At 55.9% G+C, this 231,279-nt stretch overlaps 7 protein-coding genes, 1 long non-coding RNA gene and 2 other non-coding genes across 25 annotated transcripts; 6 read left to right on the top strand and 4 right to left on the bottom strand.

The window, feature by feature from the left end:
* The first annotated feature begins 2,610 nt into the window (after positions 1 to 2,610).
* Positions 2,611 to 14,454, top strand: Mmp17 (matrix metallopeptidase 17). Its single transcript, XM_003461164.5, has 10 exons — positions 2,611 to 2,793; positions 7,618 to 7,750; positions 7,841 to 7,970; positions 8,129 to 8,412; positions 8,933 to 9,109; positions 9,933 to 10,032; positions 10,253 to 10,335; positions 10,404 to 10,556; positions 12,596 to 12,853; positions 13,250 to 14,454. The coding sequence occupies exons 1-10, from the start codon at positions 2,635 to 2,637 to the stop codon at positions 13,528 to 13,530; spliced, it is 1,758 nt and encodes a 585-aa protein (XP_003461212.5). The 5' UTR covers positions 2,611 to 2,634; the 3' UTR covers positions 13,531 to 14,454.
* A 2,340-nt stretch (positions 14,455 to 16,794) lies between these two features.
* LOC134470589 (uncharacterized) lies at positions 16,795 to 27,168 on the bottom strand. The gene is made up of 3 exons (XR_010039535.1): positions 26,399 to 27,168; positions 26,207 to 26,323; positions 16,795 to 18,774 (listed from the first exon to the last, which is right to left on the bottom strand). It is a non-coding gene; the product is annotated as an uncharacterized LOC134470589 (long non-coding RNA).
* On the top strand, positions 25,459 to 42,217 carry Ulk1 (unc-51 like autophagy activating kinase 1). 3 transcript variants are annotated; one of them, XM_023563628.2, is made up of 28 exons: positions 25,459 to 25,978; positions 26,261 to 26,353; positions 26,432 to 26,473; positions 32,436 to 32,468; positions 32,592 to 32,628; positions 33,331 to 33,504; positions 33,585 to 33,658; positions 33,775 to 33,876; positions 34,191 to 34,249; positions 34,335 to 34,417; positions 34,603 to 34,653; positions 34,959 to 35,047; positions 35,214 to 35,361; positions 35,911 to 35,971; positions 36,102 to 36,191; positions 36,364 to 36,489; positions 36,623 to 36,768; positions 36,857 to 36,943; positions 37,068 to 37,339; positions 37,823 to 37,989; positions 38,160 to 38,269; positions 38,351 to 38,494; positions 38,852 to 39,024; positions 39,108 to 39,280; positions 39,350 to 39,468; positions 39,718 to 39,875; positions 40,186 to 40,395; positions 40,466 to 42,217. In XM_023563628.2, the coding sequence occupies exons 1-28, from the start codon at positions 25,868 to 25,870 to the stop codon at positions 40,619 to 40,621; spliced, it is 3,288 nt and encodes a 1,095-aa protein (XP_023419396.1). In that variant the 5' UTR covers positions 25,459 to 25,867; the 3' UTR covers positions 40,622 to 42,217. The 3 variants fall into 3 exon arrangements, with proteins under 3 accessions (XP_023419396.1, XP_063081512.1, XP_004999453.2); XM_004999396.4 differs by having other exon boundaries at positions 25,461 to 25,978; positions 40,260 to 40,395; XM_063225442.1 differs by lacking the exon at positions 26,432 to 26,473.
* A 2,516-nt stretch (positions 42,218 to 44,733) lies between these two features.
* Positions 44,734 to 52,100, top strand: Pus1 (pseudouridine synthase 1). Of its 2 annotated transcripts, none has more exons than XM_013149055.3 (6): positions 44,734 to 44,886; positions 45,390 to 45,600; positions 47,315 to 47,452; positions 49,098 to 49,200; positions 50,773 to 51,476; positions 51,824 to 52,100. In XM_013149055.3, the coding sequence occupies exons 2-6, from the start codon at positions 45,400 to 45,402 to the stop codon at positions 51,863 to 51,865; spliced, it is 1,188 nt and encodes a 395-aa protein (XP_013004509.1). In that variant the 5' UTR covers positions 44,734 to 44,886; positions 45,390 to 45,399; the 3' UTR covers positions 51,866 to 52,100. The 2 variants fall into 2 exon arrangements, with proteins under 2 accessions (XP_013004509.1, XP_003461214.1); XM_003461166.5 differs by lacking the exon at positions 44,734 to 44,886 and adding an exon at positions 44,909 to 45,216.
* Positions 52,101 to 53,955: 1,855 nt separating this feature from the next.
* Ep400 (E1A binding protein p400) lies at positions 53,956 to 157,551 on the top strand. Of its 13 annotated transcripts, none has more exons than XM_063225432.1 (55): positions 53,956 to 54,110; positions 64,853 to 64,983; positions 68,979 to 70,348; positions 72,006 to 72,116; positions 84,927 to 85,014; positions 86,552 to 86,659; positions 87,134 to 87,519; positions 89,690 to 89,986; positions 91,067 to 91,252; positions 95,727 to 95,867; positions 96,274 to 96,352; positions 97,117 to 97,166; positions 97,324 to 97,381; positions 100,124 to 100,213; positions 102,771 to 102,878; positions 104,028 to 104,218; positions 104,640 to 104,817; positions 107,784 to 107,920; positions 109,099 to 109,268; positions 109,547 to 109,721; positions 109,801 to 109,937; positions 110,485 to 110,671; positions 111,466 to 111,632; positions 112,804 to 112,973; positions 113,656 to 113,898; positions 115,707 to 115,871; positions 117,116 to 117,274; positions 118,103 to 118,197; positions 118,866 to 119,137; positions 120,157 to 120,359; positions 120,445 to 120,614; positions 121,882 to 122,078; positions 124,498 to 124,609; positions 124,756 to 124,899; positions 130,535 to 130,693; positions 131,007 to 131,090; positions 131,362 to 131,496; positions 131,739 to 131,783; positions 131,864 to 132,017; positions 132,307 to 132,548; positions 133,028 to 133,201; positions 135,092 to 135,228; positions 135,352 to 135,408; positions 137,360 to 137,438; positions 137,524 to 137,778; positions 138,793 to 138,838; positions 139,104 to 139,213; positions 142,946 to 143,153; positions 143,255 to 143,517; positions 144,937 to 145,155; positions 147,902 to 148,097; positions 148,440 to 148,564; positions 149,700 to 149,846; positions 154,595 to 154,672; positions 155,842 to 157,551. In XM_063225432.1, exons 3-55 carry the CDS (start codon positions 69,014 to 69,016, stop codon positions 156,112 to 156,114), a joined length of 9,495 nt encoding a protein of 3,164 aa, XP_063081502.1. In that variant the 5' UTR covers positions 53,956 to 54,110; positions 64,853 to 64,983; positions 68,979 to 69,013; the 3' UTR covers positions 156,115 to 157,551. The 13 variants fall into 13 exon arrangements, with proteins under 13 accessions (XP_063081502.1, XP_063081499.1, XP_063081506.1 ...); XM_063225429.1 differs by having other exon boundaries at positions 84,924 to 85,014; XM_063225430.1 differs by lacking the exon at positions 53,956 to 54,110 and adding an exon at positions 54,327 to 54,347 and having other exon boundaries at positions 84,924 to 85,014.
* On the bottom strand, positions 92,962 to 93,104 carry LOC111755821 (small nucleolar RNA SNORA48). Its single transcript, XR_002790377.1, has one exon. It is a non-coding gene; the product is annotated as a small nucleolar RNA SNORA48 (small nucleolar RNA).
* On the top strand, positions 121,512 to 121,641 carry LOC111755822 (small nucleolar RNA SNORA49). Its single transcript, XR_002790379.1, has one exon. It is a non-coding gene; the product is annotated as a small nucleolar RNA SNORA49 (small nucleolar RNA).
* A 1,539-nt stretch (positions 157,552 to 159,090) lies between the features above and the next one.
* On the bottom strand, positions 159,091 to 163,969 carry Ddx51 (DEAD-box helicase 51). The gene is made up of 15 exons (XM_013149080.3): positions 163,617 to 163,969; positions 163,369 to 163,511; positions 162,698 to 162,848; positions 162,326 to 162,471; positions 162,169 to 162,240; positions 161,938 to 162,044; positions 161,693 to 161,801; positions 161,434 to 161,579; positions 161,144 to 161,336; positions 160,958 to 161,073; positions 160,763 to 160,879; positions 160,506 to 160,607; positions 160,317 to 160,380; positions 160,102 to 160,236; positions 159,091 to 160,026 (listed from the first exon to the last, which is right to left on the bottom strand). Exons 1-15 carry the CDS (start codon positions 163,915 to 163,917, stop codon positions 160,000 to 160,002), a joined length of 1,929 nt encoding a protein of 642 aa, XP_013004534.1. The 5' UTR covers positions 163,918 to 163,969; the 3' UTR covers positions 159,091 to 159,999.
* Positions 163,970 to 164,016: 47 nt separating this feature from the next.
* On the top strand, positions 164,017 to 169,654 carry Noc4l (nucleolar complex associated 4 homolog). The gene is made up of 15 exons (XM_003461160.5): positions 164,017 to 164,194; positions 164,312 to 164,432; positions 164,892 to 164,998; positions 165,527 to 165,634; positions 165,844 to 165,993; positions 166,065 to 166,164; positions 166,265 to 166,299; positions 166,585 to 166,635; positions 166,714 to 166,825; positions 167,058 to 167,118; positions 167,247 to 167,357; positions 167,494 to 167,654; positions 167,749 to 167,831; positions 168,056 to 168,169; positions 168,237 to 169,654. The coding sequence occupies exons 1-15, from the start codon at positions 164,078 to 164,080 to the stop codon at positions 168,354 to 168,356; spliced, it is 1,551 nt and encodes a 516-aa protein (XP_003461208.1). The 5' UTR covers positions 164,017 to 164,077; the 3' UTR covers positions 168,357 to 169,654.
* Positions 169,655 to 177,467: 7,813 nt separating this feature from the next.
* On the bottom strand, positions 177,468 to 216,476 carry Galnt9 (polypeptide N-acetylgalactosaminyltransferase 9). Its single transcript, XM_003461161.4, has 11 exons — positions 216,161 to 216,476; positions 197,892 to 198,072; positions 190,845 to 191,011; positions 190,256 to 190,430; positions 188,580 to 188,777; positions 186,788 to 186,905; positions 182,379 to 182,564; positions 181,371 to 181,508; positions 179,858 to 179,953; positions 178,906 to 179,073; positions 177,468 to 178,276 (listed from the first exon to the last, which is right to left on the bottom strand). Exons 1-11 carry the CDS (start codon positions 216,399 to 216,401, stop codon positions 178,130 to 178,132), a joined length of 1,815 nt encoding a protein of 604 aa, XP_003461209.2. The 5' UTR covers positions 216,402 to 216,476; the 3' UTR covers positions 177,468 to 178,129.
* Positions 216,477 to 231,279: the final 14,803 nt, after the last annotated feature.

Raw genomic sequence — 231,279 nt, 5'->3', positions numbered from 1 at the left:
GCATGCACCAGGGACTGGAGCTTGACGGCTCTCTGCCATGCCGGGAGGCGATGCCCCAATTCCTTCGTGGGCTGTGCGGGCACCTGCACCTCAGCCAGGGTCTGGTGGGCCCATCCTTGATGGGTCCAAGCGCCTCGGGTCGCTGGGGCAAAGCCCCAGATGAAGCCAGCTGGCTCCCAAGGTCACTGGTTCTGAGGCCTGGGAAACAGCAGCCAAGCGAGCCCAAGTGGAGGACAATGTGCCGGAACAGGGCAGCAGAGAGGGACGTGGGCCCCGTGCCGGTCCCTTCCTGGCATCCTCACGCCTCTGTAACTCCGGCTGTCCCAGGCTCAGCTTTGCTGGAAAGCCCAAATGCAGACCGCAGACCCCACTGGCCACCACCCCACGGAGCCACCTGGACTCGTGGGCCCCTGCACCACGCAAGGGGAGCCCACGACGGGCTCGAGGCTGATAGTCCCAAGTGTCCCATGAATCAGCCCACTAGGGCTGCAGACCGAGGGAGCGAGGGGGAAGGGCCCTGAGCATAGCAGGGTGTGGGGCCTGGAAAAGCTGTGCCTGGGAGAGGCTGAGGAAGGGGAGGAGCACTGCGCCTGGGAAGTCCCGTGGTGCTCACCAGGGCCCTGAGCTGGTGGCACAGACAGACCTGGTGCCCGTAGTGAGAAAGATTACTTAGCCAGGAAAAGGAAGTTCTGGCACAGGCCATGACACCGTGGGCCTTGACATCTCAAGGAGTGAGCTAGGCTGGTCTTGGGACAGCCTGTGGGCCGCCAGCACTGGGGAGGGCGAGGCATTGGTGTCCACCTGGCCAGGGTGCGGCATGGGGGGCTGAGGTGACAGCTGTACAGAGCCTGCTGGTGTGGGTGGAGGACGTGGAAGGAGGCCTTGGAGACGCTGGCCCGGAGATGGCAGAACCGGGCTGTGCAGCGCTGGGTGAGGGCCCTGGAGCAGGGAGTGCTGTACTTCCTGGGCCACCTTGGGACGCAGGCTGGAGGCTACCACGCAGCAGCACCATAGTACGCAGGGCCTTGTCCGTCCACCACAGCCTCATCAGGGACACCCCCCCCCAGGCCTCCAGGTCCTGCCCCAGGCACACCCACGGCGGGGGAGCGCGCCCAGGCTGTTCTGGGTGCCCCAAGTGCCAGGGTTGGACCAGGGCCTCACACCGAGCTGCAGCCCAGCCCTTCTATCCTTCAGTGCCTTTTTTTTTCCTTTTTTTGTTTTTGTAACTAGAATCAAACTCATGACTTCCTGCTTGCCAGGAAGGCCCTGTTGCCTATTTTTAAATATATTTTTATTAATGCCAATTAATTTTACAAAATATTATGATTTTCTAGTCTTCAAATTCTATTAGTCCCCGAGTACATGCAGATTAAGTTCTGGCGCATGGGCACACCACATCTTAGCTCCAGTGATCCTCCTGCCTCGGCCTCCCAGAATCCTGGGATCACAGCTGTGCCCCACCATGCCTGGCTTCACTTGCCAAGCTTTCGCAGCCTCCCCCAGGCCCGCCAGGGAACCACGGGCAGCCCCCACTCCAACTCCCTGCACCCGCAGCCCCTCCACACAAGGGCGCTGGCGGGAGTGAGGCCATGTCGCCCTGCAGGAAGGCAGCCCCGACAACCGTGCAGGGTCAGTCCCAAAGCCCGCGGAGCACTTGGGACACAGACGCCCGTGGAGGACGCTGTTTCCCGCGTGGCCCTTCCCCTAGACCGCCTCGCCCCTGCTGCACCGCGATCCAAACCCCCACCACTGGGGAGGTGGGGCCTGGAGAGCGCCCGCCCCGAGTGTCCCTGATGTCACGGCTAAGTGGCTCTGGCCCAACCCCGCCACCAGCGCCTGAGCACCCAGGGGTGACAGCTCTCAGGGCCTGTTTTTTTTTGTGTGTGTGCTAGGTATCCAAGTTTGTTTTTCTCGCAAATTGCGATTCTTGCTTTCCTCCCTCCATAGGGCTGTAAGACAGAGGAAACCGTGTAAGGCGCCGAGCAAGCACCAGGCACATGCGAGCTCGCAGCACGCGTGGGCTGCTGTCTCTTCAGGCTGGGCCCGGGCGCCTGCCCACCCGAGGTCTCGGGACCTCCGGGGGCTCCTGGCCACCTCCACGCGCTCGCCCACCCTATCCCACGCGGATCGCGGGCGCCCCCACGCGACCGTCCTGCAGTGCACAGCCGCCAGATCCCGGGTGACCGCAAACGGACCTCGGGCGCCGGGCAGGGGTTCAGGGACCCAGGGTCTGCCCTCCGAAGAGGGCCGAAGCCTCTGGCCCCCAGATCCTGGCATTCTCGTCTGGGTCTGTTCGGGACCGCACGGGGCAAGCCTGCCTTCCACGCCACAGACCAGCGCTGCTCGGACTGGCAAGCGGGGCGCGGGCCCTTTAAGGCGACGGGCCGGACGAGCGGGTATTTTGCAAATATTAGCATGATCCCGTCCCTGGAAGGCGGGGAGCGCGTGGCAGGCCGGCCGAGCCGAGCGCTGAAAGGGGAGCAGGCCGCGGGCGCAGGCCCTTTAAGGCGGCGGGCGGGGCCGGTGGTCATTAGCATACATTTGCATGGCTCCGCCCCAGCGGGCGGGCGCCGAGGCTCAGTCCGGCGGGCGCTGCGGAGCGGGCGCTGCGGACGCAGGCGGCGGGCAAGCGGGATGGCGCGCGGAGCTGCTCCGGGCCCCGGCCCGCCGCCCCGCTCCCCTGCCCCGCGCCCGCCGCCGCCGCCGCTTCTGCTGCTGCTCGCGCTGGCTATTCACCGGACGTGCGCCGCGCCGGCACCCGCACCCCGCGCGGAGGACCTCAGCCTGGGGGTGGTGAGTGCGCGCCGAGGGAAACTGAGGCCGGGTGCGGGCAAGGCGTCCTGGGGTCCGCGCTGGCCCGGGTCCGACTCCCGGCGTGGGCGCGCAGGACGGAGCAGGCGGGGAGCGCCGCGGCGGAGCGGCTCAGGGGTCCTGCAGCCTGGCAGTCTCCTCCCGGGTCCTCCAGGGCGCGCGGGCATCGCTGGCTTCGGAGCCCCGGGCCTCCCTCCAGGCGCGCGCGGCGTTGAGCTCCGGACGCGAGGGCCCAGGTGGCACCACAGCCCCGGCTCAGGACCGCCCTGGGTCTGAGAGCCGCGCAGCTACCCGGGCCACCTGAGGCCACCCGGGCCACGGAGCTCAGGCCGCGGCCCCGCAACCCTGCGCCCCACCCCGCGCGGCCCTGAGCTGGGGGTGCGCACTTGTCTGCACCATGTGTCCCAGCGCCTCCGGGGGTAGTCGGGCCCCGGACTCCAGGGGCCACGCGACACCGGGCAGCGCCTGGGTGGGGACGAAACCCGTGACTGAGCAGGCGACGAGGGTCGGCACCGTGGGAAGTTTCTCCCGACTGACCGGAGGCTGGGCCAGCGCCCCGTCCGGCTCCGCTACCCCGGGGCTGCGTCCCCGCTCCTGGATGGGGCGGCGCTGAGCGGTGCACGGAGCTGGCGCGCAGTCCGTGGGCGAGAACCGGGATCCCGCAGCAGCGCCGGACCGGGCACCCAGCCAGGCCAGGACCCTCCCGGTGCAGATCGGCGCCTGCTGCTCTCAGCGCGGCGGGGCGCCCTCTGGTGGCTCTGGGGACCAGAGAGCAGGCCTGGAGAGGTGGGCGGGAGCTAGGGGCTCCCAAGCCTCCAGACCCCCGGGGCGCCGCCGCCCTGGTCTCCGCTCCTGGGAGAAGGGAGCCTTTGTGCCTAAGGCTCGCAGCGGCGGGGAGGGGCCGTGCCCCAGGATCCTTTTCTAAGCACAAAGCGGGGATTGAGGCCGGAAACTCGGGGATGCAGGAGCCCTGCTGGAGCTGGTGCCGGAGCTGCTGTGCCCTCGCAGGAGCCCCGAGGCCCGGGACGTGTCAGAGGAGTCAGAGTTGGGTGCTGCGTGAGGCCGACCCGCACCCTGCTCCTGTCGCTGGTCTTGGGGAGCGTCCAGAGAACCATCTGAGTCGTCCTGCTTCTCATGTCCTCTGCACGACGACACAGCCCTCCGTAGCAGGGAGCTCTGGGACTGGCTGACCCACGGGGTCTGGGCAGGGTGGTGTCACCCTGGGGGCAGTCAGGGTGCCTCATCAGAGCATGTGCAGAGCTCCAGCCCTGCACAGCCACACTCCAACCTGTGGTGTGCCGGCCTCCTCTTCACCACCCACCTGGTGGTGCCTTCCATCACCCACCCGCTAGCAGCAGCACCCGGGCCTCCCTCCTGGAGATGCCAGCAGGGAAGCTGTGGGCAGGAATACACCGGAAACAACAGGAGAGGATTTTGAGGCGACCCTAGTGACCAAACCCAGGCCCCCACACAGCTGTCCCCACCCGGAAGCCTGCAGAACCTCCTGCAAGACAGTCATTTGGGTGACCCAGGACCCCTGACCAAGCTGGGGCTGGTGCAGGGAGCTCCATGCCCAGGCCAGGGTCCCTGCAGGGCCATTAGCGCCGTCTGCACGCTGCCATCACCACCATGCTCCAAGAGTTTCGACCACAGGCTCCAGGTCCAACCCCGAGAGCCGGGGACAGCGGGCATGTGCCGAGGAGAGAAACAGGTCTCCGTGTCCTTGCTCAGGTCCTCCTCTGGCCACCCGTGTGGTTGGGGAGTGGACGGACCCACAGGGGTCTGAGAGAGCCACTGCATCCGGCCCCAGGCAGGCAGTCTCTTCCGGGCTGGATGGGCTTGGGTGGGGCATTTAGTGGTGCCATCCATGACCGGGCGCCCATGGTACCGCGACACCAGCAGGCTCTGCTCACTGACAGTGGATGGGAGCCAGCAGAGGCCAGAGAGGTACAGCAGGCACTCAGCCTCACTCCAGATCCAGGGCTTCCCCTGGCATACCACAGCCACCACCCCTCCACCCTTCCCTGCCCCACAGGGGCTCAGCCCCACTGCTTCTCCAGGAGTGTTCCCCGGGGCTCCCCCGCCAGCCGAGTGTCACCCGGGGTGACTTCCCCAAGTGCCTGTGACTCGGTGCCTCTGCCCCAGCCATCCTGGCAGCTGCAGCGTCAACGCCTGTGTGCAGGAGCCGTGTCCTTCCCTGGCTGTGTGTGTGGCTGACCTCTCTGTGCTTTGCACTGCTGGCCTGTGAGAGGTAGCAGCAGTGCCCAAGCCCCATGTGGAGCACCTGTGTGTGCTGAGCTCGGGGGCCCTGGCACCCCTTGTCCCAGGGCTGTGGCAGGTTTGTGGTGGGAAGGACTGGGAGCTGCCTCCCTTGGACGCCGTGCTCCTGGACAGGCAGAAGGTTGGGCAGAGGGAGCCCTGGGGGTGCCAGGACAGGACTCAGCCAGCCAGGGCGCCAGCACCTTGGTCAGGGGCCTCACAGTCAAAGCACCAGCACTGGCCGGGCACTGTGGCCTGGTGGGTGGTGGCCGAGGGCCATGCGTCATGGTTTGGTAGGAGTCCGTGGGGTCCAGGGGTCCTATGTGCAGTGAGGGCTGACACCCCTACACCGGTCAGTTGGGCGGGCGTTGGCCCAGCAGGGCTGTGGCGGGGGACCGGGAGGCCTTGGGAGACGGCACAGCTGCGGTGCCGGCCGCACTGGCTGTGAATTTGCTGAAGTCACAGAAGGGATTGATGCTGCGTGCGTCACGCCTCGTTAGCGCTGTGAAGAGACGCGTGTGTCACCGTGATGTGCTGATAAAGAGCCTGGGGTCTGGGGGGTCTGTGTCACCAAGTGGGGATCCCTCTGCCTCAACCACAGTGACCCTGCGGCCCTGCCCCTGTGACCCCCCCCTGCAGAGTGCCACGGGCACAGGAGAGTCACGGCCGCCACAGGGTGGGCTCCCTGCCCCTCCCGGGGCCTTCTGGAAGGCTCACCCCACACCGTGCACGGCGTGCCTCCTGCAGCCTGGTTGCCCTGGAGACAGTGGTCTATCTCTGTGGCGACAGCAGGGAGGACCGCAGGCAGCGAGCCAGCAGGACAGGATGGGTTGGGACAGCCGTCCCTGTGTTACAGGTGCCAGGCCGGGCAGGCCGGGGCCAGGCAGCAGGGGACACTGGTAGCCTCCCAGGGGCTGCCCCTCTGTTGGGGTCTATGGGTACCTGTAGGGCACCAGTGTCAGGTGACCCTTTGGGGCCAGCCAGTTCCCTACCAGCCCTGCACCCGCAGTAGGGAGGGGACACAGGCACAGCCCAGGATCCCCGTGTCCCCCTGAGCTGGCACCTATCAGGGTCTGAGGGACAGAGCCGCATGTTTGGGCGTGAAGAGGCCTGGCTGGGACACAGGCTGCAACCTGGGATCAGGCCCAGGCCCAGGTCACCGGCCTCGGCCACAGCTCGTGGGCCCCGCAGGGTCTGGACCCCAGTGCGGGAGGCAGGCAAGTCCCTGTCTGGGTCCCACGGGGTCTGCCTGGCGGGGTCCAGGCCCCTTGCCCTAGCTGCCGTCGCCCGGCTGGGGAATGAGCACGTGCTCGCTTTCTGACCTCTGGAAAGGAAACCTCAGAATCAGAACTCGGAAACATCAGGGAAACTTCAGGGAAGCCCCCTGTCTCCCTGGGTCTGCCGTGGGCCCTCAGTGCCTGGGCCAGGATCCCATGGCGGACCCTCGAGTGACAGGCACTCACAGTGGCTGTCACGGTCATGGCCAGTGTGGGGAGGGGTGGGAGGGCCAGTGCAAATTGGTCACTCAGCGGCCCTCGGGGTCCCCGTGACCTCCCAGTTCCACACACACCCCAGGACATGGTGTCAGCTGGGACCGAAGGAGTGGGGCCTGTGGGGGGTCCCTGCTGCCTGGCATTCGGGCTCGTGAGATGTCCAGGCTACAAAGCTGCCCACACAATGCGTCCCAAGGAGGGACAGTGGCCACCTGCACACCCCCGGGGGGGGGGCTGTGTCACCGCGCTCTGGGACTCCCAGACTGGGCCTCAAACCTTCAGTGCTGCTGGTCCAGAGGGGACCAAGGAGGTGGCTCAGCGCCCCAGACCCGCCAGCCCCTGGCTGGCACCGTAGCCCACAGCGCCCTCTGGTGGCTCAAGAGGCCAGAGCGGAGTGGGGGGGTGATCCCAGCAGTCTCTGCCAATCAGTGCCTGCCTGCTCTGGGGTCCTGAGTTCAGGCTCAACCAGGGCGAACTCCTGAGGGCCTCTGTCTGCCTCAGCTAAAGTGTGAAGAGGGCCCAGCTGCCGGGCGTGGTGGCCAACACCTGTCCTCCTAGCGCCCCAAGGCTAGAGCGGAGGGTCATTTCATTGCAAGTTCGAGGCCCCCTGGACTACAAAGTGAGACCCTGTTTCAAAGGAAAAACCAAAAAATAAAAATAAATAGGCCCTGAGTTCAGTCCTCAGTACCCCCCCCAAAAAAAATACAAGAAAAAAATTTAAAAGTTCTCTTTTCTTCTTTGAGTCAGGGTCTCACGAACCTGCTAAATTGCCCAGGCTGGGCTTGAACTTGAACTGCCTCTGCCTCCTAGAATAGTGGGGTTACAGGGGTACGCCACCACATCCGGGCAGCTTCCCTTTCTTCAATGTCCCTTGGGCACTCTGCTGCCCCAGGAGTGAGCAGTGGTACGGGTCGTGCACTGCACAAGCCCACCTGTCTGATAGGGCAGATGACAGGGATGTAAGGAAGGGGCCTGCTGGGGCCAGGCCAGGCGGGGACTGGGGGGCTGCTCCCCAGGGGCACACCCTACCCCCTCACTCTGCTCTCTGCCCTAGGAGTGGCTGAGCAGGTTCGGCTACCTGCCTCCAGCTGACCCCGAGACCGGGCAGCTGCAAACTCAGGAGGAGCTGTCCAAAGCCATCTCTGCCATGCAGCAGTTCGGTGGCCTGGAGGCCACCGGTGTCCTAGGTCAGTCCTGTGCCCCCACCCCAGGGCCAGGGCCATAAGCGGGAGCCTCCCCGAGCCCAAGCCAAGATACCCGCCTGCCGCTCCCCGCAGACCCCGCCACCCTGGCCCTCATGCGGACCCCACGATGCTCCCTCCCGGACCTGCCCCCAGCCGCCCCGATGCGCAGGAGGCGCCAGGCCCCGGCCAGGACCAAGTGGAACAGGCGGAACCTGTCTTGGAGGTGAGTGGCTGCCAGCTCACCCCACTCTGCTCTGTGTCCAGGGGCCGGCCCTCCGTGGCCCTGTCTCTGTGCCCCAGAGAGGGTGGAGGGCTGCGCAGAGGCCGGCCCGAGGCGCCTGCCCGCACAGGCTGAGCCCGGCTGAGCCCGGCCCTCCCCAGGGTGCGCACCTTCCCCCGAGACTCGCCGCTGGGCCGGGACACGGTGCGGGCGCTCATGTACTACGCGCTGAAGGTGTGGAGCGACATCGCGCCCCTGGACTTCCACGAGGTGGCGGGCAGCACGGCCGACATCCAGATCGACTTCTCCCGCGCCGACCACAATGACCGCTACCCCTTCGACGGCCCCGGCGGCACCGTGGCCCACGCCTTCTTCCCCGGTGACCACCATGCCGCAGGGGACGCCCACTTCGATGACGACGAGGCCTGGACCTTCCGCTCCTCGGGTAGGTGCGGGACCCAGAGTGGGGCCCTCAGCCGGCACCCCTGTGGGCCTGGGAGGCCCGGGAGCAGCAGGGACTGGGACCCGGGGCGCTGACCCGACTGGGGCACCAGGCCCCATGGGATTCTGGGTGCTGTGTGCAGAGCTCGGGTGGCTGCAGGGTTGCAGCACCACCTAGTGGCCTTGCACAGAAAAGGCAGCCAGTCTCGGGGTCCTGGCACACCTGTGGTCCTGGCATTTCAGGAGGCTGAGGCAAGAGGACCGCAAGCTTGAGCCCCGTGTGGGCAGCTGGTGACTTAGCGGGACTGAACCCTAAGAGGACTGGGGATGTGGCTCAGTTCAAGACCCCTGGCTTCAGTCAGGACTCAAAACCAAGCCAAAACTCCAAAACACGGGTCCCCACCAGGCACCACCTGGGGAGCAGCCGTAACCCACGAGGCCCAGGCGGCCCTGGGTGAGCCCCGCCAGGCCCGCCTCTGCCGGCTAGGGGCATGACCCTGTGGCTCACGTGTCCCTGCCCCCAGATACGCAGGGGATGGACCTGTTTGCAGTGGCTGTCCATGAGTTCGGCCACGCCATCGGGCTAGGTCACGTGGCCGCCACCAGCTCCATCATGCAGCCCTACTACCAGGGCCCCGTGGGCGACCCGCTGCGCTACGGGCTCCCCTATGAGGACAGAGTGCGCGTGTGGCAGCTGTATGGTGAGTGGCCCGGCCAATGCGACCACGGGTAGGGGGACCTGTGGGCAGGGGGAGGAAAGCACACGGCCCCCAGCCCCACCCCATCCTAGCCAGCGGGAGCCTGCGGGCCGGGATGCTGACAGTCCCCGTCAGGGCAGGGCAGGTCAGAGTGTCACCAGCCTGGGCCGCCCGGCCCGCTGGCATCAGGAGACCGAAGGTTCTGGGACGCTGTGAGGGACGGAGGTGGCACAGCCTCTTTGCAGGTGCAAAGCCAGGACTCCTGCCGCGCACGTCGGCACATGCTTGTAATCCCAGCACGCAGGAGGCTGAGGCAGGAGGATTGCTGCAAGCCCAAGGCCAGCCTGAGCTCCATAGCTAGGGTCTCTCTCAAGCACAAACCAAAAACCCCACATTTTCAGCCCCGCCCCACCAGGACCCCTCCCTGAGGGGACACCCAGGACCTAAGGCCACCGGCCTGCTGGCCCCACAGACCCCGCCATCGGATGTGCTGGGGCCTCCCCCAGGGTCCCCATGTCCTTCCCCCGGGCTCCTCCGTGTGCCCAAGATTCACATGGTGCCTTGATGGTCAAATCCACTGTGGCATGGAGGCCTCAGTGCCTGGCATGGTCCCCTGCTTCAAGAGTGCCTCTGTCCAGCCAGGCCCTGGTCACCTTGGCCCTCAAAGTGCCCACCACTCACTGTGCCACCCTGGAGAGCGACACCCCTCTGCCCGGGCCCGCTCCACCCTCAGCTCCCCGAACCCAGCCTGGCTGTGAGGCCCAGGTAGGGTGACGGTGTCTCAGGGCCCAGGTGCTCAGGGACAGCCTCCTCCTCCCTCTCCCAGGTGTGCGGGAGTCTGTGTCCCCCACGGCACAGCCGGATGCCCCCGAGCCTGAAGAGCCTCCCCTGCTGCCAGAGCCCCCCGACAATCGGTCCAGCACCCCGTAAGCTGCGGTCCTCGGCCAGCCCTGCTGGTGGGCGTCACATTGTCTGATTGCTTTCTCTGAATTCCATGTGGGTGGGGAACCCGGGGCCCCCACGGGCTGGACAAGGCCTGCCTTTGAGCTTCTTCAAGGAGATCACACTCAATTTGTGGCGCCCATGCTGGAGGCCTCACCCCACCCATTCACCTCCTGTGCCAACACCCACGCCCTGTGCCCACAGGCCACAGAAGGACGTGCCCCACAGGTGCAGTGCCCACTTTGATGCGGTGGCCCAGATCCGGGGCGAGGCCTTCTTCTTCAAAGGTCAGCAGCAGGGCTGGGGTGGGGGCGCGGCCGCTGGCCAGCCCTGTCCAGCCCCTCTCTGTCCCCAGGCAGGTACTTCTGGCGGCTGACTCGGGATCGGCACCTGGTGTCACTGCAGCCGGCACAAATGCACCGCTTCTGGCGGGGCCTGCCGCGGCACCTGGACGGGGTGGACGCCGTGTACGAGCGCACCAGTGACCACAAGATCGTCTTCTTCCGAGGTGAGCGGGTGCCGCCTCCCTGCCCGGCTGCGGCAGCAGCCAGGAGCCTGGTCCAGATGTGCGCCGACCCGAGCGGGCCAGTGGGGACAGGGCCAGCGGGAATGTAAGGTGGAGGGGACGTCCGGACATCCCTCTGCCACTCCCTGCCCCAGGGCAGCCCCATGGCCCGGTCGCTGGGTTTGTGCCCAGCTTTGTCTTGGAGCCGATTCCAGGTCCAGGGCGGAAGGGTGGGGGTGGGGGGCAGTGTGGGCCCTTGGTGGCCTGGGCCAGGCCTCCCTGTGTCCCACCCAATCCTGAGTAAGGACACAGCAGACTCTGCCTCCAGGAAGCCAGGCTGTACCCTGGAGACCCTGTCACCGCGGAGGTGGGGGCATCGCTGTGTCTCCCAGGCCTCCTCCCCTGCCGTACGGGCTTCGCGTCCCACACCTGTCCTGGGATTCTGTCCTGCCAGGCCCTCCGAGGAGCGCCTGCCCAGCAGACCTCGTGACCCTTAGTGTCACACAGAGGGGTCCACGAGTAGCCCTTGTGAGTCCCTCACATGTGTTGGACTCCGTGAGCCTGGGCTGCCCTTGTCCCTCATAGAACCTGCTCTCAGGGCGTGGTGGAGCCTGTCATCCTAGCACTCAGGAGGCTGAGGCAGGAAGATCACCTGGAGTTCCAGGCCAGCCTGGTCAATTTAGAGTGTTTAAGGCCAGGCTAGCCGATATAGTGAGACCTTCCCAAAAAAGGTGCAAAGGCTGCTGGGCGTAGTGGTGCACACCTGTAATCCTATCTCTGGGGAGACTGAGGCAGGAGGATCACTGTGAGTTCGGGGTCAGCCTGACTGCATAGTGAGACCCTGTCTCAAAAAAAAGAAACCTCTGGTCAGAATTCTTTTGGCGCCAGATGTGGCGGGGTACTCCTGCAATCCCAGTACTCCGGCAGCCGGAGGCAGGAGGATCACAAATCTGATCCCAGCCTGCGTAGTTTAGCTCTGGTCTCAGAAATAAAATAAGCCCTGGGAAGAGGTGCCGAGCCCAGCGAGTGCCCCCTGATCTGTAAAATCATCATAAAAACAAGGACATTTCTCACCTTAACCTCCTCTGCCATGGTTGCTCTTCCCAGTAGCAGGAGTGGAACCCAGGCATCACCCAGCCTGGCTTTTTAACGTGAGACAGGGTCTGCTAACGGTGATCCTCCTGCCTCAGCCTCCTGAGTGGCTGGGATGCCAGGCATGCACCGCTGCACCTGGTCATCTTAACACTGGAAGTGTGCAGTTGGGTACATCGGGGCTGTTGGGTACATTTGGTGCCATGCAGCTGTCCCTGCCACCCACAGAAGAACACAGAGTTCTTCTCTCCTCCCCGCCCCATCCTGCTTTCCTTCGGGTGGGCTCCAGGGCCCAGGGCTGCCCTCAAGCCTTTCAGGGTCACTCAGACCCTTGCTTCAAGGTTGCCCTGTGTGGGGTCCAGCCATGTCCCCTCGTGCCCCTCACCCTCCCGCTCCCTGGCTCTAGACTGGGTGGACCTTGGGCAGCGTGTGGAGGGCGGGTCCCTGAATGCCAGTCACTTCCTGTGGCGCCTCTGTCCACTTCCTGTCCCCAGCCCCAGCTCGGTGGGGCTCACCGTGTCTCCTGCCAATCACGGTACAAGAGACTTGTCCCACACTCGCTGGCCTCCGGGAAGCCTTCCTGGCCCTGTGTGCTTGACAGGGTCTCGCCGTACAGCCAGGCCGGCCTCAAACTCGCCTCCACCCTCCTGCCTCGGCCTCTGGGTATGGGGATGCAGGACGCCTTCCCTAGACACACCCAAGGTTTTGTCAGCGGAGGACATTGGGACACGTGGAAGCCACGGCCTCCACGCCACTGTCCCCAGGTCCCCCTGTGCCCGTCATGATGCCCAGAGCACGGCCAGGGTCCTTGGCCACAGACTGGGTTCCACCCTCAGGCACATGCCGGGCACATAGCAGGTGCTCAGCAGGCACCGTGATGTGGGGGGCCCGGGGCGGGGGACAGGGCTGGAGCCCCTGGGGCAGCCAGCCTCAGCCCCGCCTCCACCCAGGAGACAGATACTGGGTGTTCAAGGACAACAATGTGGAGGAGGGGTACCCGCGGCCCATCTCCGACTTCAGCCTCCCCCCGGGCGGCGTGGACGCGGCCTTTGCCTGGGCGCACAACGACCGGACCTACTTCTTCAAGGACCAGCTATACTGGCGCTATGATGACCGTGCGCGGCGCATGGACCCCGGCTTCCCCGCCCAGGGCCCCCTGTGGAGGGGGGTCCCCAGCAGACTAGACGACGCCATGCGCTGGTCCGATGGTGAGCGCCGAGCCCCAGGCTCCCCGGCCCTGTGGCCTCCAGGACGATTTCCACAAACACCTCCTCCCCACCCTCTGCACCCCCAAACCGGAAATCCCCCAGTCAGCACCAGTCCAGGGAGTGTGCTCCTCCTGTCCAGCGCCACCACAGTGGGCACAGGGCAGAGCCCTGGTAGAAGCCGGGAGGGCCAGGCACACAGTGTTGGCCCACAACCCCAGAACTCTGGAGACCGAGGCAGGAGGATCTCCAGGAGGCAGGCCCAGCCAGGGTCACAGTGACCACAGTGGCCCGGCCACATGCTGTGCGGGTCATCTTGGGGTCCCAGCAGCCAGCCAGGCCTGTCCCCCGAACCCTTCCCTGGTGGTGCCCGAGGCTCAGGCTGCCCTTCTCCCACAGGGGCCTCCTACTTCTTCCGTGGCCAGGAGTACTGGAAGGTGCTGGACGGGGAGCTGGAGGTGGCTCCCGGGTACCCACAGTCCACGGCACGGGATTGGCTGGTGTGCGGGGAGCCTCAGGCCGGCACGAGTGTGGAGGGGCTGCCGGCAGGCCCTCAGGGCCGCAGCGGAGTGCAGGACGGCCTGGCCGTGTGCTCCTGCTCAGGTGCCGGGCGCACGCTCCCCCTGCTGCTGCCACCGCTGCTGCCCAGTGCGCTGGGTGCCCTGGCCCGGGCCCCGTGAGTACTGTGCCAGGGAGCAGCCAGTGGCTGCCTGCAAGGAGCTGGGTCAGCTCTGCGTGCCCCGCTGCCCTCCTAGAGAGACTGCTGTACCTCGATCTGGGGACACCCTGGACCCTGGCACCTGGCACCGCCACTTCTTGTGAGCCTGGGGTCCTGCTTCCCGGGGTCACAGCGAGACAGAGGAGAGGAGCCGGGTGAAGAGCCCAGCACACGGAGGACACTCACGTGACCCCAGGGTGGCCGTGAAGGTCCAGCGAGCTCGAGGCCGAGCTGCACTAGAGCCTACAGGATCCTCATCACTGTCCAGGAGACGATGTCCCTCTGTGGGCTGGAACCCGGCCTCCGGGCACCTGGAGGGGACCCTGGGGTATCGCCCTCCCTGCCCTGGCCACACTGTGGCTTCCAAGCCCTGGCACAGGAAGACAAGGAGCAGAGCCAGCGGGCCTGCATGGGGACAGGGACACGACTGCCCCCTGGAGGTGTGGAACGCCGCTCCCTGCCCGTGCCAGGTGGGGGGATCAGCACCCTTGGAAGCCAGGCTGCGAGTGACCAGCACGCACCACCCTGCTCAACACGGAGGACAGTGAAGCCCTCAGGCAGTGGCCCTGGGGCAGTGGCTGGGCAGAGGCAGCCCTGTGCCCTGCAGGGGGTGAGCTGGGCCAGTAGGGTGGCTTCCTGCATCCCACCTCTTCCAGGGCAAGAGGTGCCGCACCCCCAGAGCCCCACACCTCACGCTGGCTCACAGGCCAAGCACTGGCTCCTCCCCCCGCTCCCCTGCACACCTCGCACGTCCGCACCCAGAGCTGCTGGCAGGCACCCTCCGTGGGGACACGGCCCTGCAATCCTTGTCACACAGCCAGAAGCGGATCCCGCCTGGCGTCACTCTGGTGTTAAGGCCCAAACCCTAATAAAGTTTTCTACGCCAGTCGCAGAGTCGGGGTGTTGTGCAGTGTCCCTGTGGCTCCCGGGGTCTGGGGGGAGCTGGGGCTGGGCCTCTGCTGTCCCCGTCTCCTGAGTCGGATGCATGGTTTTCCACTGCACTCAGTGCCCAGAGCCCTTGCACCAATGCCCAGGCCAACCCCGGCTCTGCCACCCCAGGGTGAATGTCACCAGGCTTCACCATGGCTCTGGTGCTGGGCCTGTGGGAGGTCAGGGCTCCCAGCACTGGAGTGGTGGCAGCATGCTGGTGACCAGCTTGGGGACATGCCCAGGTTCCCACATGAGGGCTGGAAGGCCTGTGGGGCAGGGGCTCATCCAGATGATAACCTTGGGATGCATCTGCTCCAGCTCCTTGTCACAGGGAAACTGAGGCACAGTGTTCCTGTCGGCCCAGCTCAGGTGCAGCAGCAGCCTCCTGTAGGACACTGTCCCCAGCCATTTCTCCGCCCTGGTTCGCACTCCCCACCCTGTCCCTGTCACCTGCTGCTGGCTCCTGGGCAGCTGTTGATGCTGCAGGGCCGGTGGCTCCTCTCTGGCCACACAGCCGGGTGACCCAGGGGCTGAAGGAACCCAGAGCTGCAGGGTCAGGGCAGCAGAGTGGGAGCCCTACACTGCCCCAGGCAGGAGATGGCCAGCCCAGGACTGAGGCCAGCGTCCTGCGTGTGACGGGGAGGGCGCCCTGCAAGACGACTGTCATGGTGACCAGCCTCAAGCTGCACGGCACTGGGAACAAGAAGAGGGCGGCCCGGATGGACCCAGGGTCCTGGGTGCATGGTGACTCCGTGAGGGCCAAGGGCAAAGGCGACTGGGGTGTCAGGGCTTCTGAGGCCCCAGACTCTGTGCAGGGCTGCGTGTGGAGCACACACAAGAGTCTCGGCACTCAGGAGGCTGAGGCAGGAGGGTGGTGGTGAGTTCCGTGCATACATCATTCAGGGCCAGACTGAGCTACCCGGCCCATGGGGTGACCGGCACTGTGTGTGGCCTAGTGATGATGCTGCAAATCACCCCGCCCTGGGGATGCCCCACTGTCAGGCTGTCCTCCTGGAGGTGGCGCCGTGGCACCACTCACCATGGCCCCGATCCAGGCATCCAGGGCCTGCAGGTCTTGTGGTCAGGTTGCATCAGCCAGGCAGCCCAGACCCAGCGCAACCACCCCTGCCTGGACCTTGTCCCCCCCCCCCCCCCGCCGGCAATGCCCTGGCCTCACCGTGGGTGACATCTGGGCTGGCACTTGGCCCACACACCTCAGTTATGCCACAGCAGGTCACTGGGCATCTCGTGGGTGTCCCAGGGTCCTTTGGGGCACACGGCAGGACAGGCCGCCCACCCGCCCTTTGCGTGCACACAGCCCTTGCACAGCTTTTCAGTGTAAAACACGGGTCATCTTTACAACCGGTGACCGCCAGCCCTGGTTCCAAGACGCTCGGCACCCCCACAGGAAACTACCCACACCCACTTCCTCCCTCCCTGCCCATCACACCTCTCTGCCTCTGCCCCACAGAATGGCGCTGCACCTGCCCTTCTGTGTGTGCAGCCCTGCTACCCAGTGGGTCCTCCACTGTGCAGTCTGGTCGCTCTTCAGGCCTGCGTTGTACTCCGAAATGCCAATCCCCCCAGCCTATGTGCTCTACCTGTTCCTCAGTGAGCACCTGAGCTGTTCCCCACTTTTGACTTGAAAAAAAATTTCTTTTTTTTTTTTCAGTTATTTGAGACCAGGTCTCGATATGTGGTCCAGATGGGCCTTGAACTCACTATGTACCCCAGGTAGGTCTTAAACTCACAGTGATGCTCATGCCTCAGCCTCCCAGGCACTGGGATTACAGAAATGCACCACCATGCCTAGCTTCTGGGAAAGAATCCCACTGTAAATCTGTGGCCAATTTAGCAGATCTCAGATTTGAGCAGCGTGGTGGTCACACCTGTAATCCCATCACGTGGGAGGCTGAGACAGGAGGGGCACTGGGAGTCCCGCCTGAACTGTATAGCCAGACCCTGTCTCCCACGTTTTAATAAAAACCACCTAAACTTCACCTCGTGTGGGGCCTGCAGCTCCCTTGGGCCCACGTCCGGAGGGACAAGCAGGTTGCAGGAGGCCCTGGGCCCTGGAACCCATCCACAGGTGGGTCTGTCTTTGAGGAAGGAGATCTGGCCTCCGAGGGGGGCAGCCTGACACCCACTGTGTTTCACTGCGTGGCACCAGCCATCCCAAGAACCAGTGACAAAGATTTACAGGAAATTGGGGCTGGGGATTTAGCTCAGCGGCATAAGCGCCTGCCTTGCAAGCAGGCAGTTGTGAGTTTGATCCCTGGTACTGATAAAAAAAAAAAAGATTTAGAGGAAATTTATTTTTCTTTCTTTCTTTTTTGGGTAGGCCAGCCTTGGGCTTGCAGTCCTCCCTCCTCAGCCCTTGAGTGGAAGAGAGGATTCCAGCTGTCCGGCTCTGGAACAGCCAGGGCTTCATCGAGATGCCATGGGAGAGCAGCTGGGGTTCAAGGACAGGCGGGGACCAGAGAAAGCAGAAAGCAGGCTGGGGTGCAGGGCGGGCACGGCGCGTGCCCGGGGAGGGTCCTGGGTCACGCAGGGCTCTCCCTGTGTGAGGCGGGGCTGGCACAAGGGGAGGACGTCAGGAGTCCTCGGAAGGATTAAAGGACCCAAGAGGTGGCACACGCCTGTGCTCCCAGCACTCAGAGGCTGAGGCAGGAGGATCACTGAGAGTTTGAGGCCAACCTGGGCTTCAAAGTGAGCTCAAGGCCGCCTGAACTGCGCAGCCAATACCCAGGCCCTGGCAGGACTCTCCCTCACGTGCCAGTGGCAGTTGCCTTATCTCTTGAAGGTCACTCACGGGCTGAGTCCCAGCGCGGGACCAGACAGGAGTACGAGCCCCTCCATGAGGAGCCCCAGCCCGAGCCGGGCAGGGCTCAGTGCAGGACAGAGGCCTCCGTCCTCACACCACCCACGGCTCCTGCGAGGCCCTGCTCCCCGCCTGGGAAGCAGCTGGGCTTTGCTGGCTCCTGGCGGTCAGTGAGGATGGCTTGGTAGGTAAGTGGCCACTCAGAGGAACAGCATGGCCCTGGAGGGAGACGCACCTGGCGATCCAGCTGGACACAGTAATGGGGCTTGGACATGACTACAGGCCACAAATGGTGGCACAAGCCTGTAATCCCAGAACCCAGGAGGCTGAGGCAGGAAAATCATCTAGAGTTCAATGCCAGCGTGGGCTACATAGTGAGAGTCTGCTTTATTTCTTTGGTACTCAGAATTGAACTCAGGACTTTGTGCTTACCAGACAGGTGCTCATCCCTGGCCCAAGACCATGTTTTTTGATTGACTGATTTATTTGTTTTTGGGGTACCAGAGATGGAACTCATAACCTCGTGTTTGCCAAGCAGGTGCTTACGCCGCTGAGCTAAACCCACAGCTGAGAACCTGTTTTAAAAAACCTAAATAAATCCGTAAGTTCTCATTTCCTTGGCTCCTTTTGGCCTATTTTATCTCACTCCCCAGATGCGGGGCCACCGCTGTCTGGGAGGAGCGAGGGCCTGTGCCCCCCACATGGCTCTGTGCGCCCCGCCACGAACGGCCTTGGGGGCCCTGACGACTTGTTTTCAGCCCTGGGATGGGACCCAGGGCCTTTGCCCAGAACTCTGTCACCAGCCCTTTTTAAATTTTGAGACAGTCAAGCACATTTTCCCAGGCTGGGCTTGAATTTACAACCCTCCTGCCTCGGCCTCCCAGAGTGCTGGGGTAACGGTGTGCACCGCCACCCCGGCCACACTAAGGTACATTCACTTTGCTTTATGTTCTGCTTTGGGGTGGTGGAGCTCAGGCTCTGGCTGCCCACTCAAGGCCGCCAGCGCCCTGTCCCCAGGGGGCTGTGTCCTGTTGTTCAGGTGGTGCAAGTTCAGGCTCTCACCCAGCCCGGGGGTGGCCCTCGGACTCCGCCTGGGCACAGCAGGGACCCCGAGGCCTGGGGGCTGGGCTGGCCACTGATAGTGCCCGATTCCCATGGGGTGGCGAGCTTTGCAAGGACACTGGGCCCTCGGCCTCCCTGGGCTCAGATTCTGGAGCCGAGACTCAAACCCAGTGCTGCACCCACACTCTGTGGAGCGCCAGCCAGGCTGATGCCACGGATGAGTGGGCCAGTGGAGTCAAGGTCTCCATTCCAGGGGTCCTCGAGCCTCGGGTGTCCGAGTCTCCTGTCCCCCGTCTCCCGTCCTCAGGTCTTGGCCCCTGTGTTGTGTCCCTGTGTCTCTGGGTCCTGGGTCCTGGGTGCCTGGGCTCTGGAGCTTGGTTCCAGTCCGAGGCCCTGAAACCACATAGAACAAGTGAGCAGGTTGTGGCTGGTGAGCTGTGCGGCTGCCAGGAGGAGCTGTGCCAGGGCCCAACCTGCAGGCCACAGCTCGGCTCCTCGGGCTGGGTGAGGCCTCCTCCGGGCTCCCAGACCCTCGAGTCTGGCCTGGCAGCCAGGGTGGGGACAGCCGCTCCCGAGGTGGCCCTCTTACTGCTGTTTCAGTGTGGGCCCTGTGGCAACCAGGCAGAGGGACCAGAAGCAACATGGCGAGTAGACAGCAGGACGGGCTGGCCCCAGCCCAGACCCAGATCTTGGGCCACTGTGCCCCCAGGCCCTTGCAGATTCCAGCCCGGCAGCAGCTCTGGCAGCTGCCCTGGCTCTGGGCCTTCCGTGTGTCCCGAGGCGTGTGACTGCGGATCCCCTGCTGGCTGTGCCTGTCCACTGAGTGCCCTAGTGAGCAGCAAAGGCCCCCAGCACTCTGAGACTCAGCCAGAGGTAGGGGTTCAAGGACAAGGCCAGGGCCAGGCCGAAGCTGGACCCAGCCAGGTCAGCCCGGGGCCACTGAGTCCCCCCATCTCCTCCGGCCCAGCACCCACTGCTTCCCGCGGTGCCGGCCAGTGGGCGAGCCATGCCACCACCTCCTCCTCACCCCAGCTCAGGACACAGGCTCAGCCTGTGCGAGCCCAAACCACCAGCACCCACGGGGCCCATTTGAGGAGTCCACTCCGGGAACCCAAAGTGCAGGGTAAGACAGTAACAGCCGGGCAAAAAGGGAACCAAACAAATCATGCTTCCAAACATAAAAACTAGCTTTGACATGGGAGCCCAGCTCATTTCTTCTCCTGAAACACAAGCCTGGGCTGCCGCCCCAGGACCAGCCGCTTCCCCGCTCTGAGCGACGAGTCCCAGCGCTGGGCCGCGCACAGGTGGAAGGGTAGCCCTGATGCCAGCCTGGCCAGGACGGGTCACCACCTCCCCAGATGAGAGCCCTGGCCCTGGCTGGCCCGGCCTCATTCCCGAGGCGAATTCTGCTGTCTCCTTGACCCCCCCGCCATCACCCACTGTCCTGCAGGTCCGTTTCCACCATGCGAGGTGGGGTTCTCGCTTCAGCTTCGGGGCGCTCAGAGCGAGCGGGGACCCAGGGCCTGCCACTCCTGCACCTTCCACAGGAGTAGGGCCGCCATATGCCGCTTCCTTCTGGGTCCAGCTTCTTTTCCTTTTTTGTGTATGTAGCCCAAATTGGCCTCCAGCTCAGAGGCCTCCTGCCTCAGCCTCCCAAGAACCGAGATAATAGGGGTTCACCACTATGCCTGGCTGTTTTTGGGTTGTGTGTGTGTGTGTGTGTGTGTGTGTGTGTGTGTGTGTGTGTCTTTTTGAGACAGGGTCTCACTATGCAGTTCAGGCTGGCCTTGAGTTCACTTTGTAGCCCAGGCTGGTCTCGAACTCCCAACGATCCTCCTGCCTCAGCCTCTCAAGTGCTGGGATTACAGGCGTGAGCCACCACGTCTGACTTTTTGTTTGTTTTTTGAGATAGTTTTGCTATGTAGTTCAGGCTGGTCTCAAATTCACAGTGATCCTCCTGCCTCAGCCTCCACCACACTGGACTGTCTGGTTTCTTTTACCCACAGTGTGGCTGGTCTCAGTGATTATTTCTCTTTTTCTTTTTTCTTTTGTCAGAGCTCCGGGGATTAAACCCAGGGTCCCTTTATAACTGAGCTATGTCTGTCTCCTGCGCTTCTGACCATCACAGCAGCCCAGGGAGTGGCTGGGATCACAAGCCTGAGCCAAGATCCCTGTCTCAAAGCTTTTTTATTGGGAGGGAGGGGGGTCTCGACCTGCAGTTCAGGCTGGCCTTGAGCTCACTGTGTAGCCCAGGCCATTATTGAATTTGCAGTGATCCTCCTGCCTCAGGCTCCCAAAACCTGAGCTTACCGGAGTGCTTCACCGCGCCCAGCCTTCAGTGCTTCTTTTAAAATCAATTTTACCAACCAGGCATGGCTGTTCACGCCTATAATCCCAGTATTCTGGGAAGTTGATGCAGGAGAATTTCAAACTCCAGCTGGGTGATTTAGAAACAGTGAAACCCTCTCTGGAAAGACAGAAAGGACTGAGGGCTTGGCTCGGAGGTGAAGCACTTGCCCTAAGGTACTGCCCAGGGTTCAATTCTAGTACAAAAGGACCCGTTTCCGAGGGAGGGGACAGATGTGACCTCCCTTGGGCTGGGCCCAGCCGGCTTCCTTCCCTTCTTCCCCAAGCCCTGCCCGCCCCCCAGCCCCAGGCTCTGAGCCACTCTCCCCTCCCCAGGCTGTTCAGATTCTGCATCCGGGCAAGGCTGAAGTTACCTGGGCTAGCAACTCCTACAGCAGTGTGTGCCCTATCCCAGAGTTCTTGGTTGGGTCCTGGTGTCGTGCCCATTTTCCAGGGAGGGTAATTGAGGCTATGAGTTGGTCCTGTGCCCTGGAGGTTCCCAGCAAGGCACCCTCTTGATTCCCTTCTGCCACCAGCTCCGCCTCTGGCCCTGGGCTTTCTGCCGCTGTCCACCCGTTTGTTTTGTAGCCCCAGGGACCTCTGAGACTCCAGCCAGTGACGCATGGCCCTGCCACTTCTGGACATTTCATAGAAATAGGATCCAACGATTGCCACACCCTCCCATGTCTGGCTTCTCCTTTCCTGCTTCTGTCCACGCTGAGTTCCATCTACAGGCCCCCAGTTCTCTTTATTTTGAGACAGGGTCTCACTAAGTCACCAAGTCACCCAAGCCGGCCACAGTGGGGTCCAGGCGTGTGCTCCACCCGCTCTCTGGGGGAGTGACCTGGACCACCACACTGCTGTCCCTGGCTGTCCTGCCTGATGGGCAGCACCACCCAGAGGACCCTGGCAGGAGGGCCGCACAGGTGATAGGCTGCTGCCCCAGTTCTGTGGCTTCCAATCTCCCCAGATGCAAACAGGCAGAGGTCTGGGCTGTGTTTGCCGCCTGTCATCTGCATGAGTGAGGGGGTCCTGCCGCCCCACATCAGGAAAGCACAGGGTAACTGCCTGAGTGAGCCCAGAGGGCTATTCCTGTGCAAGGCCAGCGATGCATAGAGGCCTCAGCAGGGTTAGCCGTGGAAATGCAGATCACCACTGGGAGGATCCTGCTTCACACCTAGGCCTGCTATTTATAAAACAAACTGGCCAGCTGGGTGCGGGTGACACTCCCCTGGAATCCCAGCACTCCTCAGAGAGGTCGAGGCAAGAGAATCACAAATTCCAGCCCAGCCTGGGAGGCTGTGTCTCAAAATAAAAAATAAAGGCTGGGGGTGATGGTGTGCTGGGAGGCTGAGTCAGGGGATTGCTGTGAACTGGAACACAGCATGGGCTACACAATGAGACCCTGTCTCCAAATATGGAGACACTTACACATACAAGAAATATCAAGGGGCCAGCATGCAGCTCATTGCCAAGGTCCTGTTATCAGTCTCTGGTATCTATCACCAACAAAACTCAGAGCAGCTTGGGGTGCTGCCCTGTGGTATAGTGTTTGGCTGGCTCCAAGGACTGGGTTTGAGCCCCAACACCAAAAAATAAATGAAGAAAAAACGAAAAAAAGCCAGGTGCACCCAGGAATGTCTGTGGTGCCATCAGTTAGGAGGCGGAGGCCCAGCCTGGACTACGCGGCAAGACCCTGTCTTCCAAAAAAACAAAAGAGGCTGGGGTTTAGCTCAGTGGCATAAGCAAATGCCTGCTAAGCTCAAGGTCTTGGGTTCGATTCCTGATACCAGGAAAAAATAGAAAAATAAAAGATTCTTTTAAAAACACACAGAGAGAGAGAGAGAGAGAGAGAGAGAGAGAGAGAGAGAGAGAGAGAGATGCCCGAGACACAGAAGGAGGAAGGGACCTGAAGGACACACCTACATCTGTCTCCTTGGCACTGAGGCCGGACCCACAGGGGTCCGGCTGGGGTCCTGTGCAGCAGGTGCAAAGTAAACGTGTTCTGGACAAGGACAGCGGTGTGGAGCCTGTGTGCTTGGCACCACTGACCTGTGGACTTAGAGTGCCAGACCTCTCTTTTTTTAGTTCAAGGGTCAGGGTCTCATTAAGTTGATCAGGCTGGGTTCAAATTTGAGATCCTTGGGGTTGGAGATTTAGCTCAGCTGCATAAGCGGCTGCCTTGAAAGCATGCGGTCCTGAGTTCAATCCCCAGTACCAATTTAAAAAAAAAAAAGAAAGGCTTATAATACAAATTTGAGATCCTCCTGCCTCAGTTCCTCCCATAGGAGTGGATTACAGATATGTGGCCCCACATGTGACTAAATTAATTTATTGGTCTTTTTTTAGCATTGGTAAACCCAAGGTCTTGACCAAGTGCTGTATACTGAGTACATTCCTAGCTCTGGTGTGTGTGTGTGTGTGTGTGTGTGTGTGTGTGTGTGTGTGTGTGTGTGTAGTGTATGTGTGGTTCAAGAGAGGGTCTTCCTATGTAGCCCACACTGGCCTCAAACTCACAGCAGTCCTCCTGCCTCAGCCTCTGGGGTCTAGGATTGCAAGCATGTGCCACCAGGACTGGTTCCTGTTACCATCCTCATCCCTCCCTCTGCGTAGAAGCTCTGGAAGCCAGGTCTGCTCCCCCCAGCCCACACTGAGCTCCTGGCTCTCTGCCCCACTCGGGTGGGCACTCAGTGACACCCAGTGACCATTGTGAAGAATGGCAGGGCCACGTGGCCAGCAGCTGACCATGTGGCCTCAGCTGCCTTTTCACCTGGACAGCCCAGCACTGGGCCAGCTGCCCTCTGCCCTTCCAGCCTCCCATCCAGGGTAGTGCACCCCTTATCCTCAGGCCCGAGGCCAGGGTGGCTGGCTACCTCCCAGGGCACAGAGCTATGTGCCTGGGAGCCTGCCAAGAGGCCCCGGCCTTGTAGTGACCTGATGGTGGGGCGGAAGGTGGGGGGGAGGAGGTAGAGCCAACTTTTGCTTCTACTGAGGGCCGGGTGGGGGTAGTGAGGATTATTTAGAATTACACCTTTGCAAATGAGGCCATAAAACCAGTTTAAATGCAGCTGTTTATGGTGGCCCATAATCCCAGCCTTCAAGAGGCTGAAGCAGGAGCATCATACCATGAGTTCAAGGACAGTCTGCACTATTATTGAGACTGAATCTCAAAACACAAAATGATGCCAGCTATGGTGGTGCATGCCTGCAGAGTTTGAGGCAGGAGGATTGCTGCAGGTTAGAAGCTGTTCTGGGGCACTCAGTGATTTCTTTCTTTCTTTCTTTCTTTCTTTCTTTTTTTGGTACCAGGGATCAAACTACAGAGTGATTTCAAGGGGAGCATGAACTGCATAGTGAAACCCTGTCTCAACAGGACAAAAGAGAAAAGAAGAAAACAGTTAAACTTGTACAGCTCTGCGCAGCGGAACCGGCTGCCTCTGTTGCCGGGTTCTGTCCCTAAAGTAAGCTGTAGACAGCTTTCAGTGTGGGAATCCTGCCAGTTTCTTTTGCCAGCTGTGGGCCTTGGGCACATCCACCTAACTCCATCATCTGTAAAGTTGGGGTAGATCAGCAAGGGCCCCATGGAACCAGAACAGATCAGTACCTGGGAGCGAGGGCGGGGCTGCTGATTTGGATTTGGCTGTATCACTGGTGAGCACCCTGCTTGTGCTCTTCCCTACACAAACACAGAAGGGCCGGCCACTCTGCCCAGAGGCTGTGCTGGATCTAACACCTGACTTCCCTGACCTCTCCTCTAGGGCAGATGGATGGGCTCTTTCCTAAGGCTTTTTTGGGGAGGGGGGTGGGGGTTACTGGGGATCGAACTCACAACTTTGCACTTACCAAAGTGCAAACACTTGAGCCACTGAGCTAAATCCCTGGCCCCTTCTTTCCCAAGTGTTTTTTTTTTTTGTTTGTTTGTTTGTTTTGAGACAACAGTTGGGCCTAGCCTTGAGCTCACTTTGTAGCCTAGACTGGTCTCACTTGCAATGATCCTCCTGCCTCAGCCTCCGGAGTGCTAGGATTACAAGTGTGAGCCACCATGCCCGGCTTACTTCCCGAAGTTTTAACAACATTCTGGGCTTAGGATTCAGGGTTCATCGAAGGCATCTTTCCTTATATTTTAGGTTCTGGGGTCAAAGCTTGGTAAGCACATGCTGCACCTTGGCACAGCCAATGCACTTCACTGCCCAGGGTCAGGCCTCGGGCATTGCCATATGCAGGTGTTCAAGGCGTGTTCTGTGGGCCAGAGAAAGGGGACCAGACAGATGGCAGAAGGTAAGGCCGCTGCACACAGAGGAGTTAGCAACGGAGGACCGCGGAGATCGAGGGGAACCTGGGTCACCCACTACGCTCCTCGACTCCCAAGGCCAGCTCCAGCCCCGCCCCTCAAGTAGCCCCGCCCGGACACCCCCCACGGACACGCCCACGGAAAGATCAGCCCAGGCCGGGCAATTGCTAGGCTCGATCGCCCTCTAGACCCGCCCCTTCCAGGCCTCCACTCCCACCTCCCGCGCCTCGGGCCTCAAGTTCCCGCCCATCGAGGCCCCGCCTCCAAGTGGGCTACGCTACCGACTGGCCCTGCAGGCCCAGCCCGCCGCCAGCCCCACCACTCACAGGGTTCCGTTCCTCGAGACTCCGCCCACTACCAGGCCCACCACTCACTGAGTCCGGACCCGCGAGGCCCCGCCCCACCCTAGCGCGAGTCTCCTTAGGCCCCGCCCAACTCCCCGCCCCCGCGCAGTGCGGCTGCGCCGGCGTCTCAGGTTCAGAGGCCCGGGCGCCGCGGCTCTTTTGTTTCCCAGCCGGGCCGCGAGCGGTACTCGCGGTCTGAGTCGCGTCTAGCCGGAGTCGGGCCGAGTCGGAGCCGGAGCCAAGTGGAGTGGGAGCCAGCGTAGGAGCCAGCTCGGCCTGTCCGTCCAGGAGTGCGCCGGCGGACCCCTGCGAGCGCGGCGCACGGCCCTCCCTTCGGCCCGCGGGGCTGGGACCCGGCCCGGGCCTGCCCGATGGGGCGCGCGGCCCCAGCGATGCACTCGCGCCCCCGGCCCCGCGCGCCCGGCCCGCCCTCGGCCCGCGCCTCCGCCTGAGCCCCGCGCCCGGCCCGGAGACCCCCGGCCTGCACCCTTGGTCTCCCCGCGCGATGGAGCCCGGCCGCGGCGGCGTGGAGACCGTGGGCCGCTTCGAGTTTTCCCGCAAGGACCTGATCGGCCACGGCGCCTTCGCGGTGGTCTTCAAGGGCCGCCACCGCGAGGTGGGTGCGCGCGAGACCTCGGCGCGGATCTCAGTCGTGGAAACTCGCCCTGGATCCTGTCCTAAGGACCCCCCAGCTTTGGAGACCCCCCCCCCAAGAGCCAACCTGGCGTTGTGCTCAGGAACCCAGCTCCAGAAATTACGTTTGGAACCCTCTTTCCCCGGGGATCCCAGCCCCATCTGAGAGTCTTGTCTGGGCTGCCTCTGGGAACCCACTCCGGGACCGTACCAGAGCCAGGGGAGGGGGGTCCTCAGCCTTGAAAAGCCACGCTTGGTTTTCCAGAAGCATGACCTGGAGGTCGCGGTCAAGTGCATTAACAAGAAGAACCTGGCCAAGTCCCAGACGCTGTTGGGGAAGGAAATCAAAATTCTCAAGGTGAGCTGGTACCCTGAGAGGGGAGGGGAGTGGGCCAGCCCTTACCTGGATTGTGAGAAACTTGGGTTTCTGTCCCAGGAGCTGAAGCACGAGAACATTGTGGCACTGTATGACTTCCAGGTGAGGCCTCTGGCTGGCGACCGGTGTGGGGGAGGGGCGGTGTCACCCTGTCTGACCCATCCCAGCCTCTGAACGGTGGAGGCCCTTGATGGTCCCAGATGGATATAACTGGGTGGAAGGAGCCAGGCACCCCAGCGTGAAGCTCTGAGCCCATCGGGGCCTGGAGACTTCTGCACGGGTCTGGTCTAGCTTCCCTGGGTGTTGGACCTTCCCCAGCTTGCCTGGCTGCCTGGCTGGGGAGGGCAGGGACCTCATTGGTGTTGTGCTGACTGCTTGGGCGCCTCTACCCGCTGGGGACCCCCTTCTCTGTCTGACCCAGTGGCCTGGGCTGAGATTGGCATCCCAGGCGGGCCCACCTGTCTGGCCAGTGGCTTGTTTGTTGACACTGTTCCAGTGGCTCGGCATTGGCCCGAGCCTCCCTGCGTCAGAAGGGGAGGGGGAGGGGCTGCCGGAGATTTCCTTGCTGGCTCTTGGTGCTGGGCCTGCTGGACACATCTCTGCCGGATGAGGCCACCTCAGGCCTGGCGGGCCCCAGCACGCCAGCCTGCAGCTCAGCCGGCTTCCAACGCTGTGCCCCTGCCGGGCCCCAGGGCCTGTGGAGCAGAGCTGAGGGCCCTGGGTGCCTGGCCTTGGGACCAGGAGCTCGAGGCGCAGATCTGCCAGGCAGAATGCTGACTAATGGTTTTGAAACCTGTTTACTGGGGCCACGGGACCAGCCCTGGCTGAGGGAAGTTCCCAGCGGGTGGCTGTGTGTTTTGGTGGCCTCCACCCTCCTCCGCTGTCAGTTTTGCTGTGGCCTTGGGGGCTGACACGTCACGTATAGGCGGGGCCAGGTCTAGTGTGACAGGGTGTACCTGAAAACTGCCAAAGACATTGTGTTCTGGGTCCAGGAGGCCACCCCGCACTCTGCCCTCCCCACCTGCCTTCCTTCCCTGTCCCGAGCTGTTTCCCCTGCTTCCTCCGGGCTCCATCCTTCCTCTCCCCCTCCTGGTACCAGGTGCCTCCAGCAGGACCTGAGGTACCAGGCAGCCTGTCCTGCTCTGGAGCACACTGCACTGTGCCCAGTGGCTCTGGGTGGGCCCAGGGGAGGGCAGATGGTGTCAGCTGGGCTCTACTGACCGGCCCACAGTGTCTGCTGTCTGGCTGGACACACCTGACTCTGGGCATAGCCACTTCCTCCAGGGTTGGCAATGTTGTGGCTTCCTCTGCCCAGAGGAAGTGCTGAGAAATGCCAGCCACAGCCTCTCCTGGCTTTGGGGTCACTCACCCCATGGTGCGTGGAACTGCCCCATGTTATAACTTTTGTTTGGGACTAGCACAGGTACCAGAGATAGAGGATTTGCATTTATGTATTGGTATTTTGAAACAAGGTGTCACTGGATAGCTCAGGCTGGCCTTGAACTGTGTGCCACCATGCATGCCCAGTGATTTGATTTTTTTTGTTTGCTTTTTTTCTTTTCCTTTTTTGAGACAGGGTTTCACTAGACTGGCTTTGATCTGTGTAGTCCATGCTGGCTTCAAATGGTGGCAGTCCTCTCTGCCTTCCTCCAAAGTGCTAGGATTACAGCCAGCCAAATTTGTTTTTAAGGGCAGGTGATTAGGGGGTGGTGACCCATGCCTTTAATTTCAGCCCTTGGGGAGGCTGAAGCAGGAGGATCATCATTAATTCAAGGCCAACCTGAACTGTACAGTAAAACTTAAGTCTCAGAAAAATACAGGTGAACAATGATTGGGCAAGGATGTCCCAGATTACCAGAAGGGAAAACAGTCAGAGGCACACTGTCCTCCTCCGGATGCTTCTCTCCTCAGACACCTTGTGTATTTGAACTGGAGACGACCACGTGCACCCTTGCGGCCACACCTGCTGCTCTCACGCCACTGTGTTCATTTGCGCGTGTGCGTGACAGCTGTGCACTCCTCCCCCCTCGCTGGGGCTCCAGTCGGGCTCTGCCATGCACATGTCTGGTTCGTGACAGCACACTGGCCGCAGGGACCCTAGGAGGTGTCAGCTAATGTCACATCTATGTTTGTGGCTGCCATTGCCGGCACCTGGCACCCATGACCTCACCTGTGGTGGCTGCTGAAGGACAAGGGCTGTTCCGGGACGCAGCCTGCCTGTGTCCTTGGTCTGAGGGTGGATTCCTGAAGTCCTCCTGATGCCTGCGCCTGTGGTTGTGTTTGGTGGCTGGGGCCAAGGTGCCCCCGAGCCCTAGCTGGTGGTCAGGGCGGCCCTGGCTCAGCGTCCAGGCACCTGTGAGGCCTGGTCAGGGGCCCCTTCCTTGGCACTTGACTTCCTGGCCAGTTGTGCAGAAGACTTGAGCCACTGTGTGTTCAGCGTCAGCACTAACTGTGCTGTGTACACATGGGTGTCGGTGAGCTGAGGGCTGTAGAACAGAACCCACAGCGCTCTCCTGCCTCGGCCTCCTGAGTGCGGGGGTCATAGGCGTGTACCACCATCCTGGCCTGTTTCGTTCTTGTGTTGGTGTGTCCAGCTTTTCTTAGCGTTGAGGATGGAACCCAAGGCCTTGTGCATGCTGGACTCCAGTCTTCCCCTCTGAGTTGGCAGGCTGCGGGCTCCTCCTCAAGGCCAGCATACTGGCCTTGAGGCAGTGCACCTGGGCCTGCAGACTGACCCCCCCCCCCACACTAAGAGTTGCCTGTGCTGACCTGAGTCCTGGGCAGTGCACCCTTCCCAGAGAGCAGGTGGGGGTGTAGGCCCTGAGAGTAGGGGTGTGATGCGGTCAGGGGGCCAGCAGTCTTTCAGCTGTCTGTGGCTGCAGGCTTCCACTCACATGGGAGTGTACCGTGTCAGTGTCCTGTTTGTGGACCACAGAGAGATGAGTGTTTTATGAATCAGTCTGTAAACACAGCAACAGTGGTGAGTACAAAGCTCAGGGTAAGACAGGTGCCTGATGAAGTGGGCACCGGTTAGGAAGCATGGAGCCCAGAAAGCTGGCCCCATCCTCCTGGGTCTGCCATTGTGGTGCTCCTACCCCCTCTTCTGTGTCCCTCTGCCAGCTGCCGTGCTGGTCCTGGCACTTCGTAGAGGTGGGGCTGCAGCCTTGTGGGGTGCTGTATCTGGTGTCGCCGCGTCTCGCTGGTGGCCACACCCTGTCCTCCTGTAGGGCTGCCTGCATGTCAGCCCACTTGGGGCCTGGTAGCCAGGGTGGCCATACCTTGCTGAGAGACTTGCTGCCCATGCTCCTTGTGCTGGTGGTGTCCCCTGCACGTCCTGCCCCAGCCCGCGCCACTGCTGTGGGTTAGCAGGTCTGGGCTTGGGACCAGGGGAGACATCCTGCCAGCACTGCTCCGGGCCGTGCTGGAGCCGGGTGGGCCTTCCTCATGGGCAGGTCGCCTCACTTCCCTTCTGCGGCACCCGGAAGAGCAGGAAAGGGGTGGGTAGGTGGTGGCTGTGCCCATCCCTAGGCTTTGCCATCCTCGATGGCTACAGCTCTGGAGGAATGAAGTAGGTCAGCACCTTTCTGCCTGCCCGCCCACTGGGCCAACCAGGATCACCAGACTGGAGTGGGCCAGTGAGGGTGGGGAGCCAGGATCCTATTAAGCAAAGCACCTTAAGGCCTAGGGCAGGCAGCTTCTACGTGCCCAAATGCCCGTGCCCACGCGGATGACCTGTGCAGCTGCCCTGCCAGGAAGCTGGCTTCCGCCTGGCGTGGTACTTGTGGAGGTGGCAGCCCTGTCTTCAGGGCAGTGGCCCTGTTGTCCCTCTCAGGCTTTGTTCTGTTGCCAGGAGCCTCCATGCACACAGGCAGAAGCCTCAGGGTCCCCGTTGGAAGGCCGGGAGTGTGTCCGAGGCCCAGCAGCCTTCTGTCCCCTTGCTGTTCCCTTTGAGAGGCTTGCGTGTCTGCCACCGCCCCAGCCCTGCCTGTGGTCTTTAGTGGAACAGGGCTCCAGGTGGGCTTGAGGCTGGGTGGAGCAGGGAAGGCGCTAATCCATCTGTCCCCAGTCTTGGGCCCTGGAGAGCCACTCTCACAGGAGGGTGCCCATGTGGCTACAGAGACCCTGGCAGTGCCCTCTGTCCTGGCACCCTGGTGGCCCTGGGGCCTGGCTTTTCCCACCGGTCCTCCTGGGTGGCACTGTAGTCCTAGGGCACAGCCCTTGGCTTGGCATTGGTTTTGAGGCTGTGGAGGGTGTGCGAGCTGACCTGCCTAGGCTGGCCCTCAGCTTTCAGCTGGGCACATCACTGGCTCTGTGTGGCGGCACTGTGCTTGCTTCTGATGTGGGGCTTGCAAGAGGTGGATGCGAGGTCCCGATCTGGATCCTGTGAGGCCAGGACCCTGCACTGTTTTTCTCCTATCCCCACCTGACTTTGGGTCTGCAGAGCTCTGCTCTCTGAACTTGTCTTTGGGGGACACTGGAGGCTGCTGTTGGGAAGCAGATGATTCCTGAAGTACTGGCCAGCAGCTCAGGGAGATAGCTGTGTCCCCTGGAAGGCAGGCTCAGGTCCCACCCCTCAGCCTCTGACTGTGTCCATCCCAGGTCAAGTGGCCAACACTGGCAAGGGATCAAGGTCCTGTACTGGGACCTCCCTGAGGTGGCAGGGGACAGAGGTGGGTGCTGCCGCCCCTGAAGCTGTTTCTGGGTTTTGTCTCTGTCACTTTTTGGCCCTGGGCTCTCTCCTGGATCTGACATCTGTCCTGAGTCTCTGTGCCACATCCTGGACCTGACCCTCTGAGCCCTGCCCTTGGGACTCCCTAGCCAAGCCACACCTGCCCAGTGTTATCTCTCTCCCGTAGCTTCCCTGGAAGATGGGGTCGGGTGGGGCTGAGACCCAGCAAGGTCAGGCTGGGACAACGGGGATGGGTGGGGCAGGGCGGGGACATTCCCTCTGGGGATGTCCCTGCCTCTAGGCTGAAGTCACCTCTTGGCCTTCTAGCTGTGTCCTCAGCCTCCTGTGGTTGGGTGCCTGGCACACACCAGAGGTCCTGTGGCCTGGCAAATGGGAGGCAAGGTGGCTTGCACCTGGGGCTGGCAGGTGGCAAGGCTGCTGCTGTATGCCAGGCTGTGTGCCTGACCCCATAGGCCCCTGATACGCCCCTCACTGTCCCGGGCACCAGATCCAACATGAGCTTGGGCTTCGTGAGCTCAGCCTGCTGCCCCACGCTGGAGCTCGGGGAAGCCGCATGGAGACAGCGAGCAGGGTGTGGATCCGCGGGCCTCGTGGCTGCAGGGTTGGTTTAGCATTTTTTGGCATTGGCAGAACTGCCAGGTGGCTGTGAAGACCCTCTCTGCACGTGGACTTATTTGCAGACTGGACAGGTCCAGGTCCCTGGCTTGTCGGGCCTGGGCATCAGTGGCCTCTGAAATTTCCAAGAGTGGGTGTTTGTGCTGGGAGTCGGGTGCTGTGGAGGGCTCTCCTTTGCCATGTGCACACTGCCTGAGGTCGACCCTAAGCAGAACAAGGACGGGTACCTTGGGCTGAGGCATGGGGTTGGTGGCTGGGTGCCCTGGTGCTGACTCGGCCTGGTAGCTTGAAGCCCTGATCTGGTGGCATCTCTGATTCCGGGGGCCGGGAGTGCCTGCGTCTGAGATCACAGCCAGCCCTCCCTGTCTGGCTCCGTGCATCTGCTGGTACCCTGTGACTGGAGTCGTGGAGGCCTGGCTTCCTTGGAGGCCACTGCTGTGGTTGCTCACATGCAGGATCTCTTTGTTTTGGCTCTGTGGTGCAGGTTGGACCGAGGGCTTAGCACTGAGCTGCACATCCAGCCCTTCATTTACTAGGGACTCACTAGGTTACTGAGTTGCCCATGCAGGGCTCTGTCTCCCAGAGTGCTGATCCACACCTGTCCCAGGCCACATTTCAGTTGGAGTAGGCAGAAGACATGACAAGTACCCGCTTCTAGAGTTGGCCTGGCTGTGTTGGCTGTGCCCCAGTACCCGGGAGGTAGGTGTGCTTAGGGCACCCAGAGTGGCCCATCCCTCATAGCCTTTTTCTGTCCTGCAGGAAATGGCCAATTCTGTCTACTTGGTCATGGAGGTGAGCCCAGGGACCCTGGCAGCAGGGCAGGGCTGGGCTGGGCCGGGCTGGGCCGGGCTGGGCTGGGCTGGGCTGGGCTGGCAGCCTGGCTGTGTTTTAATGCTCATGCCTGTCTTCCTTCAGTACTGCAATGGTGGTGACCTGGCCGACTACCTGCACAGTGAGTGATGCCCCTGCGGGTGGTGGGAGGGCCTGGCCAAGCAGCTCTTGCTGGCTGGCAGCATGAGGTTTGTCTTCTGGTGCCCTGAGGTGGATGGGAGGGACCTCACCACGCTGGACCTGACCACCACCGCCCACCGCAGGACTGGGGTACACTCTGCTTCAGGGTCTTATTCTGGGCCAGGCAACGGGGTGGCTGTGTGGAAGGTGTGAGGCCCCCTCCACCTCAAACAGGAACACAGCAAGCAGGGGTGGCAGGCAGTACTGCAGGACCTGTGGGCAGGCAGAGTTCCGAGGGCTCTGGCCTGCACACGTGGGGTTGGGGTCATCATCTGTTCTGGCCCTCCGGCTGTGACGGCAGAACGCCTCCGTGCAGGGTATATAATCCAGGGCTACACAGGGCTTGCTCCCCTGTGGCTCAGCACCCCCAGGCGAGGCTTCCCATACCCGATTCTGGAAGGTGCCGGGGTGGCTGTCTCTGCTCTAAGGCGGTTCCCTCTGCTGGGGGCGCTCAGCTGTCCCTTGTCCCCCATTCCTGACACCCTGGCTTGTGGCTGGGCCGTTGGATGCACTCCTGCTGGAGGGGAAGCAGGGTCCCCAAGAGGGCACTGCCTCATCCCCACATGTGTTTCTGATGCCCAGCTTCTCTGCCCTGCCTCTGCCGGGCTGTGCTGGGCGCCCCTGAGCCTGCCTCTGCCTGCAGCCATGCGGACCCTGAGCGAGGACACCATCCGGCTCTTCCTGCAGCAGATTGCTGGTGCCATGCGGCTGCTGCACAGCAAGGGCATCATTCACCGCGACTTGAAGCCGCAGAACATCCTGCTGTCTAACCCTGGGGGACGACGCGCGAACCCCAACAACATCCGGGTCAAGATTGGTGAGTCCCGGATGTAGCCTGCCGCAGGGCCCCACAGGGGCTGTCTGTCCACTGCTGCCCTGACGCACCTCTCTCTGCAGCCGACTTTGGCTTCGCCCGCTACCTGCAGAGCAACATGATGGCGGCCACGCTGTGCGGCTCCCCCATGTACATGGTACGTCCCTCTGTGCCCCGTGAGTGCACGGCCTTTCTGGGCCTCCCAGTGTCCGCTCCGTGGCACTGTTCTGGGTCATGGTACTGCCACAGCACCAGCCTGTCCTCTGACCACAGGCTCCTGAGGTCATCATGTCCCAGCACTATGACGGGAAGGCAGACCTGTGGAGCATCGGCACCATTGTCTACCAGTGCCTCACGGGCAAGGCCCCGTTTCAGGTGGGGGCAGGGCCGCCGAGGCCTGGCACTGAGCTGGGTGCGGGGTGTGGCATGTGTCCCCGAATATTGGCCTGTGTCTTCTACAGGTGCCCAGTGAAAGGGGCCTGAGGGCATTAGCTCCAAACCCTGGGGTGTGGGGTATAGCTCTGCTCCTGGCATTGTCAGACCCCACCAGTGGCAAGGGAGGGTACAGCGTGCCATGGGCACTGGGCTGCCTGTGGCCCAGTGGGGCCAGCTGGGGACCCAGACCCAGCAGAGTGGGTCCCGTGTGCCAGGCTGCCGTAGGGGCTGGGCTCACGCCGTTGTCCCCGCAGGCCAGCAGTCCTCAGGACCTGCGACTGTTCTACGAAAAAAACAAGACACTGGTCCCTGCGTAAGTACCCCCTCCCCTGGGCGTCACCCCAGCAGCCCCTGCCCCGATGCCCCAGGCCCATCACTTCATGTCTCTGCCCTCCCAGCATCCCCCGCGAGACCTCGGCTCCCCTGCGGCAGCTGCTCCTGGCGCTGCTGCAGCGCAACCATAAAGACCGCATGGACTTCGGTGAGCCCCGAGGCCCAGCCAGTCCCCCTGGGGTCCATGGAGGGTGGGTGGAGGTTCCCAGACACTTGGTGGCCCCGCCCCAGCCACGTGGCTGCAGCCTGGTCTGACCATGGGGAGCCCAACCTGACCAGGTGGGACCCCAAGGCCAAATTCTGGGGCCGCCTGAGGCTGGCTTTCTCCCACAGATGAGTTTTTCCACCACCCTTTTCTGGACGCCAGCGCCTCTGTCAGGAAGTGTGAGTGCTGGTGGGCTGGGCCTGCTGGTGGTTGAGGGAGGCATCTCATGCTGGGTGGGGATGGTCATGGTGCGGTGGTTGGGGTTGAGGCTGATGCCACCTTGTGCTGGCCATGACAGGATGATGGGGCCACAGAGGGTCTGCTGTCACAGTCATGGGTCGGGGTGAATGTCTTTATGCTTCAGGGCTGGGGTACTGAGAACCATACTGCAGGGGCTAGGCCTGGGTGCACCTGCCCTGGGGAAGTGGCTGTCCCCTGTGCAGGGTGGGACAGCACGTCCCACAGACGCTCTCGCCCTCCACAGCCCCGCCCGTGCCTGTACCCTCCTACCCGAGCTCAGGGTCCGGCAGCAGCTCCAGCAGCAGCTCCACCTCGCACCTGGCCTCTCCTCCGGTAAGTGGCCAGACCTGGGGACAGCACAGCGGTGTCTGGGGCCTCGCCCAGAGCACGTGGAACCCTGCCCGTGGGTCAGGCATGGTCCCCTCTGTGGGGAGGGGCGATCCACAGAGACCCTGTCTATCCACTTGTCTGCGTGACACTGGGCTCCGTTATCCTGTAGTCGCTGGGGGAGATGGCACCACTGCAGAAGACGCTGACCTCCCCTGCAGATGCCACTGGCTTCTTGCATGGCTCCCGGGACTCGGGCGGCAGCAGCAAGGACTCCTGTGACACTGATGACTTTGTCATGGTCCCTGCTCAGTTCCCAGGTCAGGGGAGCACGGGGTGCAGTGGGCTTCTGGTGGGTTCCTGCTTGTGGCTGGGGTCTGTGTCTTGGGCATAGACAGGCAGGGTCACCGCAGGGTCCTCCCGGGCTGTGTCTCCTGCCCCCACTCTGCTGTCCTCAGGCCCCCACACCTGTCTTCCTGATCCAGTTTTGGCCATGGTGTCTGTAGGTTCTCCCCTGGCAAAGTCTGGTCCTGCCACAGCTCCAAGGTGGCAGGACAACCAATGATGGTCCACTCACAGTGGGCAGGAGCCGGACTTCACAGTGTGGGGAGGGGCATGCTGGGGGCCTTGGCCTCCCTGCCACCCTGGAGCCTGTGAGGGCAGATGAAGGGCATAATCCTCAGTGTGTGCCTTCATCCCCACCTGTACTATGCTGCCGGGCCCCACCCTAGAGCCACCGAGCTAGTGGCTGCTGCCTTCAGCGGCCCGCTCTGGGAGAAAGGAAGTAGAGCTCAGCATGGGGAGCCCTGTGGTGAGGTGAGCTCTGGGGGGCCGTGGACATTTGGCCAGATGTTTTTCTGTCCCTGCAGGTGACTTGGTGACCGAGGCAGCCAGTGCCAAGCCCCCGCCCGACAGCCTGCTCTGCAGTGGGTGAGCATACAGCCCTTTATAGAGGGAACGGTGCCTTCAGAAGGGCTGCTGACCCCTGCCTGGAGAGGTGACCAGGAGGGACCAGTAGCCCAGTGCCGTATATCTGTTTCCTCTGCCTTCTGCCCTGCAGGAGTTCGCTGGTAGCCTCTGCCGGGCTGGAGAGCCATGGCCGGACACCATCCCCATCCCCGTCCTACAGCAGCTCACCCAGTCCCTCAGGGTAAGCAGGGCGCTGCTGAGGGGATGGGCAGGGCTGTGGGCTGGCTACCCTGCCTGGCAGGGCTGGTTTGGTCAGAGGCCCTGTGTGCTCCTCGGGAGGTGCAGATGCAGTGGGTGTGGACAGAACAGGCCCTGGGGTGCCTCCCTACTCTGAGCCCTCCTCTTCCCCACAGCCGGGCTGGCACCTTCTCCAGCAGCAGGTACGGCGCCTCGGTCCCCATCCCCGTCCCCACTCAGGTACACAACTACCAGCGCATCGAGCAGAACCTACAGTCGCCCAGCCAACACCACACCCCCCAGTGAGTGTCCTTGGCATGGCATGGCACAGCTAGCCCTCATGTGTCTGGCTGTGTTGGGGAGAACCCTAGGTCATCCGTGGCTCTCAATGGGTGTAGCACAGGGCTGGAGCCTCACTGTCTGCCCTGTCTCCAGGTGCTCTGCCAGCCGCAGGTCGGGTGGCACCAGCCCCCTGGGCTTTGCCCGGGCGAGCCCGTCACCCCCATCCCATGCTGACGGCGCTATCCTGGCCAGGAAGTTGTCTCTGGGTGGGGGCCGGCCCTTCACACCATCCCCACAGGGTGAGTGCAGCCTTAGTCTGGAGGGTGGGGTCAGCTCGGAGACCCCTGTGTCTGCCCACCGTGACTGTAAACCTTGTCTGTCCCCAAGTGGGAACCATCCCTGAGCGGCCTGGCTGGAGCAGGGCACCCTCTCCGCAGGGAGCTGAGGTGTGGGCTGGCAGGTCCCCGAGACCAGGTGGGTGCAGCCCTGCTGTGTTGTCCTGGATGGAAGGGTGAGGGCTTCAGGAGCAGGGCGGTGACACTCGGTCACACTGTCTCTGGGCCCTGGAGGTCTGCTGACAAGCCTGTCCTGCTCCCAGGCTCTTCTGTGCCGGAGCACTCCCCCCGCACCCCTGGGCTGGGCTGCCGCCTGCACAGTGCCCCCAACCTGTCAGACCTGCGTGTCATCCAACCCAAGCTGCCCAAGCCCCCCACGGACCCACTGGGAGCTGCCTTCAGCCCCCCGCAACCCAGCCCACCACCGGCCGCTTCCGTGCTGCAGTCCTGCCGGCTCACCCCACGCGGATCGCCCAAGCTTCCCGATTTCCTGCAGCGGAAGCCCCTACCCCCCATCCTTGGCTCCCCGACCAAGGTAATGCTTGCCACAGTTTCCCAGTGCCCAGGAGCTCTGAGTCCCAGAGGGTGACCAGACCCCTGCTTCCAGGCATGGCTGCGCCCTGGGCATCCCTGCGTGTGGCCGTGGGTGGGAGGTCTGGAGCGCCAATCCAGTGCCCTGTGGAGGGTCTCAGGCTGGGCCCTGTGGCCAGTGCTCTCCATGCTGGGTCCCTCCAGCCACCCTTTTGAAGGAACATCAGGTCTCTGTGTCCTTGTGGCATGTGGCGTTGGTGTATGGGGCCTTCCCTTCCCAAGGTTGTGGCCCAGGCTGGGTGCAGAAAGCCACCTTGGCAGATGGACTGCTACTCTGGGGACAGCCACATTTCCTTGTCCACGCAGAGGCCCTCAGACCCAGCCTCATCGTGGTGTGGGGGGGCCTTGGCTTGCACATGGGGCTGTGGCAGGTGGGGCATCGTTGTTGTGCCCCTTTTAGGCCATACCCTCCTTCGACTTCCCCAAGGTCCCCAGCTCTCAGAACCTCTTGGCTCTGCTGGCCCGACAGGGCGTGGTGGTGACACCCCCCCGAAACCGGACGCTGCCTGACCTCTCAGAGGTGGGGCCCTTCCAGGGACAGCAGCTGGGCTCTGGCCTGCGGCCAGCTGAGGACACCAAGGGCCCCTTTGGCCGGTGAGTGGGGCAGGTGGGAGGTGTGTGCCAGCCTTGTTCTGCACCTTCGTGGTTCTGGGTGGCCGGCTCACAGCCAGCTGCCTCGTTTGCCTGCTGGAGATGGCTGGTGACAGGATGTTGGGCCGGTGGGCAGCCAGGCCCAGTACTTGAAGTGCCCTTCCCTTCTCCAGGTCCTTCAGCACCAGCCGCCTCACGGATCTGCTGCTCAAGGCTGCATTTGGGACGCAGGCCTCAGACTCGGGCAGCACGGACAGCCTGCAGGAGAAACCCATGGAGATTGGTGGGCCAGGGCTGGCCAGGGGTAGGGAGTATGTTCAGACTTGAGTGGACCCTGACCCCTCCCCTCTCCCCTGTCTCCCAGCACCCTCTGCTGGCTTTGGAGGGAACCTGCACCCAGGAGCCCGTGCTGGGGGTGCCAGCAGCCCTGCCCCTGTGGTATTCACAGTGGGGTCACCTCCCAGTGGGACTACGCCGCCCCCTGCGCCCCGCACCCGCATGTTCTCAGGTGAGGCTGGACTGGGCCACCATGGCTGCTTGGTGGCACTGAACCCTGCTCAGTGTCAGGTGATTGGGGGATGCCCACAGTGGACCAGGGCAGGGGTGTCCCCAGGACGCAGGCCCTGTCCAGGTCGCCAGCCTCTTTGTCTCACTGACCTGAAAGGCTGTGCTGTGCTGGCCACACCCTGGGTTTGAGCACAGCAAGCTTCTTCCTATGTCCAGGACCGGATGGGGTCCCGGGGTCCAGTCTTCTGGCTTCATTGGGCGGCTGACTGAGGCATCGTAAGCCTTGGTGTGGAGTTCAGGGTTGGGACCTGGGGTGGGGCGAGCAGGGCAGGCACCATCCCAGCCATATCTCCCACAGTGGGCTCCGCTGGGTCCTCTGCCCGCCACCTGATGCCCGGGGCCTGTGGGGAGGTTGCCCCCGAACTCACTGTTCCCAGCCACTGCTGCAGCATCAGTGACCCCCTGTCGGCCCACCTGGAGGGGGCTGTGACCTTTGAGGCCCCTGACCTGCCGGAGGAGACACTCATGGAGGTGAGGCCGGCCCGGGGGCCCGGGGTGGGGGGTGCCCACCGGCTTGCCGGCCACCCACCCCAGCCGCTGCCTCTGTGCCCTAGCAAGAGCACACGGAGACTCTGCACAGCCTGCGCTTCACACTGGTGTTCGTGCAGCACGTGCTGGAGATCGCGGCGCTGAAGGGCAATGCCAGTGAGGCGGCTGTGGGCCCCGAGTACCAGCTGCAGGAGAGCGTGGTGGCTGACCAGATCAGCCTGCTGAGCCGCGAGTGGGGGTACGTGTACCCTGGGGGCCTTGGGGGCTGTAGGTGGGCAACACCTCCTGACCTCCTGTTGCCCTGCAGCTTTGCGGAGCAGCTGGTACTGTACCTGAAAGTGGCCGAGCTGCTGTCCTCTGGCCTGCAGATGGCCATTGACCAGATCCGGGCCGGCAAGCTATGCCTGTCTTCCACCGTGAAGCAGGGTGAGGGCGGACGAGTGGGCAACTGGGGAGTTGTGGGGCAGAGGGTGCCTACCTGGGTCCCCCGGTGGACTGCTGAGTTCCAAGTGCCAAGGGCTGGGAGAGCTGGTGGGCGGCAAGCAGGGAGCTACCCCAGCCCTGGACCTGCGGGCGAGGACCTCAGTCCCAGCCATGGCTCCCTGAGCCCCACTCCTCCAGTGTCCAAGCATCCTGGTCCCTGTAAGGCAGGGAGCTGACCGTATCCCCCTGCAGTGGTGCGCAAGCTGAACGAGCTGTACAAGGCCAGCGTGACGTCCTGCCAGGGCCTGAGCCTGCGGCTACAGCGCTTCTTCCTGGACAAGCAGCGGCTGCTGGATGGTATTCATGGCGTCACTGCTGAGAGGCTCATCCTCAGCCACGCCGTGCAGATGGTATGTCCCTGGGTAGGGCCTGTGGCGCCAAAGCAGGGCAGACTCAGTTTCCCCAGCCTCTGGGCCCAGAGACAGGTGATACGCAGCAGTAGGTTGCAGTGTAGGCAAAGATCCAGAAGGCCTGCTTCCTGCAGCCCAGTACCCACCACTGCGTGGGCATTACCAGCGGCTGCTGTTCATGCCGCCTTGTCACCCACGGTGATGCTTAGAGCCAGCTCTGTCCCTTTGCCTGTTGGGCATGCCAGCTGTTCCTGAGCCGGCCTGACGTGCAGGCCACTGGTCCTCCCACGTGTGCCCTGCCTGTGCACAGGCGCCGTGGAGCAGCCCAGCCACCCATCGGGGCCGTCAGTGCCTGGCCCGGCCCAGCTCTGCCCTTGCCTCCAGGTGCAGTCAGCGGCCCTGGACGAGATGTTCCAGCACCACGAAGGCTGCGTGCCTCGCTACCACAAGGCCCTGCTGCTGCTGGAGGGCCTGCAGCACATGCTCACGGACCAGGCTGACATCGAGAACATTGCCAAGTGTGAGTGCGGCATGCTAGAGGCCCTGGCCTGGGGTGTGGGTGCCCCCGCTCACACGCCCGCTTCCTACAGGCAAGCTGTGCATCGAGCGGAGACTGTCAGCCCTGCTGTCTGGTGTCTGCGCCTGACCTGCTGCTGCGAGTCCTGTGCTGGGCTCCACGTGCTGCTGGACTGTCCCCACTGGCCCCTGCGCTGACCCACGGCGCTGCGCTGCCGCCTGGGCCCTGATGGGGCTGTTCAGTGTCCAAGTCCAGCCTGCTGGTTTCCTCCCGCCATGGGCCACAGTGCATCCCCTCAGGCCACCTCCCACCTTGCTGGTGCTGGGAGGTAGTGGGCAGGTATGTGTGGGCACTGCCGCCCTCACACCCAGGGTGATGCTGAGGACAGGCAGGCCCTGAGACATTGCTGATGACTCAAGCCAAAGTGGACTTTTCCAGGCCACTGCCCTTGGCATCCAGCAAAGGGCACGGCCTCTGGCTCCCAGCCCTCTGGGAACCTGTCCCTTGGACCCCCATCCAGCTTTGTAAATCACCAAGCACTTTATGCAGAAAGACAGAGAACCCAGCCTTAGTGCTGTCCCCGTGCAGGCAGCTGGGAACTGTCTCCTCTCGGTCAGTTGTATGTGTGCACATAAGTGTATAAACTATACATAGCCCAGTGTACATGTGCACATAAGTGTATAAAGTATACATATCCCTATGTGTACACGTGCACATGTGTGTATACCTATACATAGCCCCGGGTGTATGTGTGCATATTTGTGTATATCTATACATAGCCCTGTGTGTGTGCCCCTAGGGGCATCAATGTGGCTCTGTGCCCACCATCCGTGTATTTAATATTTTCCTAGGGACAGTGAAACACCAAGCTTTTTAGACCCAAAACAGATGTAACTTTTCACACTTCTAAAAATGTGTCTTATTTTTCTGCAGTTCATTTTTTCTTTAAAGAAGAAAATCTTCAGGTGTTCCACATTATTTGGGAAGCGTAGGGTGGCTGGGGCAGGCCTGGACTGTTACGCACACTGGATGGTGGCAGCAGGAGGTGCCAGCCTGTGGCGGCAGATGTGAGGCCTGCTACCTGCCCTTTTGTGTGTTTGTTTGTTTGTTGTGTGTGTGTGTGTGTGTGTGTGTGTGTGTGTGTGTGTGTGTCCAGAAGGCTGGCTGTCCCACGTCCTGCAGGATGGGCCGTGCCCAGCTGCCCTCCCCAGCTGGAGGCAGTAGGCAGGTCAGGGTGGGTTTTCTGTGCCACAGAGAGAAAAACCCCAAATGCAGAATCCATGGAGCTTTCTTGTTTTTGTGCCCAGTGGCCACCAGAGCCACCAGCTTACCTTCTGGGTGGGCATGCACTGGGTACCTTAGCCCTGCCCAAACCTCGCTGAATGTATCTCTGAACTCTTGCAGGAGGGCCTGTGATCTGTAGTGCCCACTTGAGGGTTCAGAGGTCATGCCACACACACAACACGTTTCTCCTTGCGATACTTGAAATAGTGCCACTGTGCTGGGACACAAGAAAATGCGTCCCCTTCATGGGGATGATGGTCTGTCTTGCCGCCCCTCCGACTCACCTTGCTGCATGTGATGTTAGTATTTATTGCTTTCGGGCCAGCCGGAGCCAAGGCCACTGGGAGGCCGTGCAGGAAGTGCCTCCCGCCTGTTCCCAGAGACTGCCCGGTGGCCACCGTACATGTGGCCAGCTGTGTGCTGCGAGCAGCTCCTGTTCACCCCCGGGGTTGAGCTCGGTGCAGCTGTCTGTTTAATGCGTTTTGTGTGAGTCCCCATCTCATCACGTTGTGTAATGCAGGAATAAACCTTCGGAATTGTTGACTGTGTTGATGCTTATCGCCGTGGCCTGCCCCATCCTTGTCATCCTGTCCTCTCTGCCTAGGTCTGTGCATAGCAGCCAGTGGCAAAGAGGAGCCCTTGGGTCCCATGGTATCCTTGGTGGCTGGCCTGGCCTTGGGAGCAAACCCCAGAGCAACAGCTGGGGCTGCTTTGGGGATGGACAGTTGGGGTTCAGTAATGTGCTCAAACCCAGCACAAACAGCCCCTCCAGGCAGAGGTGAAATGGGAGGACACAGGGTGACAGGCTGGAGGCCCTGGGGACACATGCTCCCAGATGTCCTGCCTGGGGACGGAGCTTGGGACTTCCGCTGCATGGCTCAGAGTGTCTCCCTGCCCTCGCCCTCCAGTGCCGGCCCCACAGCCACAGTGGGCTTGCTTCCTTCTGGGCAGCACTGGGAGGGGTTTTGGGGTGCCAAGAACTCCACGTCCTTCAAGTCAGCCCAGCCACTTGCCGGGTACTCGTTTCATGGGCCACCTTTGTTCTTGACAGTTGCAGGGCTCCTGGTCTGGTGTGGCCTGACCACAAATCCCCAGGCCTAAAGGCTCCCCAACCACTGCCTCAGAGTAGCTGGGGCCTCTCTGATGTGATTCTCAAGTGATCTGTGGTAATTCCTTGGGGTGTTTTTTTTTCTTTTCTTTTTGTACTGGGAATGGAACTCGGCCTTGTGCTTGCCATGCAGGCACTGTGCCACTGAGCTGTGTCCTGGCCCCTGGGCTGGAGCCTGCCATCCTCCTGCCAGACTCAGGGACAGGTGTATGCCACCAGCACTTGACTGGTTTTGCATTTTTACTGTATTGCGGGGCTTATGCTTTTTAAACTATTGTTTTTATAGGATAAAAATAACTTACCAGAAAGGCTAAACAGAATATCAAAAATGAAAGTTCATGGAGAGGTAAGCGCTTGAAAGTCTGCTGCGCAAGGTGGACCCAAACTGGGTCTCCCCCAGCCTGCACGCGCCTTTCCCAGAAGAGCAACTGGCTGCAGAGCAGAGCTGCCCCCGTGGGGCTCTGGGTGCTGCCTCAGTGGACTACTTTTCACAGCAGTTTTAGGTGTTTTTTTTTTCAATGGATACCGGGGATCAAACTCACGACCACCTGCTTGCAAGGCAGGTGCTTATGCCAGTGAGCTAAATCCCCAGCCCCAGCAGTTTTAGGTTTTACAGAGGAATTGAGCAAGAAGTATGGAGAACTCTGGCTTCGCCTCGCTTCCCCGGTGGTCCATCATCTGCATGTTTGGGTTCCTCGGCACAATGACAACACTGTGTGGTCACCGGAGCCCCTACTCGTGCTGGGGTTGCGCAGTCACTGGTTTTGACACGTGTGTGGTGACGTGTGCCACACCTGTTCACTCCCCACCCCAGCCCCGGTGGCTCACTGGTTCCAAATGACAGTCAGGGCATCCAGTCCTTTGGGCATCCACTCATCTCTGTGCCCACTGCAGGGTAGGTGTGACTAGAGAGTGGGGCTCAGGCAGGAGGTCAGCCTCTGTTCCAACCCTCTGATTGCCTCGGTTTGCCCTCAGTGGGACAGGGGTGAGCAGCAGCACCTGTGAAGGTGAGGCAGCCCCCTGGCAGGGAGGCATGGGATTCTTTCATCTGTCTTACCCCACACCCTTACCTTGGCCCTGTGACCTGTCAGGTGCTTAGGGGTTTGACCCCTGGCTCCTAGCTTTGTCCCCAGCACTTCCTGCATCCCCTGGCATCCTTGTGGCTTCTCTAACTGGAGACTCCAGGTGGATGTCCTGCCCCAAGGCTCCACAGGAAGAAGCTCACATGCTCCTGCCCCAGAGCCTTTGCATTGCCCCTACCCAGCTTGGAACAGGCTTGTCCCACTGCCCACAGTTCAAGATTGGTCAAGCAAGCAGGGGTGAGTGGCACCGGCATAAAGCCGGTGAGGCTTTATGCAGAAGGAGGCAGGAGGGTTGGAGGGCGATGCAAAAGACGACTGGAGAAGGGTGAAGGAGTGTAGACTGAGGACGCTGTCGGTCATAGGGGCCCTGTACAGGGCAGGCACTGGACCGGCTGCCGAGCTCTGCGGGCCGCTTGTGCAGGCATCAGACCTTCTGGGAGTGAGAGCAGTGCGGTAAGCTTCCCGCGTGCAGGAGATGCCAGGTGGGGGCAGCATCTTGTTCCATTTCTAGCTCCAACTCTGCTGGAGCAGTGACAGCCGGCAGGGCGTAGTGTGGATCGGGGTGCAGCTCTGTGTTGCAGCGTTCGCCTGGGCACCTAGCCCTGGCGTACCCCAGCACTGTGACTGTTGGCTGTCACCCGAGACGAGTCCCTGCACCGTGCCGACTCGGATCTGTCGTCCGTCTAGGGAGACTTTCTGAGGGGGAAGTCCACAGGTGGCCGCCCACCCGGAGCAGACGTCCGGGTACCCCGCACCCCAGCGACTGGGTGCGGCGCAGGTTCGGGGTGCGCGTGGAGAGTCCAGTGCGTGCTCGCTGGCCGGACGACGAGGTCACCCCGAGGCCTTGGCGCGGCTACGGCTGCGCGTCACGACACGGGAGCTCGGAGCGCGCGCCGACCTCTGCGCGCGGCGTTCACGGCTGCGCGGCTGGGAAACCCGCCCCTCGCCAGAGGACATTTGTCTGCGCCCGGCCACCGTCCGGTCCGCGCGCTCTTCCGCCCTGCCCACGTGGTCGGCTCGGTGCGTCTGCGGCGCCCTGAGCGGGGTGGACGGGGCGACCCTTGGGGGCCTACGCGCGGGCGGGACCGCGGCTCCCGAGCACAGCACCTTGGGAGGGGCAGGGGCAGGGGAAGGGCCCCGCAGGTCCGGGGTCAACTCGGGAGTCAGGACGTCGCGGGTAGGGCAGGGGCACCGGGTCCCGAGGAGGTCGGAGGTCAGAGTACGCCAGGGGTTCGGGAGATCGAGGGCCGGCTCCCGCACCCCGCTGCACATGGGCGGCCCTAGCCTGCAGGCCGCGCTGCTGAGAGCCTGGGCACGGTGCACGGCGCGTCCCGGCTTGCGCGCCCGCTGGTAAAGACCGGGCGTCAGCCCCCCCAGTGCATGCCCCGGCCGCCCCCTGCAGGGGCCTTTCCGAGCGTCCGGTCCCCGTGGAGGAGCGGAGGTGGGAGCTGGGGTGGGCTTGAGCCGCTCGGGGCTCCGGGGCCTGACTCCCCGCGCGCCTGCCCGCCGTGTCTCCCTCCTAGGCTCTCCCTGATGGCGGGGAAGGAGGCGCCCCCCGCGCCGGCCGCGCCCCCGTCGGACAGGAAGGCTCGTGGGGCCCGGGTCTGGGAGGAGGCGCAGAATCCCCCCAAGAGAGTCCGGGGCAGCGAGGTCGAGGAGCAGCCGCGAAAGCTGCCCAAGCGCAAGATCGTGCTGCTCATGGCCTACTCGGGGAAGGGTTACCACGGCATGCAGGTGAGACTCAGCACCCCGCTAATGCCAGCTTCACAGGGGGGCCTCAGAGAAGAGTCCGCCCAGGAAAGGGGAAGCAGAATTGGTGGCCAAGCTGGCAAGGGTTAGGTTTGAGTCCAGGCCGCTTTCATCAAGCCTTGCTTAGTGAGAGACCGTGGGGGGTTTGGTTAGCACAGCACCCGAAGTGTCTCCCACGGGTGCCCGGGTTGGCTGCGTGCCTGTTCCGTGTGTGACCCTGGGCCAACAGGCAGATTTGCCTGGATTCTTCATCAGTCCCAAGAGAGTGCTTGCAGTACCTCCCGGACAGGTTGAGCCAGCCAGGCCTACTAGTAGGATACTTTGGGGGATGATTCCGCCCACATGGGGAGCATCACGTAGACCTGGACAAGCAGGCACCCTTTCGATTGTGCATCTGGCACCAACAGGACCCTTTCCGCATTGGAGCCCACCAAAGCAGGTGGACCTTGCTCCTCTTCTGGTCCCTCCTGCAGAACCCCCTCCTTCCTGGTTTGGACTTGCAAGGATCCTCCTGCCTCAGTCTCCGAGGTTTCATGCTCTTTGAATTTCTGTGTGTATGGCCCACAGGACCAAGTTCCCTGCTGTAAACAGGTGCTCACTGAAATGTTAGGAAGATAACTGTGTAATCTGCCTAGGAGTATGAACAGTTTTTATCCTATGAATGACACTGGTAACAAAATAGTTCACATTTGTTTCACCTTCAGAAAGTAAACGCTGTACTGAGGACTGAACACAGAGCCTTTATACCAAATTACTTCCATCGGCCTTTACATTATTTGTCTTGAGACAGGGTCCTACTAAATCACTAAGTTGCCCATGCTGGGGGACTTGTGTTCCTCCTGCTCAGCCTCCCAGAGCGCTGGACTCACAGGCATGTGCCACCACTCCTGGCCATCAGACTCATTTCCTGGCAGCTGGTAGACGATGACCAGAGGATAGAAAATGTTTTAGTCTCATTTAGCCGCAAAGGTTAGGTGGAGCAGACAGACTGCTTCTGTTGCACTCTGTGGGTGACTTACGTTTTTTTTGGTATCTGGAATTCAACTCACGACTTTGTGCTTGCCAGGCAGGTACTGTGCTGCTGAGCTCTGTCCCTGGCCCAACTTAGGCTTTTTTGAGAGTAATTCTGATTATATAAGATGGGTGCCGTAGGCGCTGTCTTCGAACTCTGTGTCTCATCAGCTTCTGTTTGTCTTAGCTCCTTGTTAGGGAAGAGGGGGTGGTGAGAAGCTCCCAGCCAGGGTAAGATTCCTGACGGCACTTGAGGAGTGTTCATGGTTTTATACTGGAAGAGCCTGTAAGTTGGACTTTGGGAAAGGCTCCCTTACCAGTCACCCCCCCCCCCCGGGAAGGTCAGCAAGGCGTCACTGTCCCTGAGGTTGGGCCCTGGGTTCTGTTAGGCCAGGCTGAAAGGTGCGATGTGGAGTCTTGTGGACAGAGCTGTCCTCTCCTGGCATGGTTTATTCTGGGTGGCTGCCTGGTGGTTGTGAGAGCTGATGGTCCAGGAAAGGCCTGGACGCCAGCCCAGCCTGCCCAGCAGTTTCCTGCAGGGGATACCGGCAGAGTAGTGGTTCGGGCCTGGGTGCTACACAGGCCTGGTGTGGCTGTCACTGGGCCCCTGGTGTGGGCACTTGGCAGGAAGGGACTGGTGGTTTTTATCACTCAGACTGGCAGTGGAATAGTCTGGTCTTTTCTGCAGAGGAACCTGGGGTCCTCACAGTTCAAGACAATTGAAGATGACTTGGTGTCCGCACTGGTCCGGGCGGGCTGCATCCCTGAGAATCATGGTGAAGACATGAGGAAGATGTCCTTCCAGCGCTGTGCCCGCACTGACAAGGTAGGTGGCATCTCTGTCCCTAGCTCTGCAGGTACCTGCTGAGCTGGCCTACTCGACACCCAGCATCCATCTGTGAGGCCTCCTGGGGTACAGAGGGCAATGGCGGGAGTCAGCCAAGCCTGACCAGAGTCCAGGAGCTGGACCCTCTCAGGGGCAGCTGGAGCCCGGTGCCTGCTGCTGGCAGGACTGTGTTTGCCAGCACTGGCCTGCGCCGGCCTGGCTCCTGCAGGTAGCGCAGTGGCCGTGACCTCTGCTTGAGATCCAGCCACATCAGCCCCCCAGGGCAGAAGGGACTGAGGACACAAAGGCCAGCCACACCGTGCTAGTGCATTCTTTCTAGTAGCCACATTTAAGAAGGAAGAGGTAAACTTGGTTTTCCTAGTCAGCTCTTTTAACCCAGTGTACCTCACAAGTGTTCATTCCCACATGCACTGAGTGTAAAAGTCCACTTCTCGGGTGCATCCTACAGTGATGCTCCCCACTCTCAGCACAGCATCACGCTGGCCTAGCATGTCCACTGTGGACTTGGTTGCTGGGTGTCTGGCGGTGAGGTCCCCCACATCACAAGCCTGGGCCTCAGTGTGGACCGAAGGGCCTGTGTGAGCAGGTGGCTCACTGGGGCTGGAGCTGTGTCAGCTGAGGGACCTGCTAGGGCTGCAGGGCAGCGGGGTGTCAGCCTATAGCTCTGGGGGGCACACTGAGGGCTGGGATCCCAGGTGAGGACCACCGTGCCAGGCCATGATGCCTCTTGTCCAGAAACCTGGCTCATACCCAGTGTCCTGATCCAAGGCCAGGTGAGGCCACGCCAGCTTTGCAGAGGCAGTGGGAGGCAGGTGTGAGTTGTGAGCCGTCGTCCTGCAGCACCCACAGTGGGGAGGGGCCACGGGAAGGAACAGGGGCTGCTGTGGCTCTGAACTACTTTTTTTTTTTTTTGAGAGTCTGTCTTACTGTGTACCAGGCTGGCCTTGACTTCACTGTGTAGCCCACGCTGACCTCGAACTCCCAGAGTGATCCTGCTTCAGCGTGGAGAGTGCTGGGGTTACAGGTGTGCACTGGTACACCTGGCTTCTGGCCACATTCTCTTTTTCATTTTTCCCTTTGCAGCTCTGTTTGGAAGGCAGATGAGAGTAACTGTTGGCTGAGGGAGGGAGCATTTCAGCGAGGCCCCTTGCTTTGCACGTGTCATACAACTCCCACAGCCTCGAGATAGTTCTGTTCCCTGTTTGTGTTTTTGCAACTTGGAAAGACTCAAGGAGTAGAAATTGCTGAGACTGAGTAGGAGGGGCGAGTCCAGCCCTGGGCTGAGCAAACAAGAATGTTTTGTTAGGTTTTATCCCCTCATAAAAGGACTGAATCCAGTCCCAAGCCTTCAGCCCACCCAGAGTCCCCATCACTCCATTGTGGGCCCCCGTCACTCTCTTGTGCCCCCAGGATTGCAGGCATCGTGCTGGGAGTCTGTCCCATGCTATCTCAGAGTCCCTTCGCGGACGTCACACCTTCCTTTCTGTTGGGAGTCAGGGCTCACGTGGGGCTCTGTCCCATCTGGTCCCTCACCACCAGACAGCCCTGAAGCGGAGCCTGCATGGGGGCTGGTATGCGCCAGGCACAGGAACGGGATCCACCTCCCTGCTCTGCTGTCCCACAGGGTGTGTCTGCAGCCGGCCAGGTCGTGTCCCTGAAGGTGTGGCTGATCGACGGCCTTCTGGACAAGATCAACAGCCACCTTCCGTCCCACATCCGAGTTCTGGGTGAGCTTCGTGGTGCACACAGCGGCATCCTGGCCGAGGGCCTCAGGGAGACACGTGTTGCATAGGCCCCACTCCTCGAAAGGTGCCAGGGGACGTGGAGGTGGAGAGGGGCAGGACCTCCCACATCCTTAGGACCTGCCGTGAAGCAGATGGGCACAGAAAGCCTCTTGGCCAGAGCTCAGTTGTGACATGGTGCTCGATTTTGTTCTTTCCTCTCTTTGGTTTTTTTCCAAGATGAGGTTCCCTTATGTGGTCCACACTTGGCTCAAACTCTGGGTCCTGTCTCAGCCTCCTGAGCAGGGGTGGCAGGTGTGTCCGCCACAGCCAGACATTGCCTTCTCTGCCTGGGCCGTGCTTCTTCCTTTGGAGGACTCCTTGATGTCTGGGGGCAGGATCGTGCAGTCGGTGTGCCCAGGGCCCCAGGGCTGCCGTGCAGCCAGGCCTCCATGTGCGTGGCTCCCCAGTGGTTAGTGTGACATGGCATGACACAGCCTGGTGCTTCAGCAGTGAAGGACTCTCTGCCTGCACTTTCAGCCTTTGCGCAGCACTTGTGTCCAGGACCACAGAAACCTTCCAGGGTGTCAAGTGCAGGACAGGACACCAAGGGAGTAGTCGCCCACACAGGTGGGACAGTGTGCACAGAACCTGTGCCGGGCCCCACTGGAGCTGGGAAAGTAGAGGCTGCGAGGGGTGCAGACGCCTCGCAGCAGAGCCGGGTACAGCCTGTCTGGCTTCAGTGTGTACTCTGTTCGTCCTGCACGAGCCCTGGCGGCTTCCTGGGCCCCACCATCAGGGGCATTTTTCGTGGTGCTGGGATTGCAAGCCAGGGCTCTGTGCATGCCCAGCAGGGCTCCGAGTCGTCCCTCAGCCCAGTAGTTCTCGCCTGTTCCAGAAATCTGTGCAGACAGACACAGTAGATGGGGCACTGCCTATAAGTTTTTCTCCCTCCCCTTTTGGTTGATGGTTCTGAGGATTTGATGGTTCTGAGGGCCTGGTCTTAGCTAGGCAAGTGTTATACCAGTGAGCTACATTCTCAGCCCTTTATTTATTGATAGGGTATCCCTGAGTTTCCCAGGCTGGCCTCAAACACGAAATTCTCCTGCCTCAGCCCCCTGAGCTACTAGATGCCTGGTTTGAGTGTGCCACAGATGGCCCAGTCAGTGTCCCCCGTGCTGGAGCCCTAGGCTTCCTTCTCAGTTGCTTGCTTGCCCCTGTCCATGGGCTCGTCTAATTGGCTCTGTTCAGGGGCTTTGGGGTTGTGTCCAGGTGTTGCTGCAAGAAACTGTATCTGCAGAACAGCCTCCGGCTGGTGGCCCAAGGGGTCTCTGGACACCTCCCTGTGGCTCATGATTGTGGGTGTGGTAAGAGAGGCTGGTGGTGTCTCGGCCCCAGTCTTGCCACACCGTGTGTGTCAGAGATCTGGGGTTCACTCGGGCCTGGCCTGTGGGTCCAGAGGTTCGTGCCCCCAGTGCAGCCTAGGCCTCCACGGGTGCTGGTGAGTGGCGCAGCCCACGCAGAGGCCAGGATTCTGCCCCTGGCCCTGCTTACTCGAGCATCTCCTGACCTCCCCAGGGCTGAAGCGGGTCACAGGCGGCTTCAACTCCAAGAACAGGTGTGACGCCAGGACCTACTTCTACATGCTGCCCACCTTTGCCTTTGCGCACAAGGACCGGGATGTGCAGGACGAGACGTACCGCTTGAGCGCGGAGACGCTGCAGCAGGTTAACCGGCTGCTGGCCTGCTACAAGGGCACCCACAACTTCCACAACTTCACCTCGCAGAAGGGGCCTCGAGAGCCCAGCGCACGGCGCTACGTGCTGGAGATGTACTGTGAGCCGCCCTTCGAGCGCGAGGGCCTGGAGTTCGCCGTGATCAAGGTGAAAGGCCAGAGCTTCATGATGCACCAGATCCGGAAGATGGTAGGGCTGGTGGTGGCCATCGTGAAGGGCTACGCCCCTGAGAGCGTGTTGGAGCGCAGCTGGGGCGAGGAGAAGGTGGATGTGCCCAAGGCACCGGGGCTCGGCCTGGTGCTGGAGCGGGTGCACTTCGAGACCTACAACCAGCGCTTTGGTGGGGATGGGCTGCACGAGCCGCTGGACTGGGCGCAGGAAGAGGCCCAGGTGGCGGCCTTCAAGGAGCAGCACATCTACCCCACCATCATCAGCACCGAGCGGCACGAGCGCTCCATGGCCCAGTGGCTCAGCACCCTGCCCGTCCACGACTTCAGTGCCACCGCGCTCGCTGCCAGTGCTGCCGCCGCAGGCTCTGGCATCCAGGTAGGGCTGGGTTTGCAGTGCTGCCACAGTGGGGTGGGGTCTGCTCTGACCGTGACCACACACCCCAATCCCTGCCCTGGTTCCTGCTCCATTGTCCAGTTTTTTTCTTTTAGTTTTTATTTTCTTGAAGTTGAGGCTGATCTTCAACTCATGGCAATCCTCCTGCCTCAGCCTCCTGAGGGGGATCACAGGCGTGTACTACCATGCCTGGCTCCATTGCCCACTATATTAGAATGAGAAAGGTACAGACTCCAGGCAGGGCCTGGTAATAATGTGACGACTCATGGCAGTGTCCTCAGGTGGGACAGTGCTGGCCCTACAGTCCTTCCTGTGTCCCTGTCCTGCAGGACCCCAGCTCCATGGATGGCAGTGACCAGGACACAGACTGAGCCCCTGGGACTGCAAGCAACCTCTTGACTCCAGAGCCAAGGATTCTGGGCCTGCCTGTCAGGCCAGCTTCACCACCTCAGGACCGTGCCGTCTGTCACAGGACAGCCCGCCTTACTCGTCGGTGCATCAGTGTGTGGGCCTTGGTGGCCCAGGCTGGCCTCCAACTTGCAGTGATCCTCCTGTCTCAGCTTCCTGAGTGCTGAGATTTTCTTATTAAATATGTATGTTTATTTAGCTTTTTCTTTTTGTGTTTTTTTGGTCAAGAGGTTGGAACACTGCAGAGCTTGGAACACAAGGCAGGCTCACAGCACAGGAGGCTGAGGTGGGGCCAGGCGGCAGTGGGTGGGGCCCTGGGGTGTCCACTGCTCCCCATTGCCTGCCCAGATGCAGGCTGTGCTTCTGCCCGATCCCGTGCTCCTCCACCTCTGCACTTTCATCCTGTGTCCCCGCAGCCTCATCTTCTGCCAAGGCAGCTTCCTCGCTCTCAGTTCAGGCCTGTACTTGCTTTCTCCCCTCTGCCTGTGCTGCTCTTATAAACAACATTTTTCTTATTTTTTGAGACCTGTTTTTGCTCTGCTGTCCAGAATGGCCCTGACCTACAGGTTCTCCTGACTCAGTCTCTGGAGCAGCTGGGACAATGGGCCAGCCTGCATGCTTGTGAAAAACACTGGTTTTGCGCTTTTTTTTTTTTTTTTGAGACAGGGTTTTACTATGCAATCCCGGCTGACCTCAAATACATGGCAATCTTTCTGCCTCAGCCACCAGAATCCTGGGATTGAGGTATGTGCCACCATGCCTAGGTACACTTATTTTTTAAAGAATGATTTTTAAAAATACAGGTCTAAAAGCTGGGCATGGTGGTGCACTCCTATAATCCCAGCACTTGGGACACTGAGGCAGGAGGATGCTTGCAAGTTTGAGACCAGCCTGGGCTACAGAGTGAGCACCCAAGGCCAGCCTGAACTGCACAGTGACCCTGTCTCAAAAAGTCAAACAAAAAACTGGGACTGGGGATTTAGTTCAGCAGCCTAAGTGCCTGCCTGGCAAGCTCGAGGTTGTGAGTTTGATCTTCGGTACCAAAAAACCAAAACAGACCAAAAAAATCAAAACCAGTGTTAATTTTATATGCAGCACAAGATTCACACTTTTTTTTTTTTTTTTTTTTTGAGATGGGTATCCCTGTGTGTTAGGCTGGCCTTAAAGTCACAGCAGTCCTCCTCCCTCAGTCTCCCTAGTGTTGGAGTTACAGGTCTGCTGGCCACATCAGGTTTAAAAGTTCAGGTTTAAAAGTTACACCCCCCCCCCTTTTTCCTTTTTATCGGTACCAGGGATCGAACTCACAACTGCCTGCTTGCAAGGCAGGTGCTTATGCCGCTGAGCTAAATCCCCAGCCCCTAAAAGTTACATTTTTAACGTGTTAAATTCAGTAACCGGGTGTCCTGGCACCACCTATTATTTTAGAAGTCTGGGAGGTTGAGGCAGGAGGATCCTACAAGTTAACCAAGGACTGGGGGTGTAGCTCAGTGCAAATCCCCAGAACCTCAAGTGTACAATTCTGTGGCCTTTTAGTAAACTCATGAAACTGCAAACATCACACTACCTGCACCTTGCGGGCGCCCTGTGCTTCCCGGCCCCTGGCCCCTGGCCCCCGTGGGTCCGCCTTTGTAGCACGTGGTTTTCTGCGCGTGGCTCTTTCCTCAGTCGCTCGCTAGGCTCACATGGTGGCATGTCAGGTCTGTCCCCTTCCTGGCTGAGCAGTGCTCTGCTGTATGCTATGCCAGTTCCCGACCTCCCTTTGCACGCGTGGGTGTCTGGGTTTTGCACCCTGGGGCTTGAGAACATGCTGTCCCAGCCTCCGAGCGGCCACCACGGACCTACACCACGTGGCCCCTGGACACCTTCCGCTCGCGCTGCCTGAGTCCGCCCGAATTCGCCCGAGCGAATCCACTCCAGTCAGGCACCGGCACAACCCTCTGGAGTCCGTCAGCTCTGCTGCAGCGCCGCCCTGCGGCCTCGCTGGCCTTCAGCCCCGCCTCGGCCCGGGCCCCAGCGTCCAGGCCGGGTGGCGTCTGGCGCCCTCTCGCGGCAGGAGGCCGCACCCGACTTGGGCACCGCGCGTCCCTCCTGCTTGCCGTAGCCGCCGCGCTGCCGCTTCCTGCGCCCGGACCCGGATGCGCCGAGCGGCTGAGGAGCGCTCGAGCCTCCCGCCGTCCCGACGCGGCGGAGCGCGGCCTGGAGGCCACGGTGAGTGGCGGCGGCGGCGGCAGGGCGGCGTCTGGGCGTCGGGCCGGGCCGGGCCCGGCGGGCTCTCGCGGCGGCCCCTCAGCCCGGCCGCCGGGTCGCGTCGGGAGCAGGCCGCGGCGGCGCTTTGTCGCGGGCGGCGGGGCCGCGTCCGGGCGCCTCTGTGTTCTCAGTGGCCGGGACCGCTGCCAGGAGGTGGCTCTTGGTCTCTGCGGGACTCGCGCGCTGTGCCCGGCTGGGGTAAACGTGACGCCACGGGCGGGGGTTTGCGCGCTGTTTGGGTTCGGGTCTCGCCGTGCCGCCGTCCCGGGCTCGAGCGCCCTCCCCCTTTCGGCCTCCCGCGCCGCCGCCCCTCCGGGCGAGAGGACGCGGCCGGATCGTAGCTGGGCCTTTGCGGGCCCAGATCCTGCGCCGGGCTCGCGGCTCCCTGAGTGGCCTCTCGCGGGCCCGCCTCAGCGCGACCCTGGCCCTCGTCGCTCGGTCCAGCGCCCAATCCGGGTCCCCGCCCGGGCGTGCAGCCCGGCGTCCTTCGCGTCGCGCGGGACTCTCGGGGCCGGGGGTGTGGCACCACGGTGGGGTTTCCCAGGCGAGGCCTCGGGCTCCATCCTAGCCCTGCAGAAAAACAGGCGAAACAAAAACCGAAATGCACGGGCCTTGTGATGGGGCTTCGGGTGGTGAGCGCCAGCCGCTGCGTGCTCAGAGCCGCCGCCGCCGCGGGAGGTGCGGGTCCTAGCTCTTCCGCCCGGAGCCCTCCGACCTCCCGTGCGGTGGCTCCTTTGCGCCGCCTCGCGGCCCCTTGCCCCACCCCAGGCTCGCTTTGCTTCTGCCGGGTCGCTGTCCTGGGGGTCTCCTCCGTGCCGCGTTCCTCCTGTTCTGTCGCGCTTAGTACCCGTCATATGTAGCCCGATTTTCCCACTCCTTAGGCTCTGTTACATTCTCAGTGAGTCAGTCTCGGCTGTAGTGAGTGCTCCAACTGATATCTGTAGTATAAGGATATTAATGAAAACTGGGTGGGGGCGCACGCCTGTAATCATTCCAGCACTTGGTAGGCTGAGGCAGCATGATCCTTGCGAATTCAAGACCAGTCTGGGCTACAGAGTGAGCTCAAGGCCAGCCTGAACTGCATAGCGAGACCTTGTCTCAAAAAGATGAAAGAAAACAAAAGAAAAACGATTTCCAGGAGGATTTGGTGGGAACCTCCACATACAGATAGGTTAGTAAAGATTAATCTGGTGTGTGTGTGTGTGTGTGTGTGTGTGGGTGTCTTTTTGAGACACCTGATGTGCTCTTGAGTTAGAACCCTGCTGTTAGGGCTGGGGATTTAGCTCAGCGGCATAAGTGCCTGCTTGGCAAACTTTGAGGTCGTAAGTTCAATCCCCAGTACCCCCCCCCCAAAAAAAAAAAAAAAGCCTGCTGTTGGAAGGCCAGGACTGTCCCGCTGGGGCACGTCTGAGGGGACGTGGTGAGGAGCATGTGGTCCAGCTGAAGGCGGAGTGCTTGCTTAGTTGGAGGAAAGACTGAGCTGCTGGGCCTGTGTTCTTCTCATCCTGGGGTGTGGACTTGTAGGCTTGGCGTCCCACCCAGGACGCGTGGGGCTTCCTTGTGGACCAGCCCCAGGTCTGACCATTGTGCTGTTTCCTGCAGGCAGATCTCCCATCCTCCTCTTGCACCCTCGGCCCGTCATGTGTTAGTCGTTTTATCTGGAAGGGCTCCATCCTTGTCTGATCAGCTCATTTGCCAGTGCCCACAACTAGAAGCTGCTTCTAGACTGTTTTCTTCCCTCCTAGACTCCATGGTTTGTTTTAGGGCTAGAATACTTCGTGGTTGGTGGCCAGTTGCTGGGTAAACCTGTGTGTCTGGTGGGACGTTTTAGTCTCTGGCCAAGGTGAAACAGTGGTGGGCCAGGCTAGGCTTCCCTCCTGAGCCCTGTCCAGTAGAGCTCATGTACCTGTTGCCTCTGGAGCCATCTTTTCCTACTGCCTTCTTGTGAATGTAGCATCTTTTGGCCAAAATGCACAACCCTGACCCCTCCATAGTTTCTGTCTCATTTCCAATAACTGGATATTTTGTTGTGTTTTATTGTAAAAATAAATCTTAAAATCATGTATGTTGGTGCAAGAGCAGGTTTTATCATCTTGGATTGTAAAACATTGAAAACATATAGTAGTGTTTCTTTGGTATCGAATGAGAATTTTGACAAATGCTGTGTAATTTTATTATCATCAGGCTAAATATGGTTCCTCATTCCCCAAATTGCCGTCTCACTCAGCAGTTCCCTCTCCCACTGGCCCTCGGCACTATAGCTGTTTGTCATCTTTGGGCCCAGGGTGTGACAGTGTTACCTAGGCTGCTGAGTGACAGTAGTTTGTTGCTTTCATCGCAGTAGTGGTCCAGAGTGTGGGTATGGCCCATCTGTGTAGTTTGTTCACCCACTCTGTGGTTTGTTTCCAGTTTTTTCTGTTGTAAAGTAATGTATGAATGATCCACTTTGAATGATGTGCAAGCAATGCAGTGTTCTACAGAGATTCCAGGGCACCTCTGCCATTTCTCATTCCATGTGACCTCCTCTGTAGGACCAACCAGTTTTTAGCAGGTTTCTTTCTGTATGTCAGCAAATGTGCTCTGAGTGAGGGTGATATCCCCTGGGAAAGTGAAAATCAGTCCTTGGGAGAAAGCAAAAGAATCTTAGGTGATCCATAATGGCTTGTTTCTCAGTGTTGTTACAACTTCATGGTGAGGGTGGTTAGAAAAACGTCTAGAAACATTCCTGAGGAAACAGTGGCAAATTGAGAGGCACTGTGGGTGGTACAGAAGCATTCTTCAGTTTTCCTGTGCTTCACTCCAAGCTAAAGAGGATCCTTCTCGGTCTGAAGGAGGAATGGGCTTTGGTCCATGAGGTTAAGGGCTCAAAAAGTGTTGTTACGTTTTTTGGAGGGTGGTGGTAACGGGGGGGGGGGGGCGGACGCAGGGCCTTGTACATGCTAGGCAAGTGCTGTACCACTAACCTATATCCTCAGCACTGCACCTCATGATTTTAGACCTTGAGCCTATAGCTTTTTTTCCTACCCCGCATTTTTATTAGTGCATATTAGTTACTACAGAATAATTGGTTTCCTTTTGGGATATTATAGTGCCTGTATAGAACGTACTTTAACCCCCCACAACTCCTGAACCATACCATCCTACAGTTTCACGTTGTGTGGGGTGCTTTCAATGTGTATAGTGGGTTTTTTTTTTTTTTTTTTTGGAAACAGGGTCTCACCGTGTAGCCCACTCTGTCCTGCAACTCGCAATGATCCTTTTGCCTCAGTCTCTGAGTGCTGGGATTATAGGCGTGTGCCACTGGCCTATAGAGTGTATTTTGATCGTATTCACCCTCTGTTGCCCACCCTTAACCCCCATAGCCTGTTAATTAACTCAGAAGGAACACTGAAGAACTTAGTCCAGGCCATTCTGTTGTCCTCGATACCATCTACTAGGCAAGTTTATGTGATAATAAGTGGTGTAATTCTGTAATTCACCGTCACCCACCTTTCAGCATTTGGAACCCATGTATTTTAGGAACTGGTATAGAACCTTGGTATCCTGCCCTAGGGTAGGAGAGAGTGAATGTTTTGTTAGTATGTAGGTCTTCTGTTTTGAACTCTTAAGCTTGCTGGTATGCAGCATCTGTTCCTATCATCTTATTTACTTATTTGTTTATGTATTTATTTATTTGTTGGATGCAGAGTGTCATGTATGATAGCATTATTTCCAAAAGATGAGAAGTATAAAACAAAAGAGGCCTTTATTCTGAGAACACAGAGAGAGAGAACCGACACCCCTGACCGCTGGAGTCCAGCTTTCTCTCTGGCGAACACGTGGCGTGGGGGGTATATAAATAGCCTAAGCTTAGGATAGTGCCCTAGGGCCTTTAGAGATGCACAGGTACCTCATTGGCACACGTTTGGCGCCAGGGGCAGATTCCTAAGGGTGGGGGGAGATAGAGTCACAGGTAAATCCCTGGGGGGGGGGGATAGGAGCTCCTTGGCTTTACCGGCTACAGTGTCCTGTCTGGGCCAAAACCCTTTCATATCTCGTCTTATGATTATTATTATGAAAAGGGGCAAAGATTTCTCTCTTTAACTGCTTCCTGCTGGCAGAGGGCGCTGTACTGGGGTCAAGGAGAGTCAACAGGATGACAGTTGATGCCCATGTAGAAGCTGGTGCCAGGTGTTTTAGCCAGGACAACTTCACTGGTGAATGCATATATGTTAGACTGAAAAAACAGAGACAAGATGTTATGAGGAGGCATGGCACTGTCATATTTAAGGACCCACGTGAGGTAGAGGAAAAGTGCCTTTGATTTAGACATGTCATTATATCAGGATGACGAGGTAGGATCATTGTCACGGTGAGGTAGAATTCTGAAAATTAAGTGTGAGGTTAGGAGGAGTGATGTTATGAGAGGTGATTACTCCCCCATCTGAAAGCATAAAAGTTAAGAGGGTAGGTGTGTAAAACTTGTCTCTGGTCCAAGAGTTGAACTGGAAAAAATAGGGGGAGTAGGGAAGGCGGTGGCTGTACCAGTATACAGAAGGTAAGGGCTTAGGCTTTCAGGGATGTCACATTTAGCCAGACAGCTGAGGGTAGACAGAACTACGACAGTCAGCACATAGAACATTATGAAGATGATCTTACACATGATATGGGAGTCTTTAGGAAAGACTGTCAAGAGTCCTGCTATAAAAATGATCATTAATAGAACGTAAGAAATTAGGAACTAAAGTGGATAACAAAGCACGACTTAGTCTGATAACTGTGGCTACGAGGCCTTTGTGAAACGGAGACGGGTGGGCGACAGAAGATGAGATGACCACTCAGAATGATCAGAGTTAGGGCTGGGAGGGCACCTCTTAGCCTGAGTGATGTGAAACCAGGATGGCAGTCTAGCAACTTTGATCGCTGTAGGGGTTAGCCAAGTAGACCAGATAGGGGCCACTCCACCTTGGTTGTAGTCCTGTGGATTTAGAACATTTGAGATAAATTAGATCTCCTGGGGATATATGGGAGGATCTAGTTTGGCCTCTCCAGAGGGTTGTGGAAGGCAGAGATCAGCATGTTGTCGCAAAGGTGTCAGATGAAGGAGAGAGGACTGGGACATAGCAAGGGGAGGGAGATTTTGGGGAGTAGAAAGATTGTGGAGTAAGAATGGCTCCTATCAATGTATAGTTCAGGCTGCCCTTGAACTCACTATATGTAACCCAGGCTGACTTTGAACTTGCAGAGATCTTGCCTCAGCCTCCTGTGTGCTGGGGTTACAGTTACCACGCTTGGCTCTGGTTCTACCATCTTTTTTTTTTTTTTTTTTGGATACAGGGTCCCTCTGAAGTTCAGGCTCGCCTTGAGCTCACTTTGTAACCCAGGCTGGTCTCGAACTTGCAATGATCCTACTGCCCCAGCCTCCTGAGTGATGGATTAAAGGCATGAGCCACCATGCCCCTCTTGGTTCTACCATCTTATACAGAATTTTTGTTGTTGTTTTTTGTTTATTTTGTTTTTTTGTTTTTGAGACAGGGCCTTGCTATGTCAGGACTCACTTTAAACTTACTGTGTAGCCCAGGCTGGCCTCAGACTGTTTGATACTCCTGCCTCAGCCTCCCACCTGTTGGGATTACAGAGGTGCGCTACCATTTCCAACTTTTCTTTTTTTAAGGAAAACTTTCAAAGATACACCCAGATGGATAGAATTTTATTGTGAACTCTGCCTATTTTGCTTAAGAAAAGTCTAAACACTTCCCATCCCTGCTTTATCACAGATCCACCTTTTTTTCTTTTTTTTAGCAGTAGCGGGGGTTGAACTCCAGCTTTTACGCTAAGCCATATACCCAACCCTTTTAATGCTTTATTTTCAAACAGGGTCTAAATCATAAAGTTGCCCAGGCTGGGTGTGAACTTGCAGTTCGCCTGCTTTGGCCTCTCATAATGCTGGAATTACTGGCATATGCCACCACAGTGGGACTACCCAACTTTTAAAAAATGTTCTGATACAGTAGAAAGTGAAAGTATTGTTTTAAATGTTTAAGCTGGGGGCCGGGGATTTAGCTCAGTGATGTAAGTGCCTGCCTGGCAAGCGAGAGATCTTGAGTTCCATCCACGATACCAAAAATAAAATATAACTAAATAAATGTTTACCCTTGTTTGCTTTAAATTTCCTGAGTCAGAGGTGGTTATGCTGTTGTTTGGTGTCAGATTTCTTTCCAGGGATGCAGGGATAAAGCAGCTCTGAGGATGAAGCTGCCTATAGGGAAAGGCAGGGAGGGTCTCATGTGGCTGGCCTTGGGTATGGGTTGGTGGAGGGCAAGGCCTTGAGGTGCCAGTGCCTTGCTGCAGGGGTTCAGTCCCTGGTCTGGCTCTCCCTGGGCAGCTTTCCCATAAAGTGGGACCATGGTGGCCCAATATCAGCCATAAATACTGAGCAGCTGAGAGCCCCAGGTCCCTGTTAGGCTAGTGGGAACACCGTTCCCCTGGTGAACTTCATCCTTTTTGCCTTTTTTTTTTTGGTCTTTTTTGTTTTTATTGGTACCAGGGATTGAACTCACGAATGCCTGCTTGCAAGGCAGGCACTTATGCCGCTGAGCTAAATCCCCAGCCCCTTTTTTGCCTTTCTTGACACACTGAGATATCATCCAGCCTTGTTAGACTTGCTGTTACCCAAAAAGTAGAACAAACAAAAAACCTTGAAAAGACAAATGCTGATAAGGGTATGGAGAGATGAAGACTCTGAGTTCAGTCCCCATTATTGCACCAAACAAACAAAAACAAAACAACTACAAATGGAGGTTGGGGCTGGGGGTTTAGTTCAGTGGCGTAAGTGCCTGCCTGGTCAGCACGAGGTCGTGAGTTTAATCTCCAGAATCAAATAGGGGTTGGGTAGCTCAGTGGTACAGTACTTTTCTGGCATGCATGAAGTCCTAGGTTTCATCTGTGGTACCACAAAATGGCAACAGAAACTAAATTGAACCTAAAAGTGGAAGTGCCACATGATGGAGCAAACCCTTGCTGAGTTATATCCAAAGGAAATGAAGTCAGTATATCAAAGAGACCTGAAAACTCCTGTTATTGTTTTCTTTCTTTCTTTTTTTAAAATTTTTTTTATCGGTACTAGGGATCGAACTCACGACTGCCTGCTTGCAAGGCAGGTGCTTATGCCACTGAGCTAAATCCCCAGCCCCTACCCATGTTTATTGTGATGGTAGTCAACCATAACCCACATATGGAATCCAGTTCAAGTACTTATTAATGGAGAAATGGATAAAGAAAGCAAGAGCAAGAGAGAGAGTGTGAGTCTGTCTCTACAGTGGAGGAGTATTCAACCATAAAAAGAATGAAATCCTGTCTTTGCACAGTGAATGGGACACTACAGAGCAGTGGTGTCCAGGCTCTGGGCCTTGGCTTGGTACCAGTCATGGCCTGTTGGGAGCCAGCCTCACAGCAGGAAGTGAGCAGCAGACTAGCAGTGAAGCTTTTTTTGTGCTCAGCCGCTTCCAGCCCCTCATTCTGCTGTCTCACAGTGCCACTTGTGCTCCGCCTCCTGCATGGCTCTTGCTGCAACCTGTGCTTGCAAGGATCTAGGTTTTACTTCCCTGTGAGAATCTGATGCCTGAGGGTCTGGGGCACAGCTGAGGCAGTGACCGTAGCTTGCTGGGTGCAGCTATAGACACAGGTGAACATGAACAGAGGTGTCACTGCACAGAGATGGTAAGTCAGTCACATGCAGACCCCTCAGGAGCATGTCAGGGAGCGGTATCTGTGGCAGCTTTAAGTCAGGGGCTGCCCCTTATTTTAGTCCACATGTGGTCCTCCTGGTATTTCATTTAGTATTTTCATCTGTGCCTTTGTCCACATGGTGTACTTGTCTTAGTCACAGTTTTGGGAACCCACAAGCTAACTCTCACCAAAATAAGAAAAAACATCACTGGAGAGCTTCTTAGGAAGGGGAAAGACCCAATGAGACAGCAGAAGATTCTGATAGTGCAACGAAAAGAAGCTGTGCTTACAGGAAAACAGCACCAAGAGTCCTCCTTAAATTCCAGCACACCGCTACAGGTACTTCAAGTGCCCTCAGCTCGCTTCGTGCTCTCACCAGTGCCTGATGACCACCTCTCTGGGAAGTCCCTGCTCGCCACAGGGAGACCAAGCACCTTGCACTAAAATAAAAGCCTTTGGAGCTTTCCAAAAGAAAAACGTGAACTCAAGAAGAGACATGGCCACTGAGGCCCTGTACCATCAAATGTGCCTGACCGAGGGCGTTGGTCTGGGTGGCCACCATGTTGTTAAAGCTAGGAAGCCCTCGCTGTGGATGAGGAGCTGGCTCTGCCTGCTGCTCAGGACACTTGTGGGTAGCTCTGAGGAGGGGCTGCTGTTCAGAGACCACACACATTCCTCTGTTGGCAGCACAGCGTCGCCAGAGGATTGATGGACCTGCATGGCACAGTGAGGCACCCTTGTGAGGGCTCACAAGTCTCTGTGACCCACAGTCCAGGTTGATGCGTCTTCAGTGTGACCAGTGAGACAGTGATGCTTGTCTCTGTGCAGTGGAGTTTTCAGGAGGTGCAGAAGGATGTGTCATGTGCGCTTCTCCCACCAGCCAACACCACAGCTGTGGGACTCTTCAAGTCTCTGAGCCACTGCGCAACAAGGGAGCAGGACTGGTCACTTTGTGTTGGACTGTGTGTTGGTAGAGCGGCTGCTGTGACTGCATAGCCTTCTGGTTCCAGGGTCAGGTCAAGGAGGTGGATTCCAAGTGTGAATCCTTGCAGTGTGTTGTCCATATGGCTGAAATAGTGCCTTGCTGAAAAACACCACCTGGATTTGACAGGGTCTTGCAGGATGTAATTAAGAGGATTGAGCACATTAAGATATGTACTCTTAATTCATGTCAGTTGGCATAATTCTGTGAAAGATGGATGCAGAGCGCATGTGTCTCCTCTCACACAGAAGCCAGGTTGCTTTGCAAAGGTAAATCCCTAGCCAGAGGTCCTAAGTCAGGAAAGCTGCTCCAGAGATTTCTTTTCTTTTCTTTTTTTAATTGGTACCAAGGATCGAACTCATGACCGCCTGCTTGCAAGGCAGGTGCTTATGCCACTGAGCTAAATCCCCAGCCCAGAGATTTCTTTTCAACAAGCCGTCACCCTGGCAGTGTATTTCAGTGACGTGGAATGAGTCGCAAAACTTAACTTCTGTGACATATTCTACCTGCTCAGCAAACTCAGGCTGTCATTTAGGGTAGAATGACAAAGTGTCAGATAAAATGGCTGCAATCCAACCTAAATGGGAACTATGAGGGCAACACGTGAGCTGGGAATTTCTGGCACGTTTCAGACTGAGAGAGACTTTGAGAGAGAGAGAGACAGAGCCAGGCCGTCTTTCTCCCAGCTGGTGCATGATCATCCATCAGCTCTCAGGAGAGTTTGCATGTTTTACCGCTCAGGCTGAAAAGAAAGACCCCTGAACTGGGAGGGGGAGGAAAAGGTCTGCAGCCCATTGGTGAGTCAGCCCAGTGAATCAACTTCGTTGGTGCTGGAAGAGAAGCAGCTGCTTGAGAGTGCAGAGGACTTGCCCTTAATGGTGTATTTGTAGTCAGGCCTTTTGGTGTGTATCTGTAACTCCAGCACTTGGGAGGCAGAGATAGGAGAACTGTTGCAGATTCAAGGTCAGCTTGGGCTACACAGTGAAACCCTGTTTCAAAAATAAAAAATCAGCAGTAAAAAGTATGTTTGAGAAAATTTCAAACCTCTGTATGTTCTGAATTAAAGTCAAAGGGTAATATCCTGAGATTGCCACGAAAACACTGAAAAACTTGCTTCTGTTTCCATCCAGTCTTTGTGATGCAGAGTTTTCTGCAGTGCCAATTTAGTACAAATTGAGATTACAGAGTAGATTGGGCACTTTCAGTGTCACTGTCCCTTTTCATTCATCAGATGGGGCCATGTATGTAGTAGCAGGAATAGAGAGGTTGGGGCTTCTTCTGATTCTGTGTTGTGAGCCCCCTCCCCCACGGTCTTCCATGAAAACTGGTCTTTGGTGCCAAAAAAGGATGGGGACTGCTGCTACAGAGAACATAAGTGAGATAAGCGAGACATGGTTACTACATAGGCTCACTCCCCTTGTAGACTAGAACGGTGATCTCATGAAAGCCCAGAGGAGCGCAGTGTTGGCTGGAGACGAGGGACGTAGGGAGAGGAGCAGCAAGACCTACTTCTGGGGCAGTTCTTCTGCAGCAGGATGGGGTGCCTTTCACAGTAACTGGTAGAGAGGGTGTGCACGTTCCAGTCACCCTCAAGTGAACATCACATCTGTCCCGTAAGTCTGCACAAGTGCTGTGTGTCAGAATAAGGCTGAGTTAAGAGTAAGACACATAGCAAGTTAAAAACCTTGCTTAGTCTTGGGTGGTATGCTGCTCCTGTTGGACTACCAACACTTTATTTTTTGGAAACTTTCAGATAAAATTTTTCTGTTAGAGAAATAAGTACAACCATAAAGCTCGCTGAAGTCTGAAATTTTTGTTAAAAAACCAAGGTATAATTCACTTATAGTAAAAATTCATGATCTTTACTGTAGAGCTCTGCTATTTAGATGTACACTTTTCATCTTAGCATAATCATGGTTAGAAGTCAAGCTGTAGAAATAGCCTCCTGCTTCTTTTAGGTCTTCCCTGCCCTGTTTTGCCCTAATCTCTGGCCCTGTGGTTTTGCCTTTTCCAGAATGTCCTGCCAGTGACCATGGGCGTGGTCTGAGCTAGACGGCTGGCAAGACCCCTGTGCCTGTGTTCCCTGTGCTGTGGTGGCAGTAGCTGGGCCCCTTGTGTGGCTTTACCACAGTTCGTCAGCTGGAGGTTAGTATTAACAATTTGATGTGTCTCAGTGGACTCTTTACTGATAATTTTTACATAATAGTGTTAAACTTGTACAATTAGTACTCTGTTTTTCTTAATAATATATGTGGCCAAGTGAAGTGTGGTGGTGCATATCTATATCTCAGGTCTCTGGAAGGCTGAGGCAGGAGGATTGCAAATTGCACTCCAGCTGGGCAATTTAGTGAACCTCTGTCTCGGGGGGGGGGGGAGAAGCCTCACAAGTATGAGGTTGTGAGTTTGATCCCTGGTACAAAAACAAAACAAAATAAAAGGCTGAGAATATAGCTTAATGTGAACGTTTTAGATTCAAGGCCCAGCACAGGGATGGGGGAATCCGTTTTGGGATTATAGTGCATGCCTATGATCCCAGAGGCTGAGGCAAGAGGATCATGAATTAAAGGCCAGCCTGGATTACATACCAGGTTCAGAACCAGCTTGGACTACACAGCAGAAAAATAAAACAAAAATACAAACACTTTGCATCTTCATTACATATTCTCCATCTAGAACAGTGGTGTGAACTTGTGGCAGCTCCCAAAGGTTCGCCATCACTGATCTAGAACTTGGACACTGAGTATTTCTGATTATACCTTTGTCCTTTTCCCCTCTCATCAGTACTGGTAACTGAATCCATAGTTCTCACACTGAGCCACATCCCCAGCGCCCACTCTGCTTTGTTTCATCTTTTGATGCAGGGTCCCACCATGCAGTTCAGGTAGGCCTTGAGCTCACTTTGTAGCCCAGGCTGGTTTTGGATTTGCAGTGATCCTCCTGCCTCAGCCTCCTGAGTGCTGGGATGGCAGGCATGCATCACCACACTCTTCCCCAGCTCTTTTTATTTATGCTTTGAGACAAGATCTTGCTAAATTCCCCAGGCTGAGCTCAAACTCAGTCTCCCTGCTTTAGCCTCCCACGTACTGGGATTATTGGTGTGTACCACACTTGGCTTTGCATAGTATTTTTAATTGGTGAATTGTCCTACCTAGGATAGACTTTCAGAAGTAGGATTGCTGGGTCAAAGGCGACGGAATCATTTTGATTCCCCACACTCCCACTGCTGTCGTGCTCAGGTTCTGAGAGAGGTTTTTGAGTTGTGAGCTCCTGACTCCCCACCCTGCCTCCCAGGCACCCAGCACTGTGAGGAGATCTAGTGCCAGGCATCAAGGGTGGGAAAAACAGTTTGTGTTGTGTCTGTTAGTAGCAGGCAGAAGAGACCCACATGCTCTGAACTCTTTCTTTTGTTTTCTTTGAACCCATGTAGCCCAGTCAGGCCTCAAATTTGCAGCATGCCTCCTGCCTCAGCCTCTTGATTGCTTGGATTACAGGCATGCGTCTCCAAGCCTGGTTGGACTGCTAACCTCACTGATATTTTTCTCATTTTGCAGATTGTCTCTTCCGGTCTGTTTTCTAATGGAGTTAGTATTTTTGTCAGCTTCTTGGGCGCTTTCTGTTGCGCCGTTGACAGCTCTGTCCAACTCTGACCCTCCACGTCTTTTCTAATTACATTCCCATGATTTACTTTTGATTTGTTCTTTCTTTCCTTCCTTCTCTTACGGGGCTTGCTGGGATTGCACCAGCACCTCATGCGTGCTGGGCAAGTACTGTGCACTGAACTCCACCTTCAGCCCTTACTCTCTGATTTTTAATATCTAAAAAATTTGTCTTTTCAGATATTGGAAGTTGAATTTCCTTCTAAGAGTTAGTATTTGCCTTTGTAGTCTTCATTTTCTTTTTTTAAAAGTGTTCATAAAAGTGGGAGTGTTGGTGTCTAAAAATTCGTTTATTTTGAAATATGACTTGTGATGAATGTTGGATTTTCTGAATATGTTAGTGATTGAGTGATTTGTACTCAATCTAGAGCAGCAACGAATATTAAAGGGAGAAGGCAACTAGATGGAAGGAGTTTACTAAGCGGGGAGGGTGCGGAGCGAGTCAGCACAAGGAAGGCTGGTGCTCCCTGCAGACAGAGGGCAGGTTCTACCTGATACAGGCTGTGATGGGGGGAAGGGCGCTGGGGGCTGGTGTGAGCTGATTTATTTCAAGAGAGTGCAGGGGATTGGGTAAATCCTTGCACGCCTGAGCTTTGGCAAGGACTTTTGGGAGGGAGAAGCCATAGGAGCTTCTGGGAAGAAGGAGGTGTGCATCGTCATGGCACAGTTATGGCACACCAGTGGCACACCATTGCCATGATGATTGTGCTGTCTCTCAGACGGGGGGCATAACAATTAGCACATTATAACATTTTGTTTCTGGTGTTGACTTTCCCCTGGTTTTATGAATGATCATATTTTTAAATTTTAATTATTTTTTACTACTACATATATGTGACACATTGTGGACACATTTATTGTGGAGGATTGGTACATGTACATGTTGCATCTTAAAGAACCATCATATGTGTGAGTTTCTTTTCCCACTGATGGCCTTGACACCCTGGAGTGTTCTCCATGTACCCCCAGGCTCACCTGCGTGTGTCTGCTCCATCTTTTCCTGGGCTCTCACCTCCCCTCACAACCTTTGCTTTAAAAGGTCAAAGAGGGGACATCGTTGAGGAAGGCAGTGACCATGGCCCCACAGCAGCAGGGCACAGTGCTGGGCGCACCTGAGTGGGTGGTGCAGGCTCCCTCTCTGTGCTTCTTTTCTCCCTTGAGTTTGCTGAGCTTGTCTGTATTTCCCACTTGGTCTTTGTGGACAGACAGTCTGGTCAGACCATGCCTGCCTTCTCCTAGATTAAATTCACACTTGTTTGTTACATGGAATATACTTGTGCACTTACAAATTGTATAATTTTGATTTTATGCATGTCACAGTTCAACTCGCAATTGAGAACTGCAAGAGCACTATAAATTTTGTTGCTCCTTCAGCCTCATGATTTCTTTCTACCTGGTCCATTTTCTCGTAAGCAGTGATGCCCTTAAGATGTAAAAGGGCTCTGTCTGTCTTAGAGGAGCAGAGGGTTGGGGTATCAGGAGCAGCAAAAAGGCGAGGAGCTGGGTGTCCCTGACAGGGCTGGAGCAGCTGTGTGGTAGCATCTGCTTAGCCTGGCACTTGTAGTGCACAGTTCAGTCCCTTTGGGATTCAGGTTCTCTGGCTCTGCTTCTCCTTTATGTCAGAAGCCAGGCTGGCTAGATCTGAGGAGCAGCTCCCCTTTTGTGGGGGAGTTGTCCCACTTCTCCTGGGGACCTGGTTCTGGCCTGAATGTGGGTTGCCATCTGTCACTGCATTTGCAACATTGTTTCTCCTGAGAGAAAAAGACTTCAGTGCTGTGGCCCTGCATAGTGGTCCCCATACCCTGGCCCCATCCCTACGGAGGTTGTAGAGCTGGCCTGACCTGCTGCTGGGTGAATCTATACCTTCTCTCCTTCTTTGGTGGGCCCCTTCTGTACATTGACCCCTGCTTTAAGGACTGGCCATCTCTTGGTGGGGCTGTCCCCTTTACTGGCAGCTTTCATCCCTGTCCAGGCCAGCTGTCTCTGCTCCATCTCAGGTCTGTCCTCTGGGGCCAGCACAGGCAGCTCCATGGCTCTTTGGCTGTCCAAGCCACTGTCAGCTGCCTTAAAGGAGACCCCTTTAGTGCTGCAGCTGGATGTAGCAGGATCGTGGGACACACAGTGGGTGAAGTTCCTTTTGGGCTCAATGTCCTTTTACTGCTAAAACCCTTAGGCTATTGCCAAATTACCATTTTGGTCTCATGCTTCTTCACGAGTTCAGCCCAGTGCCACTTTCTTCCCTTTACCTTTTTTCCTTTTGGCATCTTGGGTGGCAGAGGAACGAGAGAAGTAGTCTGTGGGTGAGATGTAGGTGACCTCCTGCACATTGTTTGAGGTGCACTATTAAGATGCCCTGTCATCTGAATCAGATGCCAGTGGGCGATTGGAGTAGCTCCCATAACTGGCAAGTGCTAATTGTACTAAGTGGTAATCAAGCAATTTTATCTGCTTCCCAGTAACTTGCTTTTAATTTTGATTTCCTAGGAGAATATTACGTGGGATAGCAAAGGGAGGTGATAATGCACCATGGCAGTGGTCCTCAGAATGTCCAGCATCAGCTGCAGAGGTCCAGGTCCTTTACAGGCAGCGAGGAAGAGCAACCGGCTCATCCAAACCTGCCCCCATCCCCTGCGGCACCCTTTGCTCCATCAGCCAGCCCATCTGCACCCCATTCCCCCGGTTACCAGATACAGCAGCTGATGAGCAGAAGTCCCGTGGCTGGGCAGAACGTGAACATCACTCTGCAGAACGTCGGTCCTGTCGTGGGAGGAAACCAGCAGATCACACTGGCCCCATTGCCGCTGCCCAGCCCCACCTCGCCAGGCTTCCAGTTCAGTGCACAGCAGAGGCGGTTTGAGCATGGCTCCCCATCATATATCCAAGTTACCTCCCCCCTGTCCCAGCAGGTCCAGACGCAGAGCCCCACACAGCCCAGCCCGGGCCCTGGGCAGGCCCTGCAGAGTGTTCGTGCTGGGGCCCCGGGCCCAGGGCTGGGCATATGCAGCAGCAGCCCCACTGGAGGCTTTGTGGACGCTAGTGTGCTTGTGAGGCAGATCAGCTTGAGCCCATCCAGTGGTGGGCACTTTGTGTTTCAGGAGGCGTCAGGGCTTGCCCCAATGGCTCAGGGAGCCCAGGTTCAGCTCCAGCATACAGGGGCTCCAATTGTGGCCCGTGAACGGAGACTGTCCCAACCACATGCACAGTCAGGAGGCACTATTCACCATTTGGGGCCCCAGAGCCCTGCGGCTGCAGGGGGTGCTGGCATGCAGCCCCTGGCCAGCCCGGGCCATATCACCACAGCAAGCCTGCCACCCCAGATTAGCAGCATCATCCAGGGCCAGTTGATCCAGCAGCAGCACCAGGCACTGCAGGGACAGCCACTGAGCAGACCTATGGGATTCGAGAGGGCTCCTGGCATGCTGCTCCCTGGGGTCGGGGGGCCCTCGGCATTCGGGATGACGTCCCCTCCACCACCCACCAGCCCGTCCAGAACTACCATGCCCCCAGGCCTTTCCAGCCTACCCCTCACGTCTTCGGGCAGTTCAGGAGTGAAGAAGGCACCCAAGAAGCTGGAGGAGATCCCTCCGGCCTCCCAGGAAATGGCACAGATGCGGAAGCAGTGCCTGGACTACCACTACAAGGAGATGGAGGTGCTCAGGGAGGCCTTCAAGGAGTATCTGATCGAACTGTTTTTCTTGCAACATCTTCAGGGGAACATGATGGATTTCCTAGCCTTTAAGAAGAAGCATTATGCCCCATTGCAAGCGTATCTTAGGCAGAACGATTTGGACATTGAGGAGGAAGAGGAGGAAGAGGAGGAGGAGGAAGAAAAATCTGAGGTTATCAATGATGAGGTAAGAAATAACAGTTTAATAGTTAGAGGATCTGAATGAAGCAACTTAGAGTGATGCAGCAGTAAGTTGAGAAGTAACTTTGAACCTGTAGTGGTCACAGACTTTGGGCTCCTCAAGGGCTAATGGAGGAATTAGGTGGAGGATGTGTTCTCCTTCCTTGGTTGAAAGGAAGAGCTGTTCTGTACAGCTGTGTTGGGAAGAGGGTGCACAAGGGGGGAGGTGACCGGTGCCATCTCAGCACCAGGTGCTGTCACTGGGAGCCAGGGTCTGTATCAGGGACAAGACTATAGTCAGTGTGGTCTAGTTTCCCTCTCTGTCTGGGTTCGTGAGTCTAGTGAACACTGGTGGCTGTCCCCAGCCCTTGCAGGAAGGTTCTGCTGAAGCACCTGGTTTCCAAGTGTCACATAGTACTTATGTAGCTCTGTCCATAAAAGCTGCCAGTATAATTTTTAACAAGGAGTTTAAATCATAACAAGGAGCCAAAATCATAAATCACTAAATACATTTTTGTGAGATTTTATTTATTTGTTTACTTATTTCCTTTTGCAGCTCCAGGGATCAAACACAGGGCCTTCATTCTGAGCTGTATTCCCAGTGCTTGTTTATTTTTTGAGACGAGGTCTCACTAAGTTGCTCAGGCTAGGCTTGAACTTAGAATTTCTCTTGCCTCAGCTTCCCAGAGTGCTGGCATTACAGGTATCTGTCATCGCACTTGTATTTATATGAGATCTTCATAATTAAGAGAACAGTTACTGTGGCAAAGAAATGAAAATTTTCTCTATTGTTAGAAGTAGTTTTTTAGGTTTGAGATCATATTTTAAATCCACACTTCTGCAAAGGCCTATTAAGTCATACTTAGGATAGAATCTTTTATAAATAGTTTGTGTTTTGGTGTTTGGAATAGGTACAGAGTAAATCCTACGTGTAGTCATTCCCAAGGTCCTCTTATTTGTGCTTCCTAACACCAGGGTGGCAGAGAATTGTACTGTAATGCACTGTATTTTGTGCCTCTGTGTTGTGTAGTGTACACTATGTTGGTGGAGCTTATTTTGTTTTATGATAGAGCTCAAACAATTTAAATCCTTGTCAGCCCTTGTGCAAAGAAACCAGCTTTTGGTGAGCAAAAGCTTGTCTCTCTGCTCCAGTGTCCTCACTGGCATCTATGGATGTATCTGTGGCTTTGCCATTTGTGTCTTCTTCAGTACCCTTCCTGGGTGGACAGTGAAATTCAGCTCTCCTACATTTATACCACTGTGGTCTGTTAGCTCAGTCCCCTTCTCTGTATGTGAGAAGAAAAGTAAGTCCCTTTACAGCTTCCTGCTGCAGTGGACCTTCGTCTTGTGACTGAGGGGTGTAACAGTGCTGTGGGAAGATGGCCTGGGGAGCCGCAGGGCTTTGTTTAGCAAGTCTGCCATTCCCACTTTAAAATTTGAAGGTTCAGGATCTAGGATGTTTCCTTTGACCTAAACTGGAATTCCTGAAGATTGGCAGTTGTTATATTGTAAATCTGTCAGTTCAGTGTCCTTTTACAGGGTGTGATGCAAAAGCATTTCATTTTTAACACCTGAATCAGTGAGCTGACAGCAATGAAATTCTAACACAATTTTGAGCAGTCTTAAAAATTATGTTGCTTTTTTTCTCAAAATATTTCTCTCAGGTAAAGGTTGTGACAGGCAAGGATGGGCAGACTGGGACTCCTGTTGCTATAGCAACCCAGCTTCCGCCAAAGGTTTCTGCTGCTTTTTCATCCCAGCAGCAACCATTTCAGGTACTTTTCGATGGTTCTAAACTTTAGTCTCATCCCAAACGTTTCCTTCATCCAGATATTTTAAATTTCAATTTACTATTTGCTCTTCGGCATATTTTTTCCAGAGCCCATTCCTTATTTTTAAAAAGTAAAAAAGCCCTCTTGCATATACAGTTATAAAATTGCATGAATCAGTGACCACACAGAGCTTACTGCATTATTTTTTCACATACCTGCAGTGTGGTAGTAGCTTTTAGTGTGCATGTCATCTAATCCGCAAGTCCTGTTAACTGTACGCTCAGGTTACTTGTGTGCTGTGTTTAAATGTTCGTTCATTCTTTTGTCTTTTACTGTGTTTTGAGAACAGTGCAAAACAGAACAAGAACAGATTTTAGCAGTTGACAGCTTGGTGTGTTCTTTAGGTGGAGGCAATGCTGATGTGAAACTACTCGGGGACCCTGGGGCCACGGCTTCCCAGTGGAGGCCAGCAGGTGCTTCCCGACAGTGCCGGGACTTAAGACGGTGTCAGAGTTGAGTAGTGCTGGGATGGACCATGCTGGGTTCTTTTTTTTGGTACCAGGGATCAAACTCATGACCTCGTACTTACCAGGCAGGTGCTTTGCCACTAAGCTATATCCCCGACCATCATGCTAGGTTCTAATAGCAGTTTTATCTTTGGTGATACTTTTAATGTCTTGATTATTTAATTTTGATGTAATTTCAAACATATTTACAAGTTGTAATAGGTGTACAAGAAACTCTCCTGATACCTAGCCTAAAGCCACCAGTTGTTGACTTTGCACCCCATTTGCACTAGTTTCATTCTCTCATATATATATATATATATATATATATATATATATATATATATATATGTGACATCACATAATGCCCTCTTTTCACTAATTACTTCAACACCTAGTAGATAAGGTTGTCACCTTACCTAATCCCAGTATGTGGATCAAAACCAGGACAATCACAGCAGTCCACAGTGTGTATTCCACTTCCATCTTTGTTCTAAAGCTGTTCCATACAGTTCTTCCCCCAGCCCAGGACCCTGTCAAGGATCTCACAGGGTTTAGCCTTCATGTCTCTTTGGTCTTTAGTCTGAGCCGTTGTTTCAATCTTTGATGACCTTGCTGTTTCCCAAGAGTGCAGACCAGTACTTTGTAAACATTCTGCAGTGTGGGGCTGTCTGATGTTCACCAGGGCCGTATTCAGTCATTGTGAAAGAAATACCACAGAAGCTACGATGCAGCCATCTGAGTGTGTCACCTTGTCCCGTGGCTGGTGGTGCTGACCTGGAGAGCGCTTGGCTAAAATGGTGTCCATAAGACCTGTATGGTGGATAGTCATTTTTTTTTCTTTTGTGACTGATGACACGGTGACACTGTAAATGTTCCATATCTCACTCAGCATCATCCCCTTACTGACTGATTCTAGTGTCAGTTGATGAGCTGGGTCTGAATTGCCGACGAGGGTTTTGGGTTTTCTGCCCTCCATTGTTCCTCGTATGCTTGCTAATCTTCATTTGCTGTAATGATGAGCTTCCTTCTTCCTCCGTGTTTATATTCATTTATGTATGGATGCTTCATCTGGTAGGTTATCTGTCACTCTGGGTATTTAATTGTTTTTATTTAAACTTACTATATTCAGTAAAATTGACTTTTGGTCTGTACTTACATGAGTTTAGACAGACTGATAGAACCATGTACTCCCCACCACAATAGTCAAACACAGAACAACTCTGTCACTTGTGCCTGGTCATCCCCTTGGATTCAGCCCTCTCACTGCCATCATGTTCTCCAGCCTGTGACTGTGCACCTTCTCCAGGCTGGGCGGCAGGAGGCTCTTAAAGGGATGTGCTTTGTTGCATTTACCAGATCTTTGGTGCTTCATTGCCTAGGCAAGTCATGGCTTTTCACTCTTTTGCCCTTTGGAGGATCGTGGGCTGTTTCTGTTTAGGGTTTATGAGTAAAGCAACTGTAATTGCTTTCATGTAGTTTTCTGTGTGAACATGGACTTTGGTTTCACTTGCGTAAATGCATAGGAGTTCCGTTGCTGGGTCGTGTAAGTGCATGCCCGCCGTTGTAGGAAGCACCAGCCTTTCTAGAGTGCCATGCTGGCTGGTGTCCTGCGGTAGTGTGGCGTGCCTCCGGGTTGTCTTTCTTCCTTGTGGCTGCTTGTTGTCAGGGTTCTGTCTGGGACACACTGACAGGTACCCCCTGTTTCAGTGTGTGTGTTATGTTGCTGAGCTTGATGAGTGTCTTTGCTTATAATCTTTGGCTGTTTGTGTGTCTTTCATAAAGTATTTGTGTATGGCTCACTTATTTTTTTACTGAATTTTATTTTGTTGCATTTGAAAGTTCTTTGCATAATATGGGTATCAAGGTTTTCGGGGGTTTTTTGTTTGTTTGTTTGTTTGTTTGTTTTGAGAGAGTCTTACTGTGCAGTTCAGGCTGGCCTTGACTCACTTTGTAGCCCAGGCTGGTCTCGAATTTGCAGTGATCCTCTTGCCTCAACCAGATGTGTGTCACATTTGGCTCTCAAATTTTTTGTCAGACATGAAATTTGCAAGTTTTCCTCTAGTCTGTTTTTCTCTCCTTTCTGCTTCGGCCTCCCAAATGCTAAGATTGTAGGTATAGGTTACCATGCTCAGGTTTTTTTGTTTTTGTTTTTTTTTTAAATTTTGAGACAGAGTCTTCCTAGGCTGCCTAGGCTGGCCTTGAGTTTGTAATCTTCCTGCCTCTGTCTCTCAAGTACCTGGGTATGTGCCATCATGCCTTGCTGGAAGTTTTATAGTTTTACATTTAGGCTTGTGATCCATTTTCAGTGAAGCTTTGTGCAATGTGACAAATACAGGAAGCAGTTCATGTTTTGCATATTTTGCATTTTTTGCACAGTTGTGTCCGTGCCATGTCTTGAGAAGATTGTCCTACTCTCTCGATTGACTTTGCATCTCTGCCTAGAAGTCAGTTGGGTTCCTGGGCCTTGTCCTCTGCTGGTTCCAGCCACCTTCTTGCCACTCCTCTCCATCCTGGCTGCTGGGCTGCCTGGTCAGCCTTGAGGTGCAGTGTGTTCTCTAGTGTGGTTCTTTCTCAGGACTGCTCTGATTATGCTGGTTTCTTCTCCCTTGATACAAAAGTTCAAAATCAGCTGTAGGTCTCTGCAGGGATCCTGCTGGGGTCTCAGGACTGCATGCAGCTGTTGACCATCTTGGGAGAGGTGGTGTCTTGGTAGTAACAAGTCTGCTGGTGCTTAAATGTGGCCTTTTCTCCATTTGTTTATGTCTTTGATGTCTTTTGTTAGCATTTTGTAATTTTCAGGATACTAATCTTATATACATATTTTTTTGGAATTATACTTACATATACCAATTTTTTGTGGTGCTATAAATAGTACTTACTTTTTTTTTTGGTATTTTTACCAGTACCAGGGATCAAACTCATGACCCACACGCTTGCAAGGCAGGCGCTTATGCCACTGAGCTAAATCCCCAGCCCCAATAGTACTTAAAATAAAAACATAATTTCCATTTTGCTGGGTATGGTGTGCACCTGTAATCCCAGCACTCTGGAGGCTGGGGCAGGAGGATCATTGCAAGTTTGAGACCATCCTGCACTATAAAATAAGCTCAAGACCAGCCTGGACTGAGACCCTATCTCAAAAAGTCAAAAAAAAAAAAAAAAAAAATTCCACCTCTAAGCTGCAAGTATTTAGAAATACAGTATATTATTTGAACCTGCATTCTGCAACCGTCTAAACTCATTGGTGTTAGGAACTGCGGTTTTAGATTCCATGGGATTTCTTGCATAGAGAATCGTGTTTGCAAGGTGACCAGGGCTTGTCTTTCTTTTCCTAGCCATATATCTGTTGTTCTTTCCCCTTGCTTTGCAGCCTGGGCAGGGGCTTCCCCTGTGATGCTGAGGCCCAGGGCTGAGACAGCCAGCCTTCCTATTCTTGGGAACATTTGTCCTTCACAGGATTTGGTGGGATCTGCGGGTTGCACACGTCCTGTATCACCAGTGGTTGTTGCATTTTGTTCATGCTATTTCTGTGCTATCAATGTGATTTGCGATTTTTTTTTCGAGACAGGGTTTTGCTATACAGTATAGTCTAGGCCAGCCTTGAACTCAGTTCGTGCTCTAGGCTGGCCTCAAACTCATGATCCTCCTGCCCCAGTCTCCTGAGAGCTGGGATCACAGGTCTGCACCACCACGCCAGCCTTGTGACTTTTCTTCTTCAATCTATAAAAATGGAATTACTTTGAATTAAGGTATAATTTATAAATGTGAATCGCATAGATCTTCAGAGTTAGATTTGCTAAGCTTTTTTTTTTTTTTTTTTTTGTCTTTTTCCTTTTTATCGGTACCAGGGATCAAACTCACGACTGCCTGCCTACAAGGCAGGCGCTTATGCCGCTGAGCTAAATCCCTAGCCCCAGATTTGCTAAGCTTTGACAGACACGTGCACCCCTGCCATCCATATGATGGTCATGGTGTCTGTCTTCACTCTGTTAAGCTTTCCTAGTGCTCCTGGCCAGGCCTCTGCTGCCCAGCCCCTCCCTGCTGTTCTCTTGATACTCATTCTGCTGCTGAAGTTATCTGTCGTGGACCCGTGGGAGCCCCTTCACACCAACTCCATTGTGCTTTTGACATGTCCCTATTATTTTATGATGTAAACTACATTAAAATTTATGGTGTATGTGCTTTGATCCAGCTCTGAAATCAGAGGGTCCTGGTTCCGTTTTTGGGGGATAGTAATATGGTTCTATTTATGTACACATAGTGAGTTTAAATTAAAGACTGGTAGAAAATTTATTAGTAGATCTCTTTCCTTCCATTACATGGAGGAACGGGAATATAGTAATAGTGCATTTAGAGCTCGCATTGATAACATCTGCTGCAGAACTTAGGTCAGTGGCAGGCAAGGAGTAGTTATAGATGTATCAAAGAGATATTTACAGTACAGTGAACTAGTGTGATTCGCTGTTCCGTGGGCCAGATTGCCAGACATTAAATTTGGTAGAATATAGTGAATTGGATCTGAGATTCTCATTCACCCTATGCATTTTTAAATTTTTTGCTGTACTAAGGATGAATCTTAGGGGTGCTCCATGACTGAGCTGTACCTTCTTATCTTTTTTATTTATTCATTTTTTGGTACTAGGGATTAAACTCATGACTTTGTATTTGCCAGGCAGGGCTTGAACTTGCAGTCTTCCTACCTTAGCTTTCCCCAGAGTGCTGGAATTTCAGATGTGAAGCAGCTGAATATGAGAGAATGGAATGGTAGGAGCCAGTTAGTGGAGGAAATAGGAACGCGTGGGTCACGGTGTAAAGTTTACAGTTATAAAATGAACAACTTTGGGAGACCTGATGTACACATGGTGACTAGTTGATAAGGCTCTATATTTATGCCTTTAATGCCTAAAATTTGCTGAGAGCACTTTTAGTTTCTCATCCAGAAAAAACTAACTCTGAGGTGATAGATGTATTAACTTGATTATGGAACTAATTTCAGTACATGTTTATTAGGTCATTGCTGTTATGCTTTAAATACATATGTCCAAAAAAATACGTATGTCTCAGAATTTGAAAGAGAGGGTGCTGGGGCTTTAGCTCAGCGTGAAGGCCCTTAGTCTCTAGTATCACACACACATGTGCATGCTCACACCCACAAGGTGCAGCTTAGTTTGTCTGCTGTACTTCATTATAGCTGACAGAACCCTCCTTGTCCCCCTTAGATGTGTCCCTGAGTAGCCTGGGCTGTGGCTGTGATTTGCCTGTTGCAAATGTGAGCTGGGGTTGTGGGTCCCTCCCCAGACACTGATTTTCTTTCTCGATGTCATGTGTGTGCTTGAATTAGGGCCACTGGATTATGTGGCAGTTCTATTTTTAATTTTTTTGAAGGACCCCCCCCCATATTTTTGTTATGGCTGTGCAAATTCGCATTTCCACCAACTGTGCAAATGTTTTACCACAATTTGTGCAGTGAGCCCTTAATGGGGAAGAGGGCGTAGGAAGTTTTAAAGGCATAAATAACATGTTATGTTATGTTATGTTATGTTATGTTATTTTAATTTTTTTTTTTTTTTTTTTTTTTTTTTTGTCTTTTTCATTTTTATCGGTACCAGGGATCGAACTCACAACTGCCTGCTTGCAAGGCAGGCGCTTATGCCGCTGAGCTAAATCCCCAGCCCCCGTTATTTTAATTTTTGAGACAGAGTCCTGGTATGCAGTTCAGGCTGGCCTTGAACTCACTTCGTAGCCCAGGCTGGTCTGGAACTCACAACTGTCCTCTTGCCTCAGCCTCCCGAGTGCTAGGATTACAGGTATGTGCTACCATACCTGGCTTAACATTTTACTTTTTATATAATGTGATGAGTACATAGTGATTGCTTTATTATTGACCTTTTTACTTGTTTTTTTTTTTTTTTTTTTGTCTTTTGAGACAGGGTCTCACTTTGCAGCTCAGGCTGGCCTTGAGGTCACTTTGTAGCCCAGGCTGGTCTCAAACTTGCAACAATTCTCCTGCCTCAGCCTCTCCAGTGCTGGGATTTCAGGTGAACACCACCATACCCAGCTCCGTTTTCACTGTTTTTTTGCTTCTCAACAATGTCTTATGAAACTGTTCAAATATAAGGCAAAATGGAATTGATTGCTGAATAATAGCCCACTGTTTAAATTGTATGAGTGGTTTTACTATGCTTTTAAAGTCACATACGTATTTTTATAGTTTGTCTTCTTTCTCATTCTTTTTGAGACAAGATTTTGCTCTATAGTTAAATTGGCCTTGAACTCACTTTGTAGCCAGACTGTCCTCAAACTCTCAGGAAATCCTCCTGCCTCAATGTCCCAAATGGTGGGATTATAGGTGTGTACCACCATGCCAGTTTGAGTTACAGATTTTTGAGGCAAATGTAAATATTTGAGGGGAAAAAAAATGCTTTCTCAACACTGTATTCAGGGAAAAAAAAAAAAACTGCTTTCTTTTGGAGAGAAAATCTCACTGTGGGTTTTATTTAGAGCCAGCTGTTAGAATTTTTATGTTGGGTAATTCATATAAACAAATGAAACTATAGAAATAAATCCAGATTTTTCTGTATTATATATATGTATTAATTTCTAAAAGCTTTCATGTGGTATTATTGAGTGTGCAGGTGTTGTATATAAAATAATACAGATACACGTTTATTTATAAAGACGCATCCTAAGTAGCAAGTATCTTTCATTTTCTGATAAAGAGCATGAATGATTACCTGGAATTTCATCAAGCTAACAGTGATTTCTCATGTTCCATGAGAAATCAGCCATCTGAAACAAATGCACACTTTTTCATTTCATTTCACAAGCTCTCCTTTGGTATTTTACTGACTGGTAATAATTCTTTGTTTGGCAACCGCTTGTTTTCCCTGGCTTTGAGGAACTGTGGTCCAGTTGGAAGTGGCCTGCTTGGTGGCTCTGTCTCTGTTTAGGACACATCCTTTGGGGTAGTGTGCCAGGAGGCCTTTGTACTGGGGGGCTGCTGTGGATGTACTTGGGGTTCAGTCAGGAGTGCTGCCAAGTCTGCCTCTTACTGCTGTTGTGTGATGGGCCTGGCCTCCATTCTGAGTTTCCTAAAAGATTTAAACAAGGTTTCAGCCTGGCTGAGGCAGGAGGATTGCTGGAAGTTGAAGCCAGCCTAAACTACACAGTGAGACCCAGCGTCAAAAAACAAATAGAATACACACAAAGAACCATGGCTTTAGTGTGAGCTTTATTTGTAGCTAGTATCTGTGCTAACCAGACTGTAGATATTGGAGTTCCCTTGTTGTGTGCATGCGGGTCCCTTTTTTGTCTGTTTCTCAAGGTTGTCAAGATGGAGGTGGAAATGTGATTACTGCATGCAGGAGTAGTACTGCTGTCGCAGTTACTCCCAAGCTTTCCTGTGGATATAATGCCTCTGGGACCTAACACAGCCATTGTTTTTCATTTTATGTATATGCTCACATTTTTATGTGTACAGTAAAAGTTCATAGGAATAAAGTCATAGCTTGTTTTTAAGTCATGTCTTATACGACATGATTGAAAAAATGTAATGCGTGTTTAAATTAAAATATATTATTATGCACTTCTCAAAAACAACATGTAGTAAAGGGAAGGCACCACAGCTGGCTCTCCTCAGTGAGCTGCATCCTAGCCTGAGCCCAAGGAGGTTTCTGGAAGTCGGGAGGACCCGAAGCAGAGTATCCTCTCTGATTGGCTCTCTTCACTTGTACACGGACATGTGTGTCCTGAGGTGCTCAGGGCAGCTTGCCTTTCCGTGACCGAGCACTGGCCTCGTGAAGAGCGTAGCCCTCTGACTTACAGCCAGCTTCTTAAGTAGTAGTCTCTTTGAACTGGGCAGAAATATGGTTCCCAGCAGCTGCCGGCTTGCTCCAGAAGGACCTTAGTCCACTTCTGTTGTCCAGGCTGTCTTACCTGTGGGACAGACCTCTTGTTTCTTCACCCGTGTATAGTTTCTGGAGTCTTGTGAATGGTATTAGACCTTTGGGTACCACTTTTGAAGTTGTCTCTCTTAAAGAGCAACCCAGAATTAAACTCTGTGAATATCCCTTTCCTCCATGGGAAATTATTTTTTCTTTTCTTTTTCTTTTTTGGCTTTTTTCAGATGGGGTCTCGCTATGCAGTTCAGACTAGCTTTGAGCTCACTTTGTAGCCCAGGCTGGTCTCGAACTCACAACAATCCTCCCATCTCAGCCTCCCGAATGCTGGGATTACAGGCGTGAGCCACCATGCCCGGCTTATTTTTTCTTTTTGAAAGTTTTCTTGGCCTGACTTGTTGGCCCACACTTGTGATCCCAACACCAGAAAGCCAAGGCAGAAGGCTTACTGTGTGTGCCCTGTGCACTCCTTGAACTGTAGGGGGAGTTCATGTCTCAGAAAAACCCAAAACACCAACAAAAAAGTTTGGAGAAAAAGTTTCTCCTTTAAAGTTGTGGGGATCGGGGCTGGGGATGTAGCTCAGTGGCACAAGCACCTGCCTGGCAAGAGCAAGGTCCTGCGTTTGATTGGTTTGATTCCTGGTATCAGAAAACACCAAAGGACGCTGTGGTTTTTTGTTTTTGTTTTTTGAGATGAAGTCTCACTTTGTAGATCAGGCTGGCTTTAAGTTCACTGTGTAACCCTGACTGGCCTCAAACTCAAAGCAATCCTCCTGCCTCAGCCTTTTGTATACCACCACGCCTGGCTTAAAGTCAAATTTGTATTTTATTTTCTTTCAAGTATGTATATATGTATGTATGTATGGGTTTGAGATAAGCCTTTACTGTGGAGTCCAGGATTGCCTTGAGTTCACTTTGCAGTCTAGCCTGATTGCAAATTCATACTCCTCTTACCTCAGCATCCTGAGTGCTGGGATCACAAGTGTTTGCCACCGTGCTTGGCTCTTGTTTGTATTTTATTTTTATTTTTTAAACTTTATTGTTGTTACTAGTATATGTTTGCAGTGCATGATTACATGTGTTGTGGGGAGTTTATATAGTTTACACATGTAATCCTCTTCTCTGCCAGTCCTACCCTGCTCCCTCCAGCTCTTGTTCTCTTTCCCATGTGCAAAAGCTGCTTCCATGTTTCCTTTTAAAAATCCCTTTTAGCTTCCCTCTTTCCCTCTTCCTCCCATCTCTTTCTTGTTCCCGAAAAAGACAAAAAAGAAAAATAGCTTTGTTTCCTGTTACCTCCCTTTTGTTTTGCTCTTCATTTATATTCTGGGTTTCTCATACAAGAAGAATCATGCGGTAAATGTTTGTGCCTGATTTATTTCACTTAATATAATGATCTCAAGGTGTGTCAGGTTTGTATTTTAAAGGTATTAATTTTTTTTACTAGTAATAGTTTTATGCTGACAAAGTAATATAGAATACGCATTCTGCTGATGAAGAGTCAGTGTTTGCTGCCAGCAGGTGCCAGGAAAGAGCAGCACATGGCAGCTGTGCGCCCGTCCTGGGCAGGCTGAGTAGCAGCTGGCGCCTCAATGATGGGGGGGGGGGGCTTGCTCACCTGTCAGAGTCAGCAGGGGTGCAGGTTTTTTTGATTTTAACATGTTTACACTGGCACCCAGTTCATGAGCCGGTGGTCCATGTGTGACCATAGCACTTCTCCTGGTGCTGCCAGCCGGTGGGAATACGTTCATGAAGCCATTCTCTGGGTTTCTTCATGTGCATCCCCACCCTTCCACACCATTCACTGAATGCCTTTGTCTGCCTGAAGATTGTTTTTGCAGGTTTGAAACGGGTTCACGCACATGTGTGTGGCAGGCATTGTTAGGTGAGCACTATGTGTGCTGTTCGCTGGAGCCTTGGCTTGAGCGTGGGAGTTGGGCCCTGTGTGGCTCAGCTCTTTGAGTTCTGTCTCAGGGCTGCTGCCTCCTCTGCATCCTCAGGCTGCACATCCAGGGAATTTTTATTTCCTATGTTGTGTTTTTGAGTTCTGCGATCTTTAACTGGCTCTCTGTAGTTTTTGGTTTTCTGTCTTCATTACTGTGTGCTTTTCTTTACGTTCTTAGGCATGTTTATCTATGCCACTGTAACGTCCTTGCCTGCTGATTCCAGCTGTGGGCTGTCTTGGGGTTGACTGGTTCTTTGAGTGTGGCTCATGTTTTCTTGCTCATTTTTAATTTTGAGCAATTTTGTATTCGAGTTTGGAAACTGGTTTCCATTAGTCTTTTTTGGAGAATTGTGCTTTAATACCTAGCTTACTGTGGAACTGAGACTGTGGTCTTGCTCCTGAGGAAGTGGCGCCTGACATCTGCTTAATTTCTTGGCCTTCGTGTGCCTTACGTGTCTGGCTGGATCAGGGAGGGAGACAGCTGCCCTCTCCAGCAGCCTCCGGCATTCTGACTTTGTGCAGATCCTCAGGTTGCTGCCCAGCTAGGCCCCTCCCACCTCCGCCAGCTCTGGACACCTTGCTGAGCTCAGTTACCTTCTTGCAAGTACAGGCTCCCCTTCTACATCACTAGTGTCTTCATTTTTTCACAGGGCACTTAGAGTTTATGGTTATCTGATTATTCCTCTTAGCTTCTTTTGTTAAAAATAGCTTTTTTTGACCATATAATTAGTGCATGTCCATTATGGGACATTTGGAAAATTCAGAAAATCCACATACAAATTAAAGTTATCCACACTGGGCCATGGCTATAGCTCAGCCTGCCTGGCAAGCTCAAGATCCTGAGTTCAATTCCCAGTAACCTCCTTGCCCCCCAAAAGAGTTATCCACACTGAGTGAGGTGTAGCTCTGTGGTAAATGTAGGACAGTGGTAGAGCCCTTGCCTGGCATGCACAAGGCCATGGGTTCCATTCCCAGTAGTGCTATCTAAATAAATAAATAAAATTACCTGTAATCTTGCCACAGAGATGACATTACTAGTGTGTCGTCAGTCTTTCGTATCATCCCTTCTTTCCTTCCTCCCTCTGGCCCACCCTCTGTCCCCTCCTTCCTTCATTTTGCTGAGTGTAGCAGGGTACCTTTCTGCTGACTGCTGTTCATGTGTGTGAACAAACACTGTTGTGCGGTTGTGCAGGGTCCTGCAGGGCAGCTGTTCAAAGCCATTTGCTCTTTTTGAGGTGTCTTCATTTAGGTGTCTGTAGCTTCCGATATAAACACCTCCCTGAGCAGAGTAGGCGGATTGAATCCTCCATGGCTATAGTGACCCTTTGCTAGGGTGGCCAATGGAAAAGGTACAGAGGAGTTAAATGTTCTCACCAAGACTGGGCTAGTTACTGTTTTTGTAAAATAACGCAGTGGCTTTTTAGGTAAATTTTTAAAAAATACTCCTTTTTGTTTTGTGGGACTATGCACACAGGGCCTTGTATATGCTAGGCAAGGGCTCTGCCACTGAGCTACACACCCTGCTCTTTTGATGAGTTTCCCCAAGCTGGCCTTGAACTTTTGGTACTAGGGATCAAACTCATGACCTTGCGCTTGCCAGGCAGGCACTTATGCTGCTGAGCGAAATCCCCTGGCATGACCTTGAACTTTTGATCCTCCTGCCTTAGTCTCTGGAGTAGGTTGGCATTAGACGCATACACCACTGTAACTGTCTCAAAGATTTTATTTTTATCCCAAATTCCTACAAATAGAAAAGATTTTATTTTTTCAAGCAATTTTAGGTTCACAGCAGGATTGAAAGGAAGGTCCAGAGAACCCCTCCCTGCTCCACTCCGGGCATAGCCTTTTCGAGAATGTCCTGCGGGTGCCTGGGACCCTGTAGCATGGCCTTTGTAGAGTGGTTTCTCTTGCTTTTAAACACAAGTAACACAACACACATTATTCACGTAACCACTGTAGGTGGCTAACTGTAAGAAATGCCAGTTGGATGATACAAGTTAGATTGTTAGTTAATGGGGGTTTAGTGTTGTTTTGTAATAGAAGATGGCTTAACCTTCCTTGGGTTACTGAGCCATGTTTGGTGTGAGTTGGGGCTGTCAGTGTGGCTGGGAAGGTCCACAAAGTTGTAGTCGCAGAGTGGAAGCCAAGGTTTCACAGGAGAGCCTCCTTGCTGTCATTCGCCCAACGCAGAGCCAGTTAGGTACCAGAGGACTGCAGACTTGCACTGATTTAAAACCAGAGTGGTATCTTTTGTAAGTCCTTTTTATCCTGCAGAGGTAAGTTAGAACCGTGCAGTGTTTATCATACACAAGTATACATTGCCTGTGTCTGTTTAAAGGCCAAGTAGGTAACATTTCTCCTATTGAGAAGCAGTGAGGTTAGTGTTTGGGATCATTGTGATAGTTGATAGTCTTCTTGGGCCTGTGGGTGAGGCGATTCTCACTGCTTTTTGTGTTTTTAGCAGCAGGCCCTAGTGGGGAGTCTGGTGGCAGGGCCCGGCGCTGCAGCGGAGGTGGACCCTTTCCGGAGACAGTCAGTGATGCCACCTGCAGGTATGTGCCAGGCCCGAGCTCACGGGGCAGTCAGCTGGCGGTGACCGTGCCCTCGCCCTCACTTGCTGTCTCTAGAAAGCTTAGCTCCTTCCTCCTTTTGAAGTTAGTTTTCTTCTGGTGATCATCAGCTGAACAAAATATCTATGTGATGCTATGTGTAGTGAGCTGGACGTTTTTCAGTAGATGGGGTGTGTTTCATTTTGGCTTTTCATGGGCATTTGCAGATGCCTTAGTGACTGATGCAGTTGAATGCAGCATCACCTACTTTTTGAGCTCATTCTTAAACTGTATCCTTTCCTTTCCGTTCTAAGCACTATGAAAGACTCAGGCAGTTCCAAAGATGTTGCATCAGGCTGCCTCTGGTTTGGTGCCTGCCTGCTTCCCAGCCACAGCAGTAACTGCTGTCCATACTGTGTGGTCTTGTACAGATTTGAGAGTTGTTTACACCTCTGTTACTCTGAAAAAAATTCACATGTGATTCTATACGCACTGTTACATCTTTTTAAAGATACTAACTTAATAATTAATGGCTGCCTCTCTCAACCCATGCACCATATTCTTTTTGGAGGCTGTGTAATAGTTTCTCATGGAGGACTCATTCCTCATCAGTCAGTGCTTAGCAGTGTACGTTTGTTAGTGCCCCTTTTTGTCACACGCCACAGAACACTGGACATCCAGTCTCAATGTGTCTAATGTGTGGCCGTTTATCTAGAGGAAAGGCTCCCAGGAATGAGCGGTCAAAGCCTTTGCAGTGGTGGTGTGGGGTGCTGATTTCTCCTCCAGAGAGACAGGGCCAGTTCCACTGCACTCAGCAGTGTCTGGTTCTGTTGCAGTTTTGTCATTTTATTAGTTTAGCTGATTTTATGTGATACAATGCTGGGAACTGAGCTCAGGGACTCTCTACTGCTGAACCACATTCCCAGGCCTGTTTATCCTTTGACTTTGAGACAGAGTCTCACTTAGTTGCCCAGATTGGTCTTGAACTTGAGATCCTCCTACCTCAGCCTCGCTTGTAGCTGAAATTAGAGGCATGTGCCATAGCTCCTGGCTGGCCATTTTATTTGGTATGATACACCTTACAATCTGGTGATCTGAAGGTTAAAATTATAGCTTTTGCTTAGTTGTGGGCTTCTTTCATTTTGAGAAGCCTGCACAGTATCTCCTCGTGTTTGTTAACTGTGAGTCTGTTCTGTGCTAGCTGCTCATTGTGCTCTGCCCATTGTGCCCACCTGGTCACTGAGACTGTCCAGTGAATGCTGGGTTTGTGAACGCTCTTGGAATGTTTAAAATCAGCCCATCTGTTGTGTGTTGCCATGTCTCTCAGCTGTTGCCTGTCCTTTGCCTTTTAATGATGCTTTTTCTTATATTGGCAAATTTTTAATGAAAAGAAACTATATTTGTCAACTTTATCTTTTATGGCATAGAAAGGCCTCCCCTGTTCAGAGATTATAAAGACACTTAACACATGTTTTTTTTCCTACTACTTTTGTGGTTTTATTTTTACATGAAACGGCACCTTTCTTGAAAATTATTCTAGAGCAGTCTAAGCGACCTCGCCTTGAAGTGGGTCATCCAGGGGTAGTTTTCCAGCATCCAGGGGTGAACGCAGGCGTCCCTCTGCAGCAGTTAATGCCGACAGTCCAAGGTAAGCCCCGGCGGACAGCAGCGCCGTTCGCGCATAGCGAGGGCATGCACGGAGCCCTTGACAGCCTTGAGGCTGTGCAGTCGAGGGAGTGCTAAAGTTGGGGCGTTCCTTTGAGTCCCCTCAACCCACTGTGGAAAAGCCCCTGGAGACTCATTCTTGCAACTCAGATGGGACCCACACACCTCATTGTCGTTGTGCTTTCCAGCAAGTTTCACTCCTGTGTGTTTCTGAGTTGCTGCTGTTGTGGGTGCCCTGTGATTGTTGGATGCTTGTTTTGCTTGGTGCTAACTTGCGAAGGCCGAGTGCCTTTCTTTCCTTCTCTGTGTGCTCATCCGACACTAGACTGTAGAACAGTCGCTCCATTTGAGTGTGGCGGTTCTCAAGAGGGCTTCGGGATATCAAGTGCGTTTCCTCATGACTGCGCAGAAGCTGCTGCACTCTGAAGTCAGTGCTCTGGGCTTTCTTGTTTTGCAGGAGGGATGCCACCCACCCCTCAGGCTGCACAGCTCTCTGGACAGAAGCAGAACCAGCAGCAGTATGATCCCTCCACGGGGCCCCCTGTGCAGAATGCTGCCAGCCTGCACACCCCGCCGCCACAGCTGCCTGCCAGGCTGCCCTCGGCCAGTGTGCCTGCTGCAGCCCTCCCTTCTGCACTGCAGTTCTCACAGCAGCCACAAGTGGTCGAGGCACAGGGCCAGCTCCAGCTGCCGGTGAAGACTCAGCAGCCACATGTTCCTGTCCCCGGACCCCCTCCTAGTCAGCTCCCTACCCCGCCTTCCCAGCCTGCACAGCCAGCTCTCCACGCCTCCATGCCTGGGAAGGCGCAGCTGCAGGTCTCTCAGCTTCCAGTGCAGCCCCAGGTACTCTGTGGACATATGTCTCATTGTTAGTTGTAGGAAAAGAGAAAACAAGTTGGGGAATTGACGTGTCATCCTTGGATTTGATGGGGTGGTGCACTACACTGATTTGTTCATTTTCTCATAGCATGGCAATTTCGCTTGCCCTCTTAGAACATTGAGTTGATTTGGTGGTGGCAGGATGATTTCATTTGATGCAGTAACAGTAATCATCATCAAAGTAACAGGAAGCTGGGCTGCCGCTTGCCTGTAATCACAGCACTTGGGATGCTGAGACAGGCGGATCATTGTGAGTTTGAGTCCAACCTGGGCTACATAGTGAAACTCCATTTCAAAAAACAACAACAAAAAAAAAACACACTAAGAAGTTGGTGTTATTGTTGCCCTTAGTGCAGGGCACCATAGTGCTTGTTACTGCACACTGCAGAGGGCAGCGTGTTCCTTACACTCTGTGAACTGCCCGGTCAGGTGGGGCCCAGCTCTACTAGCCTCAGCAATGCTGGGCTTGGCTCCATGTCACATGATGAGGTGACAGGCTGCAGCAAGACTCTGCTCTGTCCGAGGGCAAAGCAGTGCTCCCGACCACCCACCAGACTTCTTCTACACGCCTTTCCCTTTTTTAGGTCCTGTAGAGTACAAACATATGTCAGGCATCACTGGTCCAGCTTCATGCACATTTTGTTTAAGATGTCCTTCTTCCTATATGATCTGTTTCACCCTGGTGTGTTTGTGGAAGGCTTGGAGCAAGCTGACTTCAGTTCCTGAGACCAGGGATCTGCAGAAGCCAGTGCACCATCCCTGCTGAGAGCATGAAGGGGCCGGAGGGAAGGATTTTCAGAGGATTGCCTCCATGCTCATAATTCATTTGTATTTTGAGAAAAATCTCTTTTCCTCTTACCTCCTGCTCACCCCCAAGGGAATTTACAGGGGCTTTGAGTTAAGGTTAACTATGATGTGAAACCAGGTCTTGTGTGTATAATAGCACTGTCAGTAATAGGCACCACCTACTCATCACCTGCCAGCTGAGTGGTCAGTCACTGTGGCAGGGACTTCATTGGCATCATTCTGTCTTCTTCTGCTTAGGGACCTTCAGAAGTAGGACCTCTCAGCCCATTTATTGATGAGGAAAGCTCAGGCTGGGAAGCCTAGCACCTTGGCACACTGCACAGGCAGAACCCACGGGCCTACACCTGGCCACCATGGGTGCAGCTTAGATGCTTGTAGTAATGGTTTTCTCTTAGAGCCACATACTGAGCTGGAGCAGCACTGTGGTTCTTGATAGGCTGGTTTACCTGCCTGTGTTAGTGAAGGAATCAGCTGTGGGAAATGATTTATAAGGAGCTGTTCAGAAATCTGTAGCAACCTGTTAATTTTGGGTTGGACTGGGGCTGGTGCACTTCCTCTTCAAATTATCTGTTAGGAAATTTCTTGGCTTTGCTAGTCATTCAATTTCTGTCACTTGACTCTGCTGCTGATGTGATGACATAGCATGTAAATAACCAGATGTTGTTGGGGCCTGTACGGTTTTATTTCTGAAAGTGTGTACCCGCTGTGATTCCCTGGGCCCCAAAGTAGGGAGATACTTTAGAGCCTTGCAGTGAGGCGTCAGGATCTTCTCTGACCTCCAGTCCCAGCCCCGTAGACATTGTCCCAATTCAGTCTTTGCCCCTTCTGCTGCTGCTTCCCCTGGGCAGGGGTCTCATGAGCACTTATGCAGCCTCTTGCTGGTGCAGAGGCCCCTTTAGTTTCATAAGCTGCACTCTAGATGGCGTTGGAGGCTTCTGCCCACCTGCCAAGAGAGAGGTACATGGAGTTTGTGCTTGCTCTTCAGAGAAAACATACAAGATGAGCGTTGGCATTTTCCAAATGAGAAAAAGCTTACACAATTAAAATAAAAATTTATTACACTTAAAAAAACAGCAGAAAGGCTGGAAAAGGCAAAATGAAGAGCTTCTATGAGCTCTAAAAGAATGGGTGAAGGTGCAGCTTGTAGAGTGCTCTTACTAGATTCTGAGCAGGAAGTGGGCTGGCTTCGTAGACATTATGCCACCTGTGATCACAGTCTGGGGACTTGGTGAGCTGTGTTCACCTGGTGTCATGGGAGGGGGGCTCGGGCTGGTTTCATAGGTCCCAGAACCTTGTCTTGACCCTGCTTTGTTGTCCTGCCTGTTAGACTGTGGCATCAGCCAGACCCCCACTGGACTCCACCCAGCCCTGCCAGAGGCCCCTGTCCACACCATCTTCTTCCTCATCTCTCACACCTGTGAGTGGCTCGGGCCCAGGGCCCTTGCCTGCACGGTCCTCGCCTGTGAGCAGACCCTCCTCAGCAAGCAGCAAGGCGCTGTCTCCTGTCACCTCCCGGTCTCCTGGGGCAGCAGTGCCGGCTCCCCCCAAACCACAGAGCCCTGCACAGAATGTCGCCACATCCCAGGACAGCCCTCAGGAGAAGCTGGCAGAGCAAATAGCCCTGGTAAGCATGCTGAAGCCAGTTAGAACATGTGTTGCCCAAGACAGCCTCCGACTCCAGGGCTCAGGCCCCCTTTCAGCCCCCGAAGTACCTGAGCCTGCAGGTATAAACTCTCGTACCTGGCCTGTGTTCCAGTTTGTGGAACATGTGTGGTTTCGCTTTGGAAGGCTGCGACAGTTTAAAGCTGAACACCTGGCTATGAGGACAGTTGGATATGGCTTGTGCTCACTAGAAACTGTGGTTGAAGTCTGGGGCACCCCGTCCTCCAGGTGAAGCAGGCTTTGTGAGGTGACGTGATGACATTGCAGGGCGCTTTGCCAACAGCTGCAGGGGCGGTGGCAGCAGCCAAGGTGGGCATCTGCTGCATTGCTGTGCAGCATGCAGCACTTAGTTCTTGTTGGGTGACTAAGCCTTTACTTTATCCACTTCATTAGGGGAGTAAAAAGATACAGTACATCAAAATAGAATGTTACAAACCTAGTGCTCCACATGTCTGAGCATAACACAGTGATCAGTACATGGCAGTCTTGGCTTTTAGATTCCTCCCCACCCTGTTTTGAGGCAAATTCCAGCATTGTAGTGTTTTCGTTGTAAACACTTTGGTGTGAACGTTGGGTTTTGCTGGGCGAGGTGATATATGACTGTAATTGAGCTACTTGGGAGGCTGAGGCAAAAATATCCAGAGTTAGAGACTACCCTCAGCAGGTTAGGGCGAACTTATCTGAGGCTGGGGCCGTACTTCAATGGTAGAAAGCTTGCCTCGCACACAGAGGCCCTGGACTTTCTGGTGCTGAGAACAGAAGTGCTTTCCACTGAGATTCCTGGCTGGGTCTACTTCTAGAGATGAGGCGGGCCTGCTGTTTTTGCCTTGTCTGAGGCTTCTGGGAAAATCACAACCTCGCTGCTCTGAGCGGCCCTTGAGTCATGTGACCAGTGTCCAAGGCACACTTCCTTGTGGTCTCTCCCTTCAGTGCCTGACTCAGCCTCTTCCATGGTGTGGTTCAAACACTGGGGCCCAGGTTAGTGAAACACACTTACTAGTTGCATGCTCACCTTTTGTCTCCCCATTCTGTACCTTTCCAGGAAAACCAGATCCACCAGCGGATAGCAGACTTGCGGAAGGAAGGCTTGTGGTCTTTGAGGCGGTTGCCCAAGCTGCAGGAGGCCCCACGCCCCAAGTCCCACTGGGACTACCTTCTGGAGGAGATGCAGTGGATGGCCACAGACTTTGCCCAGGAGCGGAGGTGGAAGTTGGCTGCTGCTAAGAAGGTGAGATGGAAGATGGCCAGCTATGTTGCATTTTGTGTGCAGGGCCATGATAGATGGACTGTGCTCTATGAGCTTCTGGAAAAGTATTCTCTTTTATGTGACAGGAAGGCAGCTGCAGATTCCAAAGAGCTGCAACCTGGACTGCTGGGATCAGGGTCATGCCTGGCTACGGTTCTGGTGTGGAGCTGAGTTCCTGCCCTTTGGCTGGCAGTTGGAATCAGCAGGCCACTAGTGTCCCATACCCTGTTGGTGCCTGGGCTTATCAGGAACAAAGGTGGCTGAGGCTTAGGGCTGGCTAGCATGTCCTGGCCCTTGTGCCTGCTTGCCTGCCTGCCTCTGATACCTCACTGCCTGCTTCTAGCTCACTGAGAACCGACTTCATCACTGTGCCCACGGTAGACTCACAGTCTTGGGAGAGCCAGAGGCACCCCTCAGAAAGCCCCAGCTGCCCTCACCTCCTGCACTGTCTGTCGTGCACCACTGTGATGCCTCACTTTTCTGTGCTCAGGAACCCCTGCCCTGTGCGCTTCCTGCCTCTGAACCCCGCCCCCATTTGTATTTATTTGCTTATCTTTTCTGTTTTTGAGATAGGTTCTTGCTGTGCATGTTGGATATAAGCGTCCAGGCTCAGTTTGTTGGTGCACATAATGAAACATGCAGACACCAAGAAATCTTGACAAGGCTTGTTGCTTTTGCAGCAGGGTGCAAGCATGAGGCAGCAGGCTTGCGGGATAAAGGAGAATTGTCCCTGTTATCCCTAATGCAGAAGGAGCTCACCTTGAAGTTCATTGGCTGAATCCAAAGGCTTACAGTCTGTCGTGGTTAGTTAGGGTGGTGGTAGGGTTGGTGCGACGCTGAGTAGGTTAGAGGGAACGTGAGGTTTAGAATGAAAAGTCTTTGGTGTTTATCTTAGGAACCGGCTGTGTTCTGGGGCAATGTACATAGTCACTACTTTTTAGAGCTCAGAATACTAAGAGGTGGGGTGGGGCAAAGTGGGGGAGGGTCATGAGTGGGTGGCCAGATCATTTAAACCCAAAATGAAGTTGCATTAGCCTTGTGCTTTGTCAGAATTCCTCACAATTTCCACCATCTCATATCTTTGTACTCTTTTTTTAAAAAAAACTTTGTGAACAGAAGTTTACTCTTTCTCTCATGTTTTCCTGTCTGAAATATGCTGGGGGAAACTGTTTGGTAAGAGCCATCTTTAGGCAAGAATAAGTAAACTTGAAAGCACATTTGACCAAAGCATGGGCACTGGAATGGAAAAGCAGAGTGGGGAAGAAGTCAATCCAGGTACTGTTTTTAAGGGACTGGAACAGTTGACCCTTAGACCTGTATACTCAGTATACCCAGAGGTGGTCCCCAGGGGCCAGCACTGGATCTCCTTTTTGATGTTTTGACTGTGTTGTTGTTATTATTTTAATATGTCTTTGGTACACTTTTTTGCTGGGTGTCCAAGACCAAGTTAAAGAAAGACCACTATTCATCAAAGTTAACTCTTTTAGGAGCTAAATATGCCAGTCAGGATTTTCCAGGGGTTATTTGTGGGCTTGTGTAGAATCTCTCAGGTCTTCTGTGAGCATTAGCTGGCCAGGATGGGTCACAGTCATGCTTGGCCATGTAGCTTGTTGTGGAAGCATGGAAGATATTTTCTCTTTGGTGAACCTCTTTTGTTTTTTTTTTTTTTTTGTTTTTTTTTTTTTTTTTTATCATGTGTCCTAAGCATGAAACAGCTCTGGCCACCACCCAGGCATCAAGCTAGGATGAACAAAGGACTGTTGTCTACTCTGCCCCTGACTGATACAAGAATAACACCACCAATGAGGTGCCTCTTTGCCCAATGCCAGGGGGGTGGTGAACCTCTTTTGTAGTACACTATACCTTGGTTGATTCCTGGTTTTTTGGGGGGTGGGGATGGGGTGCGAGAGGGGAGGTTGTAGCAGTTTCCTTGCTCAGGAGGCTGGGTGACTTAGCAAAGTTGTAGGATCTTGTAGAAACAGTCCGCTCATGACCTGGGTCTTTATTCACTTTAGAGGGCTAGGACCAAAGGATTGGTTGTCTTCTTAGCCCAGGTACATTTTTTGCTTTGGGCTCCAGGCCTCATTTGTTGACACTGAAGATATATAACCAGGGAACTTTTTTTTTTTTTTTTTTTTAAGCAGTCATGGTTATCTTAGAAGTTGAATTCTGTAAGATATTAACAGATCTCTCTTTTTATAGAGAAAAGCTGCAATCAAGGACAGTATAATACATTATCATAAGTCATGCTGACATCGTTATATTAGAAACATTAGGTTTTGTTATTGCCTTCGAAATATAAATTTTTGTCTTAGTATAAAATAATAATTTAGTCAGTTATCTTTAGGTATACAATCTTAAATGACATACAGAAAATTCTATCTAATTTATTACCTTTTAATCACTTGTTGCCAGAGTGATATTTCAGTGGAATATACTCTACAGGTTATTAATGTTTAACCTCTAATCATTGCAATGATATTGTCTGGAATGTGTAAGTGTATATAAGTTGTAGGCACATCAGACTGGACAACACCAGTAAATAACAGTCTCATAAACATAAACCTGAAAAAGTCCATCGTCATGAACAACTTTAGTTTGGAGATCCTTGCTTTGGCAAGGTGTCTTTTTTTAGTCTTGTATCTTAAAAGACCTAACGTTTGAGGAAGCACAAATGTATTTAATATACTATGAGGTTAATAATAATTAGCACCATAGCAATATAGAAATCTTACTGCTTTAGACATAGAGAGCTTAACTTTTTACCTATGACCAACTTAAATACATTATGATAATTTATTAACTATTGAGTGTAGTTAATAAATTAACTGGGAAAACTGCACAAGCCACCCACCAGTGGAAACTGGGCCTTTTAATTATGGAGAGCAGTCTCATTTAACGGTTTTCCAGGTTGAAGGAATCCCTTCTTAGTTACCTTCACAGTTGTTTTAGGTAACTCATCTTAACAGCATTTTAAGCCATGCACATTATCTTTGCCAAGGAAAGCGTGTTTTTGTTTTGCTTTGGTACTAGGAATTGATCTCAGGACCTAGTACTTGCCAGGCAGTGCTTATGCCTCTGAGCTGTATCCCCGGCCCAGGCTTGTTATTCTTGTAAAAGGGCACAACATAAGGCAGCAAGCGCACAGAGCAAAGGAGGGTTGCCCCTTCCATCCCTAGTGCAGGAGAAGCAGCTCACCTTGAAGTGCACTGGCTGATTTCACAGGCTTACCTTGTAGTCCCTGCTGACCTTGAACTTACAGTGATTCTCCTGCCTTACCCTCCCACCTTGTCCTCCCCAGTGAAGGGATTATAGGTGTTTGCCCAGCTGATTTCTCCATTTCTTTCTTTCTCTGGGTTCTGAGAATAAAGGGTCTAAGGTCAGATCAGCAGCATTTCAGGGAAAACCTAGCTGTTCTCAGAAGAAGAATGTCCTAGACATGTGCTCACAGGGGCCCACACAGGAGTGTTGCCACACACAAGGTGTGGCCTGGACACAGACACTGGTGGGGGACAGGCTGTGCTGCAGAGTAACCCTGGATCTGCTGCTCTTGGGTGAACCATGTGCCCTACCCTCTTCATGTCCCTTTTCCCCAGGACAGGCAGGCAGAGGGCCCTGAGCACATCATCCCTACAGCAAGAGTGGCAGTGACCCGCAGTGGTGCAGTGCTCTGGGCTTGTGTTCAGCCTCACTTCTCCCTCACTACCTCTTGGGGTGCTCCTGACGGAAAGGGCTCTACAGGCAGCTCTCCTTGTTGGAGCCTTGGTCCTGAAGGCCTCAGGGTGCATAGAGTGTTGGCTTCTAGAGCACAGATTAACAGTTTATTTTATTTTATTGTGGTACCAGGGATCGAACTCACAATCTCACGCTTGCCAGGCAGGTGCTTATGCTGCTGAGCTAAATCCCCAGCCCTCAGATTGACAGTTTAAAGTAGAGGCCTTAAAAGGATAAATTGCCAGGCATGGGATACATGTCTGAAATCCCAGCACCTGGGAGGCTGAGGTAGAAGGGTTGAAAGTTTTAGTTCAGCTTGGGCAGTTTAGTGAGACCCTGTCTCAAAATAAAAACTAAATTGCTAAGAGTGTAGCTCATTACCCTGAGTGATACACACATACACAACCGTCCTGCCCCACAGTTTTCACATCTAGGAACTGGTAAGTTTGGTTACATTCATGCAGTGGGAAACATCTGGGCCAGTAGAAGTGACATTGATCTCCATTTATTAAATAGCAAAGTTTAGTAAAGGGGAAGGAAGAGTGTTGTACAGTGTAGCATTCCATATTTGGGAGAAATACATGTATTTGGTAAAAACCACACTTTGTAGAAGTGTGAATTAAAGATTGGTGGTCTGCTTATGCCATGATTTCTTCTAGTACAGCCTGAAAGCAGAGGAGGCTGGTCATTTTTGTCTAGGATGATACGGACCATGAAGTAACCTTGAATTCTTACTCCCTAGCTCGTGAGAACTGTAGCACGCCAGCATGCAGAGAAGCAGCTTCGAGAGGAGAGGGGAAGGAGAGAGGAGCAGAACAGACTGCGGCGCATTGCTGCCTCCGCTGCCCGAGAGATCGAGCACTTCTGGTCGAATTTGGAGCAGGTGGGGCTCCTGGGTCTGACCATGCTGGCCCCTGCTAACTGCCACCTGGTCAGTGGGCGTCTCTGCGCCTAGAGACACAGGGCAGCAAGGAATGCATGCTGAGGGGCTGGTGGCAGGGCTTGTAGGAGTCTGCATTCTGCAGGCCTCTGGTTTCCACAGTGACCACTCACTCGTATGGGCTCTCTCCTGAGACAGGTTTTCATCTTTCCACCTAATGTCATTGCTGCAGGATGCAGCTAGGGACAAAACAAATGGAAAGGCACCAAACTGGGCATTTCTTGTTGAATAATGTGAAATGAGGTTGGGAACTGCTTTTGTACTATTTGTGTGACTTGCTTTATATGTGGACCTGGTATAATTTATTTACATCCTTAATAACTTGCTTATTTAACTCTTCTGTATTCAGGTTGTGGAAGTAAAACTACAAGTAGAATTAGAAGAAAAAAGGAAAAGGGCCTTAAATTTACAGAAAGTTTCCAGGAGAGGTACGCTTTTTCCCCTTGTTTTAGGCACGATATTTTTTATGAAGCACTAGTAGGTGCTGGGAGTAGCTCTGAGGAAGAGCGCATGCTTAGCATGTTTGGGTCCCAGGTTCTGTTCCCAGTGTCAAGAAGAAAAAAAGGCGTGAACAGTTTTCACGGCGCCCTTTGCTCAGATTCTGCTCCTGCCAGCCACCTCTTGGTGTCCTGGCCTCCAGGGCCGGACGGGCCCAGGTCAAGAGACATCTGGGTGGGTGTGAGTGCTGTGGACCTCAGTGTCATACTTTTCAGCGTGTGACACATCTAATTTTGTACTGCAGTTCTTGTGAGATGCACAAGTGTGAACGAGGGCCTCATATCAATAACTCTGGGAGGCATGGCATCAGGGCTGTGCCTAGCTCAGTCTCTGGACACGAGATGAACTCACTGAGGCATGTGTCAGTGGCACTGTGGCTTTGCACTGTGACTCCTTCCTGTGTTTTGGTGGTAGCTCCCTCCAGTCATTGGGTATTTGGACCCACTAGGACAGTTCAGCCAGTGATGCTTGTCTCTCACAGTGTCTTAGGTTGGGGGCCACTCATCTAGCTGATGGAGAATTGAGGCCAGAGATGCCCACTGCTAAAGTTGCAATGAGAAGCCACTGTCTCAGACCCTAGGAGGAAGGGTGGGGCTTGCACCTGCGTACTTCCTTGCACAGTGGCTATGGTAGAATGGGAGAACATTGTCTTTCCGAAGATGTAGTGACAGCTAATCATGTTTCTTGTCTTTAGGAAGAGAGTCGCGATCTAAGGGATTTGATGCACTGTCAGAACACTTTCTGGTAGGTTCATGTTACTGTGCTCTGTGAAGAAGAATGTGAACCTTGTAGGAAGGATGGCCCTGTGGTGCCCCGGAGCTCCCTGCTACCCTCCAGGGCTCATGCTAAATGGACTCTTTCATAATTATCAAGCTTGTGTTTGATTGTTACTCTGTTTCAGGATTTGGGACTCTGTGGAAGAAAGAGAAAAGCCAGCACATCTCTGACAGATGATGAAGGTCTGTCCCCTTCCCTTGGTGCCAGTATGTCTTGGAGTCCTTAGAATCTGTGGTGCTACAGTGATATGAAGGCCGTGGTCTTGTTCAGCCAGCTGGAGAGTGTGACTGCTGCGTTGCGCAGGTGTCTCTCAGTGCACAGAAGACTCTTAGGCTCTTTAGAGGACTCCAGTTGTTCTCCGGAGTGTCTGCCTTTGTGAGGTTTGGAGCTCAGTGCATCCGGAGAGCAGTGGGGCCACACGCTCTGATAGCACAGGGCCACCTCCATTCCTGTGCTTGAGAGGTGTCCCTGGTATGAGGTGGGGGGTCACCGTGTAGGTGGGAGTTGGGTGGGCTATATGCTGTCACTCATGGCGGTTGGCAGGCCTGGGCTCTTGAGGAGGACTCCTTCCTGTGATACTCAGATGTTAGTGCATAAGTAGGCATGTAGAGGGGTGTGAGTGAGCAGAAGACAGACTGTGGCCAACAGCCGCTGACCTATATGCTGTGTGTCCCAGGGCTGGGCCTTGGGGTTGGGGGTCAAGGGAGAATCAAGAGTAGGGTCTGCAGAAGCCCCTGTGACAGCGATTAATCCCAGAAGGGGCCGGTGAGGCCTGTGGTCCCAGCAGTCCTGTGGTTTATAGACTTGGTTGTCAAAGTGTAGTAACCTTTTCTGGATTTTGAGGGTTCAGTGTTTCCATGTGTACTGATTATTAGTTGGAAGTTGGTAGAGTAACTATCAGAGTAACTAGTAACTATCAGAGTTGAGTTCTGCTGCAGGTGACAGGAACAAACAACAGTGACCTGGGTGGACTGGGGCTTGGGGAACCAGGTCCAGGGCTGTTGTGGGACTTGGTGATGTCTTCAGAGCCCCCCACTTCTCCCAGCTGTGCCCCTGTCCTGTTACCAAGGGTTCCTCCTACTGCTCTTCTGGGCAGGTGGCTGCTGCAGCTCAGCTCTGTGCTGCAGCTTGAGCTGTTTATGAAAGTGGAGGAAGGGACAGATCAGGAGCACAGTGGGTGCCTCTTGTTCCTGGGAGAAAGTGGGTGCCTCCGAGAAGGTGCTGGCTGTGTGCCTGCCTGCATGTTAGCAGTTGGACACTGCTGTTGGGGCCAGGCTGAGGTCTCAGTGTGAATCCATGGACCTGGTAGCTGCTGAACGATGTTGTGGGTAGCCTGAAGTCTTGACCACATACAGTGACGTAGGTTGATGTCTTCATGGATGTCTTACTGATTGAGGGGCATCTCATGGGGTGTGTTAGTGTGGGGAAATTAGCTCAGCAGAAGCTGCTTTGCACTCTGAGCATGGGCTAATGTTGCCAGTTTGAACTTCATTTTCTTTCCTGACACTGATTCTCTTTGGCTTGTGTCTGGGTCTTCTGAGTGTCTGCGGTTGGTAACTTTATCCTGTGCAGCTGAGCAATCAGGTGCCCAGTTCCATCTGCACCTCCTACATACCCCGTCTACCCCAGGTTCTCTGTCCCTGAAGAGTAGTAGAGCTGTCCAGGGGAAGATGGGCAGTGATTTAACAAATCACACCAGGTACCAAGCTTTGGGTTTGGTTCTGAAGGTGGGTGAGAGATATATCTTCCCTACAGGCGAAAATGCCCAGCACTTTGCCCAGACTCCCCTGATACTGCCTTGTCCCCATGGCTACTCCGGCCTCCTGGGCAGTGGCAGAAATGCAGTGGGGGTGTGCATGTCTTGTCACCTGGGAGGAGATTGCATCACTTCTTCACGAGGGACACACTTTCCTGGACTGGATTCTGGTAGCCATTTCAGGGTTCATGAAGAATCCCTTCTCCACATTTGTTATATTCTCACATTCTGAGGAGCCAGTTTAAATATTGCAGCAGATTTTTATGTATTTGATCAGACTTTATTTAAAGAAAGTTGCCTACGTGGAACTCAGAGCAAACCAGATTAGCCTTCTGGACTTTCCCTTTCATCTTCCAGAGTGCCCTGACCTGGCACCGAGCAGTCTGAGAGCAGGAGGATAGCCTGGATGAACTTGCAAGTGGGTGCCACTGGGTGGCGGGTATGGTGAGGAAGCCTCGGGGCCCAGGGCCGTGTGGCCGGCACCAGGTGCCTCCACAGCCCTAGTGGGTTGTGGAGAGTCATAGGAAGGAGTGAGCACTTTGTGCACGAAGAGGGAGAGCTGTTGGGCTGTCTGCATGTGTATTTGTTTGTAGGGAAGAAAGGCGGAGGCAAGTGCAAACGTCAGTGGGAGAACCCTGGAGGTGGGAGGGCTGCTGCTGCAGAAGGGTTATGCAGCCCGGCTGGCTGGGTGGCAGTGGAAAGCTGGTCCATCCATGTGGGGTGCTCTGCTGTGGGGACACTGGAGGTCCGCCTTTTCTGCCACAGGCCCAGACCTGGCTTGTCAAAGAGCTGCAGGGTTTGTGGTGGAGTCTGGAGCACAAGGGCAGAGGAAGGCACCTGCTGGGTGTGCCCCTCCCAAAGGGGTCATGGGCAGCATGCTGTGCAGCCTCCGCCCCTGTAGTTCAGTGACGGGAGGTGGCCCTTGTGTGCGGGATGCCGTGTTGGAGAACCAAGCCTGTCGTTTACTGTCTGAAATGGGAGAGGAGCCCTGCTCCCATTTCCTGTAAGCCATCATGTCCTGGTTTAACCTGAGAACTTAAGAGCTCACTTCAGCTTGTGTAGTCGTTATGCAAGGGTCTCGAAGCCTGGAAGAGCATAGTAACTTTGAGATGCTACAGTGGAGCCTCAAATGTTCCTGACCTCTCGTGACAATCATTAATCATTTTAGTGGAAGACGAGGAAGAGACCATTGAAGAGGAGGAAGCACATGAAGGGATTGTAGACCACCACGCAGAGCTCTCTAATCTGGCCAAAGAAGGTAGGCTGTCATGGTCTTACTGAAAATTACTCTTGTTAAACATTAAATAGGTTCACAGAAGAGAATATCTTCAGGTATAAATACAGCACTGTGGTGATGAGTGGGGCACTGGCATGGCCAGGTGTGTCCCCAGTTGAACAGAGTTTCTCCTTGGTTCCTCCCCACCACTTTCCCCTCTGTCCCAGGGTCATGGCCATTCTCCACTCTTGGTAGGTCTCCCATGGCTCTTGTTACTCTGCCACCTCTGTATGTGTCTGAGGCTGTGCCCAGCCGCCGTGTTTCAGGGTTTCTCTGGGTCAGTAGGTGCTGCTGGGAGTGTTGATTTCTCTGTCCAGCAGTGCTCCACATGTGCACGCATCTCTGGTTATGATGGTGCTGTGGCGTGGCGTTGGGTTCCTGCAGTGCTGCTGCTGTGCTGTGTGCGTGCCCCATTGCGGCTGCCTCGGAGGGCAGTGCAGCCCGTGCAAGCAAGCAGGCAGCTTTTGCATTTGTTCCACTGTGGGTACACTGCTGCCCTCACCTCAGAGGTCTCCAAGTCCACTTCAGGTCCCAGTTTCTCCAGCATCAGCATCTTGTGTGTGCCCCTGCTGACTACTTTGTCCACTTGGTGTTGGGCTTTGTTTTTATTAGGGAATTGTGTACTTTCTGTATTCTGGACGTGACTTCTTTGTCATTTGTGTGTTGCACTGATCTTTCCCAGTCTGTGCATTCTTTTCATTCCCTTTAGGGTAGTGTGTTCGGTTGTGTTTGCTGACCTTGAACTCACTGTGTAGCTTGGGCTGGCCTTGAACTAGTGGTAATCCTCCTACCTCAGCCTCCCAAATGCTGGGATTACAGATATGAGGCGACACACCTGGCTTGGAGGACTGTGCTTCTATCCATAGGTGACTGGATGGGCCCTCAGGGCTTTTTGTTTCCTTTATATCCAATTTTGATATTTACATTTTTCTGAGTTTGTCCATTTTATCCAAGTTTTCTTTTCAGAATTGGACCTTTTCCTTAATGCACATTAGTTTTGCACAGATAATGGGTTTTGTGTTTCTCCCCCTGCTGCATCCTGTCAACCCATTTGCACAGAAGCTGGATGTGCTTGAGGGGCCGGGTCAGCTTCTCATGACCAGTGTGCCCTATGTGCCCACCACTGACACCCACTGGCCGAGGTGGGCCTCTCTGTGTGTGGAGATTCGCTGTCTGGGAACGGAAACCTGCTTCTCATGTTTCTGGCAGGCTCATTTCCTGTACTTTGAGGCTGTATTATGAGAGGCACATGTCTGCTCTCTGTTTTTGAACTCTCAAGCTGTTCTTGGCTGTGGGTAATCTGTCTGCTGAGTTTCAAATCTCTGTCACTGTAGCCTGTTTTCCAAAAGTCCTTTCTTGTTGGAGCCAAGGGTGGAGCCGGGACCCAGTGCCTCCCTGAGCTGCAGCCCCGCCCACCTGGGGCTCTGTATTTCCTGTCCTTGTCTCTGTGTCTTTGCTTGCTGTGGGCTCTGTGGTCTGTGTCTGGAATCCTGCATGTGATGTCTGCAGGCCCAGTTCTGCTGTCCTTGGCAAGTCCTCGTTTCTGCTGCACTTGTGACTTTGACAGTTGATTGGCACTCCTAGTGACAGTTCTAGGCCTATCAGTGAGGGAGGTTGCTCCAGAGATGGACTCTGTTCCCTTATAACTTGTGTTCTTTATTTAAAGTATGTCTCTTGCAACAGCACATAGTCTGCTTTTTTCCTTCCTTAGTGTACTAGTGTCTGGAGTGTTTGGTATATTTGTATTAAATTTGTGTCAGTTCTAGTTGGGCTTATATCTGTCAGAATTTTAAAATTTGTTTTCTTGTTTACCAAATCTGTTCTTTATTCATCTGTTTATGCTTGCCTTAAGCATTCATCCTGTATTTTAAGTGTTACGCTGTTTTATCTTCTGTTAGTGTTTTAGTCGTATCTCTCTTTTGATCTTTCGTTTTTGTTTGTTTGTTTGTTTTTGTTTTTTTATGAGATAGGGACTTGCTATGTAGTTCAGACTGGCCTTGAACTCAGTGTATAGCTCAGGGTGGCCTCACACTCATGGTTATCCTGCCTCAGCTTTTTGAGTGCTGGAATTACAGGTGTGAGCCACCATATCCAGCCTTAAAAGATTGTTACCTTTATAAGGGAAATATTTAGATCTTGTGTCAGTAATAGGCAACCATCTTAGCTTTAAGAAAGCATTAGTATGCTTTTAGGAATTGCAGGTTGTATATTGCAAATCCAAAAATCCCAAATCTGAAATGCTTTGAAATTTAAAACTTTTTGAACATCAAGAAAATGATACTCAAAAAGCTTCAGAATCTGTCTGGAACATTTTGGACTTGAGATTTTCTAATTAGAGATTCTTAAAATCTGAAAACCTCAAATCAGACGTCAGTCCCCTGGTGTTTCCTGGGAGCAAACACTGCTTCCCAGGGCCATTGTGGCCAGCAGCTGGGGTGGGGGTAGGTGCCCATGCCCCATGCTGCCTGCTGTGCCTGCTGGCCCTGCATCTGGGGCAGGATGGTGCTGGTCAGCCCTAACCATCCTCCTGTCCCCGCAGCTGAGCTGCCCCTCATGGATCTGGTGAAGCTGTACGAAGGCGCCTTTCTCCCAGGAGTTCAGTGGACTCCACCGGAGCCTGTCAAGGAAGAGTCCAGTGGAGAGGAAGGTACGTGGGGACTGGAATGCTCATATGACCTACCACGTGACAGATTTATTTTGATAAAGGAAATAATTGGAAGTGTATTTCACATGTAATTTTATGTTGAATAGCTTTAAATTCTGTACTTCGTACTTAGTGACCTAAAAAGTGCTCTGATTGGAGCATCTTATTCCACATCTTGTGAAGGATGTGGAAATTTGTGTGTGTTTTTGTTACTGGGAATTGAACCAAGGGGCTTTTGCACTGGGCTGCCCAATCCTTTTTTTTTTAAATTAAATTTTATTTTATTTTATTATTATTATCTTTGATTTTCTTTTTCAAGAAGTCTTGCTATGTATTCCTGCTGGCCTCAGACTTGTGGCCGCTTCTTGACATGGCCTCCAAGAATGCTGGAATTAAAAGAGTGTGTGCCATACTGAGCTTGGAGCTGTTTCTGCCAGAGTTCTAGCTCACTGTTTCATGGACCTCGAGGTCATGTTTATCCTGGCTATGCAGTGTTCATGAGACGCTCCTGTTTGTGTGGTGGATGTCCTGGGCAGATGCACAAGGTGCACCAAGCACCGTCCTGTTCTGATTGTTAGGGGTGGCAGTGAGATAGTGCCGGGCCCCTGGGAATCAGGCTCTTCAGCAAGGTGTCAGGGAGCGATACTCATTTCCAGCTTTTCTTTTCTTGGTGGTACTGGAGGGGAGATCACTAAGCCTGGGTCACCTATATATCTATGTATATATCTATGTGTATATCTATGTACTGGGTTCCTTTCTCAAGTACTGGGCCATTGGCATATTATGCTTGGAGGTCTTTCTAGAATGGTCAACTATGGTGTTTCACAACAGTGCTCATTTCAAGACCAGCGTGGTTGTGTACACCTATAATCCCAGCACTCTGGGAGGCTGAAGCAGGAGGGTTGCAAGTTCCAGCCCAGCCTGGGACGCTTGTCTGTCTCACAATTAAACTATAAAAAAAGGACTGAGTCTGTAGCTCAGTGTCAAGGCCTTGTGTTCAGTTTCCAGTTCTACAAAACCCACACCATAATAGCACAGAGAATTATTACTCCTGCAAAGTGTTTCATTTTACTCTGTTGTCCTCTTCCCTTTCTCAAGGCTGAGGCTCATTAAACTCACGGCCTCCCTGTCCATGTCCCCTTGCTGTTGTAGATGTGGAGGACTGCCTGGGGGACAGGGAGACCAGAAGGGAGCTGGTTCTCATAGACTCGCTGTTCATCATGGACCAGTTCAAAGCCGCAGAGAGGATGAGTGTCGGCAAACCCAACACCAGGGACATCGCAGAGGTCACTGCTATGGCTGAAGCCATTCTGCCCAAGGGCAGCGCCCGAGTCACGACTGCGGTGAGGCACTGCGCAGGCATGGGGTTGGGGTAAGGCTTTGTGCCCATGTTGCTAGGGTGCTCTGCGTGCCCCCACTGAGCTCTGTGTTCCTGGAGCAGCAGTTGCCAGGAAAGACAGCTCTTGTTCCTCCTTTCCTCCAGGTCCTCTGCAGCTATTTAATGGATGTGTCATATGGCTTTCTGTTGTATGAGGGGTCCCTGGGAGTGAACGCAGAGCCTTTGCACTGCTGCATCCCCAGTCCTTTTTTATTTGGAGACAGGACCTTGCTAAGTCATCGAAGGTTCCCACGCTGGGCTCTGACTTCCCATTCTGCTGCCTCAGCCAGCCTGCCAAGTGCCGGGTTGGCTAGGTTCCTGCTGTGGTTCCAGCCCTGAGGAAAGGTTTTGGCAAGCAACTGTGGCCTGGCTGGTCTCTCCTGCAGGTGAAATTCAGTGCTCCATCTTTGCTGTATGGTACCCTCCGAGACTACCAGAAAATCGGCCTAGACTGGTTGGCTAAGCTGTATAGGAAGAGCCTCAATGGCATACTGGCTGATGAGGCCGGGCTCGGCAAAACTGTGCAGATCATCGCTTTCTTCGCCCACCTTGCCTGTAATGAAGGTAGGGCCCTCTGATTTTCTGTGGGAGTGCATATTTGCTCGGACTTAACAGCAAGTGTGTGTGTGTGTGTGTGTGTGTGTGTGTGTGTGTTTCTTCTAACCTTCTTTGCTCCTGTGTGGAATGTGACTCAGGGGTACTTGTTCCCGCAGGACGAGGTGGTGGCACCTTTAGTCCTAGCTACTTGAGAGTCAGGAGGATTGCTTGAGCCCAGGAGTTCCACGCTGGCCTTGGCAATATACATAGCAAGACCCTGTCTTAAGAAAGAAAAATTTAATACGTTCATTGTATAGACAAAAAGCTCATTCACAGTCAGCATTAGGTAGAATAACTCACTTTTACTTAAAATCTGATGTGATGCCAAAAGCTACCCGCTGTGACTCAGGCATCATCCTGCAGTGTGCGGGCATAGCTGGCCTGGCAGCTTGTGCTGCTGCTGGCTGAGCACAAGGTAGAGTACTTCGGGCTCCCGGCCAGCCCGGGATGGTGCGGCCATGTGCTCTCTCTTGCCCTAGAGCTCAGCCACTCCTCCTACTGCCTCCACACCAGGGTGTCTGTGCTGGGCCCCAAAGTTAGCAGGTCTGAAGTCTCAGCAGCCTGTTCACTCCCAGCTATTAGGCCACCCAATACAGCACCCTGCTTGGACATGGGGTATGTGCCATGCATGTCTGCTGCCTGGCAGCAGAGAGTGACAGGACAAGGCCTACTGTTCTTCTTTAGCAGTGTCCCCCTCGCTGCTAAGCAGACTCACAGCAGGCCCTGCCCTTGTGTTGGGAGTGGACACAGCCTGGTCCTGTTGGCATCTGAAAGCCATTGGAGGCAGGAGGTCAGCGTAGAACAGGATGTCAGTGACATTGGGCTCAAAGGACACAGAGGCCTTGGGTTCCTGAGGTATGGGGTGTAGCATGGTTTGGGAGTGGCTCCTGCAGGGACATAGTGGATGCTATGGTCAGTCTTTAGGTACATAGAGGATCAACTCTGGACTCTTATGTTTTCTCCTATTGATCTCTTTCAGTATCGCAGTTTTAAATGTAGTACTTTAAAGTCGGTGTATTTATGTACTTCCTTCAGGGCTGAGAACCACCTGGCTCACTGTATAAGGTTCAAATGGGGGAAATGCTAGCGTGTTTACTATATTTAGAGTAGCCATCATCCCCCTTCTCTGCAGAGGACACGTCCAGTCGAGGGCCCCAGTGGGTTCCATAACCTTGGGTAGGACCAAGCTCCACGTGTGTTGCGTGTTTCCTTTCCACTGCAGGAGCTCCTCACGGCTCCTCTGCGGTGTCTGCATGGCTGAACTGTGTCAGAGTCCTGTACAGTTAGGAAGTGAGCAAGGGCTATGTGCACACAGGCAGTGTAGCACCATGACAGTTGCTGTGGTGCCTGAGTCGTGGCTCTAGGCTGGACAAGGGCTGCTCAGAGCAGTGTGCAAGTTAAATTTCAGGGCTGCGTGTTTCTTAAACTTCCCAGTTCATGTTTTTGGATGATGGTTGATGCTGGATAACTGAAACCTCAGGAAATGGAGATAATTGTGGCAAAAATAGGAAGAAATCTGTGCTTCTAAAGGGGGGGGGTTTATTTTCTTGAGTGTGTGAGTCTGTTCTTCACCCTCAGGCCTTGTCTGGTATTAGCCCCTACCAGCCACTTTTCCTCGGCCTTGGCATGCAGCAGTCTCGGAGCGAGCCCAGTGAATGAGGCCCTGCGTCCCAGCATCCTCTGTTATAATTTGAGATAGTGTAGGGCCGGGGATTTAGCTCAGCAGCATAAGCACTTGCCTAGCAAGCATGAGGTCATGATTCAATTCCCGGTACCACACACACACACACACAAAATAATAATTTGAGACAGTGTCTTGTTAAGTCACCCGGGTTGGCCTTGAACTTGCCATCCTCCTGCCTCAGCCTCCACAAGAACCATGTTAGTGCTGGTGTGCCTAGCTCATTCTCTTTCTCTGTCTCTCCTTCTCCCTTCTGTTCTTCCCTTCCTCCTTCTCTTTTGTTTTTTTTTTGAGCCAGAGATGCTGTGTTCTGGGCTGGCCTTGAGCTTGCTGTGAAACCCAGGCTGGTTTCAGACTTTCTGTCCTTGTGCCTCAGCTTCCCAGAGACATGGGCCCCACACCTGACTCTTTTCATTTCTGAAGGGATAGCCTGTTGTGTGTCCCGCCCTGCCATCTCCCCAGGTTAGCAGATATGCTTAAACACAGGTCCGTAGCCGCAGTTGCCTTTGTAAGATCAGAAAGGAGACCTACTTAGATTTTTTAATTCTGTTTCCCACTGTGCAGGGGCCCCCATCTTGTTTGAGGGGTGCTTTCTTTCTTGTTTGGCTGTGCTTTGAAGGGTTTACTGCCTTAGCTCCTTTTCCAGAGCTGGCGGCAGTGCTCTGTGCATGAACAGGAGTGGCCATTGATGCCTGTGTCGAAGATGTTTTAAAGCTTGCTGTTTCTGCCTCTCAGCCGGTGCAGGGGTGAAAATCTGCTGTGACGGCCGCAGCAGTCTCAGTTTTCAGAGTGCTCACTCTGGGTGGCGTGGGCATGCTCTGCCTGACATGCGCTCTGAGGAGCACAGTGTCAGCAGTACTGTGGGCTGCCTGCGCACTGAGGGCTCGGGAGGGCTGGCGGCCTTGTTTCTGAGTGTGCGCTGTGCTACAGATGGCCTCCTGGGGCCCAGGTTGGGGTCATTGTGGGTGGGAGTTGCGTGGGCACTGGTTCTAGCAGTGCTTGCTCTCTGAGAAGGGTACAGGGGCCTCCCCTGCAGCAGGACAGTGGGGACTGAGTGCCTGGTGCTGGGCAGCGACGGTGCTGGGGACCAGTGAGTGCCTCCTGCTCTCCTTCACACCTACCGTCCGTCCACGGGGGTGCACACATCCTTCCCTTGCTTCTCAGTCTCTGGTCTGGGTGCTGGATGCCTGGGATGCCTGGGCTTGGCGGGTTCTTTAGTGGTGGGGAATTGTGGTGGTTTTCTCCTTTATAGGTAACTGGGGTCCGCATCTTGTTATTGTAAGAAGTTGTAACATACTGAAATGGGAACTCGAGTTGAAACGATGGTGTCCTGGCCTCAAAACCATCTCCTATGTCGGCAGCCACAGAGAACTCAAAGCAAGGACACAGGTATCTTTTTTTAAAAAGCATAAAATAAAACCAAGCCATGTTGGTATTTATAGAACACAGATTTGGAATATGAAAACTTGCTGATTATCATGACTTTATAACTCATTTGTGAGTGGATTCTGGTTTTGAGTCCCTGGAAAGCATAGAAGCAGAGTCAGGCATGCTCTGCCTCAGATCCTGCTGCCTGTCACAGCAGCAGTGTACCCCCAGTGCTGAATTCCAGACCCATAGAAAATTTCCAAGGGAGCATTCATCAGAATGTGACACACCAATGTGACACTCCTTTTTCCCCTGTGGTTTCTAGTGCTAGGTCCCATGTGGGGGTATGTATTGGTCAGTTTTTGTTATGTGTAGGATTTTGCCTTACTATTAGACCTTGTTGTTTCAAGTACTGTTTACTGAAACATTAGTACCCTGAATTATGGTTTCCCTTATGGCACAGTACCTGAGGTAATTTATAAACAAGTGAAGCTCTGCCTCACAGCTCTGAGTGCAAGAAGCCCAAGGCCAGGGACTGGGCAGGTCTGTGAGTGAGGGCCTGGCATCGCTTCCGAGCTGGAACCAGCCCTGTAGCCCCGTCTGAGGTACCGATCACTTGGGAGGAGGCAGACACGATCACACCTTGTAGTGCACTACATGGAGCTGGCAGGGGAAATATTCAGGAAACAGCCTGTTTCTCCTTACGAATTTGCTGTTAAAAAGCTTGCAGCATAGATACTCGATTTCTTACCTCTGATCACAGTTTCTCCTGTCAGATTGGTCACTAAAAGCCGTCCTGCTTTACGGCCCTCTCTGAGAGTCCCTCTGTTGACAGCTATCGGTGTCTCTGAAGGTGCTGTAGAATCTCAAATGTGTGTGCCCAGCCTTCAGTGGCTTCAGTTGCTCTGCTGTCAGCTGAGCAGCTGAATCATGAGAACAAATGAAAAGCTCAAGTTAGAAGTATGTTGTCCTGCAGGGCTGCTCACTAGCTGTCAGGGTCAGTGTGGCTCTCGGGCTGGACATGTCTGCTCCAGAGAAGAAGAGAAGAGTGCAGCTCAGCCATTTTCTGTGCAGTAGAAGAAGTTGTTTGGCATAGTGGCGTGGCTTGTGAGCATGGCGTAGTCCTGCCTCGAGCTGAATGCTCTGCCTTGTTGCGGAGGACATGGCCAGATAGTGATGGGCTCCTTTTTATGCTGCAGGACTGGACCAAGCCCAACAGTTTCCACGTCTGTGTCACATCCTACAAGTGCTTCTTCAAGGGCTATGCTGCCCTCTCCTGTGTGCGCTGGAGGTGCCTTGTTGTCGATGAGATGCAGCGTGTGCAGGGCATGGTGGAGCGGCACTGGGAAGCAGTGTTCAACCTGCAGAGGTCTGTCTGCCCCTCATGTTGTCACTGCCATGCAGCCAGGGGCCTGTGGTCACGGTAGCCGCTTTAGGAGAAACTGAGACGATTGCAGACATACACGAACTTGTGTTTTAGCCACAAGTGGCCCTTCCCCTTCTCAAGGGCTACAGCGCTCTAGAGACCACAGAGTGTGTGTGCGTCCATTGGCTCCTGGAGCCGAGCTCACCCCTTTCTGGGCCTGGCTGGAGAGTAGTGTGGCACTGTGTGTGTTAGGAGCCCAGCGATGCTTGCTCTCCTTGCAGCCAGCAGCGCCTGCTTCTGCTTGACCTGCCGCTACACAACACCTTCATGGAGCTGTGGACCATGGTGCACTTCCTCATCCCTGGCATCTCCCGGCCCTACCTGAGCTTGCCGCTGCAGGCATCCAGTGATGAGAACCAGGATTACTACCACAAGGTGGTCATCAGGCTGCATAGGGTATGTCTGCTCCTGCACCCATGCTGATAGCCAGGGTGTTGCTGCTCTGTTTTGAGTGAAAACAATTTTTTTTCTTCAGGTGACACAGCCTTTTATTCTGAGGAGGACAAAGAGAGATGTGGAGAAGCAGCTGACAAAAAAGTATGAGCACGTGCTGAAGTGCCGCCTCTCTAGCCGACAGAAGGCTTTATACGAGGATGTAATCCTGCAGCCTGGGTGAGTGTCGCGTGCCCTCCCCCTCTGGCTGGCTGGGAGAAGGAGATGTGACCGGTTGGGGTGTCTGTCTGTAGGACCAGACCTAGAGTTGGGGCCCTGGTCTCCTGGAATTCCTTGCCCCTGTCAGGTTGGCAGGGACTACCCTCCACCTTGCTGCTGCATCTGTGCAGCTGGTGGGGTATGTGGACCCTCAGTTTTTGAAACAGGGTCTTGGTAAGTCACTAAATTGTCCAGGCAGGAATTGAACTTGTGACCTTCCTGCCTTGGCCTAGCTGCTAGGATCACAGGTGTGTGCCATCAGCCCTCCCAACGTTCTTCACCCTTGCTGAGTCTTCTGGGCTGCAGAGCTGGGTGGTGTCACTCTGCTCTGGCTCTGCTTATCCTCTGACCCTTCATGACCCTCTTCGATGCCCTGCACCTCCCTGTTCTGGTGGCTTCTGGAACTCGGCAGGGTGCCTGCCTCACACTATAGGGATGCTGAGGCGGCCCTGTGCAGGTGGCAGGCTTCAGCTGCTCACCCTGCTGGGACCCTGTGCTCCCCACACAGAACTCAGGAGGCTCTGAAGAGCGGGCACTTCATCAATGTGCTGAGCATTCTGATGCGGCTGCAGCGCATCTGCAACCACCCTGGGCTCATTGAGCCACGGTGCCCCAGCTCCTCCTACGTGGCGGCGGCTCTGCAGTACTGGTCGGCTTCACTGATCTTGAGAGCGCTGGAGAGAGACTTCTGGAAGGTGAGTGTGCAGGAGCTAATTGCTGTTGCAGCTCTTACACAGGCATGTGGTAGGCTCCCATGCGTCTCCACTGCCTGTGCTCTCTCTGGGTTTGCCTGTGCTGGGCTTCCTCTGGAGTGGGACTGGAATCCTTTGCCCTCATATATCTGGCTCCTCTCCTGTACCCCATTTTCAGAGTGCACCCTCCTTGGGGTAAGCACCAGGACTTACTTTTGGAGCCTGGGTGCCATTCACTCGTGTGGTGGCCCGTGTTTGCTTGCCCTCCCTCAGCTCATGGGCTGCTGTGAGTGGTGCTACCCAGAGTACTTCCGCCAAGGGTAGGTGACACAGGTTTGTGCCCTCAGCATGCTGTGGGTGCAGTCATGGGTCACATGCCTCTTCCTGGCTCTCATGCCGTTGTTGCTGGTGCCACTGCAGCCCGGCTCCCTTAGCCTCCCTCCACACCCACACTGGCCAAAGCCCCCTTTAGACACTCAGCTGCCTGATGGGAGCGAGGTTGTTCTCATCACCCTGATCCTGCGAAGCAAGATGTTGTGATGCTGGGATGGCAGGGTGCTTGTTCTGGCTTAGGCAGAACTGGCCACTATGGACTGTGGGCTGAGTCTTTACTCTCCTTCCTGCCCTGCCCTTCTCCCGTCTCCCCACTCTGGCATCTGGCCTACCTGGCCAGAGCAGGAGAGGACTCAGGCTCTCCATGCTGCTGCAGAGCTGCTCTGGCTGGGACTCACCTCATGGGGGACTTTTGCTCCTCTGCTACCTCTTGCAATGCAAGGTGTGTTTTTTTCTCTTTTTAGGAAACTGATCTTTCTATATTTGACCTCATTGGATTAGAAAATAAAATCACTCGCCGTGAAGCAGAGCTTCTGTCTAAGAAAAAGGTGACTCGGAAACTCATGGAGGATATGTTCGCCTCACCACTTCCGGCAACCAGGCCGGTGGCAGTGAAGCTGAAGGCCAGTAGGTATGTGTGCGTGGGTTCAAACGGCATGTGCTAGTCCTGCTCACCCACTGCTCTGAGGAGCACCTGTGGGCTGTGGGGTTAGGTCCCCCTTTGACCCCTTTGACCCTTTGGGCTGTCACTGGTCTCTGGATTATCAGCTTCTGCTGGCAGTTGCCCTAACACCACCGGTATTAGCTAGTATACCACTTATAGGCATCTCCTTGGCAACACGGGGCAGATCTCATTGCCCTTCTTGGTTGTTTTTGGGCTGAATTCAGTCTGGTGCCGGCTGTAGTGGCAGCTGTTACACCCTAGCCTGACATCAGAGTTGTGAGGGTGGGCCACTAATGAGGGCAGGTGGAGGGTCCACTCTGTCCACAGTGACGCCAAATGATAGAAAATGATTTTTGCTGATCATTGGGCTAAGGTAGCAGTTACAAATAAGCAAAATCTTGTATTTGAGTGAAAAAGAAAACATAGGGATTTTTGAGGCTGGGGCCAGATCCACAGGTTGCATTCCTGTGGCTACTTCTCTGGCTTCACCAGGGCTAGGAACTCCGCCCCAGTGACAGCAGAGCCCACTCACCACCTCTCAGCCCACTGCAGGCTACACAGACTTGTCCACCTATGCTTTCTGGGCTCTGTTAAAGGCTTTAGGTGGTTGTCTCTCCTTCAGCTTTGTGTGTGGTTTTTGGAAGCTACCATTACCATTTTGTAGATAAAAGAAAGTGTGTACTCGGTTAGGGGAAAGCCCAGAGTCTTTGCTTTTGAGCAGCACTTTCATGACCCTTGTTGTTTCGGTCCACATCCTAAATCGCCTTATTTTCCCACTGTTTGAGCGGGGTGACTTTGCTCTCGCTTGGCTCTTCCTCTAAGCTAGAGTTCGGATGGGTATTCTGTGCCAGAAGTATTTTTTTCTGTGTCACGTGGCTATGTACTTAAGCAAGGTCATACTCGTCGTGGTGTGACCGAGATCAGGGTCATTGTGCCACATGTGTGAGCAGAGTTTGTCGGTAGCTCTCAAAGGTGACAGTGTGCTCCTTGGAGCAGCATGTAGACACCCTCCCCACCCCTCTAGCTTGCCCTTCTGGAGCCGAGGACCAGACGCTCTGCCCTGCAGGGTAGTGCTGTGGAGCTCTCTGCAACTAGGTGATGTTCTGTGTGTTTTCCTGCCTGCCTAATGGGCGTCTAGGTTATTTCAACCTGTGCAATATGGCCAGAAGCCCGAGGGCCGCACTGTGGCATTCCCTAGCACACATCCGCCTCGGACAGCGAACACTAATACAGCTGCTGCCACCCCACAGGGCCCAGTTCGAGGGCGACCACCTATTGCCACGTTCTCTGCAAACCCGGACACTAAAGGTATCATCACCTGTCGTCCGCCTTCCTTCCAGGTTGTGGGAGGTTGGGGGGCGGTTTTCTAAGGCCTTGGGCACCTTCTCTTTCTCGTGCTGGGTTTTTCTATGTACAAGAAAGTGCATTCCCAGTTGAGTTGAGTGTTGATGTTGATGGCGGAGCATTTTTCCTTTGTGTATGTCAAAGTCATTCGGGAAGCTTCTGAGAAAGTCTGTTCTTGTTACAGTTTGTACCACCGTTTCGACTTCACTGATGATTACTTTGGAAAGAGTAGGGTGAAATGGCAGGAAGGGTGCTAAGTGGCATCATAGCCTCCAGCCGAAGGTGCTTGTGTCAGGTGTCCTGTGTCTTGTCCACGAGAAATAAGCCAGCCACCAAGACTGCAACCGCAGCACCCGTCTGTAAGATAGGATGCATCGCTGCACTCTTCTGTGTTTGGGAAGTCGCGTCTGTGACAGTGGCCGGCGGGGCACTCCTGCCTTCCCTTCTCTCCAAGAAGGGTCCTGTGTGCTGCTCAGCTGTACTGACATGAGCTGTGACCGGCCTCTTTGTGCTTTTTAGGAGAGGGCTTCTCATTTGAGAGCTGTGTGAAGTAATGTCTGTGTGGTTCTTTAAAATTCGGGTGTGAAGTGTTGCATTTTATGAGAACCTCTAACAGCTTTGCACAAACCAACCTTATTGATTGCAGTGGCAGCAGCCCCGTTTCAGACCTCTCAGGCTTCCGCCAGTGCTCCTCGACACCAGCCTGCCTCGACCTCCAGCACAGCCACAGGCCCAGCCCACCCTGCACGACTGCGGGCACAGACTGCTGCCCAGGCCCCTGCCACAGGCCCGCCCCCGCCCCCGCCCCAGGCGCCCTCGCTGGCGGCCGGGCAGAGCGCGCCGCCCCAGCGGCTGGTGCTCACCTCGCAGGCTCAGGCCCGCCTGCCCAGTAAGTGGCCTCGCGTCCAGGGGCTGCCTCGGCCCTGCGCTGTCAGGAACTCGGGATGTCTGAAGAGCCTTTGCTGTCCACTGCCTCTGTCTGTCCCTCTGCCCAGGCCTAGTGCTGCCTGGAGCTTGGTGCCTGCCAGAGACCAGCACCCGGCCCTGCTGTTTCTGCTCTCGCTCTTGTTCGCCAGTTCTGCTCTCCTCCCGTGCCTTCTCTGCCATTTCGCTCCCCTCCCACAGCCGCATCCTGCTGCTATGGGTGGGCGCTAGCTGGGTCCTGTCTCTTAGCCCGAGGCCTGTGAGTGGGCATCAGATGTCCAGATACCCTTTGTGCCTGTGGTCTCTCGTCACCAGCTTGACCTGGAGTGAATGCTCATGCAGCAGAGACATTTGGAAGTAACTCAGGCCTGAGATACCAGTGTTACACATTATTTCCCAGTGCAGAGCATTTACTGAGGCCAGCATGATTAGCATAATGTGGACACTTAGTTCTTCTGCTGTAGGACGGATCGGCACATGAAATGCTGTAGGTTGAAGCATTTCCTAGATGCCGCCTCAGATAGCAGATTTACTATCATAAAATCGTTGAGACAGTCCCAGAGAACTGGGTGCCCCTCATTGCAAACCTCTCTCCTGTTGCCCAAGTAAGGAGTGATGTCTTAGGCAGCGCCCAAGGGGAAGCGCTTGCATGGCACAAGCCCAAGGCACAGTCCGTCGTGTGTGGAGAGGGGTGCGTGGTGCAAGCGCCTCTCACGTCAGCTGGTGTTCACGTCAGCTGGTGTTCACGTCAGGCTGAGGAGGGCTGGTGGGGGATTTATATTTCTGTGCAGAACTGTGTCTCTCATTCTCATTTTCCCTCCTTCCCTCACAGCTTTTCTGGGGGGCAAGACATCTTCAGATATTTTTTCAGCCTTTACTAACCGTTCCCTTCATGGTGTCATTAATAATTCTGACATAGACTTTCTCAAGAGGAGCATTTAAACTTGTCTGTTAATTGGTGGGTGAAAATCTTTCAACTGCTGCTGTTTTGAGTTGGGTATCTATGACACTGAGTTTTAGATATATTTTTTTTTAAGTGCAAACAATGTTTCATATTTTTCACAGTAAATCTCAGAGGTTGAATCGTGTGATCTAACTTGAATTAATATGAAACCGTATCCTACTGTTTATTTATGCATATTTACTTAAAAACATTCCTAGACTTTGAAAAAATTACAGTGTAATCAAAACTCTTCATCACAAAGCTTTTGTATCTAGTGATACAACCTTAGTTACTTCTGTGAGCTAAATTGGACACATCCTTTTTTAGTTTCTGAAAGTTCTCTTAAGAAGTTCTTACTCTTTGGAGTTTCCAAGTTTATGATAAATAGATGTTTGCTGTTGTTTTGAGGTGCTGTCTAGCCCAGGCCGCAAGCTGGATTCTACCCTCCCGCCCTTAGCCTTGTGCATGCTGGGATTACTAAGGTGTACATTAGCCACTGTTAGATTAGATTTCTCCTGTTTTTGATGTTTGCTGTTTTCTTTTGGGAGAGGGCAGCAGTTAAATGTTAATAGTTTGGTTAATTGTATTAATATCTGATGTCTAAAATTCCTACCAGTTAGGATTAAGTAGACTGTAACTATTCCAATGTGATTTTTAATGGTTTCTTCTATTAAAAGTTACTTTCTTTACATAGTAGAAAGCAACACCTGATAAATGTTTTTAGGTCACTCGGTTTACTGTGGACAGTCATTGTTTACTGCAGTGGGTGTATAACAGTGCCAGGCTTTTCCCAAAACAGTCGCTTCACCTTTCCTTCTGCATCTCCTCAGGTGGAGAGGTGGTGAAGATAGCACAGCTGGCATCCATTGCAGGGCCACAGAGCCGAGTTGCTCAGCCAGAAACGCCCGTGACTCTCCAGTTCCAGGGGAACAAGTTCACCTTGTCACATAGCCAGCTGCGGCAGCTCACAGCAGGCCAGCCCTTGCAGCTGCAAGGTAGGGCAGTCATGGCGCTGGCGCTGATTGTGAGCAGAGAGGCACCGTGGTGGGCTGCTGTGAGGAAGGACCTGGCCTCTAAGCTCCAGGCTCTTCACTCACATGCAGTGCCAGGATTCACCTCCTGGGAGCTGTTGGGGTCCAGGGAGATGGCATTCTATCTGCTTGACAGGCACTAAGTGAATGGCAGTTGTTTGTGTGAGTAGTGTCTGCCCTTTGAGAGAGTTTCCTGTTTTGTAGATCAGGATAGGCATATTTGCTGCTTTTTAATATTTGTGTTAGTTACTTGTTGCTAGGACAAAATACCCTGCACTCACAAGTTAGAGGAGGAAAGATTTATTCTGGTTCACAGTGTGCAGAAGTTTCAATGCATAGCTATCTCCAAGCCAGGGTGGCGTGGCAGAGGAGAAACAGTCCATGACGGGGCAGGCAGGAGGCAGCAACAGCAGCAAGCCTGCCTTTCCTTTTATCCCATCTAGGCTACAAGGTGGTGTTGCTGACACCAGGGTGGGACTTCCCATTATCTACACTCAGAACTATGCTGATTCCAATCCATGGACTGATTTAGTACCACACACCCTTAATCCCAGTGTCACACACCCTAGATCCAGTCAGTGCCAGAAGCCCCAGGTCTGAGCACATGAGGCTTTGGGGGGCGTCCAGACACAAGCTGTAACAGTGTTAGTGGTAGGTGCAAGGTCCAAAACATGCCAAAGGACTACCAGTATAGGTATGAGAAGTCACTTTCTTTTGTATGCAGTTTTCTTTGTTAGATGTGATCTCATTTGGGCCTTGACCTTGTGGGTTCAAGTGATCCTCCTGTTTCAGCCTCTTTAGTAGGTGGGACTGTCATTGCCACCACTGACCCTGGCTAGAGATTTTAATTTCTAGACCAAAACTTGCCAGATCTTTGGCTGAGAGCATTGTTTTGTCCTGCCAAAGTTTCAGGTGTGCACAGGGAGATGGGGAGAGTTTCCTTGTGACCCATGCAGTGCCAGGCAGCAATGACTGCCTCTAGTCCGTGCGCTGCTGCAAGGAGTGGCGGCCTCATGACATGAGCAGAGGGAGCCATCATCAGCTGTCACCAGATTGCTCAGGCAGCTGAGCTTTGCACTGATGGATATCAGCAACTCAGTCTCCTGTTTGCCCGCTGGCTGGTTGCTGAGCTGTTTGGAAGTGCCGGGGTCATGTGACTGTCATGCATACGTGCTGGGGACTGATACCCCTGGGATGTGTGTTTGCAGGCAGCGTCCTCCAGATTGTGTCTGCCCCTGGGCAGCCCTACCTGCGTGCACCTGGCCCTGTGGTGATGCAGACCGTGTCACAGGCAGGTGCTGTGCATGGTGCCCTGGGAAGCAAGCCCCCGACCGGTGGCCCCAGCCCCACACCTGTGACCCCACAAGGTAGGGTGTTCTGGGATGGCGGTGGAACTCTGCAGGGAACTTCTCTTGAATGTCTATCCTCTGAGTAGTCAGGGGCCTAGGTGTTCAGCTGTAGGACCTCACTGTGACATTGCCACTATGATCCAGGGCTTTGCCCTAGTGGCCACAGATGCTTGAGTTGACTATCTTTCCCTTCTGCTCTCAGAGGCATTGTCTCCACTCATCTCAGCTATTTGTTTTGGTCTTGGTCTGCAGAGAGACTTGGAGAATGAAATGTGTGTGCTACTGTGTCACAGACACACCAAGCCTGAGCATGCCTAGAGCTGCTTGTCAGGCTGAGACGCATGTCACTGTATGTGTGGGGCTCAGCTGCTTCTCTAGCCAGCCAGTGCCCCAGAACCGCTGGCCTCCCAGCTCTGGTTCTGCCTGCTGCTGGCTTCTCCTCAGCAGGCCCAGCCCTGCCTGACATGCTTTGTTCAGGAGTAGGTGGGCAGGTTGGACATGTGGGAGAAATAGGCAGCCTCAGGGCTGGCATACTTCCCTTCCTGCCCAGAGTCCCGGCTCTAGCTCCACTTTGTAGCTGTCTTCTGGGTGCTGTGGGCTGGTGGGCTTGGGGCTGGGAAGGGTCCCCAGTTGGGGAGACATGCACTGTGTCCCACCATCACCCATGTGGTGACAGCCTCTCTGGGCTAGGTTCTCTGCGCCAGAGTTGGCCATTTGCCTTCTGGGGCCAGGGAGCCAGCTGCTACCACCCTGTCTCAGGCTGCCACACTCCTTTCTCAGACCCTTCTCTGTACCTGGACCCTGTGCTCTCTGGCCTCCTTCCCACCTCTGTTTTTGCTTTTGTAGTTGGTGTTCCAGGACGAGTGGCAGTTAACACCATGGCTATTGGAGAGTCTGGGCTGGCCTCCAAGCCGGCCTCTCCTGTTGGAGGACCAACCCAGGTGAGGAACTAGGCTTGCAAGTATTGTGTTGGATTGCTAGCATAGGGCACCTAAGCAGTTGTCTTCCAGAAGCTGTGTGTTGTGTACCACGTGGCCTGATGGCTCCTGAGTCCTCATTGTGTTACAGGTCACAGAACTGCATGTCCTTTTTGAAGTGCAGATTTTTTTTTTTTTTTTTTTAACAGCACTGGAAATTGAGACCAGGGCCTTTATGCTGAGATACATTCCCAGCTTTAAGATACTTTTTATTTTGATTTAGGATCTCACTAAATTGCCCACTGGGCTAGAATTCATTAGGTTCCTTCCTTAGCCTCCCAGAGTGCTGAGATTACGGGTGGGTGCCACCACTCCTAGTGCATGATCCTGATTTTAAAAACACATTTCTAATGAAAACGTTAAGCTAGAGGATAAAAAAAAGTTGGGCTCTGTGATTGGAGACTTTTCCCCCAGTGGTTCCTTTGGAAGGCTTTGTGGATATCAAGTACTTGCTTGTGTCTCCAGGAAAAGTACCCAACTTTTTCTTCTTCCCTGTGGATTGCTCTTCCCATCGAACAGGAAACTTGGGGTGTTGACGTGGATGGTATATTGGGGGGGGTCACAGTGTGATGAGGAGGTAATGTGCTAAGCTTCTCTAGTAACTTTTTGTTATTTTACCTTTTTTGGTAAAGGAGGAAAAGACCAGACTCTTGAAAGAGCGGCTGGATCAGATTCACTTTGTCAATGAGCGGCGCTGTTCCCAGGCTCCAGTGTACGGCAGAGACTTGCTGAGGGTGTGTTCCCTGCCTGGCAGAGGGAAGATGCTTGGGCGTCTGTGTCTTAATGATAGCCTTGGGAAGGGCACTGGGCTGTTGAACTCTTGCCTGTCGCCCTCACAAAGTAAGAGAGGTCTGATTTTGACCCTGAGTCAGCGCCAAGAATCTCTCCAGGATGTTCTCAACAGGTATGTTGGACTGTGCGTTGTGACCCTTGCCTGGGGCATCTGGGTAGGTGATGGCCGTCTTGTGCTGTGAACCATGTCCTCTACCTTGGCCTTTGGGAAAAATATTTCTTGAAGACAAACACATGGGAACACATATTGCCAGGGTCCACTCAGAGCAGGCTGACAGTAGAGAAAACCCCTCATTGTGCTCCTGCAGGCCTCAGCTGGCTTCTGTGTAGAGGGCAGCTTGCTTTGTTTCTGCATGCTTGCCTGTTCTCTTGCTTAGCCTCAGGATGGTTTTTCCCCTTCCTGGACTCACCGCATGTCTCCTGCTAACTTCTCATCCAAGGGGAAGCCGTGCTACCCTGAGCCTGGTCAGCTTTCAGGGTCTGCTCATTCCAGACAGCACAGGTCAGGACTGACTGGTTGGAGGAAGGACAGGTCCCAGCAGTGCCTCCCAGGCCAATAAGCTGCTGTGACTTCCAGTCTGTGTGCAGTAGGTCGTCACCCTCCTACTGGGCTGCTCATGCAAATGCTCCTGATCTTTTGAGAGCATAGATGTTTTTTTCAGTGTAAATACAGTCAGGAGCAGGTTATCAAAAGCCCAGCTTCAGCAGTTGTCCATAGGAAGGGCTTTTCTAGAGGGGTACCCTTGGACGTGTCAGGTTGGCTGTAACATTGTTGTCCTGCCTGGAGGAGCCCTTTATCCTGGGTCATTCACTCCTAGTGGTGGCTGTGGCAGTCCTAGGATGTCTTTCCAAGCGCTAACAAGTCCATGACCCAACATTCCCAGCTGGATATGAGCTTCCAACTGAGTAGCCATCTCTGAACTGTCCCTGCAGCTGGGGCAGTGCTTCATGCTGACCCTTCAGGACAGTCTGATGTGCTCCTGGGGTGGCCGTCGCTGGCCAGGAGTGGGAGGGTCTGCCCATGTGCTGTAAAGGACGTCACCACTCTGTGGCAGCCACATGGGTGCCCTAGCTGCTCTGACCCCAGAGCTTCCCTGACTGCCATGTGTTGACCCTGTCTTTTCCTCTCAGGGTGGCCTGTGTGATTCCTCCGGTGGTGGTCGCGCCCCCTTCTCTGTGGGTGGCCAGGCCACCTGCCAGGTACCGCCGCAGGCTACACGCCCTGCAGCAACGCCTGCGAGAGCACACTGCCCCTTATGTGCAGCAGCTGCGGCAGCTGACCACGCTGCGCTTGTTGCAGTTCCCCGAGCTGAGGCTGGTGCAGTTCGACTCAGGTATGGCTCGATCCTGTTGGCAGCCTCCTGGGGGTGGGCTGTGCTTGCTTACACTGAGAGATGCTCGCCACCCTCTGTTTCCTAGGAAAGTTAGAAGCACTGGCTATCCTGCTTCAGAAGCTGAGGTCTGAAGGACGTCGTGTGCTGATTTTGTCCCAGATGGTCCTTATGTTAGATATTTTAGAAATGTTCTTGAATTTTCATTATCTCACCTACGTAAGAATTGATGAAAATGCCAACAGTGAACAACGGCAGGTCAGTGAGCAATTATCTTGATGTCATTTGGGTTTCAGTTGCTGGGCTTTAACCCAGTCTTTGAGTGCCGGGGTAGATTCAAGGATAGCCCAGTCCTTTCAAGGAAAAGAGCTTTCCAGTGATGTGCGCATAGCAGGTCTCTTCTCCCTGCGTGTGTGCGTGCGAGCTCTGCTGTCAGCAGGTACCTTAGGACAAGGTCGGGGCCTGCGGTGGTTAGTGGGCAGGGCTGGCATAATTGGGGAAGTGGCTACGAAGAGAAAATGTGAGTGTAATTAGACTGACCTGTAACTGAAGAAACGCAGGAAAAATGATGATAAAGAAATGAAAGTTCAAACAATGCACCTACTTTTTGCTTATCAAGTTTGCTAAGGATGTTTTAGACCCTGGTAGGGTGCTGGTAGAGACAGCATCAGCCAGCCTCTAGACGATAGTGTGATAGCGTGGTGACCAACCTCAGAGATGGCCTGTGCTACAGCCACACACATACATGTGTGGTGTTCACAGCAGAAGTGTCCTGATGACCTGCAGTCAGGGCGTGGTGAACACTCAGCAGAAGGAGTGGGTGAATAGTGCATGGCTGTGCGGCTTGGCTGCCGTGGGACAGCACAGTGGGACTGCAGAGTCACCGCATCTCAGGCTGAGTACAGAGCAGGGTGGGGGCGGGACCATGGAAGTCACAGGGCCCCACAGGACGCGTGCCAGTGTGTTAGTGACCCAGTTTCCGGGAAATAGTGAGGAAAGTGTACTGTATGGAGAGTGCTTTGAAGGAGGATGGTCAGTCAACACTTAGTCCTCTTTTGGCTTAGGAAGACATTATAGATGAACAGGACCACACTGCCATTACCGTTCTCGGCACTAGGCGACGGTGGGGGCTGCTCTTCGTGGTGCTGTGCTCCACGTCCTCAGCCTTACTCCAGGGCCTTTGCTGTGAAGTGCCTTGGCATTGCCTGAGGATACATGAGAAAGCACATCTCCCTCCCCAGCAAGACGCTGCTTTCTTGTGGGGCCTACAGACTGTGCTGACAACAAGTGCGAGCCGGAGCAATTGGTGGTGCTGCCTGAGCAGTGCCAGGTGGGTGCCGGAGCCAAGGAAGGAAAGGAGAGGCACACGTGCAATGTCAGAGGAACACTCGGGGTTTTGATACTGTGTTAGCCGAGACACAAACCAGTTCTCTTACAGAGCGACTTCAAGCTGGTAAACACTAGCACGTCTGTGGGCTCCACATTTTCTGGACACACTAACTTGAGCCTCTGTGTTTGCTCTCAGGAGCTGATGAGGAGTTTCAACAGGGACAGGCGGATTTTCTGTGCCCTTCTCTCCACCCACAGCCGTGCCACGGGCATAACCCTGGTAGAGGCAGATGCCGTGGTGTTTTATGACAGTGATCTAAACCCAGTGATGGATGCCAAGGCCCAGGAGTGGTGTGACCGGATCGGGCGGTGCAAGGACATCCACATATACAGGTGACCAGAGGGGCTGCCTCGAGACAGACCCAAGAAGAGAAGGGTGCAATCCTTAGGTCTAGAGGTTTCCTCTAGGCTTGGGTTGTATTTTATTCAAAAAACATATATCCCTCCTGTTTCTTCTGTTCTTTATAGTTAATATTGGGTTGGAATTGTTGCTTAGTTTTATTCTTTGTACTTACACATGAAAAGGATGATTCATGTTTTGGGTTGTTTTAACTATTATGAAATATAAATTAACTATTGAAAGAATTTAGATCCATAGAATTGCTGTCAAGCGTAAAAACTGTAACCACCAGAGTAGCTAGCTGGAGAAAGAAGAAGGCCTGCTCGGTATCTCCAGATTGTGAAAGTGTTGGTGATAATAGTGCAGCACTCATCTGTGTAAGAGATACAACTAGCTGCTGTGAGTATGAGTGTGGGCTGGGCCACCAGTGCCAGTTTGGAGTGTTTCACAGTCCAGGGGGCTTAAGGCGAACCATTTCCAGAAAGCAATGCCTGGAGCCTGAAGCTTGAAGGGTCACTTTAACCAAAACTTTAAAAGACATGTTAGAGGTAAAAATTTTTAAGTATTAGGGCTGGGGATTTAGCTCAGCGGCATAAGCGCCTGCCTTCCAAGCAGGCAGTCGACTTCGATCCCTGGTACCGATAAAAACGAAAAAGACAAAAAAAAAAAAAAATTAAGTATTGCAAAAAGATACTGTTAAGTGAAGTAAATACATTCATAATAGGTGGGAAAACTGTTGACAACTCTCACGACAAGTCAAAAGTCAGATCATTCTGGTAATTTGAGTGGAAAGGTAAAAGACACTAACACTCTTGTGCTAGGTGTGGTGGTGTGCTCCTGTAACCCCAGTACCCAGTACTCAGCATGCTGGGGCAGGAGGATCACTGTGAGTTTGAGGTCAGCCTGGGCAACATAATGAGTTCAGAACCAGCCTGAATGACATGACGAGACCCTATCTCAAAAACAAACAAACAAACAAACAAACACACTTTTTTTAAAAAAACACTTTTTTTTTTTGGTGGTACCGAGGATTGAACTGAGGATCTTGAGCTTGCCAGGCAGACGCTTACACCACTGAACTAAATCCCCGGCCCCAAAATACTCTTTTTTTAAACGCACTCATTTTTCAGAGGTGATCTGGAGAACCTAATTCTGCGGTCGGTTGCTCTCTGCTGGGTGCAGGTTCCGTGTGTGATGCCTCTATTCTATCAGACAGTACACAGAAGGTTGCTGAGCCTGCAGCTGGGGCCTGGGAAGAAAAGCTTCCATGCACTTGCAGGGGAGGGATTATCTGAGCCCCTCTGAAAGTAGTGTGGCACAGGCTTGTTGAAATTAAAGTGATGTGTCCTTCGCTGCATCCTAAGCATCCCGGGACTTCTGTCCAGTGGTGTTGGGATGCCTACTGTGGCTCTGACGTGGCATGCACAGGAGCCTGTTGTCATGTCAGCGATTCCACCAGGGTGAGCAGCAGGAAGGCATGCTCATCTGGCAAGCTGCTCAGTGAGGAAGACAGAAGGGGGTCGATCCACATGTAGTGAGGCAGGCGTGGCACTCGGGTAGCATGCATAAGGCTGCCGGCCTCTCCATTGCAGAAAGGGTGAATAAGCAGGCTGTGATGAGAACGTGACCCACAGAAAAACCGCCTGTTAAGCAGCCTCCCTCACCCAGGTGGGTGTTTGTACAGACCAGTGGGTCAACGAGGTGAGGCTTCGGTGGTAATCTCAGTAATCAGAATGTAGGTGACTTTCTGCTCTCTGCAGACTCTTTAGTTTTTGTATACCAGGGTCTGATACTTTTTTTGCCTTGTTTATTTCTGTGTAGGGTCCTTGATTTTTGAAAATTTCAGGGGAAACTCCATTTGTTCTTTTCATGCCTATAAAACTCAAAGTGTGTGACTTGGACCTGTAGCATTTAACATTTTGTAAGCAGACAAGCCTTGTGAGAAGCTCATAGACTAGAAGGCGCCCACCTGGGTCCTGGCCAAGGACTCCGTCAGTACCTTTGTCAGCTGATGGAGCAGCCACAGTTCTGTCTTATGTCGGCACCAGCTGTGGTCTGACAGCATGTAGGGGAGCAAAGGATGATGTTACCCATTCTCAGGCGAGGGCAAGATGTTGCAGGCAGCCTGGACAGGGAAGCCAGTGGTGCAGACTTTCAGGGTTGGAGGTGTGAGCCTGGCAGGAGTGAGTGGGCCTCATCCAGTTGTGACTTGCAGGAAGAAACAAGGTGGCCAGCAGGGGGCTGTGCCCCTGTGTTTGCTGGAGCCGGGTGTGTGTGTGTGTGTGTGTGTGTGTGTGTGTGTGTGTGTGTGAAGGTGGTTGAGTGAGGCATGGGGTATGGGACGTGATAACCTGTGCTTATGGGTGAATTGATTGTCATTGTATAGTACATGTGTCTGTCTGTGTTTTGTAGGCTTGTGAGTGGCAATTCCATTGAGGAGAAACTATTGAAAAACGGAACTAAAGATTTGATCCGTGAAGTGGCTGCCCAGGGAAATGACTACTCCATGGCCTTTCTCACCCAGGTATTCTGCACTGCTTAGTGCTCTGGGTGTGGGAGGCTGCACAGGGAAGGGAACCTGCTGCCTTGTGTGGTTTTTATGTGACCAGTACCTGCACTGAGGCAGGAGGTCATCTCTGGTCCTGGGCTCTGTGTGCCTCTTGTGTCCAGCGAACAATCCAGGAGCTGTTTGAGGTCTATTCTCCCATGGACGATGCTGGCTTCCCGGTGAAGGCAGAGGAGTTCGTCGTGCTCTCGCAGGAGCCTTCTGTCAGTGAAGCCATCACATACAAGGTTGCAAGGCCTTTCATAGAGGTGAGGCTCATTCTGGTCCAGCAGGGACCGCACTGTGGCCTAACCTGCTCCTCCCTGCCTCTCCCTATCCTCCAGTTGGCCATCCCAAGGACTCTTAGCTGTGGGGAGGCACAAAGATAAAGTGGACCGCGTGGTCCTGTGTGAGTCACTGCTGCACTCTTCAGGTTTTCTGAGCTGTACTGGGTCACCTGTCCCAACCTCAGTCCACTGTCTTGGTGCTGCTTGGAGCAGTTGCTGGCCCAGTGTGTCATTCAGCCCAGGCAGAATGCTACCATCATTGAGGGTGTGTGCAAAGTACCCAGCCGAGTACTAAGAAAGGCATCATATGAGGTGCTGACTTCTGCCCACCATACACAGTTTCTCCAGTGTATCCTCATTGCATGTGGCATTGGTGAGCTACTTCCGTCTCTCCACGTGAACTGTTCGGTGATTGCAGGTGCCCCCTTTGAGGATGGATGGTGTCTTAGTCACATTTTCTTGTAGCTGAGACAAAATACCCAATACCCACAAATTAAGGGAGGAAAGGTTTATTTGACTCACAGTTTCTAGAAGTTTCAGTCCATAATCAGCTTGCTCTGAGGCAGCGAGACCTGGAAGAGGAGAAATTGTTTATGGTGGGCAGAAGTCAGCAAGACAGCAGCAGCTGACTTGTCTTCTGTCTTTCCACGCCCCCCACCCTTTGGGCAGTGCCATCCATAGCCAGGGTGGGTCTTCCCATCATCCATACCCAGAACTGTGCCAAACCAGTCAGTGGGCTAGTTTAGTCATCACAGACCTTGGTCCAGCCACCCCTGAAGATTCATTGTGACTGTTAATTCGGTTTGTTTGCTTGGTTGTTTTTTTCTGGTAGTAAAATCTTTTCCCCTTTCAGTATTACATGGTGCCTGTTAATTCCACCAAATCCCGTGTTTCCCTGCATGTTTTTCGTTCCTGTCAGTCACCATGATGCCTTTTTTAGCCCCTGCCCTCCTTGTCCGGTGGTAGTTTTCCTTCTTGGATGTTATCTTTTTTAGATCCACACTTGAGGAAGAACATGGGTTATTTGTCTTTCTGAGTCTGGCTTATTTCACTCAACATAGTGGTCACCAGTCCCATCCATTTTCTAGCAAGTGACCAGATTTTGTTCTGCTTTACAGCTGAGCAGCACTTGTGCTGCGGTGAACGTGGGTGTGCAGGCATCCCTAGAGTCTGCTCATTCCTCGGATAGATGCTAGGGAGTGGTGTTGTGGGTCACGTGGTGTATTGGGAAAACTTCCATATGGGTTTCCTTAGGGACTGTCCCAGTTTCCTTTCCTCTGCCCTGTAGCTGACCTCCTTTTCCCCTGCATCCTCTTTATTCCTCGTGACAGGCATGTAGTTTGGTTGGTTTGCATTGCCCTAGTGACTATAAAGATGCTGAACATTTTTTCATATTATTGGCTGTTTGTAATTCTTTTGAGAAGTACCTGTTTAATTGTAACTTTATTGATTGACCTATTTGATCATTTTTTGAATTCTTTAGATATTCAGCCTCCATAGAAGAGTAGCTGGCTGATTTTCTCCTATTCTGTATGCTGTCTCTTATTTTTGAGGCTCATTCTATAGTCAGACTGCCCTCGAGCTCTCTATGTCGCCCAGCCTGACCTCGAACTTGCGACAGTCCTCCTGCCTCAGCCTCCTCCATGTGCCACCATGCCTGGCTCTGTAGGCTATCTTTTCTTTCTGTTGTTTTCCCTTGCTATGCCAAAACTTTTTACTTTGATGGTTCTTATATTATTTCCTATTCAGAAAGTCTTTGTGCCTATGACTTCAAAAGCTACTCTTGAATTTTCTTTCAGCAGTTTCATCTTAATGTGCTTATAACTAGGCCTTGATCTATTTTTTAAAGAGTATTTCATTTTAAGGGCCCGAGAATTCAGCTCAGTGGTGTAAGCACCTTAAGCACCTGCCTGGCAGCACAAGGTTGTGAGTTTGATTCCCCAGAACTGGAGGGCTCCCCCCACCCCCCCAAAAAAAGAGTATTTTATTTTTAAAACATTTTTCTTTCTTTTCTTTTTATCGGTTCGGGGGATTGAACTCACAACTTGCACACTTGCAAGGCAGGCGCTTATGCCGCTGAGCTAAATCCCTAGCCCTAAAACATTTTTCTAGACTAATAATTTTTTTAAAAGTTGATAAGATACACATAGTCAAATGTGCTTATTTTAAAGGTACATCTCACTGAATTTTTGTATTACAGAATCAACCACAACCAAGATAAGATATATATCATTTCTACCAACTTGAAGGCTTCTTTACTAGTTAGTATTCACTGCCACTCTAGAGGTACCTGGGTCTAATACTGCATGGTGGACTAGTTTTGTTTTGTTTTGTTTTTTATTTTAAAGAGAAAAAAAATAGAAAAATCAAGAAGTAAACCTAAAAAACAACAATGAAAGTAAAATAACAACAACAGAAAATGGCTATATAGGTTTTTCAAAACAAGATGACAGGATTTTAACAATAGTTGTTATACTGCATATTGTTATCTTCAAAGTAGTTGTTCAGGTTACTAGATACAGGAAGAAAACAAAACAGTAAAACAGAACAAAACACTGGATTTCAAAAGTCAGAGGAAATCCCCCACAGTGCCACAGTGCACACTGCCATCCTCCAAGTGCCCAGTCCCACAGCCCAGGCCTGTGGAGTCAGTGAAGCAGTGTAAACATCAAGCTGTCCTTCACCTCAGGTGCTGTTGTCTCACCTGAGTTCCCTCTGAGTCAGCCAGCTGCTGATGTAGGGGATGGGTACCCTGCCCTTCTGATGTCCAGCCTGTGTACTGGCTGGCTCACAGAAAGAAAGATGTGCTTTGTCTTCTTGCTGAGTCCCTTTCCTATCCCCGAGACTGAGCCTGGCTCACGAGTGTGTGTCTTCTTGTGCCTTTGATCTTCATTGAATTGATTTTTTTTTTGGTAGTGTCTTGTTCAGTTTCTTCAGTGTTCAGATTCTTTATCTCCTTGGTTAAATTGACCCCTGGGAAGTTTAGTTTGGTTTTAGTTTTTTGAAATTTTTGAATGGAATTGCTTTTGTGATTTTTTTTTTTTTTTTTTTTTTTTTTTTTTTTTTGGGCTATCTCATCATTGGTGTTTTGTTTTGTTTTGTTAAAGCCAGGGGCTTGTGATATAGTTTAGGCTGGCCTCAAACTCACTATGTAGGCCAGGCTGGCCTCAGACTCATGACAATCTTCCTGCCTCAGCCTCCTGAGTTCTAGGATTACATGGTTGGCTAGAATAGCTACTGATTTTTTGTTAATGTTAGTTTTTGTATTCTGTTCCCAGAAATATCTTACAAATTGTTCTGAATAGGCTTTCCTCATTATGTTTAATAGATAACATATGCATGAGATTGAAAAGAAATTTGCATAGCACAAGCGGATAGAGGGGATCACATAGTTGTTACAAGTTTCACGCAACCTCGGAGGACGGTGGAGGGAGTTTGTGCATGTGAGCCTGCTGACACAGCGCACCCTGGAGAAGCCTCTGTGTGGCCCTCTGGTTTCCGAACAGCCTAGGACTTCCACAAAGAGATTCTTCCCAAAGGTGCTCTTCTAGGCTGCAGGGCAGGCACTGGGAGAGATAGGAATTCCACCTTGCATAAGTGAGGAAAGATTGGAATCCAAGCTGGGAGGGCTGTGGCTATGCAGAGGACCTGGCGTTGGAGTGGGCATGGGGAGGTCCAGGGGGAGTATCTGGACTCAGGTCCAGCGTAGGCCCAGTCACTAGCTGGAAGCCAGTGAGGTGGGGGTAGAGGCGGCCCCAATCCTGAAAAGGGATGTCTCAGGTCAGGGCTGGCATCAAGGCAGGCTGGTGTCAAGCTGGGCTGTTGCCTGACATTCTGTCTTCCACACGGAGGCTGGATTGTCACAGCAGGTACGTGGGGACCAGTTAGGAGGCCAAAAGAAGGCGCACAGTTGGAGACACTTGGGGGCAGCAGGCTGGGGTCATCAGAAGGTAAGGTCAGTGCTAGCGTGGCATCTGCTCCCCTGGTGTGGCCAGTGTCCTCTGCAGCCATGGGCGTTCTTGGAGAGACACCCTGAGCCTGCCCTGCTGGCTCATGGAAGAATTGTGCCAGAGAATAGTTTGAGAAAGCTTTGCCGATGTGTGAAAATACGTGCAACAGTGTCCACCTCATGAAGATCGACTGGACACATTTTCACAGTGTGAGGGCAGCCATTGTCACATCTGGTAAAGAGGAAGGGGCATGTCTCCAGCACCCTAGAGGCTCCTCCACCACCTTCCCCCTTCCACAAGTGAATACTCTGCGACCTTGAGCCACAGCTGCCCTTGCTGAACTCCACATCAGTGGGACCCTCTTCTGTGGAGCAAGGTTGATGCGTGCAGTGGAACACTCTGCTGTCTGTCTGTGAGGGCTGCTGATCGGGGGCTGTGCTTTGGGGGACACTCATGCTGTCTCCTCACACATGTGAACGTGGCAGTGTCACTGCAAGGTGAGGGCCTGGCAGCGGAGGTCCTGCCAGGCCAGTGTGTATGTGACTGATCCGAGTGGCTGATCTTGCCACTGTGCTTGGGCACTGGGGCCTACACCTCCAGCAGCCTTGCTTGAGCTGACCCGGAGAGGGAGAGGGACGATCTCTCACAGTGGCTTCCATTTGCTTCTTGCCATTGCTTGCTTTTGGCTACTTTCTTGTGAATCACTGGGATATCCCCCTGCCCCTTGCAGTGCTGAACACAAGTGAACTCAGGGTTTTGGGTGTCTGAGGCGCACTCTGCTGGGGGGCACACTTCAGCCCCAGGGTTCCTCCTTCATAAAGTGCCTAGTCAAATCCTTCCCCGTTTTAAAAATGGTGGTGTTCCTATTTTCTTAACGGCTGTAAGAGCTCTTTCTGTATTCTGCATGTGCAGCCTGTGCCCAGTACATGTGCGGCATCTTTTTTTGCAGTGTCTCTTGATGAGCAGTGATTCCAGTTGTGTTGTCACCCAGTGTGTTCTCTGTGTTCAGTCACTGAAGAGGTTCTCTGAGGTTGCAGTGATACTTGCTAGATTGTTGTGGAAATAATTTCCGTGCATAGCCTGAGGTGTGGCCAGATTTCAGCCTTTGCAGGTGTGGCTCTTTTGCCCCGAGAAGCCTATGCAGTCTGTAACTTAGGTCTTGTAATACCTACTGTCCCTGTGTCTCGGAGGTAGGTGTCTGTGGGGCCCTGCAGCAACTCTGTGGAGCCCGTGGCTGTGAGAGGAAGTAGGGACAGTTCGCCATGGGCGTCTTTCCACGGTTCTTGGTGGGCCTGTGTAAGGCCCCATGGCGTGGGGCTGTGCATCTTCTGTTCTGCTGTGGGCCACATCCTAGGTCTGTCAGGTGCTGTGGCCAGTGATGTGTGTGTGGGTCCCTTGTGACAGGAAGCCCTGCACCTTTCTTGTTGGTATCTGTGTGCTCCACTGGCCTTGCCATTGCTTTCAGGGCATCAACACCCTCTACCTATGCTGCACCCATCTGGCTCACCCAGGGGCTTCCCGGCAGGCTCAGATGGCACCCTGTGCCATTTCGTGTGCCTGTGACTGTTGTTTCGTGTATCCACGGGGACCATGGGGATCCTGGACCTGTGGGCCCCCACTTCCGCATGAAGTGCGTGTCTGCTAGACTGAGCGCAGCCTCTCTGTAGGCCCTCAAGAGCATCGAGTGCCTCGAGGAGGACGCCCAGAAGGCCTCGGAAGAAGCACTGCCCGGCACTGGCACCAGCCTGCCATGCTCAGACTTAGAGGATTCCAGGCAAGGCGAGGAGCTGTCGAGGCTGGAGGAGCTGGCCGATTTCATGGAGCAGGTTTGGGTTTCTTTTTTCTTTAGTACTAAAAATTTTAACGGGCATGGTAGCACATGCCTGTAATCTCAGCATTTGAAAGGCTGAGGCAAAAGGATGACCTTAATTTTAAGATGAGCCTGGACTACACTGCAAAACCCTGTCAAAAAACAAAAAAAGATTGAAAATGCAATGTTATTTTGACACTTTAATATTTTGTTGTTTACTTTAACAAAGAACAGGGACTTTTTAAATTCAAATGGTGATAACTAGGTTTTACAAAGAATTTAACTAACTTGCCATTGATTTTATTTTTTAAAATATGCTTTTAACATAGCTTACTCCCATTGAGAAATATGCTTTGAATTACCTGGAATTGTTCCATACAACCATCAAGCAAGAAAAAGAAAGAAATAGTGAGGTAAGAGAATCAGCTTTTGATCAGTTAACATGTGAGTAACCTTGGACTTTTCAGTACTAAGTAAACATGACCTCATAAAATGAAATGCTAGAAACCTGTGTAGGCCCCCTGGGCTCGTGTCTCCCGAGATGCCTTCGTAGTGATTCAGAGCAGCCTGGGGCTGCACAGTGGGTCGAGTGCTGAGGGCAGTGGGGCCACAGAGGTGGGGACAGCCAGGTTGGTGCTGCTGGCGCCGATGTGGATCATGTATTTCCTATGGCCCTGCCACTAGGATACCACAAGGGCCTCCGTGAGGGCATGGGAGTCACGCAACACCCAGGCCTTGCAGGAGAGGGAAGCCCAGCTGCTGCGGGAGCAGGAGGAAGCAGAGCTGCTCACCTACACACGGGAGGATGCGTACAACATGGTAGGCTCACGTTCCGGCCCCAAGCCCATGTTCTTGGGGGCTGCTTTCTCTGGAACCCGTGCTTAGAGTGTCTCTGTCAGGTGTTGGCTTTCTCCTGCACTGTATTGCCAGCTGAGAGTGAAACTCATTTTTAAGTCATGCCCATCACACTTCACTGGGAGACTTAAGTGTGAAAGTAAACAGTTCGCGGTGTTCACCATGAAACAGAGGTGTCGAATGTAACTGGTCCGTGTTCCCTACAGGAATACATCTGTGAAGATGCCGATGGTCAGACAGAGGTTATGCCGGTAAGGAGCGCCTGTCCCTGTTCCTAAGGGGCCAGTTTTGCACAGTTCTGCCTGTCACGAAATTTGCTTTCTCTGTGCAGCTCTGGACTCCGCCCACCCCCCCTCAGGATGACAATGACATCTACATCGACTCGGTCATGTGTCTGATGTATGAGACCATGCCCATCCCAGAAGCTAAACTGCCTCCTGTGTATGTGAGGAAGGAGCGCAAGCGGCACAAGACAGACCCGTCAGGTGTGGCACCTGCGCTTGGCAGAGGCCTCCCCCAGTCACTGTGATCTCCCTCCCTCTGTGGGAGTTTTGGTGTAGTGACCACACGCCCCCCAGTTACCTCTCCTGGCTTGTTCCTGTGTCCTGGTGTCTTCCTGGAGGTCTTGGCATTTGTACTTCTCGTCAGTAGTGAAAGCAGGCAAACATTCTGACCTCAGATGGGTGCTTCCCCAACCTCGGGGCCCCCGAGCCCTCCTCCCTTGCTGGCACAGGGCTCTTCCTGTCCTGTGTTGCTGACTTTGCTCTCCTTTAGCCACAGGCAGGAAGAAGAAGCAGCGGCATGGTGAGGTGGTTGTGCCACCTCGGTCCCTGTTTGACAGGGCCACACCGGGCATGCTGAAGATCCGGCGTGAGGGCAAGGAGCAAAAGAAGAACCTGCTGCTGAAGCAGCAGACGCCCTTTGCCAAGCCACTGCCTACCTACGTCAAGTCCTCTGGGGATCCCCCGCAGGACAGCCCCGAGTGGCTTATTGGTGAGGACTGGGCCCTGCTGCAGGTAAGCTATCTTGTTACTTTTCTCTCATCGCTGAGACAAAGTTCCCAATGCTGAAAATTAAAGAAGGAATTGGCTGGCTCCAAGGCAGGGTGGCACATGGCAAAGGGCAACCGATCATGGCTTCAGAAGATAGCTAAAGCGAAAAGACAGGGAGAGAGAGCGGGAAAGCTTCTGTCAGTCTCTTATGTAGTATGCAGGCTGCCCAGCCCGGGACAGGTGTAGCACTCACACCTTTAATCCAGCATTGGACCTTGAATCAGTCACAAACTTTGGATTCAGCTACCTCTTAAAAAAGCCTAAGACTGCATGAGGCTTTGGGTGCCATCTATACCCAAACCATAACATGAATGGTGCTGGCATCCAGTGCAGGATCTACACAGTGTTCACAGCGGTACTCTTGCTGTCTGGGTCTGTGGTGTGAGGGAAGCCCTTTGTATCTACAGCGTTTGACTTCTTTGATCTGCAACCCTGTCTTCCAGGCTGTGAAGCAGTTACTTGAGCTGCCCTTGAACCTCACGATTGTGTCACCTGCTCACACACCTAACTGGGATCTTGTCAGTGATGTGGTTAACTCTTGCAGTCGCATCTACCGTTCCTCCAAGCAGTGCCGGAATCGCTATGAGAACGTCATCATCCCCAGAGAGGAAGGAAAGGTGAGCCCTGCTCCTTGGTCTCCCTGGGAGGGTCAGGCTCCTGGGCCCTGCTGTGCGTCTCCCCACCGCACAGTCTGTCCCTGCAGTGTGGTGACAGCAGCATGGGCAGTGGTAAAGGCAATCACATGTGTTTTACTTTTCAAATCCGTTTTATTTCTTTCTTTTTTGTGTGTGTGGGGGGTGGTACCTGGGATCGAATTCACAACCATGCACTTGCAAGGCAGGCGCTTGTGCTGCTGAGCTAAATCCCCAGCCCAAATCCATTTTATTTCAAAGAAATAAAACAAAATTTCAAAACACTACAGTCAGGACAGTGGTACATACATTGCATATTGCCATTCCCAAGTCAGTCACCCAGAGCACAACACATCTGCATGCAGTTGTTGAATCAATGCCAGCACAAAGCTCTCCTCCCACCAGCTCAGAGAAATTAGTACTATAACCGTCTTAACTGTGTTAGATACAGTTCCTGCTTCTCACACTCGTGAGACAATATGATGTTTACACACGCATGTCTGATTTATTTCACTTTGGAGTATGCTCTCAACTTGTCATGTGTGTCTTTTTCAGAGAACATTTGGGAGACCAAATTTGGGAGAACTTTTCTTAGTTGTCAGTTTCTGTAGAATCTGTTCTGTTTCTGCAGCATCTTGTTGTGGAGTCTGTGCTTGGACAAGCAGGTGGTCTTGTGCTTGCTGTGTGCTGCAGGTCCTTATGCATTCAGCACAGCGCAGCATGTCGCTGGGCTGCTCCTGTGCAGCACAGTGTGTGCAGCTCGTCATGCCATGCCTGTGTGTACAGAGACCTCCGCCCTCTCAGGAGCATGCTCCCCTTCCAGCAGTGGGTGCCATGTGGGCGTGTGGGACACAGCTCTGACCACCTGGGCTGTCCCAGCAATGTTGAGCTACAGTCCTGCCTTCCTGCAGTGACAGGGCAAGGTAGGGCAGACGTCCAGTGTGTGTCTGAAATTTGCATTTGGGTTATGATTTGTGAAAGTGACGACGTCTGCGCACACATTAGAGCTGTCCTCAGAATGAGGTTGCCACACTTCGTTTACCTCGGCAGCTGTTGCTCAAGTCTTTTTGGTGTACGTCTTCCTGCACACTTGTTTCGGAATGAAGTGTTTGCTTCCTTGTGGCAGCACTCTGTGCTGTCTAGTGAGACCCTGTGCTCTCACATTAGCCCTAAGTTTTGGAAGCCTTCATAGCAGCTGTTAATACGGGAAAAATAAAGCTAGGACATCTTTTTCTCTTATGGTTGCTTTGTGAAGCTAATCCAAAGAAAAAGATACAAAGTGAGATGAGCAAGATAAAAATCTTTGTCCCCAAGGCTGGATAGGGGAGCACAGACATGTTCATGAGGGACCTGAGTTTAATCATAAACAGTCCAGACCTGGAGATCTCCTGGAGTGCTTGTCCTCGTGTTGTAGAGGGTGTGCTTGACCGCCTGTCTGGGGAAGGAGGGTGTGGGTCCCCCCAGTGCTCACACCCGTTGTACCAGGAGGCAGCAGCTGGTGTGCATGTGGGTGGGTCAGTCACAGACCACAGCCCGAGGTTTCCATTGTAGGCAGGGTCTGGCAGGGGTCCTGTAGCAAGCACAGTCCCCCCTCTCCAGGTTCTGGTGTACCTGGCTCTGGGGTATCGTGGGTACGCCTGGTCTTGTTCTTCCCATCTCGATGCTGCCCTCTGCTCGAGCTTGTTCTGGGGTAAGATGATTCCACACATGTGCGGAGTGTGGGAGATGGGCCAGGGAACTTGCTCGTTGGCATCTTGGTTCTGACTTCCCTGACACTGCTTCTGAGGCTGAGGTGCTGCTCTGGCAGCAGGCCATGCCCTGGGTGGCACCAGCCGACCCGACAGTGCTGTAACATGCTCTTCCCTACTGTTTCAGAGCAAGAACAACCGTCCTCTGCGCACAAGCCAGATCTATGCCCAGGATGAGAACTCTACCCACACGCAGCTGTACACGAACCACTTTGACCTGATGAAGATGACAGCCGGCAAGAGGAGCCCCCCGATCAAACCTCTGTATGTCCCAGTCCTCCCTTCACGAGGTTCATGACAGGTGGACCTTGAGACGCAGGCGTTGACATGGACTCATGGCTGTCTCTCCCCTGTTTAGTAACTGTGGTCTCATTTTCTGCCCTGCAGGCTTGGTATGAACCCCTTTCAGAAGAACCCCAAGCATGCCTCTGTGTTGGCAGAAAGGTACAGGGCATTGGGAGACACTGCCTGTTCTTTGGAGGGGTTTTGCTCAGGGTTAACCTAAACGCAGCAGCGTACGGCCTCAGAGAGGTACAGTGCCTGGACCAGAGTGACAGGACACTTTTGCCAAGCACAGGCGTGGAGAGCTGTGTCTGCACCCATGGCAGCCCTCTGGGGCCCTGAGTCACTGCGGTGGGTGTGCTTCAGGGCTGGGGCAGTGTCACAAGAGGCTTTCTCCCTCATGTGCCACCCTTCTTTGGGCACAAGTCCGTTGAAGTTTTGGGAAAAAGATGCATTAGTGGGTAGATGGTGAGCTAGGAAGGTGTAAGGAAGTATCAGGTAAACTGAGTTCTGGGAGTCCTAAGTGATGGGCATTTTATGCACGCAGCTTTTTGGAGTCATGTTGAAAGGAGATCTGTCCAGATGGAATGGCTGCCTTGGGCTTGGGCACTCACTGTCAGTGCCCTTGTGCAGGTTGGGCCACTTCCTGTCCTGCCCCTGCTTTCTGCATGTCTCCTCTGCAAACAGCTGCAGGGCAGGGTCCTCATCACAGGGAGGTGGCCTGCAGCACATCTACTGAGAGTCTGAGATGGCTGCCATGGCTGCCTGTACCCTGGCCCCAAGTACCCTGCCTGTGTGGTGGATGGCAGGCTTCCTCTGCTGTGTTCCTCTTGGGGCCATGGTTCACACTTAGATGTTCCGTATACATTCCTCATTTATTGTGCCCAAGCTCTGCAGCTACGGGGATTTGGTGTTGGCAGCACAGAGCTCGGCTCTGTGGGCTCGGCTCCCATCACTCCGGCAGAGGACAAGTTAGCTCAGTGGGCGGCTGTTGGAAGCTGTGACTGGGTCAGCACAGCGGCCGGGGATGAACTGGGCACTGCCCTCCCCATTGCTGTAAGATAGGAGCGAGAGGGCCCCCTAGAAGTGCACAGAGAGCGTCACACACTTCCACAGGTGTAGGATCGAGCTAGGCTCAGAGGGAGCTGAGGACAGGAGGCTGCAGCCAGCAGACTTCCTGTGTGGGCAGGAACAGGCCATGCCATGGGCCCAAGGCTACAGAGCCACAGGGAGCAGAGCGAGGCCACAAGTGGCTGCTCGCAGGTGTTAAAGTGATTATTCCTCTCTGGGAGCTGTCGGGGTTTGCTGGGAGTCATAGGGGAACTTAGGGTTCACTGGGGGCTGAGGCTCCAGTGGTGGGCACAAAGTGTATCTGCAGAGCACGCTCGTAAATGGGGACAGGGCTGTGTGTGCAAAGCGTTCCTGCAGAGCTGCTGGTCTGGAGTGTCTGACACCACAGATGTACTGAACCTTTTACCACCTGGAAGGGCTTCACGGCTTGTCTTTGGCCCTCCGTCATCAGTGACTTGGGACTGTGTTCAGTAAAGAAAGGGTGACTTGAGCACAGGCACTGTGGTTCTGTGACAGTGTGGTGATTACAGCTTGGTATGGGACATGGACATACTGGACAGAGGAGTGGGTTGTCTTCTGGTGGGAAGGAATGGGATGGTACGAGACTTCTCCTGCAATGTAGCATGAAGTCTTTTTTTTCTGTTTTGTCATCATTAACTACTTGTAAAGGTTTTCCTTTTTTTTTTTTAATTAGTTCATATTCATACAAAAGCATATTTGTGCACATGCATAACTTCATTGGTACTCCTCCCTTCTGCCCTCCCCCTTTCCATCTGTGCAGTTCAAACCTTATCAATCCTTTTTTTTTTTTTTTTTTTTTTTTTTTTTTTTTTGTCTTTTTTGTTTTTTATTGGTACCAGGGATTGAACTCACGACTGCCTGCTTGCAAGGCAGGCGCTTATGCCACTGAGCTAAATCCCCAGCCCCTGTGCAGTTCAAACCTTACAAATTATTCATTTCTGGCATTTTCTACTTGACCACAGGTCACTGAAACCATAGGTCAGGCCAGATTGTACATTTAACTTTTGCACTTGTCTTTCAGTGGAATCAACTATGACAAACCGCTGCCTCCCATCCAGGTTGCTTCTCTCCGCGCGGAGCGAATTGCAAAAGAGAAAAAGGTGTGGCTCCCTGGGGGTGGTAGCTGTGAGACTGTCCACCAGTTGAGTCCCCTCCAGCAGCTTCTCTTCTGCCCACCCCTTCTAGGCACTGGCTGATCAGCAGAAGGCACAGCAGCCAGCCGTGGCACAGCCGCCCCCTCAGCAGCAGCAGCAGCAGCCCCCACCACCCCCTCAGCAGCCACCACCATCGCTGCCCCAGGCACAGGCTTCTGGCAGCCAGCCACCAACAGGGCAGCCTGCCATCCCACCCCAGCCGCAGGCCCAGGCCCAGCCCCAACCTGTGCAGGCCCCACCCAAAGGGCAGCCTGCCATCACGACCGTGGGCAGTGCCGCAGTACTGGTAAGATCCGCAGTGCTGCAGAGCCCCGGGCTTTCCCCCACAGGCCCGGCCTGTGTGGCCCAAAGACGTGAGGGTGGGCGAAGCTGCTGTCTAAGCACAGGCCCAGGGTGCTGTGCACACACAGGGCACAAGTGCCTTCTTTGCCGTGCCACCCCGCCTGTGAGCACACACACAGGTGCCTGCCACATGCCCATGCCTTGGTGGCTGTTGCACATGTCACGCACACTTACAGAAAGTGTTCTGTGCTGGATGCCGGGAGCACTTGCTCTGGACTGTGAGCCAGACATGAGAGTACTTCATGTAGAACCATTTTCTCCATCAGTTTAAGTTGTGTCTGGTTGTAATGGAACTTTTACTTGCACTTGTACATTTTTATTCATTCAGATGGCACAGTTAAGCCAGGGGTGGTAGCACACGCCTTTTAATCCCACCATTTGGGAAGCTGAGGCAGGAAGATTGCTAGTCTCAGTGCTGCCTTGCTAACTTGGTGAGATTTTGTCTCAGCAATAAAAATTAGAAAAAAAGCAGAGACTGAATGCAACTTAACAAGTGGTAGAGTGCTCCAGTGTGCTCTCTAGCACCTCCCACCTCCAAAAAGCATTTACTAAACATCCTTGGTGCGAGGAGCATTGGTGAGCGAGATCAGTCCCTGCTCATTGGTATCTGTGCCTGGTAGGGAGCAGAAGGGGCAGGAGGTGATTGTCTCAAGTGCTGGCAAAAAGGTGGCCGGCAGAGCAGCCACGGTGCTGGGGCAGAGCCTTTCTGAATGGGTGGCTGTGAGCTGGGGCCTTAGTGGCAGGAAGTTGGCTATGGGAGTCAGAGGTAAGACATTTCAAAGCTGAGTGTGTTACATGCTGGGCTGGGTGACAAGGGACAGCACATACAGGGTGGAGTGGGGGGCCAAACCAGGCTGGCCTGGGTGGCTGCATAGGTGTAGTTGGGGTTTGGGTCTGATTGGAGGGTTTGTGCAGGGCAGGGCTTGGCATGAAACTCAGAGTTTTCCTTTTTACACAGGCAGGAACCATGAAAACCTCAGTGACGGGTACCAGTATTCCAGCAGGTAAGGAGGGTGCAGAAGCACTGAAGCGGGCACTGGGCGTAGAGAAGCACACAGTGTGGACCTAGTGCTGTCCTCAGGGAAGCTGAGGCAGGAAGCTCACAAGACCAGTGGCAGCTTAGCCATTAGTGAACCCTACCTTGAAGTAAAAAGTAAAAAGATGTGAGGATGTGGCCCAGTGTGAGGGCCCTTGGTTCAATCCAGGTACTACCAGGTCAAAAAACAAATACTGGATGAAGGATGAGAAAGCTGTTCTCTTCCTCTGCAGGCACCGTGAGTGGCAATGTGATTGTGAACACTATCGCGGGTGTCCCCCCTGCCACCTTCCAGTCCATTAACAAGCGACTGTCATCACCCGTGGCCCCAGGAGCCTTGACTGTGAGTGGTCCCTGTCCCTGGAGTGCACTGGGCCGTGGCTTGTTCCTCTGGGGCAGTGCCTGTGTGCCATTCATCAGTGAGAGTAGCACTGAGGAAAGAAGCAGCCCGGCAGGACAGCCATTTCCACATTCAGTATGGGGGATGGCATCCGTTTGTGCTCAGGGAATGCAGCCACAGTGTGTGTGTGTGCGCACGCGCGCACGTGCATGCATGCGTGTGTGCACGCACATTCTTCCCGTTTGTGTGTGTGTGTGCGTGTGTACGTGTGTACATGCGTGTGTGCGCACATATTCTTCCCACAACTCAGTCCAGACAGGGTGAGTGGATCTGAGTTGCTGTGGTCCAGGAATTGGTTGTGTCGCTGTCCAGAGCAGAGGTGGTGGTGGAGCAGAAGTGGGCAGTAGCACATACAGGGCCTGTACAGGAGGAGGGGACCAGGTACTGTGTGAGGGCAGCACTGAGGGTTCGTATCCATTCCACTCTGTAAAGGCCAGCAGGGCCTCAGACAGATGATTAGATGGGGCAGGAGGGACCTAGACAGCCTGTGAGATACCTAGACGGTGTGGCCTTGGCAAAGGGTAGGTGCGCAGTTGAATGGAGCTGGGTGGGAAGTCAGAAGTAGGTGTTTGCGCCTGTGCAGTCAGGTAGTTTCCTTCAGAGTACCCGGGGTTAGGCAGGCTGGCTACGTTGTGCTGGAACCGTGGGATTGCTGCGTACAAAACAGTGAACCTTGACCTGTAATTCATACTACAAATAAAACATCGTTCAGTATGACTCCCAGGCCCAGATGTAACTCCAGAAGGTCTAGAGGCCTTTTTTTTTTTTTTTTTTTTTTTTTTTAAATTTTAGAGATAAGGTCTTGCTATGTAGTCCAGGCTGGTTTTGAACTCCCTGTGGAGGTCAGATTGGCCTTAAACTCCTGGCAGTCCTCCTGTCTTAAGTGCTAGGATTACACGTGTGCATCACCACACCTGGCCAGAAAACATAGACTTTGAACCAAAACACAAGTATTTTTAGAAGAAAACTTAGAAAAAGAACATATCTTGGTTTAGATAAACATTTCTAGGATGCAAAAAGTCTTATGAATAAAAAGTGGTAAGATTTCATCAAATTAAAAACTGCCTTTTTTTTTTGTACTGGGAATGGAACTCAAGACCCTGTGCTTACCAGGCAGGCGCTGTGCTACTGAGCTATAGTCCCGGCCTAAAAACTGCTTCTTGAAATAAATACGTGAATAAAAACTACTCCCTAAAAAATATTAAGAAAATGAAAGTAAAAGCGCAGACTGGGAAAATATATTTGCAAAACCTGTGAGGACTGGTATGCAGGTTGCATGGACTCTTGAACTCAGAAGAAAACAGGTGAATTTAAAAATGAACAGAAGGGGGCTAGGGATATAATTCAGTGGCATGGTGCCTGCCTGGCAAGCGCAAGGTCATGAGTTTGATTCCCAGTACCAGAAAAACAAGTGAAAATGAACAGAAGATTGAGCAGTCAGTCACAGAGAGGATGCGTGGATGGCAAATAGATCATAAAAAGATGAGGGAAGCAAAACTGTAACAACACCACGGTGTGGGTGTCACGTGCGCCTGTGCGAACAGCCATGAGACCCCAGCCGTGACGCTGTATAATCTCCTGGACAGCAGTGATTGGTTTTACAAAGTTAAACACACACTCTACTATGCGGCCTGGCAGTTTTGTTACTAGGTGTTACCTGCGGTGCCCCCGTGTAACCCTTGGCCGCTTGGTGGGACAGGCGGCAGGGAACCTCAAAGGCCTGTTGCTGCTCTTGCTGCTGCCACTGCTACTACATAAACAGAGCTTCAAAAGACGGCGTTAGCCAGGTGTGATGGTGCAAGCCTATGATCCCAGCACTCTGGGGCAGGAGGACTGCCGTGTGTTTGTGGCCAGCCTGGGCTCTATAGAGAGTTCCAGGCCAGCGTGGACTACTGACTTAGCAAGATCATGTCTCTTAAACAAACGAGGAAGCTGCGTGTGTTGTGTGCACTTAAATAATGTGATGGAAATGCTGGGACTTCAGGCAGACAGCAGAAGAGTGCCACTGGAGGTGAGGGAGGGTTTGGTTACAGAGAGGTGATGGAGGGTTCCAAATCTGGGCTGTGGTGCACACTGTCACCTGGATTCACAGAATTGCGTCCCAATAACAGCAGTTATTGTAACTGCTGTATGTTCAGTGCACATTGTTAAGCTGAAAGGTTACACAGAACAGATTGAAAAGTTTTTTAGCGTGCAATTTAAGATTATTTCATTGATTTTTAGTACTCTGTTTTGCAGTAAACTACTTTAGGTGCAGTCTTTTCAGTAAATAACAAAGCTAGTAGGAGCATTAAAAACATTGCAAATGAACATTGCTGCTGTTTCTATGGATCAGCAAGCCAAAATCATTACATTTAGCATTGTACTTTTTAAAAAGGCTTATTTGTGATATCTCTGTTGTGTAGGAATGATTCTAATTCCCTGAAAAACTCCAAATCTGAAGCACTTATGACCCTAGGTCACAGGGATCTGCAACCCGCATCTTCCTGGGCTGTGGTGTAGGTGCAGGGGACAGAGGCCTTTGCAGCTGTCTTTGCAAGCTGGTTTCTCTAGAAAGTCGGGCAGCTTCCAGGAGGAGCACTCTCAGCCTTTCCACAGATAGGAAGAGTATTGTCCCCAAGGGCAGGACACATGTGAGCAGAGGCAGAGCAGATGCAGGCAGTAGGTTGCTTTGTGGGTGGAGCACAAACTGCAGGAACAGAGCAGAGCAGGTTCCTCGTGTGGGTGCTGGTGGCCAGAGCAGGGACACCAAGAGGTGGAGGTGGATGAAGACAGGTGGCGGCCGTTCACTGTGGGCTAAAGAAGTGAAGCACGTTGTACATGATGGTGCAGAACTCCATAGGGGCGGGGGCTGGGGATTTAGCTCAGCGGCATAAGCGCCTGCCTTGTAAAGCAGACAGTCATGAGTTCGATCCCCAGTACCGCTAAAAAGGAAAAAGACAAAAAAAAAGATAGTGAGAACTCCATAGGGGTGGCCTTGTTTTAAAATGTGTGATTTTGGTAAGTACTCAGGACAGGTTTTAGATGAGCTATTACTAAAAGAACAGAAAGAATGTGTGACTTAGATGCCAATAAGGGAAACTGGATGAGAACAAATAAAGGAAGAAAGTGCGGAAATAGGGAAGGGAAACATGCAACAGACGAGCATGTGCAGAGTAACAGGCTAGCTTTAAATCCAAGCACACAAGTAACGCAGTGGAAAGGGTCAGCACCACATTAGGTTGTCTAAGGCTGCATGAGTACTTGAGCCAAGATGGCTTGCAAAGAAAAAGGACCCCAGGAAGGAAGTCTCCAGGGCATCAGAGTGGTGACACAGCTGAGTCTGGCCAGAGCATGGCCTGGGGCCTGACACGCCAAATCTTAGACCCAGGAGAGGAGGTAAGGACTGGAAGAGCCAGGGTTCTGCACAGGCCTGGCAGTGGAGTGTGGGCTGGTGCAGGGCGTGGCTCTGAGCACAGGGCTGGCAGGGTAAAGGAGAGTCCATGTTCTGAGCGAAGGAGGCAGGACCCATGGGTTGGACACTGTCCTTTGAGACGGTTTGTTCCTGTTAACCTGGTTCTCTGAGAAGGAGTACCCTGCTGCAGACAAGGAGCCCTTGGGGAGCCATGCATACTCCTACCCCTGGGCCTGGAGCGTGGTGCAAAGTGTGTGCTGAGCTCCTGCTTACTTTTCCAGACCTCGGGAGGCTCTGCCCCTGCACAGGTAGTCCATACCCAGCAACGAGCAGTCGGCTCCCCGGCAACTGCGACTACTGACCTGGTGTCCATGGCAACAACTCAGGGTGTTCGAGCAGTCACTTCTGTGACAGCCTCTGCTGTGGTCACCACCAACCTGACCCCAGTGCAGACCCCAGCCCGATCTTTGGTGACTCAGGTATCCCAAGGTAAGAAGAGGCTTGGTGTCTCTCGCCCATACCAGTTGCTGGAGCTCGCACTGTTGCCCCAGGAGTGAGAGTGGTGGAGCTAATGACAGATGTTTTCCCAGCCACAGGGGTGCAACTGCCTGGAAAAACCATCACCCCTGCGCACTTCCAGCTTCTCCGACAGCAGCAGCAGCAGCAACAGCAGCAGCAACAGCAGCAACAGCAGCAACAGCAGCAGCAGCAACAGCAACAGCAGCAACAGCAACAGCAGCAGCAGCAGCAGCAGCAGCCACCACCTCAGCAGCCCTCTCAGGTGCAGGTTCCACAGATCCAGGGCCAGGCCCAGTCCCCTGCTCAGATCAAGGCCGTGGGCAAGCTGGCACCGGTGAGCACTTTCCAGGGGTTCCCGGGTAGGCTGGGCCTACGGACAGACCTGTTGCATGGTGCAATTCAAACTTTATTTTGCAGAAATTTAGCTCTGCCTTTAGGTAGGAAGTGTATCTTGTGGTGTTAAATGCGTGTGGATGACACTTTTAAATGCCTTTGGGCTACTGCAGCACTTTGGGACCAGAGTCCCTGTTCACAAACACATCCTTTCTTCAGCCCTTATGTGTGGTGTACCTCGGCTCACTGGGTGCTGTTGTCTACCACCAAACACTGGGAAGGACGTGCCTCGGCACTTCGGGGGCCAGGAGCTGGGGCCTGGCTTCTCCAGGAGGGCCCATTTGAACTGCGCTGCCCTGAGTTTCGCTAGCTTGGACACTGCCTTTGCTTTCATTTATGCAGAGGTGTTCATTTTGGAAGGAAGTGCCACATCCCTGCCACAAACGGACAATCACAAGTAGATGTCATGCAAAGGAACCAGGAAAACACAGTACCAGTCAGATGATTGGGACTGTTATGAGGCTTGGACTTGGAGGAGGGCTTCTCCATGAGGGGAAGCCCTGGTCAGAGGCCAGGTATTCTGCAGAGTACCTATAGGTTGGGATAGCACAGAGAGTACCTGGTGTCCTGCAGCGCTCTGTCTGAGCCCCAGGGCTTGCCTCATTCCTCTGACCCATAGTGGTTGCAGCCATGCCTCCTGGGCAGAAGCTGCCTTCCGCACCATCTCAGCTCCAGGAGCCTTAAGCACTTGCATACAGCAACCTTCTCCTCAACCTTCACCTGCCTGTCCTGAGATAGGGTCAGTCACTTTGTGTCCAGTGAGCTGATAGTAATGAACAGTCTAAATTTTCTTCTTAAAAGATCTTTTCTTTCTCTGTCTCTATCTCTGGCAGTACGTACTGGTAACTGAACCCAAGGCTTTCACACTGAGCCACATCCAGCCCTTTTTTGTTTTTTATTTTGACACAGGAGCTTATCAGGTCAACAAGTTGCCTGGACTGGGCTTAAACTTGCAGTTCCTTCTCCTCAGCTGTGTGTACTATGTATTTCTTAAAAACATTTTTTGAATTAGTATCTTAAAGCACTCACTTTTTTAATGACATAGATTATTTAATGACATATATTATTTAATGACATATATTATTAACTTAGTAAGTTCGATGATACTACATATTTAAATTGTGAGAGACTGAAACCTAGTAATTTCCTTGTGAACCTACTCCTCTGTCAGAGTCACTGTTCCCAGTCCTTGCAAAAAGGCTAATTTTGAACATCTGGGCACTTGGCAACAGAGGTTGGTTTGCATTCTACCTGATGTGTACTCTCTGGAGGCAGAGAGGTAACTTAAAATTGGTGTGTTTTGAGCTAAAGAGCACAGCGCAACTCATGTGGAAGAGAACATACCTTATTTGGATTTCAGGAACACATCATCAAGATGCAGAAGCAGAAAATGCAGTTGCCCCCACAGCCCCCGCCACCGCCGGCCCAGCCAGGACCCCCCCAGCCTCCAGCACAAGTGCAAGTGCAGCCCCCGCAACCCCCACAGCAGCAGAGCCCCCAGCTAACCACCGTCACTGCCCCGCGGCCTGGCGCTTTGCTTACAGGAACCACTGTGGCCAACCTCCAGGTGGCACGGCTTGTAAGTTTCAGTACAGATGCTTGTTTTCCAGAATGGTTGTGTCTGTCTGTGTTTAGGGCAGCTCAGTGGCTGGCTCGTTGTCTTGGCCTGCTTGCAGGATGTCGTGGGGAGGAGGGGGGCTGTTCCTGCTAAGAACTCTATGTCTGGGGAAAGGATGAGACACCTAACACCAGCACCTCTCAGACCAAGGGCTTGGGACTGAGTGAAGGAGCGTGCATGACCCAGTGGTCCCTGCACTGGGAGGTGGAGGCTTGGGGCCAGGCCCACATGGGAGGAGGCGAGCTGCCAGGGCGGGGAGGGGTTGGCTCAGGAGTGACCAATGAGTAGGCAGGAGGAGCCTTTGGGTCTTAAGAGGAGAAATAACAAGATAAAAACAGTGTCCAGGAAGAACAGCCAGGATCAGTGTCCTTTGTGCAGGGAGCAGCATCATAGCAGGGGACCCTCATGGAGGCTGACTGAGCAGGGCCCAGACCCCTAGTGCAGGGGGTGCTTCCTATGAACTGCATATTACAGGTGGGGAAATTGAGGCATGGTGCCTAGTGCCTGTCCACATCCTACAGCCAGTCAGCTGTGTCAAGTGAGATATGAGGACCAGGTGCCCAAAACCATCTCTGTATGCCAGACCCAGGCCACAGGTCACAAGGAGGGATCTGCCCACCATAAGCAGGGGCATCTTGTGGGACAAGTAGCCATGGGAGAAGCATGGCTTCCGCAGAGCTCACAGGGTTGCCAGTCAGGCTGAGGAGAGTGACAGGAGCTAGTAACGGCTAGGCAAGGCCTTTTGCAGACATGAATTCATGACCTGTTTCAGAGGGGATGTTAGTGAAGATAATGTGTACTACTTAGTGAAGTAAGCAGCTGGTGCAGTGGTGCCCACCTTTAGTCCCAGCACTTTGGGAGGCTAAGGCAGGAGGATCATGAGTTCAAGTTCCACCTAGGCAATTTAGCAAGATACTGTCTCAGAGAATGTAGCCCTGTGAGAAGGCCCCAGATTCAGTCCTCAGTGCCACTAAGGAAAGAAAGGGAGTGAGGGAGGGAGGACAGAAAGAACTGTTACAGAGTAGTAAACATACAAGCCTGTTTGAGAAAATGTTAGAGGAGACTAAATACCTGAAACTAGAAAGTTCGCTAAATCGTACATCCAAGTCGTGGAATATCAAGTAACTTTGAAAAGTGGCAGTTGTGAGCCTGGTGTGACAGAGCATGCCTGGGGTCCCAGCCCTGAGGAGGCTTGCAAGGCAGGAGGATCATCATCAAGCCCAGCCAGGGCTATATAGCAAGACCCTGCCTCAAAAAACCAGAAAACAGAAGTCAAAAGGACTACCCACTTCGGGGGACTCCTAGAAACCCAGGAGCTGTTCTTACTTCCAGTGAAACTCCTAATCTGCCCCCCACCCCCCAAAAAACCGCAGGAGAGTGAATGGTTTAAACAGAAGAGAAACAGTTCCTGAGACAGCCCCGATCCCTACTCCACAGGCAGATGGGCCAGCCCCTGGCCAGCGTCAGAGCGTTCTGGGCATGGGTGCCTCCCACTGATGTCTGTACAGATGAAAATGCATGTTGGACTCGAGGGTTGCAGGGAGAACAATTGCATACAGGACACATAACTTGTAGGAGTATTTTTAATAGTCACCCAAGAGTTAAATAAAGAGAAAGTGCAGGAAATCCGTCCACAATGCTAAAAGACCTTCAGAATCCAGCTGAGAACCCAGATCCCATGCAAGTCTGTTTGATGCGCTGGGAAGGCCCAAAGGTCAGTGATGGAAACTAGAAAAAGTCTGTGCCAGCAGGGTGAAGGATCTGTGTCAGCAGACTGAGGTTTCTGCATTGGAGCCAGGAAGCAACACTCAGAACAATGACCAGGGCTCCTCTGAAAAGTATCGTAGCCATCCTCAGAGACAGTGAGGTCCTGCCCAAGCTCCTCCAATGATGGGAACAGCCTAGTTCCTATCAGGAAGCCAGCGTGACACACTTCTCCTGGAGATTGAACAGCACACATCTTCCTGTTTGGAACCAGGAAGCGATGCTCAAAGCAAGGACCAGAGCTCCCCCAAAGTGAACCACAGCGATTCTCGGTGACAAGGCCCTGAGCTCCTCGGGTAATCACAGCCAGCTTCATAGGAGGGGAGCCAGCATGACAAGCTCCTCCAGGGGAGCCAATGGCTCCAGACAGTAACAATGCTTAGGAGAACCCACAACGCTGCTCTTCCTCTCCAGGTCTCCTTTTCGCGCTGGCAGCGGTCCACACTCAGCACCACGGTGATTCAGTTCAGCTGGGGTTAAATGGACCACCAGTCACTAAGCCACTACAGTGCACCTGCCCCATTTTCTTTTAATAATATAATCTAAAGGGAAAGTACGTGGTGGACACATGGGGCAGGGGGCCCAGTGAGCAGACTCTCAGGCTGCTATAGCAGTGATCTTGGAGTGACCTTGCGTGCAAGCCAGGGCACAGAAGTGGGCAGGGCATGCTTCGACAGCAGGAGGGTAGCAGAGCTGCACTCGCCACCTAACCAGCACTGGAGCATTTCATGTGGGGTTGTCCCAGGGTGTAGTGGGATCAGAGGGCAGGCCTGGCCTCGTGACTTCCCATGTTCCCTGCCATGCTTAAGTAATGGTGTTGCCTTTCAGTGTCAGTTCTGCTAATCTATGTAATTGTCTTGTGGCTTTACATCTTGTCAGAAAACATTGGAGGAGACAGGTCATCCTCCCATCTCTGGACTCTCTTGTTGTTTCCTCTGTTTAGACCCGGGTTCCCGCTTCTCAGCTGCAGGCACAAGGACAAATGCAGACTCAGACACCCCAGCCAGCCCAGGTGGCTCTGGCCAAGCCTCCAGTGGTGTCTGTCCCAGCTGCTGTGGTCTCTTCACCAGGGGTCACGACCCTGCCTATGAATGTTGCAGGGATCAGTGTGGCCATCGGGCAGCCCCAGAAAGCAGCAGGTGCGTCCCCTCTGCCACCGGTGCCCATGCTATATGCAGCACAGTGAGCCTCGGCCTGTCCTGGCCTGTCCCAAGCACCCAGCCTATTCTTGTGCAGCTCAATGTAAATTCCTGAAAGGTGTCCAACTTTGAGATGTGCCCATCGACCAGCAGTCTTCTGAAATTCTCTATAGCTCTTTACGTGGCTTCAGTGAAGCCGGCTGCACCCTAGGTGTTTAGGGCTGGCTTCCTCAGTTCTGGGACGGCTTGGCTGTCATCCTTGGCAGGTGACTATCTGAGTAGTCCTGGAGTGAGTGGGCCTCCCCACCCGGAGCTGGCGTACTGATGGAGATGCTTTTGCAGGACAGACCGTTGTGGCGCAGCCTGTGCACGTCCAGCAGCTGCTGAAGCTCAAACAGCAGGCTGTCCAGCAGCAGAAGGCCATTCAGCCACAGGTCGCCCAGGGCCAGGCCGCCGTCCAGCAGAAGGTACTGGGGTCACTGTGGTGGGTCTCAGTTTATCACAGAGTTGGGCCTCCAAAAGAGGCAGATGGCTTTGAGGGTGAACAGGCAGAGGCTGCAGCTTGGGAGAAGGGCCAGGGTTGCCTGAGGATGTGGGGGCTGGAGCCAGGGTGCAGGCGTGGAATTGGCTGGCAGGAGTCTCAGGTTGGTGAGGAGCAGGGGTAGCCTTGGTGTGTGCTCTCAGCCTAACTTCTGGGGCCACCGTGAGAGGCAGAAGCCAGTGATGAGGAAGGTAGGCTGCTGGTGTCATCCACAGTGAGGGAGCCCATGGGCCATCCTGCTTCCAGGGCCCGGCTCTCGGGTGCTTGCTGCTGAGGTCAGCCTGGTCTCCCTTACCCCATGGGCGCTGGAGTTGCAGGTGCTGGCATTGCGGGTACTGTATGTGCTGTTTTCTGGACTGAGGCTGGAACTGGGTTCTGATGCCAAGCAGGGTGCTAGTCTCACCAGTGCTGACCCCAGGGTGGAACAGGATTCCCAGGGAACTGGGTACAGAGCGGTAAAAGGGGGCCCATTCCAGCAGATCAAGAACTCATAGTTGGTGTTACCAGCTGCACACTCAGCCCTTCTTGGAGTCCTACTATGTAAAGTCAGGGACCTGGGTCCAAATTGTGCTGGTTCTGATGGGCATTCCCTTGAGGGGACAGCCAAGCCAAGATCTGGATGAATAGCTGTTCCATGCACAAGCCACACGTGCAGCCCCCAGAGCCATGCTCAGCTCATCTAGCTGTGGCCTGCAGGTTGATGACCTGCACTACTGTGTTCTCTAGGAAGCGGGTCAAGTCGCTCACACAGTGAAGACCCTCCCTGGGCTCCTGCCTAGCCACACTGTGGGAGGGAGGCATGGGCCTCTGAGCCAGCCCAGAGGTGCTCCCTGCTAGGGTAGTGGGCTGGCTGGGAGTTGGAAAAAGGGCTATAGCCCTGTCGCAGGTGTTACTGTGGGCACATGGCAGAGGCCAGGAAGTGCCAGGCTCTCATCTGGGAGCATACTGAAGTGAAGTGTGGGATTCCAGAGCCGAGGCTCTTTCGGCTCCTGGTGGCTACAGCAGGAGTTGAGTAGGACCATGGTCATTGCCCCCTTACCACAGCCCTCTCTCTTCTCCAGCTAACTGCACAGCAGATTGCTGCCCAGGGCCCACAGCAGAAGGTCACCTACGCTGCCCAGCCTGCCCTTAAAACTCAGTTTCTGACCACACCCATCTCACAGGCGCAGAAGCTGGCTGGGACACAGCAGGTGCAGACGCAGATCCAGGTGAGCGCAGCCTGCCTGTGCCAGAGGGAGTGGGGTGGCCCTGCTTCATCTCACGGCCCCTGGGGCCTGCCCAGGGCTCCTGAGGCTGGCACTTCCCCTGGACGATCACAGGGTCCCCGGGTGTCATTGGCTGTGAGGTGCGGCACAGTTCTGTAGGTATGGGGGTGGGATCTGCACACCAGTCCCTTTTGTGCTCCCCATCTTGTCTCCTAGTAACCAAGGAGAGTTCTTCACTCACCTTTCCCTGGTGTGTCTCCTCCCTCGGAGGTGCCTGTTGTCTTGTTGAGTTCTGGGGGCTGGAGTGCCTTTTCCCAGTACAGGACTCACCTCCTTACTGTGATGTCTGGAGATGGAGATGGATCTGTTCTTGGGATGCATTTTGCCAGTCTGTGTCCCCTGGCAAGAGCTGTGTTGTCTGAAGAAACACCAGTGGCACACACCTCTAATTCCTGCTGCCTGGGGAACATAGTAAGACCCAGTCTCAAAATAAAACAGGAAGAGCAAGGGTTCAGGCCTGTGGTAGAGCACTTGCCTAGCACGTGCAAGACTGTTGGCTCAATCCCCGGCATCTCAGAAGAAAAGGAGGAAGCCCCTGCCTGCGTGGGCCGCCCTTCCTTGCCGGGGCTCTCCCTCCCGGAGTGTGCTCGCATGCCTGTGTAAGGATGAGTCCTCGCCTGATGCGACCCTGCTGTTCCCACACTCCCGAGCCCCTGGCCTTCTCTGTGGCTCAATCTCCGGTTTGTGCCTGAGTCACCCGCACCGTCTTTGGCTTGATTGGGTACCTTCCTTCCTCAGCAGTGCTTAGCTGTTTGTATATCTTTGTGCACGTGCTCTGCCCTGTTGGCATTGTTTAGTGAGTTGATAACCACAGTTACTGAGATTTCATCTTTTCTGTAGAGGAGAGTTGGCATCTTTACAATCTTAGCTTCCAGTTCACCAACAAGACCTTTTGTTACTGTTTTTTAATGTTTGTAAGTAGGTTTTCTAATGTTTTAATAAAGGTGTCATCAGTTGTATTTATTCTTAAGTAGTCTTTGCTGAGGCTTTTGTGAGTGGGAAGCTGGCTGCCGACCACACCTCTGTCCTGCCCGCCCCTCGTCTGGTCTGCAACTGTGCAGGGGACGTGTTTGTTGGTCTGAAGTTTTAGTAGAAGAAGGAATTCTGTTCTAGTTTGCTGGAACCTTTTGTCATGGCATCCTTGGTCTTCATCTGTCCACACTCCCTCTAGCCACTGTGGCACCTGTAAGGTCTGTACCAGCTGCCACCCAAATGCCAACCCCTTGGACCTACCCACCGAGGCATGTGTGCCCAAGTTCCCAAGGGTCCATTTCAGAACAGGCAGTGTTCACAGTGCCCTCGCCCTCCCAGCTGCTAGGTATGCATACAGGGTGCCACCTAGCTGCGCCCACCACATCTACCCCCACGTCTGGGAGGGGTGATAATGCGGCTGTGCACCCCCTGTCCTTCCTCCATAGCTTAAGGCTTGTTACCCAGAGGTACAAATGGAGCGTCACTGTCCAGGAGAGACTCACACTGTCTTTAGTGTTGCTTCTGGCACAAAGCCACACCCACCTTTCATTCAGGTTTCTTGCTGCATCTCTGCCTGGCCTTGGCATCTGCTGTGCTGACCTCGAGTTCCAGGTGACAGCATGTACACCGTGGGGCACCTGGTGCCTGGGTTTCCCCCTTCCACAGAGATGGTGCACTCACCTGTGTGTGCGTGGAGGCCACCATGCTGGGACGTGGGCTGAGGTTGGCTGGGATGTGTCCAGTGTGCTCTGCGCGCTTTCCTTCCTGGCCTCTTCTCTCTCACCACTTTGTTGTTAACTTTCTCCTGGCTTGAGGACCACAGGTGTACTGTTCAGTATTGACTGGGTTACTCAGGCTTCCCTCCCGCATGCTCTCCGTGCAGCTTGCCTTCCCGGCCCCAGCCCTGCCCTTGCTCCCAGTGCTTCTGGCACACATGTCAGTCCTTGCCTCTTTTTTTTTTAATTTTAAAGAGAATAAAACCCAGCAAAACAGAATAAAGCCAATGAAAACAAAACAGTGAAAGTGATACAGAACTTCCAAACAAGGTAACAGGAAATCTATACCTGCTACCATAATGCCTCTTGTTATCTTCAGGATTGCTGCCCATACCATCAGACATAATAAAATCCAAGCAGAACAGAATAAAACCAATCAAAATAGAACACTGAGTAAAACAAAACAATAAAACAGAACAGTGAGAACAAAAATTTCAAAAACAAGACAGGAGAGCCCCCATGGTTGCTGTACTGCATACTGTTATCGTCTGAATAGATGCTCAGACTGTCAGCCTTGGGCCTGCAGAGTCAGTGAAACAATACAAATGTTAAGTTGTTTCGGTACCTCAGTCTGTCCTCCAAATCAGCCAGTTGCTTGGTGGAGTTTTTGTCTCCCAGCCTGTGCACTGGTCGACTCATCAGTAGGGCGAATTAGCTGCTTGTTTCTCCCCCGAGGCCCAGCATGGCTTCACCAACTCACAGGAAGGGCGAATTGGCTTGTTTCTCCCGCCAGGCCCACGTAGGTTGCAGCTCTTTTTCACTCGGGATTTCCTATGTGACCCTGCCTTTCTTCCACTTGGAGAATTTCCTTTGGAATTGCTTTGTTTGAAAATGGTTATTTTTCACTCTTGTTCCTAAAACGTTGGGCTTCTACAGAATTATGCACTGGTCTTGGTTTTCTTAGGGCATCAGCAATGCCATTGCCTGGCCTCTGCTCTTCTGTCATTGTTTGGGTCTTGTTTTTGTTGTTGAGACAGGATCTCACTGTATAGTTCAGGCTAGCTTTGAAATCACTGTGTAGCCCAGACTGTCTTTAAAATCACAGTGACCCTCCTGCCTCAGCCTCCTGAGTGTGAGGATGATAGGTGTGCACCACCATGCCCAGCACTTTTGTTGGTGGTGGGAAGCAGATGTTCACCCAGCAGCACTGCTTTGATGGTCTCACACACACAAGCACAAATGCTCACACACAGGCATCGTTCCTCTGGAGCTCTTTCTTGGGTTTGGCGGCTCTGTGGTCCAAGTGCTGCTGGCTGCCAGTCTGTCTCTGTAGTCGAGACTGTGGCAGCCACTGCTCCATGGGTGCTGCTGCTGCTGGGCTGTCCACTCTGCGGCTGTGGCGTTTCTCAGAGCCCATTTCTCCGTCTCGGTTTTCCCACTGCATTCCAAGTGCTGCCGCCCATCGTCTCCCCTTGTGCTCCTCTTGGGACTCCTCTTTATTGCGTGGTCGGGTCTGCTCCTTGTGGCTCTGGAGTTTTGATTTGGACGGTGATGTGTTGTGCTCAGAAGCTCCGGGTCAGCTTGGCCTCGGTTTGTGTCTTCCCGTTTGTAGGCTTCGTGGTGGCTCACACACAGCTGGAGTCCGATGCTCCCTCTGCAGAGGCTTTTGAGGTGTGGCCCTGGGGGCTGTCTCTGCAGCAGCGCCTCCTGCTGGTCAGTTGGAAGCTGGGGCTGCAGCTTGCTTCTGCGGTGCCCATGTCTCTAGGTGGTATCTCGTCTGGTCCCCACTGTGTCCCTGTTCCCTGTGCCCATCTGAGGAGGGGACTGTGTGGCATAGGCACTGTTGGGGCTCCTCTGTGGCACGTCCCCTGGGGATGGCGGCTATGGGTGGCATGGCTGACTGTGGGTGCCACTCAAGTGGGGTCTGGACCCATCTTGTCAGCACTGCTCCCACGTGGGGGTCTGCTGCAGAGAGTGGGCCCAGCCTGATGCTGGAGCCCTCCTCTGAGTATCTGCACTCAGGTGCAGATGGGCAGAGCCACACTTGCTGTCAGTTATCTGGGTGCTGAGGGCAGTGTCTGGGAGCCAGCTGTGGTCCCTGTCATCCCAGCACACTGGGAGGCTGAGGCAGGAGCATCACAGGTTCTAGCCCAGCCTGAGCAACCTTGTCTCAAAATAATGAGTTGTAGCTCAGTGTGAAAGCTTGCCTGCAAGCCCCATCCCCACAGGAGGGAGTAAAGCCCTTATGAAGCCTCCGTGTTCCCGGAGTTGTGCGGGTCAGCACCCTGGTCCTCTGTGGTCCTGCAGTGGCTGAGAGCCGACAGTATCATGGTTTCCCATGGGCTCTGAGGGCTTAGTCAGGGGCCAGCTTGGCTCACTGCACTAATATTGTCTGGTCTTAATTTTTAAACTAGTAGATACTTTTTGATTAATAGCAAGAACTGTTGTTTGAAACTTTGATGTTTAGTTCTGTGTTGCCAGAAGGCTCCTGGTTGAAGTGGTTCTGAGTGAGGGGTGCTCACACAGGACCCCAGGACCTGGATCGGGGATATGTCTGAAAACGAATAGGCCTGCCTCAGTCATGACGCGGAGAGAAGTTTACAAAATGAGTGCTCTTCTGGTGGTAGTGCGCGCCCGCGCCCGGGCTGCCTGACCTCAGGGCTGTGCCATGGCAGGAGCAGCCAAAGCACAGTAGGACCCAGGGCTTCTCTCCTCCTCCAAAGCTCTCAGGTCTGTACAGGCTGGGGACCGGAGGCCATAAGAGCCAAAATGACCGCAGTCCCAGATGAGAAGGCGACTGTCTTTGCCTTCCTGCCCAGAGGCTGTGCTTGCTCCGTGGCCAGGAGGGAGCTGCAGAGCGGCTTCCTTCACGTTCCTCTGAGAGTGCACGTGCGTGTGCGTGTGCGTGTGGGAAGTGACAAGAAAGGGAGGGGAAATGCTTCTTGTGGCACACGTTCTTTTGAACTCTGTGACTTTATGTTTGGCTTTTTTGTTTTGTGAAAGGTTGCAAAACTTCCTCAAGTTGTCCAGCAGCAAAACCCTGTGGCCAGCATCCAGCAGGTGGCCTCTGCCTCCCAGCAGGTAGGACCTCCTGGCGTGCGAGGCACTGTCGGTTAGGGTCCGTGCTTTCATCCTGAGGAAGTTGGGTGAATGCTGAGAGGGTCGCCCCTGCGTGACGGGGCCAGGGGCAGGGTCAAGGGGGAAAGTGTGAGCAAGGGGGGGTGAAGGGTGTCGCCTCATTGTGCTCGGGGACTGGGCTTCCTTTCAGCCGTCCTAGGCTCACCCCTTCAGCGGGCATCTTGGCGTGGCGTGCAAGAGAGCTTACTCCTAGGGGCTGGGGATTTAGCTCAGTGGCATAAGTGCCTGCCTTGTAAGCAGGCAGTCGTGAGTTAGATCCCCGGTACCGATAAAAATTTTAAAAAGAGAGCTTACTCCTCATAGCGACCAGGGAGTGCGGACCTAGAAGGACTCTGTACCCTGCTCTGCAGGCTGGGATGCAGAGAGGATGGTGGCCTCCCCACCATCCCCTTCCCAGCAAAGGCCTTCAGGTTCTCCTACTGTGTGTATTATTTGTTTGTTCTGTTTTGTTTCATTCCTTTATCCTTTTTTGGTATTGGGACTCAAACACACTACCTCATGCTTGCCGGGCAGGCACTGTGAGCTGTATCCCTGCCCCTTGTTTTGTTTTTTGAGGGAGCATCTCAGTATGTAGTGTGGGCCACCCTGGAACTCACTGTGTAGTCCAGGCTGGCCTCAAGCTTGCGATGATCCTCCTGCCTCAGTGTCCCAAGTGCTGGAATTATAGGTGTGTACCCTTGTGTCCAGCTACTGTGTTATTGTACAGAGTGTGACCATATGGTGTAGTGCTTTCAGTTTTTTATTTTGTGCAAGCCACGCTGGCATATGGGTTTCAAGACACAAATAGTATTAAAGCAGCCCCCACTGGCCTTGCCCTTGCTCGCCAAGACAGGTAAACAGCAAGTGCTTTTTTGTTCTGTTGAGAAACAGAGGCCCCAGCTGGGCATGGGGATGCAGGCCTGCAGTCTTAGCACCAGGGATGGCTGAGGTGGGACTGAGGTCTCGTGGAGTCGGGGTTACACAGTGAGAGAAACTTCTCAGAAGGCAGGAAGCGCAGGCCCTGTGGCCCAGTGGTGGCCCCACCCCGCCCCCATCCCGCTAAGAGGCAGAGGCCCTCGTGCAGCGCAGACCCTGAGCCATCCTGGTGATGAGCACTCCCTGTCCCCTGCCAGGCTTCCCCACAGACGGTGACACTCACGCAGGCCACAGCAGCTGGGCAGCAGGTGCAGATGATCCCTGCAGTGACAGCAACCGCGCAGGTGGTGCAGCAGAAGCTCATACAGCAGCAGGTGGTGACAACGGCCTCTGCCCCACTGCAGACTCCAGGTGGCCCGAGCCCCGCACAGGGCCCAGCCAGTTCCGACAGCCCTGGGCAGCAGCCCAAGCTGCAGATGCGGGTTCCTGCAGTGCGGCTGAAGACACCCACCAAGCCTCCATGCCAATAGGCAGGAGCCAGGAGAGAGCATCATGGGAGGCAAGTGGTGGCAGGATGCCATCGTAGTGACAGCACCACCACAATCTGTGGATGTACCGTGTGCTGTGGGAGGAGTGCCCTCTCTGCTGTGTGGCTGCCATAGGGGCGAGCCACAGTGTCATCTCATTCAGCCACCCGAGTCCTCAGAGCGTCTGCTGCGTGCAGTGCTTTGCCTCCAGGATCCAGGGCGCACACAGCACACATGCAGTCCAGTCCTATTGGCTCCGTCCATCCTTCCCACCCTCACTAGGCTGCCTGGGACGGGCTTAGCACTCCAAGGACCTGTACCTGACAAATGAATTTTGTCCTGATGCCCACCCAGATCCCATGAGCGGTGCCCAGCGGTGTGTGTGTGAGGGTGGGGACCAACTGATGGGCATTGGCTCCCTGCCTGCTGCAGGGCTTCCATGTGAAGGGCGCTTCAGGGTGGGGGCCTGGTGTACAGCCTCCAGGCTTGGCGGTACTTCCGTTGGGGCATGTGTCCCAGGGTGTGCTTGGCACCATGAGGAGCATGTGACAGGCGAGGTGGCCAGCGAGAGCCGGGAGCAAGGCCACAGAGTTGGCCTGGAGGCCAGCACCCATGTACCCAGGGTGGGTGGGCACACAGTGGCCAGTGCCTTCTGTCCCCACTGCCACGCTTACTCAAGGCCCTAGCCATCAGTGGGAGCAGCCTGGCCTCAGTGCCCACTTCTGCTGTCACCATGCCAGGTGGTGCACATGGCTTTCCCAGCCCCATAGCTGCTGGCCTCCGCCAAGAGTCCCTGTCAGCGGCACCTGCCTGTGGTAGCCGTGCATGCGGGCCAGGAGCTTGGCTCTATCAGGGCTGTCTCCTGTGGAGGGTACCCCACGGTCCCCCTGCCGCAGTCTCCTGTGTCTCCGTCAGTGGCAGGCTGTGGGCAGGAGCCCACTGGAGTTCCCTTCTCAGCTTTTGACGGGAAGAAAGCAAAAAAGGAATGTTGAAAAGCTGCGGAGGGACCAGCGCTGGAGTCAGTCCCTGGCACCATCCTCACGGGAGCCTGCTATCTGCACCGCTTTGTGTCCCATCTACGTGCTGCGGAACCTGGAGGGGCCAGGGAGCAGAGCCCTCCGAGAGCTCCTGGCACAGCGCTGCCCAGGACCGCTGCTCCATGCGGCATGTCATGAGTCAGAGGTTTCCAGAGTGTGGGCCAATGGCACCCAGATGCCACCTGTGGGGCTCTGCAGAGGTATGTGGGGCAGGGCTTTTTTGTAGTTGTTACTGTTTTTGTTCACCATTGCAACCAGATAGCTGTTGTGTTTCAAAATGTAAGGAACAAGTCTGAATTTGTAAATATTTTGTAAACAGAAGCATTTGTACTTGAAGAGTAGGATTTTAAAGGGCACTGATGTTTCCCAGGCAAAAGACGTAATAAAATGACCTTTTTATATACTTTTCAGTTTGGTGTTGCATAGAAGACTCGGTTGTTTTTCATTTATGTGAAAGGAAACACAAGTTGTGTTGGTGTGGAGTGCCCCCTGCCCAGCCATGGCTGAGCAGTGGGAGGGGTGGCCTCCTGACCCCCCTGTGCCAGCACTGCTGCCAGGTGGCACAGGGCTACTGCTATTTTTTTCTTTTGGACTTTGCTTTTGTTTTAAACAAAAAATGTTTCAGAGGACAAACGCTTCCGCACACGTTTAATAAGCAGGGCACCTTGCCAAGGTGGAGGTGGAGTAGCACTCCCGAGCCCAGGGGTGCCCCAAACCTATCCTGGCTTGAAGCCAGGTGGGGCTCCAGCTTTGCCCGCCCTCACCTGGGCTAGCGCAGCTGCAGACAGTGGCACGATAGTCACACGTGGGGAGCGGCCTGAATGCTGGTGCAGAGACTTGTAAGTGGTCCCCTACATGGGTAGCTCCTACTGGCGCTGCATCTAACCACAGTAGTGCCACCCAGCCACTGGCACCCTAGCTTCTGCATGGACCCCAACAGGGCCTTGGCATTGCAGGGCACAGTGGGGGACTGAGAATTGGGCTTGTGCAGAGGCTGGCCCTGCTGCCTGGCCCCACAGTATGGCCTTCTGCAGGAAGCTGGCCTGGCATGGTGCCACCTCAGCTGCTGGGATGTAGGCGCCTCTGGGCTTGTCATCGGGAGGGCAGCAGTCACATGACTGCTGACCATCCCTTCCACGGTGGGTGTCCTAGGGGCTTACCCCACACCGTGGACAAAGTCATGTGTAGGACTCTTCTGTAGTGTCCCTTCCAGCTGCCCCACATGTCTAGGGCCAGCCAAGCCCAGCTGTGAAGACAGATGATGGCATTGTGTGTGGTACTGGTGAAGCCAGAGCTGCCACTTGTGCCCAAGACAAGGGAGACACAGGGCTTCACAGTTCTCACATGCGGTGAGCAGCACAACCTATGTTTCTGTTGCAGGCCACGTGCTAGGGAGCCAGGCATGCGTATTGATGGGGGCTACTGGCCATGCATGGTCTGAGGGGACTGTGCCCTTCCCCCAGGCCGGGTCGTGCTCCCCTCGGGACCATCCTGCTGGCTCCCGGCTAGCTGCTCCATCTAGTTTTAGATGCCCAGCAGCGTGGGTGAGACAGTGCCAGCCCCAGCCAGCCCCGCAGCAGCCATTTCCTGTGTAAGGTGCAGCCGTGCCTCTGCTCACAAACTTAGTTCTCCCACAATTCTGGTCTCAAACCCAAGCACATTTTTCCAGCTCAACACTGAACCTAACTATTGAGTTTGATTCAGTCTACAACCAATTGTTTGCGACCAGCATCATGGGGATGAAATTCATGAACTGAAGCATGTTTCTAGTTGAAATATGCTTCTTTTTAAAAAAAATTTTGTTTTGCCTTTTGAGATAGAAGGTTCACTGTATGGCTTAGGCTGGTCCCAAATTCACATCGATCCTCCTGCTTCAGCCTTCTGAGTTCTGGGATTACTGACATGTACCTCTGCCTGAGGACTAGAAACCATTTAAACCCAATAAAGTGAACCAAACATTTAATAATAAAATTTCCTTATTACAATTTGTGTGACATAGGATCTCACTGTAGTTCACATTGGCCTCAAATTCAGTGATCCTCCTGCTTCAGCCTCCTGAGTGCAGAGATTACAGGTACATACCACCATGTCTCGATACTACCAATTTTAAAGTGACCTGTCAGTTCACTCTTGTCCTGGTTAAGATTATTCTGATACCGAAAAAATCCCACATACCATGTTGAGACAGGTTTTTGTCTTCTGAGGCAGGAGTTGCCTGTGATCCTCTCACCTCAGTCAGCTCCAGCTGCTGGAGGGATAGGGTGCACCACCCCACCCAGCTGCTTTGGAATCAGGTACTGTGTAGGGAAGCCAGCAAGCCCCCCGAAACCCACCTGGTGGCCTGCGCCAAAGGAAGCCACGCGGACCTGACCTGGGCAGCTCTGAATTGCTGCAGGGAGGAGGGAATGTTGAGTAGGGGTCCCGAAGGGCCATGGGTGGGTGGGGACTGGCAGGGGCCTCCCTAAGCCAAGGCTGAAGCTGCCATGCACCCTATCCTGCCCAAGGACAGTGAGGGCCAGCTGGGGCACTGCTGCCTACTGCTTTCACACAGAGGGCCAAGGGCTGCTCAGCCCAGTTCCCCCGGCTTCACAGGCTGCCCGTCTCACTCTCCCAGACAAGGCAGTGAAGGGCGATGGTGCCAGAGGCCAAGGCGTCAGGCTGCCCTCTCCTCTCGCCCTTTGGGCCTCCCCAGAGGCAGCAGGATGCTGACCATTGTTCTCCGCATGCACATGCGGGCACAGCCGGCCTTCGGTTTCCCAGAGGCCCCTGTTCAAGACTTGGTTTCCCCTCCTCTGAGGGCACCAGAGAGGTGGCGCGATCTGCCAGCAGGGGGGTTCCACCGGTCTCCAGCCTAGGCGGCCTTCTGTTTCAGCTCCTCCTGCAGGGGTAGGGGGCAAGTTTGGCACCCATGGGCCGCCCCACACTCCTCTGTCCCTGACAGCCCAGATCTTACCTTCACCACCCTCTCGAGCTGGGACAAGGCCTCTTCGTAGCGTGGCACCAGTGGCTGCAGGAGCTTGCTGGGGACCTCATGCCGCACCAGCTCAGGGGCACCAGCTTCTGCCAGCATCCGGAGGAACCGCCTCTCCTTGAAGGAAGGGACCTTGAGTGTCAGGACGGGTTTTCATCCCACCCCAGTGCCCGAGGAACGTGGGTCCCCGCACTCACCTGCACCTTCAGGAGCAACGTGAAAGCTCGCCCCATCCTGCCTGCTCGCGCTGTCCTCCCGACCCTGGGACCAAACATGGCCTTGATTTTGGATTTCAATGCAGGACTGACTGCTCCAAAGGAAGAACCCATGGCCTCACCAGGCAGTGCCCAGGCCCAGTCCCCGAGCCACCCCACTTCAGGTCCTACCGGTGCACGTAGGTCCTCAGGTACTGTGGGGCATCGTAGTTGATCACCAGCTCCACACCTGGCACATCAATTCCTCGGGCAGTGGCATCTGTGCTGATGAGGCTGTGGGAACAGAGCACGCAAAGTCTCCCACACTGGGCACTGGCTGGCAGAGCCCAGTTCCGGCAGGCACCCAGCTCCACACAGTGGCCTCTCACGTGCCTGCACGTGTGCACACATGCACATGCGTGTGGCACCCCTACCCACCAAGAACTCACAGTTGGATCTTGCCCTGCTCAAACTGCTTCAAGATCTTCCTCCTGTGGCCAGGCCCATAGCAGGCAGAGAACTCCGCCACACTCACACCTCCGAACGCTTGCACGAGCAGGAAGAGCCTGGGCAGAGACAGGGCTTAAGCCAGGCACCTGGAGCCCACCCACCTGCCTGCCCGATGCACACCACGCCAGACCCACCTATGGGAGTTCTCCCGGGAGTTGGTGAAGCAGAGGGTCCTGGAGATGCTCATCCCAAGGACCAGGTGTATGATGGCGAGTGGCTTGGCGTTCAGGCTGCAGGGCACGTAGTGGTGCTGCGGAGGACAGCACAGGTTGGCCAGGAGCCCTGCCTGTTGGTCCTCCACCTGCACACTCGGCACTCACCGTGAGCCCCGAAGGGAAGGCGTACTTCCCCTCTGGGTCCCCGCCCGCGGTGTCATCCTCAAGGGCCCTGTGTGCCAGCCGCGTGGAGAAGAGTCGGGGCAGGTACAGACCGAGCCGCTGCAGCTTCTCGGGGTTCTGGGTCAGGGTGGCTGAAAAGAGTAGCTTCTGTAGAGGCATCTGGGGACAGCAGGTACTAGAAGAGAGAGGGAGGGAGTGCTGGCAAGACGGGGTCCTCGCACCACCCTAGCTAAGGAGAGTACCGCAGAGCACCCGCCGAGGGCGGTGGGTACCTGGCAGCAGTCACAGCTGGTGCCCGCCGTCTCTGCAGCAGGGTTGCAGGGTCAGTCGGGCCCTCGCAGGGGAAGGCAGCCGCCATTACCCGAGGCAGCCAGGACTGGTGCATGCTGTCTATCATGCGGTCAGCCTCGTCCACGATCTGCGGGGGCAGGGCTGCACTGACTGCTGGGGACTCCCTGCCCAGGGAACTCTCACTTGGGCCGAGGCAACACTCATTTGGGCCCAGGCAACCCTCACTTGGCCCAGGCCTACCAAAAAGCGCAGCTGCTGGAGGCTGAATCCCTGGGTCTGGTCGATGTGGTCCACCAGGCGGCCAGGTGTGGCCACCACAATGTCAGCCAGGCAGCGGTAGCCATCTGCTCTGTAAACCACAGGGACCCAAAGCATGCTCCTCTGACAGTAAGGAGCTTCCTTGTTGCCACTGAGGCTGCCCCAATACAGAGCCTCTGCCAGACAGAGCAGGTGCCTCCCCAAGCCCACCATGCTGCAAAACCTACGTCTTCTGGACAAGGCTCTCCTGCTCCTTGGCCAGTGGCTTCTGTCCAGTAACCAGGGCGACCCGCAGGGGCGTGGCGTCAGTGTAGACATTGAACACTCTGCTCACCTACAGAAAGTGTCACCAGCCTGAGGTAGGTATTACTCAATCACTACCGGGCTCAAGTCCAGCCTGGGTCTCCCACAGGGCTGCGGTGGCTGGGGCCTGGACCTCCAGGTATGAGGCAGTGTACCTGCTGGGCCAGCTCCTTGGTGGGCAGCACTACCAGGGCACGTATGTGGCAGACCACTCGATGCAGCAGGGCCTGCAGGGAGCAGGGGCACTAGTGTCAAAAGGGCCAGTTCCCTGCCACTAAGTTAGGACTGGAAAGAGGAGAGCCTCATACCCACCTGCACCACGGGGATGACAAAGGCCAGAGTCTTCCCACTGCCCGTTGGAGCAGACACACAGAGGTCACTAGGCTGGTAGCCACCTCTACCCACCAGAAACCCACTGGCCGAACTCTCCAGGACAGCAGGGATCACGGCTGCCTGGACTGAACAGGAAGCATGGGGGTTGGGTCAGACTCACACCAGACCTAGCCACCCTCTCCGTGGACTTCCAGCTCCCAGACAGGGCCATGCCGAGAGGGGTGCGGAGGAGCCCTGGGCGCTTACTGGGGCCCCAGAACACCACCAAGTGTAAGCCCCTGTGCCTATATCTCAGTCCCAGGAGGCTGCCCTGGGACTGTCCCACCTGTCACCTGCCCATGGCTGGGGCACCTGGGAAGTAGGCTGAGATGCCATGAGCCCTCAGCTGTTTCTGCAGGTCAGGGTGCACCTCAGGAATGTCTTCGATGGGAACAAGGTCCTTGGTGACATTTTTCTTGACACAGCTGGGGTTGGCCAACCACGCTGGCAGGAAAGGCTGGACCTACCCCAAACAGTAGGAGAAGGAAACTAGGATAGTTCCCCAGAGCTCTCCAAGGTGGGGAGCAGAGCAGGCAAGAACCAAGAACACAAGCAGAGAAGGCTGGAGGAAGGGACCCTGCGAGGACGGCAGCGCAGTACTGCTCCTCGACACTTTCCACACAACATGGAAACAAGCGCTCCCCTCCTCTGAGCACAGCCACCCAGGCTTCCCAACACCCCAGGAGACCCCGGGCCCGCCTGCAGTGGCTTCCCAGATCCTCCCTGCCTCTAGGCCTCCACGCCCCGGCTGACTCCACTAAGTCCCAGTTCCAAGACCTAAACGGCTCCACCAAATGTTCTGCTTCAGTAGTTGCCTTGGCCCAAGGTCTCACTACCCAACTACTTATTTGGTGGCTGCGCTGCCGCCAGGCAGGCCCACAGAGCAAGGGGCCCTGCAGGAGTCAGCAACCTGCGCGCCGCCAGTCATTCCTCTGTGAAGGCGGCTCCCCTCCGCGACCGCTCGCTCTCGCCCTCGTCCTCACCTTCGGCGCCTTCCTCCTCGAGAAGCCGCCCAGCACCGGCGTAGGACCCGGGGCCTTGGATGCTGCCTCCGGGACCCCACTGTCTAGAGTCGCCGGGGCCTCGTGGCTCGCGCTGTGCTCTTTGAGCGCCTCCTCGCTGCTGCCTGCGCGGCAGACAAACCGAGGCGGCGTCAGCTTCGCTACCGGCCGGGCAGGAAGACCATTACCCTGCCTGTGCCCCTATCCCCATCCCGCGCCCGCGCACGAACCACTTGCGTCTGTGTCCTCGCCTTCCGCTCTGCGTCGCTTCCTCAGTCGTGTGTCCGGGCTCCCGGCTGCCCCACCGTTCACCCGCCGCCTGCGCCGGGGCCGGCGCCGCCGCCTGCCAGCTACCTCTGACGCCTGCGCGGCCGCCTCGGCAGGCGCGGGCTCCCGTTGTTGCTGCCGCTCTCGAGCCCGGCTCTGGAGCCGCTCGAGCAGCGCACGAGCCCGGCCGCTCGCCTCGGCCTCTGCCCCCTCCGGGTCTGCCGCCTCGGGGTCCCGGTACCGCGCAACATGGAACAACGCCATGCCGCCCGGCGCCGCAGCAGCTCCTCGGCGCGCAGTGATGAGGTAGTAGGTATGGCACCTCCGGTCGCGCGCCATGACGCCACGAGCGCGCCGAGTGACGTCAGGAGCGCGCCGGCCCGGAAGTCGTAGACGCCGGCTACTCCGCGCGGCGAGTGGCGGCATGGAGCGGGAGCCGAGTCCCGAGGGCTCACGCCGGGCGCTGGGCCGCCTGCTGCAGGCAGTACTGGCGAGCCGCAGTGAAGCCAATGCCGTGTTCGATATTCTGGCCGTGCTGCAGGTGAGCGGGGCGCGTGCCAGGGCTGGGCTGCCAGGGCTCCGAAGCCGGGTGTGGGTTGGGTGGGAGGCTTGAGGCCACGCGGCAACCGAAGTCACCCTGTCCGGCCTCCCGTCGCAGGCTGAGGACCCGGAGGAGATCCAGGAAGCAATCCACACGTGCAGCCGACTTTTTGGGGCTTTGCTGGAGCGGGGAGAGCTGTTTGTGGGCCAGCTGCCTCCCGAGAATACGGTTCTGGCAGGTCAGCGACCTGGAGGGGGCTGGGGTGCATGTCTGGGGTCTGAAGAGAGCCTGGTCAACATGGGTGAGGCCCCCAAGCGCTGTCATCAGCCCAGACCACCTTGGAAGGGACTGAGACTGCCTCTGCTGCCTGATCTAAAGGGATGAGGGCTAAGTGTAGGATTTTGTATTCCATGTTGTGTAGCATACTAAATGTCACTTAAAATTGGAGTCGTCTGTCACAGTCTTTGGGACATTCAGGTTCTGAGGTTAAGTGAAGGGAAGGAGACCCTGCCTCTGGGCACTAGGCTGGGGTATAGACCTGTTGCCTCTCTTTATAGGGTTCTGGGGATAACTGATCCCAACCTGGGTCAGGGGCTGCCTGTTTCCTGTGTATAAACAGAGGATGGGATGGTGGGGTGGATTTGGCCTGGCTGTTGCCATCAGCATGGGATGGCCACCCTGACCCCTCCCTATATAGGGTCCCACGGAGCCATGCGCAAGTACAAGATCTGGATGCGACACCGCTATCACAGCTGCTGCAGTCACCTAGGCGAGCTCCTGGCCCACCCCACTTTCAAGGTCAAGGTGAGTCTTGGGTCATTGGACTCACATTGTCTTTATTTGTCCCAGTATGCCCATTTCTGAGGCCTTCCACAAAGTGAGCCCATGGCTCTGGATGGGGGATACTTTTTGTACCTGTTGAGGTATGCCCCCACGCCACACCTCTCTCGAGCACTTCGCTCATGTCATGATACTGTGGTCTAGTCCTGAAAATGTTATATTTGTACGTTTGGTTCTAGCACTGGGCCTTGTGATCTATCAGCACCCTACTGGCTTCTCGTACTTGAGCTTCCCTGGGTGTCCTGAGGGTTTGTGTGGCATTTTGACAATCGGATGATAAGCAACAGACCTGGCTTTTGTGTGCTTCCTGGGCTGGATGCTGGGTCTGTTCTAAGCTCTGTGAGTTAGTGTGGTGAGATCGCATCCCTATCACTACACCTTGTGGGCAGGCATAAGGCCAGGCTCCCCTGTCATCCCACCATAGAGGCCTGGGCTACACTGAGAGCTCATGGGTGAGGTGAGCTCTGGGTCACTTTTACCCACACTTCTCAGGAACTGGCACTCAAGACTCTCATGAAGTTTGTGCAGCTGGAAGGGGTACATCCCCTCGAGAAGCCCAAGTGGGAAGGCCAGTATCTGTTCCCCCGCACGCTTTTCAAGGTGAGGCGTTTCAAGGTGATCGCAGTTTGGGGTGCCCTGGGAGGGGGCTGCCTGAGCCATTCATTGGTGGTGGATGTGACGCTCCCTACTTGTCCTGCTCTGGGACCCTTCCCTTGGCTGTGGAGAGGGGCTTGGCATAGGATGTGACTCACAGCACTGCTGCGCCGCCCCTGCCCAAGGAAGAGGTGCTCACCCCATTCCTGCCCCAGATAGTGGTGGGAAGCCTGCTCTCGCCAGAACAAGACCACAGCCTGCTGCTCTCCCAGTTCCGCGAGTACCTGGAGTTTGATGACATCCGTTACCACGCCATGCAGGCGGCCTCTGATGCTGTGGCCCAAGTCACCAGCCAGCATCCTGAGGTGAGGACAAGCTGATCCTGGGTGGGTGGGTGGTGCGAGCTGCGTGAAGGTGCTCAGGCCAGGCTTCCTAGGTTTCCCTCGCTTTCTGGAACAATGCCTTCACCCTGCTGTCAGCCGTTAGCCTGCCCTGCCAGGAGCTTGACGCCACTAACTTCTATGTGAAGCACTCGGGTGAGCACTGAGAGGCTGTTGTGGTGGGCAGAGCAGCAGCTGGGCACATTCTCCATCCTGCCTTCCAGCTGGTAAATGTTGGCTCCCTCCTTCCCCACAGAGCCATCAGACGTGTGGAAGGTCACTCATCTGAAGGTGAGAGGTGTGGGGGCCTGGGCAGTCTCCTGGGTAGGTAGACCTCAGCCTGACATGGGCCACTTCCACAAAGTCCCTCCTGGCTGGTTTTAAACCAGGGCCCCCTCTGCTCTTCATCTTTAAGGGCCACATGTACTTTCTGTGCTGAGGCTCCTTCCCCACCATGTCCAAGGCTGGTGCTTTGCACCATGCCCTGGGCTTCTTATGTTTAGCACCCAGATAAGGAGGCCTGGTACATTGAACTGGGCCATCTGGGGAGCACTGAACAGCCTGGCCCCATTGCAGGAACACAGGAAGACGTTCCAGGCCATGTGGCTCGGCTTCCTCAAGCACAAGGTAGGGCTTGGGGTCGGGCCACTGGGTTGCAGGCTCTGGGGGAGGCTGCCATACGCTGATTGCCCATGTCTACCCCAGCTGCCCCTCAGTCTCTACAAGAAGGTCCTGGTGACCATGCACGACACCATCCTTCCCCACCTAGCCCAGCCCACCCTCATGATCGACTTCCTCACCAGTGCCTGTGATGTGGGTGAGTGGGCACTGCCAGGCTGGGGCACGAGCAGCAGTGGTGGGTGAGGATCTGCAGGCTGGTGGAGGCTGGACTCTTTTCATGTTGTCTTGTGGTGGAACTTTGTGGCTGATGGGCAGCTCCTGCTTCTGCCTTTCCGACCTGGGAGGGAAGACAGTGGGTGGGCAGCCGCCTGAGCCTTGTGCCACTGAGGGTTGTTCTGGGCCTGGAATTCAGGGCTGCCTTTCTACAGGGGGTGCCATCAGCCTCCTGGCCTTGAATGGACTTTTCATCCTGATTCACCAGCACAACCTGTGAGTGTCACTGGGCCCGGGGCTGGAGAAGCTGGCAGGCGTGGGGCTGGAGCCTCAGTTCCTGGGGCCTGGTTAGTCCGCCTCCTGTTGGCTCACCCAGCAGGTGGTCCTGTGGCCTTCTCCCTCAGGGAGTACCCCGACTTCTACCAGAAGCTCTACAGTCTCCTGGACCCATCCATTTTCCACGTCAAGTACCGGGCCCGTTTCTTCCACCTGGCCGACCTTTTCCTGTCCTCCTCGTGAGTGCCTGGGGTGTGCCCTGTGTGTCTGAGGGGACTCACTAGGCCTCTGAGCTGCCTGGTATGGGGTGAAGGGCTCAGCCTCAGCCAGGGCGGGAAGGAGGCTGCTGGTTTATGATGCCCCCTCCCTGCCCAGCCACCTGCCTGCATACTTGGTGGCTGCCTTCGCCAAGCGCCTCTCTCGCCTGGCACTGACGGCGCCCCCCGAGGCCCTGCTCATGGTGCTGCCCTTCATCTGCAACCTGCTGCGCAGACACCCAGCCTGCCGCGTCCTGGTGCACCGCCCAGGGGGCGCTGGTGAGTTGGGTGGGCCAAGTGTCTGATGAGGACCCGGCCAGGCCCCCTTGTCCCAGGGAGACTAGGCAGCAGATGGGCTGGATCTCATTTCTAGAGCTGGATGCTGACCCCTACGATCCTGAGGAGGCAGACCCTGCAAAGAGCCGGGCCCTGGAGAGCTGCCTGTGGGAGCTGCAGGTGAGGGTGCTGTGACCCCCTGCCCCACGCCTGGCCCTGTGCACCCTGGTCACCTGGAGCCACCTTCCTGAAGCCCCATCTGTCCCTGGTGACGGCCTTGTTTGTTCAGAGCCACCCATGCCCGGACTCTGGGGCACCATGTATCCCTTTGCACATGGGCTGGGCATACACCCAGGAATGGGGAGGACGCGAGGCCTGAGGCTCTGACGTGCCCGGCCCTACAGACCCTACAGCAGCATTACCACCCCGAGGTGTCCCGAGCTGCCAGCGTCATCAACCAGGCGCTGTCCGTCCCCGAAGTTAGCATCGCGCCTCTCCTGGAGCTCACAGCCTATGAGGTAAGCCCAGGGCCACACGGGAGGGACTCTGGGTGCCAGTCAGGGCTGACAGTCCCCCCTTCTTCAGATGTTCGAGCGGGAGCTGAGGAAGCAGCCGCCTGAGACAGTGCCACTGGAGTTCATTCCTGCACAGGGCCTGCTGGGCCGGCGAGAGGACACCTGTGCCCAGCTCTTCACGCTCAGCTGACCTGCCCCCACCCCACCCAGCAGAGGAGGTGGTCAGGGTGCACAGGGTGGGTTGGCAGAGCTGCAGGGGTGGCACAGGGTGACAGTAGCCCAGGTGATGCCTGCCATGCGAGTACAAGTGTGGCAGGTGACCTCTGGGCGTGGGAGGGGGTGAATGCCACTGAGACTCAGGGTCCCCTTGCTCTGAACTTCTCCGTGGCTACAGCTGTCGTCCCCTTCCACCCTGGCCTGTTCTTGGGCCCAGCCCTGGGCACCCTGGGAGAGCCCAGCTCTTGAGGTTTCCTTCTAGGACTCCCATGTGTGAGGGCCCTGCCCTGGCTTGGGCAGCTCCTGCCCGTGAAGCCCGCTGCGTTCCCTGTGTGCCCTACCCACCTGAGCTCTACCCTGGGATGGCAGCCTTGTGGTTGCTTTCTTCTGTTTTTTTATTTTTTTGTCTTTTGTCTTTTTGAGCCGGAGTCTCGCTGTGCAGTTCAGGCTGGCCTTAGACTCACTTAGTAGCCCAGCCCAAGTTGGTCTTGAACTTGCAATGGTCCTCCTGCCTCAGCCTCCCAAGTGCTGGGATTACAGGAATTGTGCCATCACACCTGGCCCCTCTGTTCTTGAGGTGGTTGCTCTGTGAGCTGGGCATCCTGCATGTGCCCAGGAGAACTTCAGGGGACAGAATGGTGGTGGAGCAGAGGTGATTCTAGCTGTGGGCGATGAGGCGACACAAGGCTGCCCCTTCCCTGTTTCCTTCCTCAGTCACCCTCAGGCTAGTTTGGCTTCTGCCATGGGGCCTAGGCACTGCCCCCCCCCCAGGCAGCTTTGCCCTGGTTACCCCAGGATGTGGGCCACTGGAAGCCTGGCCGTGGGGAGCCCCGAGTGCCCTGTCAGCCTCCCACAGCACCACTGGCTGCAGGACAGATGCCCTGCCCCTTGTAACCCTCACGCCTGGGTCAGGAGGCCTGGCTGTGCACCCCGCCCTGCCCCCACAGCACTCAGGTTAGGGTCCTGGGGCTGCAGCCTGGGAGGAGCTGGCATTCCAAATCCTGGCAGCCACCACCCCAGGCCACCTGGGACAGCTGGGCCTCGGGCTTCCTGGCAAATTGGGAAGAGAAAATCACTAAGCCCTGCAGATATGGCCCCCTGTGCATCCCACTTCCCATGGGCTGTGATGGGAGCTGCTGGTGCCCGCTGAGCCTGCTCACTGCTCACAGGTCATACCCGACACAAGGTTCACGGTTCTGAGCCTGTCACCTCGCGCGAGTCAGCATTTTTGAAAACTCCTTTATAAAAATCCAGATCAATGCTAATCTTTAACATGGATGTGGCCCTTTGGTATTGGGGACAAACATACACGTGAAGTTAACCTCGCCCCAGCATCCAGGTCACTGGGTGTGGTGAGGGCTGTAGTCCCAGCTACTTGGGAGGCCGAGACAGGAGGATTGCCAGGGCCTGAGCAGCTCCTCTCGGCATAGGTGAGGCAGGCACCAGAGGGCCCACGTGGGCTGTGCCCTCTACCCCAGTGTGATATGCACAGATTGTGGGGTTTGGGGTGACTCCCACTGCTGCCTATCCATCTGTTGCAGAAGCAGCTGGTGATTGCCCAGTGCCTGAGTCAGGACCTGAGGTGCTCACCATGGCCTGGTGTCAGACCCACCAGGTTTCCAGAGCACCACCTGCCACACCCAGGTGCAGGGACCCTGTCCTCCCTCATGCGGGACCTGCTGACGGTATGGCTGCTGGGCAGTCAGGTTGCAGTCACAGGATGCTTGTGTCAGGTGCTGTGTCCTGGTGACAACTTGCAGCAGGCATTGGGGTGCATTTTATAGCACGTGGGCTGCGGGAACCGGATATCTGACCATCTGTGTGTGCCCCAGATGCCTGGCTGTCCCCAGAGACCTCATCAGTTGTTGCCAGCTTTCCCCCTGGACCAGCAGAGACCCCTAGGTGCTATGGCCACAGTGAAAGTTGCTGTGAGAGCTGGGGAGCCTGTGTCACCCGCATGCGGGGCACTGAGGACCAGGGTGAGGTGCTGCCCAGGTGACCAGTGGACCTGCAGAAGGGAAGCGTACTGAATGCAGCTCGGTCATCACCTGTTGTGCATTTATCAACTCGTCCGTCCACCCCTAACACATGCAGTCTGTGTGGACGTACCATCCATCCTTCTGTCTGTTGCCATGGCTCAGTCTGCCGTGACCATGTGCAGTGAACGTGTGTGTGGATCTGTCTGGACACGCCTAGGTCTGCACCTGTCGCTGAGGGTGGAGCAGTGCATCAGGTCAGGGCTGTGTGTGGGCCTTGAGCTGGGACCTGGCCCTGATCACACAGGGTGGGCCTGAGAGCGCGTCTTGGCCTGTGTCTGGCAATCTCAAGCCCTGCGTGGTTGGCTGCTCCAAGGCAGGGTGGTGCGGCACAGGCCCACTGAGGGACAGGAAGCGGTGGAGGGGGGCAGGGAGAGGCACCCTTCCTGCCATGCCCCAGCACCTGCCTCTCTGACTGCACCCCAGGGTGTGTTGGCGGCAGCCCTGTGGTAACAAGGGCGCTTGGCGGCGGTGTGGCTGTGTGCCTGTCGCTGTCAGTGTCTGCATCTGGGCCCCGGTTTCCTATCCCCCAAGTGGTGAGTGGTGACCTGTCCCTCTTCGTGAGCCGTACGGACGGGCCTGGCTGAGGAGGGGATCCTGGGGCTGAACCTTCCCCTGAGGGCCTGGAGTGCTATGGCCTGATGGGCTTCTTGGTCAGCAGGGAAGGGGTGACCCTTTGTCATCCTGCGGCTCTGCCGCAGCCTGAGGGCCTCCTTGGCCCAACAGGCTGTGGCCGAACCCAGGCCCGCCCTCCTCTGTGGCCCTGTCACTGCCTTTCCTCCGTGGTCGCTGGCATTCTTGCCGCCTTGCCTGGGTTGTCGAATGAGCGGCTGTTCAATCAGTGCTGCTGTAGGGTTGGGGAACCTGTGAGGATGGAGCGCTGCCCCCCTTCCTGTCCCTGTGTACCCCAGGGAGGGTGCTGCCCTGCAAGGGTCCAGGAGCAGCCAGGAGCCGGAGCAGAGATAGAGGCTGAGAATAGGAGGGACCCAGTGCTTAGTGTCACCCACCCCTTGAGACCCCCGAAGCCTGGCAGGGCAGTGCCCTGGCCTGCATCCCATGGATTGGGTCCCCGAAGGCCTTGGACACAGTGATGTGTCCTCTACATCCTCCCATGGGCAGAGCACCCACTGGCGCTCGGGCTGAGCCAGATGCCACTGGGCCACACCTGCCCCGGTCCCCAGCTGTGGGCGCTCACCAAACCTTGGCCTTCAGAGGCGCAGCCCTGCCCACAGCCCCTGAGGAGCCCTCCTCCTCCTCTTCCCCTTTTGGAAACCTTGTTCTAGCTACACCTGAGCACCCTGCTCAGCTCTATCTGTGGATGCCAAGAATGGCAACAATTCCCAGGAGCCCTTGGGCTCGCCATTGGGTCGCTGCACCCACAGAGCAGGTGGGGGATTGAGGGGATGCTCAGCTGCCTGCACAGCCTCCTGTCCCCCACCTGACCTTTGTTCTGTGTCCTCCTCACAGAAGCCCTTGCCCAGAGTGGCTCTCCCAGGGCAGAAATGACCTGTTGCTTTTTTCCACTTCTTCGTTTGTTTTGGTTTTTGAGACAGGGTCTCACTGTGAAGTTCAAGCAGGCCTTAAACTTTGTAGCCCAGGTTGGTCTCAAACTTGCAGTGACCCTCCTGCCTCAGCCTCCTGAGTGCTGGGATTACAGGCATGTGCCACCATGCCCAGCTGCAGAGACGAACTTCACCATGGCCCTCACCTGGTTGCTGTGCCACTCAGGTCACGTCCTGTCCCAGCACAGCCTCCGTCCTTCCGTCAGCTGCCTGGCAACCCCTGACCTCTAACCTCTACTGGGTCACATCTCCCTCCCTGGCTCTGGCCAGAACCTGGTGATTAAACCCAAAGTCTGCCAGGGCAACCTCCCCATTCCCCATCTGCAGTGACCCTTGGCGCATACCTGCTCCTGGCTCCGCCAGTGTCCAGTGGCTGCCCGCCCATGACCATGGCCTCTGCCCCACATGCTATGTGCCTGGGGGAGGATGTGGTATCTCCTGCCGACTCTGAAATGTAGACAGGTCTCCCTCCAAGCCCCACTTGCCTGACATCGGAGACCCTGACTTACCCTTACTGTAAGTCAGGAGGCTGCCCAGGAATCCTGGCTTGTGTCGTGGGGACAGAGAGGGAGTCAAGCTGATGGCCCTGTGGGAGCGGGAGGTCACTACCAGGTGGGACGGGACACAGCAAGCTAGGGTGGTCAGCTGGGACCTGCGGCTCCCGGCTTCCCACGGGTGACTCCGAGTCTAGGGGACCCTGTCAGAGGTCAGGGGTGGGGCCATGCAGACACTGCCACCCACAGCCCCAGCAGAGACCTGTACCACCTGCTTTCTCGTTTAAAATGAATCACTCCTTAATATAAAATGCATTTACTCCAGAGTCACAATGGTGACTGCTAAGTGACTCACCCCAGTTGCTGACATCACCCCACAATTACTAGCTGTGATGACCTTAACTACAGCTGTGTCCCTGTGGCAGTGGCCAGGGTGCAGGAGATTATGGCCTATGCCACTGCCACCTCATGCCCTCCAGTCTGCTCTGCACTGGGCACTGAATCCCAGCCACTGGCTGTCATGGTGTCAGTGTCCGGCAGTGAGCACCCTGAGCCACGTTGCGTCCTATGGGCTGGCTGTGCCCTCTGCCTGCCCACACCCCTTGGCAGCCTGGAGTGCCCCCAGTCTCGTGCCTGGGCGCAGCCCCCCTCCCTGACGCAGGCCCCTCACACAGCCATTGCTCCCTGGGTCTCGTCTGTTTTTCATAGGGTGCTTGGTCGTGAGACTTGCTTTGTGAGGTTTTCTGTCGGGCACCTGTGCTGCTCCCTCGTCTCCAGGGCCCCTGCCGCTGTGGGTCTGCACCCCCTCCGTGTACCCCATGGCATTGCTGCCTCTCTGTCTGGCCCAAAGCCGGAATGAAGCACCCTCACCCACATCCCACTTCTGGGACTGCCATAGGCTGCAGTGCACTAGCCCTCACCATCCTGTGCTCTGAGACCAGCCGTAGCTGGGAAACGTCAGGAGACCCCAGGAAACCCCAATGAGAGGAACCTATGGTCAACGGGAAGGGGCAGCAGCAGACAGGTGACCACGGCCTGCAGCACTGGTACTGTGCAGGAGGCCGGCACTGATGTTCACAGCTAGCCTTGGAGGGAGGGGCAGTACGAGCACCCACTGTGTGGGGGGAAACTGAGGCAGCAAGGGAGAGACACTTGCCCAAAGTCTCACTGCCCGTAAGTGTCCAGGCAGAGCCAGGTCCACCCCTACTGCAGAGACCATTCTGACTGAAGTTGGGATGAAGGGTCTGGCTGGAGATGCTTCCTCTTCCACACTGGGCCCTGAGAGACATGGAGCCACGCGGCACCTTGGAACTGACTGAGTGGGTGGCCTAAGCAGTGGGTATCACCATAGGGGCCTTGCCCTTCCCTGCCGGGGTGGACTGCAGGCCACACGGCCACTCAGGGACACCAGTTGCAGTGAAAGACAGGACAGCACGGCAGGTGATAGGGCCTGTGGCCCCTGATCGCTGCTCCTCCCTGGTCACAGGACAACCTGGCCAGGATCCCTCCGAGGCGGTCTGTGGCATGGGCAGGGCTGCCCCAATACCCAGGGTGTGCACATCACCTGCTGCTACTGATGGGGGGCCAGACCCAAGGCCTCCTGGCCCCAGTCCCCTCTGCACCATGCTGTTTTAACTTCAAACCCTTCACCTGCATCCTTTGAAACTGTGACCCCAGCCCTAACCTTATAGATACTTAGCCTCCCCTCAGAGAGCAGCTGCCAATCCCCCAATGCCTGCAGTGGGTAGGTAAAGTCTGCGCTGTCCCCCAGCCTCAGTCTCTGGAGTCTCCGCACCCCAGCGGCTTACGTGGTGAAGACCAGCTTTTATCCTTTTCCCCAGTGATCGATGCTTCAGGGTTTTTTCTCTGGTGTGCCAGTGCCGTGGGTTATGCAGTTTGAACATGAGCATCCCCGGGAACAGCCTATTGGGGTTTCTCACACTGCTAAGGATATTTTGCTAAGGAAGTTGCATCTATGTCTGTAAGAGATATTGGCCTGTTTTTGACTTGGATATCTAGACATAACTAGGGTCATGAAATGAGTCGGGAAGTTCCTGCTTTATTGTTGGAGAGACTGCCTGGAACTGGTGTCTTCTTAAGCGTCTGGTAGAAGGTCCAAGCCCTGTGGGCCCGGAGCTTCCTTGCTCAAGAGTTTCGTGGTTGCGAACTGTCTGCTCAGGGGCTCGAGGGTATCGGCTGTTCAGGTCAGGCTGGGACCTGGTCTGCCCCTGGTTGACCGAACGTCTCCTGCTTGCTTCCCGGTCAGACCGTCCTTGCAAGGGTTGCACCTGCAATTCCTCAGACTCCCGTCCCGAGGTTTCCCCACCACCTGCTGCTTCGAGTTTGTCTAGCTGCTGGTTCCCCGCTTTGCAGGGCCGGAGCTACAGGGCTGTTCATTTGGGGTTTGCCACACCCTCCTCCCGCCCCCGGTTTGTGGGTCTTGGTGGCTTCAGCTCCAAGCCTGGGGCTGATACGGGTCCACTGTGTGGACACCAGGGCCCCATCCCTCGCGCAGTGTACTCTGTCTTCTCGCTCAGTGTCCCGTGCTGCGTGCAGGGGGAGGGCTGTCTGTCGCCGAGGACGCAGCCCTGTTCCGCTCTGGTGATGCTGCAGCACCTTGCCCGTCTCTAGGGGCTTTCTTTACTGTCCTGGATCGTGCCCGCCAAAAGTCCAGCTGGACATGGGGGTGCAGCCCTATGGTCCCAGCACTCAGGGGGGCTGATGCCTAGTGGTGAGGCCCAGCCCTCTGGGCACCCCCTTCTCCCGGGCCTGAGAGCCACTGACCCCAAGCTTAGCAGTGACAATGCTGCTTCTGGTGGTCAGATGATGACACAATATTTGCAGTACCAGGAACGTGCTGGGCAGGTGACCCTCCAATGGGACAGAGGCTGTGGTCTTGGGCTGTGTAGACGGGGCCAGCACACAGTAGGGCTCAGTCAGTGCATCCTGACCCCTCTGGCCACCAGCTGTGCTGTCCTGAGACCAGGGAGCCTGGAAGTGGCTTGGCCCTGTGGCAGCTTCACAGTTTGGCACCAGCAGATACACAGTACCGCTCACCCGCCCTGCCCCCCTGAAACCCATCGGCCAGGTCCCTGCCTGCTCTGGCCTTGGTGCTGCAGGGCCTCCCTTGGGACAGCCCCAGCTCTGCACAGCCCCTTCCCTTCCCGCCTCACTGAACTCCTGACTATGCCCGTCCCTGGTCTGCAGGTCCACATCACCTCCAGGATCACCCCTCTGCCAGGCCCACTGCAGGACAGAGTCCAGCCTATCTAGCCACAGGGACAGTGCTCACCAGGGTTCGAGTTGCAAGTGGTGGCAGGCAAAACACACTTGTTCTCTGAGGGAGATTCCTGCGTACCATTCAGAAACTGTCACTGGGCGTGTGTCACATGTCTATGATTCCAGCACCAAGTAGGCTGAGGCAGGAGGATCTCTGTGAGTTCAAGGCCAGCCCTGTTTACATACGTAGTAAGACCCTGTCTCAAAAGCAGTGGCAATTCTGGTTCTGCCCCCCCCCCCAGAAGACTACAGCAAGTATCCATCCTCCTCCTGTTTTTGTTGTTGCTTTTTGTTTTGTTCCTGATTTCTGAGGTAGAGTCTTACTATGTAGTCAGGGTGGCTTTGAACTCACTATGTAGCTCAGGCTGGCTTGAACTCCCAGCCACCCTCCTGCCTCAGCCTCCCAAGTTCTGGACCACAAGCATGGGCCACCACACACATTGTCCTTCTGGGCAAGGAAGCAGGAATTCAGCACCCTCTCCCTGCAGCTCTGGGTGCCGGTGCTACCCCCACAGCCCCCGCCCGGCACCCTGGGGTTGCCTCTTCCCTTGTTGCAGGATTGGGGCCTTGCAGGAGGCCCTGCAGGTCCCCAGTGGGTCCTCAGTAGACCCCAGGTGCACTTTCCATGGGCCCCGCTGCAGACAGTGTGGCTGCAGGTGAAGACAGCGCGGGATCATGGCACCAGCGTCCAGGGCAGAAAGGCCCTGCCTCAGGGCTGCGCCCCCGTCCTGCCTGAGCTGCTCCGGCTGGCCCTGAGGTCTGGCTATGATTGGGCTGGTTTACATAAATGATGTGGATTTTCTGTGCTCACTCCAAAGCCAATTTACAGTTGAATTGATGAAAGACATCGATGGGAGCCAGTTAGGTTTTTTTTTCCCTTTGCCATGTAAAACACGCTGTGGTTTAAAGGGACACACCGACTGACTGGGCAGGCAGGCAGGGAACGCTTAGGACCCGGCTTGGTGAGACCCCGAGGCCCAGCGGTTCCCTCCCAGCCCCAGCCACCCCTGCACTGTGGTTCTGGAGTTGCAGTGGTGCCCCAGCCCCCTTCTCTTCCCTCGGACCTTCCCACCCCTTTTCCTGAGTCTATTCCTGCATAACCCATCCTGGTGGCCCTGTTCAGAGCAGGACCCACCCTGGGCCGCAGGCGCCCCTGGGGCCAGGGACCCATGCAGGGTACCACACTGAGGACTCCATGTGATGCGGCCTCTGGAGCTGGCCCTGGGCTCGCAACAGCTCTGGGGGCATGCTGGCCGCCAAATGTTTTGGGGTGATCTGAAGGACTCCCCTGGGCCTAGGCTGGCAGAAGCCCTGCGGAGGCTGGAGGACTGGGGTCCCTGTCTCTCGTGGAGATGGGGAGGCAAAGCCGAGGGCACAGGGTCCAGGGCTGGGGAGAGCCAGGGGATTTCGAAGGGACAGTCATGAGCACCCTGACCACCCAGGGCAGGGGAAGGCGGCACGGCCCAGGACGGGCGGATGGGCCATACTGGCCCCGCCCCTTTCCAGGTGTTACAGCCTCCTGACCCTGCATCCTGACCCCTGGGTGGCAAGGCCCCCCACTGCCGGATGGGGACAGGGACACAGAGCTGGCACCTGGACGGCACAGGGCCTGCATTTCTCTAGAAGGCCAGAGAGGAGGTGTCTCTGGTCCTGGAAACTGCACAAATGTACCTGCCACCATGAAGCAGCACTGGATGACATTGAGCCATAGGGGCCGTGTGCCAATAAAACTTTATTTAAAAAACAGGCAAGGGGCTGGACATCCTTCCCTGACCTCCTGTGCCGAGGAAAGCAACAAGAGCCGGAGCCAGGGCTGAGGGTGGGGGCAGAGCTGGGACCCCTGGCCAGCAGCTGTCCCTGACTCCGGCCCGGCAGGCACTCCCAGGCAGCCCCCAGCCCAGCAGGCACAGGTCTTGTCCATGGCTTTCTGGCCACGGCCTGGTTGGCGCCTCCACAACACAGCTTTGGGTTTCTGGGGCACAGAGGGGGCTCTTTCCCCTCTCTGTGCTACTAGGCCACAGGCGCCACTGATGGGCTGGGCAGGTGGCAGGGCGCCAGGGGGTTCCTTGTCTGCTCCTTCAGGGTGGGAGCATGGTGCATGGCTGCAGGGCCACCCTCGTCCTTGTCCTCATCCTCGGCCAGCTGGGTGCTGTCCCCGTGGGCTAGGTACAGGGCTTAGCACATGCAGGAAGGTGCTGTCACGCAGCCCGTCGGGGACACCACGGGAAAGGCACGTGTTTGGCATCGCGATCGCCGTCCCTGGAGGCCCCTGGCAGCACTGCCAGTCCCTGGGGTTTGTACCCCTGGCGCGGTGACCATGCGCTGAGTCGGGGCCCAGCCCCGAGGGTCTGTGGGGCAAGAGGATTGCGGGCGAGGTCAGTGCCGCCCGTGTTTGACCCAGTTCCGGATGGTCCACTTCTGCCCTGAGCACCGCTGCACCACCAGACGCAGCCCGAAGTTGGCGTCTTTGGACACCTCCACCTCCAGGCAGCGGCCTGTGTCCCGGCTCACAATGGGGCCACCCTGAATGGAGAAACTGAGTCAGCTTGGGACCCAGGGCCCTTCCTGAGGGCATGTGGGGGGGGGGGTAAACCCTGCATGGCCACTATGGAGACCTCAGGCCGGCCCCTGCATGGCCCAGGACCCAGGTCCTCTCATCTTATCTCTGTCCCGCATCCCCTGACAGCCATGCCTACTCTGCTGCCTGCTCTCAGGGATTGAAGAGGCATCAGGAACATGTCCAGGTCCTTGGTTCCCTCACCCCCAGGACACTGGTGAACCTGGTCCCTGCCTGGTGACCCCAGAGCAGTCTCCACAGGTCCCTTGCTGGTCCTTGCCACCCACCACTAACCCACGCCCAGGCCTCAGACTCCTATGGCCCTGGGATGCTAGGACTCCTGGACATCATTGAGCAGGACAGGTGACTGAGCACTGGGGCCCTGAGGAAGGACAGATGGGGGTGGGGGATGCTGGGGAGGAGCCCACTGCCTGGCTGGACTGGGTGGGCGAGGACAGGGGCGGCTCCTTTAGGGGATCAGTGGGCCAGCTCGGGCATCTATCTCCTGTGGCCAGGCCGGAAGTTGCCTGGAGTCACCCCGAATCCTGCCTGCCCTGATCCGGCCCATCCCTCACCCTGTCGGGGCCCTGCCGACCTGCGTGAAGTCCCAGAGCCGCTGTGCTGGCCGCACCACATCCTCACACCTCCGCAGGGCGGGCGTACGGCCCCGGCCATCATCTACCAGACACTTTGAGTCGGGCAGGAAGGCGGTGGAGCCCAGCGGGCCCAGCTGCAGGAGGCCATCCGCGCTGTACCGCACGAGCTGGGGAGACAGCAGCCTTGAGTGGCGGGGGCCCTAGGGGGACATGGGATGCAGCCCCACCCCTGGGGGAGGACAGCGGGCAGGGCAGGGCAGGGCAGGGTGGCAAGGCCTAGGGAGGAGAGGAGACACCAAGGCCCAAGCAATCCAGACCCCAAGCCCTGTGCCCACAGTCCTGGCCACAGGTGCCGGAGACAAAGCCCCAGGACGTGGACGTCACATGCAAGGACTGAATGGTGGGTGTGGCAGGTGGAACCTCGGGACTGAACGTCAGGACTCAGCGGTGCAACCAGGACCCACTACCGTGCCAGGGCCACCATGCTACGAACAGGCCCTGGTCCTCGGCCGCCCTGGACCTCACAGATGTCTGTCCAGTCCAGTGTCCACGTGACCCAGGGTGGAGTGAGAGCCAAGGGGGACACCAGGGGGCGGCCACGTGGAGACAGCTGTGTACTCAGACACAGCCACACCACGGCCACACCCTGCACTCCTATCCATCCACAGGATGCCCAGGGGCTGACCTGACTCAGGGACCCAGGCAGGGGACAGGGGACTTGTTTGTTTGTATTGAGACAGGGTCTTGCTATGCAGTTCAGGCTGGCCTTGAACTTACTTATGTAGCCCAGGCTGGCCTTGAACTCACAGTGATCCTCCTGCCTCAGCCTCCCGAGTACTGGGATTACAGGCATGTACACCACACCCCATTTGCTGAGACCTGTGTGACCCAAGGCCTTGCCCTCCATTCCCTGTGTCAGCTGCCTCCAAGGGCACCTAGGGAGCTCCTGACCTGGGAGGACATGCCGTGGCATGGGTACAGGATGGCCCGGTCATCATCTTCTGCCCCCTGGTCCAAGCAGTAGCCACTGGCTTTGCTGTTTCTCACCTGTGACCAGAGTGACCAGATCACCCAGGAGGTCCCTGGATGTGAACCCAGTGCCTGGGGATGGGGCCCATCAAGACAGGGAGGTGGGTGGGCTGGGGAAGGGCCCTTGTGGCTGTGGGTGAGTGGGGAAACCCACCAGGCCCTGGCAGGTAACGCCCGTGGGAATTCGGGCCATGGTGGACAGCGTGGGCTGTCATAAGCTCTGACATCCCCACTCATGACCACAGGGCACCCGCCCAGAGGCAGAGGCAGTGCTATGTCAGCCCAGGCTGCCCCAGCTGGGCCTTGCTGGGCATGGACACAGGGGGTGGGCGGGCACTGGCTGCCTCCTTGGGGGCCACTGGCTCCATATTGGGCACGGCTGGGGCGGCTGCATCTCAGACCACGGAGCATGGGTGGGGAGAGCCACGTGGCCTGGGCAGCGTGGGGATGCTGCAGACGGTTGGGGAAGGGCAGAGGCAGAAGAGGCCAGGCAGCAGCCCCGCCCCACCACACACAGGGCCTTTGCCCACACTCAGAACCTGGGGCCTGGAGCCCAGGTAGGGATGGCAGCGAGATCTGCACCTGCGTCCCTTTCCCTGTGCTGGCCAGGCAGACGTGGCTTCTGCACAAAAGCTGGGCTGCTCGGTGCTGAGAGGGCGGCAGCCTGCCATCCCCATCTCTGCTGCTCGGCGCCTGCACAGCTGCAGGAGGACAGGGACACTGCCCTGGGCCCAATGTGACAGTCTGTGACCCCTCACTGAGTACCAGTAGGGACACTGGCTGCCTGTGCATGTGTGTGCACCGTGGGTCACCAACATGGTTGTGTGCGAGGGTGCACACACGTCAGGATGATGGCTGGGTGTGTTCATTCATGCACAGGGTTCAGGCAGAGGTGAAATGTATCTTGGTGCACGTGTGTGAACGCGTGCCCCTCCATCCGTGTGCACCTGTGTCAGTGTGCACTCACTTCCCCACGTGTGACAGGCTCATGCCCTCCCTTGTGTGGAAACCTGTGTCCACACATGTGTGCACATTGTAAGTGGGGTCTGCCAGCATGGACACGCAGGTGCCCAATGTGCACGCACAGACATAAGCACACATGATGGTGCGTGCTCATGCATGTGGATGTGTTTGTGTGCACACAGGATGTGAGTACACTGCATGCCTGTGTGCACTGGAACACACATGCGTGTACACACATGCAATCCATGCAATTCATGCACATACATGTGGGTGTGTGTCCAAAAAGAAGCATGTAAACCTGTCTAGCTGCATCACATGTGCCTGTACATACCAGTGTACATGTGTATGCATCTGTTCTTGTGCATGCTTCTAAGGCACATGTGTGCGTGTGGGCCATGTGGTGGGTGGCCATGCCCATGTCCTCTGTGTGGCACCCACGTGTGCTGCGTGAGGGCCCTGTGGCAGGCGGTACCTCTCCGTACGTGAGCGTGTTGTTGTAGACCCTCATCTCGGGGTACACGTTCTCCAGGTACCAGCGAAAGCTGCGGCACTTCAGCCTCTGGCGCAGGGCCAGCCTCTCGGACACGTCCCCGAAGTCCACCCCCGGGTTCTGCAGCAGAAACAGCAGGAGGGGAGTGGGGGCCCCACGCCCCCAGCCCAAGGAGCCCCAGTGCCCGGCCCTGCCCTGCCCAGCTCTGGAAGGCCCGGAGTGTGGCCCTGCTGGTGAGCGCTGGGCTCTCTGGGTCTGAGCCCCGTCACTTTGTGCGCTCTCAGGTTGGCCCCGCTGTGCCTCACTTACAGGCCAAGGGCGACCCCGGTGGTTGCCCTGTTTGTGGATTAATTGAATGGGGGCTTTCATGAGTCCTTGGATCATGGGATGTGAGTGGCAAAGGCCTCCTCCCTCTGGGCCAATGGGGCTGGGCAGAGCTGTGCACACTACATCCCACACTCAGCTGTGTGGTGTCCTCCCCCCAGTCTTCGAGGGACATTGCCACACCGACCGTTGTGCAGACCAGTTTCCTTCCGGCTCACATCTATGTGCCTGTTCTGATTCCCTGCCGGGGGATAGGAAGCCCCTGCATAGTAGATACCCTAGGCTAGGCCAGGCAGCAGCCCCCTTCCTCAGCACTGCTGTGGGGACTGAGCCCAGGGCCTTCACATGGAGCCACGTTGCCAGCCCCTTTAAAATCCCGAGGCAGGGTTTTACTGAGCCCCTAAGTTTCCCAGGCTGGGTTTAAACTTGGAACCCTCCTGCCTCAGCCTTCCAGGGCCCTGGGATTACAAGTGTGTGCTACATACACAGCTCAATCCCTCACTTCCAATACCTGGCAGTCACTTGTGACCCAGGAAAGGAGCCCACTGAGGAGGTTAGAGGCAACACCCCCAACCTCCTGGCCTGTGTGAGGAGCCTCTTCTTTCCAGACATGCCCCCCCCCCCCCCGCCGCCCCCTGGCTGCTGAGCGCACCAGGCCTGGCTTACAGTCATGGGGATGTTCCAGGCCATGTACACGTGGGACTTGAACTCATCCATCCACACCTCGGCGGCCCGTAGCGCGTTTCGCTTGGCGTAGTAATCGATGTCGTTGTTGTAGGGCTTCCTGGTACGCTCGATGTGGGCCACACGGGAGCAAGGCAGCACCTCCATACTGCCGCCACACTGCCACACCTGCAAGGCGGGGCTGTGAGCGCCGGCCCCCATCCATCCATCCACCCACCCATCCATCCACCCATCCACTGTCTACAGCGCTGCGCAGGGAGCCCGTGGCCAAGCACCAGGGTCCACTTGCTGAGTCAGTGGCCCCAGGACCTATGGGAGCTCAGCCAAGCTGAGGTTCAACAGCTGGTGCCCCAAAAGAGCCCCAGGCCCTGCCCACAGCCCCCACCTGTGTCCCGTCTCCCACACGGCCCCCCTGGCTGTTTCCTTCCAACCACTCTTATCCTGTCCCTGCAGGCTGGACAGTGTCCACTCCTGCCCCAGAATGCACTCGGACCAGAACCACAACCACCAGCTCCCCGAGAACCCCCACTTGTCAGCAGTGGATCTTGGGGTTTCCTGGGTTCTACGGTGATGGGAGCCAATTCCTTACATCTGTGTGTGTTGTCTGTCTGTACCCACCTACAGCTGTGTGCTTATCTGTATCTATGTCCATGTCTAGGAGTCTGATTCTCTGGGGAGTTCTGACCAATACCATCCTGTACCAATCCATCTTGTCTATAAGAGCCAGTGCAGGCACACATCCAGCCAGCCAGCCAGCCACACCACCCACATCCATCCACCCATCCATCCACCCATCCATCCACCCATCCAACCACCCCCCATCCATCCACCCATCCATCCATCCACCCATCCAACCACCCCCCATCCATCCACCCATCCACCCATCCACCCACCCATCCATCCATCCACCCACCCGTCCATCCATCCATCCACCCGTCCAACCATCCATCCACCCGTCCAACCATCCACCCATCCACCCACCCATTCATCCACCCATCCACCCACCCATTCATCCACCCATCTATCCATCCATCCATGTATCCACCCATCCATCCACCCATCCATCCACCCACCCACCCATCCATCCACCCATCCATCCACCCCCCATCCATCCACCCATCCACCCATCCACCTATTCATCCATCTCTCCGCTCCTGTGTCAGCTGCACAAGACTGCAGAGGACAGAGCTGCCACCTGACCCAGGTCTGAGGCCCGCGGCGTTCCTTTGTGTCTTAGTCCAATTCCCCTCTGTCACCTTTTGAAGGACATTCGTCATTGGGTTTTGGCCCATCGTCGTAGTCCCAGAAGGCCTCAGATCCTCACTGTAACCACACTGCATAGACTCTTTCACAAAGGCCACACGCACAGGCACTGGGTGGACATATCTTTGGGGGTCACCAATTGACCCAATGCAGAGGCTGAGCCCCTCAATTTGGGGGACGTGGTGGTTGACTCCTGCTTCCTTCCTCCACCCCTCTGCTTTTGGAAGGGCGGGTGCAAGCCAATACCGGGAGCCTCACGGCTCCACTGCACCCACAGCTGCAGCCGAGGCACTCTGGACTGTCATGCTGTCTTGGCTGCAGGGCTAGACACTTGCTGACCCAGGCAGGGGTGGCTCAAGGCCACTGTGAGGGACGGACGGGTGTGGACGAGGGGGTCGAAAGCTTTGGGTGGTGCGTGAGACACAGGGACCCCGCCTCATCCAGGGGCCGCAGCCTCTCCTGCAGGCCGCCACCTTGTGTCCCAGGCCCAGGCCCTATTGGCCTCCTCAGTGCCAGGCTGGTGACTGTCCCAGACAGAGGGTCTAACTAGCCACTCACAGATATAGTCACGTGGGTACTCGTCTTGGGCCTGGCAGCCTGCCAGGGTCCCAGAGCATCCCTTGGCCTGCTGGGATGGATGGGGTTCTGGAACATTCCCTGGCCTGGTAGAGCCCAGGCTGCACGCAGCCATGGTCTGGGCTTGGGGACTGGATCACCGATGAAGCCCTCAGCAAGTGTGAGACAGGATGCAGCCTGGTCAGCCCTCTCCGGACTGCGGCATCCCTGACCCTGAGCTGCCCTCTGCAGTAGGGTTACTGACTGTGCTGCTTCGAGCCTGCTGACTTGAGTCCTGCTGATCCCGCTGGCAGAGCCCCTTCCTGGGGACAGAGTGGCTGAGGGTGAGGTGCGAGGCTCTGCACCCACGAGGAGCATGGGCAGATCAGTCCCCAAGGATGGAGCTCAGAGCAGCTCCCGCCTTGCCACCCGGTGTGGGGCTTGAGGGGCCAGGGCCAGGCCACCCTCACCCTCACGGGGATCTGGAGGACACGGGGCCTGGTGGGCCTGCTGACGGCCACTGGGCTCGAGCACCTGGGGCCTCCCCCATGGCCTCTCCACTGATGGATGGGGATGTGTGTCCTGGGGCCACAGCCAGCTGCGCTCCACGCAGATGCAGCACCCCAAGATGTCACACAGGTCCCACACTGGAGTGGGTGCATCCCGGTGGCAAGGGTGAGACTACGCAAGAGGTAGCTACGAAGCCACTAGTGGGAAAGGCCACGCAGGGACAGCACAGGAGCGCCAACATTCCAAACCAGAGCCCTGTGGGCCCGAGAAGGCTGTCACGAAGGGCTTCACGTGGAGCCCTTCGCCGGGAGGGGGAACCAGGGGTGCCTCGAGCACTTGGGGCAGTACAAGACCAGGATGAAGACAACAGCGCTGCTGGGCCAGCAGGGTGGCTGGGAACCCATCAATATGTGAGCGCGGCGGCGAGGCTGCACCAGGCGTCAGGTGCGCCCAGATTTGCCAAAAGGAAGCAAGGGAGGCGGGGATGAGGTGGGCACAAGCAGAGGACTGGGGGGGCTCTGCGGCCCAGGCATCCGGGCTTCAGCACCAGGTCCCAGCCCCCAACAGCATCTGGCCCCTCCAGCACTGGCAGAGGGTTTGGTGAAGCATTTAGGGTTCCCAGGAGTCAGAGCAAGAGGGAAGCAGCGCTCCACCAGGACTGATGTGGACAGCTGAAGTAAAGTACGCTCGAGCCAGGACACACCAGGGCCGGCTGCGTGGGCACAGGTGGCAGTGGTGGAGATTTTGGCACAAGATGAGAGACAGAGAAAGAAGGAAGCCTTCACTGTGGGCAGGGAAGGGCGGCAAAAGAGATGCAAACACCCTCGGGCGAGAGCACAACAGTGCGAGCACTTATCAGGTCCGGCTGGGGAGGAGTTCGGGAGGTGGGTAAGACGACCTCCTCAGCTGATCTGAAGGCGCCTGTGCAAAGCTGGACACGGAGAGATTTACTGGGGTCGGGGTGGAGGCTTGGGTGGCTTTGGAGTCTTGGGATTGGAGAGGGCTCCACGCATGCACAAAAAGGGAGCGGGAGGTTTATCTCTGGGACTAGAAGGACACAGAAGTTACTCAGAGAAGTTGCTGCTCTGGGCCCAGTACCAAGGTGGGCAGCTGTCATGCTGGAGATAGCCAAGCCTCGGGTGAGCAGAGCCTATCACTCTACCCGGGTCTTGGCCTGGCCCACGGACTCTGGGCTTCCAGCACTAGGGCAACAGAGGACACATCACTGCTCCTCCAGGTCCCGGCCTCAGGTTGTCGTGGTGGCCTGGAGACCAATGTCACCTCCAGCAGGCACCACCTCATGGCAGAGGCCATGGCCTGGTGGGAGCCGGACCCACGCCAGACCCCCAGCGGAGTACAGCTCACATGTCAGCCCCTTCCTTGTCACAGGGACCACAAGGGCAGTGAGCTCTGCACCCCGTCCCTGTGCCCACTGGCCCCGCTGTGACGGTGACGCTAACCTGGACAGTGGCCCAGCTGCATGCCAGGTGACATGATGTCAGCTCCTCCGAGCCTCTCGCAAAGCAAAGCGGCCTGCGCTCCCTCCAGCCTCCCTGACCTGTTCCCAGTCTGTCATCACCCAGGAGCCCAGGGACAGAGCGGCCCTGGTGCAGGAGGTAGGGGAGCCCCCACTCAGGGCCTCCAGCCCCCACCATGGGGGACCGGACCCCACACCAGGCCCACCCTGCACACTCTGCCCTGCCACCCCAGTCCACACCCCTGCAGCTCCTTCCTCCATGCCCCTCCTGACCAGGCCTGGCTTCAGCTTCACCGAGGACCCGCATCCTCCTCCGCCTCCTCCTCCTATGGGTGCGGAAGGTAGGGCTGCCAGGCCCTGTCCCTCCGTGGCCCTGGCAATGGGGAGAGGCCGGGAAATGGAGTGGACACTCATGCTGTCCAAGGCCACCAGTTGGGTGCAGCCCTGGGCCAGGCTCTGCCCACCAGGGTGGCGGGGACCACTCCTGTGCCTCTGTCCCTGTTCCTGTAGGTGCCAGGCTTCCAGAGTTCCCACCCTGGCTGTTCTGGGGGCTCCAGGTGGCCCCTCAGGTCTCGCCTGCACTCACCCGCATGCCCAGCTCGATATTCTCAGCCCCGTACACCTCCATGCCGGGGTCCAGCAGGCCGATGTCCCCGAAGTACTCTCGGTCCACCACGAATGAGCAGCCGATCATGGCGGGTGTCCTGGGGCGGAGACAGGCGTGAACATGGGGCCTGCGCCAGCCCTGTGGCCTCCTGCCCACTCCTACCCAGGCGGGTCCTGCTGTCCCTTGGCACCCGTTCCCCGGCATGAACAGCATCCAAACCCTCCATGGGCAATGACACAGATGATGAGGACAAGGAGGAAACTGAGGCAGCCTGACTCATCCACTGAGGCACACACACTCGCACTCCATTCCATGGCGGCGTCTGACGCCCCACGGTCCTTGGCTGTTGTGCACAGGCTGGTGGCCTGGGAGAGACGCAGGGCACAGGAAGGCTGGCCGCTGGCGCTAGCTGTTTGTCTGCTTTTGGTTTGTCCTCCCGTTTCCCCTGACGCCTGTGCCGTGCCGCCCCTCCTGGGAGCCCCAGCTGTGAACGGAAATCTCTGCAAAGCGAGAGCGGGAACCGGCCTTCCTGCAGTTAGCCGAGGGCCTGGCATTTTGTCTCAGCAATGAGAAAAGTAACTAAGACAGCGCTGACGTTTGACGGTATCCTCGCTGGTGATGGCGCCCTCTGAGGAGGTGACGTGAGACACGGGACGGAGCGCTGACCCTGTCGGTGAGGAAGGCGGCCCCCTGCCCGCCCAGATGCACAGCCATGACGCCCTGTCCCTGGAAGCCTGGGCAGGGCCACGTCTGACAAGCTGTCATTTTCAAGGCCGTGGAGCCTCGTGTTTTGGCCTTCCTTGACAGTGCAGCCAGGAGCATGCCCCCATGTGCTGCCTTCTCCCCAAGGGGCTGGCTGTGTGCCTCTGTTTCCTGCATCCTCAGGGGGCTCTGTGCAATGCTGACAGGGCTGCGACCAGCCTCCCCAGGCTGTAGTCCCGTCCAGGCCCTGAATCCACTGACTTCTCAATGTCACACACAAGGTCAGGCTCCAAGTGCCCCTGACTGGGGCTGTCACAGGCACAAAAGAGGAAAACACCACAGCCCGGGGAGCTGGGGAGCCCTGTGCAGGCTCCTGCCCAAGGCACCCGCGCTGGCTCTGGGCCTTTGGGGCTTTAAGGACTTAGCCCTGCTGGTGGTGAGGTAGGGCTCGCCTGGCAAGGGGCCTCCCAAGCGCCACCACTTCCCAAGCAAGGTCCTCTTGGAGATGCGAATTCCTCCTCTCCAGAACCCACAAAAGGACTGACCTGGGCTGGTGACGTCCCCACTGTGCCCGGCCCACTGTGCCCAGCCTGCTCAGGACCCCTCAAGGGTCCTGTGTAAGAGGACATCACACTGCTCTGGGCCTGGGGTGCCCCATACCCCCAGCACCATGGCCTGCGATAGGCCCAGCTGAGGCAGGCAGGGAGACCTAGCCAGGGCTTGGGAGTCAGGGCTGGCCGTCTCCAGGAGCCCCGCAGGCTCTGAGGCAGGGTCCAAGGCACATGGAGAGATGGCAAGAGGGCTCCTGACCTGCAGCCCTCACTGCCCCGGCAAATGGGCCCACGTCCCACACCAGGGGCTTCACAGACTCGGCACTGCGCAGTCCACGTTAATCTCTCCCATTTGAAGTCAAAGGGGCTGGTGTTAAATAAAGGTAGATGCTTTGCAGAGACCACAGGTCAGACGGGGCGCCTGGCCTGCGTCTGCCGAGTCCCGGCCCCACCTCCCGGAGCACCCCACCCCACCTCCTCTGCCACCCAGCGCCGCCCACCGTGCCTGCCAGCCTCACCTGATGGGTGCAGCCTCGTCTCCGCGGTCCAGCCAGTCCTGCGGTGGGATGATGTACATGCACCACAGCCCCCAGTTGTAGCCGTGCGCGGCGCTGGCGTACTGCTGCACCTCGAACGTGCTGTGCTTGATGTTGTCGATGGCTGGCAGCACCACCCGCCTCCGGTCCTCACGGATCCGCGCCAGCGCGGGCTCGGCCCTGCGGGATCAGGCGTGAGAGGGAGCCGGACCCGGCTCAGCCCCGGACACCCAAATGGCTCGTGGCACGTGACCCTGGCCAGCCTTCCTAGCTGGGACAACTCTGAGGGTGCCCACGTCCCTGCCCCTTCCTGCCCTCTGCAAGCACTGGCTGAAAACCCATACCCACCATGCGCTGCCCTCCACACTGGAATAATCTGTGAACCGAAAGACAAAAATGTTCCTGCCTCTGGGAGCCATGATGCATGGGAGGGTGGGGCTGCGGGGCAGGTGTGAGCCTGGAGGTGCAGGGCTTTGGGGACAGGGGAATGCAGTGCAGCGGGACACAGGTGTCGGGTGTGGGCTGTGCTGCTTCCAGGATGAGGGAAGGAGAGAGCCGGTACAAGGACGGCGCCAGTGTGCTGAGTGTGGTGGACAGCGTGGGCAGAGGGGACAGGGGCCATAGGCGAGGCTGTGACTCCGATGCTGTGCTCCTCAGGAGGACCCAGTAACTGCGGCCAGCAGGGCCTGCAGATGACGCCAGGGCTGCTGGCTGGGCGGAGCTGGGGGCGGGGATTCCCGGTGTGCTGAAGGTTAGCCATGCCGGCTCATAATCACACTCCGCCAGCACAGACGGAACTCAGAGCACACGCCGGGCCTCACCAAGCCAGTGACACATTCGAGGGGCAGAAAGGCTGCTGGGTCCTTTTGTGCTGTGTGCAACCCACACCTCAGGATGGGTGACCCCGGGGGGACAGACAGCGAGGACAGCTGCCAATGCAGTGTGAGGAGGTGGTGGAGAAGCAGAGCCCCTCACAGGGTGCTGGAGGAGGGAGCAGAGCAAGTGCACAGGGACCCAGAGCAGAGGAGACCTGAGTCTCTGCCAGGGACCTGCTGGGCACTGAGCCTCAGAACAGAGAAGGGCTGTGTGAGGTGAGTGGGGAGAGCCAAGGACCCCAGGGCAGGGCCACGGGAAGGACATCGCTAAGCAAACCAGTACCTGGCGGCCCTGCGCCCTGTGGGGAGATAGTGCCTGTCCTGCACACAGGGACGATGGCCATGCACCCTGTTCCCTGGGGACGGGGCCACGTGGGGGCCTCAGCTCACACTACACATTGGGAGCAGACAGACCTGGAGCACTGGCCTGAGAGTGGGCAGTGTCCACTCTTCTAAGCCGGCCTCCAGGCAGCAGGTGCCAGCTTGGCCTGGGGAGGCCCCTCTGTTGCCCCACAGAGACCCTCGGGGCAGTGGGAAGGCCTCGGGAGTCCCTGTCAGCTCCTGTCCTGGCCCCTCGACCGGGGCACCCCCCAATTTCTCTTGAGTGGGAGGAGGCGTGGGCTCCTGACCCAGTTTCTCCCAGAAGCAGAGCTGTGTCCCTGGCCCTGGTGATGCCTCTTCCTGGGCCGGGCCCACCCCAGGACCAGCTGGCCACAGCCCACACCTCTGCCCGGCCTTCCTCCTAGCCAGCACCCCAAGAGGTTGCCGAGGCTGTCTGCTCACCAGCCAGTGTTGAACTCCACGTGGGCGTCAAAGAAGCCGACGACAGGGGCGGTGGCCGCCTTCCAGCCCTGCAACCGTGCCCGGATCAGGCCCTCCCGCCGGCTGTTGCGCACCACCTTGACCAGCCCTGGGTACCGCCTGCGTACGTACTGGTCCAGGCTGAACTTGAGGTCCACTGCGGATACCGGAGTGCACAGTCAGTGCTTCGGAATGTTCTCCAAGGACACGACCTGTGTCCTGGGGGACAGGAGCCTGGGCCTGAAGCCTCTCTTGCAGTGAGAGAGGGACAGAGTGACAGAACAGCCACACAGGCGGGGCGGGGCCACGGCCTGGAGGTGCCACATTCCGCAGGGGAGCATGAGCAGGGCTGAGGTCTTTCTGTGCCTGCTGACATCACACCGAGTGCACCCCAGGGGCCCCAGAACCCGACAGGCAGGGCAGGCTCAGCGCTCGGTGCTTGGGGGGGGGGCAGCATCTCAATCTGGGCCCCTGTGAGTTTTGGAGGTACGTAACAACACTCAGTGTTCAGTGTGCTGGTGCACATCTGAAAGGACGGCCCTGCCACGCGGACCCCTGCCCGCCCACTCACCACTGTCGCTGTTATCGTCCACCAGGATGACCTCCTTGAGCAGCCGCGAGGGCGTGTGGTTGACCACGCTGTGCACCGAGCGCAGGATGACGGACAGGGCCTCGTTGACGAAGATGAAGACCACAGAGACCTGAGGCAGGTCCTCGGTGTACGCCATCTGCCGGCACCTGGGGATGGCAGGCGGTGAAGTCCTCGGGGCCCTGGGAGGCTCTGTGTCACCACGGCCTCCAGAGCCCCGGGGTGCCGATGTCGCTGTGCCCCAATGACAGTGGTTCCTGGGGATGCCAAGGTGCAGCGGACAAGAGGCAAGGCCTCGGCCAGACCTGGGCCCCAGATTGTGGGAACAGGTATGCTGTGGCCAGGCCCAGTGCTGGGGCAGAAGCTGACTGGGTCCTTGGAGGGACCTGAAGTCACCTCAGGACCTCATGGGTGCAAGCACGTTTGGTGGCTGTGGTGGGACAGGGTCACAAAGCCGCAGTGGGGATCAAGCATCCTGGCCACAGGAGGAAGGAGAGGCGTGGGCAGGGAAGGAGGTGGCACTGCCGGGGAAAGAGGGCCGCCGGGGTCACCCTAAGCAAACGGGAGGCCCCCGAGACGGCAGCCACTCAGCCACGCCAGATTCATGGCGCCCACAGCACGGCTCACACAGACACCACGCAGTGAGCTACCAGAGCCCGGAGCTGTTCTGAGATGGAAACGGGTGCTATGACACTTGTCCCCAATGCAGAGGCAGGGTGGCACCGCCAGGCCCCAGACGGTCAGGTCCGGGGAGAGACTGGGTCCTGGGTCCTGGAGGAACAGGAGCCAATAAAGAGGGGACAGAGTTGGAGGAGGAGCTGCCACAGGGGCAGCCCCACCACTGTCCAGGGCGCCGCAGTCCCTGTGTCCCCCCCCCCCAGGTCACCTACAGAAAGCCAGGGCATTTGCAACACATCATGCGGCACTGACTTGGGGAACCCGCTCTCCAAGGGCACAGCGAGGTCCTGGGCCCAGGGACAAGTTAGGGCCAGTGGTGCACACCCACCAGGGAGTGGGGCCCAAGGTCGCTCCCTGTGCGCAGCCCAAGCACCCTGCTGCTAAGGGAGACCCTCCGAGGGAGCTGCAGGGCAGGATGGAGAGAGATCTGGAGGTCACCAGGCTCTGAGCAGGAGACGAAACCCACTGCAGCCTCCCTGAGGGGCACGGCTGCTCGGGAACTGGCAGCATGGCCATCAAAGGGACAAGCACCTCCCACCATTGTCGCATGAATAAGCATGGCGGATGCTCAGCCAGGGAGATTTTCCCACTCAGGAAACGCTTTCCCACAAGAGGGCTCGCTCCATTCTGCAGAGGAGGAGGAGGTCAGGACGCACGCCACAAACCCACAGCACATGTAACAGAGAGAGAAGAGGAAGCTCATCTGCCCGGGCAGCGGGGCCCTGTTACCGTGTCAACTCGCCATCTGCCCTCCGTCTCCTGTCGCCCTCCATCCTGATGCTGTCCTCACCTGTGTCTGTGGGGCCTCCATCCAGCCGTGTGTGCATGTGTGGACGCCAGGCACAGACAGATGCCAGCCCGGGCCACACAGCCCCCATCCCTACACACAGCCCTCCCGCAGTGGCAGTAGTGCCAAGTCGCGGCGGGCAGTGGACGGTCAGTTGCCTTTGGGCAGCTGTGGGCTCCACCGCTCCCTTCCTCCTCCTAAGTTAGCAGGCCAGGGCTCCGTGGGCCCCTGGGTGCAGGGCTGCCTCTGAGAGCTGTGTGCCAGGGAGGTCCTGCACCTCAGGCTCAGCCCAGCTGGGAGCCGAGGGAACCCCATTTCCTCCCACAGTGCTCCTGTCTTCCGCCGCCTGGGAACCTCTCCTTGTGCAGGCTGTCACTGCCATTTCTTTATTTGTCGATCCCAGGGGCACCCTTCAAGCGCATCCCCCGCTGGGCTGAGAAGTGGATGAGGACACTGTGCTGCTGACCCCTAGGAAAGGCAGGAGACTCTCAGGAACTAGCAGAGAGGCAGAACCTTCCAGAAGTGTCCATTGTCTGACAGCAGGAGCCTGGGGGATGATAAAGCCACACTTGACCAGTGTGAGAAGAAAGAGGGTTGACTGGCCCATCCTCAGGTGCCCAGCTGGGGCTGGCTCAGGCCCAGCATGGCCAGGGGCCCCAACGGTGTCACAGGACTGGTACCTGCTTCTGCCACTTGTAGCTCCACCCCTGGCTTGGTGTAACCACGGACAGACGAGCCTGTGCTCAGGGCTGGAGGGTGGCTTCTCACAGGCCCTGACCTGACAGGTACAGCGGCCAGCGGCCAGCGAGAGGAAGCCACCTGCTTCTCCAGGACATCAGCATTGCTGTATCTCTGGGCTCTGATTGGACAAGGCACCTCTCCCCAAGCCTATTACCATAATTGGAGAAAACACAGGGCTCTGATTGGCTTATCCTTGGATTGCATAATCCTCAAATCCTGAGGTTGGTGGGGGAGGGTTGGTCCCTGAGAGGCTGCCTGTGAAGGCAGGTGTATGTCAGTGGCCAGCAGATAGCAGATGTCCATCGCAACACATCAGTCCGCCTGACACAAGCATGGCCATGCTGTCCTAGGCCTCCGTCTACCACCCGGAGGGGCCAGGGTCTTCAGTGGGCTCCCACTGGGTTTGCTGTGGATCCTGAAAGGCTGTGGGCCACTGCTAATAATTACCACTGCATGTACAGTCAGCAAATGTTGAGAGGAGAGAAACCAGAGCATCACTGTCTTGAGCACCTTTGCTGCCATGATGAATCCAGACCACAGAAAGGGGCAGGCACCAAAGATTCCCAATGCATCCCCAGCCCTCCAGTAAGGAGACTAAGGTACAGGTGCTTGAGAAGAGGCTCAGCGTCACCAGGCGTCAGGGGCGCGGGTCAGGTCCAGAGAGGCCTGTTCGGCTCTCCTGTGGGACCAATAGGCCAACGTCCAGCCGCAGTGCTGATGGGGCCGGTGTCCACAGGCGGCGTGGATGGTGGTGGTGCAGGTAAACCATGCAGGGATGGCCTGCTGCCCGCAGGCTTCACATGAGCCCAGCTGGAAGCCTCACTTTCATGGCAATCCCTGCCTCGCCTGAGGGCCTGCCCACCTCTGACAGGACACACATCAAATCCCAGGGCTGGCCAGCTGCGCGCCAGGCAGAACACACGCAAAAATCACGGGGTGGAAAAGGGTCCAGATGAGTCAGGTGTGTGGGCCAAGGTCCTGCAACGGCGAGCAGGAAGACCAAGACGACACCCAGGGTCTGGAGGCGGATTTATTTACGCCGATGGACACTGATGGGTCATTTCTGGAATTTCAGGCCCGATCTTGGGCTTCGTAGGACTTCTATGGGGTAAGCAGGCAGGAAGGACAGCAGCAGAATGGCGTGTCCACTGGGGATTGGTTCTTACAACGTGCAGCATAGCAAGCAGCCGCTTCTAAGAGGCAGGAGCAACCGGAACTGGAACAGGAACTGTTACCACGGCAACTATGAACCGGAAGTACACTGACTGGGGGGGTGCTTTCTGTTACAGTCCCACGTGAACTTCAGTGCTCTGTACCGCACACACACACACACATAAAATAAGACCACAAAGACCAAGTCTCCTTGGAGGCCAGGCTGCCACAGCCCCTGCAGACGACATGGCTGTCCCTTTCCCCCTCCTGAAGGGTCCGCGCCCTGCAGAGTGGTGTAGCTGAGTCCCACTTCCTCCAACACGGAGGCCCAGGGCCCAGGGAGTCTCTGGCAGGGACCAGGGTGATCCAGCGGGAACAGTATTTCGGGCACCGAACAGTTCAACATCCCGCGGCTGAGAGGGGAAAGAGCGTCTTGCATGAGAAGTGGGCTCTTCTAAAGCCCGCGGTGGACTCTTCCCAGCCAAGCACACTGGAAATAGTCTCGAAATTCTCTGAAGAGCAAACTCTTGGGGAGCATTTCCTGTGACTTCTTAAGAACCATGTCTTTGAACAAAGCTGCAGTGGGAGGTTTCTAGAGCCCTGAGAAATTCTGCCTCCGAAGACTGCTTTCATCTTCTCACGTGACGGCTTAGTGGCCTGTGGCAAAGAGCTCCTGCTCACACGCATTGTTAGCGTGGGGTCGTGGCAATAACCTGAATGTGTGGCAGAAGATAGGCGCAGAGACACCATGCGCCAGTGGCCTCTCCTGTGGCTCAGGACTCCCCGTGCCACTTCAGAGCTGTCAGTGTCCTGCGTGCACAGAGCCCTACGCCAGGGACCGAGAAGCTGCCCGGAGCGGCACGTGGGGTCCAAGGCCAGGCTCTGTGGGCGTCCACAGAAGCTCTGATCCGGCCCGTAGAGGTGGGGGGTGGGGCAGGAGGAAGCCTCAGGCCAAGACCTTCCGTGTCACACCGACAAGGGCCCCGGGGGACAGTGGGAAATGCTCCGTGCTGACTTGGGCACCCAAGTTCCAGATTCCATCAGGGAGGAGGAAGGGAAGAAAGAAGGGGAGGACAGACAGACGCACACAGGACAGTGACACACAGTCCACAGGACTGTGGGAGGGCAGGCAGCAGGCAGGGGACAGGGGTCTGTCACCGTGGCCACCCATCCTGCAGGTGAGGCCCCTGAGCAGTCCCTGGCCAGCTCTGCTTCTCCAGCTGCGTGACCCCCACACCCCTCATTGTGACTCCCCTCTTGGCTCTGTCCTACGGTACCGGTCAGTGTCCCCGTAACAAAGTCACTCGTTATGAACACCTGGAGCTCAAGAGTTGTTTAGGTTAGAAATAGTGTGACATTTAAGAAAAACCTCTTATTTATAACGTGAGGCCTTTGTGGGTTTAAAACATCATGTTTAGCACTGAGCATATGGAAAGGGATATTTATCAGACACGTGTCTGTGTGACAGTTAGTGACGCAACAGGGGCCTATGCCTGACAGCGCTCGCAAAGCCCAACTGCCTGGTGTCCCAGCTGGTCCCCCCCTGCGGCTCCTCTGTCACACATGTCCACCTTCAGGAACGCCTGTCCCTTGGGGACACAAACAGAGCCTCCTCTCTGTGCAGCCCTGGGCTCCCAGCCTCAGCTCCCGGGGCCCTGGAACGCGGGGGTGGCTGGGCTTGTGACTGTGCGTGTCTGTCGTGGCACAGCAGCCCTGGAGTAATCAGTGCGAGGGGCCCTGAGGACTGGCTTCTGACTTACACAGAACCATTTCTGTTAGTCAGAAAATAAATTTGTGGCATCTGGAAGGAATCAGCTCAGCAAGCTCCAGGCAAGAGCCACCGACACAGCGATGGGTCAGTCACGGTATCTGCTCATGCCCAGGTGCAGGAACCATGCCGGCCTGTAACCTTCAGCCCACAGTGACAGCTCTGGGCCCCAGGCACCAAGGCTGCTGGTGGTCTCTGGCACTGTCAGACGATGTCACCAGCCAGCATCGGTTTGTGCTCATCGCTGTGGTCACTCACTGCTGCTGCTGGGGACACTGTGGCTGGTCACTGCCACAGTTGATGATGCTGTTTCTCAGGGCCACCTCTGCCACTGGGCTCCAAACTCCTTGGCCCCTGGTGCACACTGCTTTTTTGAAAACAGATCCATTCTGCCCGGCTCCTTGGGACCCAAGTAGGTTTGCAGGACCTCCTAACCCCATGCTACCTGAGAAACGAGCTGGGGCAGGTTTGTGGGACCCCACAGGAAGCGTCACTTGCACAGGACCTGTGTGCATGAGACACCAGGCAGAGCTCAGAGCCCGGGAAGAGAGGGGCACTGCTGATATAGCAGCTGCAGGCCTTGGACCTGTCCAGATCCAAGCCTGTGATTGGTCCAGATTTGAGCCTGCTGATTGGACCAAACTGTCCCAAATTCAAACCTTCTGGGTTGAGCTTACTGACAGGTCCAAATTCAGAACTACTGCTTGGTTCAAATGGAAGCAGCCATCAGGACAGACACTGCAGGGGCTGGGGCAGGCATATAGGCCCCCACAGCTGTCCTGGGCACCGTGGGAGGGAGACCAGAAGATTCTGCTGCGTGACCAACGTCGTGTGGATTCCACAGGCAGGGTGAGGCTTAAACCCGCTTCCCTGCCACCTCTAGGAGCCTCCAGGAGGCCAGGCCAGGGCAGTCGCGGCTCCCTGGGGTCTGGGGGTCTCGGGTTGTTAACGTGGGTCCCCGACCCTTCCCTGGCCTCAGCTCTGACAAGAGCAGTTTCCAGGCCACCTCTCGAGAGGTGGGAGTAGGTGTGGGGGGGCCCTGTCCGCTCAACCATGAAGCCACCTCAGGGAGGCAGAGGACACTGAGGCAGGTCATCCCAGCCCACCCTCGGGGGGCAAGGGCTAAAGGGGGAACAAGGAGGGGACTGAGGCCCCTGAGAAGCAATCAGTCTACAAGGTGCCCCAGCAGCCCCCTGAGCACTGAGAATGGGGGTGGGGCCTCCCACAAGTACCCTACGTGCCTGGCACTGCCCAAGGGTGCCCACCCGGCCTCGCCACTCCCAATGCCCCTTCTCCTGGAGCACTCAGGCAAGCTCCCAGCCCTGGAGGGTCACTGGGGAACAGAGAGCCCCCCTACCCACTGGGCCCTCCCAGCACCCAGTGGGAGGCCCCACAACCTGTGTCTGGGGAGTCTGGCCTGCACTGCCTGACTGTCCCTGCAGGTGCAGGCCAGGCCCTTTCGTCAGGCACCCCGAGCTTCCAGAGCGGGGCTGTAAGCAGTCTGGACACCAGCCTCGGCCAGCACAGTGGCGGGGGATGGCAGCTCTGAGCTCTCTGCCACCGCACTCTGGGGCCACAGGGCCAGAGGGTGCCAACCCTCACACACAGGGCGGCTGCAGGTGCACAAGTCCACACCTGGCCCAAAGGCCAGGAACCCACGTGTTGGGTAGGGCCAGGCCTGCAGCTGGGTGGAAGGGAGTGGGGTCAAGGAAGACAGGTGTGGCCAGGAGAGACTCGACCCAGAGTGAGGGAGACAGAGATAGAGACACAGACAGAGACAGGGGAGCTATGCAGGGAAAGGGAGGGAGACACACGGAGAGGCTCAGCCGCAGGCAGGTGGGCTCCAGGGCAGGCCCTGCACACCCCGCAAGCCCATCGGCAGCGTGCCCTGGGCCGCACTCACCTCTTGGGCCGGTAGTCAGGGATGGTTCTGTCCAGGGAGATGCGGTCACTGAGCTGGGCGTTGTAGCCGTACTCCTCGTACCGGCCCTCAGCCTCCTGGCTGTCATCACGCAGGGCAGCTGCCATGCCGCCCTGGCCCAGGCCGCCCGGCCCCTCCACCAGGCCGATGGGCTTCGCAAGGCCTGCAGGGATGGAGAGGGTGGTCAGGAGGGGTCGGCAGGTTCCCAGGGCTCTGGCAGCCCAGAGAGGGCACAGGCCCAGCGAGGAACAAGGGCTCCCGCTCCAAAGCCCGCCGCATACTGAAGTACCAGGGGTGGACAGGGCTTCTCAGGACTCTGTGCTTGCTTCCTGTGAACCTGAAACTTGCTAACAAGTGAAGTCCATTTGTGGGGAAAAAGTCCCATTAAAACCTGCAAAGAAGCAGGTGTGGTGGTGCATACCTATCACCCCAGCATTCTGGGAGGCTGAGGCAGGAGGATCACAAGTTCAAATCCATTTATCTGGGCATCTTATTAACTCACTAGACCTTGTCTCAAAAGTTAAACAGTTTAGGGATGCAGCTCACAGTGCAAAGGCCCTGGGTTCAATCCCCAGTACAAAAAATAGCCCCAAACAAATGCCTAACAGAACAGCAAAGAATTAGAGAATTATTTGTCAAATGTCAAGCAGTTACTCTGGCCTCCCCAGGCCTGGGTGGTGCCAGTCTGTGTCCTTCAAACTGGGTCACATTGTGAGGGCTACAGACTGGACACACACATCAGACATGCTAGACGTACATGGTGAATGCACAGGCAGGACCCAGAGAACATGCTAGACACGTGCAGTGAGCACATTAGACACATAGAAAACATACTAGAATGTGTGCACAATGAACATGCTAGACAAGGCAGTGAACATTCTAGGCACACACAGCGAACATGCTAGACACATACAGAGAATATTAGACACACAACAAACACATTGGACACAGTGACATGCTAAACACACAGAGAACACGCTAGACACTCCACAAACATGCTAGGCGTAGGCAGTGAACATGCGAGGCACATACAGTGAACACACTTAGGCACACACAGCCAACATAAGAGACACACAACAAACATGCTAGATGTGTGCAGAGAACACACCAGATGCATGCGGTGAACATGCTAGATGCACACACCGAACATGCTAGACACATGCAGAAAACACACTCGACACACAGCGAACACACTAGAATGCAGCAAACATACTAGGCATGCAGTGAACATGCTGACACATGCAGTGAGCACGCTAGACACAGATGCACACAATGGGCCGTGGGCTGCAGAATGTGTTGCTACCAGAGAGGCCATGTAGAGACGCCTCTGTGCGTCCACCCTCCCTCCCCCTGGGCTGACTGCAGAGGAACAGGCACCCTGCGGTGACCTGGGCTGGACGTTCCGGGGCCAGGAGCAGGCAGTGTCCCGAGGGAGGACACCCACTCCGAGGGGGGTGACCGGCAGCCTCCTGGGGTCCTCTCTGAGCCAGGACACAGACACAGATTAATCCCACGCCATGCCACACAGCCGCCCACTCACACTCTGGGTGAGGAGTGGGTGCTGTAGGGACCCAGGGACAAGTCCTGGGTGTGGCCATGGCTTTTCTGTGGCACTCTTGGGCACAGAATGTTCTGTATTAAATCAGTAACTTGGTGTTGCTGTTTATATGGGTGTAAAATTTTACAATTGTACCACACAAATCAGTTCCACCTCTTATTTTTATTTTAATACCGCAGTGTGCAGAATAATGCTATTTTTAGACATCTGCATGCACCTGGGTTTTCACCTTGAGAAGTCTCCATAGTGGATGCAGGGCTCTTGGCCTGGGGCTCTGGAGCCTGGACACTTCCCCAGGTGGTGCTGGGGCTGGACCTCGGGCTTCTTCTGACAGTAATGTCAGCACTGAAGCTTCCACCCACCCAGAAAGCCTCCCGCTGCACCCCGCCTCTCAAGCTCCAAGCCAGGTCCCCCCACCCTGCTGCCCTGCCCTCCCAGCCCCTGAGTCCCCTGGCAGAGGGCTCTCAGGTCCCCTGGAGCCACCCTTCAGGCAGGGAGGGGCACCCAGGGCTCTGTGAGGACAAATCCCTCCTCCAGGTCAGAGCTCACCCCCCAGTCTGCCCCAGTCGGCTGAGAGACCCTGGGGGTCCCCCTCCCCGCAACCAGCACCTGCCTGGGCAGTGACGGGAATGAGGACCAGGATGACTCCAGCTCCAGCTGCACCTGGTCCTCAGACAAAGGCTGTCCTGACCTGAGGCAACACCAACCCCGCGCTGGTGCCTAGCAACTCCTGCGGTGGTGATCCTGAGCACCTTGTGGTACTGGGTGGGGCCCCGACTGCTATCCTCTCCGAGTGTGATGATGGCATTTGCTCTGCTGTCATTTGCTCTGCTCAGCCACCCGGGAGGCAGGTGCTGGAGGAGTCTCCGATATGCAGATGGGTAAACTGAGACGCAGCGTGGCAAGCCACAGGCTCATGCTCACATTGCCTGCAAGCTCTGGGTTGGGTCTGCACCAGGTGGTATGGCCGGATGCAGATGCCCTCGGGCCACTGAGCTTCCTGATAACCAGGGCTTCCCGGTCCCCGGGGAGGGGATGGGCCCCAGCATCCGTCTCACTGGCACCTGGCTGCCAGCCACCTACTGCCTTCTCCAGGTTCCCTGTCTCCTCAGCCTGGGGTCCAGCACTCTATGATGTCCCATCTAGACCCAGGCCCCCTTTCCACTGACCGGAGGACCCTCAGGGTCAGCAGTGACTGGAGGACCCTCAGGTCAGAAGCTGTGCTATCAAAGATGCTGTGCGGAGAGACAGCTGCCCAAGCCCCGAAAGATCCGAAGTGCTCAGTTCTCCCCTAGCAACAGCTCTGAGGGGCACTGAATCCCCACACCTGCTTCCCTCCCTTGCCCAGCCCGTTCGGTGTGGGGGACAATCCCAACTCGGGGACACGCCAGGATGGCTCTCCCTAACCCTCAGAACGTGGGGAATTCTCCTTGGTGTCTCAGGTGCTCTGAAGGCCGGCGGCCACTCGCTAGGTGCCAGGGTCCTTTCAGGGTCCGCATGCCTTCTACTGCTTCGAATGTCTGTCCTCACCTGTCTCTGCCGCACCCCCCACCCTGCATGCCTGCACCCTGGGTGCCGACCTGGCCTCCTGCTGTCCCAGGCTGCTGAGCAGCTACACGTGGAGGCCGCCCTCACTCAGGAGCCTTGTCTTGTGCGTGCCCCTGCCGCACTTTATGCTGTATTCCATGGGGCAGCGGCTCCGCCCAAGGTGCTGCCATCAAAATCTCAGGCCCTGTGGGTGCACTGTGCCAGTGGTCAAGGATAGTGCGGACATGATGGAGACCAGGATCATCGCTGGGGAGCGGCCCCAGACCCCAGTGGGGCCCACAGACCACAGCGCAGGAGCAGAGCCATCTCAGCAAAGGAGTCTCCCTGTCCAGCCCCTCACATGGCTCCCCTTGCACATGTGGAGTGGCTGGGTCCCACTGGGGAACAGGGCCCTCGAGGCACTTGGGCAGCTGGCCCTGGACTGTGGGGTCAGAGGCTACCTGTCACCCGCCTGTTACCTGCTGCATCTTCCCATACCCATCCCCGTCCCCCTACCCCGGTGCACTGAGGGCCAGTGCTGGACACTGATCTGTGATGTCCCATCTAGAGCCAGGACCCAGGGCTGGGAATAAACCCGCCTGGCCCTGGGCCTGCTCCCAGGCCACACAGCTCCCAGGAGAGACAGATAGGCGTGTGGACACCCACAGGCCCCATCCCCCAACTCTCAGGCCTGTGTGCCCTGACTTGAAGTGGGGTCTGCAGATATGATCAGTCAGATCAGGTCACCCTGGTGGGTGTGGGGTGCACCCCTAGGGCCTGCACGCTATGCTGTGTCCTTAGACAGGCAATGGTGTGGCAGTGTAGTCTCAGGGAGCCAGAGGAGCTGTATGGGGGACCCTGGCCTGCAGGTGCCTAACTCAGACCACTGAGGTCCACCTGCTGCCCTCCCTACACACCTTGCTCACCTGGACCCAGCTGTTCTGGGGTCTCAGGGCAGCGGCTGCCCACCTGCACTGTCCCTCTGCCTGTGACCCAGTGTGGGTAACGTCAGGGCTCAGCCAGCTCACAGGGTCTTCCCAGGCCAGAGGAGACCCAAGTCCCAAAGCCCCAGACCCTGGGGCCTGGTCTTCTCCCTGATTATCCACCTCACCAGTGCCTGCAGTCCCACCCCAGGCGGGCTCTGTGCCCAGGGGCAGCGCCAGCTCCAACGTGAATGCAGGGTGCCCTGGTCACCCCAGGATCATGGCAGAGCTGTGCAGAAGGCCACAGGGGCCAGCTAGACAGTGGTGACTGGGACAGTGGTGCTGACCTTGGAGACAGAGCTCACAGAGTGCCAGGGTGGAGAAATCTGGGGCGTTCACTCACGCCTGCTCCAGCGTGTGAGCGGGGAACCCTCTGAGGTTTTGCTTCAGGAGCTGAGAGTTCAGCGGGAAGCTAAGGAGACCCAAGTGCAGGTGTGGGAGGCTGCCTGCCATGGGAGGCACGGGACTCGGAGCCAGGCACAGGAGTGACCCACACGGGGTGGGCAGGGAGGAAGCGCCCAGCGTGGAAGCCTCTCAGGCTCAGCTCCATCCCGTTTGTTTCATTTCCAATTTCATTAATTTCCACTTTAGTCTTCTTCCTTCTACTTCATTCAAACAACTCTGTACTTCCCCTAAAATCTTGGACTAGAAGCTGAGACAACTCACTCTGATTCTACTTCCCAGGACATCAATTTAAACAATAAATTCCCTCTAAACACAGATCTCGTGGAGTTTGGCAGGAACAGGTGTTGCCGTTGTTCAGTTCTAAGTGTTTTCTAACACCTGAGATCATAGCCTTTCCGGGTTCTGGAGATTCAGGGCTCTAATTTTATTTGCAAAAATCTCTGTCACCTGTTCCTCCTGCTGCTCCCAGCATGGAGACCCGGCCTCCCCCACCCACCTCTGCCAGCCACTGCAGGCCCAGGGCAGGGCTCACACCCAGAGGAGACCAAGACACTTGTCCTTGAAGCAGGGTCCCAGGATGGACCTGCCAGGTCCAGGCAGATCAGCACAGAGAGCTGATGGGGGGCTGGAAGCAGCTGCCCAAGCTGCACCCTGCACCAGTGCCCTGGGGCTCCCCTGTGTGTCTAGTGGGGCTGGAAGCAAGCGACTCACATGTGCACACAGCGGGCACTGCCCTCAGAGTCCAGCCTGCCCAGCAGGGAACACGATGGGGGCCCACTGCAGAGAAAAGTCACAGCCAGCAGCTGAGGCAGGCAGGGGCCGGTCTGGGCAAAGGGGCTCCACGGAGGTGGGTGTGGACACCTGTGGGGTGTGGATGGCTGGGGTGTGGACACTGCAGCCCATACACAGGCAGAGGCCCTGGCTGTGCCCCACTGATGAGCCGTGGTCCCCCTGCACGGGGCCAGGGCAGTGGGGCCTGGCTCACAGGAGGCCCTAGGCTCCTGGGCTGCTTTCCTAACCCCCAGGATGTGGGGGGCGGGCACTGAGTCTGTTTAGAGTAGGACAGGGCCCTGTGGGCGCAGAGCTAGCCATGCTGAGGAAAGCTGGGATTCCCTTCCCGCCATTTCCTCCATCACATGGGAGTTGGGGGTGACAGGGAGGGGCGCGGATTGGGGCTAATGGGCACCCATGCTGCTCCAGCTGGTTACTGGCACCAGGGAGATGGGGCTGACGATGCCAGAGCTTCCCATATCCAGAGAAGGGATAGACACAGATCCCCACTTCAAAATACCAGCCATTTGTCAGGCTCTGGAAGAAATGAACAAATCCGTGCAGGACTGACCCACAGGACAGCCATGGAAGGCTGAAGAAGGGACCCCAAAGACCCCAGGTCCCAGTCCCTGGGCCAAAGTCACAGGGACCTGGCAGGGTGACAAACTCAGGCCACTGGGGTCCCCAAGCACCCAGGCTTCAGTTCCATAAACCCGCATCAGTCTCCTGGATCCCAGGTCATGAGAGACACTGTGTTGTCCCCGGTGGCCTAGGAGACCAGCAAGCCAAGTGCTGTAACAGTGGGCCCTGGAAGCACCGTGGTCACCCCCGTGCACAGCACCAATGTCCCTGGTGGCCTCCTCCCGGCAGGGCCCCAGAACTCCACAGCACCTGTGGCAGCCCACAGGGTCTTGAAGACCTCAGTTGGCCGTGTCACCCAGCATCAGCTGCCTGCAGCCACCAGGCAGAGCCAGAAAGGGAGGCTGCCAGCACTCTAGTTTACAGGGGAGAGGAAACAGGATGGCTTCCTGCCCCACTGCTGCAGCCCCGCAGGTTTCAAGGGCAAAGGTCATTTCAGAGATCCCACCACTGGGATGCATGGCAGGGATGGTTGGGGACCCTAAATCTAACAAGTGTCCCTGCAAAAAAGGAGGGGCTCAGAGAGCCATGTGCAGAGTGGACCATGTGAGGCTGGCCACAAGCCAAGGGTCCTGGGACTATGGGGTCCCAGAACAGGGCTGCAGGGGCTGGCCCGAGGCTCCCACGGGATGGGCCACCCAGCCTTGACCTGGGGCTCCTCCTCTGAGACTGAGGGGGTGTGGACTTCTGTTCCCCACCGCTCTCTTTGTCCTTTGTCACAATAGCCTGGAGTCTGTGACAAGAGAGACAGGGAGCCTGGAAGGGCAGATCATTTCCCCAGTGCTTTTTAAAATCAGCTGAGCAGTTTGCTGTGGGCCGGATCATTCACCCTGCAGCCAACCTTGCAGCGGGGAGTGCACCTGACCCAGGCCTGTCGCTGGGCTCTAAGTGCCACTCACTTCTAAGCTATGTGTCCAGGGAGCACAGGTCCACTGGGCTTTGTGGCTTTTAATTTCTGTCCCCAGTCCTTCACCCCTTTTTCCATCTGGAATGAAGACTGAATGTCTGGGGCTGCAGCAGCCATCATGTGAGGGGGGTAGGATGCCTTGTGACAGGATGAGCAGGACTCTCCACGGTGTTGGCCCTCAAGGACATCTGCCGCCTCTGGATCCCACCTTCTGTGGGGAGACCAAGTGCAATGCAGAGGCGCTCCATGCAGAAATAAAGGAGCCCAGTCACACAGTGTCCCTGGTAGTGCCGAGTCCTGCCCCCAGGGAGGCAGGAGAGCGCAGAAGGAAGGAGGAGCCCCGGGCGGGCGGGAAGGGCCAGCAGTCCGTCCTTCTGGCTGCACCGACTGCCAGCTCCGCCCTTCCCTTCACACTTGCCGTCATCCCACGCACGGGAACCGGCTCTGTGGGCTCTGTGGGCGCTGCGAGTGCACAGCTCGGGAGGAAGCGGGGCTCTCGAGCTCCCAGTTTCTCTGTGAGTCACCGATCTCCATCTGCCGCAGCAACCGGGCCAACGCTGCAGGAGCGGAAGCAGCCCAGGTGGAGACGCGCAGGCCACAGGGAGGGGGACGCTGCCGGGAAGGAGGGACGGGGCTGTGCTCAGGCTGAAGCCAGACCAGGAAGAGCTCCGCCAACCTAGCGGCACCAGCCCCTCTCTCTGGGGCACCCACCTTGGGGCACCACAGCCTCTCAGAGCCCAGGAAGGGGACCCTCACAGCAGCCCCGTCAGATGGCTGCACCCCCCAGAAACACTAAGCATGTTAGTCAAGCAACAGTGTCAGCTTCCAAAAAGCAGCAGACAAGGGGTAAAGATCGACAAGGCTGAAAACAAAAAAGAGGGAATTGACAGATGAGAACGCAGCACTGCTATTTCCCCTAAAGGAGAGTTCTGGATATTACAAACTTGCATTTCACGGAGGGGAAAAAGGCCAGGAAGGGGAGTCAGGGAGTCAAACAGAAAATGTTCCTCCAAAACAGCAAGAGCCAGGCATGGTGGCGCACGCCTATCATCCCAGCACTCGGGAGGCTGAGGCAGGAGGATCGTCGCAGGTTTGAGACCAGCCTGGGTTACAAAACGAGCTCAAGGCCAGCCTGAACTGCACAGCAAGACTCTGTCTCAAAAAGACACACACGTGGGGCTGGGGATTTAGCTCAGTGGCATAAGCACCTGCCTTGCAAGCCGGCAGTCGCAAGTTCGATCCCCGGTACTGGGGAAAAAGGAAAAAAAAAAAAAAAGACACACATGCACCTTTACACACACACACAACCAGGCAAGAGAGAAGCTGCAGAACCTCCTTAAGTATGAATGAAGCTTTGGCCCAAAGGACTTCAGGTCTTGAACTTGGCTGAAGACAGCTGCATGGCCCAGCGCCTGGGAGCCAGCAGAGGCAAATGCAGCCCTCTCCAGAGGACAGGAGCTCCCTCCGGACCCCGAGAGCACTGCACAGCCCTGTTCTGTGACAGCGACTGGTACCAGTCAAGCATAGCAAGGAAGACACGCAGAAAGACCCCGTGAGTGAGAGTAAAGAGGAGCACAGAGGCCAACTTCAGACCAGGGCGTCACTCCGGACCACAGGTCCTCGTCGCACCAGAGACGCCAGGAGCCCCATCTGCAACCTTTGTCTGGTGAGGATGCTGCCGTCTGCAGTGGAGAAATCGCCACTGTGGCCACCCAGTGTTCTTGGTGAGCCTGAGACCTTGGCTACCAACTTTGTGGAGTGCGTGGGGAGAAGGGAGAGACAAGCAGGACACCCCACTGGCCTGCTCACACCTCTCTCTCCCCTCATAAAAATGTGCACCGATTTAATGTGCCTGGCTATTAATACAGTGATGACAGAGTGCAGGTAAGATGAGACACCTGGTCGCCTCTGCAGACATCGTCCCCTCTCTAGCTTTCTCCAAACACCACAGCTACGTTTATCACAAGCATGGCTTTTAAGTTTCCCTGGGGACCCGAAGGCATACCATACGGTCAACCGCGAGGAGCCCGACCGTCCTTCTGAGACCAAGAAGTCAGGAATGCTTCAGAGGACGCGGCATTCCCTGTAAAATATGCCTCATGGGGATAATCCAGGGTTTGGTCAATCTTCACGCCTAATACTTGGATTTGATGAATGTGGATATTTATGGGGCCAAAGCCAGGAGGCCAGGGGTGACTGGAGGACACAGTTTGCCAGCTCCGGCTCCTTCCTCTCCTAAGGCACAAATATCACCTCAGCAGCGGCCCCTGAATAAGGTCCTGAGTGGTTGGAGTGCCCAGGCCCTGTGCTGTCCTCTCAGGGTGACAGATCTCGACACCACAGGGTCCCTCTGCTGGAACCCCGTCCTGGGTTCTCCTAGGAAATGTCTGTCCCTTGGGCCACCAGCCATGGAGGTCACAGGGGGGCCTCAGCAACCTGTACCCTGGGGACCTGAGGAGACCCTGGCCCTGTCGGCAGGTACAGAGGGCCCCTCAGCCTCCTGCTGGCCTCTGGTGTTGGGGCCAGCCGCTTGCTCATTGAGACAGAAGTGACATAGGTGCTCATAAGCCGCTCAACAAATGAATGAAACAGTGCGGGTCCCGGTGGGAGGAACACAGAACCTGGCAGGCACTGACTCCAGGACTCCAGCAGCACCCCGCCTGCCCTTCCCCATGGACATCTGGACCCCTAGCACCAGGAGAAGCAAGCAGAGAGCAGGGGTCTCTCCTGGTCAAAGCCAGGTCAGGGGCCAGAGTTGAGGCCCTGTCCCCCCAGCCCACCACCACTCCACATAAAACTGGAAAATAGTGAGGCGTGGAGTGCAGGCCTGAAATCCTCTGGGAGGCTGAGGCAGGAGGACTGCAAGTCTGAGCTCAGACCGTGCAACTTAGTGACACAGCAAAGTCTTGTTCAAAACGAAAACAGCTTACAGTGAAAGCCTTGGTTCAACACCCAGTATCACACACATGCACACACACACACACACACACACACACACACACACACACACCCAAACCCCCAAAACTAGGAAGTCAGTCAAATCTGCCACACAGCACTAGAGTTCTTAGACATGGACCAAACTCCCCTTCACACTGGTCCTCACTTCAGGCCTCAGTTTCCCCCTCCTGTCAGTGATGCCTGTTTGTGGGGAGGGTGATGAACCTGGCACAGCCCAGTTTGGGGCTCATTAATCTCTGCCGCCTGTGCCCAGCAGGGCTTCCCCTCACGGGGTCCTCCAGCACCTGCACTGGCTTCGTCCAGGAAACACGCCAGCCCCGGGCCACATCAGACCCCTCTGCAGGGCAGAAGGCAGAGCACCGCAGGGTGGACAGCGGGGCAGTCGGGAACCAGTGCCCCAGCCACGCAGGGCCAAGTCGGACGGGCCCAGACGGTCCCAGGAGGAGCCTTAGGAGGTCGGAGCAGTGTCTTCTCTGCTTCAGCTGCATGCTGGTGCAGGGCTGCTCATCTGCATGTGGGGCGCTGGGACCCCTGACCCTGTGGCTCCGGACACCGCCTGCTCTTGAATACAGCTTGGCTCCCTCTGCAGTGTCTTCTCAGATACTTATTCATCTGCCCACCTACCCACTCACGCACCCATTCGCCCACCCACCCATCCGCACACTCAATGATTGACCACCCACCCAGGCATCCACCCACCTGGTCACTAAACACTTATCAAGCGGTACTGATGCTCGGCCTCATCTGTCCATCTACCCGAATCCTGCCTTCTTTCAGCTCCTTTCTCCGTTCTGCTTGTTTGTGCATGGCACTTTGTGTGCATCCCCAGTGCTGCCAGGGAGGGACAGTAACCTTTAACATCTGAGAAGACCCAAGGTCCCAGAGACGCAGTGCCCTTCCATAGGTCTCACCTATTTGGAATTGGGGCCCAGACCCATCCGGCACCAAATGCACCACTCAGACACCCCTTCCAGGAAGCCCTCCGGACTCACACAGTCACCAGGCCCACGCCTGACAGCTTGCTCTTCTGAGGAGATGACTGCGATGCTGGGGCCTCCCTCTGCTGGCCCAGACCTGAGGTGAACATCATGCCCTGCACACCCCAGAGCTGCACATGAGGGGTGGGCAAGACGCTGCCATCACCCCTCTCCCCGGCTCCCCAGGAAGACCGGACTGGCAGAGGCTGGGCTGCATCACAGAAACGGCCAGGGTTAGTGCTCTGGAGCTGGGCTGGACGGTCTGGTCAGCAGACAGCGGAAATGAGGACACTATGCGGGAAGTGACCGCCAAGGCCATCAGGGCCTGAGGGCCCTGTCCCTGTTTCCCCAGAGGGAAGCGTATCACTGTCCCATTTCTCGGAGAAGATAGAGGAGAACACGGAGTCCTGGGCCATGTCCCGGGCACAGGCAATGAGGCGCCCTGACAGGAGGTCTGGCTCCCCGCCCATTAGGACAGGGACATCTACGGCCAATTGAGAGAGCACTGTTTGTTGTGCCCGCCACCCACCGCTAAGTGCCCAAGTGCTCGGAATATTAACGGATGTTTTCCACACTTTGCTCCAAATGGTGTGAAAATCGCCCCTGGCATCCCCAGCCACTGACTGATTTTCTTACTCAGAATCAAGGCTTGCTGCGTTTGAGAGCAGGCTGTAGGCAGAGCTGATCCAAATGAACTGTTCTGTTAAAAATAAAAAGAGCCCCTTCTTGCTGTAAGACATGACGCTCGACACAGATCAAGTGGATCGCACGGCTCTGGTTTGCATCCCACGAAGGCGTCGGTGCTGTGCTCGGGCCCAAGTCCTACCCTGACCACCACCTGCCACTGGCCCTGGGCTGCTCACGGCGGAGACCGAGGAAAGGTGACCTCTGCAGGGGTCGACCGAGGCCAGCAGGCCCCACAGCCCACACTCACGGAGCACTGCACTTGACAACCGATGGAGACATGGGGTGTGCGGGGAGCGACCTGGGAAATGCCTGAAGAACCCAGGACCAGCCCAGGGCCTCACTGGTGGGTGGGGGACCCAGAGCTGGAAAGACGGAGCCATCGCCTGGAGGCCACGCCTCGGCCAAGCCTCTGGCAAGACCAACCCCGATCCATAGTCTGGACTGCGCCCTAAGCACTGACTCTGCCCTCCGCCTGCACACAGAGTCCCCACCAGACTCAGCCCAGGCACAGGCCAGCTTCCCATTCGGAAACTCAGTCATCGAGAACCAAGCACAGCCTTCCAGCAACAGTTGTCCGGTGCCGAGGCCTCCTAAAGGGAGAAAGGGACAGAAGAGGGAGACAGGCGACTGCAGCCAGCAGCCTCAGCCGGTGACCTTGTTCTGACCTCCAGGGAAAATGGAAAATCCCAGGAGAGGCCAGGAGCTGTCCACGGTGCTCGGTGCTCGCTGCCCCCCCCCCCAGCCCCCCAATTAGAGATGAATGGGGCCTGGGAACTCCCTCCGAGGCCCTGGTTTCCCACTCTTCAGGCTGCCCCAGCAACACCACTGCAAAACCCTGCAGGGCTCCCCTCTGCACCCCTCTCTGGGGGTCTTCTCCCTAGGGGCACTCAGGGCAGGACAGGGACAGTTTAACTGTCACACTGGGGATGAGATGGGGCTGTGACCTCTATCTGGTGGGCCCCAGGGATGCCGCTCGCTCGTGACAGCCTGACCGCACCCAGGCCCAGCCTGGGTCCACACTCACACCAGGTCTGCCCCTGGCCCCACCCGGCCCCCAGCCCGGGACTCTTGGAACTGCCTTTCGGAGTTCGGGCTTTCTGGCTAAGAGGCTCAACCTGTACTTCCAATATCCAGGGTTTTGCGGAAGTAAACTCGTCTTTCATTCGGTTGGTGTTCATTAAAAAGAAGAAGAAAAACGTCATTTAAAATGCACAGGGATTGCTGTGGGGGACACGCTTCTCCTCCTCAGACCACTGTGAGCCGGGGCAGGGGACACACACAGTGAGGGAGGTCAGTGCTGGCGGCGCCCTTGGTCATCCTGGCAGTCACTGCGAACTCTGAGGGACCTTGAAGGAACAGCAGAGTGCTGGGCCAGAGAGGGCAGGGAGGTGAGAAGGACCCTGACCTGGGCCTAACACAACGCCTAAATCTAACAAAACTTCTACCTTAACTCCTTAAGCACAAGCCCTGACCCTAACCTCAACCCTGACCACCTGACTCTAACCCCAACCCTGGCTGCCGACCCTAACCCTGATGCGCAACCCTGACCCCGGACCTGGACCCAGACCTTGACCTTGGCCCTGACCCTGGACCACACAAGAGGGACTGCCAGACACTGCATGGGTGACAAGGTCACAGACAGGCACTGGTGACAGGCCGTGTCCCAGCACAGTGACTGGCTTTTTCGTATATTCTGAACAAAACAAATTATGGTATCGCAGGATTTACTCTGTGTTGTGAAGGAGACGTGTGTTCTATAAGGAATGGAGCTGGGTGTAGGCTCAGCTGGTCACAGACTGCCCCTGAGTCCAGTGGACTGTCACATGGATGCCACTGGGTGAGTGCTATCCTTCACCCCACCAGAATCCTGCACCCGTGTCCAGAATCAGCCCTGGGCACTCCCCAGGGCACTCCCCAAGGGGCAGTGGGTCATGAGACCTCTTTCCCAAAGGCCTGGGACCTCTCCAGGTCCAGGCCAGGCCAGCTGTGGGCAGGCGTCCACTACACAATCCAGTAACATCGTGTGGTGAGATCAGCTTTCTGGGGACTCCTGACGGGGTGGGGAGCCACTGGCCTCAGAGGCCCACAGGGCTGGAGGGGGTGGGGACTCACAGCCCTCCTGGAGCCTGGCCGGCTGGGACCAACCTCTAACTGACAATCTGAAGGACAGTCCTGCTCAGCTCATTTGCTTAAAAACCAGCAGCCTGCCAAAGCGTCTGAGGGCCTCTGGCTGGGACAGGAAGGCAGAACCACAGCCCCTTGGATGGGCAGGCTGTGGCCGGGGCAGTGCCGAACCCATCGGGTTTGGCCGCAGAGGCGCCAAGGGGTACAGGTAACAGCCTGGGTGCTGCCCATCTCCCTCGATGGCAGGAGCCCCCCACCCCACTTCTGCATCCAGTTCCAGTTCCACACTGGAGCTCAGAGCACCAGGGCTGTCGCCCTGACCCTCAGGAGTACAGGACACTCACGCATCTGTGGCATACAGACCATCACTGATGGTGACCCGCCCCGGGATCCAAAGAGTCACCCAGGCACCGACCCCAGCATTGCCAGGAGGAGCAGGCCCTGCTCCTGGCTAGCCCCCCGCAGCCCCAGGCCTGGGTGGAGCCCCGTCTGGCATCTTCTCTCCTCGACGCCCCCCAACCCCCCCCACACCAGCCCAGTGAGGGCTGTGACCAGCCTCTAGCAGAAAGGATGGTCCTACCACAGTCCCTGGCCAGCAGCCGGTCAGACCTAAGACAGTAACAGGACAAAACCAGCAGGCAGGGAACCCGCTGTCTACACACGACACACCCAGACACACTGCCTATTGAGACAGGGTCTCGATATGTAATTCAGGCTGGCCTTGAACTTGGGGTTCTCCTGCCTCAGCCTCCACAGGGCTGGGTTTACAGGCTGAGGGCCAGAGAGCCCTGGGCAGAGCTGGGACCTCTCTGTCAGCTCCGCTTCTCCACAAGCCCCTCGAGGCCAGGCAGCCCGCAGTCCCAAGGGTTACCCATGCTCGGGCCCCTCCTTCCCAGGGCCCTGGTCTTCCCACGATGCCTAGGCTCACATTGCCTCAGTCGCCCTGTGAGTTAAGTAAATTTTTTTCTTCAGTAAGTAATAGATCACCATCCACAGCAGAAAAACCACATCGCTTGTCCAAAATACTCAGTAGAACTTAAGACAAGGCACAGCCATTGGAGACTGGAAAATGCCTTGGCAGGAGACCAGAGCCTGGGATGGGCCAGAAGGGCGGGACACTTTTCTTGCACTGCACCCTGGCTCCTCTGAGGCCCCTGGTGGGTACCCCTAGTCTAAGGGGAAGGGCTCAGCATAACAGTACACCCCCACCCCAACCCTCAGGTGCCCCTCCCTGCTCCACAGCGAGGAAACTGAGGTACAGGGAGGCACCCATTCGTCCCCGTGAAGGTCAAGCCGTCTGGAAGCTGGGAGACAGTGGTCACCCTCTGGACAGGCAGGGTTCTCTGGGCACGGTCAAGTCTTTGGGGACATTTCTGGGTCACAGCAGTGAGGAAGGTGCTGCAGGCCCTGGTAGCGGAGGGGCAGAAGCTGCTCCAACAGTGACGGACATCCACAGCCAAGGCCATCGGTGACTCCACGGTTTGCAGCCCAGAGGCCTGACCAGGCTCCTCAGCACTCATGATGGGGCCACCCACTCCTGGGTGGCCAGAAGCCTTGGTCTCTTCCGCCAATCGGCAACACTGTCCCCCTCCTGGACACCTGGGGGTCACAGCAAATCACGGGACCCAAGGACTCGGAAGGGACTGCTCTAAGACCACCCCGCTGGGCAGGGGTGCTGTGCACCCTCCCTGTCACCCACACTTTCCAGGGCCCCGGAGAACAGGGCAGGACCTGCCGCTCCAGACACTCACACCACACTGCCCTTCCTCACAGCCACTGTGGGGCCTCTGCCCTCAGAGATGCACCCCGGGGCTCCAGCCTCCCCTTGGTTCATGCCACACCCCAAGGACACAGGGCAGCCCTGACTCCTCCCGTGCGGGGGCCCTGGGCTCAGGTCTGCAGAGTCTGTGCAGCGGTGGTCCTGGCGGCTTCCCAGAGGAGGAGGCATGGAGAGGCCGGGGAGCCGGGCCCCTGCCATCCTGAAGTGACTCTGCTCTCCTACCTTCCCGACAGCCTGAGGGCAGGCTCTGCTTCCCTTGAGCGGTACTGGGTACAGACCTGGCCCTGACACCCAGGGAGGACCACGCTGGACGGGCAGCCCCTCGTCCCACCCCCAACTCGTCTCGGGGCAGGTGCAATATGGGAATCCAACCACTTCCCAGCCACCAGGGAGGACCTGCGCCTCAGAACACAGCACCGAGACTCAGGCCACACAGTAACCAGACAAAGGGACATGGGGCTGGGACAAAGCCAGCAGAGGACAGGAGGGAGCGGCGGCCACCATCCTCCAGGACCCTCTCCTACCTGCATCTGCCATCTGCAGCCACCACGTGGCACCAACGGGTGCCCAGCTTGTGCTGTGCCAGGCTACCAGCACAGGACCAGCCCTTCATTCTCGCTGGTCACATGTTCCAGAGACAGTGATGGCCCCGTGGTGACAGGGGACACTTAGTCCAGCTTGCATCTGCCCTGCGCTCCTCACCTGCCCGGCCTCTGTGCTGCCAAGGCCAGATCCTCCCTGTGGCCGCTCACTTTGTGCCCAGTGGGAGGACGTGGCCTCCAGTCCCCAGGCCCCTCCCCACCCACCCTGCTGTCCACCGGCCTGTGCTTGTCTAAGGAGACGTCACTCCTGGGTGGCACGAGTGTCAGGCCATGAGGGTCAGGCCGACCCTCGGCGCTCGGCAAGTCCTGGGGGAAGGGGTACACGGTCAGTGGCTGAGGGGGCAGGGAGCTGGGTGTAGTATCTGCGAGCAGGCAGAGCTGCCACCCCTGAGACCTCGATGCCCCCTCTCGGCTGGGTCTCAAAGTTTTGTCATTGCGGAAAGTTCCACTCCCAGCCCCTCGGGCAGGAGCCCCGAGGCCCTGTCTGGTCCCAGCCAAGCATGGCTGGCTGAGTCGGGGTCACCAAGCTGGCTCTGGCACAGGGCTGGACTGTCAGTCCTTGCCATGAGGGCTGCATGGGGGCAAACCTTGGTGACCGGAGAGGACACTGCCGTCAGTCCCGGGATCCTGGCTGTACCTACCACACTCAGATCTCCACAGGGCTGGAAGGACTCTGGGTACAGGAGATGGAGACAGTGACCAGCCCGCCACTCCCCACACCACAGCCCTTCTGGAAGGCCACCTGGCCCAAGGTCCTCCTGCCAGCCCGCCACTCCAGGAGCAGGCAGGGCAGGGAAGACGTAAGTGATCAGTCGGCTCACCCTACACCTCTCCTGCCTGCACTCAGCTGTCTGGGTCAGGGAAAACTCCCAGGAGTCCATTTCACCTTCCCGGAACTGCAATAGACCAGGCTGGGACGCAGCCAGCACGCCGCCTCCTCCAGGAAGCCCTGGAGCTCTCTCTACGCCCTCCACACAGACAGCCTGTCCAGCTCAGGGCAAGGGGGAGGCTTTAGTCTGTGCACTGGGACAGATGGCTCTGCCACGCTGCCCTTTCCTCAGGGGTCAGTGCTAGGTCTGGGGTCCCTTGTCACCTCCTGGAAGCAGAAAGAGGACAGGGAGGCTGGAGGGGAGAAAGGAGGGAGCAGGAGAGAGCGGGAGGGCAGAGGCCAGCGGGGAGGAGAGGCTGGACGGCAGGGGCTGCCCAGAGCCTCCTCTCCCAGAGAGGGAAGCGAGGGAAACAGCGCTGTCACACAACCCCGAGCGCTGGCAGGGCTTTTATGTAACCTCGGCCTCCCCACAGAACAGACCAAGCGCCCGGCCAGGCACCTCGGGCTGTGTGCCCACACTGCCCTCCCTGGGGGCGTCGCAGCCCAGAACCAGTGAACTTCCCTCCTTCCCTCTGTGTGTCCCAGAGCCCATGTGCACCACAGAGCCTGGGGAGGACCTGGGATCTGGGGTGCTGAGCTCTCGCAGTGTGCTGGTGCCCCCAACCTTGGAGGGCACTAGTGTCCTCAGGTCACCCAAAGGCCGGCCTGCTACCCCACGCCACAGGACAGGGTCCTGCCACATTCCTGGCACCCTCACAGAGCGCTCGGATCCCACCCGCCACCCCCAACCTGCACCAGTGCTTCCCTGGGAAGGCTGGGCAGACGGGAGGCCTCCGTCCAGAGACCCAGCCCTCGCCCTGGCCTCAGGCCCAGCAGCCGAATCAGCCGGCACCGCACACATCCTGTGATTCCCAGGGGTGAGGCACTGTCCTCCCACTGCAGCCCTCGAAGGACCTCTCCAGACAGCAATGCTGACCCCCTCTGCACCCCCAGGAGCCCACGCTGTTAAGGCCTCAATGCCCTGCCACAACCTGGGTCCGCGTGGGTAGCTGACCTGCCCAGCCCAGCCACACACCTCACACTTCTCCCACAGTGAAACTTCCCAGCACCCACCAAAGCCTCCCTAAATAGGTCACTATTCCCCTGTCCTGGGCACTGCCCCTCGTCCCCTACCCCCAGGGAAGGGGAACAAGCCCTCCCTACTCTGCCACCCACAGCTCCTGTGGGCACCACCTCCCCTGTGGTGGTCCTAAGAGCTGCTCAGAAGTACCCCGAGTCCTGAGGGGGTGCAAGCTTAGAGCCATCATGGGAAGGTGGGGGCGGCTAACCCAGGAGTGAATGAGGGAGCTGTCCCCAGGCCGTGGCCTCTGCCGGACAAGCAGGAGCCCTCTCCCCTTTGCTTGCCATCTCCATGGTCCCCTCCCAAGGACTCTGGGGCTTCCTCCCCACTGGGCCCGTGGTGGCCTCACGCCCCCGACCCCGGGGTCCCGGCTCATCCGCTCACCGTTAAGCTGGTTGTAGACCACCTCCTCCAGGTGGTCCAGCCGCTGCAGGATGGCCTCGCGATCGGCCAACGCGCCGGCCTTGGTGAGCCGGCTGCGCACCCGGCGGTCGGCGGCGCGCACGACCTGCACCAGCGCCTCGGAGCGGGCCTGCAGGCGGCAGTACACGGAGAACAGCACGATGCCCACGAACACCAGGATGTTGACCGTCAGCAAAGTTTTGATCCTCCTGGCCACCGCCATGGGCGCGGCGCGGCCGGGGCCGCCTCCCCGCGGGGCCTCGGGGGGCCCGGGGCGCGGGAGCCTGGGTGCGGCCGGCCCGGGACATGGGGGGCGCGGGCGCTGTCCCTCAGCACCGCGGCCCCGGCTTCGGGGCGCGCGAGGGGCGCGCGGGGCGGGGGGCGCGGGGGGCCGCGCGCATCGCGGAGCCGGGGCGGGGTGGGCGCCGCGGCAGCCCGGCCAAGCGATCGGTGCTCTGAGCTCTGCCTCCGCCGCCCGGCCCCGCCCGCCCGCCCGCACCGGTGCGCAGTGACGCGGCCTCCTCCGCAGGCGCCGCGCCCGCCTCCCCGCGCCGGTGCGGTGCGTTCGGGCCGCCGCGGTCCGGGGCTGGGAGGAGCCGGAGGAGCCCGAGGAGCCTGCGACGCGGGGAGGAGCCTCGGGGTCCTCTGCGGCCGCGCGCACTAGCAGGTGGGGGCCTTCGTGCACGCGCGGGGCGTCTGCCCGCCCCCTGCCCGGCCCCAGGGACCAGAAAAGAGGAAAGGAGGAGACCTGCTCTGCGCCAGACCCGCCCCAAGCAGGTCCCAAGCTCTGTGCCCCAGCGCCAGAGAGACGCAAGCTGCCCTCCTCTCTGGTCTGGCCCCAGAGAGGGCACATGAAAGGTCAGAGGCACACAGCAGCCTGTGAACTTGGGCGCGGAACTGACCTTCTGTCTGCCCTGCTGGCCACTGTTCCCAGGCCCCACGGTGGTTTCTGACATAGCTGGTACTCAGTAAATATTTGTAGAGTAAATAAATGATGGTCTCTTTATGCTGAGTTCTTGATACACAGAGTAAGACACTGCCCCAAGCCTTTACAGCTCTTGGCTGTGTGTGTGTCTGTGTGTGTGCCCGAGTAGGGATGCATGTGTGATGTGTTCTCGTCTGTGCATGTGTGTGCAGTATCTGTGCATGTGTCTCTGTGTCCATCGTGCATGTGACTGTACACATATTTGTGTGTACATGTAACTCAGTGTGTACATACTTCTCTGCGTGTGTCTATGCAGATGCACGTGTATGTGTCTGTGTGTGCATGCATCTCTTCATGTCCATGTGCTTCTGTGCGTGCATGTGTCTTTGCACCCATGTGTCTGTTTTTTCCATGTGTGGGTGTATTCATGTGCACATGTATCTTTGCATGCATGCATCTCTGTGTGTGCTTATGTCTCTGCATGCATGTGCTTGTTGTTTCCATGTCTGCATATGTCTTTTCATGTACATGTATTTTGCATGTGTGCATGAGTGAATATGTGCCATGTATATGATGTCTGAGTGCACATGTGTCTGCCTGTGTCTGTGTGAACATGTGTCATGTCCACGTGCATCTGCGTGTGTGTTTACCCGTATCTCAGTGTGCATGTGTGTTGGTGTGTGTTCTCTGTGCGTGCAGGTGTGGGTGTGCATATTCCCCACGTGTGTGTGACTGTGTAGGGGCTTCCGGAGTTCTGGCGCCAGGGCCAGTATGCACTCCTCCAGCACGTGCTCCCCAGCTCCATTGGTGCCAGCCTTCCCTCCTGGGAGTTTCTGCCAGCGGCAGCGGATGCTGGAAGGGCTGAGAGCCCCGCCTCCCCTTTCCCGGCCGAGTTGCCCTCTTTCTGGGACATCTGAGTCTCGGACTCTAGCGCACATTACCAGGAAGGGCCCTGAAGTTGGGCGGAGGCCAGCACTGAGTCCCAGCTCTGGACAGAGCCTGGAATGCACCTCCCTGTCACCTCAGGAGACTCCCGCCATGCATCTGGCTGGGGACCCAGGTCTGGTTCTGAGAAACGCCCATTCTGTGCCCCCTGCAGGAAGACCGAGCCTTCCATGTGTGAAACACCAGTGTGCCCTGCTTCCTAGCCCTGGAGTCCCAGCGCTGTGCTGGGCTTGCCGGACTCTGGCCCTGCGAGGTCGCCGGCCAACTGATGCTCACAGCATCCCCGTGGACACATAGACAGCGCTGCCAGCTCTCCACCGGGAGAAACGGGGACAGCGAGGAGGACGCATCCTGGCTCAAGTTCACACTGATGGCAAAACCGGGGTCTGGGATTTAAGCCTGGACAGTTAGGCTCCAGAATCAGATTTATCAGCCGCTTGAGAAAAAGCCCAAGTGCTTGTCATGATGGTTTCACTGAAGCTGAAGCCCACGCGCTGCTGCAGAAGCAGGTGTCTGTCCGTGTGGACGCTGTGCTGCACTGCACGGTGCCTGGGGAGCCATGCGCCACACAACTGCTGCTATGGGAGAAATTGCGGTGCAGACACAACAGCCCCTTTGGGCTGGGGACGCCAGTGCTGCCAGGAGCAGCCAGCCCACCCCCAGGGGCCCGCAGAGGTGCTGCACCACATGGTCTCAGGACAGCACCGCCAGGAGGCCAGCAGCGCCCACTCACTGCCTCCCATCCCCTATCCCCTGAGTCAGCTGAGCCCGCTGTGCTCTGCTGGGTGACCGAGACCTTGTCCCATGGTGCTGAGGGCCAGGGGGACATCACGGAGATGGAGTAGAGCCAGCGCTCTGCCAGGATTGGGAAGGTGGCCACGGGAGATTGGCAGCAGGGTTCACACCAGGGGAGGGAGATGCTGGCTTCCCTCTTGCCAGGGAGGCCACACTGTGTGTCACACGACTAGCACGGAAGCCACTCTGGCTGGCCCAGGCCCTCCCCTCGGGCCACTGATGGGACTTATTCACTGAGGCTACTCTCCTCTCTGTCATAGCAGGGTGGGGGAGTCTTATTCACAGTGAGCCCTGGGCACGAGGCTGTGTGTGTCACACATCAGGTGTGACAGCTAGGGTGGCATCTGGGGAGAGCTGGGCTGTGCCACGGTGAGGAGCAGCTCCCCAGCCCCAGCCACTTCTCTTCTGTGTTTCATGTCCATGGGCCCCAGGGTGTCACCACAGAGGTCACTCAGAGAGCTGCTGAGGGCCGTGCCCAGGGAGACCACAGGGCGGCCGTATGGCAGGCATTGTCACAGCCTGGGGTGAGGCTCGCCAGTCCCCTGGAGCACGTGAGAGGCAGGATGCACTGTGTGGACCTCCCACATCTTGTGGGGAGCAGTGGGTCCTGGGGACCCTGGACATCGGCAGCCTGCCATCGTTAGAGCTGCAGCTGCTAAGCAGACAGGAGTTTACCCCAAGCTCCCCCATCCCACATACCGGCTCCCTGGGATGCTGGGGTCGAGGCTTAGTTGGGACCTGCACAGCCATTTCACAGCAGAGAAACTGAGGCAGAGTAGCAGGGTAGAGTTGGGTTTGGACCAAACATGTGGAAGGGGGAGACCTGGGCACCAAGTATGTGGCTGAGCCGAACCCCTGGGAGTTAAGCATGGGTGGGGACAGTGCCATGGACAGCCCTCCTTCAGAGGCTGGCCAGAGTGAGGTCCTGCAGGCCAGGCCTCTGAGCCACAGGAAGCCCATGGCAGCCCCAGGATACAGTCCGGAGGTGCGTGCTAACACACCTCTGACCCGCACCCCAACCCACACCAGCAGCTGGATTGACTGTGGGGCTGCGGGGTCGGCAGAGATGCCCAGGCTTCCTGTTTGCTGCAGAGCCTGTGGTTGGGCATCAAGTCCAACAGGTAAGTGCTTGGTCCCCAGGCAGGTGACCAGGCTCGCAGGGTGCAGGAGCTGAGAGGTGAAGGTCACAGGCCACAAGTCGGGGTCCAAGGATCTACAGGGGCAGCCAGGAAGAGCAGGAGTGGAAGAGACAGACACTCGGGGAGACAGAGACACAGAGTGAGAGGCAGAGACGGAGGCAATGAGATGGAGACACAGGCTGTGCTGTGACCAGACCGGCTCCCTCCGCTGCCTGGCCCTGAGGGAGGGAGGGAGGGAAGGAGGGAGGGAGGAGGCTCACAAGCCCCTGCACACCTCTCTGAAACAGAGGTGCCACCTCCCCCGGCTCCCTGTGCTGGGGCCTTGGTGATGGTGAGGGGGGGAACAAGGGGTGCAGGATCAGCGTGCCCCAAGTCAGCTGGGGATGGTGGTACCTGGCTCTGGACCTAATCAAAGAGGGTCAGGTCTTTGAGGAGCTGCCTCTTGGGAATGAGGGGCACCCGTGCTGGAGAGGGCGCTGTGAGGTGCTCACCCAGCGTCTCTCCTGTGGAGGAGAAAGTGGTCACGAAGCAGCTCTCATTTCCCCCTCCTCAGGCCGTGTTGGCGGCCACCGTGGGCCCTCGGAAGCTGGCGGAACCAGGCACATGCCCTGTGGTTTCAGGGACCACTGCTCCTGTGGCCTGTCAGACAGGAAGGGCCCGAGGTACAGGCCCCTCAGTTTCGCTGCCCTGACACCACTTGGAGCAGCAAAGAGCAGGCGTTAGGGGATGCTGCCCTCTCAGTCACTCAGGCGCTGGTGCGGCCCTTCAGTGTGATGGGGAGCTCCTGGAACACCCCTGCCCAGGCCAAGGAATTAGGGCAGAGGCTGGTGAGCAGCCATGGTGGCCCCAGGTCGTGGGGTTCCCCGGGGCCTGACAGAAGTTGTGGGCTTAGGGTTAGGGCCCAGCTGGAAGTCAGCACAGGACAGCACTGCACTGCCCCTCTGTGAAAGAGGGACCCCAGGTACCCCTCACCCCAGCCCAGAGTGTGGCTCGCACCTGAGGGTGGACATCGTGGGGTTCCCAGTCCCATGGAGACGCTGTCTGACTTGGGGCTCAGACCACCCCTCACTTTGCCTGCCTGGGAACAGCTCCACCCCAGACTCAGGGCCAATCAAGATGCGCCATTTCACTGGCCACTGTGATTGGCTCTCAGATGGACGCCTGACCAGTCCAGGCCAATGGGATCAGGTGTGAGGGTGACAGAAGGGGGTGCTGCCCCGTCTCTCGCTGTCCTTGGTGCTGGTGCCTTTTCTGCACTCCCTTGTCAGGGTGAGTCAGCATGGGATGCTTGTCAGGTGCCTTTTTTGTTTTTTTTTTTTTTTAATCGGTACTGGGGATCGAACTCACGACCGCCTGCTTGCAAGGCAGGTGCTTATGCCACTGAGCTAAATCCCCAGCCCCTCAGGTGCCTTTTTAGCAGGGTGCCCTGTGTGCTCAGTGTGACCCTCTCCAGCTGCCGGAAGAGGGCTTCTCAGGCGCCGACAGAGCAGGGCTGGAGACACAGCAGTCCGCGGAGAGCCGGCAGCATGGACAGCAGCAGGGACAGCTATCCTTCAGGAATCACTGTACCAGCAGACACCTGGCCTCTTAGAAACACTCGCCCGGGTGTGAACCCACACATCCCACCAGAAAGGGAGGCTTGGCAAGGACTGAGGACCCAGCACTCCCCGGGGAGGCCGCGGGAACCATGGCTGAGTGTGGGGGTCCTGAGGGCAACTTTCGGCAGCTCAGCCTTCGCGGTAAAAACTTCAGACATTCACTCAGGTTCCTGGAGATCGCGGAAACAGGACAGACCCAGGGTGGGTGGGTGCTGGGTATGAGGTAAGAACTAGAGCTTGTCCCTCCTCCTGGCCATCCCGAGATGGTCACTCTGTCCCTGCTACAGCCCCACTGCAATGCGTGGCAGAGCTGGGAGGTGCACACCAGGCCAGAGCTGCAACCTCTGAGGAAGAGCTCTCGGCAGCCCTCGGCAGCCCCTTCCTGTCACCCACGGGTCAGCGTGGCTCAGAGCAGGCCAGCACCTGGACATGAGGTCAGGCATCCTCAGATGGGGCGCAGGCCATGGGCACCTGTGGTCCTGACCTATGGATGAAACCCTGTGACTAATCCTTGGGGACCCTGACTGTTCCCCAGCAGCAGTGGCTCTGTGTCCTGTAGTGCCTGTGGAGATGGCAGAGTGTAAGTACTGAGAACAGCAGGAACACACACACTCACATACACTCGCTCTCACACTCACTCACACAGGCACACAGGACTGTGATGATGCCTGTCTAGCTCCTGGATCCAGCTGTATCTGAAGTCCCAATCCATTAAACAACTCCTGGCTATAGAAATCAACATAGCTCCTACTTCAGTTAAGTTGGCTTAGGCTGAGGCTCTGCTGTTTGCTTGAAAAGTCTGCCCCACCAGCATGAAACGGGTTTTGTCTATTCTGAGAAGGGGTCTCCCCAGAAACCAGGGGGTGACCTTCCCTGGAGTTCCCAAGCCTACCTCCCCCACAGGCACCCAGGCCCAGCACTGCCGGAGATATTGGTGAGCCGGAAACAGCAAGAGGGGACACAGGGCACACCCCGCCCCTTCCCCGGCACACAGTGACGTGTCCTCCCTGTCTCCCTCCTGATAGCCCAGAGGTCCAGCTGGGCCCTCGTGTCCTGCTGCTGCCGTCGGCAGGCTTCTGGCTCTCACTCCTCCAGGAGCTCACTCTCACTGTCACCGGGCGGAGGTGGCTTGCTGCTGTGTTCAGGGACCAGAGCTGCCTTTGGTGCTTTCTCTCCCTGGTGTCCCACAAGGACCCTGTGTGCTCTGCACTGGCCAGGAAGCCAGACCTGAATCTCACGGTGAGCTCAGATCCCGTTTCCAGGCCCCGTGGGGAAGTGACCACAGCCTGCCACGTCTCTGCTTTTCGGGAGTAGAACACAGCTAGGGCTTCATGTTTCGGGGCGTGGAGACCAGGCCCCCAGGGCCGGGGGTCAGGCTGGAGTCAGAGGCACAGCAGTGTCCAGTGGGTGGGAGCCTCCCAGTGCCTGCTGGGGCCCTTCCCAGGCGGGTGGCAACTCGGGCAGCCTGGACCTGGTGCAGGACACTGGTGGTCCCTGTGCTCACAGACAGCCCGCGCGCGGGCCAAGGCTTCCACCCAGGCTCCTGCTGTGGGCCATACTGATCGCCGGGAGGCTGGGTCATCACAAGCTGAAGAGCCCGTGCCCTAGAGGACACAGCTGTCCCCGCCTTCTGCACCCCACAAGCTGATTCTTAGGAGCAAAAAAATCAGTGCTCTTTTGTAGCAGCAAAAATAAACATCCCGGCCATTCTCCCCACCCCACCCCGTCCTGGGGCTCAATGGATCATCGTGGCACAGACAGCAGGACGGGGCTGGTGCCCCTCTTGCCTGCTCCTGACCACACACTGTGGCTCAGACACATGCACCGCCTGGCATACAAGGGTCCTCAGCTCACAGTCCCGGGCCTGGGTCATCCCGGGGGCCACTAGTCTGGGCTCCTGTCCTAGGATCCCCCTCTGGCCACTGCAGGCCAAGCTCTCATTTGCAAGCACAAACATGAAGGGCTGACTGCAGGTCATCCGGGGTCCCTGCTGCTCCTGGAGTCTGTCAGCTGAGGGGTGCAGGGACCCCAGTACATAGGACAGGATCACCCGAGGATAGGAACACTGTCACCACATCATGGAGCTGATTCCTTCAGTGCAGACCATGATGGATTGAGCTGAATGTGTCCCTTCCAGGTCCACAAGGCCACCCGTCAGGGACGTCACCTGGTCTTCAGACTGGAGGGACCCAGAGGGTCACTGCCTCAGAGTCACCGCACACCGCCAGGCTCTGGGCCGGGACTGTGGTTTCAAATCCTGCAACTCAGACCTGGGGCTTCGCCAGCCCTCACTACTATGTAATTTCATCTAATTGATCAATTAAATCCAAATAATTCTTAAACCAGCCATAATAACAGTTATATAATTTCAGTACGACATATAATTTTCTCAACAACTTTATCACAGGAAATTGCTCACCAGGATGAGCTGTGGGCTCCGAGCAGCACGATGGGCGGGTGCTGTCCTCAGGGTGGGAGCACTGGGGAGCTGGAGACACCCAGGAGTAGGGGACTGGGTCCTGCCACCCTCCCGGCCACTCTCCAGTGCAGAGGGGCCAGGCGGCAGATGTGGCAGCTTCTCCCGCAGCAGCTAATGGCAAGAAATCCTAGCCTCCCTGTTGAGTTGTACACTGTTCCTACCACCCCAGGGGTGCTGCCCGACAAGCTGTCCCACTCGGACCCTGGGAGGAAGCAGGAGGCGTTCAGCTTTGCTCAAACGTCCCTGGTCCCCATGGCTTCCCCAGACAGGCTTGCCCTGAGTTGGGGGTCCCTGTGAGCAATCTCTGGCTTCACTAGGTGTCCATGTCTGCTGCCCTGAAGGTCTCCAGCCTCCCAGCCGTGCCACGGCCTGGGGACTCCATCATCAACCCTGGCCTGTGGGAGACCACAGAGCAGATCTCACGCTGTCATAAGATGCAGTGCTGTTCCAAACGCATTTGCTCCTGGGCCCCTTCCGCCCGGATGTGTGGATGTGTGTCCTGTGAGTGTCTGGAGCCCACAGTGTCCAGGAGAGGTCAGCAGCATGGGCACCATCTCCAAGGGAGGCAACAACAGTCTGAAGGTCATGGTTGCGGATGTGGAGGCTGAGTGGGCAGCGTGGGCATGAGCTGAGCTCTCAGGAGGACATGGAGTGACACGGAAAGGAACAGAAGTAGGCTGGGGGCAGTGGGGAGCAGTGCGGGGGAGGCAGCAATGTGTGGGGGACCTTAGATGACTCTCCTCAAAAGCAGAGCAGTTATCTCCATCTTGGCCACACCTGGCCTGTCCCCCTGCTGTGTGCAGAGCTGGCTGGGACTTTTCCTCATCCCCTCAGCGGGCTTTGAGCAATGCAAATCGTTCTGGACGAGGTGCTGATGCATAGTCTTTGAAGCATGCACCAGGTCAGTGTTACCCACCCTGTAGCTCCCAAAACACTTGAGTGGCTGGGAGGGAGGGAAGGAGAGCGCTGGGCCTGGGCCCCGCAATAAGAGGCTGTGACTTCCCGGGGCATAAATACACGTCAGAGCTGAGCCACCAACCCCAAAATATTAGACACTACCTCGAATTGTGCTATGCAGATTTCTCTCTCTGCACATTGCAGAAGTGATTTCAGGCTCCTACCCAGCCCTGCTCACGGTGCTCAGGATCTTCCCGCCACTCTCAGTCACCCAAGCCACTTCTTCCCAAATGAATAAAACCCGGGTTCAGCCCTGGGTGGAGGCTTTGTTCCGGTGAACCATCACCCTAGCTGGACTTAGGAGCACTTGGCTCCCCACCACTGTAGGTGTGCCTTGGTGTCTGTTCTCGCCCGGGGTTGCCCTGGAAGGGGTAGGTTGGAATTAACTCACTAGAATTCCATTAATTTCCATGGGATTGCAAATACAAACTCCCGAGAGAGATGAGGTCCAGAGTGGGCTCTCCGTGGCAATGGAAGATGGCCATCTCAAGATGTGCCACATTGTGGCACTGCATCTTATGACAGCGTGAGATCTGCTCTGTGGCCTCCCACAGGCCAGGGTTGATGACGGAGTCCCCAGGCCGTGGCACGGCTGGGAGGCTGGAGACCTCACATTGTGCTGGGCCGCCAGCTCTTCCGTCACAGGCTCAGCATAGGCCGCCCAGGTGGAACATACAGTCTGAGGTCCCTCCAGGACACAAGTGGGGGATGGCCTGAGAGACCAGAGCCACAGGAGCGCAGAGGCAGGTCCTTGGGTCACAGCAGAGCCCTCAGTGTCTGCCGCAGAGCCACGCCCCAGGTCACCCATGGAGCCTGTAAGCCCCACACAGGAAAGGAGGCTGCTACTTAGGGCAGGGGCACCCCTGCCATCCCTGGAGCACTGGCCTTGAGGGTGTGGCCAGCCCTGCCTGTGCAATGTCATCCCTGCCGAGCCCTGCTGGGAGGCCACTCTCCCCAGGACCCCTCATCTTCCCCATCCTCACAGGGACAATGCTCTGCTACTATTTTACAGACCACAGGGGTTAAAGGGGAATCCCAAAACACATCACTGATGTCCTGGCTCCCAGACCCTTAGAATGGGCCCTTGGGGACGGAGCCCCCACAGCGGCACTGTTTAGGACGAGGTCTTGCTGCAGTAGGTGGCTGTGGAGGGAAATCGGCAGGCACATGTGGCAGGAGCCACGAGAGGAGCAGGGAGGAGCCCTCAGATGTGGGCTGCGCTACCGCCCCCTGGAGACGGGAGGACTGCAAGGCTCAGACACAGGTGAAGGAGGGTCAGTCATAGCCAGGAAGCCAGGCCTCAAGGCAGGGCCACACAGCCAGGCCGCAGACTGGGGCCACAGAGAGGGGCCACAGACCCAGGCCAGAGAATGGGGCCGGAGGGCAGGAGCACAGGGCAGGACCACAGAGGTGGGCCAGCCTCCTCCCATCCTGTCCTGCCATAGGCCCGACCCAGCCAGAGCCCGAGTGGTCAGTGGGAAATGGAAAAACTGTCAAGCGGGCCCCACGGGCAGAGCAGCCCAAGTGTCACCAAACAGCGACCCTGCCCGGGAGGACGAAGCTGGTGTCCAGATGTGCTGAGGGAGACTGAGGGCCCAGGCAGCCGTTGTATGACCTGGCATGGGTGGGACCTGGGCAGGACTTGCTTCTGGCTGTGTGCGCATGCATATATATGTTTGTGTGCGTGCTCATGTGGACACAGCATGCTGTGCATGCATGTAAAGATTGCATTGTGTGTGAATGCACATCTATATGCAAGTGCACTAGTGTGTGCCCACACATGTGCATAGTATTGTGTGCGTATGCATACACGTGACTGTGTGCACAGCACTGTGTGTGTACAGGTGCACACGCGTGTGTGTGTGCCTGCATGTGCACACATTTCATCATGTGATGAGCTCAGCTGTTCCAGTCAATGAGGACTGTGGGTTCATCTTGCTCTAGGACCTCGAAGCACCTCTGTCTGTGCACGCAAGCTGAGAGGTTCACACTGTGACTAATTTGCTCAACGATGTCCAATGATGCATTCCCAACCTGTGCTGCCAGCCAGCGATGCATGGCTTATTACATGTGTGTGCACGCATGTGCCTGTGACTCCCTGCATGACGTGTGCATGTGTGCAATGGAGACACGCATGTGTACGTGTGATGTGTGCAGTGTACCTTTGGGTGGTAGGTACACAGATATGTGTATGTGGGCATGTATACCACACACAGATGTGTGTCATGCATGTCTGTGAGGCGAGTACATGTGTCTGTGTATGCTTCATCCACGTGTGTGGTCTGTGTGTTCGTGTGGGGCAATGCTGCTGACCCCCTGCCTTCCTTCCCACACTGGGGGCCAGAGTGGCCTCTGGTCAAGCCTTTGCAGTGGGGAAGGGTACTAGGAGGCCTCTGTGTCCTGAGACTCACCAAGTCGCCCACCAGCTCCTCGCCTGCAGGTGCTCAGGCCCCACTTCCCCTCTCCCTCTCCCTACCGGTGCACAGTTCTGGCACTGGGGAGGCCGAGCCAGTGTGAGCCCCTGTCTGCTGTGGCCGGAGGGTGGCTGCCCCCCCACTGGGGGAGCTGGCCACTCCCTACCTCTGGAGGAAGTCGGTGAGGCTGGTGAGGAGGTGACAGACACCTGTGTCCGCTTCTCGGTCTGGGTACCACTACCCAGTGCCATCTGGAGCCCCCAAGCATGACTCCCACAGGAGACCAGTGCTACCGTGGTCTGGAGCCAGGAGCCCACTGCATCGTCACCCCGTCTCCCCTGAAACTACAAGGAAATGTCCCTGCCCTGCCTCCCCACACTGGTCAGGGTGCCCTGTGCACACACTGCCCCATCTCTGCCCTTGCTGTGTGGGTGGCCTGCTCCCAGAGTGCGTGGCCATGCCAGGAATGCTTTCTTGTAAGGCTGGGGTGCAGCCTTCATCAGTGTGACCTCATCGTAAAACTGTGTCTGCAGTTAACCTGTGCCCTGGCCCTGTAACCCTGCTGGGCTCAGGTCTCCACCATGGATTCTGTAGCACACAACTGGACCTGAAGACCTGGGCCATCACTGAGCTCCCCAGGCTGACATTGGGGTGTTACTCTACTGGACACAGCCCGGCCAAGGGCAGGGAGGGCCACGGGCCATCGCCTTGACCGTCAGAGAAGGAACGCAGGCCCGCACACCTCCATCCTCCATCCTCCATCCTCACCCTCTCCACCCGTGTCCACCCAGAGTCCCCCAGCCAGGCCAGCGAGGGCCCTGACCGCCAGGCCCAGGGCAGGGCCCCCTCTGAGCTGCTCTGTCCTCTGTGCAAGAAGGCGGGAAGGGGCTCCCAGGCCACATTCTGGGTGAAATTCCCAGGATTTCTCCCTAAGAGCAGCAACAAAGCCTTCATTAATTCTCCATCAGTGTGAATGTTCCCTCAGGCTCCAGTTAAAGGCTTCTGTGGGAGCAGTCTCCAACAAGTTCTGCTTTAATTTGAAGATCAAACACCCTGCCGGTTGCTGCCGGTTGAGTCAGAAAGGCAGGGCAGCTGGCTGTCCCCCGCTGCAGTCCAGCCCCGTGGGCTCCTCCCTGCTCCACATCCCCTGCCCCAAGCCCTCCCCTTCCATGCTTCCTTCCCGGACTTGACCATCTGGTGGGCCATGTTCAGGAGCTCTAGAATCATCTTCCTGGCCACAGAAGCCAGGCTGAGAGGCGAGAGGAGATCAGAGCCAGCAGCTGGAGGCAGAGCCAGGTCCCTGGGTCCCACCAGGCCCGGCAACCAGCTGTGTCCGAGTCTAGCTGCAGAACAGGTAACCTCTCTCCCCTGCTCTGCCGCTCTGGGCTGTGCTGTCACTTCCACTGCCACGGCCTCGGTGCCCTCATATCCTTCCTGCAGGACCCTCCGCAGTCCCTACCCTCCTGATTCTGCAGGGCTGCAATCCCTTGGGCTTCCATTTCCTTCCCAGGACATGGGGTGGGCAGGCCCAGCCTCTGTCAGCCGAGTTCTCCTGCGGAATTAACACTTCCTGTCACCCACCCGCCTCTGCTGGTCCCTCCTGGGGACCTACATCCACCTGCATGGCAGCCGCCCCACTTCCCCTGTGAGGCCCTGAGCCTAGCAGGACACGTCCACTGGGGATGGTGGCAGCAACCTGGTTCCCTGACGTGTGAGACTGGTCTTCAGTGGCCAGTACGGCTCTGGTAGCAAGACTGAGGGCCGAGGCACCGTGAGCCCCGCAGGCTCCATCCCACACCCCCTCCCCGCCCAGTGCACATGGCTGGTGGTCGTGGCTGTCGTCTGTGTCCCCAGAGGCCCCAGCTCCAGCGGTGTGACGGGTCTGGAGCGGGGATGTCGGGGGGGGGGAGATCGGGGTCCAGGTTAGGGGTCTGGGGGCCTTGGGAAAGGTGAACGTGGCTCTCAGGAGGTTTGTCCCCAGAGCACGTTGCCAAGCGGGTGACGTGACCCTCGATCGTGCTGCGGGTGGCCACACCTGGGTCTCCCACCTCCCACACCTGAGCCCTGCATGGCGCAGTGTCAGCCTCCTTCCTGGGACCAGCACGGCAGGATGTCCCTCACCATGAGCCCATCAACAGGCTCCCAGGTGTCACCTCAGGGAGCCTTGCTCCTTCTGTGGGGACTCTCTCGTGTCCACAGTGCCCTCCCCTGGTCCTGGTCTTTTCTGGTTCTGCCCTTGTGCCCTTCCTCCTGCTATGTTCTGAAGAAAAGCAGGACAGACACTTTCAGACATGTGCATAATCCAGGCATAGCCCTTGAGCAGCCCACGTGCAGACCACACGTGGTCCACAAGAGTCCCCCACACCGTCCAGTGCATGCCGACACACACACCCAGGAGCGCAGTACACCACAGTGGTCTGCGTGGTAGGCCTTCCCACCACTGCTGGCCCCACGCTGTGCCTCTGTCACCAACAGAGACTAGGACGAAGATCACGAAGATCACGGGAGTAGAGGAGGCACCGGTGCCAGAGACCAAAGGCCCTGCCCGGTGAGCAGCCGGAGCCAGAGCCGGGGAGGCCCAGTGCTCTTCCCACTACAGGCAGTCAGAGCCCCCAGCCCTGCCGAGGCCCCGGCATGGCGCTCCCTGCCTTCTTCCTCCACGAGGCTGGCCATGGGAGAGCCAGGACCAGATGCTCTCCCGGAGAAGCCGCTTCGCACTCATAATGCTGGATCCTGTCCCTCTCCTCCTGCCAGGGCTCCATGCCAAGCTCCCAGCGTGGGCCCAAGTGTGTCCTCAACTGCCTTCACCATCTCTGGAGGAGGAGGACAGAAATGGAACAAGAAGCAGACGCCGCTCCAGTGTGGATGGGGCTCCCTGGGGGCCTCTCTGCTTCTCCTAGCTCCTGTCCACCTCCAGGATCCAGGCTGGAGGCCCCTGGATGGAGGTCGGGTTCAGCTTGCATCTGAGAGACACGGCCACCATCAGGGTGGGTGGCTGTACAATTGGCAATGACACTGGCTGGGGAAGAGGACCCAGGCAGAGAAACAGACCGGCACAGACCCTCACTGGCTCCCAGGGGCCTGGGGACAGAAAGGTGCATCCACGGCCAGAGGCTGCATCCTCCGGAGCGGTCGCGGATCTGGGCATGGGAGCTGCACTGCCAAGCACCCACACCCACTGCCTGGCACACAGGCCTGCCAGCCACCTGCCCAGGCCTCAGCTGAGGACAGCTCACCTTAAGGCCAAAACAGAAAAACAAGCCTACAAGAACAACAGGGCATGTTTATTTCAAAACCAAACTGAGAGGCCTGGGGATGCAGCTCAGTAGCACAGCGCCTGCTTGGCAAGGGCAAGGCCCCGAGCTCTATTCCTGGTACCAAAAAAGCAAAAAAAGAAAAAAGCAGAAACCTTCGAGGGGCAGCTCTGGTACCGGGACCTCCAGACCAACAATCCCGTGCAGCTGCAGGTTCTGCACAGGGACACAGGCACAGGAAGGGGCCACAGAAGGAAAGCGTCACAGTGGACTCCCGGGGAAAGTCAAGCACAAAGGAGTCATGGCCCTCCGTGGGACGGGTCCTGAGGACCCTCCTCGCCCGATGGGCAGCGAGAGGTCTGTCAGAACAAGGCTGAACCGGGTGGGTTGGGAAGGAGAGGGTGCGGCGGCCCCAGCCCTGGCCCCCGAGGACCTGACCGCGCAGTGCAACGCACCCACAGCAGTGTTAAGGAGGGGAAGAGGCCAGACATAGACCTGCTCAAACAGGCAGAAGCCTGAGCCCGGGATATCGAGGGCTACTGAGCCTCTGCCCCTGTGAGCTCAGCGCCTGCCCTGCCCGCTGCCCGGCTGTCAT

Source organism: Cavia porcellus, unplaced genomic scaffold, assembly GCF_034190915.1.
Source record: "Cavia porcellus strain 051 isolate PalLab524CR breed Dunkin Hartley unplaced genomic scaffold, mCavPor4.1 scaffold_16, whole genome shotgun sequence".
Taxonomy (NCBI): domain Eukaryota; kingdom Metazoa; phylum Chordata; class Mammalia; order Rodentia; family Caviidae; genus Cavia; species Cavia porcellus.
Note: the sequence above shows the minus strand (reverse complement) of the source record. Positions and strands in the feature narration are given on the sequence as shown.

Bases quoted from the DNA above. Each gene is read 5' to 3' on its own strand.
- Noc4l (XM_003461160.5), top strand. From the start codon at position 164,078: ATGGAGCGGGAGCCGAGTCCCGAGGGCTCACGCCGGGCGCTGGGCCGC. The intron at 166,165-166,264 runs GTGAGCACTGAG...CCTTCCCCACAG, and splicing joins CTTCTATGTGAAGCACTCGG to AGCCATCAGACGTGTGGAAG. The intron at 167,358-167,493 runs GTGAGTGCCTGG...CTCCCTGCCCAG, and splicing joins GACCTTTTCCTGTCCTCCTC to CCACCTGCCTGCATACTTGG.
- Ulk1 (XM_023563628.2), top strand. From the start codon at position 25,868: ATGGAGCCCGGCCGCGGCGGCGTGGAGACCGTGGGCCGCTTCGAGTTT. The intron at 33,505-33,584 runs GTGAGTCCCGGA...CTCTCTCTGCAG, and splicing joins CAACATCCGGGTCAAGATTG to CCGACTTTGGCTTCGCCCGC. The intron at 39,025-39,107 runs GTGAGGCCGGCC...TCTGTGCCCTAG, and splicing joins CGGAGGAGACACTCATGGAG to CAAGAGCACACGGAGACTCT.
- Ddx51 (XM_013149080.3), bottom strand. From the start codon at position 163,917: ATGGCGTTGTTCCATGTTGCGCGGTACCGGGACCCCGAGGCGGCAGAC. The intron at 163,512-163,616 runs GTTCGTGCGCGG...TCTGCCGCGCAG, and splicing joins CGAGGACACAGACGCAAGTG to GCAGCAGCGAGGAGGCGCTC. The intron at 162,045-162,168 runs GTACACTGCCTC...CACTTTCTGTAG, and splicing joins CCAAGGAGCTGGCCCAGCAG to GTGAGCAGAGTGTTCAATGT.
- Ep400 (XM_063225429.1), top strand. From the start codon at position 69,014: ATGCACCATGGCAGTGGTCCTCAGAATGTCCAGCATCAGCTGCAGAGG. The intron at 107,921-109,098 runs GTATCTTTTTTT...TTTATGCTGCAG, and splicing joins AACTCAAAGCAAGGACACAG to GACTGGACCAAGCCCAACAG. The intron at 133,202-135,091 runs GTGAGCCCTGCT...CTACTGTTTCAG, and splicing joins TCCCCAGAGAGGAAGGAAAG to AGCAAGAACAACCGTCCTCT.
- Mmp17 (XM_003461164.5), top strand. From the start codon at position 2,635: ATGGCGCGCGGAGCTGCTCCGGGCCCCGGCCCGCCGCCCCGCTCCCCT. The intron at 2,794-7,617 runs GTGAGTGCGCGC...TCTCTGCCCTAG, and splicing joins AGGACCTCAGCCTGGGGGTG to GAGTGGCTGAGCAGGTTCGG. The intron at 12,854-13,249 runs GTGAGCGCCGAG...CTTCTCCCACAG, and splicing joins CGCCATGCGCTGGTCCGATG to GGGCCTCCTACTTCTTCCGT.
- Galnt9 (XM_003461161.4), bottom strand. From the start codon at position 216,401: ATGGCGGTGGCCAGGAGGATCAAAACTTTGCTGACGGTCAACATCCTG. The intron at 181,509-182,378 runs GTAAGCCAGGCC...TTTCTGCTGCAG, and splicing joins CCTGGAACATCCCCATGACT to AACCCGGGGGTGGACTTCGG. The intron at 179,074-179,857 runs GTCAGGAGCTCC...CTGTCTCCCCAG, and splicing joins GCCACGGCATGTCCTCCCAG to CTCGTGCGGTACAGCGCGGA.
- Pus1 (XM_003461166.5), top strand. From the start codon at position 45,137: ATGGGCGGCCCTAGCCTGCAGGCCGCGCTGCTGAGAGCCTGGGCACGG. The intron at 45,601-47,314 runs GTGAGACTCAGC...TCTTTTCTGCAG, and splicing joins AGGGTTACCACGGCATGCAG to AGGAACCTGGGGTCCTCACA. The intron at 47,453-49,097 runs GTAGGTGGCATC...GCTGTCCCACAG, and splicing joins GCTGTGCCCGCACTGACAAG to GGTGTGTCTGCAGCCGGCCA.